General features: G+C 35.9%; 13 protein-coding genes, 3 long non-coding RNA genes, 1 other non-coding gene and 5 pseudogenes across 24 annotated transcripts; 7 read left to right on the top strand and 15 right to left on the bottom strand.

Annotated features, from left to right (window-relative positions):
* Positions 1–265: 265 nt before the first annotated feature.
* Positions 266–1,692, top strand: LOC106395893 (uncharacterized membrane protein YuiD-like). Of its 3 annotated transcripts, XM_048747804.1 has the most exons (6): positions 266–418; positions 458–682; positions 774–930; positions 1,033–1,083; positions 1,166–1,258; positions 1,318–1,692. In XM_048747804.1, exons 2-6 carry the CDS (start codon positions 543–545, stop codon positions 1,417–1,419), a joined length of 543 nt encoding a protein of 180 aa, XP_048603761.1. In that variant the 5' UTR covers positions 266–418; positions 458–542; the 3' UTR covers positions 1,420–1,692. The 3 variants fall into 3 exon arrangements, with proteins under 3 accessions (XP_048603761.1, XP_048603760.1, XP_022561550.2); XM_048747803.1 differs by having other exon boundaries at positions 338–682; XM_022705829.2 differs by having other exon boundaries at positions 341–682; positions 1,343–1,692.
* Positions 1,693–6,650: 4,958 nt separating this feature from the next.
* On the bottom strand, positions 6,651–10,272 carry LOC111208319. Its single transcript, XR_002660313.2, has 2 exons — positions 7,369–10,272; positions 6,651–7,064 (listed from the first exon to the last, which is right to left on the bottom strand). It is a non-coding gene; the product is annotated as an uncharacterized LOC111208319 (long non-coding RNA).
* Positions 10,273–11,264: 992 nt separating this feature from the next.
* LOC111212012 (remorin 1.4) lies at positions 11,265–13,033 on the top strand. Its single transcript, XM_022713378.2, has 3 exons — positions 11,265–12,383; positions 12,489–12,570; positions 12,718–13,033. Exons 1-3 carry the CDS (start codon positions 11,620–11,622, stop codon positions 12,931–12,933), a joined length of 1,062 nt encoding a protein of 353 aa, XP_022569099.1. The 5' UTR covers positions 11,265–11,619; the 3' UTR covers positions 12,934–13,033.
* Positions 13,034–36,116: 23,083 nt separating this feature from the next.
* LOC106395603 (putative disease resistance protein At4g11170) lies at positions 36,117–41,680 on the top strand. Its single transcript, XM_013836008.3, has 4 exons — positions 36,117–37,087; positions 37,206–38,310; positions 38,417–38,722; positions 39,788–41,680. Exons 1-4 carry the CDS (start codon positions 36,612–36,614, stop codon positions 40,835–40,837), a joined length of 2,937 nt encoding a protein of 978 aa, XP_013691462.1. The 5' UTR covers positions 36,117–36,611; the 3' UTR covers positions 40,838–41,680.
* Positions 41,681–51,737: 10,057 nt separating this feature from the next.
* On the bottom strand, positions 51,738–51,844 carry LOC125582599. Its single transcript, XR_007320056.1, has one exon. It is a non-coding gene; the product is annotated as a small nucleolar RNA R71 (small nucleolar RNA).
* Positions 51,845–60,272: 8,428 nt separating this feature from the next.
* Positions 60,273–74,449, bottom strand: LOC106396874 (lipoxygenase 6, chloroplastic). Its single transcript, XM_022706425.2, has 9 exons — positions 73,903–74,449; positions 64,179–64,453; positions 63,847–64,081; positions 63,439–63,759; positions 63,271–63,356; positions 61,980–62,093; positions 61,586–61,890; positions 61,229–61,495; positions 60,273–61,142 (listed from the first exon to the last, which is right to left on the bottom strand). Exons 1-9 carry the CDS (start codon positions 74,279–74,281, stop codon positions 60,383–60,385), a joined length of 2,742 nt encoding a protein of 913 aa, XP_022562146.2. The 5' UTR covers positions 74,282–74,449; the 3' UTR covers positions 60,273–60,382.
* Positions 74,450–83,258: 8,809 nt separating this feature from the next.
* On the bottom strand, positions 83,259–88,278 carry LOC106396876 (urease). The gene is made up of 18 exons (XM_013837380.3): positions 87,959–88,278; positions 87,795–87,868; positions 87,666–87,711; positions 87,450–87,555; positions 87,021–87,163; positions 86,827–86,937; positions 86,569–86,732; positions 86,111–86,492; positions 85,927–86,035; positions 85,673–85,812; positions 85,453–85,590; positions 85,279–85,370; positions 84,988–85,117; positions 84,740–84,898; positions 84,312–84,479; positions 83,979–84,113; positions 83,802–83,873; positions 83,259–83,716 (listed from the first exon to the last, which is right to left on the bottom strand). Exons 1-18 carry the CDS (start codon positions 88,082–88,084, stop codon positions 83,495–83,497), a joined length of 2,517 nt encoding a protein of 838 aa, XP_013692834.1. The 5' UTR covers positions 88,085–88,278; the 3' UTR covers positions 83,259–83,494.
* LOC106391364 lies at positions 88,275–89,898 on the top strand (annotated as a pseudogene).
* Positions 89,899–89,928: 30 nt separating this feature from the next.
* LOC106391363 lies at positions 89,929–92,902 on the bottom strand. The gene is made up of 3 exons (XM_013831986.3): positions 91,259–92,902; positions 90,216–91,184; positions 89,929–90,140 (listed from the first exon to the last, which is right to left on the bottom strand). Exons 1-3 carry the CDS (start codon positions 92,213–92,215, stop codon positions 89,973–89,975), a joined length of 2,094 nt encoding a protein of 697 aa, XP_013687440.2. The 5' UTR covers positions 92,216–92,902; the 3' UTR covers positions 89,929–89,972.
* A 2,057-nt stretch (positions 92,903–94,959) lies between these two features.
* Positions 94,960–101,301, bottom strand: LOC106395836 (annotated as a pseudogene).
* Positions 101,302–101,816: 515 nt separating this feature from the next.
* BNAC02G45840D lies at positions 101,817–103,391 on the top strand. Of its 2 annotated transcripts, XM_013832568.3 has the most exons (6): positions 101,817–102,087; positions 102,165–102,267; positions 102,473–102,575; positions 102,683–102,753; positions 102,879–102,930; positions 103,026–103,391. In XM_013832568.3, the coding sequence occupies exons 2-6, from the start codon at positions 102,265–102,267 to the stop codon at positions 103,160–103,162; spliced, it is 366 nt and encodes a 121-aa protein (XP_013688022.1). In that variant the 5' UTR covers positions 101,817–102,087; positions 102,165–102,264; the 3' UTR covers positions 103,163–103,391. The 2 variants fall into 2 exon arrangements, with proteins under 2 accessions (XP_013688022.1, XP_022561701.1); XM_022705980.2 differs by lacking the exons at positions 101,817–102,087; positions 102,165–102,267 and having other exon boundaries at positions 102,274–102,575.
* Positions 103,392–115,620: 12,229 nt separating this feature from the next.
* LOC106393345 lies at positions 115,621–117,040 on the bottom strand (annotated as a pseudogene).
* Positions 117,041–119,350: 2,310 nt separating this feature from the next.
* On the bottom strand, positions 119,351–120,450 carry LOC111207510 (annotated as a pseudogene).
* Positions 120,451–128,607: 8,157 nt separating this feature from the next.
* On the bottom strand, positions 128,608–130,572 carry LOC106394394. Its single transcript, XR_001278852.3, has 3 exons — positions 129,868–130,572; positions 129,128–129,191; positions 128,608–128,984 (listed from the first exon to the last, which is right to left on the bottom strand). It is a non-coding gene; the product is annotated as an uncharacterized LOC106394394 (long non-coding RNA).
* A 4,063-nt stretch (positions 130,573–134,635) lies between these two features.
* Positions 134,636–138,135, bottom strand: LOC106394393. 2 transcript variants are annotated; one of them, XR_001278851.3, is made up of 4 exons: positions 137,419–138,135; positions 137,226–137,336; positions 136,832–136,901; positions 134,636–135,259 (listed from the first exon to the last, which is right to left on the bottom strand). It is a non-coding gene; the product is annotated as an uncharacterized LOC106394393 (long non-coding RNA). The 2 variants fall into 2 exon arrangements; XR_001278850.3 differs by lacking the exon at positions 134,636–135,259 and having other exon boundaries at positions 136,630–136,901; positions 137,419–138,131.
* A 616-nt stretch (positions 138,136–138,751) lies between these two features.
* On the top strand, positions 138,752–139,925 carry LOC106395279. Its single transcript, XM_013835781.3, has 2 exons — positions 138,752–138,973; positions 139,047–139,925. Exons 1-2 carry the CDS (start codon positions 138,971–138,973, stop codon positions 139,785–139,787), a joined length of 744 nt encoding a protein of 247 aa, XP_013691235.1. The 5' UTR covers positions 138,752–138,970; the 3' UTR covers positions 139,788–139,925.
* A 280-nt stretch (positions 139,926–140,205) lies between these two features.
* LOC106396879 (U-box domain-containing protein 7) lies at positions 140,206–144,447 on the bottom strand. 4 transcript variants are annotated; one of them, XM_013837383.3, is made up of 6 exons: positions 144,276–144,447; positions 143,737–143,814; positions 143,416–143,601; positions 143,180–143,287; positions 141,860–143,022; positions 140,206–141,254 (listed from the first exon to the last, which is right to left on the bottom strand). In XM_013837383.3, the coding sequence occupies exons 2-6, from the start codon at positions 143,785–143,787 to the stop codon at positions 140,405–140,407; spliced, it is 2,358 nt and encodes a 785-aa protein (XP_013692837.2). In that variant the 5' UTR covers positions 143,788–143,814; positions 144,276–144,447; the 3' UTR covers positions 140,206–140,404. The 4 variants fall into 4 exon arrangements, with proteins under 4 accessions (XP_013692837.2, XP_013692838.2, XP_022562114.2 ...); XM_013837384.3 differs by having other exon boundaries at positions 143,737–143,809; positions 144,276–144,445; XM_022706393.2 differs by lacking the exon at positions 144,276–144,447 and adding an exon at positions 143,981–144,197.
* Positions 144,448–155,011: 10,564 nt separating this feature from the next.
* On the top strand, positions 155,012–156,725 carry LOC106390111 (p21-activated protein kinase-interacting protein 1-like). The gene is made up of 3 exons (XM_013830503.3): positions 155,012–155,770; positions 156,146–156,437; positions 156,522–156,725. The coding sequence occupies exons 1-3, from the start codon at positions 155,102–155,104 to the stop codon at positions 156,587–156,589; spliced, it is 1,029 nt and encodes a 342-aa protein (XP_013685957.1). The 5' UTR covers positions 155,012–155,101; the 3' UTR covers positions 156,590–156,725.
* Positions 156,726–156,872: 147 nt separating this feature from the next.
* LOC125581792 lies at positions 156,873–159,939 on the bottom strand (annotated as a pseudogene).
* An 8,585-nt stretch (positions 159,940–168,524) lies between these two features.
* LOC125582214 (F-box/kelch-repeat protein At4g38940-like) lies at positions 168,525–169,581 on the bottom strand. Its single transcript, XM_048748789.1, has 3 exons — positions 168,806–169,581; positions 168,641–168,694; positions 168,525–168,546 (listed from the first exon to the last, which is right to left on the bottom strand). Exons 1-3 carry the CDS (start codon positions 169,579–169,581, stop codon positions 168,525–168,527), a joined length of 852 nt encoding a protein of 283 aa, XP_048604746.1.
* Positions 169,582–172,638: 3,057 nt separating this feature from the next.
* Positions 172,639–175,665, bottom strand: LOC106375634 (F-box/kelch-repeat protein At1g67480). Its single transcript, XM_048747801.1, has 5 exons — positions 175,347–175,665; positions 174,854–174,923; positions 174,007–174,773; positions 173,606–173,924; positions 172,639–173,153 (listed from the first exon to the last, which is right to left on the bottom strand). Exons 3-5 carry the CDS (start codon positions 174,465–174,467, stop codon positions 172,845–172,847), a joined length of 1,089 nt encoding a protein of 362 aa, XP_048603758.1. The 5' UTR covers positions 174,468–174,773; positions 174,854–174,923; positions 175,347–175,665; the 3' UTR covers positions 172,639–172,844.
* Positions 175,666–191,721: 16,056 nt separating this feature from the next.
* On the bottom strand, positions 191,722–193,140 carry LOC111207153 (putative defensin-like protein 148). The gene is made up of 2 exons (XM_022704866.2): positions 192,544–193,140; positions 191,722–192,052 (listed from the first exon to the last, which is right to left on the bottom strand). The coding sequence occupies exons 1-2, from the start codon at positions 192,602–192,604 to the stop codon at positions 191,847–191,849; spliced, it is 267 nt and encodes an 88-aa protein (XP_022560587.1). The 5' UTR covers positions 192,605–193,140; the 3' UTR covers positions 191,722–191,846.
* Positions 193,141–216,432: the final 23,292 nt, after the last annotated feature.

The raw sequence follows: 216,432 nt of genomic DNA, 5'->3' as shown, positions 1-216,432 counted from the left end.
TGAGAGACGCTTGTTTATTACAATTGCAAACAAAGAAGCATATTCTGCGCAATCACAAATCAATTAATAAATAAATACAAGTTAACGTCTATACATATCCTCATTCCTTTTTCTTTTTTTAACACATGCATATCCTCATTTCACATGCTACATTTTGTGAATATACACTCGATTCCTGAATTTTAAATCGCATAGCCGATTTTTAATTCTTTATCTCGAAAACTGAAAAATAAATATAAAAATAGGAATACAAATGTTCTTCGAAACAGAATATATAAGATAAATAATTTGATTATTCAATTTCGGATAAATACGTTTTCTCCTTCCTAGGTTGAGAAATGATATTAAATAGCACCGTTGCAAAGAAGAAGCGAGAAAACAAACACGAAAGAATATTTCGAGGAAGAAGAAAATAAAGATTTTGAAGGGTAGACCCCATTAGAGAGAGATCAAAAAGAAAGATTTTTCCACACGCAAAGGGTTCCTCTTATGGATCATGTCTTCATCTAGTAGAGAGCTCTCGTTATTGATTTGAAGCCCTAATGAGATCAATCGACCATCGTCTAATGGAGGAATCGTCTTCCCTTTCTTCCCACTATTTCTCTATTTTCACGAACTACCCTCTGCTTTCCGCCGTATTAGCTTTCACCATCGCACAATTCATCAAGTTCTTCACCACCTGGTACGTTTACTACTCATATGTAGTTTCTGAGAATGGTTTAGACAAAGACAGAGATTTTACCGACAACTCTGTTTGTATGTTTTGTCAAAAGGTATAAGGAAAAGAGATGGGATCTGAAACGGCTTGTTGGGTCTGGAGGAATGCCTTCTTCACATTCAGCAACTGTTACAGCTCTTGCTATGGCCGTTGGTTTACAAGAAGGCTTTGGAGGATCTCTTTTCGCTATGGCTTTCATTCTCACTTCCATTGTATGGCTTATTCAATCACTTTTCTTATCAGTTTTGATGGTTAAGGCTTGAGGAGAGGATTAAATAGTTAGGGGTTTTGTGTTTTATTTTTTTCTGCGGCAGGTTATGTGTGATGCAACTGGTGTAAGATTACATGCTGGACGCCAAGCTGAGGTTTTTCTTTTGTTTGTTTTCTCTTTTTTTTTGTTAGCATCTGTTTTTATTTTTGGCTGATTTGGGTCTGTTTCATTTCCAGGTTCTCAATCAGATTGTGTATGAACTTCCTTCAGAGCATCCCCTCGCTGAAAGCAGACCCTTGCGTGAACTTCTAGGTCATACCCCTCCACAGGTAAGCGAATAATGCAAAATTGAGGCAGCTCAGATCAATAGTGATGGCTTTCATGTTAGACCATATCTGTTTCTGTGTCATCAGGTCATTATGGGTGGGATCCTGGGAACTGCTACAGCAGTTGTTGGCTACTTAGTCACCTTGACAGCCAAGTAGCCTAAGGTGCAGCAAGAGCTCACCTCTTCTGATCCATCCTGTGTGAAAGCCTCTGGTATGTAGCTGAATCAGCCATGACAAGCAAATGGTTCATGGACCCATGTTTCTTTCCGGTGCTCAGCTTTATCATTAACAACATAGTATAGGTTTGGGTCTTGTAAAGAAAACATGAAAAAAGGTCATTACACGGATATATGATGTGGTAACAGAGGAGCTTTTGCCTTGAACTAACAAACGAGTATGATATGTTTAGATACAGCAGGATCATTACTTCTAAACTCAGATTTATGAAAACCTCTATATCTATAGTGGATCTTTGTTAAATTGCAAAGGAGGGTCAAATCCAAAACATCGCCAAGCAATGGAACCTCTCTTTAAATTATTACTGATATCCCACCCGTAGAAGAGTGTCGTATCCTTTTCTTTTTTTTTCTTGGGTCAAAATTGTCATATTCTTTTTTCCACTATATCTACATAGAAGCCTTTAAAGGTAATGCTAATAATCTCTAGTTATTCTAGGTCATTAAACACATCTCTTAGTTTATATTAACTTATGTCTCCTCTGCCACTTTGAAGGTGGCATGAGCTATATCTGAAATGATTCCTTTAGTGGCGATATTATAAGGAGGACCTCTTTACTTTTCTTGTCGGTACAACCTCATGAAACAAACAGATAGATTTAATTAACCAAAGACGTCATATGAGAGAGTCTTGATCAGCATATGGAACATACTGTCTTCTCCGACCAGTAAGAGCTCCAAGATCAGCAGTCCGAAGATTCACCATCAAGAATATGTATGGAGGTGTGTGACCTTAAAGAATTCTCCTAGTAAGAAGAGCTATGAAGCGATCAAAAATAACATTTATACTCTTCCTAGTGAATTTGTTGGAAAACTGAGATACAAAGAGAGAAACATGTGCTTAATCTTAATAAACCTGGCTATTAGTAACAAACCCGATCCAACTGTAAGCAATTCTAGACTTCAAGACTGAGTTGAGAAGCAATGTTTTGCATTATTGATTATTCTGATCATGGTTCTTCACTGATAGGCCATAAATTTTACCTACTTTTATCCATGGTTTGTAAGTTTTTTAATAACTAATTACTATGTTTTAGAGTCTTTTTAGAGTATTTACAGGTTCAGGTACGTTGTAGAGAAATATGGTGATTTTTCAGTCTTTTGGAGCTTACTGCATAGACGCATCAGATGTTTAGCTATGGATGGAGACCTTACCACCGTTAGATTAAGCCTAGAACTTTGAGTTAGTTTTCCAATGCCACTGGTATGAGGTCAATCAGCATCCTGTAGCAGAAGTTATGCATGTGTTACTAAAGAGTGGTCAGTTTGCCTCGCGAGAGGAAGCTGACGAGGAGATAAAGGAATATCGATCGATGGTGCACCCTTGGCATCGATCGACGGTGTTTCCAGAATGCAGGCTGAATATATTTTATGACTAATTTAGGTCCAGAAATTACCACAAATTACCAGAATATCCCTACACGACTAAAAATCCTATTTTACTGTTTCTTAGCCATTGTTGACGGTTATGCTTCATACTATTCTAGACAGAGAGCTTAGGATTAGAAAGAGAGATCTGTACACCTTGAGAGATGGAAGATCTTGAACTCCCTTTGTTTTTTTATTCTATTCTGTTTTTATTTATCTATTGCAGTATAATTCTGATCATCATAATGTTTCCTATAAATATGTCTGAGTAGTTCTCTTGTTAGATTAGGGTTTTTCAAAGGTTAACTTATGGTTTGCTAAATCTATATTGTTGTTAGGGTGATTTAATTAGTTCTTCATCTAGTTGTTCTTATTACTAAGCTTAGGGTTGATAAACCTTGAACTTAGATCTTAGGATTGATTAGTGCAAGTGAGAGCTTGGCCTGTTGCCTGAATAAAACTAGTATGATCTTATTAGTTAGGCACACGAGAGTTGGTCTAGGTGATTAGAGAACACATCAAACCTATTCGTTAAAGCTTGCTAGAAGTAGTGTCGATCGACACTCCATAAGATATATCGATCGACAGTCAATACCAGACATCGATCGACAATCCATAGGAGACATCAATCGACACTCCCTTAGGACTTTCATACGAGAGTTGATAGATTATAACTTCAGCTTGAATTCGAGAACAATTAATATTCATAAATCCCTAATAACCTAATAAGTTTGCATACTTGTCATACCTGAAAATTTACATGAATCTAGGTATTTTCCCAACTTGTTAACAACCTCAATTCAATCAACTAAACAACTTGTTCACCCAATCTTCACTTCATTTACTGCTTACAACTTGCTTTTCTAGCTTTATTTCAAATACTATAAATCTATTGTGTAATCCTAGAGTCTCTGTGGATACGATACCTAAGCACTAAAACTGAACCTTTTATTTGAGAGAGTAATTCACTCCTTAGGGTAATTTGAGTGATATATTCACCCATGTTAAAAATATATACTACAGTTTAATTATAAATGCAGATTATATATTTTTATAATTCAAACCAATAAAAATTTAATAACACAACAAAATCAGAAATTTACAATTTATTATCATTGACTCATAAAACAGCATTAAAGATTATCATTTTGAAACAAAAAAAAGTCCAGAACATTTATCTTATGAAAATGGAAAGATTATAATTTAATGGTTTATTCGAGTTTCGGTTTGTTTGAAGACATGAAACTTGATCCCATTTGGATATTTTTTAAGTTATGTTATGATTTAATTTGGGTTTCTTAGGATTTGGTTCGAATTAGTATAATACACTATAAACTTAGTTGAACTCATTTTAGTTTTGGATTTGGTTATACATCAGATTTTGGTTATCCAAATATTTGCTTGTGATTCAAAAGTACACAGTTTAGTTTGGCAAATTTAAACAATTTTTACTAACAAAAGCTTTGTGAAATGATTTGAAGTGTTTGTTAAGAGGTAAAAACAAACAAATAAAAACTAGCAACATCCAAATGTTTGGCATTGTTGCAGAGTGTCTAGCCCTTTTGGTTGCACAAGTTGTGATCATATCAACAGGTTTCTCGAACCTTGTCTACAAGTTAGACTGTCAAGAACTCATTCACCTTCTTTCAGAGAATTGGTCATTTGATGTTCATTGGATCATTTTTGCTATTCGATTCCTTATCTTTCTTTTTGGTGTTTTATATGTTCAATTTATGTGTTGTATTTACGCTATGGCAAACTCTTTGGGTTGTGATGTCTTCCTATGTTATAACACCTCCTCCTCTTATGGAGTTTTAAACTCTTAAGATAATGAAGTAAAGTTTGACCAAAAAATAATAAAAAAAATAAAAAATAAAAAAACTAGCAACTATAAACTTTATAAAAGTAGAAAATCTTATTTAAATTTATAAATAAAGCACAATTATTTAATCTTCAAATGCAAACGTATTTATACTTCAAATACAATTGTTAAAAGATACAATCTTTAATCTTTGACCAAATATCTCTTTCTATAGTCTATTCCTTGTATATTAAAAGAGAAGCATTACAACATTCTAAATATGATATTTATTATCATTAAAATGATTCTTAGAAGTACTAGAGAATTAAGTTGGTCCATATAAACATATACTATATTTTTTATTAAACTAATCATAAAATAATTATTAATATACAAAAATATAGTTTCCTTAAATAAAAGCTATGAAATTACCTAATATGATTAAAATATATATTGCAATTAATGATTTCGAATAATAAAGATTTTGTAACAATTTTTATATCTTTCATCTTTTTTTGCTTAATTTATCTTAATAATATAAAATTAAACAATCATATTCACCATATAATAAAATTTATATTTTTCGTATATGTTACATTTTCAAATTTTAAAAACAACTTTAAATTACTAAAGTTGTTAAAAATCTCACATTTAAAATTTTATGCTCAATAGTTTAGAAAAAATCAAGTCGACAATAGATCTAAAGAACCCGTTCACACAAAACCTAATCCCCTTTTCATTTTTCTTTTATAGGTGACTATTTTTTTCCCAAAAAAATTAAAATAGTTGACAGATTTGGCCAAACTCATTTTTAACATATTAGGCTTTTAAACAACCATTTAGTCCGTTGAATATTATGCTAAAGTTTAGCATAAAACCCAACACATATGTTAGATATATTTCACAAAGTCAATAATTTCATATCTACTATTAATATATAAAAAGTATTTAAACACTCAAATATATTGTTATGTTGATGTCATTACAATACGGTATAATGTATTGTATGGGTAACAAATACCTAATGTAGAGTTTTAAAAACATATTTAATCTCGCGCAAGACGCGGAAGACGCGGATTATTACTTGTAATTGCTTATTCAATAGTATTTTGAGTATTTATCCGGGGGTTGAATTTGTCTTTGGTAAAATTTCTCTTGAAATGTTAATTTTTTTAATATTTTGGATATCCTTTCGGATTCAGATTCAAGTAAAATTCATAAGCCAAAACACCGTAAAACAAGATCGATATTTATGTTGGATTCTGTTTAATTCGGATTTATTTTCATGGGATCAGTTCGATCTATTAGGTTCAGTTTATTTGATCCTCTCTACATCATACCATCACCCATAAATTCGATAGGCTCTGTTTGTATAAATTATTAATAATATTTTTAGAACAGTGTGTGTATAAATTGTGACAAAAATTCTTATAACACGCTACCATGTATCACAATCAGTGAACAAAGTTTAAGCATTGCTGTCCAGCATTTTGAAACATTGTTTTTATATCACTAAACCACACCGAAGAGCAAGTCACGAAACAAAAGGCATGAACGAACTATGGACTAAACGACTGTAACTTCAAACGATTATGTCCACAGAACCAAATACTTCTTTCATTGATTGTCGCATATTACAATAACTACATAAATTTATCTGATATTGTGTTCGTCGTTCCATATCAACTACTTACTAATTTGACAGAACATTAGGAACCAATACTTCTTTCATTGATTGTCGCCTATTACAATAACTACATAAAATTTATCTGATAATGTGTTCGTCGTTCCATATCAACTACTTACTAATTTGACAAAACATTAGGAACAAAAAATTCTTTGGATCTACATACATCATGTTTCATTCATAAGATTTCTGAAGTATCCGAATCAATGAGAAATTCAAATTCTGTAAACTACTCATTTACAAGTAACGTCAACTATTGTTTACTTTTTTTTTGTCCACCATCTTTTGTATCAAAAATTCATAAAAGCAAAGTTTTGGTATCAAACAAAAAAAACGAATAAAATACAAAATGATGAGCCTTTTAAAAAAAAAAATGATGAGCCTAAGACACGTGAGCACACACGTTTAATCGTATCATCTTTTTGTTTTATTTTTTATTCGTTTAATCTTATCATCGACACCTCAAGAACACATGTCTTGTTCAGAGCAGGTCTCTGAAGCATCGCCGCCTCCAAAATCTCTGTGATGGATCTTCACCGGTGGCGAAGCTTTATGTCCCCAACGCCACATGGATGCTTCGTCTAAGTACCACCATTTATTTATTCTGCTTCATATCGTGGAAACCAGATGGCAGGATTCTCAATATAGTCACCAGAGCATAAACCTAGAGATCAACGACAGATTTCGGGGGTAGAATATTTGTCGAGACGCCTTCTGTGTATTAAAGATCAATCAATGATTATATAACAATATTTCTATATATCATTAACTTGTAATACTCTAGCTTCCTCTTTGTATCTTTCAATGATTATATAACAATATTTCTATATATCATTAACTTGTAATACTCTATCTTCCTCTTTATTAAAGATCAATCAAAGATGTGGTCAAACTTTGTTACAACCATTATCTATTCAACGGAGCTTTATATTTCATACCCAACTATAATGATTCTGATTTGAAGCGGTCAAATAGATTCCTAACAACTCAAATCCTTAAACAAAGTAAAGAAGATTACTCCATCTTGAGAGATGAATGAAGCATTAACCAGTGAACACGAAATCCACTCAACACCTCCAGAATTTGACATCCTCCGAAACAAAAAGAAAATAGCGATAACACTATTGGGATTAGTAGAAATGAAAAGTCATGAGCTTTAATCTCTAAAAAAATGTTTATAAAAGTATTATCTCATACTTCGAAAGCTTCAATAGAACACAAAGTAAAAATATACGAAAATTAGAAAACTAGAAAAACAAACAAAAAAAATATTATATTATAGGTAAGAGAAAATAGATAAATATTTAATTTGATTGATTTTAAAAATTTTAAAGAGAGAAAAAGAGGTTTTCCTGATTCCTCATTTGTTCTGACTACTGTAAGCATTTATTGTTTACGTCCTTAGTTATTAATCCATTCTAACTTTATATCCCGTTTAAATAACGAAAGAATTACACTGAAAAACAGTTTATGTGTTTTATTAACACAATAAAGCATTTATTACTACTCAGATATTTTTTCTAATTAAATCTCATTTTCACTCATAAACTAACTAAATAACATTGACATCTAATACCCATTACACTAACTAGAATAAAATGGGACTGTGTAACTTTCTTCTTCCTCTTTCCCTTTATACTTCTCTATAATTTTCGAAAATAAAATCTGATTTTTTCAAATTTATTTTTCCAGAGAAGTTATCTTTAATCATTGTCTTTTTTCCTAAGCTATCTTTTGAGATATATGAAGATACATGACTGATGGTGCTGTAGTGATGCGTATTCGACGGCAACATCAACAGTAGAGACGTTGAGGACTCTCGTCTATGAACTACCATAAACATTTTCTTACTCTGACTCATTATTGCCAATAATTAGGATTGAAAGCTATCACATTTGGGTAAAAATATATAAAAAAACAAGTTGAGAATGTAAAAAATAGTGAAAAATAGGCGAGATATGCGGAGATTAGGGTTTCTGGTCGACAATGGCTAAGGAAGAAGATGAGGTTATTTTCGTAATTTTACAACATTAATAAAAAAGTCGTGTGTACATTACATTCAAACTATACATGCATACACTAACATTATGTACACATCCACGTGGTCATCCAATGTACTCGTGTACCCTAACATGTGTACACTAACATTATGTACACATCCACGTGGTTATCCAATCTTAAAAAAAAAACTTCTTTTAATGAGTGGCAATTTTGTAATAATTTCATATTAGGGTTTTCTGCGTTTTCTGCAAATATAACTCACGGCCGCCATTGATTTTCATCATGCAATCTTCATTGTTTTTGCGTTTTATCTGTAGAACTTACAAATATTATATAGATTAACCGATTAGAATCCAAAACCAAGAAAAAAAACTGAAAACATGTTTTAATTTCAAGCTTTGGCATATTATATCCAAATTGCCATAGCTCTTCTCCATCAAATACTTATATGTCAGTTACCCAAATAAATTTTTTTCACTGTCGAGAAATGTGAATCCGTGGTTGGAAATAAAAAGTAATTGTCTGCTTTTTGTCAATTATAAAATTTAATATCATTTCAAAAATTAATATAAGAATTGACCTGCACATTAACAATTAGTTAGGGATAAGTATATAAATAACCTATAAAAACTACTTTGGTAGATGAAACTGCCCTACAGTGTAATAAAAACATGGAAACTGACCCTGAAGTGTTAATAACTTTTTCATAAATTAGAAAACTTAACAAAAACAGAAAATGAGAGTTTAAAAGAAGTACCATGCTAACGAATCCAAAAGAAAACAACAAGACGGTCCAGTCCACAAGCAGTAGGGGGGCACTGTGAAGGACCACGTGAGTTTGTCAGACAAACACGGACCCACTTTTGCCCCCAACCCGGACCGGCAAAAACCATCGCTCGCCGCTCCTTCCAAGATCTCTACCCGTACACGTGTCACTATCTCTGCGAAACTGCATTCATCTAAATCTTAATCAACGGTTCTAAAAGTTACCGTTAAAAAGTTCAACTGTATCTTTAAAAATTTGCTCTCGGGAATTGCAGTGGAAGTTTTAACTCTTTGCTAAACTCTTTTGTTTTCCCGAGATTCCTCCTAATTGTTTGTGATTATTCCCATTTGCATAATTACTATTGCTTTATTTTATTAACACTATACTATAGTAGTAGATGATTGTTGAGTCACTTCCTCCCACGTACAGTCGTACACATGATGAATACTATTCTTTACAGCATTGGCGGTCTTTTGACGAACCAGATCTGAGCATTATTATTATAAAAACCCAATTACGCTACTCTTCTGGGCTACATGACTGTGCCATTCGTATATAAAAGTAAAAACACAGCGTTAGCTGATGTTTCTAAAGACTTATTCGACTAATGATCGAAAACGAAACAAGTATTTTTTTAGCGATTAAGGAAGGTAAGCGGTAATAAAATAATGCAACGTTTTGAAAACAGTAGTAAGCAAAAAACGATTCACGAGTGTAACGTTTCTAATATAGTTTAGGAATTGATATAATAAAATGATTTTCTTCAAAAAAAAAGAAAGAAAACTCTTAGTGATACTATCTATTTGGTTACACTCTCAGAGCATCAGCATCAGTGAACTCCACGGGGAGTTCACACAGTTTTCGAAAAAAAAAAATTAAAATAAACAAAAACACTGAACCTGTCTCTTGGGAGTTCACTGCACTGAACCCGGATCATCACTGTAGCGCCGGCCCCACGACACGTGGCGGTCCTCGATTGGTCCGATTAATAATTTTTTTTTTTAAAAAAAAAACAAAAATCAAACAGAAAAAAAATAATAATAAAAAATGCTTTCTGAACTCCTTTGATGGGGTTCACTAATGCTGATGCTCTCACAATGTACTATACATCTACACAAATCCAAATAATATATGAGAAATAAAATACAGGAGTCAAATAATAATGGGAAACAAACAAGATTGATATTCGTTTTAGTTTTTTAAAATAGACTAGATCTCGATCCGTTCAACCGCGCAGATTTTTGTTTTTATTTATTTTTATATAAATATTTTGTTTTCAATTTTAAATTGGTATATATTATAATATATGTTCTATCAATTTTTAAAACATAATAAGTTTACGGTATATTTTTTTCATTGAATAGATTGTTTTAAATTTTCACATGTATTTGTATCTTCTTCTAAATATATATTTTTGGATTATTATTTCATTATTAAAATCGTAACTATATATATAAAGATTAGTAAAATATTGTTTTATTGTCATATTCAAAGATATTGTAACATTTCACAAATTTAGAAAGTTTTTAAAAAATTAAACTTTTCGCTTCATAGATTTATATTATCGAGTAAATAATTAAACATTTAGTTTTTGTTTAATTTTTAAAACAAGCTATATAGTTTAAAATTTGTTTTCATTGGTTTAAGGTAGTAAAGATTCATTGTTAGATAACATGATTTTTGTTATTTAAATTTTTTTTTTATAGTTTTAAAAGTTAACATCGACAAATATTTAACATATGCAAGTATAGTATTTAATTTATATTATCTATAAATCCAATGGATCATCTATTCTGTAAATCTAATTATTGATAGTCCAATAAAAATTTCTGGTAGACCCAAAATTTAAATGATAAGATTATAGATTAAATGTAACATGACTTTCTATGAATAGATTCATTATGTCCATTTTAAAAAAAAAATCACACATGAATGAAGGTTGTGACTTCTGTTTTAATATATAAGATGTTTTTAGAAATATATTTCGCAAAAATATTTTTTATGATTTTTATTAGTAAAGCACATCCATATGGAGTACTGCTATTCGATAACTAGTGTCAGTACCAAAGCATTTTCACGGACCAGATCTGAGCATTATTATAGTTAAGCAAACCCATTTACACTATTTTCAACTAAGAAAAAAATTCTTTGGAGGGGGGGGCATTACACTATTATTATGTCATTCCGATAGAAAAAAGACAGAACTAATTGGAGTTTTAAAGACTATCATTCTCATCTCTACAACAACCCATCTGGCATTTAATGACTCTGCTAAATCTCTCACATTCATAAAGTTGGGTCTACGAGAGTGACGACTCTTTGATTGTTTCGCCACATCTTCCTCACTTCCACATATATCCTTTTAATCCCTTCTTGAAGTCACCTCTCTTTCTTTATCCATTAATGAATATATAAAAAAACCTTATATTACTCCTGACTTCTTGTAAGAGTTTGAACAGATAGATCTCTGTGTTCTGTTTTTATTTATTTATCCTAAGAAGAATGAGATCTCAAGGGCTGGAAGATAACAAAGGGTGTCTCGGACCAGGGACGCCGGAGATGAACGGACATGGTAATATCGGTTTCGAGTTTCAAAAAGGTGCGAACCGGACACCAAACCACCACCGGTCCACTATGGGGAAACCCGCACCTTCAAAATGGGACGACGCTCAGAAATGGCTCTCCGGAGTTGGTTTTTCTCGCGGCGGCGGAGGTGGAGAGAAGAACCACCACTCGAGGAGCTGTAAACCGAGAAACTCCAACGCTGATGATCTTCGACTAATAGCTTCTGCTTCGCAGAGAGAACGCGAAGGAGGAGATCAGTACGTTGAATACGAGGACGGAGACGCGGCGGCGGGGAGGCCGGAGGTGGAGACGAAGAACGTAGACTGTGGAGAAGCAGGTGGTTCGGTTTGGAGGAAAGAGAGTATTAATCCAACGGCTGCGATTCGATCGGTTTGCGTGAGGGACATGGGGACTGAGATGACTCCGATCGGGAGCCAGGAGCCTTCTAGAACAGCTACGCCTGTGCGAGCCACAACGCCGGTCGGGAGAAGTCCTGTGACGTCACCGGTGAGAGCTTCTCGCCGCGGAGAGACGGTGAGAATGGCGACGGAGGTGGCGACCGTGACGGAGACTAGAAGCGTGGCGAGTAATAATAATGAAAACATTGGATTAGGAGATAATAGTAATACTAAGGCGATGAATGCTATGGAAGCTCGAGCCATGGCTTGGGATGAAGCAGAACGCTCTAAGTTCATGGCTAGGTGATTAACACTAATTAATTGATTAACGAATGATTTAATTAGTGTTAACGTGGCTTCGTTATATACCAGTGTTTTGAGGTTTGATTATTGCTGGAATGTGGTTAGGTATAAGAGAGAGGAAGTGAAGATACAGGCTTGGGAGAATCATGAGAAGAGAAAGGCCGAGATGGAGATGAAAAAAATGGAGGTAAGATTATCATCAAATATATTGTGGATCGGTTAAACCGGTTTTGGTGTTGGTTTGGATTCAATATTTAAGTGAATATTTCTTTGAAAATTAATAAATATCTTAAAATTTAAGAAGTTTGAGAAAAAGGTGTGAATGTGTGTGTAGGTGAAGGCGGAGAGGATGAAAGCGAGGGCGGAGGAGAAGTTGGCGAACAAGCTGGCGGCCACAAAGAGAATAGCGGAAGAGAGGAGAGCAAATGCGGAGGCGAAGCTGAACGAGATGGCGGCGAGGACATCGGAGAGAGCTGATTATATAAGGAGAAGTGGTCATTTGCCTTCTTCATTCTCTATCAAGTTTCCTTCTTTCTCTCTATGTTGGTAGCCATTGTTTTGTGTTTACCTATATATTAGTATTGTATTTAGAAAGTAATCGTGTATGGATTTAGTGACGCAATAACTAACGGAAAATTAAACGGCTGGAAGGAATCAAAGTAAAGATAAAGATAGATTTGATCAAAATAACATTTAACAAAAAAACTATAATAGTGTATTCATTGTCTGTTTGGGATTTGTGTTTGCTTTTGTCGATATCGTCAAAGAAATGAATCTGTTATAATCGCTACAATAGGTAGCATGACATTTTGTTGCTTATGAGTACTGACTTTAGATTTCCGGAACAATATATATATATATTGTTATAAAAAGAAGTGGAATTTTATTGTATCGCGGGAATTTAAATAAGGGCAAGATTTATATCCGTAGAATCTTTAACACTGATAGAAAGAGTTTATTATAGAGAGAAGAGAAGGTTGAGGGATGCGATCTACAATGAACGAAACGTTCGTATATATAGAAAGAAATTTACTGTGCAAATAGTGCAGTGGGCCCCACATCTTTATATTTTCAACAATTGCGGTGGCTGCTGTTTTTTTTCTTTGACTTTCGTAACACTCCCCCTTGGGGGCCGGTGTCACTATCCGCTCCCGCTTAACGTCTTTGTTGCCTCGTTAAAAACCTTTCCAGGAAAACCCAATGGGAAAAACCATAGTAAGGTAAAAAGAGTACAACTACGTAAGCTCCCCCTCGAATGAGCAGTCATAGATCCTTCTGATGGCGCATCCCAATGTTATGGATGTGTTTTCTGAATATCGAGGTAGGTAGTGATTTTGTGAAGAGGTCGGCTGCATTGTCGCATGATCGAACATATCTTACTTCAATCTCTTTATTCTTCTCGAGCTCTTGAGTGTATGAGAAGAACTTCGGAGGTATATGTTTGGTTCTATCGCTTTTGATATATCCTTCCTTCGTTTGAGCAACACAAGCCGCGTTATCTTCATATAGAATAGTTGGCTCCGTATTTTCGCCAATCCCGCTGCTTGAACAGATGTGTCGGCTCATTGATCTCAGCCAAACACATTCTCTACTTGCTTCATGGAGTGCAATGATCTCAGCATGATTTGAAGAAGTAGCCACGAGCGTTTGTTTTTGGGAACGCCAAGATATAGCAGTGCCTCCGATCGTAAAAATGTATCCTGTTTGCGATCGGGCTTTGTGTGGATCTGAAAGATATCCTGCATCTGCAAAACCAACCATTTGACCTTTTGAACTTTTAGGATAAAACAAGCCTAAATCGATGGTCCCTTGGAGGTAACGAAAAACATGTTTAATCCCATTCCAATGTCTTCGAGTTGGAGATGAGCTGAATCTTGCCAAAAGATTCACAGCAAATGATATATCAGGCCGTGTACAATTTGCAAGGTACATCAGCGCTCCAATTGCACTTAGATATGGTACTTCCGGACCAAGTATCTCTTCTTTCTCCTCAGGTGGTCGAAATGGATCACTTTCAATATTAAGTGACCTAACGACCATCGGGGTGCTAAGAGGAGTTGATTTATCCATGTTAAATCGTTTCAACACTCTTTTAGTGTATGTGGATTGATGCACAAATATACCATTTTGTGAATGTTCTATTTGTAGGCCAAGACAATACTGTGTCTGTCCAAGATCTTTCATCTCAAATTCTCCTTTGAGATAGTCTGATGCCTTTGTATTTCCTTTTGAGTTCCGATAATGTTAAGATCATCAACATATACCGCGATTATTACAAATCCGGATATTGTTTTCTTGATGAAAACACATGGGCATATAGGATCATTCACATATCCTTCTTTTATTAAATGATCACTGAGACGATTATACCACATACGTCCAGATTGCTTTAACCCATATAATGATCTTTGCAATTTTATTGCACATAACTCTTTAGGTTTGGAACTTAATGCTTCTGGCATTTTAAATCCATCAGGAACTTTCATGTAGATATCAGTATCTAATGATCCATATAGATAAGCTGTAACAACATCCATGAGACGCATCTCTAGATTTTTATCAGCTGCTAGACTCATCAGGAATCTAAATGTAATGGCATCCATAACTGGAGAATACGTTTCTTCATAATCGATTCCAGGTCTTTGAGAAAAACCTTGAGCCACTAGACGAGCTTTGTATCTCGTAATCTCATTTTTCTCATTTCGCTTTCGAACGAAAACCCATTTGTACCCAACTGGTCTCACATCTGCAGGTGTAAGCACAATAGATCCAAATACTTTTCGTTTATTAAGCGAATCAAGTTCAGCTTGTATTGCATTTTTCCAATGTTCCCAATCATGTCTCTTTTGACATTCATAGACAGATTTTGGTTCTGGATCATCGATTTCTTCATTTATTTCACTTGACACAATATATGAGAAAGCATCATCAAGGTCATTTTGTTCATTTCTATTCCAAATCCTTTTATTATGGATGTAATTAATAGAAATCTCATGATTATCTTTCGATTCATGATGCTCTGATTCATGATGCTCTGATTCATGATGCTCTGATTCATCAGAATCCTTATCATTTATTTCCTCCAAAATATTTTCTACTATTTTGGGTGCATCATATATTTCAGCTTTCTTCTGTTTCCTAGGATTCTTATCCTTAGAACCAACAGGTCTACCACGCTTCAGGCGTGTTTTTGGCTCTCGTGTGTCATCCTCCTTTTCTTGTTCATTTGGCATTTTGATACGAGCAGGAGCATTTGCAGCTGGTATATGAGATTTAGTTACCGTCTTGGTATCTACAAATGCATCAGGTAGCTGGTTAGCTATACTCTGTAAATGCATAATTCGTCGAACTTCTAGTTCTGACTCTTTAGTAGGAGGATCAAGATATAACAATGATGGTACACTCCATTTTATATCACTTCCAACATTTTTGTTTTCTCCCCCTAGAACTGGGAATACATTTTCGTCAAAATGACAATAAGCAAAACGTGCTGTAAAGACGTCACCAGTCTGTGGTTCTAGGTATCTTATAATTGATGGGGAATCAAAACCAACATATATTCCCAATCTTCTTTGTGGTCCCATCTTTGTACGTTGTGGTGGTGCTACAGGCACATATACCACACAACCAAAGATTCTAAAGTGGGAAATGTTTGGTTCTCGACCAAACGCTAACTGTAGTGGAGAATACTTATGGTATGCACTCGGTCTGATCCGAATGAGTGCTTCTGCATGCAAAATGGCATGTCCCCATACAGAGGTTGGAAGTTTTGATCTCATGATCAATGGTCTTGCAATCAATTGCAGATGCTTAATTAAAGATTCAGCCAAACCATTTTGCGTATGAATATGAGCAACCGAATGTTCAACTTCAATTCCCATTACCATACAATAGTCATTGAATGCTTGGGATGTGAATTCACCAGCGTTGTCTAGTCTAACTCTTTTAATAGTATAATCAGGAAACTGTGCTCGCAGTTTGATTATCTGAGTTAGAAATCTCGCAAATGCCACATTTCGAGATGATAATAGACAAACGTGTGACCATCTACTGGATGCGTCAATTAATACCATAAAATAGTGGAATGGTCCACAAGGTGGGTGTATAGGTCCACATATATCGCCTTGAATTCTTTCAAGGAACTTTGGTGATTCTTTATCGATTTTGGTTGGCGATGGCCTTACGATCAATTTTCCTAGAGAACATGCAACACATGTCATTTTATTCCCTTGAGAAATTTCCTGGATTTTCAGTGAATGACCATGTGAACTTTCTATGATTTTACGCATCATTGTAGTGCCTGGATGGCCAAGGCGATCATGCCATAATGTGAACTCTTCTGGGTTCCGTTTTACTACAAGATTTGATTCGATTTTATCGATGTGAGTATGGTGTAGCCCCGAAGGAAGTTCTGGAAACTTTTCCAATATGTGTTTTCTGCCACATTTCTCAGAGGTTACATACATGTATTTCTTTCCATCCTCAGTTGTAGACTGAGTATCATATCCGTGAAGATATATGTCTTTAAAACTCAACAAATTCCTTTTAGAACTTGGAGAATATAGAGCATTATTTATGGAAAAAATTTTTCCATTCGGCAAAGTAAAGTTTGTTTTACCAGTTCCTTTAATCACGTCTGCAGGACCTGATATTGTATTGACGACAATTCTTGTCGGTTTTATATCAGAGAAATATCTCTTTTGTCTCAGAATAGTGTGCGTTGTTCCACTATCTGGTATGCATATTTCACGAATCCGTTTCTTGGATTTTGCTCCATTAGCATTTTGATCCATTTCTGAAATTGTCATAAATATTAATAAAAGAAAAACATAAAATTAATTCATATAATAATCATATAAGGAAACACACAATAATTATACAATAAGGTGATGTTAAAACATCATTATTTTTTTTTAAAACAGGAAATTTAATAATTATACATGACAACATTGAAAACTATTCAATAGTCTTATTATACGCATTTTGGCTCTCTTCAGGAGTAATCTAGTCCAGCTCATTTGCGAAGTCGGAGGCATCGAGGTACGATGTCCCTTAAAAGTTTTCAGTGAGGTTCACTTCTTTAGCTTTGCCTTTCGTGGACTCTTGATATAACTTACAGAGATGTGGAGGAGTACGACAGGTACGAGACCAATGTCCTTTACATCCACATCTGTAACACACTGTCCCACGCTTCTGGGTGGTATCCTCTTAAGTTTCTTTTCCCTTAGAAACTTGTTCGGATCTAACCCACTTGTTAGATCCCTTCCATTTGGGATTGTAAGTTTTTCCACGTTTATTATTGAAGCGGCGACCATAACCTCGGTTGGTTTGGTTCCTTCTTTCTGAATTTTTTACCGCCGTAACATTCACTTCAGGGAATGCTTTGGCTCCCGTAGGTCGGGAATTGTGGTTTTTGATTAAGAGCTCATTGTTCTTTTCAGCCAACATGAGCGCAACCATCAATTCAGAAAATCTCGTGTACCCGCATTTTCTGTAAATTTCGGGCAAGAAGTGAAGCAGTTTGTGGAAAGTGATATATGTTTTATTCATCATTTCTGCCTCAGAGACAGGATTACCACAATACTTCAGGAGTGCAACTATCCTCAGGACAGCGGAATTGTAATCCTCAACCTTTTGAAAATCTTGGAACCTCAGATTTTTCCACTCTTCTAGAGCGTGAGGGAGGTTGATTTGTCTCTGGTTATCGAACCTTTCTTTTAAAGTTTGCCACAGTTCAGCTGGGTCCTCGACGTTTGCATAGCCGTGCGTTAGATTTTCATCTAAATGCTTCTTTAGGAAGATTATCGCTTCGGCTATATGCTCGGGTGGTGATTTATTACCGATTACAATTGTTTCGGTTATCTTTTTCATCACCAGATACGGTTTCACGTTTGTGACCCACCCGACGTAATTTTCGCCAGTTATTTTCAGGGCCGGGAACTGGAGTTTCTCGATGTTTGCCATTTGTATTTTTAAAGCACATAAATAAAAATTATTAGAATATTATTAATATTAAAATGAACCGTTTACATTGATAATACACGCAATTACAAGGAGAAGCGATGTAAAGAAAATTAAACCGATATTCATCTTAAATTCACTCGGAGTAAATTTTCCAACGAATAAACCATAAATAGAAACACAAATAAAAATGGCACATAAAAACAAAAGTGCGCGAATCATCTTTCTTGAAATGAAAAATCGGAGGAGAGCGATTTGAAAATTTTGAGAGAAGATAAAATGTTTTGGATGATGAAATGAAGTGAAAATGAGTTGTATTTATAGATGAAAATCACTGTTCATGACCGTTGGAGAAAGGGGAAATTTTTGAAAAAATTTCTTTGTGACCGTTGGGGTTAAATCGAGTGCACCAAAAATTAGTCTGAAAATATCGTATTAAACGGTCAATCAAATCTATAAAATTTCATAAAAGTAAAAATTATGACAATGAAATATTTATGTTATGACAACAAATCATGCGACGGCTCAGCCGATCAATGCAGAGTAATAAATAAATTATACTGCAGCTCGGTCGACCAATTAATAATAAACAGAATATAAGGCGGCTCGGCCGACCAATAAATAATAAGCAGAATGTAAGGCGGCTCGGCCGACCAATAAATAAATTAAATTACTAGTAAATAATATAGGCGGTATTCCGGCCATTATAACATGATATAAATAATAGTAGAGGCGGTATACCGACCATTATAACAGGGTATAAATGATACAAATAAATTTTACCGAATCGCAGAGTGATCGTGCTGATAACGTGTTATAAAAAGAACTGGAATTTTATTGTATCGCGGGAATTTAAATAAGGGCAAGATTTATACCCGTAGAATCTTTAACACTGATATAAAGAGTTTATTATAGAGAGAAGAGAAGGTTGAGGGATGCGATTTACAATGAACGAAACGTTCGTATATAAAAAAAGAAATTTACTGTGCAAATAGTGCAGCGGGTCCACATCTTTATATTTTCAACAATTGCGGTGGCTGCTTGACTTTCGTAATATATATATATATATATATCTTGTGCTCATATAATTCTATTGTATTGATATTATTTTCAACTTTCACACTATTGTATTGATATAATAGTAACTCATTTTTCGGTTTTTAATTTCAACGACAACACTAAAAAGAAAACATACCCCAAATGGTTGTGTGTTTTGGTCGCTTATTTGTGATTAATGATTATGCGTCCGGGAAGAGAACATACCCCAAATGTTGTTTGACGGGAGAAAGTCTTGTAAGTTGCAAGAGAATCAAAACGGAAAACATGCTTCTTGGAAAAAAAGGCCTCAAGGCTCAACTAGACGTTGACCCGCCATTAACTTTTTATAAGATTAGATTTTTTTTTCATATTTAGTGTTATATCTTTTAGATGTATCATTGTATATAATTATATTTACAAAACATATTGTATAATGTAAATGAGATAATTTAGTTTCATGTCTCAACTTTACAGACATTTGTATCATATCTTCTTTGTAATATATTTATTTTATTAGTTTTTCATTGGAGTCTTAGATTGTACCATATATTAGTAAGAATCCATTTAATATGTTTTACATCAGTAATTTATATATTAAAAATTTTGGGGGTTGCATGTAACTAATTTATAAACTGTTAGCAATACATAATCAATTAATTTGTAGAAAATTTAATTTATTTAATAAATAATGGTGTACACTAATATTTAAACATCATGTATTAAGAAATCTCTATTACACAAGTGAACTTAATGTTGCTACTGAATACATAAAGAAAATAGTTGTCGCATGTTTGGTTAGTATAGTTTTAATCGAATATGTTTATCTTAATAGTAAAAAAATAGATTTAAAAAATAGAAATATGATTCTTAATATCTTTTAGTTAAAATAATATAGACCATCAAATAACAAATTTTAAATATTGATATAGATTTGGGCTATAGTAATCGATGATTTAAGAAAAGGCCCATTAAATTTCAATTACTTTTTTTTGGAAAATTAATATTAAATTTTGCTTGATTGTAGCGAAGATATAGCTAGTAATATTTCTTTTTAATAAGGATAATCAAAAACAATATTCAAAAATACAATATAAATAAAAAAAAGTTAGATTAACAGTGAAGCACGCTTGATTAATTACAAAATCCTTCATTTTATTAGATATTTATAGATTTTAGGAACATGTTAGGATTTGTTAGTTACGGCGAGATTGTATAGTAAATTGCTGAGAATATATTTTTATAAATGAAATCAATAGCAATATTTGAAAACTTTACGAAAAGGAAGTTTATATTAAATGTGGTTCACACATAATATATGCTAAATGATTAGTATTATCTAATCCATCTATATTATTAAAAGAGAAGTACCGATTTGAAAATGTTTTTACTTCATTAATTAAATTTTTTTTTTTTGCTTGTCTTTTTCAGTTGCATTTATGAAATATCCTAAAACGAATAAAATTACCTAATTTATTACTTGTCTTTTCAGTTACATTAATGAAATATGCTTAAATGAATTTAAACTTCCTATTTTATTGTTTGTCTTTTTCAGTTATCTTAATGAAATATCCTTAAATAAATTTGGATATAATGTCATTTAATCAACCAAAAAAAATCATGAGTTATCCTTACGTGCATCATTTTAATAATGGAGATTTTTAAAAACGTGCATCATTAAAATGTTACCTAAAACATGCAGCACTAATATATAACATGCATCAATAAAACTAGAATTTGACTCACACAATTGTACGGATATTATTTTCAGTTGACTAAATTTAAAAATAATTATTTATTCAAAAAATATTTAAGAATGACTATGTTTTTAAAAATTATATGGTATTATTTGCTCATAACTCATTTGTCATTTGATAAATTGTTAGAAAGAAAATTTTAGCATAATATAACTCAGTTGTCATTTGCTAAATTTATGGTTTTTATTTATATTTTTATTATTTAATTATAATATTTTCATTTTATATTTGAAGATAAATGAATTTTCTTTCAAACAATATTTTTGTAAATGTATTTTTTTTTAAATAATCAATTAAAATTGTTATTATCATTGAATATCATTATTTTTGACGTAATTTGAGTTTTCGTTTACATCAAAACTTATCATATTTTAGGATAATTTTAATTTAAAATGTAATTTTCATATTTTTCAAACAAATTCTTAAAATATTTTTTAAATATTTTGTTATATTTGTTAAAAAAATATTGAGTTGCATTTCAAATAAAAAGGTAAAGATATTAAAAATATTTTAATTAAAATATGTAAAATTTAATATAGTTTGAAGGAAATGGTCAAAATAAAAAAAATTACACATAAAATAATCATGATTTTTGTTAACTGGGCGGATCATTATTTATATGATATCGCACACGAAAGAAAAGTTTCTGTTTTTAAAATTATCTAATTAACTCTATACTCATTTCTTATATTTTTTATATGATATCACACATTCGTAAAAAAATAGATAGTTTAAGATGCAAAAAAATATTTACTTAATGAATATAATATAAACGAATATTACAAATACATCATTTAATAAAATAAATAATTAAAAACTGAAAACTCATATCCCCAGCGCGGATCATGGTCTAGTAACCGATTAAATTAGAAGTGAATCATGCATATCAACATGTTTATTATTATTGTATTCCATTGTTATACACGAAACATGCTAAAGGCTTCACAATTATTTATCCAATATGAATTCTAAAAGTTTTTGATGTGTGAGAGTTCGTGTGAGATTGTTATAGCAAGATATCTCAGCACAAGTTCAGGGCCGGCTGAACAGCAAAGTGCCAGCAGTGCGATCGCTCCGAGTCTACTGCTGGTGGGGCCCATAATTTTTTTTATTGGTAGAATAATTTTTTTTTCGGGAAACTATAAATGTTCTTTTTTTGTAAAATGGAATTAGTGAATTTTTTTTTGTTGCAAATCTAGATTTATGAAAACAAAATCTCATTTATGATAATCTGAATAAATTTTCACCAAATTATAATTAGCTAATAAAATTATATAATTAGCATTAAATAGTGCCTAGCCGTAATGTGAGTTTTTTGAGGCATAATTATATTGATCAAATTTCTTTTTTATCTTCTAAAACTGTTCATACAGTGACAATACAATTTCAAAATAGTTTGGTTACTATCCTTTCTTTTTTTCTCTATCCTATCTTCTAGAAAAATCATTGATTTTTTTGGTTTAATTATTTGATTCTAAAGTAAGATGATTTTACGGGTTAGACTATCAATTAGTAAAAGAGAAGACATGCTTAAAGAAATACGGACGGATCAGTGATTTTGGTTTGAGAAATTTTGTTTCTTCTAAACCCTAAGAGGATTGTTTTTGTTTTATTGTGATATTATTTGTGGAAGCAAATCATCTCATTCTCAACAAAAGCTATATATAAAAGAATCAAGACTGTTTTAATTTTACGATTATGTTTATTGGTTATGTTTACTTTTTCAAACGAAACCTGTTTTATACTGTATTACTTAGTAGCTACAATATCAACATTAAAGTTTCACATGTAAGGATCACTCTTTTTTTGGTCAAAATTAAAGGTCACTTTTTTAGTTTTGCCCCCGGCCTGTGAAACATTTGAGCAGGCCCTGCACAAGTTTACATGGAAATTTGAATAAATGTTTAATAGTATATGTTAATGTTTCATAAGGGTGTAAATCAACTAATCATGAGGTTTGGTAAATGTTTTCGAGAATAATAGTTTCGTGAAGTTAAGTCGGGTTAGTGATCAATTCTATTATTTTGGTATAAATGTGTTAATTGATTTGTAAATCAATGGTTATTATTCCAGTAGCAATTCCTAAGGGGGTCTTATTGGACTGAGGGTTTGAGAAAATTCTTGGAGTTTCAGATGTAGTGGAATTTGGATAGAATTTGTAGATTTTGATAAGGATTTGGAAGATTTGGAAGTTTTTGGTAGGAATTTAAAAGTATGATTTTGGTTTTCTTTTTCTAAGAGACCGGTGATTTGTCAGATTTTTAAAAAATGTTTTTAAAACAAAATAAAACAAGCTAGGTATACCATAAGTTATCACAACCACATAAGATCATTTTATCGGTTTCATCTCTGTCTATAAAATTTGTATTTTCCCCTAAAGCTTAGAACATGATTATTGGGGTTCTTAGAGTGGAGTTCTTAGCGGAATATAAAAATCTGTCTCTTAACCTTTAACTAAAAAAGTTAAGAACCGGCTCTTAAAACTCTTATTTAAGAATCAGTTCTTAGTTTTTTTTTAAGTTAAAAGTTAAGATACGGGTTCTTATATTCCGCTAAGAACCTCATCCTAAGAACCCCCAATAATCATGCTCTATCTCCTCTTGCTCTCTTTTGACCTTACGGCATGACACATAAACAAAAATCATACACCCTCTCCTCTTACATGAAAAAAAATCGTGAATGAAGAATTTCTCATGTCATCGTCAATGGTCCAACCTTTAATTATTTTATTCATCACTCTCGCTATCTCTTTCCTGCTACAAAACAAATGTCATAAGAATAAAAAATAGAGTAGCTTTGAAACCAACAACAACAAAGCTTGATTCATCCTTTGAATTTTCTGTTTCTTTCAAAAAAATTCTGAGGACAAATATAAATTGAGTTTTCTCAGAAAGCAAACTCAGATTCTCCTGTATCCTTCATCAATTCCACGACGACCACCATTAACTATCCAATCCAACACAAACTTCGACCTAGACAGAAAAATCAGTCCAATATTCTCCTAATAATCATGATCATATCGGTCATCTTCTTCATCTCCGGTTTATTCCTGTTTACACCACCGGAAGAGACAAAAGAGATTACTTCGACAAAAGGACTGAAAGTTGTATCTATTATTCTCCAAGAATAAAAAAAAGAAATTAGGTCGAAAGTTAAGAAAAAGAAAACCTGTGAATTTTTTTCAAATACCACCTCACACGATGGAATTTCTGTTCACACAATTTTAACTACAAAATCATTTTCAAATACTTCCCAAATACTTTCTGAGATGTTTTATAGATGAAATCCTTCTTTTCCAATAAGGGTGGATTTGATAGAGTTTGTATCAATGATAGATCCAATAAGCAAGGATTTAAGATAATTTTTGTAAATACTAGATCCAATAAGGTGAGATTTGGACAAAAAACAAAATCCTACCAGATCACCAATTCAATAAACCCCCATTGTACTTCGAATTTTAATAGATTAGATTCCAAAATTTAGGGGCTGGGTCTCGTGTTCGTCATATCTTGCATCTTCGGTTATTTGATAATTCAAATATATCTAAAATATTCATATATGTTCTCTACATACATTGCATGATAACCAATTACATGAAACACTCTATAAATTAATAATGTTGGGACTATGGAATTTTATTAATTTATAAAATTATTAATTTACGAAAAAAATCTTTTTAGATTTTTTTTATTTTTAGAATATATATTTTTATAAAATAAGAAAAATAGTTAATTTTTGTCGTGTATATATTATTTGGTGTATATGAAATATGTCTCATATTATTTAAATGTAGTTTTAAATATAATTTTACTAAATATTATCAAAATATATTGAAATATTAAGAAAAAATAGAGATGAACTTCAATGTGAATATAAAACAAATAATATAATATTTTGTTAATATTTATATAAACTTTATATATAAATATTAATTTATGATTTTAGTGGGATTATATATTTAAATAATTTTTTTTTAAAATGATTATTTTATTATTTTATTTTATATTTTGAACTGGTCCAATTTAAAAGCGGAAGATTTTTTTTTAATTTAGCGTATTTATTAATTTATCTTGTTTTAATTCATATGATTTTTACGGTACATAGTTCTCTACCAAAGCATGTAGGGTTGGACAAAAAACCCAAATCCGAAGAACCGAACCAAACCCGATCCGAAAAAGTAGTACCGAACCCGAACCGAAATTGATTAAATATCCGAACGGGTTCAAAATTTTGGTATCCAGAGAACCGAAACCGAACCCGACCCGAACCAAAGTATTTCGGGTACCCGAATGTATCCAAAATAGATTTATATATCTAAATATATTAATTCTTTTCAGATTCAATGTATATTAAAAACATTCAAAATATATAAGATACTTTTAAGTTGTCTAAAATACTTGAAAATATATACAAATATTCAAAAGTAAATTTCTAAAATAGCTAAAATATACTTAAAACACCAAAAATAGTTGAAATGTCTACTGATTCTCTATCAAAATATTTAAACCAAACCAATTTATATGTTAAGTTTAGGTACTCTGACATATGTTATTCAAATTTATATGTGATATAGTATTTTATTTACAGATTTTGAGAAATTGAAACTATATATTGAATTTTAAAATTTTAAAAATCATTTAAATGGGTTAATCCGAACCCAAACCGAACCCGCAAAGATCTGAACTGAACCCGAACCAAAATTTAGAAATACCCGAATAGGATTAAAATCTTTAACCCCGGAAACTCAAAACCCGAATAAACCCGATCCGAATCCGAATGGGTACCCGAACGCCCACCCCTAAAAGCATGTACCACCCCTTTCCAGCTTTCAAGTCAATTTGACCATTCAAGAAATAATTTACTACATGATCCAATATTTAAATGATGCTAAATATGATTATAAAATATCAAGCCGCCTTAAATGATATCGATAGTCTGACAAATATTATATAAACTAGGTTAAGATAATCAACATTATATATACAAATTATTTTATGTATTAAATATTTTTACATATTATAAAATAATTAATATATATATTAAATAATTAAAGTTCAATAACTATTAAATATAGGGAGAATTGCCAAGTGTGACTCAAAACTTGGAGTCAAACCCAAAACAATACCTCAACTTGGGTCAAAGGCAAAAGTAACCTAAAAGGCTATTGAAATTACAACTATCCCCTTGTGACCAAACAAAAAAACGGAATTTTTTTTACGTTTCTACCCCTCGCAAGTCGTCTGTTTAGACGACTTGAAAATAAGTCGTCCAGACGACTTAACTGAAAGTCGTCTGGACAGTTAGTCTTAAACATAATTTAAAAATTTTGTAAAAAATATTTTGATAAGTGAAAAATGAGAATTATGTAATTAACATATGTCTTAGGAGGTATAAATTAAGATATAACAAATTTCAATTAATTTCAGCATAGATGAGTGAAAGTAGTGAGTCATGATATTCTTTAGTTTATGTTTCATCAACATATGTTGTAGTATTGTATGTGTTCTTAGGGTTAGATTTTGGAAAGCATTAAAACCGTTTTTGAAAATTTTTAAAATTACTTATGCGTGTTCATTTCTGTGTATAGTAAACACTATTTAAGTATAATTTGATTTTATAACGTGGTTAGTTAGTTAATCTAGTCATTTTAGTTTAGGGGTTCATTTTAGGGTCTAGGACGACTTAATATTTTGTCGTCTGAAAACAGACGACTAAATATTAAGTCGTCTGTTGTACATTATCAGCTAGAATAAGTCGTCTAAACCGGACCAAACCTTAAAGTTTACCAATGTACTTTTAAAGCTAACCGAATTATTTACCCAATATATAAGGTGATTTTTATTTTTTTTGTTTCATTTTTCGCGAAATTCAGAAACCCTAACAGTTCTCTCTCAAAGGCGATTTCGAATTCCCACGATTTCCGAACAAACCATCGTTCTCAACGTCGGCTATCTATCTCACTTCATTCTCACCGTTGTCGCCGCAGCTTCTTCTAACCCTAGCGCCGCCGATTCCTCTAAACCCTAGCGCCGCCGCTTCTTCTAAACCCTAGCGCCGCCGCTTCTTCTCTATAAACCTTAGCGCCGTTTCTCTGTAAACCCTAACGCCGGTAAGTCATCAATCTCGAGGAAAAGATGAACATAAAACGTTGTCTCTATCAATTTACTCATTCTCACCGTTTCACGTTTATTTTTTCAGATCTATAACCGCAATGACGAGTACTCCAACTTCTTCTGCGACTAATCAGGTCCGCTTTGTACTGGAAGACTTGTAAGTAATTTAAGTCGTCTGGAAAGTCTTCCAACTGGACGACTTAGTAGATGACTTAAATATAAGTCGTCCATTTGGAAGACTTTCCAGACGACTTAATTATAAGTCGTCTACTAAGTCGTCTGGACTTATATTGTTGTCTTTGATTATTTTGCAGACAAAAAGGATGGATATTCCAGAACTCCCCCGTAGGTTATACACATCAGGGGAAGAGCCAGAAGCCCACAATAGCATTTCGTATCATACGGATAACAGCAAGTTGCATACTGCTCTTAGGGAAGCTCTTACTGATGACGAATTTGAAGAGTTCAAGGAGTCGAGTTTGGGAGTTTTCATCAAGTTCAAGGAGCAGGGATTTGGTTGGGCTTCAAGGCTGGTTCACTACATGCTCAGTTTCAAGCTGGACATTAAGAAGAAGTATGAGATGTGGTCTCTCGTTGGTCCAGAACCTTTGAGGTTTTCACTGTTAGAGTTTGAAAACCTCACTGGTCTAAACTGCGAGTACATCGAGGACCTTGAGACACCAAAATGTGACGTTACCCAAGAGATGGTTTCTTTCTGGGGGATGCTGGGAGTTCATCTGGAAGCTGGGCCAACTACTGATCAGATAATAGCAGCACTGAAGAGATGCGGGGATTGGTCCAGGGAAGATCGCAAGCGGCTCGCGTACCTCTCCATCTTCACTGGATTCATTGAAGGGAGAAAGTTTTCAACCGCTACACGATCTACTCTGGCAAGGCTAGTGATGGATTTAGAACGGTTTGAGAATTATCCATGGGGGAGAGTCGCGTTTAAGGTGCTGATGGACTCTTTGTGGAACAAAGAAATTACTGGCTGTTACACCGTGGATGGGTTTATACAAGTTCTTCAGGTCTGGGCGTACACAGCTATGCCGGAATTGGGTGCTAGTATTGGTGGTCCCATAGCAGACAGTCCGTCTCCACCGATACTGGCTTACGAGGGCAGCAGAGGCCGCAGATCAATGAAAGCTGCTATCTTGAGTCAGGTATTTTCTTCAATCCAAAAGACTGCGCAGACGACTTATAATAAGTCGTCTGGAAGGTCGTCCAGCTGGACGACTTATCGGACGACTTAATTAAGTCGTCTGGAAAGTCTTCCCAGCTGGACGACTTATCGGACGACTTAATTAAGTCGTCTGGAAAGTCTTCCAGCTGGACGACTTATTAGACGACTTATTATAAGTCGTCTGGAAGGTCTTCCAGCTGGACGACTTAATAGACGACTTATAATTAAGTCGTCTATTTAGTATTTTTTTTCAAATATCTAACTCGATTCTTCTATTTAATGCAGACCCGCGTGATCAACTTTGTTGAGAAGGACATTAGTGAAATGTGGCCAAATGGGACTCTGATGTTGAGGACCTGCCCGCGGAGAACATCATTAAAGTCATGTATGAGCGGAGACCGTGGAAGTGGACCATGGATTGCTAGGAAGTCACTGGTACTAAGGTCTATACAAAACCTAAGGTTGTGACTCCATCGAAGAAAGCCAAAGAGATGGTTGTGTTGGAGGAGGAGGAGGAGGAGGAGGAAGACAATCCAAGACCTCGGAAGAAAGCTCGTAAAGAGGCTCCTAAAGTGGCTAGTGAAGAGGCTAGAGAAGAGGCTAGAGGGGTGACCAGAGAGGATTTGGAAATTATGTTCAAGGGCGTAGCTGACTGCATGAAAGAAGGGTTTAAGAAGTGCATCAGGGAGTTTAGGAAGTTGTCCGATAGATTGGAAGCTGTGGAGAAGAAGGTTGGTGTCACCAATCAGGCTACCCCTCCACCTCTAACCAATCAGGCTACCCCTCAAGATAAACAGCCTACCCCTCTTGCCAAAGAAACCGGGGGTAGTAACAAACAGGCTACCCCTCATGCCAATGAAACCGTGGTTAGTAACCAGCCTCCTCCTCATCAAACCAAACAGCAGCCTCCTCCTCCTCAAAAGAAACAGCCTCCTCCTCCTCCTCAAAAGAAACAGCCTCCTCCTCAAAAGAAACAACCTCCTCAAATCAAAGAGGTTAGTATCAAATCCAGGGCCAACTAGTCGTCCAGACAACTTTTATTTAAGTCGTCCAGGGTTAACTTGTGTGCAACTTTTATTGCAGAGATGGTTGCCGGAGGATACAGCAACCGAGGCGAACTCGGTATATAAGATCTTGCCGGAGGATAAAGCAGATGGTGTCACCTCCAAAGAGATTGTTGCTGTCACTTCCACCGATCACCAACCGAGCCTCGCTTCCACCGATCAACAACCGAGCCTCGCTTCCACCGATCAACAACCGAGCCTCGCTTCCACCGAGCCAAGCGATCCAGTTTCAGAACCGAGCCTGGTTGTATTGGACAAGCGTGCAAAGAGTAAACGAGCGAAGAAACCTGCTCCCACTGTGAGATCTCCTTATACGGCAGAGAAAAAAAAAGATAAAGTGGCAGCCTATAATCCATTTCCGCCAGTAAACAAAGATAAGTTGAAGGAACTCGCTGATTGGTTGAAAACTGATCCGTAAGTGATTGCTTTACCCATAATAGCTTGATTTAGTCGTCCAAAACTGATTGCTTTTTTGTTTGCAGTCATTATTCAACTAAGACCGAGGACAAACCACGTACATCACCAACAAGGTGGTACCACTTCCTCCGGACAGCCAGAGAATGGCTGGAAGACTGCGTAAGTCTTCTGCACACGATTTAAGTCGTCTACAAAGTCGTCCAAGTAGACTACTTTCCAGACGACTTAAAGATAAATCGTCTGGAAAGTCGTCTACTTGGACGACCACGTAGACGACTTATATTTAAGTCGTCTGGTAACTTCTAACTTGTTATATTTAATATGCAGCATATAGATGCTTGGATTAATGTGCTAAGGCAGAGGTATCAGGAGAACCCACAAGCTTTCAGGAGCGAGCGAATGTGCTTCCTGGATCACAACTTTTCCCAGTCTTGGAGAGAGCAGTATCAGCTCTTCAAAACATCGGAACCTGATCACAAAGGTTTAGGAAGAGTTCTACCTGGTGGGGCGTCGAATTTTTATGACGGATCAATACCTTCATTTTGCCAATCAAACAAGAAGTGGGGGGAGGACATTGATGATATCTATGCGCCAGTGAACTTGAACGACAAGCATTGGGTTGCTATTTGGATATCGATCCCTAAGAGGCACATAGTCGTCTGGGACAGCATACCTTCATCTAGTGTACCAGACGCATGGGATGCGATAATGGAGCCTTTTCTCCAGATGGTCCCTTATCTGCTTGTTGAGTGCGCAGCCACCGACGAAATACGGGTCAAATACGGGTTGGAGCCATACACATATGAGAGACCGCTGAAAGGTGTACCCACGGCCAACAATGGTGATTGTGGCGTGTACGCTGTAAAGTACATTGAATGTCATGCTCTTGGGGTCTCCTTTGACCCTAAAGACTTTGCTAGGTGCAACGCGAAGAAAATGAGGGATAATATGGCGGTGGATATATGGAAGGAGCTTGTTGATCAGCATTTGAAAGAAAATGTGGATGGTGATAAGTTCGTGGGCATGTATGATTAGATTTGTGTTTGTATTTGAACTTGTCTTTGTATTTGAACATGATTTTTTAACGAGCGAAGTGTTTGTATTTCAGCTTGTCTTTGTATAGATTTGTAAATATATAAGTTGTCTGGAAGAAATAAGTCGTCTGGAAGGTTTTCCAACTGGACGACTTACAAATAAGTCGTCTAGAAGGTTTGGACGACTTATTATAAGTCGCCTGGAAGGTTTTCCAACTGGAAGACTTACAAATAAGTCGTCTAGAAGGTTTGGACGACTTATTATAAGTCGTCTGGAAGGTTTTCCAACTGGACGACTTACAAATAAGTCGTCTAGAAGGTTTGGACGACTTATTATAAGTCGTCTGGAAGGTTTTCCAACTGGACGACTTAAAAATAAGTCGTCTAGAAGGTTTGGACGACTTAGTAGAAGGTAGTCTAAAAATAAAATACAATTGAAGGGATAGTAGAAGGTAGTCTAAAAATAAAATACACTTGAAGGGATAGTAGAAGGTAGTCTAAAAATAAAATACACTTGAAGGGATAGTAGAAGGTCGTCTGGACGGGTAATCAAGACTGGACGACTTAAATTTAGGTCGTCTGGACAACTAGTCAACTGGTTGTGTACATTGTGGTTTCGTATGGCCAGTTTCCTTGCAGTTTGAGCATCTCCGTGCCCTGTGTTTCTTCCTGGGTTTGTGTCCTCTCATCCTAGATAGCTCCAACCAAGATTGCCATCTTGATTTCTTCGGTCTCCCCCGACCACGCTTTAGTTCTGGAGGAAAGCATTCTCGTTCCTCAATATGTTGTGACACGATAGGATATATATTCTCTGAGTATCCTGCATACAGATAATTCTTTGAGTACAGTGGACATACAAGTGTGGAGATATGCAAACCAGCATGTGTTCCAGCAGCTATAGCATGAGAGCAAGGTATTTTCTCCACTCCATAGACACCACAATCACACTTTGCATGTTCCAAATCAACCACACAGTCCATTTTGCCACCTTTGACAAAGAAATGCCATCCATCAATTGGTTCGACCGTCATCGTACCCGCTATCTCTTCTCGAACAGCAAGCAAGTATTCAACACCCCCGCTATGTTCAGTTGTGAGACTCAAAGCATCTTGTCTCCTTTTCCAATACCATTTTCCTAACTTCTGCCTTATGAACTCCAGCAGGAACGTAATCGGAAATCCTCTTGCTCGCTTCAGTGCGGAATTAATAGATTCAGCAATGTTGCTTGTTTTTATGTTGAACCTGTTCCCCTTACAATAAACCCTTGACCATAGCCTGACGTCGGCTTTCTCCAAATACGTTGCAAGTTCCGGGTTTGCACTCCGTATCTCAGCCATGTACCGGTCAAAATCGTAAACCGTGTGAGCATAAGCAGCCCCTTTCACCAAGTACATGAGATGTTTCCCTTTAAACTTTTTGACAATGTTATCTTGAAGGTGATAATAACATATTCCTCGGGTTGCCCAAGGAAACACCTTATCACACGCACTTTTAATGGCCTTGTGCCGGTCGGAGACTATCACCAGAGGCTTGTCATGAGATATACAACTAGCCAATTTTGTGAAAAACCATTCCCAAGAAGGTATATCTTCCTCATCCACGATCCCAAAAGCCAATGGGAATATCTGAAAATTGCCATCTTGTGCGGCTGCAACTAACATAGTTCCTCCATACTTTCCACTTAGGTGAGTTCCATCCACCACAATGACCCTTCTCTGATACTTAAAACCTTTGATAGAAGCTCCAAAAGAGAGAAATAGATACTTAAATCTTTTCATAGAATCAAGTTCTATCGCCGTGATAGAATCAGGATTTGCAATGGAGATTTGCTCGAGATATGATGCCAGACGCGAATACCCTTCTTCTGCTGATCCTCTCACCAATCTTTGTGCATATAACAGTGCTCTGTATGAAGTGGTGTAATCAAGCGCCATGCCAAACATGTTCCTCATTGCATCAGTGATATGCTGCGGAGTTATCCCATCAATGATTCCAACACGATCAATGAAAAGACTACCTACATACTTCGGAGTACAGTGTCTCCGCTGAGCGATTCGGTCTCCCGCTGAGCATAAATGTTTTTCCACATACTTTGTTACCCAAAACGTGTTTGTCCCATGTTTGACACTCGCTCTGACCTTCCATCCACAATAGCTAACCGGACATGTTGCCACAACGAGAGTTTTCGTTGATTTGTATAATCTGAAAGAAAACTTACCCCTCACTGCTGCCAACCGCAGCTCTGAAAGCAGTGCACCCTTGCTAACAAAACTCTGGTTGACATAGATACTGGTACCATTCGATTTTCCTCCTTCAATAGCATTTGTCTTAGCATATGTCTTTTGGATTTCTTCAAAACAAATATTATCATCATCTTCCTCGTCCTCATCTGGAACCTTTCCATAAAGACTGTAATCCCCACCATTCTGATCCGTTTCACCAACAATAGAATTATCAGCATCCTCCTCCCCATTTTCCTCCTCCCCATCTTGATTTTCATCTTCAAAAAACTCATTATCACCAACATCTTCAAAACATTCATCAGCTTCATCATCATCACCAACATCTTCTTCCCATTCACCAGCTTCATCATCATCACCAACATCTTCTTCCCATTCACCAGCTTCATCATTATCACCAACATCTTTTTCCCATTCACTAGCTTCATCAATATCCCTTTTCTCTGAAACCGTTTCGACCTTGCTGCGGCTTGATACACAAAGACATACTCTATGGGTTTTGAGTATCTCCAGCAAGTTTCGAACTTGTCTATCACTTGTAACATGAATGGGAAGACTGCCTGGAGCCATCATCATTTCTGCTGGTAATGAGTAGCTAATCTCCACACTCACTGTTCTCATGTCCAGGTTATAATCTTCTTGAGCCATTGCAACAAGTTCAGCATGTGTTGAATCTTCATTCAATAAAAACAATCTTGCTCCTTTGAGATCATCAACCACAAAATCCCAACGGAAATCTCTCAACAACCATTCTCCATACACTGCATGTAACTGAAAAATCATCTGCAAATATTCAAAATAAAACACATTAGTAAACATAGAGAAAATGAAGAAGTTCAATAAACATTGCCGCAGACGACTTAGCATTAAGTCGTCCAGAAGACTTAAAGGTAAGTCGTCTAAAGAGGTCACTTTTGCAATTGAAAATTAAAAGGGACGACTTAATTCTAAGTCGTCCGGCTTTGTTTGTTAAAAAAAAAACTTCAGACGACTTATATATAAGTCGTCTACGAGAAACGGGCTAGTTTTGCATTTGACCGAATCGTGTCAGATCTTTGACTATTTCTGGACGACTTATAATTCAGTCGTCTCTGGGAAAGTTAAAATTTCAATATTTTATGAAAACTTGACGACTTACGTGTAAGTCGTCCTAGGTTAGTTTTGTAATTGAAAAATAAAACTTCATAATTTAACTTTAACCAGACGACTTAATATAAAGTCGTCCCTCCAGAAGACTTAATTTAAAGTCGTCCGGGGAAAGCAAAGTCGTCCAGAATTTTTCCCAATTTTCTGGTCAAACCTTGCTTATCCCGGACGACCTTAAATTAAGTCGTTTAGCTGGACGACTTTCATCTAAGTCGTCTGGAGAAAGTTAAATTTCAAGTTTTATTTTTCAATTACAAAACTAACCTAGGACGACTTACACGTAAGTCGTCAAGTTTTCATAAAATATTGAAATTTTAACTTTCCCAGAGACGACTGAATTATAAGTCGTCCAGAAATAGTCAAAGATCTGACACGATTCGGTCAAATGCAAAACTAGCCCGTTTCTCGTAGACGACGTATATATAAGTCGTCTGGAGTGTTTTTTTTTAACAAACAAAGCTGGACGACTTAATTTAAGTCGTCCGTTTGACCAGAAGACTCATCAGTAAGTCTTCTACATACAGATGACTTACTAGTAAGTCTTCTACGCGAACAGATCTTGAAAAAAAATTCAAATTCGTACCTTAAACTAGGTGAGATGACTTCGTTTGCACACAGGGTCTTCTCCAACCACCCAGAACCTCAAACGAAAGCAACCGTAAGTCAAAACGAAAGAAATATGGCTCTGTCAACCATAGCCCATATTTTGAATCAAAAGCTTGAGTTTTTTGGATGAATATAGAGAGAAAGTGAAAGAAATGTTGTTTTTAGTTCATAACAATTGAAACAGAGAGAGTGTAAAGAGATTTACGTGCATTAAAGGGCATTAAAAGCTCCAAACAGTTCGTACAAGGTTGTTGCCACAATTCATTGCAGTGGCAATATTGTAAATACTTGAAGAAGATGAGGTTGAGACAGTAAAGAAGCCATTTTCGAAAAAAAAAAAATGTTAATGGCATTTTCGTAGATAAAATGCAGGTGTGGGGTTAAAATCTCAAAAAAAAGGAGTCAAAATAAAATGTTAGTTTTCTGTTTGACTCCAAGTTTTGAGTCACTTTTGCAAAAAGCCCTTAAATATATAATTAAATTACTGCGAACATATAAATCAATTTTATTAATCCAAAAAATATTTTTTCTTATATTTGATAGGATATGTAATTAAATTTAAATGATACTAACATAGATAATATATTTTAGTATATTTTTAATATTAATGTCTATTAAATGATGATTTCTACTAATATAGTTTTTTCACCATTTATATCTTTTATAGAAAAAAATTTAAATTACTTATAACAAAATTTTCATTGTGGTATTAATAGTTTTAGTAATTTATAATTTAAAAAAAAATAAGTTGTCAATGATCGTTCAAAACTTTTATCAAAAAAATTGTTCAAAGTAAATTTTGAAACTAAAATATTGTATTTTATATGGTTTATAGTTTAATTTAAAACGATATATATATTAATCTTAATAATTAATTAAATTAGAGTTTTTACTTATATAATTTTTGTAATCATTTGTATTTTGTCATAACAAATTTTTTAAACCATGTATTATAAAATTTGAATGTGAGACTTTTAACAGTTTTAGTAATTTATAGCCGTTTGTAAAAATTCAAAATATAACATATACATAAAAAATAAATTTTTATTATATGGTTATTTATTGTGGTTGTTTAATTTATTTAATAGTTTAAAATTAAACAAATATGATAGAAGATACACTATTTTTTTATCAAATCTTTATTATTCAAAATCATTAATTGCCATATATATTTTAACCACATTAGGTAATTCCGTACATTTTATTTAAGGAAATAATAAAGTACATTAATGATGAATTTATTGTTAGTTTAATAAAAAACTTATTATATAATTAGATGGACCAACATATTTCTCTAATGATTTTAAGAATCATCCTATTATTGACATGTGGTTACAAAAATAAGTTGTACTTCTCAAATAATATACATAGGATGATAGAAGGATTCTTAAGATAGTTTGAGTTCCATTAAGTATCAGAAATCCGCTTGCAAGATTTGTCGTGTCTTTTGGACAAGATGAAAGAATGGTAAAACATGTGACTCAATCGTATTTGACACCTAGAATATTTTATATGTATTGACTTTAGGTTATTTATTTAATCGCTGACATGACCGATAAATCACCTACCTCCTGCATACTAAACACCATGGATCATTTCATAAGCTCCAGATATTGTCTCATAGAAATTACACAACGAACATAAAAAATACAGCTTTATATATATTATTTCCATGGCTTCTTATTGTTCTTCGTCTGGCTCTAGCTGTTGGAGATATGACGTCTTTCCCAGCTTCCGAGGAGAAGATGTCCGCGGAAATTTCCTCAGCCACTTGGTCAAAGAGTTTGAAAACAAGGGAATAATTACATTCAAAGATGATCTAATCGAAAGAAGCCATACAATCAGCCTGGAGATCATAGAAGCCATAAGAACATCTAAATTTTTTGTGGTGTTATTCTCAGAGAACTATGCTTCTTCTAGTTGGTGTCTGGATGAGTTGGTTGAGATATTAAAGTGCAAGGAAGAAAAGAGGCTAGAACTGCTACCAATTTTCTACAAAGTGAATCCAGCTGATGTAAGAAACCAGACTGGGCAATTTGGGGGTGGCTACCGAGAAACTTGTCAAGGGAAGGATAGTGAGAAACAAACTAAATGGAAGGCAGCCTTGATCAAAGCGGCAAATGTTGCTGGAGAGGCTTCTTATAACTGGTTAGTGTTTTGTTTTTTCAGCATGCAATTAAAGTTATAAAAGCGGTGTAGTTTCTAATGCCTAAGGTAGTTTAGGTTGAAAAATAGTTAATCCACAAGCTGGAATTTATCTTTTCAGGAAAAGTGAAGCAGATTTTATCACAAAAATCGCAAGAGATATATCGGCCAAACTCAATGCTACGCCATCAAAGGATTTTGAAAACGTAACTGGAATTGAATCCCATATGAGAAAGATGTTTCCACTTTTATGTTTAGAAGATAATGAAGTTAGGATGGTAGGGATTTGGGGTCCTCCAGGTATAGGTAAGACCACCATTGCCAGGGTGTTACACAGTCGCCTTTCTAGTGAATTCCGCTTTACGGTTCTTATGGAGAACGTTAGGGGAAACTATCAAAGAACTATTGACAGTGGCGAATACAACTTACAAGTACGTTTACAAACAGAGCTTTTGTCCAAAATATTTAACCAAAAAGATTTGAGGGTTAATCATTTAGGGACAATAGAAGAAAGGCTAAAGAGACAAAAAGTCCTCATTGTTCTTGATGATGTGAATAAGGTAGAGCAGTTAGAAGCCTTGGCTAACGAGATACATTGGTTTGGTCCTGGAAGTAGGATTATCATTACCACTGAAGATAAACAGATATTGGTAGGGCATGGAATCAACCATATATACGAGGTTAAATTGCCATGCAGAAAAACAGCAGTTGAGATCTTATGCATCTATGCTTTCAAACAAAGTGCACCACCAGAAGGTTTCATGGACGTGGTGGTTGAAGTAGCAGAGATCTCTGGTCATCTTCCTTTGGGTCTCCGTGTCTTAGGTTCTCATATGCGCGGAAAGAACAAGGATCGGTGGAAACTTGAACTAAGAAGACTCACAACTAGTCTTCATGAAAAGGTGGAGAAAATGCTAAAAATTAGCTATGATGAGTTACATGTTAGAGATAAAGCTCTGTTCCTTCACATTGCATGTATGTTCAATGGTGAGAATATTGATCTAGTGACGCAACTACTTGTCAATAGTGACTTAGATGTGAGTCTTGGGCTCCAAGTCTTGCTTGATAAATCTCTCATTCAAATAACTGCTGATAGAGAAATAGTAATGCACAATTTGTTACAAAAACTGGGAAGAGAAGTCGTTAAGCAGCAATCAAGCGACCCTGGAAAGCGTCAGTTCTTGTTCAATACAAAGGAGACTTGTAACATACTTGGGAATAATACAGTACGTATATTAACAAACTTTGATCGTGAGCTTGGCTTATGAACTTGTTTGGCGTTTTCACATGTTTTATTTTTTGCATTGGTAACAAATATATAATAATCTACAGGGGTCAGGAAAAATACTTGGTATATCATTAGATATATCCGAGATCCAAAATGATCTCTCCCTGAGTGAGAGAGTCTTTGAAGACATGCGCAACCTCATGTTCCTAAGATTCTACGACAAGACAATTGATGAAAAAACAAGTTTGAAACTGCACCTACCTCGGGGGCTAAACTACTTGCCTACTCTAAGTTTATTACATTGGGTTGCATATCCAATGAAGTATATTCCTTCTCAGTTTCGTCCAGAAAGTCTTGTGGAACTCCGCATGATGCATAGCCAAGTGGAGAAGCTTTGGGAAGGCACCCAGGTTAGCTCTTGTTCTTCGTATAGTTTTTTCATATATTTAAGGCTCCGCTCGACTTATATTCATTGAATGATAGCGATTTTTGTGTCAATTAGAAATACAACACTTGAAATTTTAAACAATATATCAACACTTTCAAATGTTCATTAAGAAAAATAAGATTTAAAATAACCAAAATTTGTGGAAATATATATGTATATATATATAAATTGATAAAATAATCTTTTAACTTTCAAATTTAAGTGAGAAACTCTCAATTCATAAACGCCCCAAATTGCTTATATTTATTGATCAAGCCATGTCAAACACGCGATTAGTGAACCGTTAAACATCTTCAACAAACGTATACAGTTTAAGCTTTGAAATAGGTTGGAATTAATATATGCGTATCCCATAAGTAAATCAAACAGTATGAGAATTCATATGTATTATAATATCTTCAGTCTGTTGATACAAATTATATTTATGTTTATTTGTAAGTATGAAATTATATTAATATTTATTAGTTGTATTTTAAAGAGTTAGTAACCTCACACCAAAATCTCATATTTTAAAAGTTTTGTTGTGTGAGTTTTTTAAGTTTTTAGATATTCATCAATAAAGTGTTAATATTTTGGTTTCTACGTAAAAATAAATTTTAATATAATTTCATATTATCATTGAGAGTTTTCACATAGCTTTCATCATTAAAATAAAAAAAATTAACTAAAAGTAAGAAATTGAGTGAAGAGAAAACTATCATATATTTTGGAAAATTTTACATTCCAATGATCACTTTTTAATGGTAAAAAAATAAAATGTAATTATCATATAAAAATAAAAGGTAATGGTATAAAATGTTTATCATATAAAATGTAATTGTATCATCTAGTATTAATATTTTTTGCCAGAAGTTTACATAGTTTGTAACCATTTGATGATGCTCTTTCTGTCTCTTTAATTAGTGTTTTTCATACATTTCTTATAAACATCTCCCGGGTGATTCAAACATGATTATAATATAAAATTACGCTCATATGTTATTATCTTATTGATACCTTCTTTGTTTGATGTACTTCTTGCATTCAGACCCTTGCATACCTCAAGACGATAGATTTGAGCTTCTCCAAGAACTTGAAAGAAGTTCCTGATCTTTCAAAGGCTATAAGTCTTGAGACACTGTGTCTCCAAGGTTGCGAAAGCTTGGTGGACCTTCCTTCCTCTGTCTTATATCTTCAGAAACTAAAATGGTTAAGGACGACTATGTGTGCAAAGCTAAAAGTTGTACCACCTAACATCAATCTGGCATCTCTGGAGGTTGTTGACATGGAAGGATGTTCACAGTTGAAAACTTTTCCGGATATCTCAAAGAACATCGAGACAACCTTTATGGGAAACACAGGGATAGAAGAAATACCTCCATCAGTTGGTCAATGGTCTCGCCTCGAATCGCTTGATATAAACAGCTGTAGAAACCTCAAAATGTTTTCACATCTTCCCAAGACTTTAGTATATCTATACCTAACTGGTAGTGGTATTGAAATGATCCCAGATTGCATCAAAGATCTTCAGTGGCTGTACTACTTATACCTCGATGGTTGCAAAAGACTTGTATCACTGCCGGAGCTTCCAGGTTCAATTAAGATTCTCTCAGCAAACAATTGTAAATCACTTGAGAAAATATCTTCATCTTTCAACAGTCCAAAAGCAAGAGTAGAATTTAGCAAATGTTTGAGTCTAGATGGAGAAGCACGGAGAGCAATTATGCAACAATGGATTTACAAGAGAGCATGTTTACCTGGCCGAGAAGTTCCTCCGGAATTCAATCACCGTGCGAGAGGAGATTTCTTGACCGTCAATCTTGGAGATGTTGCAGCTTCTGGATTTAAGGCTTGCCTCTTGCTTTTGCCAAGCGGGAGTAACAAAGTTTGCACTGTATATTGTCATCTCATAGGTAAGGAAGGTCGCCTCATTGCAAAACATAGATTTGGGGGAGTTTTCAAGGACTTTGTCGCAGCGCATCTGTTTATATTTTACTCTGTCTTACTTGAACAAGTGGACGTGATACGGTTTGAATTCAGCAGCATACACTACGAGATTACTGAATGTGGTGTACAAATATTGACTGATGCTTCATAGAGTAGCAGCAATGGATCAGGGTTACCATTAAGTCATTACCAAACTAAAGAGCGACGAATCATATGTGAGGCCTTGATGTCTCTTGGGCCATCCTGGGCTAGCTACTGGGCTTCGTACAAGACCTGAAAAAATAAGGAAATTGGATTAGTTTCATCATTATCCAAGAAGTTTATAAATCTTTATAAACTTAGGATAAACATGTTATTCCTTTTACAACAAGGAATCACATTAGATAATCTTGTATAATAGAGGTCTAGACTCTCATTGTTAGACACAACAACAAAACATATAATCTCTCATAGAACACACAACTAGTGCGAGGCTTGTAATCTTTTCGATTCATAGTGATATAGAGTTTGTCTCCGGTTTGGAGAGAACTCGCCAAACATATTGGTGTGTCGATTCATGTGTTACAAGAATAGCCAAGGTCGATTCTCTACAAGTGGCATCAGAGCTTAGACTAACAGAGATCCAAGTTATAGAGATTCGAAGCCAAGGTTCAATAAACAAGCAAGGAGAATTCTTATCTGGTTTGGTGAAGAATACTCTGCTCGTTGGTATTGAAGCTTGACGGTCACGGCGTGTTACAGCAACCTGCAAACAAAGAAACAAAGTTTACGGGTTAATAAAGGATGAAAGCAACTTCAAGGAAATTTGAAGTGGAGAAATTCGATGGGAAGGATAACTTTGGTCTATGGAAGTATAAGATGCTATGTCAGCTTGAGATAGTAGATTTAGGTTCTGTTCTTAAGGAGGAAACTCCTTCTACGGATGTTGAAGGTGAAGAACAGAAGGATACTAAACCTGATCCTAAGGAGCAAGACCGGAAGCTGCGTACAAAGAATCTGATCAGTATGTGTCTATCTGATTTTATTCTACGGAAGGTCATGCATGAGCCAACGGCATTGGCTATGTGGAAGGCTCTAGAAGCTGAGTATCAGACCAAGGCGTTACCTAATCGAATCTACATGAAACAGAGATATGCAGATTTCAGAATGGAAGAACACAAGACCATTGAGAAAAATTTGGATGTGTTTCTGAAACTTGTGGCTGATCTAGCAAGTATCGACATTAAAATCAGTGAAGAAGATCAAGCTATTCAGATCTTAACAAGTCTACCTAAGCAATATGAGTCTCTCGTTGATGCATTAAAATACGGCAGCGGAAAAGAGACTTTAACAGTCTGTGATGTTACAAGCTCATCTTATTCTAAGGAAGTTGAATTAAGGGAGAAGGGACTTCTTAACAAGTCTAAAGGTAACTCAGAGGGTCTGTTTGCTGGCGGCAACAGAGGCAGAGGTGAGAAAAAAACAACAAAACATATAATCTCTCATAGAACACGCAACTAGTGCGAGGCTTGTAATCTTTTCGATTCATAGTGATATAGAGTTTGTCTCCGGTTTGGAGAGAACTCGCCAAACATATTAGTGTGTCGATTCATGTGTTACAAGAATAGCCAAGGTCGATTCTCTACAAGTGGTATCAGAGCCAGGTTGCAGCGATTACCTTGAAGACATGTGGTTGCAGCGAGGAAACGTCTACAACAAAGCTGTAAACTTAAATCTATTAGTTTACATGGTTAAGTTCTTGAAGGAATTGAAGAAACAATTATGTTTGTTACCTAAAGGAAGCAACGGTGGTGAAGAGACGTCGACACCAGGAGCTGGGAATTAAACAAGGAGATATGTTTAATAATTTTAGCTAAGGAGTTTCATTACAGGTTACAAAGGGGGCTTGAGACACGTATCAAAGAGGAGGAAGTCAAGGCAAAAGGAGATACAAGCCTGGTTTGGTAATGTCGTGAGGTTGGTGTGCAAGAGGAACGTTGTCACCGGAGAATCACGGAAGTCAAGCTGAATTCATCAAGGGACGAGCTGAAAATTGAAATCAAAGGTTAGGGTTTTGTTTAAATGTCTAAGGAAAGAGACAAGGAGGAACAAACGGAACCTGAGATGTGAATGGTGGAGGCGGTGGAAGCTAACACCGGTGAACACAAGCGACGGTGATGTCGAGATCTTGTCTGGTTCACAGAGAATCGAAGAGAGGAAGTGTTCGGGAAGAGAAGAGAAGCAAGGATCGGAGAAGGCATGCATCTCTGGTGGGAGACGGAGTCGAGAACCAGACGGTGCGTCGGAGAAGACGAGGCGGCGAGCTCGTCGGTGCTTCGGGTTTCTTTTCGCAGAGGGAGAGAGAGAGAGAGAGAGTTTGAGAAGCGGAGAAGCCGGGGTGTGACCAAAGAGCCAAGGTGGAGAATGTGAGGCCTTGATGTCTACTGGGCCATCCTGGGCCGGCTACTGGGCTTCGTACAAGACTTGAAAAGAAAAGGAAATTGGATTAGTTTCATCATTATCCAAGAAGTTTATAAATCTTTATAAACTTAGGATAAACATGTTATTTCTTTTACAACAAGGAATCACATTAGATAATCTTGTATAAATAGAGGTCTAGACTCTCATTGTTAGACACAACAACAAAACATATAATCTCTCATAGAACACGCAACTAGTGCGAGGCTTGTAATCTTTTCGATTCATATATAGTGATATAGAGTTTGTCTCCGGTTTGGAGAGAACTCGCCAAACATATTGGTGTGTCGATTCGTGTGTTACAAGAATAGCCAAGGTGGATTTTCTACATCTTACTCACTCATTTACGTTTATTATGTTTATCAAAGAACTATAAACTGACAATATTTCCAATTTGTTTTTCATGTAGAATAGTTTTTGCGTCAGGGATGCTTGATTTCAAAGTACTCCATTCCCGCCCATAAATGTTGTGCTGGTTGAAGGATGTTTGCATTGCTGCTGAGAGGAGAGAAGAGTGAGAAAGAAAGAACAAAGAAAAAATTAAGAAGAATGTAATAACAATACTATTCATGGTAACAATAAGTAAAATAGAATGTAATCTTATTCTATAAGAAAACAGATTTTCCTATTTTAACATTAAGTATCAAATTTTAAGAACATATATATATATTTGTTTTTAAATTCAAAACATCAAATATACAGAAAATCTATATTTTAGTTAAATTTTATATTTGTATTTTTATAGATTACAAATGAAAAAGGATGAACTGTGCATTTTGTAGGATCAATCTAAAAGAGTCAATGCTCGGGAGAACCGGATGATAAATCCATCAGAGAGTCCTGGATTTTGCATCGGATATGTGCTAATATCATTTAACAGGCAACTTGCTGGATTTTTTGGTGGTGTAGAGCTTCCTGAAAGTGTGAATGTTTCGATAATTATCTCATTGATCACAAGAGTGTATTTATACAAGTATTCATGTCTATCGATATCTACCGTATTTTAACTACGTAAAGATATGCATGAGAATATACTTAGGATATTGGAATATCCTAACTAACACTCCCCCGCAGTCGGAGTGGAGGTTCCCGAACGCTCAGGCTGGAGCGAAACTGTGTGAACAATGTAGACAGAAGTCCTTTTGTAAAGATGTCTGCGTATTGCAGATGTGTTGGGACGTGAAGAACTCGAACATGGCCCAAAGAAACTCTTTCCCGAACGAAATGAATGTCAATCTCGATATGTTTGGTCCGTTGATGATGAACTGGGTTCGAGGACAGGTAGACGGCAGAGATGTTGCCGCAGTAGGCTATCGTTGCCTTGGAGAGAGGACACCCGAGATCAAGGAACAAGTTTCGAAGCCACGTTGTCTCGGCCACTGCATTGGCCACACCACGATACTCTGCTTCGGCACTGGATCGAGATACAGTATTTTTCGCTTGGATGACCAAGAGATGAGGCTATCACCAAGAAACACACAGTAACCAGACGTTGGCCCATGCTCTATCGGTAGGAATCGATATCAATGTCTAGCCAAGTGTTTGCAGAAAGAACACTCAAGTGATCTTGCATATAGAATTGGTCCAAACGTGGACCGTGCATTGTGGTGCCGATCCATATTTGAGAGGCTGAAGAAACAGTCCGCAAGATAGTGTAAGAAGGTTCTAATAAGTATTTAGTGGCAGAAAATGTAGACAAAGAGTTTATGGTCTAACTAATTGTCTTACAGCAATCACCTTCATATGAAAGAAAAGAGAACACAGGTGTATAAGAAAACCAATTAGAGCCTCGTCAAGGAAGATGAATACTATACAATCTAAGACGTAAGCATGTTAAGAGAAGTTCCGTGACAAGTTTCTTAGTCTCCTATCAATTGCAGGATTTGAACCTGGGTGTTTTTGTCCGTTATCCAGGAAATTAGTCTTCCAAGTAGAAAGGCAACGAGAGAGATCAATGAAAGTTTAGATGTTTAGATGCATGTCTATTGTTCACCCAAATATTGTCATCCTGCCTGGACTCTCTGCAGATACTCATACAACACTGTAACAGTCATCTATAATCAGCTATCATATGATGGGTTTGGCGGAAACGACTGAAAGGAAAGAAAGGGTGAAACAATCATCACCAAAAGCTTCTCTTTTGTGGTATATTCCACATCGCTTTCTGAATGGTAAATCTTAATTTATTTAGATGAATTTATTTATCAACAAAAAAATAAAGAAGTTACATGTTGGAGTGTTTTCGTACAACTTTTGACTTTGTAAAAGCCATGTCATGATGAATCCTCTATTGGTGATGGGATAACCCAACTTTCCTATCTTACGCCCGAGAAAGTCTCCGAGTTCCTCAGCAGCAGCAGCACCTCGGGTGCATTTAGTTCTTACATGAGATTTGTGATATTCCTTACCCATGTCACATTTTTCTCATCCATTCCGGATTCCGCCCACCCAGGTCGAGAGTGGTTTTCATTTACCGGTGAGTAGGTGGTCTAAGTTCATATGACTACAAGTGGTCACGGAGCGAGTAATAGTATAATTTTCAGATTTATTTCGTATTTTACGGATATCTAATATTCACGGAGCGAGTAATAGTATAATTTTCAGATTTATTTCGTATTTTACGGATATCTAATTTTTTGGATATCTAAAAAATTCATGGATATTTGTGAATATTTACGAATATCACATCCACTTTGTTTAATAGTAAATTTAGAAGAAGAAAAACTATACAAATTTGTTTTCAAAAAAATTCTTAGATGATATAAAATACAGTCAATTGGGTTTGATGACTATGGACTAATCCGGTCCAAATTAAAATGGTCATGATATGGTCAAACATCACCCATTAATTGGCCCTTATATAACTCTAAACCCAAAGTTTATGATTAGTTAATCCTATGGGTATAAGGGTATATTTACCTTTCAATAAAACTTCATTTGGTCATTTTTTTCTTTGAGTTTTTTTTTTGTGAAAATAAACTAAAAAAGGTTATCCTAGAAAATTCATCTTATGAAAAACAACATAATTTAACTGTCACACACTATTTTAATAAATACAAAAGTTAAATTGAAATGTTAAACTACTTATATTCTGAAACAACAACAAGAAAAAAAGAAATTCTAAAACTATTTATATTATGAAACAAAGAGTGTAACGGTCCGAAACACGTGGCCCAAATTTTTTTGGATTTTTAAGAGGAAAGCCCGCTAAGTCCATGACCCATTAGGATTAAACCTAAATATTTTCTCTCTTTTCTTATTAACAGAAAGCTTCATTCCTTGTTTTTCTCTATTCTAACACCAGAGCGAAACCCTACAAATATCTAGAGAAACCAGGAAGCCCTAGTCGTCAAGCTTACCCCCCTCTCTCTCTCTCTCTCTCTCTCTCTCTCTCTCTCTCTCTCTCTCTCTCTCTCTCTCTCTCTCTCTCTCTCTCTCTCTCTCTCTCTCTCTCGCATCTCTCTTTGCCAAACCACCGCCTCACCTCCGTGGGCAAGCCGAGCCGCCGGTTGTGTTCTTTTGATTATGAGTTCTCATTTTCAAACCTCTCTCCTTTTAACTCTTGAAAGTTTACTTGTGGATAAGTAAAAGACTAGTGTGGAGGAGTTGATATCTTGTGAATCTGCATGATTCTAACTATCATTTAGTGTATATATTAATCATTTAGAGTGCCATTTAGACATCATTAGGTTGCATTTCCATGCATAAGTCCATATCAGGTGTTGGATATGCCATTTGGTGAGTTTAGAACATCTAGAACTTGATTGAAGGCAAAATGAGTGATTTTGGTCGAGAAACAAAATGGAGACCAAGTGTCCCAGCGGCTTAGTGCCTCCACAGCGGCCTAAACGCCAGGCCACAAAGCCGCTGTGAATCCTAGACGACATTACCTCATTCCACGGCTAAAGTGTTGGAGCGGCCTATTTCCCAGCGGCCTATTGCAGCGGTATGTCGCGGCCACGAAGTTTTGATGTCAATTTGCGCGAGCTCACTCGGCCTGCTGCACCGGTATGAGAGGCCGCGGCTAAGGAATCGTCAAGGCGTCCACATCCAAGTGTTGGAGCGGCCTATGTCCCAGAGGCCTGACGACGTCCAAAAACCAGTTGCGACACTTAGAAAAATCAGCAACTCTGTTTTTACCAATTTTTATCCCTTCGATTTAAGAGCACTATAAATACATTTTAGACCTAATTTTGGGACATAACTTGTTTTCTCTCAAAATACATTGATACTTTGGAGAAAGTTTAAATCTTTAGTAATCTAAACTTTCTTTCTTGAGTAATTTGAGTCTATCTCATCTTCTTAACATGATTTCTCTTGAATCTATTATGAGTTTAAGGTTAATCATGAAGATTAGTGAGTAGACTTTTTTTGGATTCATGGGTTAGGATTATTAGGATGATTAAGTGATGATCTAGAATGTTTATAGTAGATTAATATGTTTCCTTGCTTGATTGAGTGATCTTAATGCTAATCTAGAGTTGGTCATTTTAGATTAGAAATCTAGACATTTCATTACCCGAAAGGTGTTCGATAAAATGTCTGAGTCAACTCAACATGCTCTTAGCTTACCCTACCAAAGACATTTGATGTTAGGGGAGTTTAGATAGTTCAATGATTTGTTCTTAATGATTGCTTGATTGACACAAACCAAAGACATTTGATGTTTGATCAATGAGAGTAAATGAGCATTTGTCTTGACAAAGAACTTGCTTAGGAATGTTATCTAGACTTAGGGAAATGTGTTGATTGAAACCTTGCCATTTTAGATTAAATTTTAGTCATCTGAAATCAAATTCCTATACCCATGATTCATCCCTTATCCATTTGCTTGAAAGTTGCTAGTTAATTGTGTTAGGGTCTTGTTAGTTATTCAAATCACTTCGTTACATTGAATGCACTTAGCTTAAGTATGAACCTGTATTTTCATTGAATTGAAACACTTAGAAATAGATTGACATCTAAAATACTACTTTGATTTGAACCTTGGACCCTTGAAAAGTCCATTTCAAATTTGCGCCGTTGCCGGGGAGCCTAACTTTCAGTACAACAACTACCAACAAAAGCCTTTCTACAACAACCAACAAGGTGGTTACCAAGCTAGACAAAACTACTCTCAAGGCTTCCCCTCCAAAGGAAAGCAGTCTACGCAAGGCCAAGCCGGATCTTCTACTTCTGCTCCACAAGAGAGTAGCACTGATACAATGTTGAAACAGATCTTGGAGTCCCAAACTAGAAGCGAGAAGCACATTGGATATAAGCTGAAGAACCTTCACACCAAAGTTGATGGAAGCTACAATGATCTCAACAACAAGTTCTCCAACCTTGCTTCCAACTTCAAAGCTTTGGAGAATCAGTTTGCCTTTATGCCTTCAACCTTCAAGCGCCCAATGGGATCTCTACCAGGGAAATCAGAGCAGAATCCCAAAGAGTATTGCAATGTTATCCTCTCTACTACTTCTTCTGAGATTGAGTTGCGTGATCATGAGAAAGAGGTGGATCAGATTGAAAGCCTCTCGTATAGAACATAATTTATTTCCCAAGCTGCATCACAAATTGTGGATAAGACTGAACACAAGGCTACAGAGAGGGTTAAGGCACAAGCTGAACTGAAGGTTGCAGCATAGATTCTGAAGAGAGATGAGCACAAGGCCGAGAAACAAGTTGAAAGAGAGGCTGTGCAGAAGCTAAAGGAAGTTAAGTTGGAAGGAACCACTAAAGTTGAGCAGTCACCTTATGATAAGCTCCCATTTCCACAAAGGGTCCTCACCAAAGCTCAAAAGAAGGTGATCTCCAAGTTCAGAAAGCACATGAGTGCTGTAGGACTAAAGCTTCCAGAGATCTCTCATATGCGTGATGCTCATGTCCAAATGATGCTCATGTCCAAATGATGCTCATCAAGGACATTCTAGCTCACAAAGAAGAAGTAGCAGAGCTTCTTGACATCTCTACTTTGCAGCTTGATCCACCAGTCACACCAAAGTCTATTTTAAAACTAGAAACCCAAGGGAAATTCACATTGTCTTGCTCCCTTAGTAAGTTCACACTTGATGATGCTCTTGTTGATTCTGGTGCAAGTGTGAATGTGATCTCAATGGAGATGGTGAAGACTCTTGGGATTGAAAACATGGAGCCAAATACATCTTTACTAATGTTTGGGGACTCCTCTTCTACAACCCCAATTGGTCTCATCAAGGACTTTCCTTTGAAGATTGGAGCTTGCACCATTCCTATTGACCTCACTGTTTTGAAGATGACAACTGAGAAGAGAGTCCCATTGATCCTTGGCACACCATTTCTCACAACAGTAGGAGCTTGCAATGACTTTGCCAACAAGAAGGTCACACTCTTCAATGTGAACAAAGTTGTCTCCTACCCAATCAAGTCTCCAATGATGAATGTTGATTATTGTGGAACCTGATATCTTGCATATTTACATTATTTTATCCATTCACCCATGCGCATTTTGATCATATAGACTAGGATTTAGCCATGTTTAGGTTGCATTTTGCATACATGAGTCTTTATCAGGTATTGGAGTACCACATGGAGTTCTTTGAGACATTTGGGTGCGTTTGGAGCTCAAAAGAGGTGATTAAGGTGATCATTGGACGAGCAATGCATGAGAGCGACCTACCGGAGCGACGCCATGAACTCGCTCGCCATTTACGCTTCGGAGCGACCTCCTAGAGCGACAAGGCGAAGTCGCTCCAGCTCCTAAAGCGACCTCACCACAGCGACACCCAGAGGTCGCTCGGGTTGTGTCGATTTGAGAGCGACGAACAAGCCGGGAGCGACCTCCTAGAGCGACACCCTAAGGTCGCTCGCGTCTATGGTTTCTGAGCAAGCCCGGAGCGACGTCTTCAGAGCGACACAGCCAGGTCGCTCGCGAAGAAACGACCCGAAAGCGACGTCTTCGGAGCGACACAGCCAGGTCGCTCGCGAAGAAACGACCCGGGAGCGACCTCTCGCAGCGACGAGCCGAGGTCGCTCCGCGTCTATTTGTTTGGCCGAATTCAAGTTTTCTCAAGGGCCTTTTGGTCATTTCATTATGCACGTTTTTACTTTTCAAAACCTATGTTTTTAAGTATCTTTTTGTAGCCACCAAAAAGACAATCTCTTGGCTGAAGAACAACTAGTAAAAGACTTCTTATTTTGATTCAGATTTCATTGCTTTCATCTTGTGTTCTTGTTGATTTCTTATTTATTCCTCTACATGATTAATCTGAAATCCAATATGGGTTTAAGAGGAATCATGGAGATTAGTGAGTAATCACCTTTTGAATTCATGGGTTAGGGAGATCAAGGGTGATTAGGTTAGTTCTAGGATGTTTTAGTGTAGATCATTCTTGTTCCTTGCTAGTAGAGTATTCATAATGCATCTTCTGAGTTTGCCACTCAAAAGTTGATCAATAGGCATTTTCCACCCAAAAGGTGTTTGATGAAATGCCTGAGACAACTCTCCTAGGGTTTTAGTATACTTTGCCAAAGACATTTGTTGTTAAAGGTGCTAAGATAGCTAATAGACTTGTTAGTAATGATTGCTTTTACATTATTCAACCAAAGACATTTGATGTTTGAGATATGTTAGCAAATGAGCATTCATCTAGACATAGAGCTTTCTTAGAATTGTGTCTAGGCTTAAGGTCGATAGTTTGATTGATCATTTGCCATCCTTAGTTCGATACTTGATCACCCAAGGTCTAATCATATGCCCATGAGTTCTCTTTTCCCTTAGTCAAGAAAGTATCATTTTGCAATTGCTTTCTAGTATTAGTAGTAGTTTAAAACCCATCTAAATCATTGGTTGCATTTAGATTAAGTGAGTACTTGCATTCTCGGTGCTTTGATATCCCTCAGAACTGGTTCGACAATCATTTATACTACAACATTTGTCTTAGGAGCCTTGAAAACTCCTAACATCAAATTGGCGCCGTTGCCAAATTCTGAGTAGATTTAAACATTGAGATTTAGTCACTTGCTTGAGACTAAGTCATTTTAATTTTGTTTTGTTATTGATTCTTCTTCTTCACCTACCTTTCACTTTCAGGTGTATGAACTTGAGGAGCAGGGGTCCATCAAACCTAGTTCCAATAGTAGCAGACATCAGAGCTTTCGAGAGGGAGTGTGCTAGAGCTAGAAGAGAAGAAGAACAACAAGCCCACTTGCAGAGATTGGATATTGATATGGCAGATCAACCGCAAGGGGTAGAACACCAACCGCGGGCAGCTCGACCCTTTGGTACTTATGATCGGCCCAACATTCATGGTCATAGACTGGGAATCCGAGCACCGGTTATGGCAGCCAACAACTTTGAGGTCAAGTCAGGACTCCTCAACGTGATCGAGAAGAACAAATATCATGGCTTGTCTTTAGAGGACCCATTCGATCACTTGGACAAGTTCGACAGCTACTGTGGGTTGTCAAAAACCAATGGTATGTCCGAAGATGCCTTAAAGCTCAAGCTATTCCCTTTCTCTTTGGGGGATAAGGCACGACAGTGGGAGAAATCTCTACCAAGCGACTCAATCATCACTTGGGATGAGTGCAAGAGAGCATTCTTGGAGAAATTCTTCTCATCCTCAAGAACTGCTAAGCTGAGAAATGAGATCTCCAGTTTCCAACAGAAGAACTTGGAAGGATTCAGTGAAGCGTGGGAGAGATTCAAAGGCTATCAAACCAAATGCCCACATCATGGTTTCTCTAAGGAGAGCTTGCTCAGTACCTTCTACAGAGGTGCCCTTCCTAAGTACAGAGCCAGATTGGATACAGCTAGCAATGGGTTCTTCTTGGGAAGAACTGAAGATGATGCAGAAGAGCTGGTTGACAACATGGTGAAGAGTGATGCAGTCTACAGTGCAGATCACGACAGAGGCAGTAGGGGTGATGATAAGCAGACGAGGAAAGAGATCAAAGCTTTGGAAGACAAGATCGACCTACTCATTGCTGAAAAAGCCACCCAAGAGCAGCTGAAGTTTGTTGGTAACTCCAAGCAAGAAGATCCACCTGTTGTCCATGAGGTTGAGGGTTTGAAAGGTCAGGAAGAGTTGTGTTTCATCAACAACAATGGTAGCTGGTACAAAAAAAGAGCCCAACTTTCAGTACAACAACTACCAACATAAATCCTATCCCAACAACCAACAGAGTGGTTATTCGCTTAGAAACAACCAGCAAGGCAGCTATCAGCCTCAGCAAAACCCCTCGTCTGGTTCCTCTGCTCCTCAAGAGAGCAGCACTGATACCTTACTGAAACAAATCTTGGAGTCTCAGACTAGAAGTGAGAAGCATGTTGGTTATGAGTTGAAAAACCTTCATTCCAAGATTGATGGGAGCTACAATGAGCTCAATAACAAGTTCTCACATCTTGCTTCTACAGTCAAGAATTTAGAGAATCAGTTTGCTTCCATGAACACTCACCAGAATCGCCAGCAAGGATCTCTACCTGGAAAATCTGACCAAAACCCCAAGGAGGCCAAAGCTATCACCCTTAGGAGTGGTAAGCAGTTACCTCCTACAACCCTTACCAGGGATGCTGAGAAACTAGGTGAGGAGGTGGCCATCAACTTAGATGATGAAGTGGTGATTGTTGATGAGAAAATCAATGATGAAATCTTGGAGAAGATTGTGGAAGCCAAAGGTAAAGGAAAGGTCGGGGAAGAGAAGAAAACAGTGAAAGATGGTGAAGTTCTTGCTCCAGCAAGTGAAAATTCTTTTGTTCCTCCTCCCTATGAACCCAAACTTCCATTCCCTGATAGATTCAAGAGGCAGCTGCTAGAGAAGTACAAAGCTCTGTTTGAGAAGCAAATGAGTGAGGCTCAGGTTGCAATGCCCATCATCGATGCTTTCATGTTGATTCCTCAATACAACAGGTTCCTGAAAGATGTTGTAGCTGCAAAGAAGAAGGAGATGGAAGGCATGATGATTCTTACCCATGAGTGCAGTGCCATCATCCAGAGGCTTGATGTTCCAGAGAAGTTAGAGGATTCAGGATGCTTCACACTACCTTGTGCTCTTGGACCTATGGTATTTTAGAAATTTCTCTGCGATTTGGGAGCTAGTGTCAGCTTGATGCCTTTGTCTGTTGCAAAGAAGCTTGGATTCACTCAGTACAAGAAGTGTAGACTCTCTCTGGTGTTAGCTGATAGTTCAGTGAAGTACCCTGTGGGCATCTTAGAGGACCTCCCTGTGAAGATTGGAAGGTATGAGATACCTACAGATTTTGTGGTGCTTGAGATGGGTGAGGAGGCTCAAGACCCATTGATTCTTGGAAGGCCATTTCTAGCTACAGCAGGAGCAATTGTTAATGTGAAAGAGGGCACGATTGATCTCCATTTGGGTAAAGGGCATGTTCTCCACTTTGACATCAAGGGGAAAATGAAGAAACCAACTGTGTTCGGGCAAGCCTTCTACATTGAAGAGATGGGCACTCCTGCTGATGAGCACCTTAAAGAGTTACCACCTGAGGACGACGAGGAGGGAGCATCTCCCTCTACTCATTCCCTATAGAAGGTAACCCACTACTTTCCCTTGTATATACCATTTCGTTTTTGCATATTAGTTTTCTCTTTTTGGGTATCTCTCTCTCCTTGACAACACAGAGACTGTGTCATTTAAGTTTGGGGGAGGTACCAAGTATTTGATCACGTTTGCTTTGATGATTTTGAGTCTCATGCATTGCATTATACATATATATTTGAATAAAAAAAATCATTTAGTTTACATCATTTGCATTTCTAGGAGAGTCTAGAGCATATAGGTTGCATTTACTTGCATTGGGAGCAGTGATTTGAAATGCCTTGTAAAGAACATTACTTTGCACCTGAGTAGCTTATGCACCTCTCAAAAAGACTTGTATGCTTCGAGCCTTGAAAACTCTCCCTGAAACTTGTTGATTGCTGAAACTCAGTCATTGAAGCCAACTACAACCTTATTTGAACTGAACGAACTTAATGCATCTTGCTCATGGTCCCTTGTGTACTGAATCATGGATATACACACTTGAGTTGTCACATCCTTTATGTCAATCTTTTTTCACAAACTCTAGTGGTACACCATTCCCAAAATCCCTTCCTCCTTTTAAGCTTTCATTATTTGATGAGTGAGGCCTTTTTCGGAAAGCCTTACATGTGCATAATGTTGAGAGTATCGGGAACGACAATGCTTGGTCTTCATTCTTGCTAGATTAGGCACTCTATTGTCTAGCTATAGGTGGGGGTGAGTGTGGTGACTATGGTTTGGAAGCATGAAAAGTTCGAAGGAAAAGAATAGACTCTTTGTGTTTAAATGGATAATCTTATTGGAATTAGTAGATAAACGTCTAGCTCGATTTTATAAAAAGTCTTGGCCCCCGAAAAAAAAAACAAAACAAAACAAATATATAAAAAAAAAGAGAAAAAAAAGAAAAAGGGGCTAGCAAAGTTGTTTAGAGCTAAGATTTGTTTAGAAGTTGAGAAAATCCTTTATAGATTTCAAAGAAAAAGAGTTTTATGTGCAAAGTATTCTTGGGATCTTTTGGTGAGAGATGAGAATTGGGTTTGATATTGGGAAGTGATTGTGTAACCTGTATGTTTGGGAAAAGGGTAGAACAATGGAGATTGAGCATTGTATGCATGAGTTGGTCCATTTCTTAGATATATTATGTGCAATGTCAAGGCTACTTGTTTTGAGAGTAAACCACTTTAAAAGATCATGGATTTTGAACCTCTTGACCCACTTGAATAAAAGTCTTCCCTTACTCAACCAAATGATTTGGACCAATTGACCATTTGCAAGAATTCACTTGATGCCATGCTTAATGAACTTGAGAGTTGACTGATTTGCATGTGTGAATGCATGATGATGAGTGTAGGGATGAAAAGAGTTGAGATAGGCCTAGATAAGCTAAAATATAATGAGAGAGGGTGTACTAATGCTGAATTTAGATGTTTATTTGAGTGCTTTTTGTGTTCCTTTTGGCTATGAGCTCCCACCTTCGAATCTCTCTCCCTATGAGTTCTAGAAAGTTCACTTGAGGACAAGTAAAAGAATAAGTTTGGGGGAGTTGATATCTTGCATATTTACATTGTTTTATCCATTCACCCATGCGCATTTTGATCATATAGACTAGGATTTAGCCATGTTTAGGTTGCATTTTGCATACATGAGTCTTTATCAGGTATTGGAGTACCACATGGAGTTCTTGGAGACATTTGGGTGCGTTTGGAGCTCAAAAGAGGTGATTAAGGTGATCATTGGACGAGCAATGCATGGGAGCGACCTACCGGAGCGACGCCATGAACTTGCTCGCCATTTACGCTTCGGAGCGACCTCCTAGAGCGACAAGGCGAAGTCGCTCCAGCTCCTAGAGCGACCTCACCACAGCGACACCCAGAGGTCGCTCGGGTTGTGTCGATTTGAGAGCGACGAACAAGCCAGGAGCGACCTCCTAGAGCGACACCCTAAGGTCGCTCGCGTCTATGGTTTCTGAGCAAGCTCGGAGCGACGTCTTCAGAGCGACACAGCCAGGTCGCTCGCGAAGAAACGACCCAAGAGCGACGTCTTCGGAGCGACACAGCCAGGTCGCTCGCGAAGAAACGACCCAGGAGCGACCTCTTGCAGCGACGAGCCGAGGTCGCTCCGCGTCTATTTGTTTGGCCGAATTCATGTTTTCTCAAGGGCCTTTTGGTTATTTCATTATGCACATTTTTACTTTTCAAAACCTATGTTTTTAAGTACCTTTTTGTAGCCACCAAAAAGACAATCTCTTGGCTGAAGAACAACTAGTAAAAGACTTCTTATTTTGATTCAGATTTCATTGCTTTCATCTTGTGTTCTTGTTGATTTCTTATCTATTCCTCTACATGATTAATCTGAAATCCAATATGGGTTTAAGAGAAATCATGGAGATTAGTGAGTAATCACCTTTTGAATTCATGGGTTAGAGAGATCAAGGGTGATTAGGTTAGTTCTAGGATGTTTTAGTGTAGATCATTCTTGTTCCTTGCTAGTAGAGTATTCATAATGCATCTTCTGAGTTGGCCACTCAAAAGTTGATCAATAGACATTTCCCACCCAAAAGGTGTTTGATGAAATGTCTGAGACAACTCTCCTAGGGTTTTAGTATACTTTGCCAAAGACATTTGTTGTTAAAGGTGCTAAGATAGCTAATAGACTTGTTAGTAATGATTGCTTTCACATTATTCAACCAAAGATATTTGATGTTTGAGATATGTTAGCAAATGAGCATTCATCTAGACATAGAGCTTGCCTAGAATTGTGTCTAGGCTTAAGGTCGATAGTTTGATTGATCATTTGCCATCCTTAGTTCGATACTTGATCACCCAAGGTCTAATCCCTATGCCCATGAGTTCTCTTTTCTCTTAGTCAAGAAAGTATCATTTTGTAATTGCTTTCTAGTATTAGTAGTAGTTTAAAACTCATCTAAATCATTGGTTGCATTTAGATTAAGTGAGTACTTGCATTCTCGGTGCTTTGATATCCCTCAGAACTGGTTCGGCAATCATTTATACTACAAAATTTGTCTTAGAAGCCTTGAAAACTCCTAACATCAGAACCATCACTTGTGGAGAACCTTCCATTGAAAAGATTTAAGGATGAAATGGTTGTTAGTGAAAAAGAAGGTCTTGATGGAGAGTCCTCTAAAGAGATGTGTGATGATCACTTGGAAAGTGCTACAAAGGAGGAGGTGCGTAGAGCCACAAAGGCTGCTCATGACAAGAAGAAGATGATGAAAGAACCTCACCCTCACCTCTTTATATGATGCCACACACTCTCACTCTTCACCCAATGAAGTTCAAGGATGGAGCTATTGAATACAAGATCAAATGCAAGGGAAAGTCTACACCATTCTCAAGTGCAAAGGCCATCATCACTCCACAGCTCCAAGATGATCCAATCAAGCTTCAAGAGCTTCTCTCTCAAGTCCTCACCATCACTCTTGAAGGTGGGAAAGATCCTCCTCTTCACTAGCCCATTGGAAGGAAAGTCAAGCTAGAGACTTAAAACAAGCTCACTTGGGAGGAAGTTCCATGGTATCTTTTGTATATATTTCTATATGTATATTTTTCTTGCTTTAGTGTGTTTGAATAAGCTTAGGAACAAGTTTGGGGGAATTCTCAAAAATTCCCAAAGGTCATGTCGAAAATTCCAAGGTGACAACAAGCCATCCCTCCTCACTTCCCTTCTCTCATGACAGCCAACTTCAGGTAAGTGCATTCTACCTTTGTCAATACTTAGTTATCATGTTTATGTCTTTCTCTTAGATCTCTCCTTTGAGCTTGTTCTCACACAAGGGACTGTGTGAAGTAAGTTTGGGGGAGAGTCTACTATCTCACATTGTGTTTTGTTTTGTCTACTTGTCATTAAGTCTCATGCATTGCATTGTGAATAATTATTTGCATAGAAAATTCACAAAAATTGAAAAATTTCGAAAATCATAAAAATAAGAATTTAGTTGCATCATTTGCATCTTTAGGATTGAGTCTAGAAGCATTTAGATTGCATTCATGCATTGGGAGAAACCTTGTAAAAAACACATGTCTAGAACTCAATCTAACATCCTAGCCAAACATATCAAGTAGCTTAAGCATCTATTGAAAAAGCTTGTAAGCTTCGAGCCTTGAAAACTCTTCTTGAAACTTGTTGTTTGTTTGATGATTGACATTGTTCTTGAAACCAACTCCAAATGAACTAAGGCTTAATGAGCTTAATTTCTCTTGCATATGGGCATTTGCATACTTGATCATGGATATTATACACATTTGGGTTATCTTTCTCCTTTGTACCAATCTTTGTTAACCCAAATGACACTCCCATACCCATTAACCCTCACCATTCTTTGAGACCAAACATTGATTTGCTTGAGTGAGGTCTCTTCTTGATAGCTTGTCATGTGCTAAATCTTAAGAGTATTAGGAGCGACAATGGGTTGTTCTCATCTTTGCCTAGCATTAAGACCTCATTTAAGCTAGCCTCTAGGATGGTTGTTGGGTTTGAGATTTTAAATTCTTTTGATCTTGGGAATGGGAGAGATTGAGTGAAAGAAAATGAATCAAAAAGAGTGCCTAAAGAAAGAAACCTCTAGGGACAAAAAAAGTTAGAAAAGAAAAAACTCTAGAGTATCAATAGAACCCCTTTAAAAAAAACAATAAATGAGTGGGGAAAAGAAAAAGAAAAGAGATGAGCCAAGTAAAAATCAAAAAGATTGTCCCTAGTTGGTTGAATCAAAGAAGAGAAAAGAGAGTGATCATTGGGTGAGAGATGAAAGTGGGTGTATCTTTGGGTTTTGGGATGATGAAAAGAAGGGTAGAACCTGAAATCATTTAGAAAAGGGGTAGAATGAAGAGAACAAAGCATTGTATGCATGAATTGCTCTTTTTCTTAGATAAATTTTGCATAATGATCTTGCTCCTATTCTTGAGTGTGAGTCACTATAAAAAATGCATTTGAAACCCATTTTTCTTCACATTAGACCATCTTCTCTCACCAAGCCAAATGATTGAGATCAAATATCCATTTGCAAGAATTCACTTGTGTGTGTGTGTTTGAATGAATGTGAGTGTTGGCTAAGGAACTTGTTGGTTGAATGGCATTACAACTTGTGTAAAGATAAAAGAGTCTTGATAGGCCTTGAGAAGTTAGAGTGTACTAAGAGGATTGCTCATGCTATTCGCTATATTTTTTTTTAAGATGTTAAGTTGAAGGCTAGAAAGTGTTCTTTTGATTATGAGTTCCCATTTTCAAACCTCTCTCCTTTTAACTCTTGAAAGTTTACTTGTGGACAAGTAAATGACTAGTTTGGGGGAGTTGATATCTTGTGAATCTGCATGATTCTAACTATCATTTAGTGTATATATTAATCATTTAGAGTGCCATTTAGACATCATTAGGTTGCATTTCCATGCATAAGTCCATATCAGGTGTTGGATATGCCATTTGGTGAGTTTAGACCATCTAGAACTTGATTGAAGGCAAAATGAGTGATTTTGGTCGAGAAACGAAATGGAGACCAAGTGTCCCAGCGGCTTAGTGCCTCCACAGCGGCCTAAACGCCAGGCCACAAAGCCGCTGTGAATCCTAGACGACAGTACCTCATTCCACGGCTAAAGTGTTGGAGCGGCCTATTTCCCAGCGGCCTATTGCAGCGGTATGTCGTGGCCACGAAGTTTTGATGTCAATTTGCGCGAGCTCACTCGGCCTGCTGCAGCGGTATGAGAGGCCGCGGCTAAGGAATCGTCAAGGCGTCCACATCCAAGTGTTGGAGCGGCCTATGTCCCAACGGCCTGACGACGCGTCCAAAAACCAATTGCGACACTTAGAAAAATCAGCAACTCTATTTTTACCAATTTTTACCCCCTCGTTTTTAGAGCACTATAAATATATTTTAGACCTAATTTTGGGACATATCTTGTTTTTTCTCAAAATACATTGATACTTTGGAGAAAGTTTAAATCTTTAGTAATCTAATCTTTCTTTCTTGAATAATTTGAGTATATCTCATCTTCTTAACATGATTTCTCTTGAATCTATTATGGGTTTAAGGTTAATCATGAAGATTAGCGAGTATACTCTTTTTGGATTCATGGGTTAGGATGATTAGGATGATTAAGTGATGATCTAGAATGTTTAGAGTAGATTAATATGTTTCCTTGCTTGATTGAGTGATCTTAATTGCTAATCTAGAGTTGGCCATTTTAGATTAGAAATCTAGACATTTTATTGCCTGAAAGGTGTTCGATGAAATGTCTGAGTCAACTCAACATGCTCTTAGCTTACCCTACCAAAGACATTTGATGTTAGGGGAGTTTAGATAGTTCAATGATTTGTTCTTAATGATTGCTTGATTGACACAAACCAAAGACATTTGATGTTTGATCAATGAGAGTAAATGAGCATTTGTCTTGACAAAGAACTTGCTTAGGAATGTTATCTAGACTTAGGGAAATGTGTTGATTGAAACCTTGCCATTTTAGATTAAATCTTAGTCATCTGAAATCAAATTCCTATACCCATGATTCATCCCTTATCCATTTGCTTGAAAGTTGCTAGTTAATTGTGTTAGAGTCTTGTTAGTTATTCAAATCACTTCGTTACATTGAATGCACTTAGCTTAAACATTGAATGCACTTAGCTTAAGCATGAACCTGTATTTTTATTGAATTGAAACACTTAGAAATGGATTGACATCTAAAATACTACTTTGATTTGAACCTTGTACCCTTGAAAAGTCCATTTCACAAATCTAGATGGAAATGCTGTTGGGAATACCACGGCCAGTGACTCCATGTGGTGAAGTAGGTATAAGTAGTTCGTAAGGAGGCATCCCAGCACCTGTTCTGTTCTTCAGCTTCTTATCTTTGTTCCTCTTATTGATCTTCTTCTCTATCTCCTCAAGCTCCTCCGTGAACTTGCTAAAATACTTAACCACTTCCTCATCTTGAAACCAACGTCTCTGGTTTTCTTTCAGGTCGATCAAGTACTCTTCGTCAGCAGAATGCGTAGAGAGCGTCTCTTGTACCGCCATCACTTTTGTTGCTTGGAGCTGTGTCGGTAAAGAGCTAAGGAAACTGTACTGAGGGTTTCTCATGAACATTTCGTAGTCTGGATCGTTTTCGTGTGGTATAAGTTTCCTCAACAGCGTAGGACGGTTAGGCACATACCCACCGAACGGGTACTGCCCGAAGTTAAGGGCTGCGTGTTGTCCCGACGCGATCCATATCATGTTGGTTAGGATTTCGGACAAGTATTGCGTTGTGTTGGGTTTAGGCCACCAAGGCTCGTCTTTCTTGTCGTAGTGACCTTTGTTCTTGATCTCGTCCCACCAAGCTTGGAGCTCAAAGTCAGAGGTTATTGAATCGGGATCAGAGTAGAAGTGTTTCACATATGATTCAACTAGGTTCTTGATGGCTTTCCAGATCAAAAGACCATCTGCTGCATACGGATAGTCTTCGATCACAAGCTTCACACCACACTCCGCTGAAGAATCCTCCTCTGCCATTCCCCTGTATTATATGAGGACATATAGAATTATTAGAGAAAGAGACAGTATGACCAAACAAAAGAGTGTTTGTGTGTGTGTTTTATTAACCTTCGGACAAGATCAGCAGGAAGTCCTTCCATGTCAAACCGCCACATACTTTTGTATGCCGCAGAGCTTAGTTCCATTGCGTATTTTCCAGGAGTGAAGCAACTTTCTATAATCCCTCCTCCGTTGATTAAGCTTTTACGTGCACGCGCATTGATTTCTAGCGTGTAGCGCATGTGAGGATGAAGCAGCTTGTAAACCGGATGCATCGAACTCAATTGTCTATTGGTGGCAATGATGTAAGGCTCCATGCAAGCGTGAGTCCTTAGCCTGAGAGTCTCCAAATTATATGTCTCTTCAATACAAATCAATGGAAACTACTAACAAAGCTGGAGACAAAGTTCAAGTAACTTGAGTTACCAGTGGTTAACTAGCTGGTGAACACCAGCATCATTTGAGCAGACATGAGCTTTGGCTAGCTTCCAAATCCAGTGAGTAGTAGCGTCATGTCCGTGAGCATAAACAAACTTGTTCTCGTTCTCTGGCGTGGGAGGCAAGGAGAGCTCTATGGCCAACGGCCTCAGGGCACCTGCCTTTGAGTAGAAGAAAATTGTTCTAGAAGCATATGTCTTTCTTGGATCCTCTTTGATGGAGTTTATCTTGTCTACAAATGGCAGGAGCATGTCATGGTAATCCAGGAGAAACAATCTCTTCTCCTCAAACGCCTACATCCAAACATACACTAAAACTTTTTAGTCTTAGGATCAAATAGATGAGAGGATTCTATAAAACAATTGTTGTAACAGCACTAAACCTGTTCCAAAGTCATTCCATAGTGTAAAACTTCATGAGCAATCAGTTCTTCTGTGAGAGCAGATTCTGGAGATCCATATATAGCCGGGTCAAGCTTGCTTCGAATTGGCAGCTCCTGTCAATACATATACAAGAAGTTTCAGAAACTCGTACAGAATATTCCTGATATATAAATGGTAAAATCCACGATAGAAAAATTCAGTAGCAACCAGGCAGGCCCTGCGATTTTGAGGGTTGTAGGCAATTTAATAAGAATTTTAATAAAAAAAATTTTTTTATGAATTTGAAAGCCTATTTCTATATAATTTTGTTCAAAAATTTTAGGGGCCATAAACCAATACTTGACTGGTCTATGCCAAGGATCGGCCCTGGTAGCAGGCAAGCTGACACGAAGCGAGGGTTAAGACTAAATATATTTATAACGCCCCGACCGCCCACAGCTAATGGGCCACTCACGCCCGCTCTCTCAGTCCGTGGGCCCCATCCCGTTCTAACGGTCGGTCCGTTAATTTTCCAAGGCTTGGAATCATTGTTTACTGACCCTGCAATCACCACCCGACCTTTCCCCGTACTTTGGCCTCACTCGCACGCTATCGCGAATCACTTTCCGATAGGTCACCCATCCTTCCACTACTCCAGCTCAAGCACGCTTAACTCTAGAGTTCTTTCAGGATGTGCTCCGGAAAAGGTAAGTCAACTTTGGTGACATAGGTAGCCAAATCAATTTTCTTAAGCCTTTTCACATATCACAACTCGGGATGTTACAATTCACCCCATCCTCGTTGCGCCCCACGACAGGTCTCAAGACGCCTCTCAGGTCAGAACTGAGATGGCTAACCAGCTCTGATACCACTTATAACGCCCCGATCGCCCACAGCTAATGGGCCACTCACGCCCGCTCTCTCAGCCCGTGGGCCCCATCCCGTTCTAACGGTCGGTCCGTTAATTTTCCAAGGCTTGGAATCATTGTTTACTGACCCTGCAATCACCACCCGACTTTTCCCCGTACTTTGGCCTCATTCGCACGCTATCGCGAATCACTTCCCGATAGGTCACCCATCCTTCCACTACTCCAGCTCAAGCACACTTAACTCTAGAGTTCTTTCAGGATGTGCTCCGGAAAAGGTAAGTCAATTTTGGTGACATAGGTAGCCAAATCAATTTTCTTAAGCCTTTTCACATATCACAACTCGGGATGTTACAATATTGTCCACATAGAGTTTCCACCTTGGATTGCTTCCTAGATATAGTTTCCTTTGGTTGTAAAAACAAATAGTAAAAATAAAACATACCTTGAGAAGCTCGATGTTGACAGGGTTGACACCAGCAAGAGCTTGACGTCCAAACTCATTGTCCCTCAGCCACGCAAATCTGTCCCCTGAACAAACAAACCATAAAAATACATGATATATACATACTTCAAGAATGATGGTACAAATTCAAGAATGAACAAAATTTACATTTTATTACGGCAGGAGTGTCATATCTTAGTAGTGTTTCACCAACGTTAAGGATGCCATCAATGAAACCACCTAGGCCTTTGTCTTTTCCCTCGGTGTGTTTCAAGACAATATCAGATTTGTATAACCTGTCTATATCAGAGAAGCATGTAAAAGGAATGTCTAAGTTTGACAATGCAGCTGCAATAGATGGGACGAGGTTGTGAAAGAGAGCCTTGAATCTCCCAGCTCTAAACGTGTCTCTCTTGATATCTTCAAAAACTTCGTCTCTCGGAACATAAAACTCATCCTTGTCCTTTCCTCTGCTCTCAAACGGTGTGTCTGAATGAATTCACCATGTCAGAAGCCAAAACAATGTCTTTGTACTACTACTATGTAAAGTGAGTGAGAGAGAAAGAGATTGATCACCTGTTGAAAGGAGAGGCCGGCCAGACCTGCAACGTCTTGGATAGGGCCTCTCTGGGACACCAAGAATAGGCCTAACTCGATCTTTTTTACGAGGATCGCCTATGTCGTTGTAGATATCATAATCATAGATCCTCTCATGAGGCTTTCTCTCGCCTTCTCCATTACCACGGACACTCTTCAAGTCCTTTTCTCGTAGCTCTTTGATCCCCGCTGGAGTCTCGGAAGGTAACCATGTCTTATGAAGCAACATGATGATGAATAAGTGTAAGAACAAAAAAAATAATAAACAAAAGTTAGAAGAAAGTAAGACCATGAAGAAGAAGTATTCTCACTTGACTTGCGAAGATAATCCTGCCTTCAGGGTTATCGTTTCTGGAGTGGATCCAAGTGTTTCCAGGGAAGAGAATGGTGTCACTTCCGTAATGGATAATAATCTCTGACAAGCAAATCTCCGAGGAAAGGAGATTGGTGACAAGAATGGCACCTGGTTTACCAAAGTCGGTCGGGACAGTGAAGTTGGCTGTGAATTCCAGGTATCTGGAATCGTTGCGAGCCTTGGGGAGTCCAAGCACCGGAGTTTCTGAACTCTTTCGACCTGAACCAGTTTCTGTAATATACAATAACAAACATTATGTCACCATTAACGAATAGAAAAAGTGTTGAAGTTAATCTTGAAGTTAACTTGGTTCACAAGTTAAACTAAACTTATTCGAAATAGGAAAATTATCTTATCTGAGAGTTATATAGATAAGTTAAGTTAAAAAGAAAAAGGAATATCATATCTCTATATAAGAAGATGCAAACTTGTTGCATAACTTGTGAGATTATAGATTGAGTTTGTGAGAGCTTAAGTTTTGAGTTATTTTCTTAAGCTAATAAGAAAAAATTTTCTTATATACTTCGATCTTTATATCTTGGGATTGAAACAATAATTGGTATCAGAGCAAAACTAAGAAGAACAGACGACAACCATGGGTGATCTCTCGACTATCGTTAACAAACCAATAGAAGGATCATCATCCTCGATAAAGTGCCCTACGCTAACTACTACAAACTACACAGTATGGGCAATCAGGATGAAGATACTTCTTAAGGTTCACAAAGTTTGGGAGTTCATTGAGAATGAATCAGCCAAAGGAGATAAGAATGATATGGCGATCGCTCTTCTCTTCCAATCCATCCCCGAAGCTCTTATTTTACAAGTTGGAGAACTTGACGCAGCAAAGAAAGTGTGGGACGCCATCAAAGCTTGCCATCTAGGAGCAGACAGGGTCCGAGAAGCGAGATTACAAACGTTAAACGCTGAATTCGGTCGTTTGAAGATGAAAGACAACGATACTATCGATGACTTTGTCGGCAAGTTATCCGAAATTTCCTCAAGATCATCTGCCCTAGGAGAAGCCATTGAAGAAACCAAACTCATGAAGAAGTTTCTCAAGAGTTTGCCCCGAAAAAAATACATTCACATGGTAGCTTCTCTAGAACAGGTGCTTGACCTAAAGGTGACAAGCTTTGAAGACATTATCGTTCGTCTAAAAGCCTATGAAGAGAGAATTCATGATGATGAAGAAGAAGGTCAGAGTGATCAAACCAAACTAATGTACGCTAATTCGGAAACACCAAATACTCAATCCTGTGGAGATTATAGAGGCAGAGGTCGAGGAGGACGCTTCTATGGTCGAGGTCGCGGAAGATCTTACAGAGATATAGACTACTCAAAGATTCTGTGTTTTAGGTGTGATAAACTCGGTCACTTTGCCTCCAGCTTTCCCGACAGATTGTCAAAACTCCAGGAGGCATATGAAACGAAGAGTGAGACGAAGAATGATGATACTCAAGATGCTGACAAGTTGTTAATGCACGAAGTAGTATACCTTAATGAAAAGAATGTGAAACGAAAGGATTTTGAAGCCAATGCCGACAACAAAAGAGTTTGGTACCTAGACAACGGTGCAAGCAATCACATGACAGGTATGCAAGATTACTTCAAAACGATTGATGAGAGTGTTACAGGCAAGGTTCGGTTCGGCGATGACTCAAGAATCGATATTAAAGGCAAAGGATCTATTTTATTTATGAGTCAAACCGGAGAACATAAACTACTCGCTGATGTCTACTTCATACCGGATCTCAAAAGCAATATCATCAGTCTTGGACAGGCCACAGAAGCGGGATGTGAAGTAAGGATGAAAGAAGAACATCTTACACTCCATGATAAAGAAGGAAAGCTCATTGTCAAGGCTAGAAGATCACAGAATCGACTTTACAAAGTCCTTATGGACAGTGTTCATTCCGAGTGCTTTCAACTGGCTGCTCAAAGTGATTACAGTAGATGGCACGCACGGTTAGAACATATTGGAGTAAACACAATGAAGTCAATGATGAAGAATCAACTGGCTATAGGTATACCAAACATGAGCATGGAGAATGAAACGTGTACAGCCTGCTTACTTGGAAAACAAACAAGGCGTTCGTTCCCAAGTGCAACCTCGTACCGAGCTACCCAAAAACTCGAGCTCATTCATGGGGACTTATGTGGACCCATTACACCACCTACAGCCGGGAAAAATAGATATATATTTGTGCTCATTGATGATTACAGTCAATACATGTGGTCGATATTGCTGCAGGATAAGAGCCAAGCATACGAGAAGTTTAAAAGTTTTAAGACAATGGTGGAATCTGAGACAGGGGAATCAATCAAAACACTCCGAACCGAAAGAGGAGGAGAGTTTACATCGAATGAATTCAAGACTTTCTGCAAGGAAACAGGAGTTAACCGACATCTTACCGCACCCTACTCTCCACAGCATAACGGAGTGGTTGAACGTCGAAACCGAACGTTGCTAGAGATGACTAGAAGCATCATGAAGCACATGAACGTACCAAATTATCTATGGGGAGAAAGAGTTCGACATTCTACATACCTTATAAATCGAGTAGCAACAAGGACTTTGGTGTCACAAACTCCATATGAGGTTTTAAAGGGTAAGAGGCCAAGCATCGATCATCTCCGCGTGTTTGGTTGCTTAGGATACGCAAAGACAGATAGCCCACACCTGAGAAAGCTGGATGATCGGACGAGAACCCTCGTGCACTTGGGCACAGAACCAGGATCGATGGCATACAGGTTACTTGATCCTGTAACTCGAAAGGTAGTGGTAAGTAGAGATGTCGCTTTTGATGAGAACAAAGGATGGAAGTGGAACACTACAGCAAACGAGATCAGTGAGGAATCGGGTATGTTCAAGTTATCTTTGGGTTTGTACGGAAATAATGGCTTACGAGAAGAAGAAGAAGCAATGGAACAAGAACAGAACAACGATGGTAGTATGGAAGAAGAAGACATCGAAGAAGAGGAAGAAAGTCCATCGGAGACTGAAACAGAGCAAGTACAAGATCTGCTTAGACGATCAACAAGGATAAGCAAGAAACCAGGCTACTTGGATGACTATGTATACCTAGCTGATGTAGAAGGAGATATATTACTACTTCTCATTAACGATGAGCCTTGGGATTTCAGTGAACCCATTGAAGAACAAGTATGGAAAGATGCATGTAACGAGGAAGTCGCATCAATAGTAAAGAATAATACTTGGGAACTGGTTGATCTTCCTCTTGGAGCAAAACCTATTGGACTTAAGTGGGTCTTTAAGATCAAACGGAACTATGATAGAAGTATAAGCAAGCAGAAATCAAGACTAGTGGCTAAAGGATATATTCAGAGACATGGAATTGATTATGAAGAGGTTTTTGCCCCTGTTGCACGCATAGAAACTGTACGGTTCATTATTGGTCTAGCTGCTTCTAACGGTTGGGAAGTTCATCGCCTAGATGTTAAAACCGCATTCTTACATGGTGATCTCAAAGAGGTCATGTATGTCTCTCAACCAGAAGGTTTTGTGATAGAAGGAAGTGAAAGCAAGGTTTATAAGCTTAATAAAGCTTTATACGGCTTAAAACAAGCTCCTAGAGCTTGGAATGAGAAACTAAACAAAGTGCTTGGAGAGCTTGATTTCGTTAAGTGCAACAAGGAACCTTCTCTGTATCGAAAGAGAAAGAAGCATGACCTACTACTTGTGGCAGTATACGTAGATGATCTCCTCATTACAGGTTCGAAGACAGAGATGATCAAAGAGTTCAAGGCAGGGATGTCAAGAAAATTTGATATGAGTGATCTCGGTCTTCCAACATACTATCTTGGAATCGAGGTGTTTCAATTTGATGGTGGAATCATGCTGAAGCAGGAAGGTTATGCAAAGAAAATCCTAGAAGAAACAAAGATGGCCAATTGCAATGCAGTTCAAAGCCCTATGGATGCAGGTTTGAAGTTGTCAAAAGCTCCAGAAGAAAGAAACATAGATGAGAAAGAGTATAGAAGAATAATTGGCTGTCTACGTTACCTTCTTCACACCCGACCAGACATGTCTTATTCAGTTGGTGTGTTGAGTAGGTACATGCATGAACCGAAAGAGAGTCATCAAGTTGCGCTAAAGCAAGTACTTTGGTACTTGAAAAGAACATTCAGCTATGGTCTTACATTCATGAAGACAAGACATTCCGAGTTAGTAGGGTACTCAGACAGCTCACATAATGTGGACATTGATGATGGGAGAAGTACAACTGGTCATCTCTTCTACTTAAACGAATGCTTGATCACATGGTGTTCAACCAAACAAGAGACTGCTGCTCTATCTTCCTGTGAAGCCGAGTTCATGGCAGCCACCGAAGCAGCAAAACAAGCCATATGGTTGCAAGAGCTTCTTGCAGAGATACTCGAGAAAGCAAGTGAAAAGGTGACAATAAGATTGGATAACAAGTCAGCAATCGCTCTCACAAAGAACCCTGTGTTTCATGGTCGAAGCAAACATATTCACAAGCGTTACCATTTTATCCGAGAGTGTGTAGACAATGGCCAAGTAGAGGTGGAGCACATCGCAGGTAGCCTGCAGAAAGCTGACATTTTGACAAAGGCTTTGGGAAGAATCAAATTCAAGGAGATGAGGGAGCTTATTGGAATTCAAGATCTGAAGAATATGGAGTTCAAGATTAAGGGGGAAAATGTTGAAGTTAATCTTGAAGATAACGTCCACAAGTTAAACTAAACTTATTCGAAATAGGAAAATTATCTTATCTAAGAGTTATATAGATAAGTTAAGTTTAAAAGAAAAATGAATATCATATCTCTATATAAGAAGATGCAAACTTGTGAGATTATAGATTGAGTTTGTGAGAGCTTAAGTTTTGAGTTATTTTCTTAAGCTAATAAGAAAAAGTTTTCTTATATACTTCGATCTTTATATCTTCTGATGAAACAATAAAAAGCGTGTGTTGGTAAACGTCTAAGAGTACTCCAATAGTCAGAGAGGAGTTCTAAAAAAATAAAAAAAAATAATAAAAATTTATTTTTTTATAACATTTGTGTGATTTCAAAGGTTTTCTATGTCTAAAGATTAATCTCTACGAGACCCAAGAATCCACATTTTTTATCATTTAAGACGTCCCGGGTGGCCGGACTCGAACCTGGCGATACTCATAGCTGTGAACCCTTTACCACAAGAGTTGGAAGCTCCGATTAAAAATTAAATAAATAATAATGGGGGTTTTAAAACTTGAGATCTCCATATAGTAATTTCAAAAAAAATTAAGGATGGATCAATTATAACACTTCATTAATTAATTTTTTTTATTACTGTTAAGAACTCCGTTTTCATACCATACATAGAGTGTAATTGGTTACTCATAGAGTAAATTGGTGGGATAAAGAAGTGAAAAAAAGAGGAAATAAAGTAAAGTAGAGTAAAACTTTTTACTTGTTTAACATAGAGTAAAAAGGTACTCTATTTTTATTAGTTTTTCTCCATTTTTGAAGTAAATGGGCTGAAAACATACTTCACCTGATTGGATAGAAAAGGTTGAATTCAGAGTAAAAACTAAAATTAGAGTAAAGATTTACTCTAACAAGTACATCCAGTCACACTCATAAAGATATTCTAAAACATTATTGTATGATCTTAAAATTTTAAAAAACAATGTTTTATTTGCTTATTTATTTTATTTTGTAAAAGTTATTGAACCACTAGTTTCTAAGTTTTTTTAATACATTTGAAAAAATCACATTTTCTTTCATATTTTAATTGTTCTAATTTGTTTTAACAATAAGAAATGATGTGATAACCTCACTAATACTAAGGTTATAAGAATAATTTCAATAGAGATCTAATTGAATATCTCAACATATATTAAATTAATATATAATATTGAGTTGGTATTTTAAAACATGAGAATCTCATCTTAATAGTTTTGGATAAAAGACATATTTCCACACGATATATATCATATAGCAACAACTCCACACAATCTTTCACGATCGTCCTAATTGAACACATTTTAATTATACGAACCCATTTACTTCCATTTTAAATGATTAAAATTCTGAAGCCACAAAGACGAAGGTTTAGCTTAGTTTAATGGTTTAGAACCTAAACAAATGTGAAACTAGTTAAACCGATATCAAACCAGTTGGTATCGAACTGAAATTAAAACCCGACACAACCTGATATCCAAATAGAACCCAATCCAACATCCTACAAAAAAGTTAGGTCGGTACTATATAGATATCATGTTGGGTCGGTGTTAATTTCAGTTCAATACCAACTGGTTTAATATCGGTTTGAATTCTAAATCATTAAAACCAAGGTAAACTTTCGTCTGTGTGGTTTCGGTTTTGATCTTTGAAAATGGAGGTAAATAAGTTTGTATGCTTAAAATATGTGCAATTAGGATGAACATGAAGGATTGTGTGGAATTGTTGTTATACGATATTTTTGGTGTGGAAATAGGTCGTTTTCCATTCATTCGCAATACTATGAAAAACTATGATGAAGAAATGTATGTGTTTAAGTCGGTCATCCAATATTTATATATTATTAACTAGGTTAAGACCCGCGCAAGAACATATTTTAAGTATTATATTTGTTTACATATTATGAAATAATAAACATATATTGAATAATTATAAATTCAGTAACTATTACATATATAATTGAATTGGTGCGAACATATAAATAAATTTTATTAATCAAAACAAATTTTTTTCTATTTGATAGGATATATAATTAAATTTAAATGATATTAACATATATAGTATATTTTTAATATTAATGTATATTAAATGATGTTTTCTACTCGTATGTTTTTTTATCATTTGTATCTTTTATAGCAAAAAAAAATTAAATTACTGATAGAAAAATTTTCATTGTGGAATTACTAGTTTTAATAATTTTTAATTTTTAAAAAATGAAGTTGTCAATGTTTGTTCAAAGTTTTTATCAAAAAAAAATTTTCAAAGTAAATTTTGAAATTAAAATATTTATATTTTTTATTGTATATAGTTTAACTTAAAATGATATATATATATATATATATATCTTTTAATCTTAATAATTAATTAAGTTAGACTCTTTACTTACATGATTTTATAATCATTTGTATCTTATCATAACAAAACTTTTAAACCAATGATCACAAAAAAACTTTTAGTAATTTATAGTCATTTTAAAAAATTTAAAATATAACATATAAAAAAAAAACTAAATTTGTATTATATGATTTATGTGGTTGTTTAATTTATTTTAATAGTTTAAAATTAAATAAATATGATAAAAGATACATTAAATTTTATCAAATCTTTGTTATTCAAAATCCTTAATTGTCATATATACTTTAGCCAGATTAGGCAATTTCGTAACTTTTATTTAAAGAAATAATAATGAAAATTGATAATAAATTTATGGTTAGTTTAATAAAAAGCTTATTATATAATTAGATGGACCAACTTATTTTCTAAGGGTTGTAAGAATCATTGTATTGATGACACGTGGCTACAAAAAAAGTGTAATGTTTCTCAATTAATATAGAGTTGATTACACTTTATGACACTTTTTGTCTTTCTTTTACAGTGAGAGTCATTTCACACTTGTGAGACACTTTCTGGTGGGACCTAGGTGTGTTTTTGACAAATTTGTCCTCGTGGACAACAAGTTATGGATAAAGAGTTGTGGACGACAAGCTAAGGAGGACGATGAAGTGTGGATCGACTTGTGAACGACGAGTAATTTGTGGACGTATGAATCAAAGAAATGCAAATAATATTGTATGATGGTTTACTTCCACTATTACAAATTTGAAATTTTTAAAAAAAATTGATATGATAACCATTATGTACATAATACACTTAACACCATGTGGACAGTAAATTCTATAAGAGAAATTTGTTATGGACATAAATTATGGATATATATATTTCATGAACACATGTGGTTAAGTCTTAAATTATGGACATAATAATTATGGACGCAGAAATATGGACAAGGTTACAATTTATGAGATTAAAAAGGTTCAGTTAGACATGAGAAAAATATATACACCTTATAAAAGATTACTCGAGCTTTCCTTCTACAACTGAAGAGGCGAAGACAGCTGCCACAACGATCTTGAGCATGGTCACAACACCGCGGTGAATGCAGAGAATGACGACACATGAGACGATGTGGATGGTACTTGTCGGTGGTGTTCATGTCCACATCTAATCTATAATTTTATTATCTATAATTTTATTATTAATAATTTTATTATCTATAATTTGGTGTCTACGTTCACATTTAATTTTGTTTACATATTAATATATATAATATATATATGAAAATGGATCTTAAAATAGATAATTTTATATATAATTTATTATGATAATTATTTTTGCTTAATATATTTTAGAATTTGAGATAAAAGTAAATGAAAATATAAGGTGTGATCAGAAAAACATTAAAGTAAAATAAAAAGAGGAGAGAGATTCGTGTGATGGAAAGAAAGTGAAATGTTCTATTTTCTTTAGTTTAAGGTCATAAGAGACATTTCAACAAGAAAAAATGTGTCTCAAGTTGTAAGTGTCTTATAGTGTAATTGATATGTGAAAAAGTGTCTCTAAAGTTAAAAATTTCATTAATATATAGGGGATTATTTAAATATATATTGAAAAACTTTCTTAAATCCTTCCACTTCCACAGAAGGTGTTAATCTAAAGCTATTGCGATCTATTGTTTTAACTGCAATTAAAATATAATGAGACATGTGCTTAAAACCCCCATAATAACAAAAAGGAAGGCATGAAAAGTCAAATCTCTTTTCCACATTATTCAAGACTCTCACTGACTTATTATACTAAACTTGTTACTGAATTATACTTAAAGTATTGGGTAAAAAAGAAAATTATTATGTTTTTAAAATATTTTTTATAATAAATAGGTTAGATATAATTTGATTAATAAAAAATAAGTCTATTTAATTTGATTGGTTACACTATATTCAATAAATGTAAAAGTTACCTAGAAATACGAAAATTACTTATATTTTGAAACAAAAATATTTCCTTAAAACTACTTACAATATGAAACGGGGGAATATTGTTTACTATTTAATACAGAGTGGAAAAATCGGATTGATAACTTCGACGATCTGGCACAATAATTCACAAAGAAAATCTAAGAAAATAATATATAAAAATGTCAGATCCAGCCAGGAGGATGAAAGATTCGGTTTTGCAATATAGATTATCATTAGAATTGACCACCGCCAACTCGTTCCGGCAGAACGGCCGTGACAGCGAAATAGGAAGAGAATAAGAACTTACTGGCTGATGGGTTCTTAATTAACATCCACTAAGTTCACTGAAATATCATTAACTATGCACGAGTTAATAGCTGTCTTTTTGAGTTTAGCACCAAAACCGCGACCAAAAAAGTTCTAGAAAACAATCTGAAGCTTTTTTTTCTTTTTTCCAACAATCTTAAGCTAAGTCTAGGATAAATCCAAAAAATACAGAAAATCAAGATGTATAAGAAACGAACAAACTGGTAAACTGTAACTAAATAAATCTAATAAGTATTTGGCTTTTTGTTCTCTAGCCCAAAAAGTAATAAACTGATTTATATGCAAAAAGGCAAATCAAAAATGCAATATTTGTAAAAGAGAAATAAAAGAAGTTAAGAAAAAACGAACCAGGATCGATTTCTTCACTAACAAGCTGAATCAACATCCCTTGACCTATGGCTTTCATTAAAAGCTCTAGTTGATGCTCAACCCTCTCAGTTAGCTTCTCTCTCATCTTCTTCCTGATCTTCACAACCGCAATGACCGTTTTTGTTCCCGTATACTTAGATCTCTGCCATGGAAACGCGGGTGAGTTACTTACTAGTGAACCGTTTGTATTTTTTCCATCTTCTTGATCCACCGTCTTTTCTTCCCGGCTTATCACAGCTCGGACTTTTCTGGAAAGTGGAACTATGTGTTGTCGCCGCCGTGGAAGTACGGGAAACGCCGGAAATCTCACCAGGCCGGCACCGTAGGAGTTTGATTTCACCGGAGATGCTACAAACATTTTTATTTTATTTTTGTTCTCGCTTGTGTTTGGATTGAGAGAGAGATGTGATAAATAAGCCGACGTGAGCGATTGCTCGTGGACCTCGTGCTAGAGGAACGTGAGACGTGTTAAACGTTTGCGTTTTGGTTAATTTTTAGACTAGAGAAACTAAAATATATTCAGACAGGGAATTTGTTTGACCGTAAGTGAGTGAGTGTAGTCTTTTTTTTTTTTTTTCCATCTATTAGAATTATAAAAGGCCAAAAGCCCAACAAAACAAAAAACCCAAAGATAGGCAAACAAAGGGACAATCAACACATGGGCCTCCGGCCCAACTATTCACCCAAAACAAAAGAAACCCAAACCCAAGAGGAAGAGGTGAGTCAACTCGAGCACTCCACGCGTCATTTTGATAGCGTTGGAGACACGTGCCCGATGAATGAAACTCCACCAAACTTCACGGCATGAAAGATGTCGCCGGAGCAGCTCACCGGCAATCCACCGGAACACACCGGAACAGGATGTCGCATGAGAAGAAACCGTCGGACGACTTTAGAAAATAAAGCCCGATAATCTTTGCCTCAATAAAGCTTCAATTGAACACAAACCAACCTTCAAATATCGATTCACCTAGAAGAAACCGTAGACACCTTTGGAGAAAAGAAGAAACTTAAGATGTCACGGCCCTCACAAAGGGGAGGAAGAGACAATCGCATGTCAAGATCGGAAGTCAATCGAAACGATGAAGATCAAGGAAGCGTAAATCTAACATAATCCGGATGAAATCCTAAGATAATCCAACAACGCCACCGATGAACAAGCGGCCGTCATGGAAATCAAAGCCAGCGATCACCGGAGTGTCTGATGTATCGCCGGAGCCAAGAGCCGGAAGCTCCGTCAAGAAAAACGCGAGCAAACCGGAGCCAAAGCCAGCCGACCACCGTAAGGAAGGTGCGATGCTGGAAGAGGTCCAACTATGAACGCAATCACCGTAAACCACTGGCCTGAGTTTTCTCTCATACCTTCCTCTGTGTAAAATCGCTGAGAGAGAACAGAGCACAAGGAGTGAGTGTAGTCATTTCATTTTCACCGTTAGTGGATGTATCCTTGTCACGCCTGTAAGAGCGCGTGAGATGCATGTTCCACAAATAGAGAGCCACGTGTACTTAATGGTATAAGCGGCATTGGAAGTTTACGTGATCTTCCAAATACTCATTTGTCAACGCAATAAAAAACAGGACAAATATTTGTGACTTTATGTAGAAATGATAAATATTAGGAATATTACTGAATTGTGTTTGATATTAGAATCTTTATGTAATGTAAATATTAACAGTTATAATGTTAATATTTGTAATGTAAAAAAGTTTTTAAACACACAAAAATATGTTAGAATATAATGAATTTTTTTCTTTCAAGTTTTCTATTTAATCCTCACCAATTTTTACATGTGTTTATAATTTTGTTCTGTAAAATACATATCCTGTTAAGCTGTAGGTTACTTACATTTTCTTAATTGAATGGCCGTAACTTTTCTGTCACAAATAAAACAGATTGTATTAGTTATTTTTGGGCATCGACTGTCTACAAGGTTAGTTATTTTTGTCTCTTTTTTTTTTTTTTGAAAAGAAACCACATAAAATTTTTTGAAGAGAAGTTTTAACAGCTCAGAGATTATTCATATACCACGAACACAGAACTCAAAGGCGGACATTCTCGCACGCAGTGCAAGGAAACAACTGTCGTTTATCGTTCATATGGATGCAGAGCTACCGAAGTGGTTCGCAGAATTTACATGAGTCTGCTTTGTTGCTGACAAAAAAAAAAAAAAGTTAAGCTGTAGGTTATTTACATTTTAAATGTTTTAGATATGATTAAGCACATGCTCTTCTGATTCTGATCAGCAAAACTAATCAAATTATTAAATTGTGGCACGATCCTCAAATCTCTCGATAATACTTTTCAATCAATTGGTAGATTTTTTTTTTTTTTAAATCTAACTGGTAGATGCTTCGGGAAGACGATGATATAGCAATAAATAATGGGATCCCATAAATAACTGACTTTGTCTCTCCTTTTTCTTTCTTTTCTAATGTTTTTATTTCTAGTAAGAAACATTACAATACGTGAGCACAATAGGTGAGCTATGTTATATGTAATCATTATAATGATTTTTAATTTTTTTTTTTAGAGAAATATATCATTCTATTTAAATATATAGTACATTTTATTAAGTTAACTATAAAATTAAAAAATAATTTACTAAATTTTTTTCTTCTTCTTTCATTAAAGAAAGTCTACAAAAATATAATTAAAATTAGGTGTTTCACCCGCACATGCGGACGTAAATATTTTATAATTACTTATTAATACATGATTTATTAATTAAAAGATTATAATGTTAAATTATTATTCATTTTTCATTTGAAAATTCATACATATTATAATTTTTTGAAATTTTATTTTTATACTATATTCATTATTAATAAATAATAAATAAACTTTAAAAATTATTCAATATTTTCTTTCGAATAATATACAATTAAAAATTTCACTTAATATTTAGTTATGTTTTTTCTGTTTTTTTTTAATTTTAACCTTTTTATAAAAAAATAATTTTGGATACAACACAACATATATATGAATTATCTTTTTATTTTTAAATGTATTTTTAGATTTTGGATAATTTTTTTATTATTAATTTTAATCACTTATCTAATCAAATAAATTTTAAATTCGCTTTTATTTTTTGTCTAATTTATATGTTCTATTTTTAAGGGTATAGAGGATATTAACCACTTTAACTTTTAACGTGAGAGCTCGAATGCGAAAAAATATTTTTCAAATAATAGTATAGATTTATATGTTTTATTCTTTAAGGGTATAGACTATATTAACCACTCTAATTTTTAACGTGAGAGCCCGAATGCGAAAAATTATTTTGCAAATAATAGTGTAGATATTTTATTCCTTAATGGTATAGACGATATTAACCACTCTAACTTTTAACGTGAGAGCTCGAATGCAAAAAATTACTTCGCAAATAATAGTATAGATATATAACAGTTAACGCTTTGAATAATATTTAATAACAATGTGTGTATTTTCTATCATTTTTAATTTATATTATCAAAATAATTAAACAATCAATAACCATATAGTAACTTTGAACTCATGTTATGCCTACGAAACCATTGCTTTCCTGCAATAAAATAAATGAAGAAAATAGAAAATAGATTTCGGACATATTCTGATCGGCGACTGTTTAATTAATAAATCAAAGATACATATCAATCTTATGATTACCCAAGCCTGCCTTCACGTAGTTTCCAGCTACGATCTTTGTACTCTGTAATGGTTGACATTTGACAACCACCAAATTAATAGGAGAAGAAGATAAGCATATCAGTTTTTCTTTTTTTTTTTTGGGGTAAAATTAACCATAACAGTTTTCTCTGCTGTAATGATGTAGTGCTATTACCCCCACAAGGCCACACAAGAACCAGGGAAGTCCACTAATGGATCCATGCCATTATAAAAAAGAAAAGAAAAGAAAAGAAAGAGACACCACTTTATTGTTCTATAATGGATTCTCTCATCTAACAATACTAATCCTTGATCATATCTATCAGCACAATTCATATGGAACCTTTTGACTGATTCTACATGCCAATAGTGTGGCAAAGCTACTGAAAGCACAAATGATATGATATCCCGCTGCTGAGTGGCTCGTGAGATATGTGTCTTCTTTTATATTGGTAGGATATGCTTTTTTTACTACCGATATAATCCTTTATTTACATAAGTTCAGGTCGGTAAAATTCTTCTTATTTTGAATTAGTAAACTCTAGGTGCAAATATTTTATTTATAATAACTCTCGTGTTTTTAACAAGTCGAGTAAATAAAAAAAAATTTCATAACCTTCTCTCATAGATTACTAGATATGGGCCCGTGCGTTCCACGGGTTTTGTTTGATATTTTAATTTTATAAAAAAACATAAAAACAATAAATCATTTGTTATAGTTTTAAGATTTTTTTTTTGTTTATATAGTGTGAGATTTATTTTAGAATTAAGAGCTCATTTCCCCACATAAGTTTCTGTTAATATTTGCATATTAGTAATCATGGTGCACACGTGAATTATTATCAATTTTGTACTTAAGACTATAAAAATGCCGATACCTAAAAATTTAAACAAAACCCAACCTGAAATAAGAAGTAAAGTGAAATTAAAATATTTAAATTTAAATAGGCTAATTGAGTCAATGTTAACATATACTAATATAATGTATGTAATAACTTACTATATGTTATTATTCTTGTTTAAATATATTATAATGTTTTTTTGGTGATTTAGTGAAGTTTGTATTATCATTTTAGGGTTTTTGAATTTTTTTTTTTGTGCATTTGTTATCATAAATATATTTTGGTTTGCGTAATCTATGAATTTTTATTTGTTTAACTAATAGAAATCAATTTAATTCATCATTTTATCATGTAATTAATGATAATTAAACCATCAATACATGCATCTTATAGCCACAAAAAGTATGTGCATGCTGAAGACCATGTTTCTGAAACTTGATTTTGTGAATAAATGTTTATAAAAAACATAACTTCTTAGCTGTAGTTTTGTGAAAAAGAAAATATAGTTTTGTGGTGATAAATATTAAATTAAATAAATACATTATTTTATTAAATGCTGTAATAAGGTTAAAGAAGACACAATCCTGGAGGTAATTAAGATGTTCTTCTAAATTCTCTAAATATATAACATTCAATATTATATAGATCATTTGGAAATTTTATATAACTTTACAATCATACCCCTAGATATTAAACTATAAACAGTAATCACTAAATTTTAAATCCATATGTTATGGTATTTTTGGTTGAAAATAATATTAAAGCCTGGTATCCAACTTATAGTGTTGCAAGTAATTTCTCTATTTTTTCCATTTTAGATTTGTAGTTTTTGCAATATGTGCTTTATTATTATTTTCAAATAACTTGTTTCTCATTTTAGTAACAATAAAGCCATTTTAATTAATTTATCCAGTTTAATTTTTTTTTCTTAATTCATTGTTTCTTAAGGATAAATTTTCATAAATAACAATTTAATTGAAAATGAATTTTAAAAATGTAATAAGATGACAATGAAGCTTCATTTTTTTTGACCAAACACACATATATATATATATAGATCCTTACGGTGACGATATTAATAATCTATTTTTTATAATCAAACACGAAAATATATATTAAACATGTCTTTCATTTCCGTGTGACGAAACACATAAAGACATATATCACAACAACATCCTAATTTTGATTTTTGTTAATTAAATAGTTTTAGTATCATGTTTTTCATCAAATATTTTAAAACAGTTATTATTAAACATTTTTTTAGAATTTTTTTGCTTGGATTTAAAAAATGGAAACTATTCTATTTTATAAATCTATTTTATTCAGAATTAAAAAAATACTATCATATAATATTTTAAAATTATCTTCTATTTAGAATTTCAAATTAAATATATTACTACCAAATTACTATTTCTAGTTACTATTAAGTAATTTTAAATTAAATGTTTTTACAATTCGTATAACTACTATTTTTACAATTTGTTTTTCTTAAATGAATAATTTTTAGTATCATGATAATCATCAAATTCTCTTTAAAAAATGTATTATCAAATAAATTTTTACAATTCTCCATTCTAGGTTTTTGTTTTAGAAGAAAAAATGCTATCAAATATTCTTTTATGATTTTTCTTAGGATTTTAGAAAATTTTAATATTACGTAATATTTTACTGTTATCAACTTTATCATTTAATTATTAAAATGAAAAATTACTATTAATAAGATTTTACAGTTCTCTTTGGTCAGGATCCAAAATTACTATTAATAAAATGAAAAATTACTATTAAAAAGTAAAATAAAAAACATATTTTTGGTTAGGATTTAAAAAGACAAAAAAACAATTATTTTATAAATCCCTTTTATTTTGGATTTTAGAAAAACTTATTTTAAAATAGTGGCTGCTTTTAATTAACACATTTTAAAATCTAAAATTTTTTTGACACATGTCACAATCGTATCAACTGAAATATTTGAAGTTATTATTGGTTTATAATTTTAAAACAGAAAATATCTATTGAAAAGGAAATATAGTTATTTATAAGAAAAAAATATAAGTTTACTTTTAAAATTTCATTTTATTTAGGATTTTAAAAATTAAAATTTCTTTATTTATAATTAGTTTTTCTTCAAGATTCTTAATTAAACAATTTCTTGTATTTGTAGGATTCTATAAATTCTAAACAACTTACTTCTATATAATATAAAATTTTATTTTTAATTAATTATATACTTTTCTTATACATACAAACACATATTCATCATATTGACACATGTCGCAATCATACCAAGTGAAATATTTGAAGTTATTATTGGTTTATAATTTTTCAACAGAAAATATCTATCAAAAAGGAAATCTAGTTTTTTATAAGAAAATAATAAGTTTACTTTTAAAATCTAATTTTATTTAGGCTTTTACAAAAAGAATTTTCCTTATTCTATAATTAGTTTTTCTTTATGATTTTTAATTAAACATTTTCTTGTATTTGTAGGATTCTATAATTTTTAAACAAAATACTTCTATATAATATAGAATTCTATGTTTAATTAATTATATATTTTGTCTTATATGTACAAATACATATTCATCATATTTACACGTGCTCATTTTCGACTACAACTTTCAAAAATTATGACATCATAGATAATAAAAATTTTTGAGTTATATCCAAAACGTTTTTAAAAAGCTAAAGTAATATTTTTCTTGTAAAGACTATTGAGTTTTGTGAAAATAATATGAAGAAGCTTAAACCTAAATAAAGATGTTAACTATTTATAGTTATTTTTGGTTTATAATTTTACAATTTTCTTTTGTTTGGACCTTTTTAAAAATGTATATTACTTTTTGTATAATTAGTTTTTATTTATAATTTTTATTAAGTAATTTTTTGTACTTGTAGGATTTTATATTTCGTTTTTAAGATGTTTTTTGAAAAAGTCAATATTGTCTTTTATAATTCTCTTTATTTAGAAGTTTTTTAAAAGAAAAAAAATTACTATTAAATAGTTTAAAATAAGATAATTATATATTTATGATAAAAAACTAAACACATGTCCTAATCTTAAAATATATATTGTGATGTGTCACACTCATATTAATTAGAAACTTTTAAAAGGTTATGTGATGATAATTTTTTTTTTTTCTAAAATCATAATAAAAGAGATTTGTGAAGAAAAAAAAATTAATCCTAACCAAGAGAGTTTTTTTTTTTTAACTCCTGATCAATGAGAATTGTAAATTTTATTTAATAGGAATTTTTATTTTTAAGAATCTGATGATAAATATGCTACTAAAACAAATTTAATTAACAAAGAAAAATCTAAAAGTAGAAGTGATGTTAAAATAACAAATTTAAAATTTAAAAATTGACTTACTATAACTGAAAATAAATATATGATAGTAATTTTATATTTCTTAAATCCCAAACAAAATATAATTGTTAAAGATTATGTAATAGCAATTTTCCTTTTCTAAAAACTTTAAAAAACTGTAAGAATATTTTTGTAATAGTAATTTTCCTTTTCTAATTTTTTAAAAATCCTAAACAAAAAAATATTTGTACTTTATTTTGACGCATGTCACATTCTTAATTTTTATTGACACATGTCGCGATCATGTTAATTATCAATTTTGAAAAATCAAACTTTATATAATAATATTATCTATAAAGTAATTCTTAGAAAATTGGAATTATATCCAAATAATTAATAAATAGTAAGTAATCGAACAAGGCAAGTAACTTGCAAGTAACATATTTTTGGACAAGTATTCGAAATAACAAGCACGTGTTTCCGACAAGTCAAGTACAAGTCGAAAAATTCATTACTCGTTCAAGGCAATTCAAGCAAAGTATACATGAAATACTCTCCTTGCGCCCACCCTAGTAAAATCTTCTTTTTAAGGCTATTTTTAATTGGAATCAGAACATGGTTCCTAGATTAATTGAGACGAACTTCCAAGCCACATAAACCGTAGTCCCAGCTTTTTTTCAGGAGTCGAAGCCACGAGGGACCCTTGGTGGCAATGTATGATTGATACATTTGTTCACGAGTCAAGCTATCTGCAATTATTGTCGCAGCTTGATTCATGATAAGAGATGTACGCTCAAGCGATCAGAAGTTCATCATGTCAGCATAAAACTGACTGGAAAAAGGCAAAGATGAATCTTTTGCTTAATCCTCGTCCCAAGATAAACAGAGATCCGGGCGAAACCACAAGTGGAACTCATCCAAACTACAACATGACTAGAAACATTCTATCCGACAACCGAGACAATGGAGGAGGCAGAACAACACCAAAAAACTGACCACCAAACAATCTTCACCAAAAACAAAAGCAAAGGAGGCCAAGACGATGAAAAAGAGAAGAACACAACCCGGATAGAGCAAACCAACAAAGAAAAGCTTTGTCAAAGTGACACCGTCGGAAGACTCATAAAGAATATCGAGATATGAAAGAGAAAAATGAAGAGAGAACCTTAACTGATGCCCCCAATCGAAGCTAGTCCAAAACAAAAGAGATGACCTGCCACCACATCCTTTACCAGCCATCAACGATGGAGAGACACACCATATCCGTAACTGCTGATCCAAATTCAAAACACTCCATGGAAACACACATGAGTTAAATCAAAACGAAGCATAAAAAAAAACGGAGGCCTTCTCCGATGTTGTCTAGGAGCGACAAACACCGGAGAGGCAGAAATCTACCAAAAAAGCTTGACGGCTGAGGGGATAGTATAGAGAAAATTAAGTTTTTAAAAACTATAAATTTAGTAGCAAACGAATCAACAGCTTCTTATAAATAATTGTAATGCTAATATCCATTCAACTCATTTCTCAAAAAATCAAAGACTAAACAGAGTCTAATTGCATTGATCTCTTTCTTATATAAAAAAAAATTGTTTCAATCCAATCCAAAAATTGCTCTCCAATTTATATTTGCTTCTCTCATTTTTAGGAAAAAAATTTCTTCAGAGAAGCTATTATTATTACAAATCCAGCACCTATGTGTATGCTTGCTATAGTGCTTTAGGTGTGTTTCAATTTAGTTAGCAGTGCCTATGACCCACAAAGCAAATTACAACCTTAAAAGAGGAAATAGTTCCGGGAGAGAGGGACTGCAATGGCTGGCGCACACGAAAGTACCTCACCATCTGCCGTCACAACGTATGTCTCTGGGTCCACGGTGATGTTTGGAAGCGCATCATTCAGCTTCATGTCGAGTTTTGTGAGCTGCCTCACGTTGGATACGGCTACAACCCTCTTCTTCAGTCCATATACTTCTTTTACCCCGTTTCTCAAGGCAGCCTGTGTTTGGTAAAATAAAGAAACTAACTGAATCCAAAATCAGGAGAAAGAAAGGAATATTATATTGTATGATAAGAGTCCTTGCCTTGCTGACAAATGCAACAGAGTTTTCACTTCCAGCCTTTCCAAATGCACCAAACATAGGTCTTGATATGACCTAGAGTCATAATATAAAAAAAAAAAAGCAAAGAGTGTTGACTTTTTTTTAATCCACTAGATAAGTGTGGTGCACTTTAATACAATAGTAGTCAGTGATGATTACCGGCTCCGGAGTGGGTATGCTAGCATTTGCATCACCCATATTAGCCCAAGCTATATTTCCACCTTTAATAATCATTTCTGGTTTTGCTCCGAAGAAAGCTGGCTTCCACAAAACCAGATCAGCCAGCTTCTTCTCCTGCAGAGTAACACATTTTTTCAAAACAAAAAAAAAAACACTGAGGTTAAGTGGCTACATGCTTGGATGATACCAAATCCTATAGCCCTCTCATTACAGAATGCAGTTACATTTGTGCATGAGAAAAGATGTTTCACACAGTTTTGGCATCTATTGATCTAGGAACTAAAAACTTGCCACAGGAAAATATTAGCATACCTCAACGGAGCCAATTAAGTCAGAAAACCCGTTGGCAATAGCTGGGTTTATAGTGTACTTTGCAATGTATCTCTTTATCCTCGCGTTATCATCACCAGCTGTGCTAGAACCAATCACTCCCCTCTGAGCCTTCATCTTGTCAGCAGTCTGCCAAGTTCTGCTTATTACCTTCACAAGAGAAGGATACCACAGTTACTTTATGCAAAGACTAGGAGCATGACACAAGGTAAGCAATCTCTGCAGATCATCTGCCCTTTAAATAATTTGAATACTATGGAACAGAGAGTGAAGAATTCTCCATAATAAATTTCTGTATGGAGTTTTTAGCTAAAATAAAGTCTAGCAAAGGGTGAAATAGCTACTTCTCAGAACCTAGAATCTCAATTATTGATTTCACAAAAAATGTTTTATGGTTTAAAGGAATGAACCTCTCCAATGCGACCCATTGCTTGTGAGTCAGAGGAAATAATGCTGATTGCTCCCATATCATGCAAAATGTCCTCTGCTGCTATTGTTTCAGCTCTTATCCTTGATTCAGCAAAAGCTACATCTTCTGGGATGTTCTTGTCAAGGTGATGGCACACCATCTGCTTGTGTTTGCATACGAGGTTATTAACAAGACAAATAAGTAAATTAATTCACCATCAGGGGTTATACTTATATTAAATTCTCATACCAACATATCAAGATGTTCATCTATGGTATTTTTGGTATACGGCCGTGTTGGGTTAGTTGATGAGGGGAGTACATTTTTTACACCACAAACTCTGATGATATCAGGTGCATGTCCACCACCAGCACCTTCGCTGTTTAGAAGGATTCAATAAACAAATATACAACTTCAGTAATTGCTTCAAATATAATAGTATTGTAAACATATTTAGTTATATCTGCCAATTACACCTCTTAACTAATATTAAGAAGCAATCATCTGAAAGGTGTATGAAGGGGTGAGATGCTGATAAACCTGTGGTATGTATGTATTGTTCTCCCTCGAAATGCATCTATTGTGTGCTCCACAAAACCAGATTCGTTTAAGGTGTCAGTATGTATGTTCACCTGTCAAATCCAAACCATTTGAGTATATTTGGAAACTGCTTATTTAGTTTCTTAAAATAATATGTCAAGGTAAAGATAAGACTTGGATATCATATTCTTCTGCAACAGATAAACAGTTGTCTATAGCAGCAGGAGTAGTTCCCCAGTCCTCATGGAGCTTCAACCCCATTGCCCCAGCCTCCAGTATCTGACGAAGCTCCAAGGGTTTAGATGTGTTTCCCTAAACAACGATACATTTGCTAACCGTAAGAGGTCTAGCCAGATAACAAGCAATAATTATCAAAAAGGAAAACATATCACACCTTCCCTGTAAACCCAAAGTTTAGAGGAAGACTATCTGTAGACTGCAGCATCAACTTCATATCGAACGGAGAAGGGGTGCAGGTAGTAGCACGTGTACCATAAGCAGGCCCTGTCCCTCCTCCAACCATAGTTGTAATGCCTAAAGATAATTATGAAATAGAGGCAAGTGATCAAAATCAGAGTCCAAAGATAATTACAAATGCCATAATATGTTCAAGGAGAGTATATATGCAGTAAGACTAATCTTGCTCACCGCTAGACACTGCTTCATATACCAATTGAGGACATATGAAATGCACATGACAATCTATAGCTCCTGCAGTTACAATCATCTCTTCTCCAGCAATAACCTCAGTCTTAGCCTAAGGAAATAAACAAGACATTTATAAGCAGCCCACAGTGATATTTACTGTGTTTTAAATAGTAAACTAAATTACCCCAATAAGCATATTGCTCTGCACACCATGCATGGTATCTGGATTGCCTGCCTTCCCAATACCGATGATATAACCATTTTTAATACCAATATCTGCCTTATATATTCCTGAGTAATCAATTATCACACTATTGGTAATAACAGTATCCAAGGAAAGAAGAGTATCAGAATGCTCTATTCCTTGACCCATGCCTTCTCTCAGAACTTTCCCACCTCCAAATACGCATTCATCGCCATAAACGGTGTAATCTTTCTCTATTCTTGCATATAAATTGGTGTCACCTAGCCTCAGCTTGTCACCAGTGGTAGGACCATACATATTTGCATACTTTTCACGAGAAAGTGTAGTAGTAAATGTAGGATCTTCTCCTGAGATCCCCTCACTGCAAAAGAAACCAATTAAAACTTGAATTTTAGTTGAATACAGCAAGTAAAGAAACAAAATAACTAGGACTTAACCTAGCATCCCCTTCTTCTAGGTGTCTGAAGCCTCTCCTCTCCATGGTTTCCATCAAAACTGTCCAGTTGGCATCATCAACCGGGCCGTCAACAATTCCATTTCCTCCTCTTATCACTTTGTTTCCACCAATATTCACAAGTACAACGCTTTTCCTTTCTCCTGGCTGCGAAAAGCACAGAAATTTTCAATAATGGTAGGACTTAAAGCTCATCTTACTTATAGACAAGAAACAAGAGATATATGTTCAGAAATCGAACCTCAAACCGTACAGCTGTTCCAGCTGGTATGTTTAGACGCATACCGAGAGCTCTGCGTCTGTCAAACACCAACAATGGATTCACTTCAATGAAATGGTAGTGACTCCCAACCTGAAAAGAGAGACTGAAAATTTAAGTGAAAATGAACTTTATCTTTATAAAACCAACGAGAGTTGAGTAGAAAATGAAGAAACCTGTACTGGTCTGTCCCCAGTGTTGACGACTTTCAGGACTATAGCTTTCCTTCCATGATTTATTATTATACTTCCATCTCCATATGTTATATTGCCAGGAATGACTTCATCATGAGCTTCAGGAAATTTATCCAGTGAAGGGACTGCAAAATAATCATATATCATAATCTGTCCACATAAAGCATATTTACTAACGTGGATTTAACTTCTGTTTGGCATGAAATAGATAACCTAAGTTGGTTTCTCCTAAGCTTCTAACGCATAGAAGAACACACTTTGTGTAGGAAAAAAAAATGTCAATTCCATCCACATACAAAAATGTAGGGATGATATTAGGCTAATTTAAAATCTGGAATGACCTAAAGAAGTATTCACTCTAAGCAAAGTGTTCCATGAAACCGTAGAATGAAAACGATCAAAACCACGAACCTGGAAGGAAAGATCCATGTAGAGCTAATTCAAGGTTGCCGTCTTCACGAGAAATGGGTTCATGAACGGTTATTAGCTTTGTACCATCATGAAATGTCCCTTCGACCTAAAAGCACCTTAACTAGTTACAACAAACTTGACACACGTCCTAAAGAAAAGCCAAAAAATAAGCAACATAAAAAAAAAAAAGCAATTGAGAATTAATGAAACAAACACCTGAACTGTATACAGAAGATGTACAACAGCAGGAAGAACCTGTCTCCTGTTACAAAAAAGAATGCAAATAGTATTCAAGATTAAAGAATCATCGTTGACTTATATATAGAGTTCATCATCCTATATCACCTTCCTAAAAGTTGTCTGCCAAGTTCCATGAGCTCAGCCACGCTTTTATCACCATCACGAACAAACTCAAGAATCTACACAACCAGATTTGAACAAAAACAATTCAAATGATGAGGCACTACTAGTATACATCTTGACTCTATCTATCTCGAAACAGAGGATACCTGAGTGGCAATGAGGGCTACAGCTTCAGTGTAGTTGAGCCTAATACCACGAGCAAGACGCTTCTGAGCGAGGAAACCAGCTTGATGAAGCCCTAACTTCTCGATCTCCCGCGGCAACAACTTCATTTTCCAGATCTAATCAGGAATGTAGGAAGTCCACGAACAGGGACAGATCGATGTCCGGACAAAAACCTGACTGGGTAAGAGATTAAGTTTGCCTGTCGGTGATTCGCAAAGCTTCCCAGTCTCGTGAGTTCAATAATAGAACGCATAGATGAGTGTGTCATAGGTTCGGATTCCCCCTTCTTTTGGGGGTTTTAAAGATTCTTTCTTATAAAAGATAACAGTTTGAAAAGGAGTGGTAGGTAGTGCTTCCCAACAACTAATAAACTGTTTTAAAACCAAGTTTTGAGAACGGGAAATCGGCCAAAAAAACATTGAACTTTGCGGGAATTGCCAAAAGAAACCTGGACATATGGGCTAGCCAATAAAATCCTGAACTTTTGTTGACTTTTCGGGTTTATTAAGAAACTTACGATTGACTGACCAGATAAACACACCGTTAACCGAGTTAACTGTTAATTAAGCGGACGTTAATTTTGGGTGTTAAAGTATACGATGTCGTTTCATCACTTTGTCTGATTAAAGACAAACGGATTCGTTTATATAGCTGTGTTATTAAAAATATGTGTTTCCTACGGCTCGAACTCGTGTACTCGGGTTTAATGGTAGGGGTTTTTGCCACTGAGCTAGTGGACTTTGCAATGGCTATACGAACACAATATCTTTTATTCTTCGAATCCGAGTTAAAGACAAATTAATGAAACAAGGCGTTTTACATTAACTTTTTTTATTAAAAAGATGGGGTTCCATCGACTCGAACTCGTGCACTCGGGTGTAATGGTAGGGGTTTTTGCCACTGAGCTAGTGGACTTTGCAATGGATATACGAACACAGTTTCTTTTATTCTCTTTGAATCCGAGTTAAATGAATCAAAAAGAGACGACGGTTTTCTCCTCCGATTGGTATAAACCCTAAATGGGCGAAATCATAAATCCAGTTCGCGATTCTCTTCGATCTCGTCCTTAAGAATCTCGATTCTCATCTCTCCTTCTTCGAGTATCGCATGATGAGTTCGGGTTGTGAGGATTCGTCTGTGAATATGATGGGAATTCGTGGTATCCCGGAGCAATGCGGTTGTGGTCGAAGAACTGGGATATACACATCAAAAACGAAGGTCAATCCAGGAAGAACTTTCTTTAGATGCCCAACGTTTCAAAATGTAAGTGTTTAATTTGATTGTGTTTAAGATAAGAACATAAGATTCAATGGCTAGGTAGTCAGTGAGAAATTGTTTGAATATAAAGATTGTGTTCATGATTTGTGTCTAGGATCACTTGTATAAATGGGTAGATGAAGCTGTCTACGAAGAGGTTCAAGATGCATTGCCAAAAGTTGAATGCTTTGCATCAGATGTTATGAAAATTAAAATGGAGATCGAAAGCATGAAAACCGTGGAGGAAGACTTGAAAGAAGATGTCAGGAAGGCGAGCAATGAACTTAAGAAGCTGAATGTGATCATGAAAGTGGGTTTTTCGGTGGTTTGTTTAGGCGTTGTGATATGTCTTGTGTTGATCATGTTTGACAAAGCAGATGGGTTGTCTATGAATAGCTACTAGGAGACTGTTTATGTAAGGCTATGTTTATGTAAGAATCATGGTTCATGTAAGGCTATGTTTTAAGACAATGTTTCAGTAATGTTTATGTTTTACTTCTTGATTGTTTATAGAAGGACAAATGCACCATTGAACAGACCATCAAGATAAACAACATGATGAAAACACAAAGATAATAACCAAGACTATCTTCATTGAGAGTTTCAAATTAAAACAGCAGGAAAAGAAGAAAGAAAAAGGTAGTTCTTGTTCCAAAAGCATTCAGACAGAGACACCATCATAAACAACAGACAACGAAAGCATTCAGACAGAGACCATCATAAACAACACACAAGCATCTAAAAAAACCATCTTCCCCACGATGTTGTCTGTGATGCTTCAGCTTGTGAGGATTGACCTTCTGAAGATTGAGGAACTTCCCATGGTGATGCTTGAGCTTGTGAGGATTGATTTTGTGAGGTTTGAGCTTCTGAGGATTGAGCTTGTGACTCGCCAAAGTGTAGTCCCTGCAACATATAAATGAATTGTTAGACACATTACCGAGAGCTAAAAAACAATGAGATAGAAACTAAGACCCTAACCTGATATTTCCTTGGTCTGCCTCTTGGTTTCTTAGGTGGGCTCTCAACAAAAGCCTTCCGACATGTATTCTTGTAGTGCCCTTCTTCTTTGCAATTAGAGCATGTCATTACCCTGTTCGCACGACTCAGCTTGGTAGTAGACACTGTCTCATTGGTTCCCTTCTTTCGATCATGGTTTTTAGGCCTACCAGGCTTGCCATTTCGATTAGGTGGTGGAATCACACCTAATCTATTGGTCCGAGGCCACTCTATCATCCCATTTACAGGTCTGATCCCAAAACTGTAGGTTTCACGCCACTTAGAGGTTGTGTAGAAAGGAGCAACAAATTCAGAGAGTTTTCTTCCCACGCCAAGGATGACCTTAGCAGCATGGATGCATGGAATACCATTCATTTGCCAGCTTCGACATGCACAAGTCTCATTCTCCAAATTCACCACATATGACTGGTCTCTATCTTCCACCTCAGTCTCTGGCCCAATTGCCCAACGCAGACTACATTCTTTTGACTTCTTCTCAACCCTGTCTAACTCTTTATGTGTCTTCGGGGTGAACCTAGTCTTCCTGTCCTTAGCCATCTTAGACCTATTGTAGTTCCTAGTCATACATTGACGCCTTATCTCCTCTAACATGTCTAGCAGAGGTTTCTTCCTAGGCTCCCTGATGGTCTTGTTGAAGGACTCACACAAGTTGTTCAGATTATCATTGCAGTAGGAGCCTATCTTGAAGAAAGCTCTAGACCAAGTCTCTGGCTTTGTCTTTATCAGAGATGCATGTGCGCCAGGATCATAGTTCTTAAGCTCGTCCATGTTGTAGTTGAACATACCAGGAGTGTAGCTCCTTGCAATGAACCAGAAGAACCTCTGTAACCTTAGATCTTTTCCACCTTTCCTCCAGTTCTCGTAGATATGGCGACAACACTGTCTATGCTCAGCTTCTGGAAGGAGGGTATGAACTGCTTTCACTAATCCCTACAAGATCAGAAAAAAAAAATCAGAAACAAGAATCAAACATTCATTGAGTATCATGAAAGCAAAGTGTTTACCTTTTGTTTGTCAGACATTATAACAAAGCCGTTCCCATTTTCCAATCCCAAATCCAAGGCCAAACGCTTCACAAACCAATCCCAGTTTGTATCATTCTCTATCTCCACTACAGCCCAAGCAATAGGGACAATCCTATTGTCTCCATCTCTTCCAACCGCAGCCAACAACTGTCCCTTGATGTCCCATTTCAAAAAGGCTCCATCTAAGCCAATAACAGGCCTACAAGTCTTCTTCCATGCTTCCTTTTGTGCTTGGAAACACATGTAGAGTCTGTAGAACCGCTGCTTGGTTCCAACCGTGGCTCCTGGTATGGTCTCAATTTCCATGGTTGATCCAGGATTGCTCCTCAATATCTCTGCTTGGTAATCCCAGATTTTATCAAAATGCTCCTCATGGGTCTTCCTCCTTTCTTTCATCACCTTCGTCTTGGCCTTAATGCATGAGTTTTCTAAAACTTCCTTCTTATACTCCCTCAATATCTCAGCCTGTATCTCCTTTGCCGTGAGCTTAGGATTCAGCCTTAACCTCTCAGCAAATAGACTTGCAATTGCTGACCTCTTAAGTATCTTCGAATACCCTGTCCTCTCACACTTATGGTCATTAACGTATGTCTTTACCATCAACTTCTGTTTCCTCCTATCATACGAACAGTAGACCATCCAGGGACAAGGAGCCTCATCATCTCTCATCTCAGCGGCACATTTTGCACCCATCTTCAAGCTACTGGATCTATAGTACTTGATGTTGTATCTGGTTTTCAGGGTATACCTCAGACAAGCATGTTTGAAGTCCTCAGCATCTGAAAATGTCTTGCCTAGCTGAAGGAGCTCCTCTGGATCAGTTTTTTCTCTGTAAGCTTGCGCAGGTCTCATCTCCTCTTCATTCTCATCATCTGATTTTATCATCATCCCATGCATCATCATCGCCTTCGTCTTCATCAACCTCACAGTCATCATTTTTTGCTTTATCACCAAAATAAAGACTCAAATCTGTACAACCAACTTCCTCAATGCCAGCAATACCGTTCTCATCTTCCCTACCATCATCACCTATATCCCCAAATTCCTCAATCTGGAGAAATTCTTCTCTGTCATCACCATCATCACCTAGACTCCTCTCCGAGTTTACCTTCTGCTTCTTCGATTGTCTAGGAGACACAGGCGACCCGCCAGATGAAGTTCCCCGCCTTGTCTTCTTCGCAACTGTTGATGCCAACATCTCAGTCTCTGGCCATTCTTCTCTGTCATCACCAGAAGGAGCCACATTTACCTTCTGCTTCTTCGAAACTCTAGGAGACAGAGTTGAACCACGCCTCGTGGCCTTCACCGGAGATGACGCAGGCGACCCATATGAAGTTCCCCTCCTCGTGGTCTTCTCCGGAGATGACGCAGGCGACCCATATGAAGTTCCCCGCCTAGTCTTCGACGCCTTCGACACCTCTGTAGATGCCAACATCGATATCCCTTCAACGCTTTTACGAATCCTCGATCTCTCCAGCGATGGCAAACTCACAGAAGCATCGCGTTCTCCACCCTTCTTCGACTCTTGAACCGCTTCGTCACTCCCGTAATCGAAATTCCTCATCGCTCCGAAAATCATTACCTCCTTTCCATTCCTTGTGAACTTCGTCTTTACCATCTCTACAAGAGAAATCCCCAAATCGATTTGAGAAATTAGGGTTACGTTCAAACACGGGTTTCATTTTGTTTGATTGCAATCAAACACATCTTTTGATCAATAAAAATAAACATGTGTGATAACCTTCCGAAAAGTCCACTAGCTCAGTGGCAATACCCCCTTACGACCACGAGTGCACGGGTTCGAGTCCAGGCAGCAACAACAATTTTAATTAAGCAAAACGACGTCGTCTTGAGATTTTGTGTTTAACAAAACAACTGAATGAAACGACGTAGTTTCACTAAACGGCAGTAATTAACGGTGAGTTAACACTGTCTTAACTGTCGGTTAACGGTGTGTTAATTTGGTTAGTCAACCGTAAGTTTGTGAATTAACTAAAAAAGTCAACAAAAAATTGGGGTTTTATTGGTCAGGTTCGAGTACAGGTTTCTTTTGGCAATTCCCGCAAAGTTCAGTGTTTTTTTGGCCGATTTCTCATTTGAGAACCGAAATGTTTCTATTTATCATTAATGAATAAGTGTTCCATTATATAGGGGATTACAAGATAAGTAAAAAGGAAAGTATCCAAAACCTAAATCCACTAGGATTAGGAAAACTACTAATACATAATAATGGAAAGATAACAATTACAAGGAAAAAGAAAATATGATTTCCTTTTCTCCAAGCCGCCTCTCTCTCTCTCTCTAAGTCGTGTCCGACTCTCTCTCTAGGTGTATGGGCCGATTATGGACCAGACCGGTTATGGACATCCACTAATTGATTTATAACACTCCCCCTTGGATGTCATAACCATTCAGGGATTGTAATACGCTTAATGTTGCCTCATTAAAACATTATCATGAAAAACCCAGTGGGACAAAAATATGATGAAGGAAAAAGAGTACAACAAGTACTACTCCCCCTGATGTGGACCTCAGTGGAGGTTTCTTCAGTCTACGCATCTGATGCGTGATCTTTCCTGAACGTGCAGGTAGGGAGTAAACAAATCGGCCAAGTTCATTACTGAACCGCAATTGGATTACTTTGACCTTTCCGGTCTCTTCTCATGTCTTCTGACATCGTGTGTGCGTGGTCAAAAAGTGGACCTTTGACTGTCGACTACTCTTAATTAGGTCGGACAGACTAAACACACTGTGGACAATATATATATTGAGCATGGTACTTATGAACTTATAGCCTCAGGTCGTAAACCTATGTTCCGGTGTATCTACTACACGGATGTGTACCAATGTCTTTGTCCATTGATCTTTCTTTATTATCATCGACTATGCACTAATCTGATCGATCCATATTGAGTCATAGACTTCTTTTGTACATGTTTATAACTTGTCTTATGAGTGTTCTAGATCAAGATGTGATCAATGATTATTGCTGTAATGAGTTTTATAATCTCATCAAGCTATGGCTCTTCGGCCGAACACACTCATGGATCTCGATCAGTAATCTCTCTTGCATTCGGTAATGCTATTGTAGTCTTTTATCCATACCTTGATGGTGTCCCATGACCTTTGTTGTCGTGGATCATACCACGCACCGGAAGATCTATTAGGTCATGGACCTCGACTACACGAGCTTATGGACGACAATCATGATGGCTGATCTTTCTTTTCCACTAGCCATGATCAAAGAAGAAGGGCCGGACACCTCTAGCCAGACACCCACACAGATTTAATAAATAATTTGTATCAACCAATTTACCTCTCTTTAGGCTGGTTTAGTATAAAGTAAACACAAGGAATTCAAATCTCTTTTATAAGTATATGTATGGACTGAATTTGGATTGTCCTTATACAATTCTTTTACTAGTATTACATACTATATGCAGCTGCTTTGTTTTAATCCATGAACAGCTTAGGAACAATGTTCTTTATCCATGTACAGCTTAGGAACAATGTTGTTCTTTATCCATGAACAGCTTAGGAACAATGATGTTCTTTATCCAGTGATCCATATGCTGCTTACTACATCAGTATCTATTTTCTTTCTTATGACCAGACCTTTATCAATTTCGAATTTGTGTAGCAGCATCCACCACATAGGAGTTTATCTCCTTATAATCTGTTTCATGGTCTCTGTGAGTATCCTTGTGTAACAAGCTATGATCTAATGCTGTTAGTAGGAAAACATGAACACCTTTACACCTTGTGATCATGTACCATCTCTCACGGTTTCTTATTCCTCACAAGACCCATCTATTTCACTGGTTTATATCAGATGGCATTTCTGTATATGTATGTATGGCCAATACGCATATCTCTTCTTTATAGATACTTTAAACCCCACGTTTATCTTTTCAATCTAATCTTTAATCTTTATGAGTACTCTTTCGTGGGTTCATGATCCTCGTTTATATCTTTAAACTCAAGTGCTACTACTTTATGTATCCTTATACAAATATAACTCTCATGTGTCGACACTTATATATATGTGTGGTTCCATTGTGTTCCAGACATGATCTAATCGATTTGAGATTTCATTATCCAGGACCTTTGTTACCTAGTAGCTTGGCGTCCCAAGCTACATGGTTTGGTACCTTAGATGTTTAGCTGCACAGCCTTTTCTCAATGTCTGGTTTGGTTTCCTTATGACCTCGGATTTGTATTCTATGCACCTTTCTCTTTTTCTTTCCGAGGTTCCTTATCTTATGGAACACTTTGGTCTATCTTGTATAGACTCTGTAGCAACTTGACTGTGTCTCTTTCTAGGACATCAGATTTCGTTTGGTGCTAAGCTGGTTATGACTTAGTCATTCTTTTCTTTTCTTTTCGGGTCAGTGTCTGGCATCTCGATTAGCTAGCTATGTATAATCTTTTCTTTCTTTGGACGTCTATAATTCTAATCTGAGGATCTTTGCCAAGACAATGATGGTTGATACCACTTTGTTTCTTATCATTCTTTACTCTTTACCAGCTTATAGCTTTCTCCTTTTAATGTTGGATAGTCGGATTCATTGATCATGCAATCCGTGTACCTGGCCACTTTCTGATCACCCATATTTGGCTCAAAGTCTCTTAGAAGTCGTGGGAGAAAGTCATACTCTTATCCAACATATATTCTCAATCCTCTTCTGAGGTTCCATCTTAGACGGCACATATGTCTGTGGTGGTTTATTCAATAGTCTCTTAAGATGGTATATGTCTGGCTCATGACCCGTATTCAATCTGAGATGAGAATATTTATGCTCACTTATATGGCCTGATGCATATTAACCTATATACATGTAAAACTCGTGATGTCCCCAAGCTTATAGACTTTAGAGTCTGAACCTTATAGGTAATAGCATGTACGGCCAAGCTGTTATCAAGCTGTTATATCCGTGTTTATAGTATGGTCATGGACCACGGGTTTGTCCTCACTCCCCCTCATGATCATACTATAATCTGCAGATGCTTGGGACATTATAGCCTAATGAGTTTCCCTTGTGTACATGTTACACAACGTGAGATACTATGGGATAACTCTGTGTGCCCTTTTAATATCAATCTTTTGCGTCAAGTTTAGACCAGGATGGCTAATCCGGTCATGCCATATAGTGTATAATTTCGTGGGGTATACCAATCTGGTTACCATGGCATTTGCCTCTATCATACTGATCTTTGCATAGTCTAGATCAGTAGAGAATGCATGTATAGTTTCGATCGCTCTTTGTTTCCTTTGCCCATTGCTTCTTTGGGTGGATATAGAGCGTTAGATCTTTCAAGCCTGCGTGCTCTTTTTAGGCACCAATGTACTTAGCCTCTTTAGGCGCCAATGTACTTAGCCTAGCCGTAGCCTTTTAGGACATTCTTTACTGGTCGCACGCCCTTATTTGACTGACTATACCCGCAGCATTGCCTTATATATTGGCATTTTCTTAGTCATATCTAAAATCATTCATTCATTTTATAATATAAGTTCTTAATTCAAGAAAATCACAGACATAAAGCAAAGCAAACACAGAAGTCGAAACTAACATTATTCTTTTTAGACAATCAGATGTTTTAGCCTAATGATTCCCCATTACATATCTTATGGCACACTGACTTGGTCGAGTGTGGTGGCTTAGAAATGCCACGGCCTCCTCTCCCTTAACCATGGCCAAAACTGGGTCCACAACCACGGTTATAGTGATTCTTATGTCCATGTTCGTATAAGGTGGTTTGGCTATGCCCACGTCCTTTCCATCCATCACGGTTACAATCGTATGGTTTATCATGATGGACGTGGTTGCTTTCTTTAGATTTTTTTTTCTGCAGCCTCATTGGCTTGGGGTTGGCGAGTAATCATTATTGCCCTGTATCTATTACTTTCACTTGCATTATTGTCCTCGATGATACATTCACCGAGGCCCTTTGATTTCAGGACAATCTCTGTGTCTAATGCCCATTGTAAATAATTATCTCCAAAGAGATTTAGGGCAGCATAATCTAGATTGCTGATTTTCGACATCTGTAATCATATATCACTCAATCTTTATAAGAAAATAAATCGTGTGACCAAGTAAACAATCGAGTTAATGCATTTCTAATAAACAGGCCACACGGCTATAGGGGTGATATGCAATGAGGTCACACGGCCTAGGTGATGTATGATGCGGCCAAGCAAGCAATCAAGTAATGATCAATGCATCAGTAAGTAAGCCACACAGCTATGCGGGTTTAATGCAATACAATCAAGGCTTCACGGCCATACAATCATGATGCAAGCAAAGAGGCCACACAGCTAGATATATATATGATGCATACGATCCTAGCTTTCGGATTCTATATGTGATCAAGGTGATATGATGTATGCAAGCCACACGACTATGATAGTAAGGTGCAATAAAGGCCACACGGCCAAGCTATGATGCAAACAATCTATGTTGATCCAATTAGGGTTTTATCATCTTAGCAATACGAAATGTGGCTAGGGTTTCAGATTTTATGAGAATCAAAATAATCTAGCACCTTAGCTTTCAAGACATCAATTAGATCAGTCAAAATAACAAGAATCAAACCTAAACTCAATTTGGATCAACATCATAGGATTTAAGGTTTCAAGGCCCTTAGGGATTCAAATTCGAGATTTAGGGTTTCAGATTCAATATGCAATCAATCTAGCTGACTTAACTCACAATCAATAGAATCAATCAAGCAAGCAAGCCTTATGGCTAAGGTTTATGCCTCGCGGCCAAGAAGAAGCCACACGGCCATGAGGAAGCCACACGGCCAAAACAGGAAAACAAGCCGCACGGCTAATGATTCAATTTAAGATCAATGCATATAGTTTGTTGTGTAATTGCAATCCTAGCATAGATGAATTCTATCAGTTTATACAATGTACTCAACGCAAGCAAGCTAATCGGCCAAGCAAAGAACAATCATACTTGATTTCAATTTCAATACCATTCTAACATGAGATTCTAAGTGCAATTGCAATCAATCAATGTGATTAGGTTTAGGTATGAATACAACAAGCCAACATGGCCACAAATATGATTATGTCTAGAATAGTTTAACCTAATCCTATAGTTTCAGATTTCAATTTTAAACAATCTAAACTAGATCGTTAGGGTTTTAGTTTAAACATTCCAATCAATTCAGATTTCAAGATTCAAGTTTAAACAAATTATAATCATAGTTCTAGGTGATCAATCAATCAAACAAAGTTTCAAATTCCAAACAATTAAAATCGATTTTTCAAATTAGGGTTTTGGGAATTCGATTTGATCTTAGATCAAGGGAGTTTAATTTTGAGATTCAAAAACCTTCAAGGTTCTGATTTTAATTGATCAATGGATCAAATCTCGATTTTAGGGTTTGGATCGAACTTATAGATCTTCGATTTACTCATATGGGTATTGATCTATTATCCTATGGCTTTCATCTTTTTAGAGATTATATTTTAGGGTTTCAATCTTTACAAAACAACCAGATTCGATTCATGTTTTCAGATTTCGAATTACCTTTAAGGTTTTGAAGATTGTAGAACCGGACCACCAAGAGAACCTCGAGCTGGACGATCGGACGAGAGCTGGAACAAGCTGGAACGCGAGCTGGAATGGAATGCATCTGATCGGGAACGCGAGTTGTAGCTGTCCGGGATGCAAGCTGAGAACAGATGGAGCTGAGGCTGAGTTCGTCTAGTATCAGGAACGCCTTAGGGTTCGGGCTGATCGGATGAAATTGTTGTAAGACAGATCAAGATTTTGCAGATTATATATATATTTCCGATTTCTCGAGGAATCTGGCCTGAGAAATTGTTTCTGGTCAGGTTAAGAAACACAAGAGGCAATTGTCCAATCTCTTCCCCTTCAAACTCATTGAACCCCAAATGAAGCATACTCAACTTCTTCATCTGAGATATATATTTGCAGGAACCTCAAATAGCCTGAAACATCAAGGAGGCCCACAACAAAACCAGGAGGGCATACAGGAAAAATACATTTCCCTTTACGAGCATGGTCCTATAGGCTCCTGCAACTCCTTTTTGTAAGAGTTTCCAATCCAAATATGAAAGGAGGTAATTCTGCAGGAATCCATCTCTTCATCACCAAGCATTCACCAGAACCAGCAATTATGTAGTCCTTGTTTTGCCGGTTCACTTCAAACGTTGGAGTAGGATTTCTACCCATTTTAGTCAATTCAGGATAGAGTCCACCAGAGAGCTGGTTGTTTGCCACGTTTAACCATAATAGACTCGAGATGTTTCCAATCATTTCTCCTAACAGAGAGTTATTCGCAAGCATAAGCCCACAAAAGAGACGTCAACTTTCCAAACAAAGCTGGTATTGAACCAGTCAGCCTGTTAAACGAGAGATCAAGTCCTTGAAGCTCTGGCATGTTCCCATACTCACGCCGCTGAAGTTGCTATAAGAAAAAATCAAGAACGTCAAACTCTGCATCTAGGAGATTTCAGAAGGTAGCCGGCCTGAAAAGTTGTTGTGGCCTTGAAAGATTAGGTCACGTGAGGATGTTCGAAGAATAGATACCTCCAACGTATGAGTTACCATACATAACTATATACTTCACTTGAGTGAATCTCCCTAATATTTCCTCCAAACATATTATTCCCCAAGTGCAAACCTCTGAGAGATGATATGGATCCTATCTCAGCTGGAATGTTTCCAACACCTTCAGATTCTGACAATTCGAAACTTGGCCCGGAAACTCCCCAACAAAACCGCTTCTAGACAAATCCAACACTTGCAAAGTGTAGTTGGAAGCTGAGATATTACCGGAGAGACGATTCCCATAAACTGAAAACTTGACCAGCCTCCTAAAATCACTCCACTGAATCTATTGTATCTCAAGTCGACATACTTCAGATACCTACACTCATTGAAGATGTCATCTATTATGCCACTTGGTCGATAGATTTGCAAAAACCAAGCTGTTGCATAACAATGGGAAGCTAGAGCGAACATCACCAGAAATTTTATTCACCGAAAGATCAAGAACCTCAAGATTCGGTAGACCCGATAAGCTAAGCTCCCCTCCAATGATATTATGAGAAAGATTCAGATGCTTCAAGTTGTGGCAACGACTCAGGTCGTCTGGATTGTGTTACTTGATAAATTGAAAAATGTGAGCAGTGTTAAGGCAGAGAAGTTGCTGAATGGAGGATCTGAGATGGTGGAACCCCTTAGATTGATCCCTGTGACTCTACTTCCCTTAGAGGTACACATGTGATCCCAGATCATTGACACACATCTTGCTTCTCTGTTTCCCATTCATTTTAATTTCCAAGATTTAAGGTAAGATTTAAAGCTCAATAAGACTTGGCTATCACTGTCCAGAGAATCTCCGGTCACTGTTGTGGCTGTCATGGAGAACATCAAACACAAGAAAACAGCAAAAACATTAACCACGTTGTTCAACTTCTATTATACTCAATATAATAAGAGCAAGAATGTTATCATGTTCATCAAACAGAGGAAAAACATAAACTTTTATTCATCAAAATGTAAGGGCCATAACTGCGATACTTATTGACCTTCATCCCTTGGCTTATAGATTCCAATCGATTATAGTAAACGTCAAAGAAACACATACTCAAGCAGAGCACATAGTATTGATTCCAACGAAAATTAACAGAGAGAAAACACAGAAGTGAAGTATTACCGGTGATCAAAATAAAGAGGACCAAGCTAAGTGATTTAGAATCACCATCTGCCATAATCCCAGGCGATACCATCTTCTAGTTTAAGTTTTTTATTTTTGCTAAATTTCTAGTTTAAGTTGGTATTCATGTTTTCCGTATAAAGAAAAACAACCACAACCACAATCAACAAGAAAAAAAAAGTATTATGTTTTATAAAGTCCAAGTCTCATTTAATGAAAGCAACTTATAGTCCAATAATCAACATCGTTTACTTTGAGTTGTTTGAGATCTTTGTAGAAAATTATTCATAATCCTTTGATACGTAGGGCGTTGTCATCATCTTTCACTTCTTTTTTTTTTTTTTGCTGACTGCATCATTGGTCAAAGCCATTTACTATGGGAAAAGGCTTACTAGCGAACAAGTAACCAAAGATCCCTGACCTTTACCATCACCACATGCTTATCTAAATTATGGCAACGAAAAGACTAATTCTTTACCCAAAAAAAAGGTTATGAGTGCACTACAAGGGGAGGGGGTAAAGATATCATAAGAAGATAGCGTTCTAGTCGAGAATGCTATTTTTGACATAACTCATAATTTAAGATAGCGTTTTTTTACTTTGATGCTATAAAAAGCCGCATATATAATATCATTGTACATTAAAACGCTATTTTTACTGAGGCGAAAAATGATTGATTTTCTCTCTTATCCTTATTTCATTTTCCCTCTCATTTTATTCTTTAAATATTTACATATAAAAAAAAAATTCTATTGGTTGAAAGTAATACACAAGGATTGCAATCTCTACCCTTAATTGTTTTTAATCCAAAGGTGGAGATTGTGTTTTAATTTGTCCTCTCCTTTTGACTTCTGAAACACGACAAAAGAGAGAAGTGAGATGAGACAGAGAGAGATGAGAGATTGCAAGGGAAGAAGACAAAGACCGGCCTGAGTTCGTCGCCATTGTCACCGTCTGAGTTCGTCGCCGTCGATCTGTCTCTACTCCTCGTCACTTTGTTCTTCCGGAATCTGTACTCCTCCTGAGAACGCCCCTCTCTCCTCTGCAGCCGAATCCGAAACCAACACTCGTCTCACTCTCAATCTCCTCTCATGTCTGCTACTTAGGTTCTCTCTCTCTCTATTCAATTTCACTAAACAACAGATCTGAAAAAAAAATCCTTAAAGTTTGTATCTTTATGTAGGTCTGGTGCTTCCTCTTCCAAGAACAGATGAAATCCACATCCCAAACCCATCTTGGATGCAGTCTCCTTCCTACGAAGAGGCTTGGAACGAGCCACATATATGGTTTAGACCAAACAAAGTTTTAATTTTTTTTAGAACATTGATTCAGTCATTGGTGATATACAATCCCACAGATCTTTAGTCGTGGGAGGGGACTATTGTTAGAGCTTCAAAATGTTGTTCAAGTGTATTTCTTTGTGTTGGCTTTCTAGTTTGTGCAAGGCTTCCAAGAAACTTAGGATTGATTCTCAGATGTTTTCTTGTGCAGATGAAAGTTGCTTTTGGAGGTGTGGATTCTGTGAGTCAGCCTCCACGTCAACCTGACCGTAGAAATGAGCAGACAGGAACCTCAAATGCTCTTGCATTCCCAGGTATTGTGTTCATATCACCTGTTTTGCTTATGTTGATGAAAGATGAACAAAACTAGTTTATTCTCTTATTTGAATTTTTATTAAAAATTGGTCGATGAGTTCTGCAGGTTCTAAGAGTACCCAAAAGGGTATGACAGAATGCTCTTGTTGTAGGTCCAACTTTACATCCAAAGGGCTTGTAAGTATTAACCTTTTATCGTTTGTTTCGTTGATCTGGATGCTAGTTGATGCTTCTACTTAATGGCAAGGATGCTGATTAAAAATATTTTGTATCTTCATGTTCTTACGTAACTCTTGTTTCAGCTGTGTGCTAAGAGACAGAAGATGTTGGAAGACATGGAAAAAGACTTTGAAGGTACATTCTTTTTGAGAACTGTTTTTAAATCTAAAAGAGTGTTTGATCTCTCTCTATGTGTTTTAAATTTGATTTTTTTTTCTTTTTACATGAAGGTGGACAAGAGGCAGATAAGTTTGATGGAGGAGAAGGTAGCAAAAGCAGTGGATCGTTAGACATTAGGCTTAGAGTGGAAAAGGTCCAAGCTCCTCTATGTGATTGGAAGACGGCGACGTTGGAGTACTCGTTGTGACGACGTCGGTCGTGGTGTGGTGCGGCGCTAGAAGATAGAACTTTAGGTATAGAATTTTAGGTGTAGGCTTAATATTTTTGAAAAAATTGGTTTAGTTTGGTTTAGTTTGATATACCAGTCATAAATATGTAACCAATTTCGATATATAAAAAATTTAAAAATATTTATTTGTATTTTTTATTTTTTTCTAATTTTTTAATAATGATATAATAACAATTATTATCTGCTATTAGAAGTTATACAATTGCACAATTAATAAAATGCCATCAAACTAATATTTTAACATAGCACAAGCTAAACGCTATCTAAAGTGCCCGAAAAAAGATTGCGGGGGAAGATACATCGTTCGCCATAACGCTGCGATATCTTGCAATAGCGTTTTCCTCATGCTATATATGAGACGTTTTCTTGTAGTGGTGGCAACGAAAGATGCTGACCATTAAACGCTGCCAAACAAATGACCAATCTCACTCAACGGTAATGCTGATGTGGCTTTAACTGACTCGTCATGTTACCGCCAAAATGCAAACGCTGCCGATTTAGGTCGTTTTAGACATTTAATCGGAGATGAAAGCGGCGATTGGGCGTCGAAAGTATCTTTGGTAGAGCTCCGGCGAGACTCCGAAGAATATGTAAAAACATCTCATCTCATACCCCCAAATGTGAAAGAGTAATCTCCCAAAGACCCAGTCTACTTTTAATATTTTTTTGATTTATTTTTAAATCAAAATTAAGCTAATTACTGATTTACCCCTAAACTTAATCTCTAGTAATGTGATACCGACAGTTCTTTCATTTTATTTTTTTCTTCTTCTTTTTTTCTATTTTTCTCTGCGACTTTTTTTCCTCTGTAAGCTTCAAACCACCAAAGCTTAAACAGATCCGGCGATTATTCTCTCTTTCTCTAGAAAATGCGGCGGCTAACCCTGATATAACGTCGTAATATCACCGACTACCAAAACCGAAGAAGAAATCACAGCGGTTGGGCCTTTGATAATGGCGGCATAGGTCTATTATTTTGATATACAATGATTGGATCTATAGTGATTGGATTCTATTTCTTTTTTGTTATGTATGTTTTCGATTTAGGGTTGTTAAAGAAGATTCTGGGATTTTTGTGATTTAGGGTTCTTCTTCTCTCTCTTTAAGGCATTTTTCGTGTTTTTATTTATTTCATTTTCAGATCTGATTTTTTTAGTACTCAGTATAACTAGTGTAACACTGTATGATGTATACTTAACGCATTAGTAGTACGCATTATTACAAATATGACTCAGTATAACTAGTAAAATTCAATATAATTGATATAACTCGGTATATCTAACTCATTAGCAGTACACATTATTACAAGTATAACTCATTATAACTAGTATAACTCAGTATAACCAGTATAACTTAGCAAAACTCGGTGTAACTACACCTCAGTAGTACTCAGTAGTACTCAGTATAACCAAGTATATATAATTCAGTATAACTAACATCAGTATTATCTAGTAGAACGAAGTACAACTAAGTAAAACTATATGATAAAATGTAGTATCCGAAATTTGAAATTTAAAAATTTTGAAATTTTGAAATTTTGAAACTATTTTTTAATTTTAGAAAATAATAATTCCAAAAAAATAAAAAGGGGTAAATCGGGTTTCCATATTTCATTAAAGCCATGAGGGTATAGGAGATTTGAGAGGCCCCATAGAAGATTGCTTTATCACATATAGGGGAATGGAAGAAGTTGGCTCGAATATGTATTAGAAGAGAGAATATGGAGTACGCGATGACACTGATGAGACTAAACGCGGAGACGAACATTGTAGCCGTCGAAAATGAAAAAGGGATGACAAGAGGATTTTGTGTTGCAATTTTTTTTTTCCAAGGAGAGGCATTGCTTGGTAAAATAGGTCTACCTATTATTTTGGTAATTTCAGAAATTTACTGAACACGACGAATTAACTTTTTTTTTGGTTGACACACGACGAATTAACTAATTAATTATTTTTTTCGTAACTTATTAATTTAATTTTTGATGAGCAAAAAATATGAGAATTTGATCCAAACATGTTTATATGAGAATTTCAGAGTTGAATGTCTAAAGCTTATACTTCACTCTATTTTCACTCCAAGCTAAGAAGAAAAGTTTGGATCTTTGGATCAGTTTTTGCGTTTTGTAGGGAGAAGCATACAGAATTACAGATATAGATATTTTACCAAAAAAAAAAAAAAAATTACAGATATAGATATAAAAAATGTTTATTGTTCATCCTACAGAATGATTGCCGTTGATACGGTTATATCTGCTTACTGTGTGTGCTGGACGGACATTGTACCCAAAATAGCGAGAAACGTAATATTACATATATAAACTCATTTAATAACTTCAAAAGAGCGAGACATAAAATTTACATATGAGGTCCAAGTATTCAACATCACTGGCATTTTGATTGCTGGCAGACTTGCAGTTGATTTTACACTCAAATAACTTAAGAAACTACAGACAAAACAGAGATATTTTCTATTGCTGGATAGATCAACAAAACACAACTCTTCTGGTAGAATGAGAAAGTAAGGGATTTTTCTCCAAGTTTGAAGCATTACATTATTCAAAACATAGACATTAGTACACAAAGAGCCAAAACACAAATTACGCCCTTGATTTGTGATATTATCTTAAAGATAAAGTGGGAAACAGCCACAGATGGGGACAACATTAAGAAACTAGCAGATAAAAGGGATTTAGCACAAAGGAGTTAATTTACCTTAACAAATTCCTCACCTTGTGGAGGAAAGCATCAACCATGTTGAACCAGGCTCTGCTCCAAGGAGAATCAAAAGAAAGAGATGCAAGCACTCCAAGAAGTATTGTTGCATAAGCTGCAGATAAACTCCAGTAGAAGGATACCATGTCGACTGTGTATTCATCATCTTCCACTTCGTGATCTGGTTCATTACTGTTGCAGCTTTTGTTGGTTGGTTTTCTATTAGGGAATCCAATCTCTTAAAAGATTAGGATTACCTATAGTATTTATCTTTAACTATTAAGTTATATTGTTGTTAGAGATAATCATAAGTCCGTATTGATAAGGACGAGTACTTGTGTATATAAGAGGATGTACGTTCTATTGTGAATAACAAGTAAAGAGTTTACAATTATATCAAGTTTACATGGTATTAGAGCATCCTAAATTCTGAGATCTAGAAATCGTTTATTTTCTTTTCCGAAGTTCGGAAACTAATCTTGTCATTGCTATTCTCCGAGTTGATAAGATACAACAATGGCTGACGAGGATGTTTCTTCCGCAAGTAAAAGTGATCAAACAAGCGTGTCGACAACCACGTCGTACTCCTTGCATGCATCAGATAATCCTGGAGCTTTGATCACATATGTGACGTTCACAGACGATAACTATAATGAATGGTTAACAGAATTGATTAATGCGTTGAAGGCTAAACGAAAGATAGGGTTTATTGATGGCACTATACCAAAACTGTCCATCACTGATCCTAACTTTGAGCTATGGTCTTCTGTCAATTCAATGATTGTTGGTTGGATCCGTACGTCGATTGAGGCTCGAGTTCGCTCAACAGTTACCTTCATAGCTGATTCTCACAAGTTGTGGGAAAATCTCAAGAAACGTTTTGCTGTAGGAAACAAAGTGAGAATACACCATCTCAAAGAACAGCTTTCTTCTTGTAAACAGGATGGTCAGTCTGTCATGGATTACTATGGGCGTTTAGCTAAGATGTGGGAAGAACTTGATATGTACAAGCCGCTTCCAGCTTGCAGTTGCAGTGCGGCTGCAGAGTACGAAAAAGAACGTGAAGATGAGAAAGTCCATCAATTTGTCATGGGTTTAGACGAGTCACGTTTTGGAGGTGTTTGTCAAGGTATCATTGCAAGCGTTACACTTATTGATCTCGGTGAGGCATATTCAAAAGTTGTACGAGAAGAGCAACGACTTACCTCCACCAAAGTACGAGAAGCTCAACACAATGCAATAGGTTTTGCTACTAAGAAAGAGCCGAGTGAGACGTCTAATACAGGGCAATCTCAACGTGGTAGTCAGTGCTCTCATTGTGGTCGGCGTGGTCACGATAAAGCAAATTGTTGGCAACTCGTGGGTATTCCAGATTGGTGGGAAGAAAGATCACCAGGGAGAGGTGAAAACAGAGGATATAGAGGAGGTCGTGGTCGTGGAGCATCAGGATCTGAGCGCAACAGGAACAATGGAGCAAAGGAAAATAATGCTCATGCAACATCATCAAATTCATCAGTGTTTCCTGCGTTTACAGATGATCAATGGAAAGCTCTTGCTCAGATGCTTAATGAAAAGGCAAAATCACCATTAGACAAGCTGACGGGTAAGCAAAACTATGGTGATCTAATTCTAGATACGGGGGCCTCTCATCACATGACGGGAGAGATTTCATTCCTCAAAGATGTTGTTAGTATTAATCCATGTCCAGTAGGGTTCGCTGATGGGAATAAGACGCTTGCTACACACAGTGGCACCTTTCCTCTGTCGAACAAGATAACACTTACTAACGTGTTATTTGTTCCAAATTTAAATTGCTCTCTCATCTCAGTCTCAAAGCTTTTACAGAAAACGAATTGCTTTGCTCTTCTCACTGATACATTGTTTATCTTACAGGATCATTTCTCGAGGACGCTGATTGGAGCAGGTGAAGAGAGAGGTGGGGTCTACTATTTTAAGGATGTCATGGCAGCTAGGGTTCATGTTACTGCACCAGTTGTTAGTTCAGTTGATCATAAATGTTGGCACCAGAGGCTTGGACATCCGTCGCTTTCAGTTTTAGATTATTTACCGTTTTCTGTTTCAAATAAAACTGCTGCTCAGAGTCCTTGTGACACATGTTTTCGAGCAAAGCAAACAAGAGAAGTGTTTTATACCAGTTTTAATAAAACTACAAGTTGTTTTGAACTTATTCATTGTGACGTATGGGGTCCATATCGCGCGAAAGCTTCTACTGGATCTGTTTATTTTCTTACCATAGTAGATGATTACTCTCGAACAGTATGGACATACTTGCTTCTTGAGAAGTCCGAAGTTCGGACAGTCCTTACACACTTCATCGCTATGGCGTTTACCCAGTTCAACAAGCAAGTCAAAACTGTCCGAAGTGATAATGGGACAGAGTTCATGTGTTAGCACAACATTTTCGTGACAAAGGGATACTTCATCAGACGTCTTGTGTTGCTACGCCTCAGCAAAATGGTCGTGTTGAAAGAAAGCATCGTCATATTCTGAATGTTTCAAGAGCATTGTTATTTCAAGGGAGTTTACCAACCAAGTTTTGGGGTGAAGCAGTTATGACAGCGACACATTTAATAAACATAACCACGTCTGCTGTGCTTCAAGGTCGCACACCGTATGAACTACTTTATGGAGAGAAACCATGTTACGATCGGTTACGACTGTTTGGAAGTTTGTGTTACACTCACTTGAGGTTGCGTGATAAAGATAAATTCGGTCCAAGAAGTCGTCGCTGTATATTTGTTGGTTATCCGTACAATCAAAAAGGTTGGAAGGTCTATGATATTGATAAGAAGGAGTTTATCATCTCACGAGATGTAGTATTTCACGAAACTGTGTTTCCTTTCTCCACTATGGGCTCTGTTTCAACTAGTTCATCATCTCCAGAAAGTTCAGCTACACTGGCATGTGACGAGGACTGGGAAGTCCAATCAGTTATGCCTACTATCGAAAGAGGGAGCTCTGAGAGTAACAATGAGACAGCAGAACATTCTTTAACTTCGACATCGCTTTCGTGTGAAACAAGTATAGATAACTCTGCTCAGCAAGAAATTCCAGTACAGATCCCCATCAATACAACTCCAGCAAACTCGCCAATAAATTCTGAAACGACAATACCAGTTGCATCTGATTCTCCTGCGGCAAAAGTCCTTGGTAGAGGACAAAGAACGAAGGTTCAGTATGTTAAGCTTCATGATTATGTTACCTACAACGCTGCTTGCCTTCACGACCCCACTCTCGCTCTAAACTCTCAATCATCAGCGTCTTCTGAAACTGTCCCAAGTAAGACACCTTATCCCTTACATGATTATGTATCTGATCTCAATTTTTCTCCTCCTCACCAGGCGTTCTTAGCTGCTATCACAGCAAATGTAGAACCCAAACGTTATGCAGATGCAGTAAAACATAAGGTTTGGAGAATGTCCATGAAAGATGAGGTTGTATCTCATGAAGAGGCTGGTACTTGGGATTTGGCGACTCTTCCACCTGGTAAAAAGGCTATTGGAAGCAAGTGGGTTTACCGTACAAAGTACAATGCGGATGGTACAATAGAAAGACACAAATATCGTTTGGTTGGAATGGGAAATACTCAAGTTGAGGGAGATGATTATAGTGAAACGTTTGCACCAGTTGTCAAAATGAATACGGTTTGCAGTTTACTAAGTCTAGTAGCTGCAAAAGGATGGGAAGTTCACCAGATGGACGTCCACAATGCATTTCTTCATGGAGACCTTGATTAAGAAGTTTACATGAGGTTACCACCTGGTTTCACTCATTCTGATCCTAGGAAAGTATGTCGCTTACGCAAGTCTATCTATGGTCTTAAGCAAGCACCTCGTTGCTGGTTTGCCAAACTCTCCAATGCACTGCTCAAGTTTGGATTTCTTCAATCTTATTCAGACTACTCTCTGTTTACATATACAAAGAGTTCAAAGAAGTTTGTGTGCTTATATATGTCGATGACTTGGTGCTTGCCAATAATGATTTGGAGCTGCTTACAAAGTTCAAAGAGTATTTAGGAAAATGTTTTCGCATGAAGGATCTGGGTAAACTAAAATATTTCCTTGGAATTGAAGTTGCAAGATCAGAGGAAGGCATTTTTTTGTCTCAGAGAAAATATGCCTTGGGCATCATTGCAGACACGGGTCTTCTTGGATCTAAACCAGTTACAATACCACTTGAGCAAAACCACAAGCTTACGGGTGATAAAGGACCACTTCTTGATGATCCCAAACGGTACAGACGCCTAGTTGGGCGCTTAGTCTATCTTTCCATCACACGACCAGACTTGTGCTACACGATACACATATTGTCACAGTTTATGAAAGCTTCAACGGCTGCTCAGTGGGAAGCAACATTAAGAGTGGTCAGATTTCTCAAAGGAAGTTCAGGACAGGGTATATTATTGAGGTCTGATAGCATTCTTGAAGTGTCAATTTATGTAGATGCCGACTGGAGTTCATGTCCTCTGTCTCGTCGGTCGATCAGTGCTTACGTAGTGCTGCTTGGTGGTTCTCCAATATCATGGAAAACAAAGAAGAAGAAAACAGTCTCTCATTCTTCTGCCGAAGCTGAGTACAAACACTACAAGAAAACATAAATTTTACGAGGGCGGTTTTCCTCGTGAGTTCGTCGTAAAAGAGGTTTTACGAGGAATTAGCGAGGAAACACGTTTTGTCGTTACTCGTTCGTCCTTACACATACTTCCTCGCCAATTCGTCGTAAATTAGCAAGGAAAATATTTCGTCATAAAAACGAAGAAAACAAATCGTCATAAAGACCATGTAGACAGTCGACGTAAGAATGTCGCTACCGTTCCACTTAAATACCACGAAAGCATTTTCTCATAAACGACACGTACATATTTCCTCGTAAAATTCACGTAATTACCTTGAAATGTTTTCCTCGTAATTTTTACGTAAATACCTTGAAAGTATTTCCTCGTAAAATACTCGTTTAACATTTCTCGTGATTTCCTCGTAAATGTTCAACGCAAATAAGTCGTAGATTAGCTACGAATCTACTTCGTTTTATTATTTAACAAATTTAAAAATATAATTAAAAAATATTTAAAATTGTTTAATTTATTAATAAAATTAAAATTTTAAAAATAAATAAATATGCAAATATTTTATATATAAATAAGTTTTGAATTTATAATACAACCACGGAAAAAAAAAGAACTAAGAGTCATGCATCGCCCGGAGGAATTCATCACTCCTTCTGTCTACATCCTCCTCGGCATGTGTGTCGTCGGATGGTCTCTCGCCTGGAATGGAATTTTGTCGTCGCATGTTCCTCAACATGGTTTCCCATTCCGGATTTGTGGCCGCTATAAAGTCCAAGAAGCGATCGAGTCCACCCACACGAGCTGTGAACGCAGATTTTGTCGCGGTCAACTCGTTACGCAGCTCAGTGACTTCATCATTCCGTCGCTGATCATAAGACGATGTCGCTCTCGGAACATCGTTGATGGAACCAATCCCCAACGTCCGTCCCTTTTTTTTTGGGACAACCTTAAAAACAAAAAAATAAATATTGTTAGTAAAAATTTAAAGTTAAATCAAATGAATAATAAAAAATTAAAATTTTAGAAAATTTACCTCCTCGTAAATCTTATCCACTTCAAGTGTAGATAAGGTGACGGGTAATCCGTCGGTAGACTGCTGGGTCAGCTGGGTCTGGCGGTCTTCAACCCGAGCAACCACGTCGTTGTAGATTTGCTCGGACTTGCCATCTACAAATACGTCCGCCTTGTTTTTGTGGGTCCTCTCGTAAAGTTCCATAAGAGACGGGAGATGTCCCGTCTCTTTGGCCTAAAAAACATTTAAGAAAGTTAGAATAAAAATATATATATTAAAAAATTTATTTAATAAAATATTATTTACCATTTCCAAAAGGACACCAGCGTGGGGTTTTTGCCCCGTAGTGTGAAGCATCGGCCCGTTTCCGTGCTCATCGACCGTGTTACGGGAGTTAGAGCAAGACTGGGCGATTCTAATGGAATCAGGAAGACGCCAATAACGGATGAGGCTATCCCACACATCCGTGGTGAGCTCAGCGGGTTTGCCACGCTCATACCCCTTCACGATCCAGTCACCCTTCCAGTTGGAGACCGTGCCCAACAAGCGAACTTTCGTCTTCGTGTTAAACTTCTTCCTCACCCTCTCAGTGATCCACAAGGCCCAATTATATTTTTGCTGTTGGAAAAAATAAATTAAAAATTAGTTTTTTAGAAAGTATATATATAAATCATGAAAAAATTAAAGTATATATATTTAATTAATAGAAACTTACAGCGTAAATTTTGAACCACGTCTTTCTGACGTAGTGAGGCGTCTTACTCCAGTTCGGATGTGCCATGGAGAAGTAACCTTTGATCGTGTCAGTTACGTCCGATGCAAGATATCCGTCAACCCCCCACCTGGAAAATACAAATTTAAAATATAAATTATTTTTTAATTTTATAAAAGAATTTTAAACGAATTAAAAAAAAATTAATGAAACATACCACAAAGTCTCGTCCGGTCGGTCGGGATCGATGACTGGTAAACCTTCTCTGCCTGGCAGACGGAGAATGTCCTCTACAGTGTACTGCAAGTAAGGAGCACTCGGAGGCACCATCAAATTGGGATGAATATCGGCGGCCATCGGAGGTGCCGTCGGAGGAGGCACAGGAGGAGGCATCGTCGGATGAGCCATCGGGGAAGGCACATGAGGAGCCGATGGTGCACTAGAAGAAGTAGACCCAGAGACTCTCTGAGTGTACTGAGTCTCGGGGACAGTCTCCTGACCCGAAGAACCGGGAGCTGAAGAAGAGGGGTCTAAACTACTATCCGGCTCACCGGACATCTCTTTGTAATAGGCAGTAAGTCTTCCTTTTCGAACCTGGGAAAAAAATTTAATTTTTAAAATTAACATCAACAGTATATTTCCCAACATTATCCACCTAATCAACACTAAATAACTTAAAATCCGTAAACCTATCTATATTCCCTATACCAACCACCTAATCTATCCTAAACTAACCAAATTAGAGAGGAATTAGAGTGGCTTACCATTGCTACGAAATGGAGAGGAAGTAGAGAGGAAAAAAAGAGTGAGCGCTCGGGGGTATATATAAGATTACATATCGTCGCAAATTCCTCGTAAGGTTACGACGAAATAGCGAGCAGTTACAAAGGCCCGTGTTTTATTGTACGAGGATATAGCGAAGAATTACAAAGGCCCGTGTTTTTATATACGAGGTATTAACGACGATTTTGTTTACATGGAATTGACGAGCCGCGCTTTCCTATAAATATACCCACAACTCTCATTCTCAAACCACACACAAACTCCCAAATCACACCCTATTTCAAATCACACTCCTCAGCAAAATCCTATTCAAATTATAAATATTTGAAAAAAAAAGAAAAAAGAAGTTATTAGAATTCATGTGGGCGAGACTTACGTATTATAATTGCTGGAAGTCTTGCCACATGTGAATCTGGTATCTTTCTCCTTTTTCTTTTTTTTTTTTCTAGTTTTTACACTACGAGGTATTTACGACGATTTCATCCTACGTGGTGTTTACGACGATTCCTCTTACGTAGTGTTTACGACGATTTCATCCTACGTGGTTTTTACGACGATTTACGCTTACGTGGAATTAACGAGCCCCGCGTTCTTTATTTTTATATTTCGTCGTTATATCCTCGTTGGCTTACGAGTCTTTTACGACGATTTTTACTTACGTGGAATTAACGAGCCCCGCGTTTTTTATTTTTATATTTCGTCGTTATTTCCTCGTTGGCTTACGAGTCATTTACGACGATTTTTACTTACGTGGAATTAACGAGTGTTATGTTTAAATCCCTAAAATCCGAAACCCCAAACCCCATATTCCTTATTTTCTACTTCATATATTCCAAACCCCATCTTTATTTCCATTCCAAACCACAATTCCCACATTTGCTTATTCATAAAACAAACTCCCACATTACCTTATTCATAAAACAAACTCCACATTACCTTATTCATAAAATAAACTCCCACATCTTATTCATAAAACACACTACACAAAATCAAATACATCAATCGGATACATCGACATTCTCGTCATCACTAGAAACATCATCATTTTCATTAAACTCATCTTCAACAGCTTCGTCTGTGGCATCATCGGTAAGATCTTCGTACTCGTGATTATGCGGATCAATGAGAAGGATGTCATCAATTTCTTGTTCAGGTTCATCGACTTCATTTATCTGTTCTTCTTGCAATGGTGGTTCTTCTCCACTGATGATTCGTCCTCGAGGTGTAACTTTGATCACTGCTAACCAATTTATACCTGAATCTCTCATCCGAGGGTATGGAAAGTGGTTGATTCACCGCGTTTAACATTTTGTAAAACTTTTTTGCATCTATATTAGGTTCTTCATCTTCATCATGAGCTACGAATGCATCAGCTACCATATCATGAACCCTATCATAATCTACCATCTCCTCCTGATGGTAACTATGTTCATTATGCAAATGATGATCAACCGGTTCTTTTTTCCTGAAAATTGCTATTACTACTACTAGCTTCATTCTGATCATAATTAAAATATTCTCCATGTTGAAACCATATATAGTAATTTGGTGTGAAACCTCTATTTATTAAATGCTTCCAAACATTTTCACGGTTTGCCAGTTTCGAATTGTTGCATTTCCGACAAGGACAGAACATCTTATCACTTTCTTGGGCGAGCGGTGTTGAATCTTCTTGATGCGTAAATGTCTCCAGGCCCGCAAGGTATTCTTTCGTCACTCTCCCATTAGCATATCTATGCATATACATCCACTTCCGCAACTCGTAAATAGTCCTGGAGCCAGCCATTTTTTTTCTTTCACGTTTTTTGTTGTTGGTGTGTTTCAAATGATGTTCAAACATCCATATTTATAGGAAATTTCGAATCTGGTAGTTGTAATTTTCCTATGAATTTACGACGAAAATTAATTAGGTGGCAAAAAAAACGTGTAACACCTACAAAGTTGGTGGATTCAAAATTTCCTCGCTAAATACACGTAAATTATTTCCTCGTAAATAACACGCGAAGTTTACGTCTTACGAGGAAATAGTATTTCCCCGTAAAAGACACGTCAAATTACATCGAATTTATGACGAAACGCTTTTGTCGTTACTTTACGAGGAAATAACGATGACATTAGTTTTCCATGTAAGTTTCTCGTAAAATCGACGTAAATTTACGAGGATTTTTTTTTCTCGTTAACTTTCCTCGTTAAGCATGTGTTTTCTTGTAGTGAAAGCCATGGCGGCAGCTGTCAAGGAGATCAAATGGATAGTACCGTTAATGGCTGATCTCGGCATCACATTACTTTGCCAGTTTCATTTTTCTGCGACAGTAAGGCAGCTATGCATATAGCAGCTAATCCAGTGTTCCATGAGCGTACGAAGCATATTGAGCGTGATTGTCATAGTATTCGTGACGCAGTCAAAGCTGGTCTTATTGCAACACATTATGTTCGTTCCAAGGATCAGATAGCCGATGTTTTTACTAAAGCGTTGGGACGGTCACAGTTTGAGTTTTTGTCATCCAAGTTGGGTGTTCAAAACTTGCACGGGAATCCAATCTCTTATACGATTAGGATTACCTATAGTATTTTTCTTTAACTATTAAGTTATATTGTTGTTAGAGATAATCATAAGTCCGTATTGATAAGGACGAGTACTTGTGTATATAAGAGGATGTACGTTCTATTGGGAATAACAAGTAAAGAGTTTACAATTATATCAAGTTTACATTTTCCACAGAAAAAAGGATTGCCTAAGTAGCTATTTGCATCAAAGGAGATTATATGTCCTCCTTGTGGAATGACTCCTGATAAGTTGTTGTATGTGACTTTGAAGACCCCAAGATTGCTCAGCTCTGATAGTTGTGGTGGTATCTCGCCATGTAATCCGTTGAAGGAAAAATCAAGACTTTCTACCGTCTTCAGACCTGAAAAACATCTTGGTATCACCCCAGATAAATAGTTATGAGAGAGTTTGAGAGCATGTAGTTCCATAAGACCTCCAAGCTCTTCTGGGATGTCACCGCTGAACTCATTCTGGGATAGATCTAATCCACAAAGTTGTGGGAGATTTCCATCCATATATGAATCATATCTGTGTTTTGTAGAGAATTCAATTATAGTCTGGACGTTTTCCCAATAGCCCATACTAAATACTTCTTGGACAAGCAAAGATTTAAAGTATGCACCGATGTTATTTTCTCTTTTTACTAGCCAAGAACTAAAGATGGCTACAACATTAGAGTGCGAAAAGCTGAAATCATAAATATTTGATGTGTCCTCTTTCCCGGAACCAAATGATATATTGCTAAGACATGAAGGCCCACTCAATCCATTGTTAGCAAGATCCAAAAGGTGAATATTGCTTAGACCACACAACTGATGAGGAATATGGCCGGTAAAATTATTCCCCCTAAGAAGAAGAATACTGATATTTTGGGTATTGATAAATTCAGGAATATGCCCGGACAATCTGTTATTTCTCAGATCAAGTATGTTGACATTCACTAGCAATGTGTCTGGAATATCCTTTGAGAAATTATTGTCTTGCAGAAGTAACACGACCAATGATATAGAATTTATTATATCACCTGATAACATATTTGCAGAGAGGTCCAGTAGCCAAAGATGTGATATTTTGACCAGTGACATAGGTATTTCACCTTATAACGAGTTGTTTGAAAGCACAAGTGCATGTAAGTTCCAAAATTCACCAATCCAACTTGGAATAAAACCCGTAAGATTGTTGTTCGAAATGTCAAGCATTGGCAAGAATTTCAAACTCTGCAAACCTTGTCTAATTTTTTCTATAAATAAATTGTTATCCACAGACAAAATATTTATAACAGTAAAATTGACTGGGTCTGGAAAAACCTTGTCTAATATATTTCCTTAGTTTGTTATGTGAAAGCTTTAATATGAATGTGGAATAACAACCCCTTATAAAACTTCTTGGTAGCTTTCCATGGAAACTATTGTGAGATATGTATCGTAAATGAGGAAATATTAACCCAATGTTCTGAGGAAATATATTACTGAATCCATTCATTGAAAAATCCAAGAAAAACAAATTATAAGCGGATTTCGGTAACTGAAAGCCAGCAAAAAAAATGTTGCGTAGAAGCAGAACTTTGAGTTTTGAATTGTTAGCAAACAACCATGGAGGAGAATTTTCAGCAATTTTATTTTCAGAGAGATCAACATGACGCAAATCTTTTTGATATGTTTTTCTGATCCATTACGGTTCACGAAAACATTAATCACCGAATGCAATTTTAAACACTTCAACAATGACCATTCCCATAGTCAGAAAAAAACAAATAATATGTCCTAAGTTGGGACTATGCAAATTTGCTGCTACTAAATACCAGCTGAAACACACCCACCATGTCAATTGCTTTTCCCACAAAAAAATGTCCACAAGACCAACACACTGAAAAACACGACCTAATGCCTCTAAATATACAATATTCGGCAATTCGGCTACAACGACTCAAACACAACTAAATAAACATCTCTTTCTCCTTCAACAACGATACATGACAACTCCGCGCTTGCGCAGGACCTCGCCCCGAGTAAATATAATATGTGTGTTGGTCAGCATCTTTTACTTCAACAAAGCTTTTATTATACTATAGTCTTATCAAATGACTTTTGTTAGTAAACAAATAAACTGTAGAGAATATGAAAAACCGATTGTAAAATATTGATGTTCAAGTCTCTCCCAAGAGTTTCACAGGTTATACCACAAGATAAGGACAGAGTCATACATACTTATATGTATATCATTATTTTTTTAACAAGGAAATGGTCATACATATCTACTGATATATGGTTTTTGTTCATATATTCTAGTATTCAACTAATAAGAAACAAGTTGCTAAAATAAATTCCCTGATCTAAGCATTCAATGAACAAAGTGGTAAACCTTTTGAACTCTGCTTGAATAACCGCTAAACTTAAGCATAGGACCAACAGTGACAAAGTTGTTGTTAATAGGGCTAACACAAATGAAAAGGTCCCAATGTCATACCAACTAACACTGAGCAACAGACTTCATAGAAACAGATATCTAATCATCCAAAGATGATGTTCTTATCTGTTTCCATGATGTTATCCTTGATCTAGTAACCAATGTTGCGAGTCACAAGGAGTTTGCTGACCGTAATAGAACATATGAAGTCCAAAGATTTAATATCACTGGCTTTTTCACTTGTAACGTTCTCACAATTCTTCTCTCGTTTCTTATAGTGCCAATAGGTTCTTCTCAGGATATTACCATAATCTTAATCTACATCTAGAGTCTTATCCTCTGCACAAAAGAGCTCGAGCACATAATCTCATTTAATAACTGCATAAATAATCATCTAGCCTCTTTGTTTCTCTTTGATTACCATTAGGCTCAGTTTGCAGACAAATGATGAATTTTTTTTTGGCTGTTATTTCCTTTTATCTTTGTTACTAAATTACCTTTGTATATTTGCAGGACAAGTGGGCCTGGTGGTAAGAGATTTGAGGATAAAGTTGTGGATACTTTTAACTTCTCAAGTATGGGTATTGGGGCGCACATGTGTCCAGGAAATGGTTGAAAAAAAACATTGTTTATTCAGTCATTTTGCCACATCTTTTCTCATGTGCACATCAAACTTGACAGACTCGCCTAAACTCCTTTTAATAGACGATGTTATCATGCCAACTCAAGATACTATCCAGGTCCATTCTCTGATCCTCTTATTGTTTGTGTGTTTCCGGAAAGTTGTTATCCTTCTACTAATGATAAGTCTGTTACATCTAAACATACATACGTAGAGCTCACAATAGATTCCTATTTCATCTACATTACGGATTATGTGGTGAGGTAAGCCCCCAGAGATTCGGTCAAAAGAGATCATGCGCATAATCTACAGGTAGGATTTAATATTCTTCCCGAATCAGTAAAACTTGGTAATATGACCATTTGATACAAATTCAGGTGCATGCATACATGTTTAGGAATGAACACGAGTACTTACACTTTAAACTTCACCCGAGACCCATATAAGGAATAAAGAGTACTGGATCAATCAGATTGGAGTTGATATGGACTCTTCACCGATTTCACAGGTAGCCTCCATAGCTTTCAAGAATGGACATCTCCATTACCTGAAACGTCCAACTCTCCACGAGAGCTCTTTGGTTAAATTCCTTCATTGGTTATCCCTCTTGAAGTACCACAGTGTATCCATTGTTTGTCATTGACTTTTACATCATTCTTACTACAAACAGTTACCCACGTTTACGGAAATAGTTATTGAATCCAAAGAAACCCAAAGGAGTCTTGGAGATTGAATCAACTGACTTCTTCTATGATGCCAAGAAGAAGAAAAACACTTTATCAAGCTCAACTCCCTCAGAAAGATCTTTCAGTTAGACATACGAAGTTGTGCAGCAAGGGAAGCAAGATAACCAGATAGGGTAGCGATTACAGCCAGGATCAGCTTCTGCTTTCGGTTTCTTTTGTGGTGTCGAGCCTTGTAAGCCGCTCTTATCTGCATTCCCGAATCTACACAATAAACAACAACAAAGAACCTGTGTTAAGACATGAAGATAAGACATAGATGATCATTGATCACAAAGTGTTTCTTGTTTTTGTTATTTACACTGGAGAAGCGAAAGACCAAGACCGAACGATCTAGTTTATTGATTTTGTTGTTTTCTTTGTTAGCAGCTTCATTAGCCATGATAACATCTCTAATACTTGCTACAGCTTTTTGTTGTTCATCGTTATTTGGTGCAGTACGCTTTGCCTGTTTCAGCTGCTTTCTTGCCTATATCCACCAGAGTTTTGGCCTCCTCCACCACTCCTCCTCCCTCCTTGGTTTGTTTCAAGGTAGATGAGGAGTTCTCGGAGAAGGAGGTTGAGGAAAAGTGAGCTCACCTGATTGGAAATAATCTATTTCAGTGAAGCTGTCGTTTCCCATGTGATGCTGAAGAGAGGTTGAGGTTGAGTTATTAATTTGTGGATCTCTCCATGATTTGTGTTGGAGGAGATTGATCATCAGGTCTTGGTTCTGCTTCTATGGAAGAAGAGGAAGAAGAAGAAGACGAAGATAGTCGAAGGGATTGGGTCTTTTGCCAAGTTTGTCGTTGGGTTGAGAAAGCTTTGCTGTTGTGACGTTTCCATGGTTCCAGAAATGAAAGATCTTGACAAACTTTTCAATCTGTAGTGTAACAATGATCGATGAAGACAAAAAGACGAGACAGTTATTAGATTCAGCCAATACAGAAGATAAAATCATTAACTGGCATCTTTGAAAATATCCAGAAACTTTACAACATTGTTTTGTAGCCACGTGTCACATGAGAATGAAATTCAGAATTCTTAGAGAAATATGTTAGTCTATCTTAACTTATAATATACTTTTTATTAAACTAAGTATTAAATTGATAAATAATGTACAAAAGAATATATCACACTTTCCTTAAATAAAAGCTATGGGATTGGCTAATATGGTTAACGTATATATGACAATCAATGATTATGAATACTAAATATTTGATAATAATTTTTGTATCTTAGCTCTTTTGTGTTTAATTTTATATTATTAAAAGATATTAAACAACCACATTAATCATATAATAAACAAATTAATTTTTTTCTTATATGTTATATTTTAAATTTTTAAAACGACTATAAATTACTAAAAACATTAAATGTCTCACACTAAAATTTTGTGATCAATGGTTTTTTTTTTGGTAATAACAAGATACACATGAGCATAAATCGTATGAATATTAAGTCTCATCTACTAGAAATTCATATTATATATTAATATAGTTTAAAATTAAACTATATAACATAGAAAAATACTTAAATATGATAATTTTTAAATTTGTATTGAAAAAGTATTGAAATCTTAATTTTTTTTTTTTTTTTTTTTGAAATTTGCATTCAAAATATCACACATTAGAAATTTTGTTTTTATCATATGAGTATGAATTCACAATAATAAATATTTATATTAAAATATACTATATATATATCTATGTCATTGGTGGGAGATAGACCTTCCTTTGCTTGGAGAAGCTTAGTTTTTGGAAGAGAGCTGCTAAAAAAGGGTCTGAGACATAGAGTAGGTGATGGCCTGGATACTAGAGTTTGGCTAGATAAGTGGGTGGAGGATCCTGAGGAGGGTTTAAGGGCGCCATGGATTAAGAATCAAAGTTTTGATGTAAACTTGAGGGCGAACTCACTTATTGATATGCAGACAAAGAGATGGAACTTGAACAGACTTCACGAAGTGTTTGTTGCCGGTGATGTGGAGATTATCATGCGTAACCAACCGGTAGTAGAGAGAGCAGATTACTACACGTGGAAGTTTAACAAAAGTGGCCAGATCACGGTTAAATCGGCGTACTGGCTTGCCTCTACTACTAAAGCGAAAAGGAATCTACCGGAGGCATTCATGGAGCCCTCGGTTAATGGACTCAAAGAGGTAGTCTGGAAGGTTAAAACTCTCCCTAAAATCAGAGTGTTCTTGTGGAAATCTTTATCCTCTGCACTTCCCACTGCAGACCTGTTAAATGCCCGAGGTATGAAAGTAGATAACAGATGCCAAACCTGTGGGGACGAGTCTGACTCGATCAACCATCTCCTTTTTGAATGCTGTTTCGCTCGACGTGTTTGGGCGGAATCCTCGATTCCTCACCGAAAGGATGGGTTCGATGAGGGATCAGTGTTTACAAATATGCATTATTTGCTCAACCTTAAGGAAATCACCTATTTGACAGAGGAAGATAGGAGAGTGTGGCCTTGGATCCTTTGGAATCTATGGAAAAGAAGGAATGAGATGCTGTTTGAAGGAAGATGTGTGTCTGCGATGGAGCTAGTACAAAAGGCGGTACAAGAGGCAAAAGAATGGTTCATGGCTCAGATGGTGGAAGAAGAATGGTCTCAAGCTGAGAAGGTTAATGACTTCATAGCTCCCCGGAAATGGGTTCCTCCGGACCATGATTGGGTTATGTGCAATATTGGAGTGGAGTTTTCTAAAAGCAAAGGCTTAGCTGGGGGGGCCTGGGTGCTAAGGAACGAAAGGGGAGTGGTCCTCTGTCACAGCAGAAGAGCTTTCTCTAGCATCAAGAGCAGAGAAGAGGCTAAGGTAGTGGTGGTTTTATGGGCTTTGGAGAGTATGAGAAGTCAAAGACAGGACAAAATAATCTTTGCTGGGGAGTGTGGAGAATTATTTGGAGCTGTAGAACGTCCACAGGCGTGGCCATCCTTTCTATTTCAGGCTTCGCTAATGGGAAATGAACTAGCTGGGATTCCGGAGTGGAAGCTTAGGGTTGTTACAAGAGAAGCAAATAGAGGGGCTTTTTTCATTGCTCAAAGTGTCATAAAGTATGGCTTGGTAAATTCATATGTGGCTACAGGTCATCCTTCATGGCTGTTTGAGTTCTTTGTTAATGAAAGCAGGGCCCTCTAAAGAGCTGTCTTTTGGCAAGAAGGGAAGCTAAGTTGGAGATGTGGTTTGGAGTAATTAGTTGCAGGGGTTGCTGTACTTGCTTTGATGCTCTGTTTTTTGGCGTTATTAACCGTGCTCTGTTTTTTGGTGGTTGCTGAGGTAACAAGGAAAAGGTTTATGTAAGGTGTATTAAACTCTATTGGTTTTATGCCAATCATATATATAAATCGTACCAACTTTGACGGAAAAAAAAAAAAATATATCTATGTCATTGAAATTTAGTTACATACCATATAAAATAAATAAAATGATTGTTTTGATTTATTTACCAAAAAAGTATCATAATTAAACAAGATGTATTGCTTTGATTTATGTTTTACTCTAATTTAATTATATACATAATACATAAATGGATACAAATAAATAATAATAGATAAAAATTAGTTTTATGTATAAGATTCATCTCGTGCATGCGGGTGTTAAAGTAGTTTTAGTCAATATATTTCGAAAGGACAACGCAAGCAAGAAAGAGACACTAACTTTAAAAAAATTCAAAAGGGCACGCGTTAACTATTTTTCCACAATAATGATATTATTTAAACCCGGTGTCGGTTTAGATACGGTTAACCATTCGGTCAAGATTAGCGAAAGAATCCAAATCAACGGTTAAGATTACCTCGTATTTAATGAACGGACAGACAGGATGATCGAACATCATTGACATAAGCCCCCTTCTCTGCCGACGAGAATTGAAAGAGAGAGATCGTTCTCCGTTAAACCCTAGAGAGTGAGTTTAGTCTCGTCCATGCTTCTCTTTCTGATGTTTCGTTCGCTGATAGATTGTTCTCTGTTTGCTGGGTTTAGTGAGTTTGACCTTGGGTTCAATTTTTTGTCACGGTGTAAAGTTTGTATCATTCGTGTTGTTTATTTTTATGAAAGGCTGCATTTTTATTACTTGTATTTTTTGTCACGGTGTAAAGTTTGTATCTTTCGTGTTGTTTATTTTTATGAAAGGCTGCATTTTTATTACTTGTATTTTTTGTCACGGTGTAAAGTTTGTATCTTTCGTGTTGTTTATTTTTATGAAAGGCTGCATTTTTATTACTTGTATTTACGATTGAATTGATGGGTCTTCCGCTTGTTTCATCGATTCTGCCTTTTTTTCTGAAATCAATATCTGTATTTTGGTTAATATTTTCAAAAAAAATATCTGTATTTTGGTTTTAATCACTGTAGTGAATTTTCTTTGCTTCCAGGATACACAACATGGCTTTCTTAAGTAAAGTTGGAAGGATATTTAGGCAGACTAGCAATTATGTCACTGTCTCTAACTTGATTCTACAGAGCATCTCTTCTTCAAAAATCTTTGTTGGAGGTGACTATAACTCTATCTCGGTTGTGGGAGAAAGTATTCTCTTTTTTCTTTTTTTTTTGGATTGTTTCTCTCTGCTTGTTGGTCTCAGAGTTGTCGATGTAGGTATCTCCTACAGCACTGATAGTTTGGCTTGAGAGAAGCTTTTAGAAAATATGGACAAGTTGTTGATGGTAGTTTGCTATCTCGCTTTTTAAGTTATTGTAAAACTCTAGCCTTTGGAGTTATGACCTCCTTTTTTTCTTCTGAACGGTTACAGCCAAAATTATTGTGGACCGTGAAACTGGTAGATCGAGGGGTTTTGCTTTCGTGACATTTACTTCTAACCAGGAGGCTACTAATGCCATGCAGTTGGATAGACAGGTAACACACAAATGTTCCAGCCTCTTTTAATTCTAAGATGTCATCATCTGGCTTATTCCTTTGTCATTCATTCATTGTCTTGTTCTGGATATTAATTTGACTTCTTTTTTTTTTTAACTCGGTTGTCTCTGGACAATGCATGTTTCTAAAACAATTAAGTTTTTTTTTTTGGCCTTTACACATTGGCAACATAGGTAGGATTGGTATCATCATCATCTAGCCTGAAATAATAATAATCATTCGTTAATGAATGGCTGAACGGAGAGCAATGTCATTCTATTTATAGTTAGTTCTAAAATAAATCACTGTTTTCAGACAATGCTTATTTGTGATTCGTCTTTGCTTCGTGTTGTCTGTCAATAGGCCATTTATTGTTTTTGTTTTCTGGAACACAGCACCTTCATGGTCGAATAATTAGGGTGAACTTCGCTACTGAAAGAGGAAGTGGATTTGGAGGAAGGGGGTTCCGTGGTCCAAGTGGTGGTGCTGTTTTTTATGATGATCCTCTACCCTGTGGTTACGTTTACGATTTTTCTGTTTGGTGCCATTGACAATCTGGCAGTTTGGTGGTTCAGAGAACGAGAGCTTAATCCCTCCATAATGTTGCAGTTTCAGAATAAACATATGGAAGTTTCTTAATTTTTTATGTTTTTAACGTTTGTGGTTTGTTTATCATCGAGAATTCTACCTCTATATAGATTGGGTTATCGCATGTGATTCCGCTAAAAACGGTTAGTTTCTCAGCGAAATATCAAGATTCCGCCCCGTGACTCTGATCAATGATATTTGGGGTTTGTTTATCATCATAAATAAATAAATAAAAATTGTAATACCTTATAACAGACTCTTTATTTTTTCTTTCAAAACTGAAGACGACCCAATCTGCTTTGGCTTAGCATATGAACAAGTCTACACCCTACAAATGCACAGATGAATGAGTAGCGATGGCATTTTTATGCAAATGCTCAGTTTACAAGTATCATGTTCTCTTGAGGGATCCCAGACTGATGATGGTACAGGCTACAATGTAACGTGTGAGCATTTTGGTCAGGCTACAATGTAACGTGTGAGCATTTTGGTTCAGTTGGAGCAATCACTATCTAATTATTGCAAAGAATAAAGAAGCGTACACGGATCAGATCAGATCATTTATTTGTGGAGCTAGAGCGAGATCTACAGGGAACTTGAATTTACACAAATCGGCAAGTAATTAATGAAATTACGATTTTACTCATTAATTTCTCTGATAAATTTTAATTTGAAATTAAAATGTTTTTGGTACGCTTCGCAACAAATTGGAACTTATCGACTTGGCGAGAAGCGCGCAAAGTCTATTCACTAAAACCTCATAAGCCCTAATACCTGGAGAGAGTTCGAGAGATGCAGTCCCTTCTCTCTGCACAACGAACATGGCGAGCAAAGGCTCGGATTCAAAATCACGTAAGAGTATCGAAGTTAAATCCACTCAGAATCAGGGGCGGAACCAGGATTGTTTTGAACATGGGGCATATAAACATTTTTGTATAACATGGGGCATATAAAGATGGGCAAATCTCCAAAATAACATCTAAAATAGCATTTTATCTTTTGAATTTTTTTTTATTATTTTTCAAAATTTGAAATCTTATCCCAAACTCTAAACCCTAAAACCTAAACTCTAAACCCTAAAACCTAAACTCTAAACCCTAAACCCTAAATCATAAATCATGAACCCTAAACCCTAAATCCTAAACCCCACCCCTTAACTCTAAACCCTAAACCCTAAACTCCACCCCTAAATTCTAAATCCTAAACCCTAAACCCTAAATCTTAAATCTCACCCCTTAACTCTAAACTCTAATGTCTAACTTAATTTACTATTGATGTATAAGTGTATATTTATCTCTTTTGATAAAATATTAAATGTTATTTTGGTCATTTTTATTTTTAGAGACTATTTGTGACAAAAAAATTTTTAGTGCTATCCTAGTCATTTTCTCTATAAAGATGTTTAATCAAATTTTAACGCTGATTTCTATTCTTCGACTCATCCTTCTCTTTTTGTTGAGATTGAACCTTTGATTAAATACTACAAAAGAAGAATAAGAAGAGTGCTTAGAAGAAGCTACAAAGGAATGGAAGAAGAAAAAGAAGAATGAAGAAGTAGAAGAAGAAGCTTGGAAACGGAGGAGGAAGAAGCGTAAGAGCAAGAAAGGAATAAGACTTGGTTGGGTAACTAGAAAGGAGAAGTTACACAACAACGAGAATAAGATAACTAGTTAGTTGGTAAGCTAACTAAGTTAAGTTGAAGTTGTTAAGAGTTGTAAGAATAAGATTAAGCTTTGCTTGTAGAATTAGTCTATGGCCTAATGTAGAGGCATGGACAAGTGGGAGTAGGTAAAGCTATAAGTGTAAGGGAGAGTAAGTGGATTTAGTAGAGAAATCTACTATAAGTATGTATGAAAAAAAAAAGTATGTATGGTTGTGTTTGAAGAAGAATTAATGAAAAAGAGTTAAAAGATGTAGACATACAAAGTGTTCTCTCTTCTTTCTATACAAACAAAAATGAAACGTTAGAGAGTAAAGAGAGAGTGTGAGCTTGCGTTATGATTGTACACAAGTGAGAACAAAGAGTGAGTGAGTGAGTGTGCTTGTGGATGATGAAACAGAGAGAAGCTGGCCGTGAGTGATGAAGAGTGAGATAGGCCAAGCCAAAGAAGAGCAGAATGACAACACTTTTGGTTTATACGATGGGATACGAATCTGAGAAAAATCGTTGTAGATTGACTTATCGCATGTGATTACGCTTAGACGGTTAGTTTCTCCGCGAGATGTCGAGATTACGTCCAGTGATTATGATGAGATTGAGAACACTCCGTTCATGCTCAGTGGCATTGTATCGGAACCTAAATAGCCCATAATCGTTATAGATTGATTGATTGCATGTGACTATGGTTAGATGATTAGTTCCGTCCGGTGATTGTGATGAGAACACTCCGATCATGCTCAGTGGCGTTTTATGGGAACGTAATTAGTTCGAATCGTCTAAGTTCCAACGCATCGATGTATGTGTAGTATGGAGAGAGTTTGTATGGGGAGGGAGGTATGGCTCGAGCTTTTGGAGAAAGAATGATGTCGTGATTAAGCAAAACATATGCAGTGCACTATCACCATTCACCACCGACGTAGATTACAACCGAGACTTGTGAATTGTGATGTATCATTAATAAAGAAACAAACACTTCCTCCTTTATTGGCTTACAACAAAATTATAAAAATATACTTATAATTTTGTAGGTAAAAAAAATCTTATGCAATATGACTGCTTTTCTATATTTCCTGAGTAACCAAGATCGAATGCATAAAAGGAATTATATCAGTAGTGTGAATAAAAGGCTTAAAAACAAATTAGTGTTGTTCGTTTGGTTGCCGCAGCTTTCTGAGTCTGAGTCTACGTCTGCGTCTGTTCGTTTTAGTGTTGTTCGTTTTTCAGACGCAGACGCAGCTTGTTGTTCGTTTGGAAGACGCAGGACATTGACGCAGACGCTGGACTCAGATGCAATAAATTGATTAAGTGTTGTTCGTTTGGAAGACGCTGCGGCTATTTCATTTAGTTTATATTTTAATTTTATAAATTAGTAAAATTGTATTTTAAATAAATAAAATGTAATTTAAATTTGTAAAATTATATTTTAAATAAAGAAAATGTAGTTTAAATATATTTACATCCATCAAAATATTATATTTAATTGGTAATAAATTTTTAGTCAAATATACAAATTTATCAACAATCTTTTATCATAAATTATAAGCTAAATTTTTTAAAAAATAATAATATATCAAAATATTTATCACAAAACAAAAGCTAAATAATACATAAGGTAAAACTTCTATTTATTATCCAGTCTAACAAAAAGATGAACAACAAGAAATGTAAAACTTCTATTTATACTCTTTCACTAATCTTCTGCTCTCTAACTGCCATTTCCTTTCCTCTTGCCAGCTCAACAACCCTCAGCCATGCGGCACTAGCATTCAGTATCTATCAGCCACCTCTGTAACATGCCTTCATCTTCTTTAAATGTAATGTACTACTATTATACTGTAAATTTACAGAGATATTGTATTACCTCTTCCATCTATTTTATTATTGAATCAAACTAGTGAAAACAAAAGAAAACATCAATTGTACAGAAAGTTTTGTAGTGTTGTATATTGAAACTGCATTGGCCAAAAGAATAAGGCACCATTTCATTTGGTAATGGTCCTCTTGTATACTGTGACATCACATCTAGACTTATACATGTGTTTTCTTAACGAATACTCCCTCCGTTTCGTATTATTTGTCGTTTTAGAGTTAAAAGTTTGTTTCATTTTAAGTGTCGTTTTATGTTTTCAATACAAAATTTAATAAAAATATTTCCTATTTTATTTTTCTATTGGTTGAAATATGGTTAGGTGTATAGATAATAATGTTTTTATTTTGGAAATATGCAAAATTAAATGTTTCCTTAATTTGTGTGCATAAACTTAAAACGACAAATAAAGTGAAACGGAGGGAGTATGTATAACATCACATCACTACTTCACTGGACATGAACATTCTCCTGGTCTCTTATGGCTTTTCTCTTTTCACAGCTCTTGTTTGCAACAACAATATCAGGGTAATGAGGGAATGAAAGAACCCATCCACGTCCCTTACGATCGACACCTTTTTATCACTTCACAGGACGCACACGGCACACCGACGGTTCTAACACGGAATCTGTACTGAGGCTGATCCTCCTCATCACTGTCTTCATCGCTGTCATCTTCTTCACTGGAGTTATCGCTTTGAACTGTATTCCAACGGGCATAATCGAGTGTTAGCAAGGGACTTTCCTTACCAATGAAAAAAGACATGATCCATTAAGCCACAAACAGGACAGAACAGAGCTACTGGCTACTATACAAAGGAAAGCAAGAGAATAGGAGTATATACCAGTATATGCGTTCACTTGGATGAAGTTGGGACCAAGTAATATCAGATTCTGTCACAGGGAGTCCTAGAAGAATAAAACAGGTTAGGTTCGTGAGTGGCAAACAGAGCAGAAATGAGAGGACATCTCACAAGTGAAGACCATCTAATGAGAGCAGAACAGTAATCTATTGGGAGCAGTGATAGGTTCTTACATGTGAGAAACATTCCATTAGGAGCAGAACAATAATCTATGCATGACTGGCCAATCTTAGATGCGAATAGCAGCAGATAATCTATATTTAGTGGCATATTTCAAAATGCAAACGTGGACAGAAGGTATACAAGATCTACTCTATCAAGTTGTTTTTGCAATATGATGAAAGACAGCGGAGACAACTTCCATGAAAAGAGGAAAGACACTGTTTTTGGAATATGATGAGCATATCTCGCCACAACACATTACATTCTAATGTTGACCCATCATATCTTACTTTGGAACATTAAGATCTATTAGAGTTTGATAACCCACAAGTCACAAGTGGAGAAAACTCACTGAACAATCAAGAAAGTATTCAACTTTATCGGGACTAAAACTACAACGACCTATGTACATTTTCACACTTGATGAGTATATGATGATTATACAAAGAGAAGCAAAAATACGAAACTCAGACTTTGGTTCTCAGACAAGAAACAACACTTAGCATTCTAAACAGTAGTAAGCAAACAAAACCCAGAAAAAGAGTTAGAGAAAAGCTTACGAGAGAGTGAGATGAGCTTTGAGATCGAGATATCGAGAGAGAGCTGGGTTCGAGATCGAGAGCTGGGTTTGAGATCGAGAGCTGGGTTCGAGAGAGAGATGGGTTTAAGAGAGAGTTGGGTTCGAGAGAGAGAGCTGGGTTCGAGTTCGAGATAGAGTTGGGTTCGAGTTCGAGATAGAGTTGGGTTCGAGTTCGAGATAGAGCTGGGTTTGAGATAGAGCTGGGTTTGAGATCGAGAGATTGAGTTTGGTTTGGCTGGGTTCGAGATCGAGATTCGAGAGAGAGAGCTGGAGAAGAGAAGACTCAGAAAGCTGCGTCTGCGTAGTATTTTTGGTAATTAGTGAATTAGGTTAAGAGAAAAACAGTAAATAGGTTAAGTAGACGCGGAATTTAAGTCGTGGCCGCTGATTTTTTTGGCGTCTGATGCTGGACGTTGCGTTCGGCCGCAGACGCAGGTACCTGCGTCGATGAAACGAACAAATTTTAAGTGAAAAACATTGACGCAGATGCAGACGCCGTACCTGCATCGATGAAACGAACAGCACTATTAAAGAACTAATCTACGATATATCCTGATGAAAATCTCCCAAGGATTGCACTCGAAGGTTGGTGAAACAGATAGGCTTCGAATCGAATGATCGATCAAAGGAATGGTGGATCGACGGTTCTTCGGTATAAGGCTGCGGAAAGGCCAAATACTTGCTAGGTTTGTCTTAGTCCGTGAGGGCAACCCCACTAGTGAACAAGACAGTGCTTACAAAGATCACTCTTCTAGCATTACGATGTTCCAAATAACAAAGGATTCAACAAATTTAAAAGTAGATTTTATTAAGAAGGTTGAATGAATAAAACATTACAATATTTGACCTTTATATAATAGGCTGTGGATATAAATAAATATACTAATCAAACCTAGAAACTATAAAGCTCTTAAAACCATGAAAACTTGACTAGAAATATTGACTTGACCAAAAACCAAGACCTTTGACCGAATTTTGGAATTTGTGCTTACAAAACTCCTTGGCTGATCGTGTCCTTCTGCATGGTCGACGGTTTCGAAATTGCCGTCAGATTGATATATTATTCGACTATAGCTTGTATTTTCTTGTTGGACATTTTTTCTTTGGACTGAAGCATGATCATAAGCACATTTAAGTAAATCTTCAAGCCCATGTCATTTTATAACAGACCCATAAGCCAAAACCTCAATTGATTTGTTTATTTCTGAATAGGATTGCATCATCCCCTCCTCCTTTAAAACGATTTGCCCTCAAATCCGACTTAATGTTTATAACCTGTGACCGTGAGGGCAACCTCACTAGTGATCAAAACAGGTTGCTTTCGGAGAGCAGTCTCCTAAATCCATTACGAGAGATGGAAGAGCAGTCTCGGTTTAACTTCAGATGGAATGATCTCTTGGCTTCTTGTAGAACTTCTTTTTTTTAGAAGATGGAAAGATGAGAATGATGGATGAAAGAAATGAACACCGAACCCTCAAGTGGTTCTGATACCAAATGATGAAAATTTCCCAAAGAATGCACTCAAAGGTTGGTGAAACGGATAGGCTTTGAATCGAATGATCGATCAAAGGAATGGTGGATCGATGGTTCTTCAGTATAAGGCTGCGAAAAATCCAAATACTTGCTAGGTTTGTCTTAGTCCGTGAGGGCAACCCCACCACTAGTGAACAAGACAGTGCTTACGCAGATCACTCTTCTAGCATTACGATGTTCCAAATAACAAAGTATTCAACAAATTTAAAAGTAGATTTTATTAAGAAGGTTGAATGAATAAAACATTACAATATTTGGCCTTTATATAATAGGCTGTAGATAGAAATAAATATACTAATCAAACCTAGAAACTATAAAGCTCTTAAAACCATGAAGACTTGACGAGCCAACTCCTCTAGTGCCCCCAAATGTCAAAAGCCAATCTCTAAAGAACCACATATAAAACAGAAAGAAAAACTAATTATTTTTAAGGGATAATTCCTTTAATAAGGTAAAGACATAAAACCCTTTAGAAGTTATAAAAATTACAATTTGTACCTGGATTTTATCCACCCACCCGACCCGACCCGACCCCCATTTGATTGGAAATCATACAAACCGAAATAATCAAACCGTCTAACCACTAAAACCAGTTAAACCACTCTCTCAAAATCAAACCTATTGGTTTTACTCAAACAAAACCGGAATCCGACCCAACCCTAGTTCCCAAAGAAATCCCAAATCGATTTTCAATTCACGCTTCCTCTGAAAGCTCGATTCCTCTTTCTTTCAACTTTCTCTCAACTCTCAACTATCGACGAACGGAAAAACTCTCAGAGAAACATTAACTACTGATAAAATTATGATTTCTACTATTTTTTTGTACCATTTTTTTCTCTAATACCCTTTAGTATTTTCTAAAATAAATCAAATAAATAGTTTTACAAACAAAAAAAATTCAAAAAATAGTAACTACTGATGAAATACCTATATCAATTTATTGATATTTTTTTCCAGTTCTAAAAATGTTTAAATCATAATTTCATATTTTGTTCTACAAAAAGTAAAATTGACATTCTACACAGTAGAAATGAAAAATCAAAAACTAAAAACTAGTGTAGAATCTAACAAACAATCAAGCTATAAGTAATAATATTCTCTTTTAATTGGGTCTTTGATGTTACCAACGAGATCTCTGATGCGGTCGGAGGGAAGTGGCCCCCATGACATGAGAAAGGATTCTAAAGAAGTTAAAAGCACAACAAAGCAAACTTGAGTTATAACTCAATTATAGGTAGGTGATGGTGGTGTTACAAAAATAAATAGGATGCTGCGATGGACAGTCGAAGCGCATTGTCCCTGTCTTGATACAGTCTGGTCCTGACCGGCTACTGCTAAATTATATTTTTTAAAAGAGCCATTTGGCCTGGCTGTTTTGGCAATTTGGCCTTAGCCCGCGTCCGGTTTAGTCTAATGTCATCACAATGTTCCTAGCTTCTGATATGAATTAATAAATGGTATTTAAGCATATCAGGTTTTATTTAAATGTTATAGAGCTTTGCAAATTGCAATTGTTCATTCTCTTTGTCAAGTAATCAAACGGGATAGGCATGGCCATTTGACATATTAATGATAATGGGGGAGCACGGGCCTATAGAAAAGTTGGGCTGAGTAAGACTTTTCTCTTCCGTATTTGACATTTCTAACAAGTATGAATTTGTCCGGAGTTCATCTTCATGCGAATGTACTTTTTTTGTTGTTGTATGAAATTAGATTTTACCATTATCACTATTTTACTTCACCCTTTTTGACATATTTTGGGGGTAAATTCGAATAAGTCAAACATATAACATGTGAGCAGAACGTGCCTCAAGTTGGAACCAAAACTCTACATCGGATGCTAAAAGGTTGTATCATGTGCATGTTAGACAGTCTCGTTTTACATCAATCAAGTACAATTGATGTATAACACTCATGCTTACCCCACAAACCAAATTTGATAAAAGGTAATCTACAATTCTCTACAAGTTTGTGTAAACTCCCACATTACAAAGTATATCTTGTAATATAACTAATCTAACGTTCTAATGCTAATACTAAAACATGTTTGATCAGCAAAAATAGATGTAGCGTTTCATTTCCGAAAACTCATCTGTTATCTTTCTATCTTAAACATTGATTGAAATTAGCTAACCAACTGTTCACCAATTTTCTTAAATGGTTTGACCCCACCTGACCGTAACACTATTAATAGCAGAGCCATAATTTACATGACTTTGAAGAGATACCAAGAACCTTTTCACTTTATTACTTAGAACAATGGGAAGGCAAATAGCTGAGTTCAGAGAAAAGAAGATTTTGGCTATATAGATATCACGGGTTATAAACACACATGCTTTGCATGAGACAATGAAAAATCGTCAATAATTTCAATTTATATTTTCTGAAATGTTGGATGACCATATTGTTTATATGGTCACATGAATCAAGTATGAACTGTTTCTCATTTAGGTTGTCACTTTGTATGTTCTCGTTAGTCTTTTTTGCTAAGAAATGTTCTCGCAAGTTTCGACTCACAATGGGTGTAAAGTAAAAACAAAAAAGAAGGAAACACTACGACGTAGAATTCTTTTTGGTTTTCTAATTTCTTCAATAACATTTTTGTACTGAATACATGTCTGAGTTCATTTTCCTTCTCATTTTCCCCTTCTATGTGCGTTTCTCATTATTTTTTAAAGGCGGAGGTCGAGATGAGATTGTTCATGACTAAACGAAAAAATGATTTGATGTCATTTTAGGGTAACTTTTAATTTGCTATTGTGTTCAATATATTATTAGAAATAGTTTATGTTACAAAAAGATTCTAAGGTAGTCTACAAATAATTTTTCTAGACTTTTTCCAATATTTTTTTCTAAATTTTCAAAACTGGATGAGTTTATTTACAACTTTGTAATAAAATAACTTACAATTTTATAGTATCGAGAAATTTAAATAAGGGCAAAATTTTATACCCGCAGGAATGAGATAACACTGATATAAGATGAATATACGAAAGAGAGAGTTTACTATAAAGAGGGAGAAGAGAGATAAGGTGCGAGTTACAATTGAATGAAAACGTTCGTTTATATAGAAGTAAAAAAGTAGGATTTACTGTGCGTGCATAGTGACGTGGACTCCACATAATATACGTATACACGAGAACGTCAACTTTTGGTGCGTGTATTCTTGACGTTCTTTTTTCTTCATGTTTATAACACTCCCCCTTGGAGACAAGTGTCACTATTCTTTCTTGTTTAACGTCTTTGTTGCCTCGTTAAAAACATTTCTAGGAAAATCCAATGGAAAAAACCGTAGTTAGATAAAAAAGAGTACAACCATGTAAACTCCCCCTCGAATTAGCAGTCATAAATCCTTTTGATGACGCATTCTAATGTTATGGACATGTTTTCTAAATACTGAGGTATGAAGTGATTTTGTGAAGAGGTCGGCTGCATTGTCGCATGATCGGACATATTTTACTTCAATCTCTTTCTTTTTCTCGAGCTCTTGGGTGTATGAGAAGAACTTCGGATGAATATGTTTCGTTCTATCGCTTTTGATATATTCTTTTTGATATATTTTTCCTTTGTTTGAGCTACACATGCCGCATTATCTTCATATAGAATAGTTGGCTCTATATTTTCGTCAATCCCACTGCTTGAACAGATGTGTCGGCTTATTGATCTTAGCCATACACATTCTCTACTAGCTTCATGGAGTGCAATGATCTCAGCATGATTTGAAGAAGTAGCCACGAGCGTTTGTTTCTGAGAACGCCAAGATATAGCAGTGCCTCCGATCGTGAAAACATATCATGTTTGCGATCGGGCTTTGTGTGGATCTGAAAGATATCTTGTATCTGCAAAACCAACCATTTGACCTTTTGAATCTTTAGGGTAAAACAAACCATAGTCTCTTTGATAGTCTCATTGACAAAACTGTACACACATATATCATGAGATTTCTATAATCAATGATCCTTACTTTTTAGTTTTGGTAATAAAAACTTTGATAGTCTCTTTTACAAAAAAAAAGAGAGAGTAGAATATTAAGAAACATAAGTAAAGTAAGGTGATGTTCGTTTGCTCACCCAGATGATCCATCTGGGTGAAGATGCAAATCGATGTTCGTTTTTAAAAACTCATCTCAAATTCTCACCCAAATGAAGGTGAGTAATTCAGTCCAAAATGATAAATGACAAAAATAACCTTTTATAATCATAATATTATTTTCAAACCGTAAATTCCGTTTTTTGCATATATATATTTCCGCCGGAACCAAAAAAATGCATTTTCCCGCAAAAACTGAAAAACACTTTCCCGCCAGAACAGCAAAATGCGGTTTTCCGCGAAAAACGTAAAACGCACATTTTCATAAAAACACACTTTTCGGCCAAACCAGTAAAACAACACTTTTCGGCCAAACCGGAAAAACGCATTTTCCCGCCAAAACCCCAAAATTGCATATTCCCGCCAAACCCCAAAATTGCATATTCCCGCCAAACCCCCCAAAAAGCATTTTCCCGCCAAAACCGGAAAAACGTATTTTCCCGCCAACACCGGAAAACGCATTTTCCCGCCAAAGCCAGAAAACGCATTTTCCCGCCAAAACCGGAAAACGCATTTTCCCGCCAAAACCGGAAAACGCATTTTCCCGCCAAAACCGGAAAATGCATTTTCCCGCCAAAACCGAAAAACGCATTTTCCCACCGAAACCGCAAAAAATATTTTCCGACAAAAACACAAAAAAATGCATTTTTCCCGTCAAAAACGCAAAAATGCACATTTTCTACCAAAACCGCAAAAAATACATTTTTCCGCCAAAATCGCGAAAATTTTTTTTCCCTTCAAACCCGCAAAAAAGCATTTTTTTGTCAAAAACACATTTTCCGCCAAAACCGCAAAACGCATTTTTCCCGCCAAAACCGCAAAAAACGTATTTTCCGCCAAATTCATAAAAACGTATTTTTTCCGCCAAAATCCCAAAAATGCACTTTTTCCTCAAAAACACATTTAATCTCAAAAACGGCAAAAAAAAAATTCCGCCAAAACCGTAAAAATGTTATTTTCTGCCGAAACCTAAAAAATATATTTTTAGTCGTTTTGTTAACAAGTCCACCTGGATGCAGATGCAAGTTGAAAAAAGAAAAGCAAACGAACATAGTTGCATTCAGATGATTCATCTGGATGCATGGACGAAATGAAAAAAAAAACGAACAACACCCAGATGGAACATTTGGATAAGACATCTGGAAGGATCATCTGGATGCATCTTCCAGATGTACAAACGAGGCCTAACTTTATTCTCTAAAAATAGGCACATTGCATATTTGTTATACCTTTTTACAACTGAAAAGATACAAAGTAGAACATAGAGTTGAATGAACAAAAAATTTCGTGGACTCTATATTGAAGAAACCAAGGAATCGCACCTTTGGTCATGTTTCCACAGCATCAGAGACGTCATGAGAGCCTGCTGTTACCTCTTCTGCTAGTCCCAATCTGGGAAAAAGAGTCAGCAATCAGTAATGAAAATGTTAAGCAACAAAGAAAGCTAAAACATCAATTATGTTGTAGTGTGAAAAAGAGAAGGGAACATTACATTCACTTCTCAAACAACTTCCTTTGCAAAGACAAACAAAAAGATAAAGTACTCCAGTTGCAAACATCTTTAATTGTAAAAGACACAGAGTCACAAACATTCCAACATGACAACTAAACCAATCATAAAGATTATCACTCGTTGTTAAGTCCAATCTTGGATTTGGAACTAAAGTTGTGAAGTACAATAATATATAATAGAGCCTTGGAACTTGGAAGCTTTACCTCCAAGCTTTCCTATCAAGTTGCATGAGTCAAGTGTCTCTGAAGCTCTAATCACCTTTTCATGTGTCTGGTTAATTTCATCTTTTCTGTAATCAAACCCGCCTCTTCTATCTGCAAAAGTCTTCAGTATCAGATAGCATGAAGCATATTAGTTCAAGTAAGTAAGGGAATGAAGATGATGAGTCACCCGAACCTTGGGAAGCAGACCCTGGCTTTCTCATTAATCATACATCAAACTATTAAGCAAAGTCTGACTCAGATAGCCAACATCAAACAGAGTAGAGATTTTTTTTTTGTGTGTGTGCATAAGATGGGTCGTTAGTGAAAGACAATCATTTCATTGCGTAAGGGTTCTGGGGAGAAGAACATGAGATGAAACGACACCAAGACTTCTCGATCCAAGGAATCATCATCAGATTCATCGCAATTCGTCTTGAATAGCTCTCCTTATAAGTTTTTGTTGATTAGAAAAGAAGACAAAACGTCGGGATTGAAGATTCACAAAGTGTATCAACAGCTCGAAACTCCATAGCGATATCAGAATCTCCATGAAGAAATCTTCATACTTAAGCAAAGTATTATGATGATTGAGGGTGAGAGGTGATGATTGGTGAATTTAGGAGAAGCTTACCTCCTTATTTATAGGATAAGTTTTGTAACCATCGAGGAGGGTGAAGGTGCTACTGAATGGGAGTTAATGAAGGTGATTGGGAACGTAAATCACGGAGATTGAATGAAAGCCTAGAACGTTACACCTTTTCTGGTAAGAGGCGGTGGCCTGTACTTGGATCGACGCGACGGTGACGTCGTCTTAACGCAGACGGAAGAAGGAAATATAATTGGGGTTATACGTAAAACATGAAGCCCATATATAATAAAAACCCAAACGAATTGTAATTATGTTTTAATGAAATGTTGCGTATTGAGTGCGTGGATACATGTCACGACGATAGACGCTGGAATCTGACGTGGAAGGCCGAAAGAAAAGCAAACATTCTTTTATAATAATAGATAGATAAACTAGATCTCGATCTCCGCAACCGTGCGGTTTTTTTGTTTTCATTTATTTTTATATAAATATTTTGTTTTCAATTCTTAATTGGTATATATTATAATATATATGTGTCTATCAATTTTTAAAACATAATAAGTTTACGGTATATTTTTTTATTGAATACATTATTTCAAACTTTCACATGTATTTGTATCTTCTTCTATATATATATTTTCGGATTATTATTTTATTATTAAAATCTTAATTATATAAATCTAAAAATTAGTAAAATATTGTTTTATTGTCATATTCAAAGATATTGTAACATTTGAATCACCCGCCCCCTTTTTCATTATCATCTACCGCCAATTGTTAGATAATATGATAATAATATAGATAGACTAAGACACGAACCGAACTTGTATTTTAACTCAAACTTTCGAATCCTCTTATATCTTTTTCTTTTTTTAGTCAAACAACTGGATCCTCTTATATTTATATCTATGGGCCAAAGGGCCCCTGAAAAAAATGTAAGTAGGTACGGAGAGGGATAGAAAGAAGAAAAAAGCGTAACCGCTAATTCAAAAAGCGCTCCAGCTGAAATCGAGTTAAACCGCTCATGTGTTCCCCGTCACGTTAAAGCGGCTCTACCTATAAAATGCTCAAACCAATTCGAAAAACAATTAAATTCTCGACATTTTCCTGGAAGTTTTACAAATAATTCTTCTTCGTCATCTTTCATTCGTCAAAGATGGTACTTACTTTTTCCCTGTTCATTTCTCGAATTCTCTTGCCATCTTGTTTAATTATGTTTTGGATTTTGGCAGGAACAAACAGCGAGAAAGATACCACGACCTCGGCCTCTTGAGACCTGTGGTGCTACCATACTCTCCATGTCTCGCGTCCTTTACACAAGAACCAAGACTCCGAACAATCCAGCCTCCTTCCTCGTGCAGAAACTCTTCCAACTCCTTTTCTTCTTCGCCTCCATGACAAGTCCCTTCCGTCGCCACCTTCTCGCAATCCTCTCCGTAGCCGACGACCACATCCTCGCAATCGAGGCTTACTTCCCTTCAACCACCTTCTTCTTCCACAAGATCTCCGGTTTGCTAACCGCAGCAGAGTCCCTGCCTATGAAACTCGACGCGTTTCTTGAGAAACTTCCAGGAATGATGAACAGAGCCGCGTGGGTGGACATGATCCTGGTTCAAGCACTTTGTTGGGTTGATTCTCTTGTGAACGTGTTAGGCCATTGGAGGGATAAGAACAAGGGGACAAATGAGAAAGAGATCACGGTGGATAGCAGTTTTAGCAGAACAGGATCAATGTCTGAAGAAGAGATGAAACTGGAGAATGATGGGAAAAGAGTGAGTTACAAGGAGGCGTTACAGAGAGGAAGCAGCGGTGAAGATGGTGGAGGAAGCACCGGTCGCAGCAGCAGCAACCAGGGAGATCCTATCTTGGATCTGTTTGAGAACGGTTGGATCCAGAAGCCCATGAAAAGAAGTAGTCGAAGCGCTGATTCGCTCACATGCTCTCGTTCTGATTCCTACGAGACCACCACCTGAGAGGTCTTTTAACTCTCATATACGGTTCCACAACAACAACACTAACACAAACTAGTAGACTATGTTGTCCTACTCCACCTCTATAACTTTTCTGCTCATCTCTTTGTAAATTATTTAATAACTTAATATCATATTTTAAGTTACCATTAACTCTTAGTGAAATTTTTTGTGTTCTACTAAACATAGGACCATAAAAGACATCCACATTGGGAACTTCTTAAGAGTAATTTCTCACAAATTATATTAATAACTAATTCAAGAGTATTTGAGAAATCCATACAGAGTAAAATTTTCGACATTTTGAACTTTGAACTAATTATAAAATATAATTTGAATTTTTTTTAAACCTTGATCATGATGTCCTAAGAAGCTATAAAGGATGCTTTGAACAAGCTTTTGTAGTATGTTAACATTGTGGTTTTGTTTTATACTTTTATTATTTATTAATTTCATATACATTCTTTTTTTTTTGGGTAACCAAAAAAAGCAGCAAAATCGAGTGTAGTCACATTGTGGCCTGTACATATCTTCTTCTCTATGAGAACGTTTTGTAACTTGTAAGAAAAAAAACAAAGCTTTACATACAGAGGTTGTTCATATCATTCATTCACACTCCCTCACTGGCGAGTCGAGTAGCTTTTCTTCCAGAAGAAACTAAACGGCCTCGCCAAAGACTTTCTTCTAGACATCGATTTCGACAAGACTCTTGGTTCAAATTCCGGACCTGAATCTGAAGGTTGAGCTGATGATTCATGGACATACATTGGTGCCGACATAGATTTCCTGGGAGCTTCCTTCTGTGATGGCGGCTCCTCATCTCTCTTCGGTGATGGCTGGTCCCGTTGCTGCCGCTGTTCTCTGAACAGCATTAGAAGCTTCTGAGACTTCTCTCTGCCTCGCGTAGTCCCGTTCACTGAGATCGACACTAAAGATGGTATCACACCTTCTTGTAGCACCATCTGGATACAAGACTCTCTTCCGTTGCATAGAATCAAAAGACATGAAACAGCTTGCTCTTGCTGTGTTGTGTCACCCATGTCTAGCACTGTTGCTAGACTGCTGATCATGCCTTGTGATGACACCGCCTCATCTTTGCCCTGTTGGCTCGAAGCAAGGTTTAGTAATATGGCTAATGACTTGTCGATCCACAAATGTTCAACTGTTGATGCGAGAAGGCCTTGGAGGGTTTTGATGATGTTGGATGAAAGGAGGGCAGAGATGTTGGGAGGATATGTGGACAGGTTGTAGATCGCGTGAAGAGCATCGAGCTTGCATTGGTTTTCGGCTTCCCCTTGAAGAATATGGACAAGGAAAGGCACTGCTTGGCTTGAACCTATCACGGGCTTGGCTTCTTCAAGACATGAAAGATTCAGATACAGCGCAGTTGCTGGACCATGTGACTCAGAAGAAGAGATCATTTTCTCCAACAGTGGAATAACCCCAGAAGTTAACATCAACTCTTTGTTCCTGAAGACCATGAAAAAGAAGAACACAACACATAATGAGAAAGACACAATCTTTTGTTGTTATTACTAGGCCTGGGCGTTTTCACCCGAATCGAAGTCATTTCCTTAACCCAAACCGAAAAAACCGAAATCCGTTGTACAAAAATATCCGAATGGGACTTAAGAGGGTTTGGATACAACCCGAACCGAACCGAAATCCGAGCTTAGGATCCTAAAATATCTGAAATTAGTTAAATATGTTAATGTTTTTATATATGTTAAGGTAATGTTTTAAAGTATTTTAAAGATTTTTGTAGTTTGTTTTATTTGTTATCTTGGATACTTTTTAGTTAGCTTAGATAGTTTAACTAATTTTTAATTACATTTGTGAATAATTTATATATTTTGAGTATTTTTTGTCAATCTTTTTTAGTTTTTAAAAATATTTGTGGGCGATTTTAGACATTGGTTATAATCCGCCAGAACCGAGTTCAACCCGATAATTAGTAAAACCCGAATAGTTTTATGGCATAATACCGAAAAATCCAAATCAACCGAAACGAAAATCCGAGGAAGCTCCTGAATGCCCAGGCCAAGTTATTACCGACAGTAGCAGGAGTTACTAACCTATTATTGTTGACGGCTAAGTTGAACAAAGCCATAGCTCCTCTTTCCTGCGCTGCCGCATTATTCTCATCTACAGCCGATCCTAAGAATCTCAACAAAGCTTCAACAAACCCATTTGCTCCCATGAAGATCCTGGCCTCTTCATCATCCTTCAGCAATAGCCTGACCTTTTCCACAACCTTTCCTTTTTTATCCAAGTCCTCCTCTTCGTTTAAGATAGCCAATAGATCTTGATATCTCTCAAGCACATTCATGTCAGAATCCTCCTTATCATCATCATCATCATTATCAGACACAAAACTTTCTTCTGTGTATTGTTGTTCCACAATAGTAGTAACATTTTGTATGCCCTTCATGTTACAAGAGCCTATACTGTTTACTGACTTTGAGTTTGTGCACTCGGAGCCAGAGAGAGCTAGAGTCCAGTAGTCGAGGTCTAGAGACTCCGGCGGTCCGCTTGGGATTTGGGTTCCATTCTGTTCACACCAGCTCGCAATAAGACCTTTAACACAGTTATTGGGAGTTAAGGAGAGATGTGGGAGCTGCTGCTGAGTCTTTGGGCAAGTGTTGTGCCCATCACTAAACCATTTCTCAATACAAACCCGTTCATAAGTCTGCCCTGAAGCAATAATGACAGGATCACACATAAGCTGCAGAGATATAGGGCATCTCAGTTCTTCAGGTGGAACAGGCATCTGTCCTGATCTGGGGCTGTTGATGGGCTTAAAGTTCATAGAACCAAACCTAGAAAGCTGACGACCAAACCCATGAACACTCCCATTATCTTCTTGAACAGTGGGAGAACATGGTGCTGAGCCCTGAGAGGAGTCATTCTCATCCAAGATCTCACTTCTGAATAGCTTTGAGCATTTTCTCATAAGATGCAAAAGATAAGCCACGATTGATTCCTTACGCTTGTCCTCCTCTGCGCGTGCCCTGTCGATGAGCTTCTTTAGAGCCCGTCTTTCCGCCAGAGCCACTCTGGAAGAAGTGATGCTGAGTCTTGTAGCCGCCTTGTGGAAAATCTCAAGCTCTGTGTTGTCATTACAGTTGTCCGATTTTTTCCCTTGCTGGAGCAGAGCAATGATCTGATCACCCACTTCCTTCTCTGATGGATCAAGCAAGAACCTAGTGTTCTCTAGTTCACCAACTATTTCCAAAATCTGAAAGAAATTTCAATAGAAAAAACTGTACTAATCAGATCTCTAGAGACAAACATTATTATCAAGCAACAAGAGACTTGGTCACGTGGACTTGTCTGAATCATTACAACGAAACAATGAGTAGTGAAGTAAATATAAAAAAAAAAGAAAAGAGTACCTGAGACCCAATAGAGCTAGGAACAATGTCTTCCACACGTTTAAGACTGTTGATGAGAGAAACTTTGGCTTTCTCAAACTTTAAAAGGACAGCATCCCCTGTAATGGCCTGTTTGGATTGGAGAATGGAATAAAATATTAAAAGAAACCAAAACACACACAAAAAAAGAAGAGAATGCGTAAAGCTCGTCCAAAGAGCGAGAGAAGGGAATAAAGACTAAAGAGGAAAAAACGCACCAAGTAAAGCTTACTAGACTCAGAACAGTGCTGAAGAATATTCTTTGCCTTCTCAAGTGCAATATGTAAAGAGCATAAGGCCTGAATCCCTGATTTACTGCGAGGTCTTGCTCCTTCCAACGATGGGAAGATTGAGAGTACCTTGCAGAGAACTCCTGATAGTTCCTTGCACATATCTCCATGTAACTGCGTTTCAATAAACATACACCATCAAACAACAAGAACATACATCCCCACACCAAATCTATCATCTTAAAATCAGATAAGGATACAAAATGGAAAAATAAAAGTACGCCACAACATTTGAATTGGAAAAGGAACCTTGGCATCGCTGGCAGCGAATAGATTCTCTTCTAGCTCGGTCACATCCATGATCAACCCTCACCTGATAACTCTGAGCTAAGAAAAAATCCCAGAAACAAAATGAATCAGTACCAAGAAACACATATATACCATGAAACTATCTAACTCAATCTTTTGCCTTTCTTTTTCTGAATAAAAAAATCATTGATTGGATAAACATACAAAATTAAAATGATAAAAAAAAATTGATTAAGGAAATTACCTTAGCTCTAAGAAAGGATCTTAACCCAGAAAAAAAAAATTAAGGAAAAAAACAGAAAAATTACTCAGACAGCGATCCTGAAAATTGCAATAAACGGTAGAACAAGGAAACAGAAAAAGATGGGGCTTTAGAGGAAACAGTCAGCTCCACAAAACCCGGAAAAATCAACAAAACGATTAATAGAAACGCGAATTTTCTAAAAATAAAATTAAAGCTGCGAAGAACACGTGTGGAACCAGCAACAACATCAACAATAACAACCAAACAAAAAAAAGAACCGAAGAACAGAACATACCGGAGGCTGTAAGACTTCATAAAAGATTAACAATCGAGCGAAATCAAAGAGAGGAACTAGGGTTTCTGTTCTTGGCATCGATCCATGAGATGGATTGAATGAAATAGGGAGAGAGAGAGAAGGGAATATGCGAGTGGTAGTACTTAAAACCTATGTGTGTAATTTTTAAAAAGTTCGGAACGGCATTACCGTGACATATAATTAATATTTTAATTGACTACTGAACGGTTCTTTCTATAAAATATACTCATATTTAACCTTTTTATATTTTTAAATTTCTAGTTTTAGGAAGTTTTCTCCAACACATGATGTTGTTGTAAAGTCTGTAAGTTGACATATTCAATTGTTTAGTAAATTCTGATTTTTCGTAACTCCTGCTTCTGCTTAAAAGGTTTTTATTGTTAGTGGGATTATTAACTTTTTGGAGAGTTTAGTGTTTGTGGTTAACCTTTTTTGGAGGGGGCTTAGTGTATCTGGTTGCAAATAGTGCGGATGTTTTTGGCGTATTTCATCAGAAAGTTAGTGGAAAAATGTACAAATTGTCCTCTAAATTATGTTATCGCACTTGAACATTTTAGCATGTATTTTTCTCTGACACTCCACCAAATTATCAAATAGCATATTTTATTTTTCTTTGCTTCTTCCATGGTACTCCATAGATATGCGTTTTTTCCCCAACTAATAGAACGCATTCATTTGAAAAAAAAACTCAGTTTTAGAACTTTTAATCTTCTATAAAATAAACATCTCAAAAAGCCCATCAAATAGTTGATTTAGTTTATGACTGTAGTTTACATTAAAAAAATTGATATTTTGTTAAGTTTTCTCGGGCTTTTAACTTAAAACCAATTGACAAGTAAGTAACCGAAGTGGTCCAAATTTCTTATATATTAGTTAAGTCTCATTCATATTTTTAATGTGGGATCTTATCTTCAATATCCTTCCTCGAAATAATGGTGCTTATAGTCATTAATCTCGTAGAATCCATCATACCTCCTCTGAGACAATGCTATATTTTCTAGCAATCTCGGCGGAACTGAACCTTCTATGGACCATCAGTTAATGGAATGATCGGACCACTTTCCAGACCAGATTAATGGGCTAGGGAAAAAAGCCAATTTCGACCCCAATAGTTTTAGTTTTGCTAAATACGATCTCAACAGAGGACCAGTGTCAAATACGACCTCAACTCAATCATAATTCAAAAATACTACCTGAACTTCTAAAAACGTGCCTAAATCAACATTGACTCTAACATAAATTAGTCAACCGTTAACAAGATAAAACGGTTTATGAATTTTACGAAATTAAAAAAAAAACTTAAACTTTGAAACTATTTAAAATTTTTTTATATAGATTATTTGAAATTAAACCTTGAATGGTAATTTTTTATTCTTCAAAATTAATATAATATACTATATATTTATGTTTTTATATTTTTTAGTTATTGTTTAATATGTCTAATATTTTGAGAAAAAAAATCTTAGTGCAAGAAAGGTAAGAGGCCTCTTAACATTTTGAACAAAATATCACAAATATATAATATTAAATTTGAAAAATAAAAAAATTCCCACTTAAGTTTAAAAATTAAAAATAATTTATATAAGAAAATTTTATAAATAGCTTCAAAGTTTTAAGTGTATATTTAATTTTGTATAATTATAAATATTTCATTATTTATATTTTAGTAAGATATAAGTTTATTAAAGATATGATAAGTAAAACAAATGTTAATGTATTTATATAAATGAGAAACAATCATCACCAAAGTTTTAATTGGATAAGATGAAGATTTATAGTAATTTGCTCCAAAAAAAAGAAGATTTATAGTAATTATTATAATTTTAAATTCGTAATAATATTTCAAAAAGTTATTTTAGTCTAGTGGCTAGTGAGCCCCTTTTAAATGGTATTATGGCACGGGTCGAGTCATGGAATGAGCATTTTTAAAAAGAGATCTAGACAACATCGTTTTAATTGATTAACTTATGTTAGAGTCAATATAGATTTATACACGTTTTAAAAAGTTTGGGTAGTATTTTAAATAATAATTGAATTGATGTCCACTACAAGAAAACACACTGAATTCCGACGGAGGTTCCGACGGACACCAAGGTCGTCGGATATTTGTGACGGAATACTGACAAATTTCCGACCAAATCCAAAAAAACTAAGTCGTCGGAATTCCGTCGGCCATTTACGACGGAATTCCGACGAAATAGGGTTCGTCGGAATTTTCCGACGACTTTTCGACGACATTCCGATAAAAAATGTAACCGTTGTAGTCGTCGGAATTCCGTCGGAAAATACCGACGAATTTCCGACGACATTCCGATTTACAGGAATGTCGTCGGAATTCCGTCGGTATTATCCGACGGAATTCCGACGAACCATGTGACCGTTGCCGACAAATATATATGACCGTTGTATAGCCGTTTGAGATTGGACAATACCGACGGAATTCCGACGGACTGCTTTACATCCGTCGGAATTCCGTCGGAAAGTCGTCGGAGGTCCGTAAGCAATTTCCTATAAATACAACCCCTCCTCATTCAAATCATTCACACTTCATTCTCTCTTCATTCTCTTTAGTCATAACAATTCCGTGAAAATCATGTCTTCAGAAGTTTATTATCGTTCGTGGATGGATAAACCTCATTTGGATCCGAACACCAATTTGCTTACGGAAGAATACGTTCAAGGGATTGGAGAATTCATGAGGCTTGTTCAACAGCAACCGGATGCAAAAAGTGGTATGTTAAGATGTCCCTGCTCTTCTTGCAATAATAATAAGGTTATAAAAGAATTTGATGTTTGGACTCATTTGTATATGAAAGGGTTTTCACGTAATTATAAAGTTTGGTACCTTCATGGGGAAACTGGTTATGAATATGGTAGTACTAGCGAACCTCAGCCTGTTAGTGAACCTCAGCCTGATATTAGGTTAGAAGAATCTAGAACGGATATAGATTATGGTGTAGGTACTGAGCAGATGGTACATGATCATTATAGAGGGGAAGAACCAAACCCCGAGTCTAGGAGATTTTTTGACATGTTGGATGCAGGAAAACAACCTTTGTATCAAAATTGTAGAGATGGTCATTCAGTCTTATCATCTGCAACTAGATTAATGGGTATTAAGACAGACTATAATTTGGCTGAAGAATGTATGGATGCGATTACTGATTTTGTCAAAGGTATTCTACCTGAGGATAACCTTGCACCGGGTTCATACTACGAGGTTCAGAAACTTGTTGCAGGTCTTCAACTACCGTATGAAGTGATAGATGTATGTATTGACAACTGCATGATCTACTGGAGAGCGGATGAGACACGGAATGTATGCAAATTTTGTGGGAAACCTCGTTATCAGGAGACGAGGGGAAGAGTTCCGATCCCATTCAAAAGAATGTGGTATTTGCCTTTGACGGAAAGATTGAAGAGGTTGTATCAGTGTGAGCGCACAGCAAAAGCAATGAGATGGCATGCAGAGCATTCCACAAATGGTGAGATTAGACATCCTTCAGATGCAAAGGCTTGGAAACATTTCCAGTCAACATATCCAGAATTTGCGGAAGAGAGAAGAAATGTTTATCTTGGATTATCTACTGATGGTTTCAGCCCATTTGGAAAGCATGGAAGGCAGTATTCTCTATGGCCAGTTATTGTGACACCGTACAACTTACGGCCGAGCTTGTGCATGCGACGAGAGTTTTTGTTTCTCTCAATTCTCGTCCCCGGGCCAGATCATCCTAAAAGATCACTAGATGTGTTTCTTCAACCACTAATATATGAGTTGCAACAACTATGGGCGCATGGTTTTGAGACATACGATGTTTCGCGCAAAGAAAACTTTCAGATGCGGGCAGTACTTATGTGGACAATAAGTGACTTTCCAGCATATGGTATGTTATCTGGATGGACAACACATGGGAAGCTATCATGTCCATATTGTCAAGATGACACAGATGCTTTCCAACTAAAGAACGGAAGGAAAACGTGTTGGTTTGACTGTCACAGACGATTTCTACCACCTGATCATCCATACCGCAGGAGTAAGACTTCGTTTACGAAGAACAAGCAGGTGTTTGATGGTCCACCTGAGGAAGTTAGTGGGAAAGATTTGTTGAAGCAGTTTAGGTATTTTGATGCAGAAAGGACGCCAGATGTAGGTGGACATGAAAACATTCGAGTCAATGCGGTTGGAGAGCTACATAACTGGCACAAAAAGAGTATTTTCTGGGATCTGCCATATTGGGAGAGTCATCTATTGCGACATAATTTAGATGTCATGCATATTGAGAAGAACTTCTTCGATAATCTGATGAACACAGTCCTTAACATCCAAGGTAAAACGAAGGATAATTTGAAGTCAAGGTTGGATTTAGTCGATATTTGTGATCGTTCTGAACTTCACGTTGATGAGAACGGTACGGCCCCTTTTCCCATTTATCGGCTAGATGGTGCTAGAAAAGAAGAGTTCTTTGATTGGATTACAGATAAAGTGAAATTTCCTGACGGATATGCATCAAATTTGGGGAACTGCGTTGATAGAAGCGAAGGAAAGTTTACTGGCTTGAAGAGTCATGATTGTCATGTAATTATGCAGCGCCTCCTTCCGTTTGCTTTTTCAGCATTATTGCCACGTAATGTTCATGAAGCAATTGCAGGTATATTATATTTTTACAATTTAATTTATTTTTATATTTAACAATTATGCTTATAAAAACTTAATACTTACGAAAATTATGTCTTTTATCTATGTAGGGATTAGTATTTTCTTCCGCGACTTATGCAGCAGAGTAGTGACTGAAGAGGGTATTAATAATTTGAAGACAAACGCACCAGTCAGCATGTGCAACCTTGAGAAGATATTTCCTCCATCATTCTTTGATGTAATGGAACATCTTGCTATTCATCTCGCAAGAGAATTGGAACTTGGTGGTCCTGTGCAGTACAGATGGATGTATATTTTTGAGCGTTATATGCATCATCTGAAGAAGATGGTCAAAAATCAAAGCAGGGTGGAAGGATCTATAGTGGCACAGGTGATCAATGAAGAAACTGCAATCTTTGCTGAAAATTATTTTCCACCAGAAGTGCATACAAAACACCGAAGACCTGCTCGGCATGATGATAGAGGGGAGAGAGCAACATATCATGTTACTGTCCCAAGCATGTTCAAGGAAATAGGACGACTTAGTGGAAAATTCACGAAGCGGAGACTTACGGACACTGAGCACGCTCATTTGCAAACATATTTGCTCACCAACTGTGAAGATGTTCTACAATATGAGAGGTAAAAATATTTATTCATTTATTGTTAGATTAATATTCAATAATTTTATTTCATATTGATAATATTTTTGTATATAGTGTATATATGGCGGAGTTGCGTATGACTCACAGGCATGCAACAGAAGATGAGCTTCGACAACTTAGAGATAACGGATTTGCTGCGTGGCTTCGTAGTTATGTGAGTCATATATCATATTACCCTATGCAAATGATTAGTTTAAATTTAATATATATAAACTAATTAATTTTGCAATCATATATGTTTTTAATTTATAGGTGAATGATGGTTTGGCCAGAGGTCTTGTGTTCGATGATTGGATACGCGAATTTGTGCAGGGACCAAACTATGTGGTCAAATCATATCCTAAATTTTGTACGCGAGGATATGCATTCACAAGGAAAGGTCATTCTAAGACAACATATGATGCTGGTGTTTCATCTTCTTCTGGTGACGATGTCTACTACGGTAACATAAAAGAAATATTGGAAATCCAATTTCCTGGAATGGTTGGATTGCGTTGTGTAGTATTCTATTGTGATTGGTATGACACCACCCCAGATAGAGGAGTGAAGATTGATGCGTTTGGTGTTACATCAGTTCATTCGCGGCGGAAACTTCAATATTATGATCCCTTCATTCTTGGTTCGCAAGCTGATCAGGTATGTCAATTTATTCATAATTTTTTAGCAATATAATAAATTAATGTTATATATTTTACTAATACTTGTATAATTGATATGTATAGGTGTGCTACATCAGTTACCCTCGGGTGACGTACAGAGACGATCCATGGGTTACTGTAACGCAAATCAACCCAAGAGGACGAGTGGATGGAACTTCTGATGATGATGAACCATTGCAACCAGAGTCTACCAGCAACGCCCAGGCAGTTGAAGATTTGGAAAATGTTCAACTCGTTGAGAATTTGACTGTGTTTGGACATGATGCTGTCGTACATTCAGAGCCGGAAGCCGAGGTGGGGGAGTTTGATGAAGATTCAGAAGATTCTGATTAGTTTTTTTTTTTTTTTTTTTAATGGTCCGTCGGAAATCCCTCGCAATATACCGACGACATAGCGACGACAATGGGTTTCATTGAAAATTGGAAAGGTCGTCGGTATTTCGTCGGAAAATACCGACGACATGTGTTTCTATAAAGTTTCAATCATAAAAATCTATAAATTTAGATGCCAAAACTATGAAAATAACACATAATAAGTGTTTAGTATAGTATTAGATCGCAACCGTTCAAATATAACAACTCATTAAAATATTTATGTATGCATATCATTGTTTTCATAACATCTCATCTTAACATTATATACTTATACAATCATATTTATATAAGCTTACACTACAAAAAATGTTGTTGTGTAAAATCGTGTTATAAAACATTTTTATTGTTAAATCTTTATGCAAATACTATATATATTATCAAAGATTTGGATTTTGCATTTACAAACTTGAAATCAACACCCTAACACACTAAGCCGTCGGAATTCCGTCGGAATATACTGACGGAATGTGTCCGTCGGAAAATACTGACGGACACATTCCGTCGGAATATACCGACGGAATGTGTCCGTCGGAAAATACTGACGGACACATTCCGTCGGAATTTCAATTTGCCCGGGAGAACCAAACCGCTTGAAAATTTTCGCGAATCGGCATTTGGTATAATTTAATTATACCGACGGAATACCGACGAACCCGTGTCCGTCGGAATCCTCGGATATAAAAACCCTCCTTCTTCCTTCTTCGTTATCTCCGCGGCCCCCCTCTCACAAAACGCAAACAATCCGGCGATTTCTCCCCCTCTCCGGCGATTCCGGCCTTTCTCCACCTCTCTTCACCGGCGAATCCTCTCCTCACCCTCATATCTCTTCCCCAAACCCCAAATCATGTAAGAATCATCCCAAACCTTCTTTTTTATCAATTGTTTAGGGTTTTGGTAGTTGATCTCGGATTTTAGGGTGTTTGATTGAAAATTTTAGGATTAAATGGATAGTTTAGGATATATAAGTTAGGATTGTTGTTTTAGTTTTTTTTGGAACATTTTTTTATTTTTAAAAACGTTTTTTGATTTTTTAAAACGTTTTTTTTTATTTTTAAAAACGTTTTTTGATTTTTAAAAACGTTTTTTGATTTTTTAAAACGTTTTTTTTTATTTTTAAAAACGTTTTTTGATTTTTTAAAACATTTTTTTTTTATTTTTAAAAACGTTTTTCAAGTTTCCAGTAATGAAATATATATAATAAAACGTTTTTAAAATTTTTTAAAAATATTTAACAACATTTTTCTATATTTATAAATTTTTTATAATTTTGTATACATATATATATATATATATGTAAATCATCTATAATAAAAATTTTAAAATTTTTTATAATTTTTTATAAGTTTCCACTAATAAACTATGTATAATAAAACATTTTTTAAAAAAAAATATAAATATTTAACAACATTTTTCTTCATTTATAAATTTTTAACAACATTTTTCTATATTTATAAATTTTTTATAATTTTGTATACATATATACATATATATATATATATAAGGTTTAATAGTTTTTTTTAAAACGTTTATAAAACCTTTTGTAAATATATAAATGAAAACATTAAAAATAGAAATGATTTGAAAATATGTTTGATGGGTTAAATTTTTTTTTTAGGGCCGAGGATGAAGCCCGCCCCGCAGCCCGTCTTCGACGTAGTTTGCTGAGCAGTTCCCGTGCATCGGGATCGTCTCATGACTCGGTTCCCGCATATATTCCCGCTCCAGCTCCCTCAGCCCCTCACACTGCCCCTCACGCTGCTGCTCCACAGGATCCGGGGGTCATGCCGGTTCATCTATTGGTTCAACAACCAGGTCGAGAGCATCTCCCGTTTCTCCAACCCAACCCACGACGAGGCCATAGCACTTGGTTAGTATTTTGTTTATTTGTACCGTTATATTTTTCCCTTTAATTAACTTGCTAACTTGTATTTTTTTAAAGGTTCACCAAGTCGAAAAATGGCATTAGCTGGAGCATCAACCAGATGATGTACTCCATGCTCCGTTTTGGATATCCAAAGTGGAGTGTGATCCCTACCGACGAACGAGAGTTGTGGTTTCGTCAATTCGCGGTATAGTAACTCTTCATTTTTTAAAGTTTGAACATTTTTTTAAATATATTTACTTATTAAATTGTGTTTGTTTTGTAGCAAGAGTTCAACTGGCACTCCGATCTTACGGAAACAGTCCGTAAGAAATTCAACGAAAAGGCCATGGACTCTTACACAAAGCAGATAAACTCGTGGAAGACAGTTTGGCAGAAGAACAAGAAGCCACGGTTCATCAACGGGTCGGTGTGGGAGCAGTTGATAGCTCATTGGGAGAAGGAAGAAACTGCAGAGACGTCTTCTAGGAACTCCAGGAACCGGAAGAGCGATCGTGGCGGGAAAGGTATGTATGTGCACAACCTCGGCGCTTGCTCTATGTCTACTAAGGAGGATGAACTTGTAAGTTTTTTTTATTATTTATCTTTATATTTTTTAAATAAATATTTTATATATTTCTTGGCTAATAATGGCGGTTTTTTTAGATCGAAGCAAATGACGGTAATCCCGTTGATCGTCTACAACTCATTAAGGTGGCTCACACTAACAAGACGACGGGTCAAATTCAGGACCCCGTGATCAAAGGTGTAGTTGATTTGGTGGAAGCTGAAATAGTTTCCCAATCTCAGCCTCTCTCTGATGACGGCGACTCCACGGGAGCTTCAACCAACCTGTCTCTATTGCAAATAAATGAGATGGTTGAAAAGGTAATTTTTTTTATTAATATTTTTTTTTATAATGTCGATTACTTACTTGTCCCTATTTACTTACTTTAAATATTTTTGTAGGCGGTTCCTAAAAGGAAAGGAGGCCGTTTAGTTGGGTTGGCCCGTCGTGCTTCTTCGTATCCGGCATCTTCTTCACAAGCTCCGTATGCCGATCCCATGATTCTCGAGGAGCTACATGACAAAGATGAACGGATTGGGGCATTGGAGGAGCAGAACACCACTATCCTTTCGGAGAATGCCACTATCTGTTCGGAGAATGCCACTATCCTTGCTGAGTTGGCATCCCAGAAGAAGTTCAACACCGAGATTATGCAGAAGCTAGATCGTTTGATGTCTTCGAGTTCATCTTAGTTTATTTCGGCTTTTTAAAACTTTCGGAATGTTTTTTTTTATTTCGGTTTGTATGAATTTTAAACTTTATGAATGTTTTTTTCCGATTTTGGTTTTTATGAATTTAAATTTTATAATATTATTAGTTTTAAATTTCTGATTTTTTAAATTTATTAATATCAAAAATATATAAAAATGCAAAATTAATTTTAAAAAATAAATGGGTATATACCGACGGACAGTGGTCGTCGGAATATACCGACGGACATATATCCGTCGGAATTTACCGACGAACAAGGTTCGTCGGAATCCACCGAGGAACACTCTACGTCGGAAGTGTCCGAGGAACGTTCTCCGTCGGTACGTAGTTTTTCCGATGAACTCTGGTCTCGTGTATCTGCATCGTAATATCGTCGGAAGTTCGTCAGAATGACGTTTCTCGGTATTCGTCAGAAAGTCGTCGGAAGTTCTGACGAAATTCCGACGAATTTTTTTTTTCCGACGAAACGATACCGACGGACGGGTTCGTCGGAAATTCGTCGGAATTGGTCAATTCCGACGAATTTCCGACGATTTCGGCCATCAGAATCCCCCTGTTTTCTTGTAGTGGTCATATTTGGCACTAGCTATTTATTGATTCGTATTTGACATGACTAAAATTGTTTGGGCCGAAATTGGTCATTTTCCCGCCCAAACAAGTATCATAAATATTGACTTGTATTTGTACTGGATTATTTCGAGTACTTGTTAACCAAGTACTTGCTTAATATTTGAATACTTATAATTTACTTGGTTTGATTTATTACTTGTTTGTTTATGTATATATTCTTAAAAATTAAATAAATCAACATTTTCAAATTTATAAAAATATATGGTAAGATTGTTTTTAGCAAATATTAGTAAATTATATATGATATTCAATATTATAATCACAACAATAATTTTTGAAATATTATGTTCAATATTACTTTGATATTAAAAATATATTTCTAATTTTATATATAATTTACTTGGTTTGATTTTTTTTTTTAAGATTTCGTATTAAGTTTGTACTTGCAAATTTTTAATCTGATGTACTTTGTTACTTGTCTTGATAATACAAACAAGTAAATTGGTTTTAGAGGCCAAGTAACGAACTAGTACCGAGTACAAACCGGGTATTAAGCATGGGTGCCCAGCCATTTTGAACCATGAACCACAAACTTAATCGGTTTAGTCTGGTTCGATTACGATTACATTTTAATATTTTATTGAAAACACACAATCGATTAAATACACCCGATAAAATCCTAAAACCCTAAAAGCTTCTCAATCAAACAACACTTTACTTTGGAGAAGCAGCAGAGAAACCAGAGAGAGAGAGAGAAAGCAATGAGCATCATCGCAGGCTCCTACGAGAGATTCATATGGGGTTTCAAGCTCAAACCCACAAAGCACGACGCCGACAACCAAACCCTAACCCTCTCCCCTCTCTTCTCCTACCCTTCCCACCTCTCCTCCATCACTACCGTCGCTTGCTCCGGCCCCGCCGCCGCTTCCGGCGGCTCCGACGACACAATCCACCTCTACGACCTCCCTTCCGCCTCCTCCCTCGGCTCTCTCCTCGACCACAACCACACCGCCTCAATCACTGCCCTCTCCTTCTACACCCCCTCCTCCCTCTCCTTCCCTCGCAACCTCATCTCCGCCGCCGCTGACGGCTCCGTCGCCATCTTCGACACCGACCCTTTCGTCCTCCTCAAGTCCTTTCGTCCTCACAAGAAGGCCGTCAACGATCTCTCGATTCATCCCTCTGGGAAGCTCGCGTTGGCGGTGTACCGTGACGAGTGCTTTGCGATGTTGAATCTCGTGAGGGGGAAGAGGAGTTTTTGTTGCAGGTTGGGGCACGAGGCTAGTCTTGTGAAGTTTGATCCGAGTGGGGAGAGGTTTTTCATGGTGGTTAATACTAAAGTTGGGGTTCATCAGTCTGAGGATGCTAAGCTTCTTCTCGAGCTCGATAATGGTAGCCGCAAGCGTATACTCTGTGCTTCTCCTGGAGATGTGAGATTTTCTCTCTACTTTTCTCTTCGTCTCTATATTAACTTGTGTCTGAGAATCAGTTGTATATGTCTAAAGGAAGTAACTTTGAGAACCTTGTCTGAAAAAGATCTCATTTTTGTGTCTTTTGATGCTACATCAAGATGGTACTAGAGCTCCTATGTTGCCAAAAATGTAAATTGCAGAAAGAGCCCACCTTTTATTTTAAGTGTGATGAATTGCTTCAGGGTGGAACTCTTTTTATTGCTTAGTTTTAATTATGCTGTAATTTAGAATTTAGGAAGAGCGCATCTTGGATAGGTAGAGTTTGTTCTGGTGATGGTTTTTTTTTTATTCAAATTTATACCTTGGCTGAAATGTTTGCTTAATTTGGATCAGAGTGGGACTCTGTTTACAGCTGGTGAGGATCGGGCAATAACAGCTTGGGACACAAATAGCGGGAAGCTTGCTTATGCCATACAAGATGCTCACCCTGCTCGTATCAAGGGTGTTGTGACCAGGAATGACAGCGAAGGTGCATCAGAAGATCCGTACTTGGTTGCTTCTGCATCTTCTGATGGGATCATACGTGTTTGGGACATGCGAATGGCTGCTAAAGAGAATGCAAAACCATTAGCTGAGACAAATACTAAATCGAGGCTTACATGTCTTGCAGGGTCAGCTCTCAAATGTGAGCCTATCCTTTTCACAATACATGTTGCCGTAAAACATACAAATAACGTATGATTCTTAATCTTTATCTGTTTTATTTCAGCTATGAGACGGCCACAGATTGGAAATCAGAAACCTCAGAAGCTAGAAGAAGGGCCGAACTCAGCATGAGAGCTGACAGTTTCCTGATACAAGTTTTGGTATAATCTTTTTTTTTTTTAAATATGATTTCAAGTATGTTCTTGTCGACTTACAATTAAACAAGTTTGTTAAACCCTCTATTTGTGAAAGAAAACTGTTCTTACTACATGAGTTCTTTATTGTGAATCTTTAACTCCTAACTTGGGGTGTTGTCCATTATTCAGTAATCACTAGTATGTTCAAACTTGATTGAACCAAATGTTGTATACTTAAAGCTGATTCAATGTTTAAAGGTCTCCAATAAATACATGCCAATGTAGACAACAAAGTGGATCAATACTGAGTAGTGTTGTTCGGGATTTTGCCTTGTTTCAACTGGGAAAGAGCATACTCGCCAGTACGGATGAGATCAGCAACGTTGTGCTCCTAAGTAGTTGGCGGTACAAGGAAAGAACTTTCGCTTTGTTCTTTGCAGCTTCTTCTGCTGTTAACCATATCAGGCTCGTCATGACAAAAAACTGGAACACAAGAGGGGGAAACATGTTAGTTAATTGGGTAAATTTGTCCAACTCCTGTTGCGCAAGAACCAAAACACCAAAAGGAATAAAGGATGTAGCAGCATTATAGAGAATTAGAGATGACAAACAATGCTCAAGCGATTCCATAGCTATGTAGAGCAGAGTTGAGGAAACTTGAATGTTTAAGATATAATCATATTAAGTCGTTGGAAAGTTAAATCCATACGGCAAAGAAAAGAGTCTGACTTGCCTTTAGCTGTGAGAAATCTTCACCTGACGACGAGTATGCAGCAAGCGAGCAGGGAAGCCGAGAGTAAACAATCAAGGAGTAATACAGACTAGATTTTGTTTAGCAAAAAAAAAAAATATAGACTAGATTTTGATCTCAGATTTCAAAATGAGGAATTATTTTTGTTTATAATTATTTAATAGAAATTATAGTTGTCATTTTGGTTGCACGGGTACGCCAACTTGGTGTCGTCTCACGTACCAAGATCGGGTGGGGGATGGGTACGGCTCAGGCACGCCTTGGAAATGTCCCCAACACTTGTAAGGTGAACCTGGGATGGCCCTGGAAACGTCTCCAATACTTGTAAGGTGAACTCGGGATGGCCTAACTCAGCGGGGACGGGATTGGTTATAGACCGGAGACATCTCGAAAACGTTTCCAAGCAAAAGAGACGTATCCGTTTGATTTTTTGTGTTATGAAGTCTAAAGTTAATCTATATTTGTTTTTAATTTGTTTATTCTATTAAGTCTGAAAAAATTAAAAGATGTAATAAAAACTTTTAGAGGTGTAGATGCTAATAGTCTAGAGGTGTAGATGCTCATCATGTCATGTGATATATGCTTTGACTAGCTTCTTTAAATATTATACTTCTTAAAAAATTGATTAGTGGTTAATATTCAGAATATTCAAAACGATAAAATAATATCATCAACTTTTTCAAAATTTTATATTACTTATAAATTTAACTTGTGATTTGTATGTAATATATGTAATTTATATAAGTATTTTATTGTCGTATCCCAACCGTATCCATATTTAAGTTTTTGGTTTTGTCGTTTCCATTTCGGTTTCCGTCCCTGTCTCCGTTACCAGTCCATGTACCCGTGTCAGTGGTTGTCATAGAAGCAGCATGATCTAGTAGTCAAGGTTTTGAATTTTTTAACATCAGATATAAGGTTCGATTGATGATTATAAAATGGAAATAGGGTTCAACAACAAAAAAAAAACATAATTTATTATCTAAGTAAAATCCTCTCCTCTCTCTTCTCTCTTCTTTTCTCCTTTCTCTTCTTATCTCTCTCTTTCCTTTCTCTAAAAATCTGTTTTTCTTTTTTGTTTTGGTTATTCCACAATAAACCCATTATAAAATGCAAAAATGCTGAAAAAATAAAGATGCAAAAGCTTATTAGAAGTTCCAGAGGGATACATGTAAAATCATTCGTTGTGATCATGTGTAGAACTATTTGTAGAATCATCCGTTGAATTCGTGCTGTATATCTTTTTTCTATAATTTTTTTCAGTTTTCATTGTTTAGAACTATTTGTTTACAATGCTTAGGAATACAATCCAACGTTTAAAAAAAGACATGGCATTTTATCTCTCTTATTTTCGCTGATCTTGGAAGACTAGATAGCTGTATGCTTTTAAATTCAGTGAAAAGTTTGGTAAAAGAACCCATACCTATATGAATACATCCATAATTTATGTATTTTAAATTTTTTATATATTATTTAAAGTTGTGTTTACCATTTATTTTAATCAAATTTTAAGAGTTAAGTTTTGATTTAAAAAAAAATTATAATCATTATACTTTTTAAATTTTCTTAATTTAAATATTTAAAAATTAATTTTTGAAAAAGCCATTTTTAGTTTTATTACATATGTATAAGTTAAGATTTCGATTTTAAATTTATGAAGTAAAAGAGTTAATTTGAGATGTTAATTTCATATTTTGGATTTGCGAAAAACATTTTTTAATACAATTGCAAAAAAAAAATATTTGTACTTAAAAAATTAACTAACTCATAAAGTAATGCAATATCACAATTTTTTTAATAATTTTTTTACTTTTACTGAATGACTTTTTATAAGCTATCAGTTATATGAAGGAGGGTTCCTGCGTCAAAGCATAACATCTAGAAGTTATATAATCTCAAAGTTTCCAGCAATCAAATCACGATCAAACCACTCAGCTTTTCCAAAAATCTGACCTCCTTGGCGTCTTTCCATTGAAACCTCTGCACAACAAATCTCTCTCCCCACCCCAATGATTTCTTATGTAGGAAACAACAAAACCAGTCTCTCACTGTATCTCACAGTCTTTAACCACTCTTTTTTACCTCTTGTCTCAGCCAACAATTTTTCCACCCTTCCACCGCCTTCCAACACCTTTTCTTTGAATCATAAGCTTTTAACTTGTTTAATAACCACGTGCTAATGGTCGGGTGGTAACATGGCGTTCCAGCATCGCTAAGCGAGCTGAGTTCCAGCATCCCTGACACGTGGCTACCGACGATTTAATATTCCCTCGCCGGGGAGCGGTTTACCTTTTTTTCTTTTCTTTTAGCTTGTTCTTAACACAAGAATAGTAATACATAACGTCACTAATGACACACGCATGCTTCCACTTCTTCGAACTCAGCATCTCATCGTGCGTTCCCATTTAGTTTCATTTGGGTTGGGTCATATACAAATTTATTCGCGTAAATCTTATTACCCATCACCATACAACCATAACTCCCCATGAAGCTTCCTGCAGGAACGTCTAGATTTGTCATCCCAGGCACCCACATATGTGTTCTTGTGCTGAAAACCAACACCACCATTGGTATCTCACTACAAGAAAACAGCGGTATTCGGACGGACATTCCGACGGAAAATGAAATCTTCGGAATATCCCGAGGAATTTCCGAGGAAATTCCGAGGAAGCACAAAATTGGGTTTCCTCGAAATTTCCTCGGAATATACCGACGGAATTCCGAGGAAATATCAATCCGTCGGAATATTCCGAGGAAATTCCGAGGAAAAATGGGTTCCTCGGAAAAAACCGATGAATTCCGAGGAAATATTATAGCCGTTGGAGAGCCGTTGGGAGATTTTACAAAATTCCGAGGAAATTCCGACGAACTAGCCTTTTCCGTCGGAATTCCGTCGGAATTTCCTCGGTCTGTCGGCATGATTTAAACTATAAATACAAGCACTCCTCTTCCTCTTCATTCACTCCATATCTTCATCCTCTCTCTTACTCTATTTACACACGAATTTGATTCATAAAAAATATGTCTTCTTCAAATTATTTTCGTTCTTGGATCGATCGATTGACTCTTGGTTTCTTCCACGATTTATGCACGAGATCAGTGACTCTTGAAGGTATTGAAAATTTGAAGACTAACATAGCCGTGATTCAGTGCAACCTTGAGAAGATATTTCTCATCTTGTTATTGACCTGGCAAGAGAATTGGAACTTGGTGGTCATGTGCAGTATAGATGGATGTATCTGTATGAGCGGTATATGTTCCATTTGAAAAAGATGGTGAAAAATTTAAGTAGGGCGGAAGGTTCTGTAGTCGCACAGATGATCAATGAAGAAACTTCAAACTTTGCCGAGTACTACTTTCCAGCAGAAGTTCAGACCAAAAATAGAAGATCTGCTCGGCATGATGATAGAGGCGAACGGGCAACATATTATGTTACGGTTCCAGACATTTTCACAGACGTTGGACGACTTAGCGGAAAACCAAAGGACTGTCGACTTACTGAGCAGGAGCGCAGTCATTTGCAAACATATTTGCTCACCAACTGCGAAGACGTTCTTCAATATGAGAGGTAAATAAATGAGCTTACAAATTTTTATTTTAACAAGTTGAAATTTAAATCTTAATTAATTACATTATTGTCATCATATACATGATTTTCATGGCAGAAAAGCGGTTCGAGTATAGATACGCCACAGAGGACGAACTAGAAGAAATGAAGCAGAGAGAATTTACTGGATGGATGTTTACTTATGTGAGTGCTTTAAACAAATTAAAATATATTTTATCACATATTTATACTAATTCACATTTATTGATATAACATATATATATGTGCTATTAATAGGTGTCTGCTGGTTTGGCCAGAGGTGAAACATTTGACGATTGGATACGTGAGATGGTCGTTGGACCAAACTTTGTTGTGAAGTCATATCCGAGATTTTGTACTCGAGGATATGCATTCACAACTCAGAAGAGAAGACGTTCGAGTACGACTTATGATGCTGGCGTTTGTTCTGCATCAGGAGATGATGTATACTACGGACACATACATGAGATTTTGGAAATCAAGTATTTGGGCACGGTTGGATTGCGCTGTACTGTTTTCTATTGTGATTGGCACGACAACACTCCAGATCGAGGTGTGAGAACAGATGCATTTGGTGTTACATCAGTAAATTCGAGGCGAAAGCTGCAATATTATGATCCTTTCATTCTTGCTTCTCAGGCCGATCAGGTATTTAAATGTTAATTATTCAGAATGATTCATCATCATGTCTATTAATTTATAATTTTTTTAAATGTTACAGGTTTGTTATATCAAGTACCCCCGGGTGAGGAACAAAGATGATCCATGGGTTACTGTTACAAGACTCAACCCGAGAGGCCGAGTTCAGGGAAGTTCTGAGCTGGAAGACCCACTACAACCAAGCACATCCGGCAACTTAAGTGCAGCAGAAGATTTAGCTGGAGTTGACCTTGTAGTCGATTTAACCGACTTTGGAGAGGAAGCCGTCGTTCACGTAGAGGATGAACCAGTGATTGGAGAGTTTCACCAAGATCCAAATTCAGATTCATCTGGTGATGATGACTCGGAAACAGACTACCATTGATTTTTTTTTTTTTTTTTTTAAGAAATACCGAGGAAATTCTGAGGAACACTTGATATAACCTCTTTCCTCGGATATTAGTTATTTGGTTTATCTAGCAAGGCAAAGCTGAATACGAATTAAAAACTACTCAAAACACAACCAAATAAAATGAAGAAACCATGTAAAAGAAATACGAACTCATAATTAAGAAAAAAAAAACTAAGTTCAAAATAAGACCATAAAACGTTAGAATAGAAAAGAAAATAAAATAGCGCGGTCGGAAATCAAATGGCAATACTGGCCGGTGATAGCTCCTACTCCTCGTCTCCTGCTCCAGATGTTCCTGCATCGTTGGGTCTCTTGGACCTCTTTCTTACCCTGTGTGTACCACTCGAACCCGAACCAGAGCTGGATGGAGAGTTGTCCCGATGAACTACATCATCCTTTTGGCAACGACACGGCCTGATACGTGAAATGGCAGCCCAGATCTTATGTAGCATGTCGTTGTTTATCTTTATGCTCTGATCTCTCCAATGTTTTTGCTGGCGCGAAGTGGCGTTCGGTGGAAGCTCTTGCAGCTTGTACTGGCTGGAGTCTGATGGGAGTAGCTGATGGGGTTGTGAATCATCTGGAATGGCTTGTGCAGCCTCATCTTCTCCTTCTTCATCAACCACGGCCTTGCCTTTGGTCTGATATTTTGGCGTGAAGAAGGATGGCTTGTCTACTAGTGCGGTAGCAGGGGGTAGGAACTCAACTGCAGCCTCTGAAAGTAGAGCAGTCAGGCCGATCTGAGGCAGGTGGCAGTAGAGTGTTTTCTTCGCTCGGTCCTGGAATACGTAGACGTAAGGACCATCCCGATCGATCCTCGAGTGGGGACCAGCTATGAACTCCTTACTTACAAGATTTTTGACATCCAGGTAGTTCCAAGCAATGTTGTTCGATCTGTCCAGTGCTACCTGCTGGTTCTCGCAGTCTACACCCACATGTCTAAGGATCCGAGTAATCACTGCACCAAATCCACATGCATTGCTCTTGGATTTGGTTACTTTCCCCTTGTACCTGCTAAGGATCTGAGGTTTAGATCCAAAAAAGGTCGGGTTTTGCCTTATAATTCTGTTTTCCGCACACGCATTGATCGATTCGTTTTTATACATATAGCGATCGATCGATTCGTTTATACAAAAACTCACTAGATTTTCTGAGGACATTCCGAGGAACACTTGAGATTCTCGATCGATCGATGCGTTTCTGGATATATATCCATCGATCGATCCGTTTATAAAAAAAATTACAAGATTTTCCGAGGAAATTCCGAGGAACAATTGAGATTCTCGATCGATCGATTGTATCATCTCATCGATCGATCACATTCTTACGGTCCGATACATCTTAGTGATCGATCGATGCGTTTTTGGACATATAGCCATCGATCGATCCGTTTATACAAAAACTTACAAGATTTTCCGAGGACATTCCGAGGAACATTTGAGATTCTCGATCGATCGATGGGATAATCTCATCGATCGATCACATTCTTACGGCCCGGTGCATCTTAGTGATCGATCGATGCGTTTTTGAACATATATCCATCGATCGATGCGTTTATAAAAAAAAAATTGACGTTTTGAAACCCCAAACACTAGTTCCTCGGAATTTCCTCGGGATATTCCGAGGAAATTCCGAGGAAGGAGAGGGTTTCCTCGGAGTTCCCTCGGAATAATCCGAGGAAATCCCGAGGAAATAGGGTTTTTAAACCGAAAACAACGTTTTGCGGTCTGAATAACACCTATATAACCCTTATTAAGTGTCTTACGTTCATTATGAAGTCAAATATTTGTTCCTTACCGTATAATTAACACTTTTCCGATTGTATGAACGAAATCCCACAACATAAGAGAAACACTTATACCTTTTAATGAACGGTAAAGGGAATACTTTCAATTAGTTTTGAAATTTGTTATTTCATGGTTTATGCTCATCTATACAAAGAATTCTCAATGGTATGCATTACAATTGTATAAGAAATGAAATACGGCAAACAAAATTGATGTTTTGAAACCCCAAACACTAGTTCCTCGGTATTTCCTCGGAATATTCCGAGGAAATTCCGACGGAGATTTTACTATCCGTCGGAATTTCCTCGGAAGATTTTCATTATACCGGGCAAATATTTCGCGAAAATTGAAATTAGAATTCCGACGGAAAATGTCCGTCGGACCCTAGGTTTTATAACCACGAGCCCCTTCTTCTTCCTCTGCGCGACTCCTCTCTTCTCTCCGGCGATTTCCCCCTGAAATCCGACGATATCTCTGGCGATCTCCCCCTTCTCTTACACAAATCATGTAAGGACCCTATCCCACTCTCTTAGGTTCTATTTCTTAGGTTTTTGTGTAGTTTTGATAGATTTTTGTTAGGGTGATTGGTTAGGATTGTGATTTGGTTGTATAATAGGTTTAGAATTATGATTTGGTTGAATAATTTGTTTTGTTGAATTGATGTAGAATTTTTTTATATTTTTTTTATTTTTTTGTATTTATAAAATCGATTTTTGTATTTTACAAATCGATTTTTCTATATAAATTCGATTTTTTGGATTTTATAAAATTATTTTGGTATACAAATTCGATTTTTTGGATTTTACAAAACATTTTAAATATCTATAAAACTTTTTTTGTGATTAAAAACTATTATTTGGGATTTAAAAATATTTTTAATATATATATATTATTAAAACTATTTTTTTTAATTATTAAACTATTTTTATTTATTAAACTATTTTTTGTTTATTAGAACTATTTTTATATATTTATTAAATATTTTTAATATATATATAAATCTTTTTTGTGACTATATTATTTGGGATTTTTTTTAAAAACAAAATTAATTTATATATTTCTCTATTTATTAAATATATTTTTTTAATTTACAGGTCTCATGATGATCAGACCCGGCCTCGACAGCGTCGTAGTCGTGGTGGTACGGGGAGCCAGTCTCGGGATTCCAGCCATTTTCAGGATTCTCCTTTGCCCCACAGCTCCAACCATACATCTCCCTCTGCTGCACCCGCTCATGCTCCTCTCGCTCCCGCTGCTGCATCCGCTCCTGTTCCTCCGGGTCCTCCGGGAGTGATGCGTGTTGCGGAGTTGGTTCAACAGCCCGGTAGTGACCATCTTCCGTATCTCACTCTGTATCCACATGGACGGGGTCAAATATGGTAATTAAACATTTTTTTCTTTAAATTTGGATTCATTATTAACCGTTTATTCTTTTTATTAGGTTCAACCGATCCGGGAACGGGATCAGCGCATGGATCAACCGTATGATGTACTCGGCCCTCGACAGTGGACATCCGACTTTCACTCACTTCCCTACCGAGAAGCAGGTTCTGTGGTTTCGTCAGTTTGCGGTAAGTATTCTAATTTCTTACTTATATTTTTAATCTTTAATATAATTTTTCTACTAATTGTGTTTTTTTTTCAGCAAGAGTTCAACTGGAATTCCGATGAGACACTCTTTATCTATCAGCACTTCGTCCATAAAGTAATGGACAACTATGGGAAGCAGATCCACGAGTGGAAGAAGAAGTGGGAAATCAATAAGGTTCGATTTAATTTATTAAACAATTTTTTAATTTATTAAACTATTTTTTAATTTATTAAACTATTTTCTTTTTTTTTATTAAAAGGTCCCAAAGTCGATGAACGACACGGTCTGGAAGGAGTTGTGTGCGCATTGGGATAAAGAAGAGACGAAAGAAACTTCTTCCACCAACTCCACCAACCGCAGGAGCGACCGTAAAGGGAAGGGCATCTACAAGCATAACTTGGGTGCTCAATCTATTGCCACTCTGGGAGATCGCATGGTAAGTTCAACCGTTTTTTCTTCAATTATTTGAGTTTCAGAATTTTAATTTATTGTGCATTTCTTCTAATTTCTAATGTTTCTTTAATTTATGTTTTTTTCAAGGCGGAAGAAAATGATGGCGAGCCGGTTGATGATCTCGCCCTAATGAGGATGGCGTATACCAACAAGAAGACCGGCCAGATTGATGACGGTCTTGTGAGGGACGTGGTCGATCTGGTCCAAACTCAGGTGGTAGACGAAGTGTCTCAGCTTCAAACCGAGGATGACGCTTCGACGGCTTCGACCAACTTGTCCCGGTTTCGAATCATCGAAATCGTTGAATCCGTAAGTTCTTTTTTTTTAAAGTTCAATTCATTTATTTCTTGGTTTAAATTTGTAAATTTGGCTATTTTCTATTCAGTCGGTTCCAAAGAAGAAGGGACGTTTGGTCGGTTTGGGTCGTCGCACCCGGTCGGTTCCTCATTCTTCTGCACCACCGCCCTTTGTTGATCCAGAAGTGCTTACGGCTCAGTTGAAGGACAAAGATGATCGTATATCTTTGTTGGAGACCTAGATGGCGGCTCAACAGGCGGGCTATGAGGCACAGAGGAGGCTGAACCAGCAAATGATGGAGATGATGCAGAGGATGTACCCGAACGAGGTGTTCCCGGACGTGCCAGACCCGTAGTTTTTTTTTTTCCAAAAACTCGGAATGTTTTATTTTTATTTGGGAAACTTTGAATATTAATTAATATGATTTCAATTTTAATTTTAATTTCATATTTTCGAATTTAAATTTCAGAAATTTTTTTTTTTTTAAATTAATATTTTTTACATTCCGAGGAAATTAATTATATTTTTTACTCGATCGATCGATGCGTTTTTGGACATAAATCCATCGATCGATCTGTTTATAAAAAAACGTTCGGAATATACCGAGGGAAACCTTTCCTCGGAATATACCGAGGGAACGGTTCCTCGGTATATACCGAGGGACACATTCCTCGGAATATTCCGAGGAATATATCCCTCGGTATATTCCTATCGATCGATGTATATATTCCTAAAAATGCATCGATCGATGAACGTCCGAGGAAGTATCCCGACGAAGTTCTCCCTCGGTATATTCCGAGGACCTTTCCGACAAACTAGTGATCCTCGGAATTTCCTCGGAAGTTTGTTTCCTCGGAATTCCGTCGGAAAATTCCGAGGGATTTCCGAGGAAAGAAGAAATTCCGAGGAATTATTTCCGACGACTTGTTTCGTCGGTATGTCGTCGGAATAACGATATTCCGACGAAATTCCGACGATTTTTTCCGTCAGAATCCTTGTTGTTTTCTTGTAGTATCTCATTATCGTAAATCCAATAACATATATTCTGTCGTCGATGATGTCAGCCATTGTTTGATACAGGAACACATGCGCCACGCTCGGAGTGGTTCCACAGTGCTATATCTACAGTCAATGCTGTACGCAGCCGATCTCATATCGTCATTTATTTGTTTAATGTAACGTATTTTGGTTATTTAGACTATAGTGTGCTATTTTGTGCTAAAACTTTTTTAGAGCTATCCCATGATCTCTTTAAAGATCCACTAAATAAATAAAAAAAATTTATTGAAGACTATTTAAATTTAAAATATTTATATTCATCTATATTTTAGTGCATTTTCTACAACTGGATCCACATTTATAGGAAATTTATTAAAAACCAAAAATGGGTCTAACCAAGAACAATGAAAAAGCTAACACAATTAAAAAATCATTTAAGAATAAATCTATACTATTAAATAATTATTTTTTATTAATATTAAATATTATTATAAATAAATATTAATTCATTTTGATTTAATAAGAAATAACATTACTATAATACTATATACACATAATTAATAATTACAATATTACACCAACTAAAATATATAAAATAACTTAATCTATTTATTAATATTTATTAACTATTTTCTAAGATATAAAATAATTACATATACAAAATAAAATATATTCATAAAGTTTAAAAAATATTTTACCTTATTGAAACAAAATATTAAAATAGTAAATAATTAAATATTTAATATACATATTTAAATTAGAATACTAAAAGATAATTCAATATATTTGAATTTTATAAAAATGCAATATTAAATTGAGAAGACATTAATATTATTTTTATATTGTACATTGAACTATATGTTATGTCTTACAATTATAATTAATTGCGAGTTATTTTATAAACATGTAAACATTTATCAAGTGTGAGACGGGTTGAAAAACATATTGTTAATTTATATTATTATAAAATGGTTTTTACAAATATAAAAATAAAAATAAATTCATATTATAATCTTACAGTTTTAATATAGAAGTAAAATTAATATGAGTTGTAGTATATAATTTTTTTTTATTTTCATACAGTTATATTTATATAAATTTTAGTTAATTATATATATGTTTTAACGAAAATAATATGTATAAATTTTCTATTTTTCAGTAAATATTTTTTTGAATAAAAGTTAGTCGACGTCCCGCTTTTTGAAATCATTGGTCAAAATCTAGTATCATCTTATTTCAATATATACCACAAAAACCAGAAAGATCAGATTGATTAGTTAGTAATTATAAGACTTTCAACTCTTAATAAAATCTCTCTAACAAACTCAACTGTTACATTAGAGCCAAGAGCTCGATCGGTCGGTGAATATCTCTCTAGAGATTTGGTATTGAATTCTACATACTTTTATAAGCAATCAGTTATATGAAGGAGGGGTCCTGCGTTAAAGCATAACATCTAGAGGTTTTATAATCTCAAAATTTCCAGCAATCAAATCACGATCAAACCACTCAACTTTTCCAAGAATCTGACCTCCTTGGCGTCTTTCCGTTGAAATCTCTGCACAACAAATCTCTTTGGTTTCTTCTATAGAAAACAAAAAAAAACAGTCTCTCACCGTATTTCAGAGTCTTAAACAACTTTTGAACTGTTATCACGGCCAACAGTTCTTCCAATCCTTCGACTGCCTTCCAACACCTTTTCTTTGAATCATATGCTATTAACTTGTTCTCAAACAAATCATAGTAGTACATAACATCATCAATGAAACACGCATGATTCCACTTGTTCGAACTCAGCGTCTTGTCGGGCGTTTCCCATTTAGTTTCATTTGGGTCATATACAAAATTCTTCCCATAAATCTTATTAGCCATCACCACACAACCATACCTGCCTATGACACTTCTTACAGGCTTGTCTAGAGTTGTCATCCCAGGCTCCCACATCCGTGTTTTTGTGTTGAAAACCACCACTACCACTGGTATTTTTTTAACGTAATTACATCCAATAACATATATTTTGTCATCGATGATTTCAGCTATTGTTTCAAACCGGAACACATGCGGCATGCTCGGGAGTGGTTGCACAGTGTGATATCTACAGTCAATGCTGTACGCAGTCGATGTCATATTGTCATAGTTGTCGTTGATCACACCAAAAACATATATCTTTGAACCCACTGCCACAAAGCTTCCACGTCGAGGCACAGCGGGAAGCCAAGGGATAAGGGCCAAGCGGCTGTGTTTGCCGTTAGCTTTCCGGCAGAGAGTATACAAACGGTAATCCTTGTGGTCCCGGTTATAGAGAACAACATAGAGAAAATGTTCGGTGCATCCCAACAAAGATCGTATGGCGTATATATCAGACGACGCAACAAGTGACCGGAAGTGCTTTGAAACAAGAGAGACTGTTGGATAGTCGCATCTCGGTACACGCGCTAAGATGTTAATGATGATGTCTTCAGGCAGTGACATAATCATGAATGGTTTGTTCATATCAACAATGAGAGAGAGAGACAGAGCAAATATTGTGATTGAATCAGGAGAACTCAAGAATATATGTTCAAGAATCTCATATATAACTGGGAGGGAAAAAACTAGGAGGAGAGAGATCTCTTTGTATTTAAAGTTTCACTTGATTAAAATAGTTTTACATTAAATAGTATTTAAATTTTAAAAATATTTATATTCATCTATATTGTATTCCAATTATGACAAGTGGATCTACATTTATATGCATTATTAAAAACCAGAAAAAAAAAAACGGGGCTTACAGCTGTGAATACCGCTACCTGGGTTCGAATCCCGACCACTGGAGAATTAACATTTTGGCATCGCCAGGGACAGAGGACCGACACGTGACTAGTCTGGATCACTTCTGTGGGGCCAGAATACTTCTGTATAATTCAAAAAATAAAAACCAGAAAATGGTTTATGAATAATACTGTTAAAGCTAACGCAAAAAAGCATCATTTAATAAAACTATATATTATTTTAATAATCACTTTTAATAGTCAATAATTACAAGATTAAACTATTTATAGTCACAAGTTGATCAAATTGTGAATGATTTTATGAATAGTGATAATAATTTCGAAAAGATATATTAAAACAGAAGTCACAACCTTGATTCATGTGTGATTTTTTTAAAAATGGACCTAATGGACCTATTCCTAGAAAGTCATATTACATTTAATATTTAATCTTATCATTTAAAATTTGGACCTACCAGAAATTTTTATTGGACTATCAATAATTTGATTTAAACAATAGATGATCCATTGGATTTATAGATAGTATAAATTAAATAGATATAATTTAATGTTGTAATACTATACCTCTATATGCTAAATTTATTAAATATTTGTTGATGTTAACTTTTAAAATTATAAAGATTTTCTTTTAAATAACAAAAATCATATTATCTAACATTGATTAATCTTTACTACCTTAAACCAATGAAAACAAATTTTAAACTATATAGTTTATTTTAAAAATTAAACAAAAACTAAATGTTTAATTATTTACTCGATAATATAAATCTATGAAGCGAAGAGTTTAATTTTTCAAAAACTTTATAAATTTGTGAAATATTACAATATATTTGAATATGACAACAAAACAATATTTTACTAATTTTTATATATATAGTTACGATTTTAATAATGAAATAATAATCCGAAAATATATATATATAGAAGAAGATACAAATACATGTGAAAGTTTGAAACAATCTATTCAATGAAAAAAATTTATAGTAAACTTATTTTGTTTTAAAAATTGATAGATATATATATATGCACATGAAAGGAAAGTGTAAATGAAAAAGATGGTGGTTCAGCTGGGTACGAGCCACCAGGCCATGTGGATCCGAGTGGCTTTGATCCGTTATTCGTCCACTGCCGAGAGAGGGAGGTGATCGCTGCTCTGTGAAACCAGCCTCACGCATTGCCCTCCCCTCTTTAGGAACCGCCTGAGTCAAGCCTTCGCCTAACACAAACGGATCACTCTCGGCTTGGACTGGGCGGTCCAGAAAATGCCAGACAGAACCGACCGGTGGGCCGGGCCAGTGTTCCACCATCTTATTGTCCCCACATGGGTCACAAACTCTTGTTACTGAGCTCGACGTTCGATCTTATGATTGAAGACTTATATAAACAACACAATTTTGAGTCAAGTAACCGATGTGGGACGAAAGACAAATTTGGAGATTTACCTGTGGGGAACTACAGTCTCTCTCTCTCTTTTTTCTCCTTTCTAACAATTTGTCTCCACTTTGAGCATCTGGATTCTGTTAATTTTGAAAATGCACAAGGTGTAGTACATACGTGTGTATCGCATTTTAGATGTTAGAATCAAACTTGTATATGAAAGCTTGCTTTTATTGAATCTGTTCTTTGTTTCTTGTTGTGTAGTTTAGTTTTGTTTATGTGTTAGTGGGATCTTTTTTCTCAGCCTGTTAAGTTCTTCGAAGACTTCTACGAATATCAAGCTAATAACCGTACAGGTGAGCAAAGAAACTCCATTTCGGCTATCTACCCTAAAGCTGTTTCTGCACTTCCAGAAGATCATCCTCAGTTGCACATCTCTTACAAACGCACTACAGGTCTCTAGAGCATTCCATTGATTGAGGGAACCATAAAACTCGAGTGGACCTTTACATGACTGTGATGGACCATGTGGTACTCAGTAGCGAACAAGAAGACAAAGGAAACCACCTGATGCAACCCACAAGTTGCAGGAAATATATAAACGACTATCACAAGAAACGGAAAAAGTCAAGGATTCAGCTAGAGGTTTGTTTCTGTCGTATTGAGTAGAAGAACTACTATTTCATCTGGGAAAGTGCTGAAAATGAGTTGATGTTACAGATTCTATGATCTTAGTTACTCCAAAAAGCCACACAGAAGTTCTTCCCTCAGATTACTTGCGAGTCTGTAACCTTTTAAGAGTTGCTTCCTGAGATTGTTGGAAACTTTTGCTAGCTCTGTCAAAGTTGTCTCTGGAGTATTAAACATTTTTCCGACAGAAGCTTGGTGATGTATCTTCAGATTTTTACCAATTCATTTCATGTTTTAGCTCAGGTATTACTCCAACAGGATACCGTGTAGGGCAAGACTGACTCGTGTTCTAGCCACCCCACTGTCCCCAATCCTCTTGCTGATGGCAAATAGCAGTTCTCTGTATCACAGATTCTTGTGGACTTGACTAATATTCATATTCTGATCCAGGTTTTGAACAATGTGAAAAATATTAGGAAAAAAAAATTAGGATTAGGACTTAACCTCACGTGTCAAGTAAATAATGGATGAAATGACTATTTAGGAACAATTTGAAGGTGGAAAGTGTTTCTTATTGATATTCAAGTTAATACAATGATGATGAATAGAGCATATGTGAATACAAATGAATTCGAGTGCAAAATGAGTATAATTTGACGTCTATGGAAATCAAAGTAAAAGACAATATGCTGTTTGCCTCTAACATCGTTTAAGAACACAAGTAAATAATTATGGTTTTGAAGAAATAGCCTTCACAAATCAAACGCACATTTCATTAAAAAAAAAACAACTTCCAACATTTGTTACAAGGAAAAAACTGTTTCAATCAAACCCCACACACACACACACACCACTTTATTCAAACTGTATATAAGATCAGTTTAAAACTCAACGTTCTATTTGAGTTTGGATTATGGAGAAATTTAACAGCAATGGTATCAATAAGATCATCATCAATCAGGCTATGATTGTGACGCTGCATACGCAGGAACCAGACAGTTTTATCTCAGATGTTTTCCACTGCCTGCCTGGTGCAGCTTCCGGGTCATACAACAAAGTACTGTGACCAGTCTCTTCTTGAGATGAAAAAAGCAGAAGCTTCCCACTCAGCTTACCAAACTGAAACCCGGCCCTCGAGCTTCCTGACAGCGGAAGAGCCACAACTTCCCAAGTATCATCTTCTGCATTGAAGACAGACATCTTCCTCTGGTTCTTCCACTCGATACAGAAGAGCTTCTTTCCTACTTCAACATGAGCTGTGACCATCTGCAATTGTATCAAGAGCACCTAAATATTAGAGATACTCTCTATCAATGTTCAAGAACTCAGCGGATTATTGGGAACTTAGGCGAGCCAATGCATTAAAAAAATTATTGATTTATTTTATATATATTTAACATTTATATAAGATGTTTATTTCTTGACTTTAATTGTAATTTTTTTTTTATGAATTATCAAAATTAGATATTCAACGTAAGAAATTAGACAAAATTGTGAATTCATACTAATTTAACAGATTTAAACTAATTTAGATCGAATTAAACCGATTTAAAATGATATAAATCGATGTAGAATGATTTAAATCATATATATATATATCAGATTTCTTGAAAATCGTTTCAGATAGTACCGATTTGCCCTAACCATGGTAATCCATACTTTAAAACCAAGCTAAAGAAACATACTATCATGTGTATCATCTGACGAGAAACACTTACAGTTACACCGTTTTTGCTGCCACACCAGGAGCCACACTGAGGGTTGTACACATCAACAAGTTTTGAGTTACCAATGGTGAAGTTGGATCTCCCACCCATCACATAGAGCTTCCCGTTGAAGCCGCTAGCGAAACATCCCCATCTCGGACGCCTCAGAGACTGTATGAAAGTCCAAACCCCTGTCTCTGGATCGTAAACCTCTGCACTAGAAAGACTCTCACCATCTCCACCATGACCTCCCACCACATAAACAAGCCCATTCACCTCGGCGCAAGCAAAGTCATAGCGAGCCTCCTTCAGGTCAGCTAGTCTGCTCCAGCTGGATTAAAAAGTATTAAATCATTGGATCAAAGTTAACAAAGTATGCTGGAATTAATTAAGAAAATAAATAGCTGACGAACCTGTTGAGGCAAGTATCAAACTGGTAAACATCAGAAGATGCAACATGAGAGCCACTGATCATAGCACAACCAGCAATAACAAGAAGTTTCCCATCAACAACAACCACCTTAAACCCTGTCTTTACAGGACCAGGCATTGGTGGAAGAGATGATAGCTTATGTCCCAGACAGTCGATCACCTCCCAGTGACTCTCTTTCCCTCCAGCATCCATGGTTAAGACATAGAGCCACTCCTCAGGCATACCAGCGAGTCTTCTCACAGTAATAAACTCTTTGCTCTGAACAACATACCTCCATCTCTTACAGACACGTCCCATGGAAGGTAAGCTAGCACGCGGCACCAGCGCCAGACACAGCTTGGCCACATCATCAGACAACCCCGGGATCAAAGGCTCAGACAGCAGCCGTGAACTGAGATCAAGATTTACCATCCTTTTCTTCCCACTAACAACAGCCTCCATCTTTTTGACTAATCTTTTGAACAAGAGAGATGGTTAAATCTCCCAATATAAATATCTATCTAAAGTAAAGTTTTGGTGTATGAAGAAGTAGTTATTGAAGAATCTCGTGAAACCCGTCACGTATAGGGATTTTCAAAGACAAAGGAATAAACAGGTTTGATGAGAAGAAGACTATCGCAGTGACCAATGATGAATGATGATGATGTCCAGCTTCATATTCCATACCAATGGCTTCGTTTCTAGAGTTTTTAGGATCTAAGATTGTCGTTGGATTAATGTTGTTTCTTCTCAGACACATCTCTGTATCTAAAACCAAAACAAAGATTAAAAGATTTGTCAACAACAGGTTCCCAAAACAAAAGAGAGTTGCAAGAAAGAAGACATACCATTAAAGGGAATGCTAGTGAAGGAGATTTAGCCAACCGCAACATCCATCTCTTAGAATTTGCGAATGTTCTGCAATTTTTTTTTAGATAAGTCAAATGTTGAACGAAGTCAAGAACCAATAAGATCGCAATCATGAGAATCAAACAAAGAGATAGGATGTTCCACTGAATAAAAAAAGAACACGCAGCATCATATAACCACAAAAAAAAATCAGGAAAAAGCAGTGGATATCAATTAATTTCCTGAAAAGAAAAATGAATATAATTTCTCTAGAGTTGGCTAAGATCTCAAGATCGGTGCTTCCAAGACCATTAAAAAAAACTAACAATGAATCAAAAATTGCAGAAAATTTACTATAATGGTGGTGAGAGACCTGAAGCGGATGATTCATTTCTAAAGAAGAAACTTAAAATCCAAATGGCTAAGACATTTATAGAAAAAAGAACGAAAATGGCGGAAAGAAATAAAAAGGATAGAGATGAAAGAAAGTACCGAGAGAATAGGGAGGCCTTGTCTTTTTCTTTTGAGTCTTCTTTGTTCTTCGTTTATGCGTTGAACTTGGTTTGCAGAGAAGAAGAGAGAGAGATGTAGTAATAATAAGGATGGTGTATTTATAAAGGGGAGCGTGAGATTCGAACAATTATTATATTTATGAGCAAAATCACAGGAGGAAGCATCATACGGTGGATCGGCCGTAAGATAATCATGTCTACTAGTCACCACGTCACTTTCACCCCATCACCATCTATTTATTATTGTATATTTTCCATTTACTTACCGGAGGCATGTTTTTTATTCAGACCACGACGAAGACATGTTTTATTTTTATAAAGTAAACTCTACTCCATCAGACTAATCTATGTCCATTAAGATTTTTTTTTGGTTTGTTGGGCTCTTTTTGGTTGTTGGGGTCAGGGCCAACCTTGGAAAGGAGTCATATTTGAATACAAGTCATACAACAATTTCTCAATAAACTCCTAACCGTAACATTAAATTTGGTGTTGAAATAGCATTAAAATAGATGATAACCCACACGCGCAAGGTGAATTTTTATAATAATATTTGTTCATTAAATGGTTTTACTATTTTGCAACACTACAACCTTTAGTGATTGCAACAATCACTCAAACCGCTCTAAACCTCATAAATTCAAAAACTGGTTCCAGCTAGCATTTGCAGTTGCAGGAGGATAAATTGTTTTTTTAAAATAATATAAATACAAAAATAAAAATATTCAATAAAAAATTTAAATTGGAATTATAAAAATACTAAAATATATCTATTATATTTTAATTAATATTATAAATCAAAATAAAAATATTTTCTATAGTTTTTAAAAATTTAAAACTAGAAATTTTTTAATATAGTTTTTATATTTATTATAATATTATATTTTTGATATTTTTATAATTATATAAAATATAAATATTGTTAATTTATTATTTAACCGCTGCTGCATTTGGTAGTTAACCAGTCATAAGTATCCCACAAACGCACTAATTTCTAACCGCAGAACCAGTCATGCAAATCTCTTAAAGCCGCTAGAAACCGCAACCACCCGCATCCGCAAACTCCCGCAACCGCAGCCGCTGCGTTTAATTTTTGCGGCTGACACAAATCACCGAAACCAAATAGGCAACATTGATTGTATAATGACAAAAGGGTATTAGGTTTTATGCTCTCGATTTGTCTACTATTGACTCTCCATAAGTGATTTTATTTTTTACCTCTATAAAATTGTGTTTTCGTTTTCGTCTATGTTTCATTGATATAAGTTTAGTTTCTTTTTTTTTAATTTATTCTATGAATACGGTGAATTACATAAGTATCAATTTAAGAAGATGGATATTTGTAAAAATTAGTTCCACTCCAGATACATATCGAAGAATCAAAATTTTGAAAAAAAATCACCGGTAAACTCTATTAACAGGTTAGAGTTCAAATCTAATATATCAAGCTGTTATAGAATATAAATGCAGACTCGAAATATAAATATCTGTTTAGTATATATTCACCAATTCGGTCTAAAAATCATATAATTCTACAATAACAAAATAAATTACCTATTTTATTAGCTTACGTTTTTGATGTTATGTTACTTAAGATTATACAAATAAAAAAATATAATACTTTACCATTCTAGTATATGTAAACCACATATAAAATAATAATTGTTTGATTTATTAAATGATAAACCGGAAAACTTATAATAAATAGTTTAAATTTCTCATTCTTCGAACAAACTCAAAAGGAAGTGATTGGAATCTTGTCATGATATTTCATTAAAATATTTTTAGTAATAAAAATCAGGATTAAATTATTTAATCTGAATGAAATAATATATACAGTGTTTCCAATATTAAAAATCACTTCGATTTGAAGAAGTGTGTTTCTGTGATTATCAGAATCAAATAAGATATTAAAGGTTTCCAATACTTTTTGTTAATTTACAATAACGTTTTTGGTAAATAAATCAAAACAATCATTTTATTTACTTTATATGGTATAAATTAAACTTTAGTGATATTAACATAGATATATAGTATGCTTTAATATAAATATTTATTATTAACATTTCCGACTCATATGTTTTTTTAACATTTGTATATTTGCCGTAGAAAAAATTTAAACCGTTAATCACAAAAAATTTAATGTGGGATTTTTTAATACAAATTTCAAAATTGATATATTAAGATCTCAATAATTTTTCACTACAAATTTTAAAATTACCATATTTATATAATTTTATATAGTATATAATTTATTTCAAATGATATCAATATATATATATATATATATATATATATATATAATATGAATATCTATTAATGTATATAATATGAATATCTATTAATGAGACTTCATATTCATACGATTTATCAAGGCTGGACGTTTTATCCGATACCTGAACCCGTATCTGAATCCAATCCAAAAATTCGAACTGAAGTAGCAAAATATCCGAACGGTTATTGGATTCGGAAAGATTGGATATCCGAACCTAAACGGGTAATATCCGAACCCGAACGGATATATATCCAACCATAAATATACTTAACTTTATATTTCTAGTTTACTTTTCTCATTTTATTCAAAATATTTATATTAATGATGCACATTGCTCAAAATTAGATAATATACCTATAATTATGGACAAAAACATTTTTTTCTCACTTAAAATACATATCAAACTCTTGTTTCTTGCATAAACAAAAGTTCATCTAAAATTTCAAAACAACAACTAATTAGTGTTTCTATTTTTAAAGTTTTATCTCCAAACCTATTAATAGTGTAATCTTTTAAAAATTAGAAAACCAGTTAAGTTAAAAGTATATTTTCAATTAAAAAAAACTTAAACAATAAATAATTTATTTATTTTTTCTTCAAAGTTTAAATATCTGAACCCGAACATAAAATACCCGAACCCGATCCGAAGTGTAGAAATACTCAAACGGGTTCAATGCCTTTATACTGAAATACCCGAAAAATCCTAAATACCTGATACGAACCCGAACGGGTATCTGAATGCTCACCCCTACGATATATGATCATTTGTATCTTGATTGAACAAAAAGAAGTTAAACCATTGATCATAAAAAAATTTATGTGGGACTTTTACCATTTTTAGTAATTGATAGTCGTTTTTTAAACTTCAAAATATAACATATAAGAAAAACTATAATTTTTTTATTATATGTTTAATGTGATTGTTTAATTTCTTTTAATAATATAAAATTAAACAAAAGAGAGAGATATATTATTTATAATCATTAATTGTCATATATATGTTAATAATATTAGGTAATTCCGTAGTTTTTATTTTAGGAAAGAAAAAATATTCTTTTGTACAATATCAATTAATTAATTTGATAGTTAGTTTAATAAAAAGCATTCGACTCGTGACCATTCTGGAAACAAAAGGAACAAATTGAAAATGAACGTAAAGGAATAAAATTGCAGAAATGAAAATGAATGGTTGTTCCTTCTCAAATTTAACAAGGAATACTTTTGTTCTTTATTTGTCTACAAAAAAGGAATAGTAGGGAATGAGAAGAAAAAATTATTCCTCTTGAATGGTGATATTTTTTAGGAACGTTAGGGAATGCATTATTCTTCGCCGTTCCCTGGTCACCATTCATAGTATATGTTTATATGGACCAACTTATTTTTCTAAGAATCATCTTCGTGATGACAAGTGGCTACGAAAACATGTTGTGATGCTCCATGATTAATATACAGGGGATTTAATGTTTCATGATTAAACTTTATTTTTCATTTTTAATTTCAATATCAAATTCCACATTAAAAACAATACTATATATATTTTTAAAATTTTTAAATACTTTAATTATTTGAAATTAACTAATTGTATCAAATTTAACTTTTATGTTTATATGTTCAAATTTTATTGTTTTATGTTTTTAATATGTATTTTAATATTTTTTATTTTAACTAATTTATATTTTAATTTATTTTGTTTAAAATATCATTTACAATTAAAATATATACTATTATATATGAAAATTACTGAATAAAATGATAAGTTTAATTCAAATAACATTTTTAATTCATTTATAATATTGATTTAGCTATGCTTTTAAATTTAAAATATATATTATCTTAATAAATTTTAATGACATTTTAATTCATTTATAAAATTTGTATCTAAACTACGATCATGGCTCTACCATTTTTCATATTCAGATAATTGGTAATAAGTGGTTTCAAGAACAACGAGTTAGTGAAGTTTCAACAAGTGGTAGAGGCCATAAAACCTCAAACCTCTCGCTACTGCCAGTCTCTCAAGGTTGATAGCTCGCTGATAGTACCTCCTCGCTTTAACCAGACGAGTTGGAAGATGAAGACAGAGAGTTGGACATAGAATAGAATGTCTAGTGACACCGAACATGATTTAAAGTTGGTGGAACTGTCGCTACTGCCAGTCTCTTATGATATTTTTTTTTGTTGGTGGTCAGGGCCAACCTTGGATATAGAAGTCATATTTGATTTTTTTTTTTTTGAAACACAGAAGTCATAGAAGTCATGAAACACATGCTTAGAAGTCAAATAACACTTGCTCAGATAAACTCCAATCATAACACTAATTTGGTGTTGAAATAACACTAAATTTAATATTTTATTGCTAAAAATTATTTTTCATTTTTAATCATAATATCAAATTTCACATCAAAAACAATACAGGACCGGGTTTTCTATTTAATATGTACATAGTTATAAATCAATATAATCTACGCATAAATTTTCTAATTTCTCTAAGTAGTTATCATAAAATTAGAAAATAAATTACTGGATCTTGAATAGATAATAAATTAAAAGAAAACATTTCAAATAATAGAAAAAAAACTTTTGGAAATGATACTATGTCAAAAGATATAATGATTCATCGTCGTTCCCATCTTAAACAAAATAAAAAATAAAACAATGTATGAGTTAAATAAAAGGCATCATGACAAAAGAAACATATATAGTGTATGCCACATTCAATTTTAAGGTTTCAGAAGTCATATTTTCTCCATCTTTTTGGCATTTTTCAAGAAGTACATTCTCAAGTTCATCATAATCTAGTCCAATTTCTCTATTTTCTTCCACAACCTAGAAATCAGTTTGATCATTGTCACAATTGTCAGTACTTACTTCTTTTTTTTTTCTTACAAGTGAAAACTCAAATCATATAGCGATTTTTTTTCTTACAAGTGAAAACTCAAATCATATAGCGATGAAAAAGTCAGAAGCTGAAATTGGTGTAAAAGTCAGAAGCTGAAATTGGTGTACAAGTGAAAACTCAAATCATATAGCGATGAAAAAGTCAGAAGCTGAAATTGGTGCAACGGACTATGGCTACGGAAATGCCATTGCTCTATCCTTAGCTAATTTGAACAATTCTTGTAGTGAAAGAGAAGACTTCTGGGTTTCATATTTTAGAGAGAATATTGAAAGAAACGATGGCTACTAATATTAAGTTAGTAAAACCCTAATCAAAATTAAAAACTCATCACATATGTGATTATTTTGTAAAACCGGGCTTTATTGTCGACCGGATCATTTATTTTATGGTTTTAAACTGGGGTTTACGGGTTTTATTAAATCCGGATTTTAGATCAAACCAAACTCAGCTTACTAAGCGAGTCACAATCGGACTGGTTCGACCGGCCAGTCCAGTCCGGTTTTCAAGACCTTGGTTGCTAGTCACCAAAACGAATCGACGAACCAATAAATATGTAATATATTGTTGATTATTGTCACACTCACGTCTGCTGAAATCCTAGAGCAAAACCAAAACTTAAAAAAAAAAAATTGAGATGATTTCCAAAATTGTTTATTTTAAAATAAAATAGAAACCTATATCAAATAAGTTAAGTTAACAAAACTAAAACATTATAAATAATTTAAATTCATATATAAATTAAAATAAAATAAAAATAATAATTAATTTATAAAATGCAAAACTTTCAAAAATTATAAGTAAATAAATTTAACTCTTGATTTTCAAATATTGGGCTATATACTAATTAAAATATTCGTAAATAACATATACTATATATAAATTGAAGGTATAAATAATTGAGAATGTTCACATAATATTTTTAAAACTTAAAAATATAATAAATCATCATTTTATTTACTATATAAAAATAATTCCAATATCAAATAAATAATAAATAAATCATTAAAATGTGTACTGAGGTTTTAATTGTGAATATTAAGAAGGCGGAAAGGGAGAAACAATTAACCGGTATGAAGGTAGCGAGAGCTTGTCCGGCAATCTCTCATTTGCTATTTGCCGACGATAGCCTTTTCTTTTGTAAGGCGAATATAGAAGAATGTCAAACTATTCTTAGGATTTTAAAAGAGTATGAGACTATTTCAGGGCAACAGATTAATTTTCGGAAATCCTCAATTCAATTTGGACACAAGATTGTAGAGTCCAGTCGGCAAGAGTTGAGAGATATTTTGGGTATTCAGAATCTAGGAGGAATGGGATCTTATCTTGGGTTACCCGAAAGCCTCGGGGGATCTAAGGTTCAAGTGTTTGGATTTGTTCAAGAACGCTTGAACAATAGGGTTAGTGGATGGACTTTTAGATATTTTACTAAAGGGGGGAAAGGAGGTGATCATTAAGTCGGTGGTTACGGCTCTGCCAAATCATGTCATGTCTGTTTATCGATTACCAAAAGCTACAGTTAAAAAATTAACGAGTGCAGTAGCTCAATTTTGGTGGAGTCCAGGAGGGAGCACAAAGGGTATGCATTGGAAATCATGGGATAAGTTATGCATCCCTAAGGATAATGGTGGTTTAGGTTTTAAGGATCTTATGGATTTTAACACGGCAATGCTTGGAAAGCAACTGTGGAGGCGGATTGAGAAGCCAAATACTCTTTTCTCGAGAGTTTTTAAAACATGGTACTATAGGAATGCTTCACCCCTTGAACCGATCTGATCTTATTCTCCGTCATATGGTTGGAGAAGTATGACTTCTGCTAGATCTCTGGTTTGTAAAGGACTAATGAAAAGGGTGGGAACAGGTTCATCTATTTCAGTATGGAATGATCCTTGGATCCCAGCCACTCGCCCGAGACCAGCAAACAAAAATCTTCATAATAGTTACCAATTTTTGATGAGTATGATGAAGAGATGATTGAAAGTTTGCTCATTTGTGAGGATGAATGTGATCTTCCATCTCCAAAATCTGATTTTATGTTTGATGATGAAGAGACTAATGAACTAACCTGTTTTGAACCGGAGCATCCGAGTAGTCTTGTTCTATTTTCACAGGATTTTAAGGAAGAACCATTCGACTACTCACATCAAGGACTGCTTCTTGGCACCAGGAGACCCATGGACGATGATCTAGGTCCCATATTTGATGAGGAAGACAAACCTGGTCCAACCTTTGAAGCGGAAGCACCAAGCGTAACATCCATCATCATGGAGAACCAACTTTGCTTTGATCCCGGCACAGCTCCTACACCTTTGTTCAAAGAGCACTGTAAGGAACTTTGTATCATCAGTTCTGTGCCTGATCTGTTTGATAAAGTCAGTTCCAATGACATAAAACTTTCTGGTCTTGATCATCTTGAAAAGTCATTTGAGCTTGATTTGCAACAACTAGTTTTCTGCTCTAGAAAATCGTTTGATTCATTTGTCTTCAAAGAAAATAGCTTTAGTCTGAGATCTTAGGGACATGAACTGATCACTGGAATTTTGTTTGCATCCTCATATGCTTTGGAAGATTTTATGGTTAGCACATTGCTGGAACAGAATTCACATAAAGTTGAAACCGATTTTTGTGGTGATTTTGTTTTGAAACCTGTCCATTCTTATTCTGAATCTGATCTTGAACTAAAAATTTTGTGTTCTGAATCTGATCAAGTTAGGCACGTTTTTGAAATGTTCTATGGTAGTTCATGCTTTGAAAATATTCTGATTTACAACACCTTCTTTGATAAACATGCTGAGCCTTGGATAAGAAATTCTCAATTTGAACTTAATCTTTTGTGTTCTAAATCTGAGAAACTTGCGCATGATTTGAATTTGTTCTTTAGGAACTGTGCTATCACGTGCCCTGACACCATTCTGGTGTACAAGACTTACTTTGATAGGCTTCATGATGATCTGAAACGTGTGCTACATGTTCTAGGGAAAGAAACTTTAGTTTATGATCTGAACAAGTACTTGTCTTGTACATATGATCCTGGTATTTTAATGTTTATTTTGAGTGTCCAGGATAAACAGGATCAGTCTCCAAGAGGTGTCAGGAACAGAAGCAGAGATCGTGCTTATCAGTTTAAGACTTGGAGATGCATGTACTCGAGGAAACCAACTTCAAAACTCCAAGGAAGTTTCTTTCCAAAATTTTCCTTCACTAAATTTTACATGATTTTTAAATTCTTTTTGTCTGATTCATTTCCTTTTGATACAGGTAAAATGGATTTGAGGTCAAATCCTTTTCAAGAGGGAGGGAATGATGTGCCTCGGATCATAGACCCGGGCCAGGATGATGCGACCATGGCTGAGCCAGATGATTCTTCAACAAAGGACAAACCAGGATGGATTAATGGTGAGGATATTGATCTAAAACCAGCTGATGAGACTGGGGACGAGCTGGAACCAGCTGAAGAGAGTATGCTTGAGCTGAAACCAGCTGAAGTGATAGTAGATGAGCTGGATGAGCTGAGTGAGCTATGTGATACTAGCTTGGAGCTGAATGAGCTAAGTGACACTGAAGATGGAGCTGGTTTAGTTGCTGGGCGAAATGAGTCTTTTTCAGCCCAAAGAAAAATTCATAACAAATTCAATTTGGGTCGGTTTTACACCAAATTCGACCAGACCTTTCCTCAGTCCATTTCAAGCCCATTCTCATCAAGAATGCCAAGAGGGAGTCAGCAAGGAAGTCTTGGTCGTGCATGGGAAAAAGAATTCAACAAAAATCATTAATTTCGGTCTTTAGTCAAAGTCTTCATTTCTAGTTTCTATGTCTTGTTTTTAGCACATTCTTCTTTGGATTTCTACAACTTGTAATCCTATATATAGGGCCTAAGAACCACGAAATAAGATAAGCTTTTTCCCCTTTTATTTGAGTTTATCTATTTGTTCTTTCTAGAACACTTCTTTGTTTCTTGGTGAGGTTATCTCCGAGTAAACAGCCTCTAATTCGTTGGACCTGTGCGTCATATCAGACAACGTTTAGAAATCCTTCTTTTGGTGGACTTGTGAGTCATATCAAGCACCAACTGAAGTCTGGTAGTATCATTGGGCCATCCGCAACCCATTGTGTCACCATTCAATCCATCAGTTCTCCCTTTTGGCGAGTTCATATCCCTTAAGTCCGATTGAGTGATCATTCCCTAATTTAGGGCGTATCAAGTGGTATCAGAGCCACTTTGGCTGGTTTGTTTTCTTTCCTCTTTCCTCTTCTCATCTCTCCACGTTTTTCTTTTTCTTATTTCTTGGATCCGGGCTGTTCATTTACTCCCTTGTGATCGCCTGTTATATAAAAAAAAAAAAACAAAAAAAAAAATCGATAAAAAAAAAAAAACAAAAAAAAAGAGTTTTGATTTGAATCACTTCTGAAGAGAAATCCAGGGGGAGTGGTGGAAGAGAAACCCCGCTGGCTGAAGAGAAACCCAGCCTTAGGACAGTTAAAGCGGATCCATATCAAAATTCTCTTAATCTTTCTTTCTCTTTTCTTTTCCCACAAAAGTTTGTTTTGGGTTTTGATTACTGAATTTTGACTGCCTATCATCCTTTGAACCAGTGGAAAGAACTCTGAGTGATCACCTAAAAATCGTGAGCTAGACATTTTGAGAGTGTGAGGATTTTTTTTTGCTAACTCTTTTGTTAAGTGTTTTCAGGATGTTTGGACTTCACAAGAAATCAAATCAGGCTTCAAAACTACAACAAGATGTTTATTATCCTTTTAAAACCGTGCTTGAAAAAAAGCACTTGATTTTTGGAGATAAGAAACATTTTTCTCCTAATGAGTTTGATTCTGTGCAGAAACAAAGAAACCAAAGAAAGAGGCAAAACAGGTTCGATGATGATGAGAAGAGGGTCAGAAATGGTGATCGTCCCTTCACCAAGGCCAAGAGAAGCAACTGTGATGTGCTTGACCGGAACGAGCTTCAGACTTATGCCAGCTTGGAAAAGATGTTGCATAAGGCGATTCATGTTGTCCGGCAACTTAAAAAGAAGGGAAACACCAACACTTCTTCTGCACCAAAACAGCAAAGTAATTCTTCTTCTCTTTCAAATTGTGATTTGAAAACTAATGTGTTGTCTTCTGATAAAAGCAAGGCTGTGAAACCCACAAGCAAAGCTCATTCTACCAGGTGCTTCAAATGCCATAGGATCGGTCATTATGCTAACAAGTGCCAAAACCAGAAACCGTTGGTGACTTTGGAGAATGAAAACGTTGAAACCGAGCCAGAAAAGGAAGAATTTTCAGATCCATTGCCAATTTTCGATGACTACACACATGAGCCAATGGCAGGTTTGAAATCTTGTGAACATAAGAAATTATTTTCTTCTCAATCTGAATCAGTTCCTGATGAATCTTGCTTGCAATTAACTGTTTTACAACCAGAGAATCCAAGTAATTTTGAATTAATTTATGAGTTTGAAAAGGATTCTGAAAACGTTTTGAACAAGGATGAATTTTCTGGTCCTTTGAATGCTCTTGGTATTGGTGCATATGACTTTGGTCTTGGAAGCTTTGTGTCAATGCAGGAAGGGCCAGATGAAGAACAAAACTGTGGTCATCAAGCAAACCAAGAAAGCTCTTCTTCCATTCAAAAACCGGACCAAACTCAAGGTGAGCAATGTTTTTATTATGATTCATTTGCTTATAACTCTTTTCCTTTTAATGTTCCAGATTTGAGGACAAATCTTTTTGAAGAGGAAGGGAATGATGCGCCCTTGAGTAGCACACCGGACAAAACAGACATGCATGGCTTGATCATGGAAAGCAGTAATGATATATGTTCATTGTTTGACTCATATCTTCCAACAAACGAGTTCTGTTCGCATGAAATCACTTGGAGAATGTTCTCAACTCAATTACGGAGCTCCTCGAAGAAGAATCAGATCAAACGGAGTTCAGATGTGGGAGTTATGCAATTTACAAATCAGGAGACCTTCAGTTCTCGCGAATTTGGGCCGTATGGATCGTCCAGCCCACATCTTGATCCTTACCGCGAATGAACCACTTGGTTCAGACGAACCTGGACGTTAGCCAAAGAGTCTCCTTGACCAGATCTGAGATCCAAGAGTTTTAATACATTGTCTTTAAATTTCTCATCTAGATTCAATTTACTAAGTTTGTCTTTAATACATTCTTAAGTCTTTTTCTATTCCTAAAGTAGTATAAATATGTAAACACTTTTCATAATAAAATCAGTCTAAGTTTGAGTTCATTTTTGTTGTTTATTTTCGATTCTTCTTTTCTCTGAGTGAGAGAGAGAGTTCTTAGCTAGTTCATCGGTTTGAACCGGCTTGTTGATTTGGTGGTCAGCCAATCATCTTTTGTGTCGTTTGGTGGTTAGCCAACACACCTTCATCGTTTCTTAGGTGGTGAGCCTTAGATCGTGGTATATCAAGAGTCATTCCGCATCTCTTGACGATCCATTCATTCCATTCCAGTTCCAGAAGTGCCATCGCCTTCTCGGTTCATATCAAACACCCGGCCAAAGCCATCCTTCCCGTTTTGGGCGTATCAACCTGGTATCAGAGCCACTTTGGCTGGTTTGTTTTCTTTCCTCTTTCATCTTCTCATCTCTCCACGTTTTTCTTTTTCTTATTTCTTGGATCCGGGCTGTTCATTTACTCCCTTGTGATCGCCTATTATATAAAAAAAAAAACAAAAAAAAAACCGATAAAAAAAAAAAGAGTTTTGGTTTGAATCACTTCTGAAGAGAAATCCAGGGGGAGTGGTGGAAGAGAAACCCTGCTGGCTGAAGAGAAACCCAGCCTTAGGACAGTTAAAGCGGATCCATATCAAAATTCTCTTCATCTTTCTTTCTCTTTTCTTTTCCCACAAAAGTTTGTTTTGGGTTTTGATTGCTGAATTTTGACTGCCTATCATCCTTTGAACCAGTGGAAAGAACTCTGAGTGATCACCTAAAAATCGTGAGCTAAACACTTTGAGAGTGTGAGGATTTTTTTTGCTAACTCTTTTGTTAAGTGTTTTCAGGATGTTTGGACTTCACAAGAAATCAAATCAGGCTTCAAAACTACAACAAGATGTTTATTATCCTTTTAAAACCGTGCTTGAAAAAAAGCAATTGATTTTTTGGAGATAAGAAACATTTTTCTCCTAATGAGTTTGATTCTGTGCAGAAACAAAGAAACCAAAGAAAGAGGCAAAACATGTTCGATGATGAAGAGAAGAGGGTCAGAAATGGTGATCGTCCCTTCACCAAAGCCAAGAGAAGCAACTGTGATGTGCTTGACCGGAACGAGCTTCAGACTTATGCCAGCTTGGAAAAGATGTTGCATAAGGCGATTCATGTTGTCCGGCAACTTAAAAAGAAGGGAACCACCAATACTTCTTCTGCACCAAAACAGCAAAGTAATTCTTCTTCTCTTTCAAATTGTGATTTGAAAACTAATGTGTTGTCTTCTGATAAAAGCAAGGCTGTGAAACCCACAAGCAAAGCTCATTCTACCAGGTGCTTCAAATGCCATAGGATCGGTCATTATGCTAACAAGTGCCAAAACCAGAAACCGTTGGTGACTTTGGAGAATGAAAACGTTGAAACCGAGCTAGAAAAGGAAGAATTTTCAGATCCATTGCCAATTTTCGATGACTACACACATGAGCCAATGGCAGGTTTGAAATCTTGTGAACATAAGAAATTATTTTCTTCTCAATCTGAATCAGTTCCTGATGAATCTTGCTTGCAATTAACTGTTTTACAACCAGAGAATCCAAGTAATTTTGAATTAATTTATGAGTTTGAAAAGGATTCTGAAAACGTTTTGAACAAGGATGAATTTTCTGGTCCTTTGAATGCTCTTGGTATTGGTGCATATGACTTTGGTCTTGGAAGCTTTGTGTCAATGCAGGAAGGGCCAGATGAAGAACAAAACTGTGGTCGTCAAGCAAACCAAGAAAGCTCTTCTTCCATTCAAAAACCGGACCAAACTCAAGGTGAGCAATGTTCTGATTATGATTCATTTGCTTATAACTCTTTTCCTTTTAATGTTCCAGATTTGAGGACAAATCTTTTTGAAGAGGAAGGGAATGATGCGCCCTTGAGTAGCACACCGGACAAAACAGACATGCATGGCTTGATCATGGAAAGCAGTAATGATATATGTTTATTGTTTGACTCATATCTTCCAACAAACGAGTCCTGTTCGCATGAAATCACTTGGAGAATGTTCTCAACTCAATTATGGAGCTCCTCGAAGAAGAATCAGATCAAACGGAGTTCAGATGTGGGAGTTATGCAATTTACAAATGAGGAGACCTTCTGTTCTCGCGAATTTGGGCCGTATGGATCGTCCAGCCCACATCTTGATCCTTACCGCGAATGAACCACTTGGTTCAGACGAACCTGGACGTTAGCCGAAGAGTCTCTTTGACCAGATCTGAGATCCAAGAGTTTTAATACATTGTCTTTAAATTTCTCATCTAGATTCAATTTACTAAGTTTGTCTTTAATACATTCTTAAGTCTTTTTCTATTCCTAAAGTAGTATAAATATGTAAACACTTCTCATAATAAAATCAGTCTAAGTTTGAGTTTATTTTTGTTTTTCTTCTTTTCTCTGAGTGAGAGAGAGAGTTCTTTAGCTAGTTCATTGGTGTGAACCGGCTTGTTGATTTGGTGGTCAGCCAATTCATCTTTGTGTGTTGTTTGGTGGTTAGCCAACACATTCATTCATTCTTGGGTGGTTAGCCTTAGATCGTGGGTATATCAAGAGCCATTCCGCATCTCTTGACGATCCTTTCAATCCATATCAGTTCCAGAAGTGTCGTTTGCCTTCTCGGATCATATCCAACACCCAGCTAAAGTGATCCTTCCCGATTTAGGGCGTATCACCAGATCTCACAGTGGATTCCCTCATTAATTTGGAATCCCGAACTTGGAATCTTGAGGCAATTAGGGCTTTGGTGGATCCTCATGATGCACAAATTATTGAAAGTATTCCTTTAAGTAGAAATCCGATGGACGACAGGAATGGATGGCATTTCACTAATAATGGAAAATATTCGGTCAAATCGGGATATCAATTGGAACGGGTTTATCCTGATAAAGAAAAACCACCAGAATTTTATGGACCTACAGTGGATACGTTAAAAGCTTGCTGTTGGGAAGTGCGGTGCCCGCCGAAGTTAAGACATTTCTTATGGCAACTCCTTTCAGGCTGTATAGCGGTAATGAAGAATCTTCAGGGGAGAGGAATACAAGGAGATATTTGTTGTACTCGATGTGGGGACCCGGAGGAATCAATAAATCATGTATTTTTTGAATGCTCTCTAGCACGTCAAGTATGGACATTATCTAAGATACCAACAAATCCAGACCTTTTTCCTACTTATTCATTTTTTGGTAACATGGATCATCTCTTTTGGAGAATTACTCCAAAGATGGACGATCACCAATTCGCGTGGATATTATGGTATATATGGAAAGGTCGAAACAATAAGGTGTTTAGTAATCTGGATATGGATCCAAGGGAAACACTTCGATTAGCAGAACTGGAATCAGCACTTTGGGCTGAAGCACAGATAGTCACTGATCAAACAAGGGAGAGCCAAGTACTGACCAGACACACATTAGAAGCTACAGGACGTTGGTGTTTTATAGATGGTTCATAGAAAGAAAAGGAACTATTTTCGGGACAAGGATGGTATAGTACCTTACCGGGTTTTGATGGTTTATTAGGGGCAAGAAATGTAAGGGCGTGTCTATCATCTCTTCACTCGGAGGTGGAGGCGTTGATTTGGGCAATGGAATGTATGAAGAACTTACGACAGTTTCAGGTTACGTTTGCAACGGACTGTTCTCAATTGGTGAAGATGGTTTCGGAACCAGAAGAATGGCCAGCATTTGAAAGCTACCTAGAAGATATTAAGCTTTTACGAAGAAGCTTCCACAACTCAGATATCATCTATGTACCTCGAACGGAGAACCTACGGGCGGACAGCTTGGCACGTAGTGCTAGGAAACAACCGTCTTTCGTCGTTCATATGGATGCGGAGTTGCCGATCTGGTTTACAGAGTCAATATGAGTCTGTAAATGTCTTGTTGTCAAAAAAAAAAATCATTAAAATGTAATTGACTCATATACAATATATATATACTAAATGTTTGGAAATTTACATAAATCTATACTATATAAAAATCGAGGCTATAAGCCATTAAAACATCCACATGATTTAAAACCACCAATCGTATTATGATAATTCATCATTTTACTATATAAAAGTTGAGACTATAAGTCATTGATGGCGTCTTCGTAGGATTTAAATCCACCAATCATAATATGACACGTCATTATATTAGTTTATTATTTATAAAAATGTCAATATTTTCAAAAACAATTATTTTAAAATAACCTAGAAACTTATATCAAATAAATTAAGTTAACAAAAGTAAAATATTATAATAAACTTAAATTCATATAAATTTTTTTTTTTTGAAATTTAACATAAAATAAAATACAAAATAATAATTAATTTTAAAAAATGCAAGAATTTTAAAAATTATAAGTAAATAAATTTAACTCATGATTTTCAAATATTAGGCTATATGCTAATGAAAATATTCGTAAATAACATATACTATATATAAGTTTAAGGTATAAATAATTGAGAATGTTCACATAATATTTTTAAAACTTCAAAAATATACTAAATCATCATTTTATTTACTATATACAAATTGAGGCTATAAACCACTGAAAATATATACAGAAGATTATAAACAACCAATCAAAATATGAAAAACATAACTTTAGGTTACTATCTTTTTAAATGATAAAATTTACAAATTGATTATTTCAATACAAGATGGTTCCAATATCAAATAACTAATAAATAAATCACTAAAATGAAATTGACTCATATATATATACTAAATATTTGAAAATTTAACATAAATCTATACTATATAAAATTTGAGGCTATAAACCGTTAAGAGGGCCTACATGATTTAAAACCATCAATCGTGTTATGACAAATCATCATTTTAGTTTATTATTTTCAAAAATATTAATATTTCCAAAATAATTTATTTCAAAGTAAAATGGAAACCAATATCAAAATAAGTTAAGTTAACAAAAATAAAACATTATAAAATAAACATACATATATTGCGTCATCGATAAATCTCACTTATATTACCATAATAAAATATTTATATTTTATTATTCAAGATTGAGAATTGTACATGTATTTAAGTTAGAAATTTATGTAAAATATTATTTTATTTTTGTAAAATATGATTTGAGATTTATTATCACTAAACTACATTTTGCAAGATCCCTTTATGACTTGCCATTCGCATGCACATTGCGCACGTCCTTTCATGCGACCACCATTTGAAATGTTGCAAAAAGATCTCATGAATCTTTGTTGATATCTCTTCGAACATGCAGATTCACACTCTTTTACTTCGCAACGGTCAGCGTGTACAATATTGAAACATTTATTTATAAGACTACATTCCACTCCTATTACAAAAACATAAATATTAGTTGGTGAAAAAATATAAAATATTGTACTTTTGTAAAAAAAAAAAATTAGTTTCAGTTTAATCTGATTTATTTGAAAATAGAACATAAGATTATAAATAAAAATATAGGATATATTAAATATTTGAAAATTTCATATAAATTTTCTTTAAAGTGTATGACATCAATATTGTATAACAATTTGTAATTCGAAGAAAAATATCTATATTAATGAGATAGAATGATTATTATCAAATGAATTTTATATATAAAATTATAAAGTACAAATTTAAAAAATATATTAACTAAATTTAAAAAATATTTTAGGTTGGTTTCCTAGATATAGTACAACAAATTTGAACTCATTTCTGTATTATATCAATATTTATTTTAACATAAAATAATTTTAAATAAATATTAAAATATTGAATTAAAATATATGTAATAAAAATATAATATAGTAAATGAGATTATTAAATGTAAATACATACCTAAGAGAAGGATTGAGAAGATGGCAAGAATAGTAAATGAAGGTAGAAAAGATTTCCCCATAGTAGAATATATAAATGGATTGGTATTTCTTAAAGTTTTAGAAAAGAAAGAAGAAGACGTATTAATATATATAATAAATTAGGTGTTTCTCAAAAATTTATAATCTGAGGTATGCAATACCTCATAGCCTTAATTATAGGACTTAGTTTGACTCAAGTTCATTTTTTCTCCAGTTACAAAAAAAGTTCATTTTTTCTTTATATTAAAGATAAAAATGTTAACCTCTAATTTGTTTATTTGATTTTGCTGAATAATTGTTTTTGGGGCTTCTACTCGTAAATCCTCTCTTATAGGAGAAACCATTAAAATTTCACTAAAATAGTAAAATAACAACAGAAATATCCATTTGTATTAAATAGCAAAAAAAATATTTTGAAGGATAGTTAGACCACCCACCCATCAATTAATTTTAACAAATAACCTCTTAATTACCTTCCGTTTAAAGTGGCGTCAAAGATTTTTGAAACAGTTAAATAAAAATGTTGTGTTCTGACTAAAAGAAAATTTTACATGTTTTTAATAATAAATGTTATTGCTTGTATTTGTGGGTGATCGATGCATAAACATATGGGTATAGACAGGTTCGGTTTTGAGTCTTTTGACCACATTCTCATGAAACAAATGTATATGACCTAATTGTTTTAAAGGTTTGTGGGGTTCACTTATTTTGTTTTTTTTTTTTTTTTTTGTCATCAAATACAGACTCATATTGACTCTGCGAACCAAGCTGGTAACACTGCATCCATGTGAACGACGAAATACAGTAGTTTTCTGGCACTGCGTGCTAGACTGTCCGCCCTAGAGTTCTCCGTTCTAGGTACATGAATGATCTTTGTGTTTCTGAAACTTCCCATCAAAACTTTTATGTCTTCCAAGTACACTTCAAATGCCGGCCATTCTTTTGGTTCTGAAACCATCTTCACCAATTAAGAACAATCTGTTGCAAACGTGACCTGAAACTGATGCAAATTCTTCATACACTCCATTGCCCATATTAAAGCCTCTATCTCCGCATGAAGAGGTGAGAGAGATGCCCGAACATTTCGTGTCCCCATTAGACCATCAAAACCCTCTAGGGTACTATACCAACCTTGTTCTGAATAAAGATCTTTATCCTTCCACGACCCATCTGTAAAACACCATCTCCCTTGAATAGATTGTACAGTCTTCACTTCTATTGGTTGTGTTCCTCGATGTGCATTTAGGAGTTGTGCTTCCGCCCAAAGTATTGACTCTGTTTCTGCTATTCTTAGTGTTTCACTCGGCTCAACATCGATATTACAAAAAACCTTATTATTTCTCCCCTTCCAGATATACCATAAAATCCATGCAAATTGATGATCGTCCATTTCTAGGCGTACCTTCCAGAAGAGATGATCCATATTTGTAAAGAGAGAACCAGTGGGAAAGTTATCCGGATGTGATGGTATCTTTGAGAGAGCCCAAATCTGACACGCTGGTGAGCATTCAAAGAACACATGATTTATGGATTCCTCGGGAGCTCCACAACGATCACAAGATATCTCCCCTTGCATCCCACTCGCCTTCAATTTTTTCTTAACCGCTATGCATCCTGAGATCAATTGCCATAAGAAGTGTCTCAGTTTCGGTGGACATTTCACTTTCCAACAGAATGCTTTCAATATATCTACATTGGGTCCATAAAGAACTAGTGGTTTTTCCTTATCCGGATAAACTCGTTCTACTTGGTATCCCGATTTTACCGTGTATCTTCCATTGTTAGTAAAGTGCCAGCCATCCCTATCCACCATCTGATTTCTACTCAGAGGAATACTTTCAATAATGTTCACATCATGGGGATCCACCAAATTCCTAATTGCCTGCGAATTCCAAGTTCGTGAGACTGGATCAATAAGAGAGTCCACTGTAAGGTCCAGAAAATTGTGTTGTTGATTTTTGTTTGTTGGTCTCGGGCGAGTGGTTGGGAGCCATGGATCATTCCATACATATATAGATGATCATGTTCCCACCCGTTTGATTAGTCCTTTGCTAACCAGAGATCTAGCTGATACAATACTCCTCTAGCCATATGACGGGGAGTATGAACGGATCGGTTCCAGGGGTGATGCATTCCTGTAATACCGTCCTTTGAAAACTCGAGAAAATAATGTATTTGGCTTTTCTATCAATCGCCATAGCTGTTTTGCAAGCATAGCCGTGTTAAAATCCGTAAGATCTTTGAAGCCTAAGCCCCCATCTTCCTTATTTATGCATAATTTATCCCGTGATTTTCAGTGCATACCTCTTGTGTTTCCCCCCGGACTCCACCAAAATTGTGCCACCGCACTTGTCAGCTTCTTTGATGTAGCTTTTGGTAACCTATAGACAGACATCACATGATTTGGTAAAGCTGTAACCACGGATTTGATAATCACCTCCTTTCCTCCTTTAGTAAAAAACTTGAAAGTCCAGCCATTTACCCTATTATTTAGACGATCCTGTACAAATCCAAAAACTTGTATTTTAGAGCCACCGAGACTTTCAGGAAGGCCAAGAAAAGATCCCATGCCTCCAATATTTTGTATTCCCAAAATATCCCTTAACTCTTGCCTACTAGTCTCCTCAATCTTATGTCCAAATTGTATGGACGATTTTTGGAAGTTGATCAGTTGGCCCGAAACCACTTCATATTCCTTTAAAATCCTGAGAATGGTTTGACATTCTTCCTTTTTTGCTTTACAAAAGAAGAGGCTATCATCTGCGAAAAGCAAATGAGATATTGCCGGGCTAGCTCTAGCCACCTTCATCCCCGTCAAATGTTTTCCTCTCTCAGCCTTTTTAATATTTGCAATCAAAGCCTCTGTGCACATGATGAATAAATAGGGTGATAAAGGATCTCCTTGACGTAGCCCTCTCTGTGGGATTATGAAACCTCGTGGTTGTCCGTTTAGTAGCACCCGATATTGTACTGATGATATGCACTCCATCATTAACTTAACCCAGTGAGGATCAAAACCCATCTTCTGCAATAGCGCCTGAATAAAGGCCCATTCCACCCTATCATACGCTTTGCTCATATCCGTTTTAATTGCCATATACTTGTTTTGACAAGACTTATTGGTCCTTAACCCATGAAACATCTCTTGCGCTATAAGAATATTATCCGATATCATCCGTCTTGCCACAAAGGCTGATTGCGTTTCCGATATAAGGTATGGAAGGCACACTCTTAGTCGCTGACATAATACTTTCGAGATAATTTTATACCCTACATTGCAAAGACTTATTGGCCGCAGTTCCGTCATCCTTATAGGTCTCTCCGTCTTCGGAATCATGCAAATATTGGTAACATTTAACCTTGAATCCATTTCACCTGTCACCAGAAAATTATTGACCATTGCAACTAGATCATCTTTGATGATGTGCCATGCATGTTGAAAAAACAAAGCTGTCATCCCATCCGGTCCTGGGGCTTTTTCTGGATGCATCATAAACAAAGCCTGACGAACTTCCTCCTCTGTTGCCATCCTGAGCAGTCTCTGGTTTGTCTGGTGAGTAATAGACGGTGTAATCTCATCTAAAAAATCATCAAATTCAGTTGGAGAGGTGGTGCTAAATAATCCCACAAAATAGTCTACTGCCACCTTCTCGACACCTTTTTCTTCTGTTATCCAATGACCATCCTCATCATGAAGCCCCACTATCCTATTACGGACTCGTCTTTGCTTTGTTAAGGCATGGTAGAATTTAGTATTAAGATCCCCAGATGAGTACCACATATTCCTACTTTTCTGATGCCAATATTCTTCTTCATCCTTATAGGCATCCTGTAATTTCTGAGAAACCTCCAAAATATCATCCTGAGACCTATTATTATCCATTTGAACCTCTTCTAAAGCTTGTTGAAGCTCATTAATTTTTTCCTTCCCATAAGGTGGATTGTTTTTCCTCCAAGCTGCAATTTCGTGCCGACAATTTGTGATTTTTGTAACAATATCCTCGGAGTGACCTTCATGCCTCTCTTTCCATCCTGAGACTAATGATTCCATAAATCCTTCTTGTCCAATCCACCGTTTGTCGAACCGAAATTGTCCTTTCTTCCTGTGAACTTTGTCTTCTATAAACGCCACTACTGGGCGATGATCCGATGCTACCATCCCAAGGTATTCTGTATATGAGCATGGGAATAGAGTGTGCCAATCTTCGTTCGCTAATGCACGATCTAACCGGCATCTGACCGTCACTGCCCCTTTTCCTTTTCCTCTCCTTGCTTGCCATGACATTTTATTCCCCCTAACAGGGAATTCCAATAGACCACTATTTCTGATCATATTATTAAACGGAACAAAGGAAGCTGCACTTCTTAGCGACCCGCCATCCTTCTCGTGGTTCCCAGTTATTTCATTCAGATCTCCAATAATAAACCAAGGTTTGGATCTAGCTAACCCGTATCGAGTCAACCGTTCCCATACCTGTTCCCTCATCTTTGGAACCGGATCGCCGTAAACAAAAGTCAGAAAAACCGTTTTCCCAAGAGCAACCGCTTCAACATCTATCACCCGTTTACTGGTATATAAAATCTTGATTTGAAATTCATTATTGTAGTAAAGCGCTAAACCCCCACTCCTACCCTCTGGATCCACAGTAACCAAATTGTCATAGCCAAAATGTGCTTGAAATCCTTCCACAAACTCAAAATCTTGTTTTGTCTCAGACAGAAATAAAAAATCTGGTTTGTGTTTGTGTCATATTTCTCGAAGATAACTTATAGTCCAATGACTTCCCATTCCTCCACAATTCCAACTTAATACTCTCATTAAAAAAATAATGGGGAACTCCGTAGAGCTGGGAGAAAATGGGTTTGATGATACCCAAGAATATGCACGCTTAAAACCTGAGATTTCCAACTTATTCCGAAAATAATTACTGTACCAAAAAAGCTCGAAGAAAATACAAGCCCCCTTGCGTTACCAAATCTATTCAACTTACTGGGCCAACAAAAGGACAGCCAACGTACATTTTGATATCTTGATAATTTTCCACGAATTTTCCATTGAACCCAACCCAAGAATTTACGATATGAACCAAACAGCCATTTCTTAATAAATAGCACCAAAAAATACCACACCATCTCATATCTTGGCATGTCCATTGCCTTGTCAGGTAAGCAATAATACACCCATACCAGTACCAAATGATTTAGAGATAAAGTGATACCACGACCAGACATTATTAATCTCATGTTAGGCCAGATCAAAATCAACTCATCCATCTCATCTTCCCACCATAAGTGATTAAGCACCCATATCAAAAAAACAATTATATAGTTGCAAAACACATGTTACAAACTTGATTCGAGAGTCCCCAAACCCCCACAAAATCACATACCACCATACATATTGCATACAGAATTCTATCAACCGTAATTTATATCTAGCAAATATTGTTATTCCCTGCATCCAGAAAACCAAAAAGCTCCATTCTTTTGTTCCTATAAGAATCCTGAAACCTGAGAAAATGCCAACGTAAATGCAACCCTTTAAACTCCAGCCATATTTTGCGTCAACCACACAATCAATAAGTCCTATATAGACCCCCATATATTTCCATTGTGACCTCCTTGTACTGGCCATAACTACAATATCGCAACCCCATTCCTTCCTTGGTGAGTATTGCGACCTGAGATGAGAATAAATATAAATAAAACTGCTCTGCATAAGGATTAAAACTCCCAGCCCATTCCATCGTTCCCAAGCCTTATGCAATTCTGAATTACACAGTCTCCTGATAACAAATTCTAATCGAACCTGTGAATCAACTGTGGTAATCATCTCCACCATCCCTGTGAATTCTCGGGATTTCGTTTTGATGATAATCGAAATCGTACTCCATTTTATTACTCAAACCGGCCAAAAGATCCCAAAGTTCCCTTTTCCTGAAACCCAATCAAATCGCGTGAGATTTGAAGAAAATCTCCATTCCGATAACTCCTGATTTTTTCCTTGCTGACCTTCTGCTCCAATCCGTATCTCGTCTCCGATTCCAGGATCCCATCGTCGTGTAGGCATCGAAACCCTTTACATTTTCTATTTGTATAAACTAATAATTATGTATAAAATATTAAAACAGTCTTCAATGAGAGATCAAATGACGACTAATTGACGCATTAGGGTTAGGTGAAATCCACTTACTTATTTTGTTATTGTTGTTAATATAATGTTCTAAAAAATGGGAAGCGGCGAAAGTTGTGGAGTTTCTTGTTTATAAAACAGAAACAACTAAATCTTAAATATTGTTTTCCTGTATTTTTGCACAAAAAAGTAAGTAAAATATAACAATAGGCAATACTAACTTTTTAATGTCAAGTTTTCTAGTTTCTTTTAAGAAATCCAATCGTCAACCATCAAGGATACATTTTAGAATTTTTTTTTTTTTTAACTATTTAGGACCTCAATTTTTTTTCACTGGTCTTAGAATAGTTTGAAAGTATCAGCGTAAAGTTTGACACCATATTGGAACCATATATAATTTGGTTTAGTTTGATTTATATACTATTGATTTTAGTTGTATTCTGTTTTATACTAAAAACTATAAATATTTTATTTTTTTAACATATTTTAGATTAAAACTTATTAAAATATAAATATATATTCTTTGCTGCAAATTTTAAATATATAATCGTTTATATTTTACTTAACTATTAAAATAAAATTAAGAAAATAGTAATATCATAATATTATTATGTAAATATATATTAGGAAAAATAATTACCATTAAATAAAAAATTATGTTTTATTTAATTTGATGAAAATGGAAAAATAGTCTTTTAAATTTAAAAGAAAATAACAAAATATTAAAATCAATGTTTTTATTATGAATATTATATTAGTAAAATAAGTTTTGTTTACTACTTTTATTATATAAATATACTAATATGTCTATCATTTCCAGGATCGACCATGGACGTATTTGTACTTCATTCTTCCCCATACAGCTTTGACCGACTCACTAGTGCATCCGTTGAGTTCCTGCCACCTGTTGAGTTTCTTTCCCTCCGCCCTGTGACTTTCAAGAAGGGCAAAAACGTGGTTGCTTCTTCTTCACACGAGCATGATGAAGTAGAGGACATCGAGGAGAGTGATGATACTACTGATGAGACTCTTTTTCCCTGCAGATTTCACTCGTTACATGCTTGCACCAGCGCCTCCAGCGACCGCTTCCACTGCTGAGATCAATACCCGGTCCATTTAGAGCCATCAAACCAACAATTCCATCATGCTGAAGATATGGAAGAGAATTTGTAGTATTAATTAGAAGGCATGTGCAGCTCGCCCAGCTGTTTCTGGTGACAGTGATGAGGAGGACTCAGCTGCAGATGATAACACCACTGCTGGGCCTGAGGCAGTGGAATCCTCTGATGATGACACTTTGGATTCGAACGGCAGAGATCGTCGTGCCTGACCTCCACAACCACCACCGCTGTTTGTGTTTTCTTTTTTCCACTTTATTTTCATTCTTGCTTTTGTTTATTTCCCCTCTTTTGGATTTATTTTCATGAGTAAATCTCGGGAGTTTGCTACTGATGTTATTTCCCTTTTTTGTTTTGTTTTTGGTGTGTTTTAGTCAGTCTTAAAGTCTATATGTGTGTTTTATTGAGTTAAGTGTGTATGTTAGTGTTGTAACGGATGTGAGAAGATAGAGATTAACAGATGGATAAACAATAAAGAAAGACACAGAGATTTAACGTGGTTAACTCTTAACGGCTACGTCCACGGGCAAAGAGATATTTTATTGATGGAGGAATTACAGAGATCTGTCTACAAGAAGATAAGATCTAGTTTCTCTACAGCTGCTCACTAGGTTTAGAGGAGGCACAAAATATATATAGTTGTGTCCCGAAAAACTCTAGCACTAGTGGGCCTCAAAAAAGACTAAGGCCCAACAGATTCAAAGCATTATTCAACAAATCTCCACCTTGACTTGAATCTTCCATAATCAGATGTACCATAATGCACTTCTTCGTGCTCAGAATACAGATGTACCAGACTCTCCCTTTGCTCAGATGTTCCGTCGAACTCAGATGTCAGATGTCCCGTCGGACCAGATGCCCTCACTTGGGTCAGATGCTCTCTTCGAGCCAGATGTCCCTCAGGGTCAAACGCCCATCAGGGCCAGATTTAACAGCTTGAGATGTTTAGCAAATCAAGAAAATGCTTGAATTATCAGCTATGAGGAACCGGCTTAGTGAACATATCTGCAGGATTATCAGCTGTTCATACCTTCTTCACTTCAATCCTCTTCTTATCTCTCAGAAAATGGTATCTTACATCGATATGCTTGGTTCTCTCATGATGAACCTGATCCTTGGCTAAGCAGATAGCACTTAAGCTATCACAGAACACATTAGTTTGATCATGATGAAGACCAAGATCACTGACCAATCCTCTCAACCATATTGCCTCCTTAGTAGCTTCTGTCAATGTCATATACTATGCCTCAGTTGTAGACAAAGTCATTGTCGACTGCAAAGTCGCCTTCCAGCTCACAACAGAACCACCCAAAGTAAATACGTAACCAGTCATAGATCTCTTGTTGTCCACATCTCCTGCATAATCCGAATCAGAATACCCAGTAACCAGTCTCGGATCCTTGTCTCCAAAGACAAGACCAATATCAGATGTACCCTTAAGGTACCGAAAAATCCTCTTCGCAGCGATCCAATGCTCCTTTCGCGGCTGAACCATGAACCTACTCACAACACTGACTGCGTGTGCAAGATCTGGTCTTGTACAAACCATAGCATACATCAAACTTCCTACAACACTAGCATAAGGAACACGTGACATATAATCGATTTCCCCTTCAGACATTTCATCACTCATGGTAGGATGAAAATTTGCAGCACATGGAGTATCGATAGGCTTAACATTAAGCATCCCGAATCTTGTCAAGACCTTTTCAATGTAGGCCTTTTGTGACAAGAACAGCTTCTTCTTCGTCTTATCCCTGAAGATCTCCATTCCTAGAATCTTCCTCGCAGCACCCAAATCTTTCATCTCAAACTCAGAACTCAGTAGTTCTTTCAGCTTCTGAACATCACACTTCTTCTTGGCGGCTATCAGCATGTCGTCTACATACAGCACCAGGTAGATATACGACTCATCCTCCACCTTGCTCATGTAGACACAACAGTCATAAGGACTCCTGTCGTAGCCCAACTTGACCATATAGCTGTCAAACCTCTTGTACCACTGTCTAGGAGACTGCTTAAGTCCATACATCGACTTCCTCAACTTGCACACATGATCTTCTTTACCAGGAAATAGAAAACCCTCAGGCTGAGTCATATAGATCTCCTCCTCAAGCTCTCCATGAAGAAAAGTAGTCTTCACATCAAGTTGCTCCAACTCCAGATCCTGACGTGCTACTATCGCCAATAGCACTCTGATAGAGGTGTGTCTGACCACGAGTGAGAATATCTCATTGTAGTCCACGCCTTCTCTTTGACTGAAACCTCTAGCAACAACTCGAGATTTATACTTGACTCCCTCTTCTGGTGACTGACCTTATTTTAGCTTATAAATCCACTTGCAAGTCACAACTTTTCTCCCAGGTGGTAGTGTGACCAGATCCCATGTGTGATTCTTTTCATGAGATTTCATCTCATCTCCCATTGAAGCAAACCATTTCTCAGATGCATAAATTGAAATGGCTTCTCTGTAAGTAGACGGCTCATAAGTGTCTACTTCCTCTGCAACATGTAGTGCATAACCCACCATATCTTCAAACCGATATCTCCCTGGTGGCATAACATCAACTCTCCTTGGTCTGTCTTTAGCAATACTGCGTTTTTCAGACCCAATACATTGATTTCCAGAATTGGAAGATTGAGGCTGCTCATCGGACGTCGATCGCTCGCTCTTTTCCCGAGGATCGATCGATCTCGTGTTGTCGGACATCGATCGGAGATCTCTGCCATCGCCCAATCCTGTGTCTGGCGTAGATCGATCGCTCCCTGACACTGGATCGGTAGATCCTGGGTAGTCTGACTGCACTTCCTACAGCTCCACCTGCTTGTCAACATCCTCCTGCTCTGCTTATGAAATGGACTCAGATGAAACTTTGAACATAGAACTCTCATCAAACACAACATTCCTGCTCATAACAACCCGTTTCTCAGATGGAGACCAAACTCTGTATCCCTTTACACCATCTTCATAGCCCATAAACACTCCCTTCTTCGCTCTTGGTTCCAGCTTTCCTTCATTAACATGATAGTAAACCGTGCAACCAAAGACTCTCAGAATAGAATAATCAGCAGATTTGCCTGACCAGACCTTATTAGGTATTCGACACTCGATCCCTGTATGCGGTCTAAGACTGATCAAATAACAAGCCGTGTTCACTGCCTCAGCCCAAAACCTCTTCTTTAAACCAGCATTAGAAAGCATGCACCTCGCTCTCTCCAGCAATGTCTGGTTCATTCTCTCTGCTACACCATTCTGCTGTGGTGTATACCTGATTGTATGATGCCTAGCAATCCTTGTATCCTTACAAAACTGATTGAACTCTGTTGAACAGAATTCCAGAACATTATCAGTACGAAGCCTCTTAATCTTCTTCTCAGTTTGATTCTCCACCAGTATCTTCCACGCCTTGAAGCTGTTGAAAGCTTCACTTTTGTGCTTCATGAATGTTATCCAAGTCTTCATCGAATAGTCATCAATCATGGACACAAAATACATGTGACCCTTCAGCGACTCCACCTTGGAGGGACCCCAACAATCTGAATGGATGTAATCCAGCGTGCCTTTTGTTTTATGAACAACCTTAGGAAACTTCTTTCTGAGCAGCTTCCCAAACACACACTGCTCACAGAACTCAAGGCTCTTGGTCTTATGACCACAAAGAAGATCCTGCTTCGACAGAATCTGCATCACACGCTCGCCCATATGTCCAAGCCTCATATGCCACAACTTGTCCATATCTTCCTTGTGAACCTCTGGAGATGCAACATTTGCTGAACTTAAAACCGTAGAACCTTCCAGCAAATACAAAGTACCATGAACGAAACCTCTGAGAATCACATCTGAACCCCTGTAGACACTCAGAACTCCATCTCCACCTGAATACTTGAAACCTCTGCTATCCAAAAGACTAACTGAGATCAAGTTCTTGGACATAGATGGAACATGTCTAACTCCAGTCAACGTGCAGACTCTATCATCATGTGTCCTGAGCTTAATAGTACTGATTCCTGCAATATCGCAAGCAAAGTCATTCGCCATCTTGATCTTGCCATCAGTCACTGCCTCATACTCTGAGAACCATTCTCTCCTTGGACACATATGATAAGATGCGCCTGTGTCCAGGACCCACACATCTCTAGGATGTGTTTTTCCATGAGCAACCATCGCAATATCTTCATCATATTTAGCCTCATTCTTGGCTACCGCAGCGGAACCAGTCTGCTTCTTCTTCTTAGGACAATCAGATTTCCAATGTCCTTTCTCTTTGCAGTAATTGCAAATATCAGTTGGTTTAGGACCCTTTGAAAACGACCTTTTGTCTTTCGACTTCTTACCTTTTCCAAAGTTCTTTCCACCACCTACAAACAACCCAGAAGCTTGGTCGTCTGTACCAGAACCAGATGCCTTGTGTCGCAACTCCCTACTATGAAGTGCTGACCTGACTTCCTCCAAACTCACTGTATCCTTACTCCCTATGAATGACTGAACAAAGTTCTCATAGGAGTTTGGTAGTGATACCAACAAAATCAGTGCCGCATCCTCATCTTCCACCTTAACATCAATATTCCTCAGATCCAACAAGATGAAATTTAGACTGTCAAGATGATCTTGGAGTTGTGTACCTTCTTGCATCCTCAGAGCGAAAAGACGTTGTTTCAGAAGTAGCTTCTTAGTCAGAGACTTCGTTATGTATAGACTCTCTAACTTCGACCACAAATCAGCTGCAGCATCAACACCAGAAACTTCGATGATGATCTCATCTGCCAGACACAGCAAAATTGTTGAATACGCCTTCTCTTCAGTAACCTCCATCTCAGTAGTAACAGGTTCAACCTTCTTCCCTGACAACGGTGCCCAAAGACCTTGTTGCTTCAGCAACGCCTTCATCTTGATTTGCCAGAGACTGAAGTTGTTCCTTCCAGTAAACTTGTCGATCTTCATATTCATCCCAGACATCTTCTCACCAGATTCAACCCGAAGCTCTGATACCAGTTTGTTGTAACGGATATGAGAAGATAGAGATTAACAGATGGATAAACAATAAAGAAAGACACAGAGATTTAACGTGGTTCATCCCTAACGGCTACATCCACGGGCAAAGAGAGATTTTATTGATGGAGGAATTATAGAGATCTGTCTACAAGAAGATCAGATCTAGTTTCTCTACAGCTGCTCACTAGGTTTAGAGGAGGCACAAAATATATATAGTTGTGTCCCGGAAAACCCTAGCACTAGTGGGCCTCAAAAAGACTAAGGCCCAACAGATTCAAGGCATTATTCAACAGTTACAGAAGTTTCACAAACCTTATGATGATCTTTTAGGCTATCACAGGGGCGGAGGTAGGATCAAATTTAGATGTGGGCACAAGACTTTGTTTCATTATATATGTTTGAAGAGCATTTCTTAAAGTAATACTCCCTCCGTTTCACAAAGAGTGTCACTTAGACATTTTTCACGCATATTAAGGAACTCATTAAATTGCATTTATGTTTTCATTAATATCACATATCTAACCAATAGTATTTTAGATAAATCGATTTATTTATAAAATCAATGCATTTTGCAATTAATTTTGAGCTGAAAAGTTGTATAAATTGCATTGGTATTGTAGAATGACACTCTTTGTGAAACAAGAAAAATGAACTAAAATGATACTTAATATGAAATAGAAGAAGTACTAATTACTAAAGGAAAAATAAAAATTAGATGGAGCACATTTCCCTGTACGTTATGACCTGCGTCCGCCACTGGGCTATCACCTTGTGCGATGTGTATTATCACTTCATATTGACAATTTTACAGGATTATTAGCGCAGACAAACCAGAGAGAACCTCATGACCATGAAGCCTCTCAGAAAGCTCTGAAACTCAAGTCTTAGAGGACTGTGATTAACTCTATTATTTGGACCAAACTTAATTTATTTTCATCAGGGAATCTACATCAGAAAAATGGTACACCATATACACATTCATGATTTTCTTTCCCCCATTCTACCAATCTCTGCTAATCCTGAATGGCCAGACTCATCTTTAGTTTGGTACCACACCTACGCATCACCCTTCTTTGATCCCCATGCATTCTTTTATACATGTGTAAAAACAATAGAAAGATTAGGGTAGACATTATTCGCTTCACTACTTATGTATGACTGAAACATTTAGGTGGTTAGACACGGTCATGTGTGTCTAAAATTTGTAAATAAAGAAAATGGTTGTTAAAACAGTATTATTGCATTTCTCCTTGCTGTTTGGTACCTCTGAATTGATTCCACCCGAATCTTTTAGTATATAAATAAATAAATAAGAATTTACTCTGTTATTTTATTGTTTTGGGAATTAGAATCAGTACCATGATGATTATTATCTGTATATCTTTTTGTACCTAGGAGAAAGCATTATTTGACTTTGGGTTGGGGTTTGAGATTAATGAGGTTTGATGATTTGAGACTTGAGTAGTTTAAAGAATCATGGTTATCAATATAATATGTCTCTCCAGTGATTTTGCATGATGTTTTTCATCCATATGCTACTACTGATAAGACCTAAACACGAGCCTCACAATAAACACTAACTCAGCCTCCCAAACACAAAGCCAGTTGCACCTCATCAAGATTTCCCTGGTGGAAAGGTCACACCCACTTTAAATGAACATAGAGAGTTAATTGAATAAATATGAGACTTACAGGTTTGGAGTTTAGTGTACAAACAGGTATGCGCGGTCATGGTGGAGATTTGGGGTAAATGCTCTTATGATTCCTGCTTTATGTGGTTAGCGAAAAGCGCAAGATGAGGTTTGTTGAGGGTACAAGAAAATAATTATATTGTGACAAAATATTTTGTAACAATAAGCATAATTTCGTAACAATATAATCTTTGTTACGGAGCTGTGACGATATTCGGACAGTTGCAATAAAGTCGTCACAAAATTTTGTCTGTAACGAAAACGTCATAACATTTGTGACGAATACATCTAGTAACTGTTTCGTCTGTGAGGGTGACGAAATATAAAAGTAACAAAACCATCACATTTATTGACTAAAGATTTCGTCTATAAATCATCACCTAAGAGCATCTGCATCGCTAGCACCCAAACTAGGGTGCTTAATTTTTTTTTTTTTTTTTTTTTGTCTGATTAAAAAAAGATTAAAAATAAACTAATCGTGGATCGCCACGTGTCAGTGGGGTCCACGAACAGTGAACAACCGACGATTACAGCGCTGCTGCTTAATTTTTTTTTTTTGCTTAATTTTTTTTTTTTTTTTTAAATGGTTAAGCACCGGGGTAAGCACCCCGGTTAATGGTGGCCTAATGTCACAATTTCGTTGCTATTTTCGACAAAAGTTAGTCACACGCCGTCACAAAGAATGACCAAATAATTGTCACCTTTTCGTTTCATTTATGTACTAATAACTAGTCCCAAATCGGTCGAAAATTGTGACTGTTACAATGTCTCAATTCTGTCACTTATTTTGACATAATTTTAGTCATTAATTGTCACAAATGATGACATAAAAACGTTGGCGGTTGATCCTAATTTGTGACTTCTTACCGTCTCAAATTTTGTCACACTTGTCACTAAAACTCCTGATAAAAATTAATCTTAATTTGCTGCTAATTAAAAATAACTACGAAAAACAATCTAAGAATAAAATTCTTTCATAAAGAAATATACATAGAATGTACGTATAAAATCCTATAACATCAAAAACTTAACCCGTAGAAGAAAATAACAAACTGAAACCACAAAAGAAAAGGTGGATGATATGCTAAGGAGGGTTTACGTGAGGAAGAGAACGGAGGAAGAGAGGAGAGAAGAGCAGAGGATTGAAGAGGACATGGAGGAAACGGAATGACGTGGCATTCGTTTGTTACGAGTCTCTTTAATGAACTTTGTATTTGTGCTTGGGCCTGGAGTATATAAAGGAACCCAAGAGGAATAAAGATAGTTAGTTAGTTAAATAGTCTGAGGCTTACTTCTCTTTAGAGAGCAAGATTGTAATTGGCTTAGTTCTCTGAGCTGTAGAGACTAAGAGAGGGAGGTTGGTGATCCCATCAAACTCCACACAGATTCAACTGATTTTGCAGGAATGTCATGATAGTGTAATGGGAGGTCATGCTGGAGTTTTGCGAACCTTACAACGTGTGAAAGCTTTGTTCTATTGGTCTAAGAGGCGGAAGAGAGTGCAGGAGTATGCAGCAGCGTGTCATGTTTGTCAGCGACACAAGACTTCGACTCTTTCTCCGGCGGGGTTGCTACAACCTATTGAGTTGCCAGTAAGGATTTGGGAGGATGTCGCTATGGATTTCATTGAGGGACTACCTACTTCGCAGGGGGTGAATGTGATCCTTGTGGTGGTAGACAGGCTTAGCAAGTATGGCCACTTTATGACACTGAAACATCCGTTTACAGCCGTGGATGTTGCTAACAAGTTTGTGAAAGAGGTCATAAGGCTACATGGATATCCCAACTCCATTATTTCAGATCGGGATAGAATTTTTCTGAGTTCATTTTGGAAGGAGTGCTTTCGACTATCAGGAACGAGATTGCGTTTTAGTACGGCATTTCATCCGCAGTCTGATGGACAATCCGAAGTGTTGAATCGATGTTTGGAAACGTATCTTCGATGCTTTGCCTCGACTCACCCGAAGACTTGGTCGAAGTTCATTCCATGGGCAGAGTTGTGGTACAACACCTCTTATCATACAGCTTTGAAGTGTACGCCTTTTCAGTTGGTTTATGGTCGAGATCCTCCGCAATTACTTGCTTGTGAACCTGGTTCGACAGCAAATTTTGAGGTGGAAGCTGCCTTTCAAGAGAGAGATCGTATGTTGGTCACTATTACGGATAATCTCTTACGATCTCAAGAGTTGATGAAGAATAATGCTGATAAGCATAGACAAGATTTGGAGTTTGAGGTGGGGATGATGGTCTTTCTGAAACTCAGACCGTATCGCCAACATTCGGTTAGTCGTCGGTTGTTTCAGAAATTAGCAGCTCGTTACTATGGACCGTTTGAAGTAATGGGAAGAGTTGGGAAGGTTGCTTATCGTCTGAAGCTGCCTGAGTCGTCGCGCATTCATCCCGTCTTTCACATCTCTCAGCTGAAACCGGTGGTGGGCGTTTCAGAGGTGACTTCAGCATTACCGCCGTTGTTGGATGCTAGTAATGAGGTGGTAGTTGAGCCGGAGAATATTTGTGACACTCATTATGACAGTGACGGCTACTTGGAAGTGCTGATTAAGTGGCGTCATCTTCCAGATCACGAGACTTCTTGGTTGATGGCGAATGAAGTTAAACATCAGTTTCCGAATTTTTCACTTGAAGACAAGCTGAAACTTGTGAACGGAGGTATTGATATGCTAAGGAGGGTTTACGTGAGGAAGAGAAAGGAGGAAGAGAGGAGAGAAGAGCAGAGGATTGAAGAAGACATGGAGGAAACGGAATGACGTGGCATTCGTTTGTTACGAGTCGCTTTAATGAATTTTGTATTTGTGCTTGGGCCTGGAGTATATAAAGGAACCCAAGAGGAATAAAGATAGTTAGTTAGTTGGATAGTCTGAGGCTTGCTTCTCTTTAGAGAGCAAGATTGTAATTGGCTTAGTTCTCTGAGCTGTAAAGACTAAGAGAGGGAGGTTGGGAGGTTACACAATCAATATACATCAAGATTCTATCAGTGGAGAAGCAGAATTTTATGTTAGAGTAGAAACTGATCGAGTCGCTGAGGCTATGACGCTGTCCAACGAGATATTGGATTGTCTTCTCGACATCTTCCAAGTCGTTTCTCACTCTCATTAAGGACATTCTCACCTTAACCTTTTGCAATTCAGTTCCAAGCTCTTCCATTCAAAGGAATTAATGTATTCACCTTTTTCAGTTGCCTATGGGAAAGCTGATAAAACATCTGGAGACATAGAAACCCCAACCACTTTGAAATGATCCAAGTCCAAATATATAGTCTTGTTTTGATATTTTAACAACCTACAAAAAACATAAGTGTGTAAACAATGATATATTTTCACTCATGATATGGGAAAACTCCATCAAAGCTCAAAGAAAACAAAGAAGACTCAAGAAAAGAAAATTTAGTTGTTATCAAAATAATATACTATCAGATGATATATGTATTATACTAAAATGAACTAAAAAACTATTAAAGTGAGAAACACTCAGATAAACAAAGCAGCAGCTATTGTTAGTCATGCGTCAATAGATTTGAAATATTACCTCAACATAGGTTATTTCTGGCTGTATGGTAATTGGATCAGTCAAAACCTTTCCGCCGGTGGACACACCATCTGTAACAAGAGTTCTTGTACATGTTCATCATATTTTCTGATATTAACCATCAACACATATTGCATCTGATTTCTGCTGGTGTTATTTTCATCACAACAATGAAGGAAGAGTTCATTATTTCCTTCCTACAAACAACACAATAAACAAAGTAAATTAATCTAAATGTAGACAAAAGTATAAAAATTTGTACACTACTAGAACGTCTTAACATTGGTATGAGAACAAGTTTGACAATTGACAAAGAGATGTTTTATGATTCAGAAGAAGAGGAATAAAAAAAAAATTATATACAATGATCAGTTTAGATCATTGATCGCAAATCTTAACCCATAACAGAAGATTAGTGAGTCGTTATTGAAACTTTGGAATCACTGGTTGTGGAAAAATAAAATCCCAAACGAGTGACGGCTTCAATTTGTTTTACAAGGGTAACTAGGTTTTAGTATATAATGTGGAAGACTGTACGTTATTACTTTACTGGGAGGAAAAATGTTTTTTAGAGCAAAAAAAATGATAACTATGTCATTTTAGATTAATATCTATTTTGTGTCATTTTTACCTATAATATTCTTTAATATTTTTGAAAATAAATTTAATAAATAGTTTTACAAACAAAAAAAATTGGAAAAATAGTAACTATTGATAAAATACCTATATGAACTTAGTGGTATTTTTTTCAGTTCTAAAAATGTTTAAATCATAATTTTCAGATTATGTTCTAAATAAAGTAGAAATGACATTCTACGAAGTAAAAAACGAAATCCATTTTTTTCATTGAATCTACAATGTTTAGAATACATGATCTACGTAAATAAGAGTATTCTAAAAATATTTAGAATAAACATTCCGCGCTTAACCTACCGATCTAAAATCTTTAGAAATCAAAATCTACACATTAACATAAATCTAAAACACGTAGAAACCGACTTCTACAGATTTACTGTAAATCTAAAACATATAGAAATCAAAATCTACACATTACTATAATTCTAAAAACATGTAGAAACCGATTTCTACATATTAGCTGTATTCTACGGATAAGAAGTCAGTTCCTAAAAATATGGAAACAAAATATTTGAGAATATTCACTTTCATATTTTGAAAAAATCGATTTTTAAAAAAAAACAAAAAAAAAAAAAGTGGTAACCTTCTTTCTCACGCCGTCTTCAATATTACATTGATTGTTCACAAAATTTTCATAAAAATTTCACATTATTTCTACCATGATTCATATCAATGCTTCCACAGATCGATCGGTCTATAATTTGAGATCGGTCGATCTGTATGGAATCGACCTTTGTCGATCGAGTGAAATGGACCAGGTCGATCAGTATATGCTCTGCGTTTTTTTTGTTTTGCATAATGATCAGGATCGATCGATCCGTTCGACCTTGTAATTTCAGATCGATCGATCCCGTTTGATCGAACTCAATATTTATTATATATAAAAATTACAATTTTAGAGGCATTATTGTCATTTTGAAAATAATTAGCCTAATAAGACATAAGATATATGAGATTAGTCTAAAAGGACATATTTATCATTTTTTGCTCTAAAAAAACAATTTTCCCTACTTTATTTGCATCATTTGTGAAATCGGGTATTAGTCACGAGTCTAATTTTGGTAACAATCACAAAAGTTTATGCTTTCTTACCGGGATTTTTTAGATTTTGGTAACAACACAATATTTTTAATGATTCTCTAATTAAAATTTTGATACTAAATTTTTATGTTTTGATTTTTTTCTCTTTCTCTTTGACCGCTAACTTTGATACTCCATATTTGTTTTTGAAATGGCTAAACCCTAAATTTTAAATCATAAACCTTAAATCTTAAATCATAATCCCTAGACCCTAAACCCCAATCTCATATATATTAAAAGAAACATTACAACATTTGAGGTAGCCATGTGTCATCACCACAATGATTCTTAAAATCTCTAGAGAAATATGTTGGTCGATCTAAATATATAATAAGTTTTTTATTAAACTAGTCATAAATTCATTATTAATGTTCTTCATTCTTTCCATAAATAAAAATTACGGAATTGCCTAATATGGCTAAATTATATATGACAATTAATGATTTTGAATAATAAAGATTTGATAAAAAAAAATAGTGTATTCTCTATCATTTTTTTTAATTTTAACTTATTAAAATAAATTAAATAACCACATTGACTATATAATAAAATTTAGATTTTTCCGTATATGTGATATTTTAAATTTTTAAAAATGACTATAAATTACTAAAACTATTACAAGTCTCGCCCTACAATTTTTATGAACCATGGTTTAATTTTTTTTTATGACAAGGTACAAATGATTACAAAATCATATAAGTATAAAGAATCATTTAATAAATATTAAGATTAAATATATATATATATATATATATATATATATATATATATTAATATCGTTTAAATTAACTATATACCATATAAAATACATAAATATTTAAATTTTGAAGTTTTATTTGAACAATTTTTTGATAAAAGCTTTGAACAAATATTGACAGTTTAATAGTTAAATTTTACATTTTTCATTGATTTTTTCAAAAATATTATAAATTGCAAAAGCTATTAAACATCACACAATGAAAAAAGTGTTATCAGTAATTCAAAATTTTGTTCTAAAAAGATACAAATGATCAAAAAAATATGAGTAGAAAAAATGATTTAATAAATTTCAATATTTAAAATATATTATATATATATGTAAATATTATTTAAATTTAAATATAGACCATATAAAATAAAAAGTTTATTTGGATTAATAAAATTTATTTATGTGTTTGCATCGATTTGATAATATAGGTAATAGTCACTGCTTTTTTAATATTTAATATATATTTATTATTTCATAATGTGTAAAAATATATAATACGTAAAAGTAATTTATATATAATGTGTTTTCCACGCAAGGCGCAGATCTTAATCTAGTAAGTATTGTATTTGATAAACTTATATTTTTGTTCTATTTTATTTTATGTGATATTAGATTAGATTGATACACAACTCAACTTTAATTATTGGACATAATACTTTGTACTAAACCACAACAAACGATCAGATGACATATTGAAATATAAGGACTTAGATTCCAAAACCATTTGATCAAAGACTAAACAAGCAAAACTAGAAAGCGTACAAGTTTATTTATGAAAAAACAAAATCAGACGAATGATATAACAAGAGTAAAATCCTATATGAAGAACAAACAAAGATTATAACTTTTTCATATACATCAACGGTTAGTTCGTATATGATATTGTTACCTTAAGTCATTGACAACTAGAGCATCCATTAACTCACAATTTTCGTAATGGAGATTAGATGCAAAACTTAAACCTCTTAGCTGATAACTAATTACTATTCATATAAAGAAAATTCAAAAATCTAATTGCATTTTATGATATATTAAAGTAAACGTCTTGATAACGTTACTTTTTTATATAAAGCATTCACCTATTGTTATGAATTTGTTACACAATCATGTTTTTGCTTATATAATCATGTTATTATTTACAAAAATATATATATATATATATTCTATGTGTTTCATAATAAGTGTCATTTTAATATTTTTTTTTGTTACAAAAAAAATGTTACTTTATAATTCTAGTGCAAATTATTTTCACTTTCGGCTGAAAATTAATTGAAAATTGTATTGATTTTATAAATAATTTTATTTATCTCAAATACCATTGGTCATAGAAGTATAATTAATAACAACTTATATATATTTCCGCCACTTTCTTAATTTATGTGAAAAATGTCAAAGTGACAGTTATTCAGAAACGGAGGGATTATGTCATAATTAGCAGGATGGTCTCAATGTTAATTTGGGCCCCAAGCTGAGAAAATATTATGGTTTTTTTATTAAATAAAAGAAGAGAAACTGGACCCCTTTATGTAAAAAAAAATAAATAAATTTGATAAATTTTGGACTCTAATCTAAGCTTAAAAATTAGAAAAAATGTAATGGGTCCTGTGCAAATGCACTTCCAGCACAAGACCAGAGCCGGACCTGATAATTAGTGTCAGAAAACTAATTATTTTTTGTCATAAATTGATACTCGAAGTTTTGTCACATGTTCGTAACTAATATGTACCAAAAGTCGGTCACAGAATAATCACAATCATTACAATTCCTATTTTGTCACAATTTTGTCTCAAATTGGGACTGAACATTGATACATTTTTGTGACACAAAATTTTAGTTACATAACTGTATATAAAGCGTCCACAAATATGTGACGAATATTTTTCGTCTCAAGTGTTCATCCCAAACTTAGGGACATTTAATAACGTTGTTTCATTATTATCCTTTTTTGAATTTAAGAATATTCTCCAATGGCATATATTGTAATATTAGTGCAAAATTAAGGAGATGTCAAAAAAAAACTGCTGTTTTTCTTTTAATTGTATCGATGATGCGGATGTGGTCACTTTAAATGAGGATGAGGACGGTATATGGGTGAATTGATTAAATTGTTTTGGGGAAAAATATTTTCAGGTAGTGATTGGGAACATTGAAGTGCGGAATTCATTGCGGTATTTGACAAAACCACACTTGGTTCACCAATCACAAAACATTTGCAAAATTTGCGTTTCTGTAAAAAGAAAAAGTAAAAACTGCGGATTTGTAAATGGTAAGAAATGGTCTAACTAGTTACGGACCGCACTTGATATTCGTACCACAAGAAATAACTAGCGGTTCGACTAAAACCGCACTTACTAAGTGTCCGAATGGATGAGCGGGACAAGTGCAGTTCTCCTGCACATGCAGTTTTTCCGCACTGCATTTACCAATTACTCTTTTCTTTTTGTAAAATCAGTTCAAGTATGAGATCTGCATGCAGTTCAATATTTTTTGTCTTTTTGTGAAAAAAGCAGGATCTCACCTGCCAACATTTGGTAGTGTTGATATGTTTTTTTTTTGTTTGGTTAATAAATAACTTTGTTACAACACATAACTTTAAAAATATATTTATCTAATTTTATGAATATAATATTTTTATTTTATTTTATTTACAACTTTAAGAATACAAAATTATTATTCTCTACTTATTATTTTTAGTCATATAATTTTTAATTTTTTTAAAATAAGAAAATAAAAGAAGTATAAGTATCTTATAAAACATTTACAGGTATTTCGGGCGATACTATAACATCTAAGATATTTGTTTAGATATCTAGGTGTCATTTTTATTGTTTTAATATATGATATTTAGTTTTTAAATGATTTTGTCATTCATAAGTTATAATAAATTATTTGATCGGTTTGATCTGGTTCTCTCCTGCATGATCCGCTTGATCTGCACTTGTCCTGCTTGATCTGCATTTGTCCTGTTTGATCTGCATGATCTGCTTGATCTGTCCCGCTTGAACTGCTTTTACGATTCGAAGCCTGATTACTATGGTAATGAATGGTGAAGGCCTTTTTTCTTACTGCGGTACATTTTTAGTGGGACCTACTCACTTGTTACCAATCAACAAAATTGTATAACTGCTGGACGGTTTTCGACATTTCATTAAACATAAATAAAAAAATAAAGGATCTGGCAGTGCGGTCCAACTTATGTGAAGAAAAAATGTACTTTTCTTGCTACAGTAATAACGCACATTATTTGGTGTGTTTAGGTTTCGTAAGTCTCTTTTGTTCATTCGAAATATTATAATTAAAATAAATAATTACTTTAATAATTATTATATTTTTACTCTATTTATAATTTACCAATCAAATGAATGACGTATTCTATAAAATGAATTTTAGTAGTAAATCATACAAATGTATATAGAGATTTGAATTTTAATTTCAAATAAACCTTAATATTTTAAACTATAATAAATAAAGAAAATATTATAACATTCAACAAAAAATAATTTTTATATTAATATATTTATTTTATATTATTATTATTATTTTTTAAATCACATTATTATTATTTTATCAAAACTCCACTACTTTTTTTATCAAAACCGCACTGTTTTTTATCAAATCCGCACTTGATCCGCAAACTGCACGAACCGCAGTTAGACTGTACGGTACCGCACTTCAATTCCGCACCGCATATTTTATCAAAACCGCGGTTACCATTCAGACCCCATATTTTGCTAATAAATATATATGTACATTGTATAGCATGTTTTAATTCAAATATATTATAATCAAATGCATTTGAACGTACTAAGACCATCAAGTAATTTTAGGCATGTCAATTACAATTTTGATACTAACCATAGCTATCCAAAAGTTTCAATTTCTCTTTTGTTAATCAATGTTAATCAATAATTATATGAGCTATTTATT

This window comes from Brassica napus, chromosome C2 (assembly GCF_020379485.1).
Source record: "Brassica napus cultivar Da-Ae chromosome C2, Da-Ae, whole genome shotgun sequence".
Lineage (NCBI taxonomy): Eukaryota > Viridiplantae > Streptophyta > Magnoliopsida > Brassicales > Brassicaceae > Brassica > Brassica napus.
This window is presented reverse-complemented; position numbering and strand designations above follow the sequence as displayed.

What these genes read in the sequence shown, in the direction of transcription:
- LOC106391363 (XM_013831986.3), bottom strand. Translation starts at nt 92,215, where the DNA reads ATGATGACTGTGAGGTTGATGAAGACGAAGGCGATGATGATGCATGGG. An exon ending in TAATGTCTGACAAACAAAAG is followed by an intron (nt 91,185 to 91,258) that starts GTAAACACTTTG and finishes CTGATCTTGTAG; the next exon opens with GGATTAGTGAAAGCAGTTCA. An exon ending in GCAGACCAAGGAAATATCAG is followed by an intron (nt 90,141 to 90,215) that starts GTTAGGGTCTTA and finishes TATATGTTGCAG; the next exon opens with GGACTACACTTTGGCGAGTC.
- LOC125582214 (XM_048748789.1), bottom strand. Translation starts at nt 169,581, where the DNA reads ATGTCACTGCCTGAAGACATCATCATTAACATCTTAGCGCGTGTACCG. An exon ending in GCATATGATTCAAAGAAAAG is followed by an intron (nt 168,695 to 168,805) that starts GTGTTGGAAGGC and finishes TGTTTTCTATAG; the next exon opens with AAGAAACCAAAGAGATTTGT. An exon ending in AACGGAAAGACGCCAAGGAG is followed by an intron (nt 168,547 to 168,640) that starts GTCAGATTCTTG and finishes GCTTTAACGCAG; the next exon opens with GACCCCTCCTTCATATAACT.
- LOC106375634 (XM_048747801.1), bottom strand. Translation starts at nt 174,467, where the DNA reads ATGGAGGCTGTTGTTAGTGGGAAGAAAAGGATGGTAAATCTTGATCTC. An exon ending in TTTGATACTTGCCTCAACAG is followed by an intron (nt 173,925 to 174,006) that starts GTTCGTCAGCTA and finishes TTTTTAATCCAG; the next exon opens with CTGGAGCAGACTAGCTGACC. An exon ending in GCAGCAAAAACGGTGTAACT is followed by an intron (nt 173,154 to 173,605) that starts GTAAGTGTTTCT and finishes ATACAATTGCAG; the next exon opens with ATGGTCACAGCTCATGTTGA.
- BNAC02G45840D (XM_013832568.3), top strand. An exon ending in AAATGCTCTTGCATTCCCAG is followed by an intron (nt 102,576 to 102,682) that starts GTATTGTGTTCA and finishes TGAGTTCTGCAG; the next exon opens with GTTCTAAGAGTACCCAAAAG. An exon ending in CATGGAAAAAGACTTTGAAG is followed by an intron (nt 102,931 to 103,025) that starts GTACATTCTTTT and finishes TTTTACATGAAG; the next exon opens with GTGGACAAGAGGCAGATAAG.
- LOC111207153 (XM_022704866.2), bottom strand. Translation starts at nt 192,604, where the DNA reads ATGGGGAAATCTTTTCTACCTTCATTTACTATTCTTGCCATCTTCTCA. An exon ending in CTTCTCAATCCTTCTCTTAG is followed by an intron (nt 192,053 to 192,543) that starts GTATGTATTTAC and finishes TTTTTGTAATAG; the next exon opens with GAGTGGAATGTAGTCTTATA.
- LOC106396876 (XM_013837380.3), bottom strand. Translation starts at nt 88,084, where the DNA reads ATGAAGTTGTTGCCGCGGGAGATCGAGAAGTTAGGGCTTCATCAAGCT. An exon ending in CTAGAAGAAGGGGATGCTAG is followed by an intron (nt 86,493 to 86,568) that starts GTTAAGTCCTAG and finishes TTTCTTTTGCAG; the next exon opens with TGAGGGGATCTCAGGAGAAG. An exon ending in ATGAACATCTTGATATGTTG is followed by an intron (nt 84,899 to 84,987) that starts GTATGAGAATTT and finishes AAACACAAGCAG; the next exon opens with ATGGTGTGCCATCACCTTGA.
- LOC106395603 (XM_013836008.3), top strand. Translation starts at nt 36,612, where the DNA reads ATGGCTTCTTATTGTTCTTCGTCTGGCTCTAGCTGTTGGAGATATGAC. An exon ending in GGAGAGGCTTCTTATAACTG is followed by an intron (nt 37,088 to 37,205) that starts GTTAGTGTTTTG and finishes TTATCTTTTCAG; the next exon opens with GAAAAGTGAAGCAGATTTTA. An exon ending in AGCTTTGGGAAGGCACCCAG is followed by an intron (nt 38,723 to 39,787) that starts GTTAGCTCTTGT and finishes TCTTGCATTCAG; the next exon opens with ACCCTTGCATACCTCAAGAC.
- LOC106390111 (XM_013830503.3), top strand. Translation starts at nt 155,102, where the DNA reads ATGAGCATCATCGCAGGCTCCTACGAGAGATTCATATGGGGTTTCAAG. An exon ending in TCTGTGCTTCTCCTGGAGAT is followed by an intron (nt 155,771 to 156,145) that starts GTGAGATTTTCT and finishes AATTTGGATCAG; the next exon opens with AGTGGGACTCTGTTTACAGC. An exon ending in TGCAGGGTCAGCTCTCAAAT is followed by an intron (nt 156,438 to 156,521) that starts GTGAGCCTATCC and finishes GTTTTATTTCAG; the next exon opens with CTATGAGACGGCCACAGATT.
- LOC106395893 (XM_048747804.1), top strand. Translation starts at nt 543, where the DNA reads ATGAGATCAATCGACCATCGTCTAATGGAGGAATCGTCTTCCCTTTCT. An exon ending in ATGCTGGACGCCAAGCTGAG is followed by an intron (nt 1,084 to 1,165) that starts GTTTTTCTTTTG and finishes TTTCATTTCCAG; the next exon opens with GTTCTCAATCAGATTGTGTA. An exon ending in TAGGTCATACCCCTCCACAG is followed by an intron (nt 1,259 to 1,317) that starts GTAAGCGAATAA and finishes CTTTCATGTTAG; the next exon opens with ACCATATCTGTTTCTGTGTC.
- LOC111212012 (XM_022713378.2), top strand. Translation starts at nt 11,620, where the DNA reads ATGAGATCTCAAGGGCTGGAAGATAACAAAGGGTGTCTCGGACCAGGG. An exon ending in CGCTCTAAGTTCATGGCTAG is followed by an intron (nt 12,384 to 12,488) that starts GTGATTAACACT and finishes GAATGTGGTTAG; the next exon opens with GTATAAGAGAGAGGAAGTGA. An exon ending in TGGAGATGAAAAAAATGGAG is followed by an intron (nt 12,571 to 12,717) that starts GTAAGATTATCA and finishes ATGTGTGTGTAG; the next exon opens with GTGAAGGCGGAGAGGATGAA.
- LOC106396879 (XM_013837383.3), bottom strand. Translation starts at nt 143,787, where the DNA reads ATGGATGTGACCGAGCTAGAAGAGAATCTATTCGCTGCCAGCGATGCC. An exon ending in AGTCTAGTAAGCTTTACTTG is followed by an intron (nt 143,288 to 143,415) that starts GTGCGTTTTTTC and finishes CAATCCAAACAG; the next exon opens with GCCATTACAGGGGATGCTGT. An exon ending in TTAGCCGTCAACAATAATAG is followed by an intron (nt 141,255 to 141,859) that starts GTTAGTAACTCC and finishes CATGGTCTTCAG; the next exon opens with GAACAAAGAGTTGATGTTAA.
- LOC106396874 (XM_022706425.2), bottom strand. Translation starts at nt 74,281, where the DNA reads ATGTTTGTAGCATCTCCGGTGAAATCAAACTCCTACGGTGCCGGCCTG. An exon ending in GGATTATCTTCGCAAGTCAA is followed by an intron (nt 64,082 to 64,178) that starts GTGAGAATACTT and finishes TTGCTTCATAAG; the next exon opens with ACATGGTTACCTTCCGAGAC. An exon ending in CACCAGCTAGTTAACCACTG is followed by an intron (nt 61,496 to 61,585) that starts GTAACTCAAGTT and finishes GGAGACTCTCAG; the next exon opens with GCTAAGGACTCACGCTTGCA.